Source organism: Pongo pygmaeus, chromosome 19 (genome assembly GCF_028885625.2).
Source record: "Pongo pygmaeus isolate AG05252 chromosome 19, NHGRI_mPonPyg2-v2.0_pri, whole genome shotgun sequence".
In the NCBI taxonomy this organism is placed as follows: domain Eukaryota; kingdom Metazoa; phylum Chordata; class Mammalia; order Primates; family Hominidae; genus Pongo; species Pongo pygmaeus.
In genome coordinates this window covers 32,408,854-32,697,211 of record NC_072392.2, presented here as the reverse complement: position 1 = coordinate 32,697,211, position 288,358 = coordinate 32,408,854, and positions in this window count along the sequence as shown.

Sequence of the window (288,358 nt, the reverse complement as noted above, 5' to 3'; positions counted from 1 at the left end):
GTCTCACTCTGTCGCCCAGGCTGGAGTCCAGTGGCATGGTTCACGGCAACCTCCACCTCCCAGTTTCAAGTGATTCTCCTGCCTCAGCCTCCTGAGTAGCTGGGACTACAGGCATGTGCCACCATGCACAGCTAGTCTTTTTTTGTATTTTTTTTTTGTATTTTTAGTAGAGACCGGGTTTCACCATGTTGGCCAGTATGGTCTCGATCTCTTGACCTTGTGATCCACCTGCCTCGGCCTCCCAAAGTGCTGGGATTACAGGCATGAGCCACCGTGTCGGCCAATCTTCCCATATTTCTAACTCCCAGTTTTTTCCTAGGATTGAAACTACTCCAAAATTTCCTGCATATATAAATTAAAACATTATTGCATTCTAATATTATCTAGAACCATGAGTGCTGTCTAGGATGAACCAATCCCATATTTACTTTCTCTTCCTCCCCCAAATCCCAATAAACAGAATTTTTTTTTCTTTTTTAAAGAAATGCTTTTAACTGGGATCAGTGGCCCGCACCTATAATCTCAGCACTTCAGGAGGCCAAGGTGTGAGGATCACTTGAGCCCAGCAATTTGAGGTCAGCCTGGGCAACATAATGAGACCCTGTTTCTACAAAATAAAAGAAATTGACCAGGTGTGGTGGCACACACCTGTAGTCCCAGCTACTCGGGAGGACCGCGTGAGCCCAGGACTCGGAGGCTGCATTGAACTATGATCATACCACTACACTCCAGCCTGGGACAGAGAGAGACCCTCTCTGTAAAAAAGAAAAAAAAAGAAATATTTTGATAATTTACTAATTACAGCTATGTTAGTCACTGACATTGGTGAAATTTCTACCTGTTTTTTAATTTCCAAAAACTATTCAGCATCAAACTGCCATATTTGTATCAGACATCTTCCACAGCATCCACACTAACTCTAGCTGCTAATCTCTTTTATGCATTCAACAAGTATCTACTACTCCTGGACACAGGGTGTTATTCTGGGAGTGGGAAAAGAGGAAAAAAAATTTAAAAACTCAGATTCACACATGCCTACAAAGGGCTTATGGTCTAGATGCAAAGGATCAAGAGTTTCCAGAAAAAAAAGTATACATTTTGGAGAAGAGGGAATAGGAGAGACATTTCCTGGCTGATGTAATATGTGATCAAACCCTTGAAAAATAGGATAAATTTAGACGCAGTAGAGTTTGGAAGAGTAAGGGAGGAAAGGAGTATTCCAGAAACAAGCATAGTAACAAGAAAAAACAAACAAAAAATTCTTCTTAATGCAATACGAAATAGCCCAAGTGGAATAAAGAAATATTCCATGCTTCAATATTTATGTAAAGATTATCAGCTTAATAAAAATATGCCTTTTCCTTTACAATAAATTTTCTAGGCTGGGCATGGTGGCTCATGCCTGTAATCCCAGCACTTTGGGAGGCCATGGTGAGAGGATTACTTGAGCCCAGAATTCAAGACCAGGCTGGGCAAAACAATCAGACCCCATCTGTATTTTTAAAAAATTAAAATAAAATAAAATAAATTTTATGGCATGAATACATACAGAAAATGAATACTACAAATGAGCTTTTTGATGTAAAAAAAATTCATAAACAATACAGTCGGCCAAGTGCGATGGCTCATGCCTGTAATCTCAACACTTTGGGAGGCCAAGGCAGGCAGATAACTTGAGGCCAGGAGTTCGAGATCAGCCTGGCCAACATGACGAATCTCCGTCTCTACTAAAAATACAAAAATTAGCCAGGCATGGTGGCATATGCCTGTAATCCCAGCTACTTGGGAGGCTAAGCACAAGAATCGCTTCAACTTGGCAAAGGGAGGTTGCAGTGAACTGAGATTGTGCCACTGCACTCCAGCCTGGGCAACAGAGCAAGACTCTGTCAAAAAAAAAATTCATGTTTGTGCTATTTATCTAAGCTTTTATATTAATATGACAATTGAAATCCTTCATACTTAAAAAAAAATCCAGAAGTCTGAGAGTAGACAAAACAAACAACAGCTAATTTACAAAATAATTTAACCTATTTGTAGGCCGGGGCGTGGTGGCTCAAGCCTGTAATCCCAGCACTTTGGGAGGCCAAGATGGGCGGATCACTTGAGGTCGGGAGTTAGAGACTAGCCTGACCAATACGGAGAAACCCTGTATCTATTAAAAAATGATTTTAACACTGTCTTTATTTCCCAAAGATTACTGAAGTCATGTGAAATAAAAGGCATTAGAGATTCTATTTTTCTGAAAAAATATTTAAGAGCCTTCCTTTTCTTCTAAGCCAAGTAAGTAGGGCTCCTTTATATATACATCACATACACAACACTTCTAGACAGGAAAAGATCTAGCAGTTGTAAGTTTTTCTTTTTCATTTTATGAACTCTAACACAATTTCCACACACCATCTATGACACGAACTTTCTGACTTTTCCTGTATTTCCCTCTTTCATAATTAGTCATTCTACTTTAGGACAAAAATTTGCCATACCAGATCCTCTCATGTAACATTTCTTTCCTTCATAACTTTTCTTACCATAAATGCATCTTCATATCCACAACTTTCTTTAGATCTCTCTCCCCGACTGATTTCTGATGCCCACCGACTCCTAAAAGGTCAGATAACACAAAGCAAAACAGAGGAGAGCCTTAGATTTTGAGAGAGACCTGTCTGCCTGAAGTTCTTGGGGGTTCCATGAGGACAACAGAGGTTTCTCCTAAAATGGGGTTACTAGCACCTTCTGTTTTTCTTTAACAAGTCTCAGCCTGTCAGAAATTACCTTAGGTCCTGTCATGTGGGCACGGAGTGGCAACAAGACAGACTAGGGAACAGTGGCAACAAGACAGACAACTGAGCAGAAAAAGAAAAACTTACTACAGTCCCCACTGTAAAGATGGATAAACTGTGGCACCATGCAGTTTAAAAATTCATGTTACATAGAGTTGGGCTCCACAGCTCACTCTCTTAACCATCCTGTAATTTTGCCTAATCTATGCCCAGTCACTGATGCACCTGTATGGTACCTCATGGCCCCCTTAGAGCTTAGAACCTGGGTTTCATTCCTGCTCTACGGCTATATAATTTAACAAATTTCCTCTGAATTTGTTGGATTCTAACCCTATATTTCTAAAATTTTATTAATATTACTGAATCTTAAATGGAGCTGTGATGTCTTTAGTCTTTAGAAATATTAAACCTATAAACAAATGACTATATGAAGTTAAACTGTATTCAAATTTCTACATGATTTAAAACATTGAGGCAAAGTATTAAGAAACACACCTAAGAAACTGCAACCAATCTACTCTGGACAAATATTTAGATGCTATCTCTTCAAAATAAGCTACCTAGTGGTATTTATACATATTCTTCCATATATCAAGAGTATCTTACATGCTCATAGCCTTAAAAATAACTAAAAAGTGTCAGAATTATAGGACTTACACATTTCTGTTGGCTTGAAAAATGATACGAAATGCATAAACTTCTAGAGTGATCAGTTTAAAAAAAGAGTTCATACCAAAGGTAGTAATACTAGGAATCAAAGAGGGCTAAACACTGCAGGTTCTTAAAGGTGAAAGTTAATAAAACCTTGTTTTTGGTTGTGAATATTTGCCTTAACAACATTATACACATGATTCTCCCCCCTTCTTTTTCCTCTTGCAAAGGTGTGGTGATGAACCAGGTTTGCTCGTGCAGATGACAATACTCTTGAAAATGGTGGCAGAGAAAAATATGAAGGGAATATGGTTCACTTAATCATCTCATAAATTACAATTTATTACCCCTGTGACTCTTGCATAGCTCCAGAAAAAATATGTGAGAGACATGAAATGGCTGTTTGCCACCAATATTTTATGTGATGCTTCATTTTTTTATTCCTTGAGTAACACTGAACGCATTAGCCTATTTATGGCAGAGGTTGCAATGTTTTGAATTTTTGCATAAGTGAAAAATCAGACCTGTTGATGACATTTAGCAGTAGGATATAAGTAATTCCCACATGCTTAGCGTGGAACACTAGGCATAAGTGGGTTAACACAATTATGAAAGCATATCTATTCAAGTAACTAATTATACAACTGACTTTTTTTTTTCCTCATCTCTAAAACATAGTAAGGGATCAGTTATTCAAAAAATACAACAGTGATAAGTATTTTATTTTTAACTGAGTTTTGGTGTTTTAAGGCCATTGCTTGGCATAAAAAAAAACAGGAGGAGAAACAAGAATACAAACATGAAATAGAAGCAGTAGCAAAAGAAAATGAAGAGAAACAAGAAAATGAGAAGAAAATACATAATGGAAGAAAGGAAAAAGAACAGGTGTGAGAATTAGAAGGCCTATTATGATACCTTTTATCCTCTCCTCGATTCATAAAATTTGAGTAACTCCAAGAGTATTACAACAGAAAACAAGCAAAAGGATACACAAATAGTCACCCCCTAAATTTTGTTAAGAATGAGATAATGCTGCCACTCACGCCTAGCTCAGGAACCAGCAGGAGGAGGGCACACTCCAAAGATTGCAGGAGAAGGGGGAGGACTCCTCTTTGCCCTAGGCGTACCACCACCACTGCCACGGAGACCTTCGTTACAGCATCCACAGGTTCCTCCCCACCCCAGAAAGGGATGGGCCCTGCAGTGCTCCTACTCCCCCGTCCCAGGCCCCAGACTTCCTACTGCTACCACCACTAGCGCCAATGCCAATACAACCAGTCACCCTCAATGTACCAGCCCACCCTACCAGGCTCCTACCACCTGGCCCCCGTGGGTGCCCTCCTACCGCTCCAGTCGAGCTGCGGTCTCCATCTCCACCACCAACTGCATCCAACTGCATGAGGCAAGCTGCAGAGCCACATCATCTGCTCGACCGTACCACAGGCGACTCCTCCTTCTCCTCCTTTAGCCTGGCTTGCAGCAGATGGGCAGGCAAAGCCAGAAGAACACAAAACAGGACTCAGGGAGTGGAACTGTTAGAGCCTCACCTTGTCATGCTGGTGACTGGATGTCAGGGATCAGTTTCATTGAAGGCACTCACAGCCACCTTCCAAAGTCCAACCTCTCCTTCTGGCAAAAGCTGGCCAGGAACTGGGGCTTGGGGTCGGAGTGAGTGCCTTCACTGAAACCGGCCCCTGGCCAAGTCCAGCTGACCAACAATTGCTGGGCCCACCAAGGCTGTCCTCCTGGGGGAGCCTGAGTAGGAGAAACTCAGACCCAGCCAGCCCTCCCCACCCAAGGGCTGGTTCCCATTCCTGACACATCCACCCACAGTGCCCTGTCTCCCACTTCCCCCATGGTGCCTACTCCTCCCTGCCTCGTAGTCCCAGGTGGTCTTCACAACACAGCATGAGGGCGGGCCGGGAAACCACAGTGCGTGTGGGGGCCCTGCCGTGCAATCTAGCTCGCACCGGAGAAAATCGACTTCTAGAGTCCGGAGTCCGAGAAAAGGAGAACTATCCCTTACTTGGAGGCTACCAGAAGAAGGAGGCCACTGCTGTCGCTGCCGCAGCCACCTCCTCAGCTCGCCAACACCACTGGCAGTGTAGCCCCCATGGCACCCCAATCTGCCCCCTGCTACTAGCAGTGTAGCCCCCAGATAGCACATCCAACACTCCCTACAGTTTCAGGCAATGTAACCTCAATACCCTCCACACCTCAGGGAGCATACCACCCAGTAGTGCCTACAATCTGATGCAGCCATGGGCAGTTCAGCTCCTGATGGTGCACCCCCCAGTCACAGGCAGTGCAGCACCCAACAACGCCCCTAAACCACCCCCCACTGCCAGCATCGTAGCCCCAGATAACTCCACCCAATCCACCCCTGGCAGCAGGCAGTGCAGCAGAAGACAGCGTCCCTAATCCTTCACCAGCCACCGCAATACACGCTAGTGTACACAATCTGCCTCCCCCACCACCCCTGCCACCACGGGCAGTATAGCCCCAGATAGCCAGCCAACCTGCCCCACAGCCAGCAATGCAAACCTGGAGAGTGCCCCCAGCCAGACCACTGCCACAGGCAGGGTAGCCTCTAGCAGTGAGCCCCAATAAGACACCCAACCCTTGCCCCCAGAGGTGTACAGGGCAGACCCGGAAACTCACCTACCCCATCACATTTCTACCACTGTGGCTGAGCTGCAGTCTCCGACATCACCGACAACCACAGCGAGACGAGCCATGGTGGCACAGGTTTCAGCCTCCAGCATGTGGCGGTGCCTCTTCCTTCTAGTCTTCCAGCCCAGCAGGAGAAGCTCCTGCTGCCCACCGCCCTCCTACTGCTCTATCGCCACCACCAACCGTAGTGAGGTAGTGACCCAGGCTCCAGGCTCCATCCATCCTTCAGCCTCTATCCATCCTCCAACCTCCAGCAGGCGGAAGGTTGCGGCCTCTTCCAGTCCTCTAAACTAGGCACAGAGTAGCTCCTCCCCTCGACACAGAAGAGCCTGAAATGACCTGATGTGACCTCAGCATACTTTATATAGGAGGTTATGCAAATGCAGTTCCTGGATTACATGTTCTGATTGGACAAGAAGAAAACCTCTAGGTCTACTCTGATTGGACTTTATTTTCATGCTGTGATTGGTTGTGTTAAGACTTGCTCTTATCCAATCAGAACATGATCATAAAGTCCAGTCAGAGTAAGCCTGGAGGTTTTTTTCTCATCCGTCAAAACATGCAGTCCGGGAACCTCCGTGGGCATAACCGCAGCATATAAATGATGCTGAAAAGTGATCATGTGTTTTCAGGTTCCCGTATATTCCTGTCGAGTTGCTTGCTGCCCAACATAGAGGACTAAGAATCAGGAGTCATTGGCCGTATGCTGGAGGCTGGAGCCGGGGGAGCGCGGCTCGCCTCGCTGCAGCTCTTGGCAGCAACGGAGAGATAGCAGCGCGTCTGTAGCGGTATGAGAAGCAAGACAGTTTTGGGATAGATGGAGGGGAGTAAGGATGGTAGGTAGTGCCAAAGCGAAAAAAGGATAACTTAGCCAGAGAAGGCGTTGCAAAAAGATGGCGGCGAAAAGATGGTGGGGGAAAAAAATTTTTGGGTAGATGGAGGTGTAAAAACAGGGTGAGGAGTGGGAGGGAAGGAAGGTTTTGCAGAAAGACGGTGGGTAAAAAGTTTAAGGGTAAATGGAGGGGGAAAAGAGGGTGGCAAGTGGGAGGAGGAAAAAGAGGGAGGTGATGGGGGAAAACGGGGCGACCAGTAGGGAGAGAAGGTTTTGTGAAAAGACGGTGGGGAAAAAATACAGTGGTGGTGGGGGGGTTTGGCTTGAGGAGCAAAAGAGGGTAGCAAGTGGGAGAAGGGAAAAGAGGGTAGCCAGCAGGAGGAAAACAAGGTTTTGTGAAAAGACAGTGGTAGAAAAGAAAGACGGTGGAGAAAGAAAAGACGGTGGGTAAAAATGTGTTTCGATAGATGGAGGGGGGAAAGAGGGTGGCGAGAGGGAGCCAGGGATAGGGGGTTGTGAAAATGACGGAAAAACTGTTTGGGGTAGATGGAGGGCAAAAAACAGGGTGACAAGCAGGATAGGGGAAAGAAGAGCACGAGTGGTAAAGGAGAGAGACTTTGAAAAGGGGGAAAGTTTTGGGGTGTAGATGGAGGGGGAAAGAGGGAAGTGAATAGGAGTGGGGAGAAGGCTTTGTGAAAAGACGGGGGAAATGTTTTTGGGTAGATGGAGAAGGGAAAGAATGGCAAGGAGGAACAGGGTGGATGAAGGGGGAAAAGAGGGTAGTGAGCATCAGGAGTGCAGAGAAGGTTTTGGGAAAAGATGGGGGAAAATGTTTTTGCTTAGATAAAGGAGCAAAAGAGGGTGATGAGAGCGGGATGGGAAAAAGAGGGCGGCCAGGGATAAGGGGGAAAGACGGTGGGAAGAAACTGCGGAAAGGGTTTGGGTGGATGGATGGGGAAAAGGGTGTTGAGCAGGAGAGTAGAGAAGGCTTTGTGAAATGAGGGTGGGCAAAAAATGATGAAGTTTGGGGGGCAGATGGTGGAAGAAAATGGGTGGTGAGAGGGAGGGGGCCAAAGGCGGTCGGGAAAATAAGGTAGGGAAATAATGGTGGGGGACAAAGGTTTTGGGTAGATTTTTTAAATAAGATCATTTGTATTTTTGCTTTTGAGCAGTTTGAGTTCTTTATATATTTCGTGTATGAACCCTTTGCCTGATGCATAGTTTGCAAATACTTGCTTCCATTCTCTGGGTTGTTTTTTCATTTTTTAAAAGTTTTAATTTAATTTAATTTTTTTTAGACGGAGTCTTGCTCTGTCGCCCAGGTTGGAGTGCAGTGGCGCGATCTCCGCTAACTGCAAGCTCTGCCTCCTGGATTCACGCCATTTTCCTGCCTTGGCCTCCAGAGTAGCTGCGACTACAGGCCCCTGCCACCACGCCCGGACATTTTTTCGTCTTTTTAGTAGAGACAGGGTTTCACCGTGTTAGCCAGGATGTTCTCCATCTCCTGGCCTCGTGATTGGCACCCCTCAAGCTTCCCAAAGTGCTGGGTGTACAGGCGTGAGCCGCCGCTCCCGGCCTGTTTCTTCATTTTACTGATTGCTTCCTCTGCTTTGCAGAAGCTGTTATTTTTTTTTTATTTTTATTTTTTCCTGTTTCCCAGGCTGGAATGCAATGGCATGGTCTCAGCTCACTGCAAGCTCCGACTCCTGGGTTCACGCCATTCTCCAGCCTCAGCCTCCCCAGTAGCTGGGACTGCAGGTGCAGGTTACCAAGCCCAGCTAATTTTTTGTATTTTTAGTAGAGTCAGGGTTTCACCCTGTTAGCCAGGATGGTCTCAGTCTCCTGATCTCGTGATCTGCCCACCTCGGCCTCCCAAAGTGCTGGGATTACAGATGTGAGCCACTGCTCCCGGCCTGGAAACAACTTTATTTTCTAGTGTTGTATTTGTATATATACATTAATAGCCCTGAGTTTTAATAAAGTTGCTTTTAAAATATGTATCTTATTTTTCAGAAATACACCCCTAAGGCATGTGATTAGTTGGGTGTTATGTTCTTTAGTTTTTACAATTGAAGGATTGTCATTCCTTTATACAAAAAAAAAAATCAAAGGTGAATTTTTATCACATACTAGAGAAAAGAAGGCAGATACTAAATAATAAGTACCGTATGCTTCCATGTAAATAAAATTTGAAATTCCCAAGACAGAATGCATTAAACCTTCTGGGGTTGAAGTGGGGAATTTCATTGGCAAAGGTCGTGCAATAAATGTGTAGGTGAAGGGAATATTCTATATTTGATTGTGTAGGTGATTATCTAGCTTTATAAATTTGTAAAACAACTGGACTAAAATGTGTGTCTTATACGCAAATTCTATGAAATTGATTAAAACTAGTTAGGAGACAATCAGTCAATGGGAAAAGAAAGAAAAGGCACGTGAAAAAACAATGCCAATGCACTAGAATTATCTTGGATGACATTAAATATAGCCTGGCCTTCTCTTAATTCTTTTTAAAATTTGTGCAGATTTCTCAATCCTTTGATACTTTTTCCTCAACGCATCTTATATTCTTATATATGTTAATGTATGGCAACGTAAGAGAGGGCTCTCTTACAGTTGGACTGGAACAGCTTGATATTTATATCTAGAGATGCATTGGAAGCATAACACTGACAGTGACCAAGATGAAAATGGCATGTGCTAGTTACTGATTCATAATATGTTGCTTTAAGTTTAGTGCCAACTGGTCTACATCGTTGAGAATGTTTAGTTTGATGGTTTACACAACGTGGCTTAAGAAGTATATGACCAACAGTGTATGAGGGAGCCTGCTATAAAGACTTTTCTGCACTTCCCTTAAATTATTATAGTAAGCTCAAATCTTGAAGGTTCATAATATGCAGATAAAATGTGTCCGTGAGACTGAGAAAGGATCCTGAAAGACAGACTTTCAATGATTTCCTGCATTTTGTTTCTGTTGTACTTTACCTTTACCTTTATTAAACACTAACAAGGTTCTTATAGGGCCTCACAGGCCTTTTTAGTTTTCCAACCTATTCATACTTGCTGCAAACCTAGTAATTTTTTGCATGATAGTATTGGGATTTTACTCTGAGGCTAGGCTTCACACTGTAAAAATAGCTTTTTGGGACGCTGTCATTTTCAGTCTTTCCATCGTGTTCCAATGTCCCAGCCACACACACACCAGATAAGATGAAAAGCAACCTCAAAAGGAAACACATCTGTACTAGATGTTTTTACCTCTTGTAAAATCTAAGGAAAATATACTAAAAATGAAGGCATCAGTAAAATAGTATCATTTTAGGTTGACCTCGAGTATTTCAACATCAGTCTGGCTTCAGAACAATACATTTTCAAGGGGAAATGGAGTACTTTGGTGTTTTTTTACACCTGTTATTTCAATTGAAATAGAAAAAAAGAACTAATTTGAACTAACTATAAATATAAAAAGATTTTATCAGTATTGAAATAAAATAACAGAAAATGCAATTGTGGGTCTGACCTCAGGAAGGATTTTAAATAGTCAATGCTACCTCTCTCATTCCCTCTTCTCTGAGCATCAGCTTTATTCTTATTCCATCTTTCTTATTTTGGCACTGACAGATACAGACTCATTCTTACAACATATACCATCAGAAGTGAAACCTTCACTCTCTCCAACTCTTGAAAAATCTGAGATACACTTTGACTATTCTCAGATCATGGATCTATTACTTGGATCAAAAAGTACTGCACAGGGAGGTAGATACTATAATCTCTGACATTACAGTTTCAAGGTTGGAGTGACAAAGGGATAGCTCCCATAAGGAGGGAGTATCATAGAAATGATATTTTCATGGTCATACTTTCGTGAACTAGGCAGACATCCCTTCATGTCAACTACATCTCTACTTTGAACAGATAAATATCCATGCATATACAAAATTATACAGTAATATAAGCATGACTTTTCATTAAAATTTTAACCAAAACAGTCTATTTAGGTGAATAAATACCGATACAGGAGATATTTCTGCTTGAATGATCTTTACCCTTGGAGAGACATAAATAAAATAATGTCATACTTTATTATGAAATGACTATCCAGCATATTTATGTGTAAACTTTCATAATAAATTTCTTTATTGTCTAAAATAAGCACAAAAGCCCTTTTAATTAATGTCTCTTTTTAATATACAGAATAAATATAAGAAAATAGCACAAATGGTATTATGCCAGCACACAGAAATACTTTCAGTTAAAAGCCAATCCTGTATTTTGAGAACTTGACAAAATCATAATTGAAAATAGTGTATTATCTTACATGCAGATGTTGTGTAATCAGGGACATCCAAATAACTTACATCCAACTATTTCACAATTAGTCTTTGACATATTCTGTGAAGTATTACAAAATCATGCCCTCAGGAATATAAAAGCACAAAGGGAGGCAGGACTCCATATAGCCATTTATTCATTTCCTAAGGTTAGGTACAATGAGGACTGCATTTTCAGCATTATCAGGGCCATACAGACATTGGAGCTTAAGGATAAGATCCAATTTCATAGCAATCTGTTAAAATATAAGCCAGTGTAATGACCCAAATGTTCACCATAATACCATCTTGAGTGATGATGCTATGAATACAAAGGAACACTGCATCTCTAAAATAAACAACGTTTATATGACATGAGACCAATTTGATGAAAAGAAGGCAAACTGTGAATGGTAATTTTGTTTTTTTAATTGTTTTCATTGTGTGTACTCATATCTGAAAATATAGTACCATGTAATTAGAAAAGTTATAACAAAATAAAATAAGACTGGAAGCCTTAACTTTTTATATCAAATGTTTTGCACACAAATATAGCCTTTTACTGATGATTTATGGCTCCAAAATATTGGTAGCTATAATTATGCTTTGTAAAACAGAAGCTGTGAATGCCTTACTACAGAAAGACACAAAATCATTTCCTTACTCATTCACTGCTGGTAGACCCTGCGGCACAGCATTTCCTGCCCAGATACCTGATTATTAATCCAGTTTTGGGTAGGGGGTATACTAACATTAACTAATGGAGATCGGTGTTTAAACCAGTTAATGTAAAGAAATGCGTAGGAACTGAAATATTCCTTTTAAATTAACAAAAGTGTTCTTTCTAGATAGACAAAGTTACATGAGGACCAAAATGTATACCAGAAAATCATTTGATGAATATGGAATTAATAAAAGAATGTTTTGTTATATGGTTTTAGTACTTCGTTGGTGCCAGGTTAAAGACATGTGGCCCTAGATAAGATAACTCTACAGAAGAGAATTTAATTTGTTTACCTGCTTCACCAGAAATCCAACAATTAAGTCAGTGGCTCTATTTTCCAATATTCATTTCCTCCATTTTCTCATCTCTTTTTGATTGATGGTATCATTTCATTATTTTATTTTCATTGACATGGAATTCATTTGGCTAAGATGACTTTTTGACTACTTGTATATATATACATGCTTTTAAAATCAATGAACGATATTGTTTCTCTATTTCCAAGATTATCCCTCTATATTCTCTAAAGTCGATACTGTGAAACAGTCCAGATATGCGTCTAGGAATGGCAGTACAAAATACTGTAAAACTGGAAGCAACTTATTAGGTAATCAATAGGGAAAATGAAACTCAGTATAATTGACTCTAGTTAATGATGCATTTATTTTATATTTTTCTTGCATTCCTGAGATAAGTCCTGCCTGGTTATAGTATATTAGGTTTTATGTATTGCTGGATTTTGATCATTAGCATTTTGCTGAGGATTTTTTTCATCTATTTTTGTTAAAGATATTGTTCTGTGTTTTTTTTTTTTTTGATGCTTTTGTCTGGTTTTGTTATTACGGTAATACTAGCTTCATAGAATAAACTGGGAAGTGTATTCTCTGTTTTTTTTGCAAGAGTTTGTAAATAATTGTATTAACTCAACTTTAAAAGTTTGGTAGAGGCATTCTTGGCTAGAAGATTTTGTTGCTGTTGTCATTGTTTCCTGAGGTGGTAGCTTTGATTACTAACTTAATCTCTTTACTTGATAAGATTTTATATTTCCCCTTGACTCATTTTTGCTAATTTGAATGTTTCTTAGAATTTGTCCAGTTCTTTAAAAATATCTAAATTTTAGATATAATTGTTCATAGGTACTTTTATAATAAATTTTTATTTAAGTTTAGTGTCCTTTTAAAAATTTCATTAATACTTGAATAGTTTCTCTTTCTCGTTGGTCGGTCTATTTAAATTGTGGCCACTGTTGATGTGTTCAAAGAAACAATTTTTGGCTTTGTTGAGGTTCTCAATTGTTTTTCTATTTCAGTAATTTTTATATCCCTAATACTTTCTTGTGGTTGCTGTAGTTTCAATTTGCTCTTTTTTCAGTGCCTTATGGTGGCAGGTTAGAGAATGTAATTTTTGAGTATGAGAACTACTTTTATTGCATCACACAGGAGATACGCATTCTTCAAGTATTTTCTAATTTATTTCTTCTTGGACCCATTGGTTATTTAATAGCATGTTGTTTAATTTCCACATAATTCTGAGTTTCCCAAATTTTCCTATTGCTGATTTATTATTTTACTCAATTATTGTCTGAAAATATACTTTGTATTATTCCAATGTTTAAATTCATTGAGGTCTATTTTATGGCCTGGGATATGGTATTCCTGGATAATGTTGCATGTGCACTTGAGAATCTACTGTTGTTACAGTGTTCCTTAAATATCTAATCAGTTTGGTTATGTTATAGTATTGTTCAAGTGTTGTATTTCTTTGTTGATTTTCTGCCTAGTCATTTTATCCATTTGTGAAAGTGAGTATCCAAGGCTGCAAGAAGTATGTTAAATTGTCTAATTAATCTTCATTTTTGGAGGTTTCTATGTCAATGGATTTTGAAGCCTTTCATCACACACATATATATGCTTATAATTATTTATTTTTGAGATATTGGTCCTTTTATTTTTATGAAATCTCTCTTTACCTCTGTAACCCCTTTTGTTTCAAAGTCTATTTTTTTTTCTGATATTAATATAACAATTCCAGCTTTCTTGCGGTTACTGCCTGCATCATATAACATTTCCATCCTTTTTTTTCTATGAATTTTCATCTTCGGATCTAAAGTGTGTCTCCTGCAGACAACATGTAGACGGATCTTGTTTAATTAATTTGTTTTTCCTCCAGTCTGACAATATTTCCTTCATTTGAATATTTAAATTCATTTTCACTTGATGTTACTAGGATAGTTAGATTTACATCCATCATTTTACTTCAGTTTTCTGTATACCTTATGTCTTTTCATCCCTCTTTTCCTGCTTTACTGCTTTCTTTTGAATTAGGTATTTTTTATAAAACATTTAATTTAAATTTAATAATTTATCTATATTTTTTCAGTGTTTCCCTTGATATTTTAGGGTTTACTGTATACATCTTAACAGAATCAATTTTAGATGCATAACAATTCTAGTGATCTATGTATATATAAATTTTTCTTTTGTTCACTTTTGTATACTTTGGCTCTTCTTCTGTTTGTGCTATTATTGCTGTACACATTACATCTATATATGCTATATACCCAATAATTTATTGTTATAACTGTTACTTGATTATATGGTTTGTTGTTTTGTCCTCTCCAAAGTTCATGTTGAAACTTAATTTCAATGTGACAGCATTAAGAGCTGGAACCTGTCCTCATGGATGGTATGAGTGTCTTATAGAAGGGCTGGAGGGAATTAGGACCCTTTGCCTTTTCATCCTTTTCACCATATGAAAATACAGCATTCATCCCCTCTGGAGGATGCAGTATTCAAGGCACCTGAGCAGACATCAAACCTGCCAGCAAATTGGTCTTAAACTTCCAGCCTGCAGAACTATGAGAAATAAATTTCTTCTTTACAAATTTCTCAGTCCCTGGTATATATATGTATCAGCATGAACAGACTAACACACTTGACATAATTTTATATCTTAAAAAAAGAGATAAAAAGAAACATACTATGTATTTACAGCTTTTGTTATATTAACAGTCTTATTTATTATTTCAGGTCTTTTCATTTGTTCAGAATTTGAAACTTGTTCCTGACACCAGAAGGGCTCTTCTTAGCTGTCTTTTCCCTGGGTTATTCCTGGTAAGCTAGCTGACCTTTGTTTCAAAGCATATGTCTGTAATAAAGTGCCAGTCTCTCTTACTTGCTTTTTACCATCACTTCATTGTTGTTCAATGAAGTTGAAATTTCCTCAGACTCTTCTTTTGGGAAAAGCTTTACACTCTCTGCTGTATGCTCTGCCCCTTCCTTTGGGTAAAACTTCTGAGCTTTGGCTCTGGTGATTGCAGCAAAGAGAGCAGCATTCTCCTCTCGGAATGACAGCCCTACTTTAAGACTGGGTCACTGGGATGAGAAGTAGCCGTTGGTAATCCCAGTCTGCCAATCCTGGAATGAGCACTTTGCCTTACAAACCAGAAAGAAGGCAATCAGGGCTCAGTGTTCTCAGTGTGTTGCACCCAAACAGTCCTCATTCCATGAATTAAAGCTGGTAGGAAGAAGTGACATCCTACTTCTTGGCCACATTCAACAAAAGCTTAACCTCAAGAACAGGTAGTGGCAGCAGGTGGGGGTAGAAATGAAAAATTCTAATGTACTGTTACTCCCAAAAAGATACTACAGCCCCTCAATAGGGTCTAGTAAAAGTCCTGTGTTCTTGGCTACATTGCACTGAGTAGAGTTTATATCAAGATAGGCTGTGAGAAAGAGAGGTAAGAATGGGTTGTGGATCAAATGCAAAAAAACTCTCACTGTTCTTAGTGAGTTTCAGTAGATTTTCTTGAATAAATACTTCATTTTCTACATACCATTATGACTTTTCAAGTGACATAGGTGATGGTTGTTTTATAATTTTCAACAATTTTATAAAAGATCCATGGAGCTCTTCACATTGCCATTCTAGAGGTGGAACTTCTGCATTTATTTCTTATGCAAAGAAATTAAGGTTTTCTTTTATTTTTCTTCTTTCTTCTAAAATATGCATTGGAATCTCACTCTCTACAGCAAATTGGGTCTCAGTGTATTTCTTTCTCCAAGAGAAGTCTGCAAGATATTCAAATAATTTTTGTTTTATATTGTTATCTTTGAAAGGTTGTTTTGTTGTTAAACAAAAGACAATAGGAAGATCAACATGAAACCCTGACATTCATTGTATGAATATTATCTTTTCATTCAGAAAGAGTTACAAAATATATTTGAGTGCTCATGAAGCTTTAAAAAGAAGTGGATTAAGTAATCAATCTCCCTAGACAGATAAAAAAGCACATGATATTTTGGTATTCCCCAACTTCTATTATTTGACTTTCCTGTTCTAGCAAATAACTTTCAACAATTTGTCAACTTATTTGCACAGTCATTTGTATTTTATATTATTTCCATTATATATGATATAATGGAATTATATTAATTCTATTATGCATGTGTTGAATAGACTTTAATATATAGAGTAGATGTTGACACACTCAAATTTGTAACAAAGTGAAAAATTACTTTGTCAGAAAAAAAGTATGTATCAAAATTCTGAAGTGCTTTGCCGTGTCTTCTAAAACAACATATAGAAAACGTTTTTTTCTCATTATTAAACATATGACTCGGAATACAGCAAAACTAATTGGGTATAAAGCAAACCTTTAAAAGAGAATAGTTTGATGAAAAATATAAGCATTCCTAGTTATATATAAGATCCCATAGAGCCAATTTAACTTTTTGTTTCAGATTTATGTCCCAATTTAAAACTTTTAGTTCTACTGTCTAAGCATTGTGGCTAAAAGTTTGAGATAATTAATTACTCCTGACATCCAACTTTTGTGATCATAGTAGGTGACATTCGTTTGAAAAAAATAACTTGAAAATTTTCTGGTAAATGTTAATGCTTGTGTGTGGGTGTAGAGTTTCATTTTCAAAACAAGCTCTCACATATCAAAGTTAAGTGTTTTAGTTATCTTGTAAGAGTATGTCCTTGGATGCTATGCTTATGCCAATATTTATACATGTTGAATATACTCAACTTTCATTTAACTTACATAGCCATAATGCTTAACTTTAATCAGAGATTCCTTACTAAGTCTGATGAATGTTGGTAGGAAATATGCTGAAAATAAAATATGTTCGAATAGTTTTTAATAAAAGGATAAAAGGAAAGAAGCTAGCAGAAGAGCCAGCACCACAGAAAGGAAAGTCACATTCTGGATCCAAGCAACCTTTCCATGAGCAAAGAAGCAGCAAACTGCATTCATGAGACAGGGAGCAGAAGCAAGAGAGTGAAGAGGAAGTAGACTTGTTTTTTTGTTTTTTGTTTGTTTTCTCATGAGAAGAGTGTACCAGTAGTAGAAATAAGTTCTGTGAATGAGACCAGAAAGACATAGGTAGAATATCTGGACCCTCTGTATAGGATAGGTAGTTATTATATTGTGTGTTCTGGAAGTAAGATTTATATAAATTCAAGCCTACAATAGTATCAAGGCCTATTAAGCAAACATCCATTAGACAGCAAGAAAGACTAAGAGGCTTTCAAACTACAAGTGTCAATAGTTAAATATGAAGCAAATATATAGACATTTGAAACTATGACAAAAAATAATGAGAGGTTTATCATAATATAATACTTTGTTCTTCAGTTTAGTAATTATATAAAGCTACATACTAGTTTTTCAAAACTTAACCAATCCTCTTAATTTCTATGAAATTTCCTGCTATACTTGGGATAGAGTTTGGAGTGTAAACTCAGTTTGTAGGATTTTTTTTTTTAAATCATGAAACAACATAGCGATAAATTTAAGTAGTTTTGCCAGTTGTATCGTGTGTGATAAAAAGGCTTTATATTTCTGTTTCCTAAATCAGGGCATGACAGTACAAATCATAAATCAAGTATTCTTATGTCTGTTATATAATTATAGAAGAATAATGCCCAAACTTTTTTGAATGAGGGTATGTCGTGAGCATCAAAAGGGAAAAAAAACTATGAAAATCCCTAAAAGTTTTAGTCTGGACAGTCATATAGATTGTGCATTCTTTAGCTAACATTTTAAAACTAATATCTGAAATCACTTGCTTAACCCCTTTGAATAATATACTATTGCCCTTAAGAGAAATTTGGTAATCTACTAAAGGTCCTTTTCATATAGCCCTGACTTCTCTCTCCAGTCACGTGTGCTTACTGGTGTCTATGACCCAAACACACTAGTTGTCTCTCAATTTTGCTAAGATGTTCTGCATTCTTTCTTCTCACAGCTTTTATGTCTATTGCTGCTGCTTCAAGGCATACTTCTCTAATATTCATTAGCTACTGTTTATTGTTTTGAATCAGTTTAATGGTTTATTTTCAAAGAGACAAGGGCAAATTTTGCTGCTCTATATTCCTATATTATTGTGGTCTTTTTATTAAAAATTCATCAGGCTAAAAATTGTTTGTGATTCCCATTTATTTACCTGCTAGATTCTAAATTCCATGAGGACTGGAAATGCAACCCTTTTATTTACCTGTGTATCTCAAACTTTGTATTCTTCCTGTGAGATAGTCATGTATTTATTAAAATGAATGATTTTGTTATGTCTATAGACTGCATTACCAATACCTCTTGCACTATGAAATTTTCCTTAATTTCAAAAAAGCCAAACATTATTTTTTTATTTATATAGTTTGAAATTCTTTTCTGGCACTAATGTTTCAGCTATAAAAGGACCTATTAAAATTTATTTAATAAGGGGAGGGATGAAATAATTATGCATTTTTTTGTTGAAAGCACAGTTGTGTCTGATACTTTAATTATGCTATCTAATTTAACCTTTCATAAATGCCCAGAATATGAGAATATCATCCATGATTTAAATACCAATTGCCAAAATTGACAGCTATGAAATGGAAGACTCAGGTTTATCCTATGCCACACTTTCATCTCTTTCCTTTTTGTCTTACTTAAGACCATCATCTTCCAAATTGTGGAGAAAGAAAACATTTCTATTTGTGATTGCTTCTGCTAGTTATTTCTGCAAAACAAACTGCTCAAATTCAGTGGCATGATGCAATAACCATTTTGTCATCCTCATATATTTTGGGGTCAGGGGGTTGAAAATGCAAAGTGGGGTGACATTTCTGTGGTCTACAGCATTTGGGGCCTCTGAGAAGTCCTAGATGTCTAGGAATGAATTAAACGTTGGACAGTGAAATCTTCTGAAAGCTTCTTCATTTACATATTTGCCTTCTACATTGGTATGACTTAAAAGCTGGGCTCAAAATAATCTCTTAACCAGAGTGTCTGAATATTGCTTCTTCATGTAACTTGAGCTCCCTCACAGCATGGAATCATACAGGTAGCTTTCCTGAGTGTTTCAGTTAATGGGTCAATGTATTGCCTTTAATAATCTTGCATCAGAAGTCACATAGAATTACTTTAATGCTCAGTTAGTTTAAGCAATCACAGCCTGTCTGACTTTAGGGGGAAGAAACATGATGTCTACCCTTTGATGTCAGGACATTCAAAGTATTCGTGGCTATATTTTTAAAATGCCACAGTTATCTTCTTTTTAAAGAGATGCCATATGCTTCTTATCAGCAATAGAATCAGGACATGAAAATAGTTTTTATGCTACATATGCATTTTTATGATCATTCTTGTTATTATTATCTTTTTCAGAAAGGGTGATGGGGAAAGGATTATGTTTCATTCTTAAATCTTGTGCTCTATTAGTATTTTTATTTTCTGTCCATAATTGATTATGGCACAAAGGTAACTCAAAACTACAGTGTAGAAACATAAAAAATACAAGTTCTCATATCCAAGCTGTGGATAAGATATTCAAATATAAAAAAGATTTTGAATTTGTTTTAAAAATTAAGTCTTCTTATTTTGTAAAAAGAACTAAGATAATTGTCCAGTAATCACCCATTAAGTCTTCTCCTTAGTTGTCCTTCCACGAAGGATATTACCATCTATGATTAATTTGGATTCCAGAGGAAGAAAATATAGTTTGAGGAAAATTGACTGTGGAGCAATCTCAATGCTAACTACTATAAAATAGCTTATTACTTGAAAAATGAGGATATTGTATGAATTATCACTAGTCAATCGGTAGCAAAAACAAAATTTAAGTGATTGTAAATATGTCATATTTAAAACTATCTTGTAAAGATGATATGTACAGAGATATTATATGTTACTAGCTTCTGGATTCAGAAAAATATCTACCTGGAATAGGTTTAAGTTGGGTAATTGTAGTGTGTTTAATAATTTCAATACAAAGTAAAAACATTTTCTGTTGAAAATCAGTTTTAATATTTAGGTTTTATTTCTATTTTGAAAATTTAAGGACTCTTGAATATTCTCAATTAAATTGCAATTTAATGCAATTGTAGTTATACTCAGTAGTATAGTTACACTTGACTAAAGCCATTATAAAGGAGATGTAATCCCATACTGATGATCTTCACATTTCTTTGGGTTAAAGATCAGTTTATTTCAGTGAGATTACAGTTCAGGAGAAAGGTTATTGACTACATGTATCAATAGTGTGGTCTAAGCAACAGTTAGGAGTTTAGTTTGCGTGTTTACTATTTTTGAGAGTACATCAATGTCATGAAATATATTTAAAATATCAATGTAATGAAATATATATTTAAAATATCAATGTAATGAAATATATTTAAAATTGTACATCATATATACATAATTATATATATATTTATTTTTTACAACAGTGTTTTTCCTTGGAGATGATTCAATCAAATTGCAGAAGAGACACTTCTAATTAGTTATTGGGAAGTACAAGCTAGGATTATTGTTTTCCTGAATGTTTGTGACGAGCAATGATCTCTTACAGACATGGGGGTCAGGACACTTGGACCTTAAATTGGAAATGGTTAAAAAATTGTTATCCAAAGAATGACAATGGTTGGTTTGCCAAGACTTTTTGCTTTGTTGTGGTTTTTTTTTTTTTTTTTTTTGAGATGGAATCTTGCTCTGTCACCCAGACTTGAGTGCAGTGGCATGTTTTCGGCTCACTGTAACCTCTGCCTCCTGGATTCAAGCAATTCTCCCGCCCTAGCTTCCTGAGTAGCTGGGATTACAGGCAACCGCCATCATGCCCAGCTAATTTTTTATTTGTAGTAGAGATGGTGTTTCACTATGTTGGTCAGGCTAGTCTTGAAGTCCTGACCTCAATGAATCCATCTGCTTCAGCCTCCCAAAGTGCTGGGATTACAGGTGTGTGCCACCACGCCCAGCTACCAAGTCTTTTTGTGTTAGTATTGGTGTTGAATATATCTGGTGTTTTCATTGAAGGAAATACTTAAAAGTCATTTTAGGGGCTGGGTGTGGTGTCTCACGCCTGTAATCCCAGCACTTTGGGAGGTCGAGGCGGGCGGATCGCGAGGTCAGGAGATCAAGAGCATCCTAGCTAACACGGTGAAACCCCGTCTCTACTAAAAATACAAAAAATTAGCCTGGCATAGTGTCAGGAACCTGTTATCCCAGCTACTCGGGGCTGAGGCAAGAGAATGGCGTGAACCTGGGAGGCAGAGCTTGCAGTCCAGTCTGGGTGATAGAGCCAGACTCTGTCTCCAAAACAAACAAACAAACAAACAAAAAGCCATTTTAGGGTAAAATAAGCTTTCTCAGAACTATCACTGTACACATCTTCCTGTTTCTCTGATCCCTGTTCTCTCCTTTATTTTTAACCTTTTGTAATAGCTCTTTATGCATCTTCTCCTTCTGGGGTCATTGGAGATGTGTTCTGTCTTATTGATGTCTGTTACCACTAAGTACTTCTTATCCCTAAACAGGTAGTTTGATTTTAAGACCACCCAGACACAGACAACTCTTAAGTAAAATGCAAGCATGTGCTACTTTTCTCTACTGTACACTCATAAACTTCAAACAATTCCCTCTTCTGTCCGCATCTTCCAATAAGGATATAGACTTAGAACTTTAAAAATCAGTGGATAACCACTCTTTACTGCAAGAGTGGAATACTATATTGGATGATGATTTGGGCAAGATCACCTAAACAGAATGGATAACTTTAACTCTACCCTGTCGGTAAGTACTCACTGTGCACTCTCCTAGTAGTGTCTATTTGATAGAGAAAAGTATTAGAAGAAAAATGAACAACTTCATTGTCATGATTTCTAATATGTCATCATAAATATGAGGTCCTTCATTTCTGTTAAGTAGAAAACCAATGATGATACTGCTTAAAGAAAGATCTGTCCATGTTCATCTATATCAACAAACTTCCAGGCATTGTGCATTGGCAAATGCTGTTATTTCTGTCTTTGCCAGTGTTTAACAATGTCAGGTGATTCTACTTCTTCCCAGGCAGCATATTCTTTAAAATTCTCAATGACATATTTGATACTCTGGAAAGATATTTTTATTCTTCACAGGGTAGAACATGCATTACAAATTCTGTAATCAGTAAAATACGTGCAATGAAACGGTTTCAATTTCATGTATGAATAATTTTTTGATGGTTATATAATCTAAAATGTTTGTATTTCAATTAGTGTTTTACTTAATACTTTGTATTACTCCCTTTTAATCAATCAAAAAGGAGACATTACCTGTCCAATGGAAGCTTAGCTATGTATTACCCATTGGAGACTACATTAAGGAATTCACTAGGCAATGAGTTCTAGGTGTTAAAAGGGGCATTAATTTAAAAAAGAATATTAAAGATGTGAAATTTTTAAACCCTCAGTCTTAGGTATTTCAGGATTGGTACTGGTAAACTAAAAGACATGAATAAAAAGTATAACGAAGAAAATACTGTGTTGATTGAACAGTATTTACTTTTTCCAAATGACTAAGCTTTCAAATCAGAGACTAATCATGAAGAACCACATGACTTATTTTTAAATTAAAAACCAGATTGAAATATATTTTTCTGGTTGTGAAGAGAGTTTTATTCTAAAAAGAAAAAATGTCTATGAAGCAAAAAAATAAAGAAAACATATGCTCTCTTATGTTTGCTCAAGCAGAATTTACCTCTGCAACTCATATAATTGGTGCTATAATTATGTACAGATATTTTGATACTTCAAAGAATCTATAAAATTCCCTAAATGAAAATTATTGTAGATTAAACATGATCTTAATGATCAAGACAGCTTTTTTTGTTTATAAGCAAGTTAGATTATATTGCTTATGAAAGTTAATTTCTTATATTTTTATTCCATGGGTCATGCAAAAAATCATGCTAGACAATGAAAAGATATCGTGTTTTCTTCTTTTTGCCTTATCATTTTTTTTCTGTGCTTAATTCTGCCTTTGCTATATAGTTTGGAAATATAAAGAATTACAAGAATTGCTCAGATGTCTTTTTCAAACCTCCAGGTTGCCAATATATTCACCTCATCACTCTTACCTGATTACCACACATTCCTCTGTGATCCTACTGAGCAGTATGTTTATTGTAAAATCTAACAGACCACCCAACTATTGTTTGCAACATCAAACTATATGCTTCTTGTACACAATATATTAGAAAATTGGGTTTTTGTATATCAGTGTAGAAATATATTTCATACATATTTGAGGCATACTGTTATATTTTTAAATAAATAATATTTCATTTAATTGAACCAACATGATTTTTACTATGATGTAATTACTGACTGACCATCAAGTCTACAGACAGCCTCTACCAGAATCAAGATACCCATAGGTAATCTATTTGGAATATTTTTTGAAATCAGGGGTGCTCAATTTGATCCACTCAGATTACCTTAACTAGTATACATCTATCGGTCATTGGCATACTTTTTAAAATGAGATATAAAATTACACAAAGATCTATAAGTTCTCTACAACATCTTTTCCTAGCAGCATTTTACAGCAGACAGAGGAGGTTGCCAGTAGGTAGACAAAACGAAAAACAGAAACACTTCTTTTTAAGCATAGTTTTTTTTACATGTCATAACATGAATCTACTATCATTTTTTTTACTTTCGTATTCTGAAAAATGTTAAAATTGGTTATTACCACTGTTTCTCTGTTCTTTCCTAATCATGTCCTTTTTCTCTATCATCAGCATTTTAAAAACTATTCTTGATCTCTAACACCTTTCTAGAAAATTCTGCTGACAAATTAAGTGGCAGCTAGAAGAAGAGGAGGTATAAAGAATTGTTGATAATGAAAACAATGAAGTATATAGTTGGCATGGGCAAGTTGCATGTTGACAATTTATCATTGCATAAATGTTTGAAATTTTTTTATGAAGTAATTGTCATCAAGATTGAAGCTATTGAATATATTTCCTGTATAACATTTTATATAAAATAGATTTATATTGCTTTGAGCTGAACAGATATTTGCAATGAAATTGTGCTTGGTTAGAGATGTTATGCCCATATCATTTTAATTTTTTCTACTAACTGTCATTGGCAAAAATGTATCTAATACCTTATCTCTCTCCTCTTCTCTTTCCCCAAATCACATACAACTGAAAGTTACTAGATGTTAACAGTTCTGGTAAAGTAGTCTTCTAAAATTCTTTTTCATTTATGTCTAGAGAAAAAAATGTACAAAAATTCAGGACAGATTTTTCTTCAAGGTATCAAGAGTAGACGATACATATATTTTTTTCCAATAAATTTCTAAAGCTATATTTCAGAATTCAGAAAAGAAATATTTGCATTAAAACCATTATTCCCTTAAATTTTTAGAGGATTCTGTTTGACTTTGGCATGAATAAAGTCCATTCTCTTATTTGCAGTGCTATTAGATATGAGGAGTTTTAGCAGAGATTCTGGAACAACTGCTGCCTATCACGGTGTGAAATCAATGACATGGAGTCCTGTAGAAACTATTTACTTTGCTATATCTACTCAATATATGTATATACAAACAAGATCTTTGGCACTGGCTGGAAATCCACAGCAAGAGGTACACCAGGAAGCATCAAAAACTATTAAGTATATACAAAAATAGTTGAATGCGTACCTCAGTTACCAATGTTAACAGAGTTTGTGTCCCACAACCATTAGATTTTGCTACCCAATATTATCAGACCAAATTAAAGTAATATGAACACTCCACTCAAGGACAGTATCATTGCAAATATCTGCTCATTTCAAAGCAATATAAATATGTTTTATACAAAATGGCACATAGTAAATGTATTTGATAGATTAAATCTTGATGCCAATTACTTCATAAAGGAGCAGATGTTGTCAAATATTTATGTAATGATGTATCATCAACATGCAGCTTATGTCCCTTTAACATAGTAAATGCTTTCTTCTGAGAGAAAAGGGCCCTTGATTCTTCTATTTACTCATTCTTGCTGGAAAATTTTGCAAATATAGGAAGAAAAATGAATCTAATTTTCTTTTCTTTTGATGGCATTTTGATTTTGTTGCCCAGCTTGGAGTGCAATGGTACAATATTGGCTCACTGCAACCTCTGCCTCCTGGGTTCAAGCAATTCTCCTTCCTCAGCCTCCCAAGTAGCTGGGATTATAGGTATGTGCTAGCACTCCTAATTTTGTGTTTTTAGTGCAGACGGGGTTTCTCCATGTTGGTCAGTCTAGTCTCAATCTCCTGAACTCAGGTGATCACTGCCTCGGCCTCCCAAAGTGCTGGGATTACAGGTGTGAGCCACTGTGCCTGGCCAAACCTAACAAATTTTTAGAACCTCTTTCATGCAAGCCAGACATTGTCCTAAGCATTTTAGAGACACTATCTCATGTATGTGTTTGAAAAAGTTATCTCTATGAAAGCTAATGTTTCTAAACTGTGAAAGATACCTTATTTGCTTCTTTAGATTCATGTGCCATTTTTTCCCATTACCTTTTTTAATGTACATTGTGTCTTCTGGGTCCTCTGACTCCTAATTGGCCTCAGCTCATGGTGAACCTGTAACAGGGGCTGCGAAGGATGAAGAGTTAGACCAATATACTAATCCATCTTACCTCTTCCCTGTAAGTAGCTACATCTTTAACCACTGATTCAAACAAAACACAGACTGTACAGGATGTTTTACTTCTGATTATGAGTAATGCACCTTCTCCTTCAGATGTGCTTGTGGTAAGGAAATGGCTGCTAGGAAGTGACAGGTTACTTCACTATCCTTTGTGGTATGTCTACCCCAACCCTAATCCATCCATTTGTAAATTAATCCTTCAGGAATTATACTAGTCTCCATGTTCTATGTGTACTGCTTATGAACTGACATCCGTGTAAACTATTGAGAATTCGAGCAGCTTAACTCAAACATTGTTTGGACATCTTATGGAAATAGAGGGTGTGTCTCCACATTTCTATGAATATTAAGAATGATGACTTTTACTCTGTTGATTTTTAGCTTCTGTAAATGTAATTTTTATTTTTGTATACTTATTTTTATCATATGACTAATAATTGCTCCCAGGTAATGTGGACTAAAAGGGCTTTCTTAGTTTACGCACACTCATGGAAACACATACACAGATATGTATGCACACACGTGAGACATTTGCAATTGTAAAACCTACTACGGAATGAAAAGTAAAGGGCATAGGCAAAATGCCATGGCTTACCTAGAACTACAATTTGGATATTAGATATTTATCTTTTGTTCTTTCTTCATAGAATTGCTTTGACTGCTCAGGGATTTGGAGGCTCCAAATGAATTTTAGAATCGTCTTTTTTTTTCTAATTCTGTGAAAAATGATATTCATAGTTTCATAGGGATAGCATTGAATCTGTAGATTGCTTTGGACAATATGGCCATTTTAACAATACTGACTGATTCTTCCAATTCATAAGCATGGAATAATTTTGCATTTGTGTCATATATGGGTTCTTTTACCAGTGTTTTACAGTTTTTAGAGATCTTTTGCCTCCTTGGTTAGATGTATTTCTAGGTATTTTAATTTTTGTAACTATTTTAAATGAGATTATGTTCTTGTTCTCAATCTTAGCTTGAACGTTATTGGGGTACACAAATGTGACAGATTTTTGTACATTGGTTTTGTATCCTGAAGCTTTCCTGAAATAATTTATCAGTTCAGGAGCCTTTTGTAGGAGTCTTTAGGTGTAGAATAATATCAGGTGAAGAGAGAGAGTTTGACTTCTTTTTCTATTTGGATGCCTTTTTTTTTTTTTTTTTTTTTTCTCTTGCTGATTCCTCTGGCTAGCACTTTCAGAACTATGTTGAATAGGAGTGGTGAGAGTGGCCATCCATAATTTGTTACAGCTCTTAAGGGAATGCTTCCAGTTTTTGCCTGTTCGGTATGATGTCAGCCATGGGTTTGACATAGATGGCTATTATTAAGGAGCATGTTCCTTTAATATCTAGTGTCTTGAGAGTTTTTATCATAAACAGATGTTGGATTTTATTAAAATATTTTTCTGCATCTCTTGAGATGGTCATGTTTTTTTGTTTTAAATTCTGTTTATGTGGTAAATCACATTTATTAAATCCCACATGTTGAACCAACCTTGAATCCCAGGAATGAAGCCTACTTAATCTTGGTGAATTAACTGATGTGCTATTGAATTTGGTTTCCTAGTAATTTGTTGAAGATTTTTGCATCTCTATTAATCAGAGATATTGGCCTGTAGTTTTCTTTGTTGTTGTGTCTTTGTCAGGCATTGATATTAGGGTGATGCTGGCTTTGTAAAATGACTTGTGGGGGAGATCCTTTCTTCTTAATTTTTTGAAATAGTTTCAGTAGAATTTGTAACAACTCTTCTACATACATCTGGTAGAATTTGGCTGTGAATCCAGTTGGTCTAGAGTTGTTTTGATTAGCAGGTTTTTTTTTTTTTTTAAATCACTGATTCAATTTCAGAACTCAATATTGATCTGTTCAGTGTTTCAATATCTTTCCCATTCAATTTTTAAAGATTGCATGTTCTCAGGAATTTATTTCTTCTAGATTTTCTAGTTTTTGTGCATAGAGGTGCTTATAATAGTCTGAGGATCTTTTGTATTTCTGTGTGATTGGTTGTAATGTCACCTCTCATTTCTCTTTGTGCATAATTAGACCTTCCCTCTGTTCTGTTAATCTAGCTAGTGGTCTAACAATCTTGTTTATATTTTCAAAAAATAAACTTTTGGTTTTGTTAATTCTTTGTATGGGTTTTGGGGTCTCAATTTCATTCAGCTCCACAATGATTTTACTTACTACTTCTCTTCTGCCCGCTTTGGAGTTAGCTTGTTATTGTTTTTCTATTTCCTCTAGATGTGATGTTAGATCATTAGTTTGCAATCTTCCTAAATTTTTGAGGTAGGTGTGTAGCTATAAACTTTCCTCTTCACACTGCTTTCACCATATCCCAGAAATTTTAATATGTTTTGTCTCTCTTCACTTATTTCAAAGAATATTTTTCACTTCTGCCTATATTTTGTTGTTTGCCTCAAAGTTATTCAGGAGCAAGTTGTTTAATTTCCTTGCAATTTTGTGATTTTAAGACATCTTCTTGGCATTGATTTATATTTTTTCCTCTGTGTACCGAGAATGTGGTTGGTATGACTTCTATATATTTTTTAAATTTATTGAGACCTGCTTTATGGCTGAGCATGTGGTCCATCTTGAAATATGTTCTATATACAGATGAGAAAAATGTGTATTTTGTCGTTGATGAATGGGAAATTCTGTAGGTGTCTATTACGTCCAGCTGACCAAATGTGAAGCTTAAGTCCAGAATTTCTTTGTTAGTTTTCTGCCTTGATGATTTGTCTAATACTGCTGGTGAGTTGTTGAAGTTCCCCACAATTATTGTGTGGGCTGTCTAGGGCTCCTTGTAGATCTAGAAGTATGTGTTTTATGAATATGGGTGCTCCAATGTTGGGTGCAAATATAATTAAGATAGCTTAGTCTTCTTGTTGAATTGAACCCTTTATCATTATGTAATGCCTTTCTTTGCTCTTTTTTACTGTTATTGGTTTGAAGTCTTTTTTCTGATGTAGGAATAGTGACTCCTGCACTTTCATATTTTCTGTGTGTGGTAGATCTTTCTCAAACCCTTTACTTGGAGCTTATGGATGCCATTACATGTGAGATGGGTCTCTTGAAGACATCAGATAGACGGGTCTTGGGTTTTCTTTTTTTTTTAACATTGATCATATTTTAGAAAGGTATTGAGAAAAGTTGTCTTCCTGAGAAATGTCATACTTTAGTAAGTAACAGCTTGAGATTCACATCACAGAATTTGCCTTTGAGGTTGAGCAATAATAGCCTTTTTTTGACTAGGCTTGTAGCTTCTCTAAAATTTCAGAATCTGGCCGGGCATGATGACTCATGCCTGTAATCCCAGCATTTTGGGAGGCCACGGCAGGTGGATCACGAAGTCAGGAGATCGAGACCATCCTGGCTAACACGGTGAAACCTCGTCTACTAAAAACACACAAAAAAATTAGCCGGGCATGGTGGCAGGTGCCTGCAGTCCCAGCTACTCAGGAGGCAGGGGCAGGAGAACGGCGTGAACCTGGGAGGCGGAGCTTGCAGTGAGCCGAGACGGCGCCACTGCACTCCAGCGTGGGCGACAGAGCAACTCTCCACCTCAGAAAAAAAAAAAAAGGAATTATCACTCAAAAATTTTATATGCAAATTTTTTTTATGTTTAACTTATATAAAGATGCATAGCATATAATGCACAAGTAATAAAATATTAGTTCCCTTTTCAGGGGGAGTTTTTGTTAATTTTTGCCTGACTCTTAAATCCATAGATAACTGACCGCAATTAGCAAATGAATAGAGTTTCAATATGAATATTGGTTATTATTTTTATATACGTTAATGGTAAGATAAAAGTAAAATTAAAACCTTTACTTGGTCACCAATGATACAATCACTCTTCTGAGAATCATAATTTTTTAATACAAGGATAATATGTCTGTGTATGTTGGGGCCGTTCACAATTTAATGGTTACAGACGTAATTTAAAAAATAATTTGCATTATTAACATACTTTTGTTCATTGTTTATTTTTACTTTTATTAATTACTTTTATTCTACACAATCAACAAAATATTAAATCGAACCCTGATATGTGGTGTTAATTTTCATGCTGTAAATTCTCTGTTCATGACTGAATTACAAGCTACAACCTGAGGACACTAATAGGAAGTTGGAGAGCTGCACATTAGCTTGCCATTATATAGTGTTGCCATGATACAAACATCTATGTAAATATTTTCGGTAGCATAAATCACAGCAAAATATAGCAAAATACTTGGGAAGTGATGAATTTAAGTAATTTATTTTCCTTATTTTTAATATAATTTAATTATAAATTAAAATGTTTATTTTAAATAATTTGTGTGTCTAAAAATGACCTCAAAATATTTCCAAAAATTTAATAATCAGATCTCATAAGTTGATATGAGATAGCTCTCAAACACAATTGTGTACAACTAAAATGTCGAGAATTAATAGCTAGTTTTAGAGTCAGGAAATAAAATGATGTGGTCAGAATTTTATTTCTCTCATCTAGGGAATAGCTAAGATTTAATCTTACGTCTAGATTGGGTCACATGTTCATATCTGGACAAATTAATTACAACCATCCAGTTAGAATGCACTAGTCAGAACTGGGTCATGGACAACTTCTAGAATTTGCAGATTTATCAGGTTCACCTAAACCTCATTGATTCAAACTTAGAAACATTATTCCACCAAAGAAAATTGACAAAAAGAACTGCTAAATATTTATTGCATACTCTTTCCAAAAATGTACACCTACAGTATAAAATACTAACTAGTAGTGAGAATATATTTATTGAAAATTTACTATATTTCAAACACTGTGCTAAAAATTTTACATATTATCTCATTTGATAAAATAAGACAACTTTATCAATATTATTATTTATCTTCATTTTAAATATGAGTAAGTCTCTAGTTATATATTTCTATTTAAGATCATATATGGAAAGTATTAGGATGGTGCAAAAGCAATTGTGGTTTTGCCATTAAAAGCAATGGCAGATTACTTTTACTTTGTAATGGTAGATTATAATATCTGTTAAAATCTGTATTCCAATCTTGACTCCAAAACTTACATTTTACATATAGAATGCAACACACTTAGTGAACCCCACATTCTCATCAAAAGTCCATTCACTTTTGTTCGTGGCACTTTTGATCATAGTTTCATAGAATATTTTAGCTGCAGAACAAAGCTACCCATTGCCTAGAACATGAAAATAAGTGAGAGGTACTATCAATCTATGATAAAAACTGTAGAACAGGTTTCTAATATATGAAGAATGTCTTCTTTAGGAGATCAATAAATAGTAAGTTGATTAGACAAAAACATGTGATTGACTAAGTTTCAATAATGAAAAAAAGAGAAGACAAGAGTGGCAAGTAATAAGCTGAAGCTGGGGACACACGAAAAATTAGTAGGAAAAAACTTACCAAAAGAAAAAGTTGCAAATGCCTTTATTTTTGTTTATTTTAGGTCTATCTGGCTTGATGAAGCTTTTCTTCCTAAATTCATATATTCCAGGTAGATAGTGAACTTCATTAGATTTGCTTCCAATAGTTTGTAGTCATTGTTTAATTGGGGATTTTTCTGCTACTCCAAATATATGGAATCCCAGTCATCTTAGTGTCTTTTTTGAAAATGAATTTGCCAATATTTTATAGGTAATACAAGTCCAAAATAGTAAAATTATCCAATAAAGGCAAGTCAACTAATCAATTAATCCGAAAATAAAATTGTCACCTGAAATTCTACTATGTAGGGGTCACTGCTGTTAAACATTCGGGCCCTCCACTGTTGTGGGGCCAATTTAGTTCTATCCACTTTCTGATACTCTCAACTGTGTCACTATAACATGTATCCCTTGTCCCGAACACCAAGTCTTTTTCTTATTCTTCTACTCTCTCAAATTCTGAAAATTAGACCCAACATTGTGTGAAGGAAGAAGTTGGGGCTGGGAATTAGGATCTTATCAATGAAAATGAAGTAATCTAAAGGTCACTGGATATCTTTAGGTATTTATTAACATAGATGAAATATGGCTAGCAACATAGAAGCAGAAGATATCGTGAACAGAAAATAAGAAGATAAAATTATCTAAAATATGAAGTATAAAAAAAAATCAAGGACATCGGAAGTCAGCCTGGGGGAGCAAAGTTTACTCTATCTTTTAAATAATAATTTTCTTTCTTTTAATAATACATTCTTTAGAAATTATAAGACTAGGTATTAAAATTTGTGATACCAGTGTGCTGAAATTATGTCTACTCATTGGATAGTCTCACTTTTATCTTTTCAATTTATCTTTTAGAAAAATTACTTCTCCCTTTTTAAATGTATATTCATCCCAATATAAAATACATAAATAAAATGATATAGTAGGCTGAATGCTTTAAGAAAAAACTTAAATTCTAACATTCTGTAGTTCTTCCACATCTCATTTGTAAAACAAGTAACTGATTTTTACATTAATGCCCCATAAATAGGTTAAATTTATTTTTACATTTGCCCTCCAGAGAAAAGGGTTGTAGCATTTTATTTTCAACATATAAAATCAATCTAGATATTGAAATAACCTTGTCATTGGCAGATATTCTAACGGATGATCTAACCACTAATTTTTGCCTATGATTTATAGCAATTTTTTATTTGAATCTGTAGGATGTAAATACTTTTTACGCTGAACATGTCACCAAATAGTACAATACTTTAAGCTAAAAGTAGCTAGGAAACACATAGGGACTCTTAAGGTGTTTGAAACAAAGATTTTATGAGGCTTATCGTCTGCGGAAAGAAAAAAAATCATTTCTTCATTTCCGGTAATGTCAGAATAGATAGGCCGTTGTTGCCCACATAACTGAGTCTGACTGTAAGAATGAATTATCCCAAGTGAAATCCTCTAAATGCTTACTTAACGCCATAGGATGAAAATTTGCAAGCAAGAAAAGTTGAAAAGCAAGCCTTGGGGGAAGGAAGAGAGTATCAACATCACAATGAAATCTGCATTTGCCATTTTAAGTAGGATCCTGTAGCAGGACTTAGAGAAGCCTGCTTTGTTTAAAAATGATCTTTTGCCCTTGTGTGTATATGTTTCAGCATTGAAATAATCAGTCCTTTTTCAAATATAATTTGATCGCATGAAGTGTACCCCACTAGCACAACTTTTGAAGCTAAGCTTTTCCTTTGCCTTGTGCACTTAGAATTTTTTTCACTTGTATTAGATAGCCCAGACCAATTGACCTAAATTTCCCTGCCTGATATTGTAAAGAATTTACTTCTATTTATGCCTTTTAACACATAAAATGTTCTAAACTGTCACCTCTAGTTATGGTAGCATGTAGACAATGAAGCCTAACAGGACATCTGACTAAACTAGATGTGACATGTTAGTATCACAATACATCAAATTTGATGTAATGCCCTTTTTTCACTTTATATTATAAAATATTTGATTTTGCTTTTTCATGTTTTTTGCTTTTCTTTTTAGATACAGTAATATATAAAAACATCAAGTTTTAAAATTTAGTGAACCCAAGACCTGATGCTTTGAAGTAATTAACAAATAAGACAACATGTCTTTGCCTTTGCATATGCATTTAAACATATTTATTAATACAATCCATGTTGGAGGGCTTGATTTACACAGCATCTTTTAGATATTCAGAGGTTACTTTGGAGTAGCCCATACTTTTGACCTTTAGCAATGTTCTTGCAAACCAGTCATTCAATTCTACTGGAATGAAATTAAAACAATCCAAGTATGGCTGTGTATTCATATGCTTCTCCTTGTGTCCCTCTCCCCTCCCACCTCTCCAAGGCTCTGGAAAGAAATGTTTGTTTTTGTTCTCCACACTCCTTATATAGGTCTAATCTATTACTCTTTATTCACCAATGTCTGTATATTATAGTGACTAATTTCTTAATTCCTCTACCGAGACTCTTCTGCAAAATTCTTGAGAAAATGAATTCATTAAGTCTTCTTACATTCTGGTTGCAGTTTATGGTTGGCCCTTAGATTTTGGGATTCAAGTCTACCATTCACAGCCTAGAGAGACAAACATGATAGCAGTTGTTTTCTTTTGGATAAAGGAGTTAAAGATTTCTTCCATATAAACAGTTGGGGAAAAAGCAGACATTTTTATTAGGCCATATTTAAGAGTTTATTGACTCTGTTTAAAAAAATCATTAAAAACTTCAAAAAGAAAAGCAAAGACAGTGTGGAAGTAACTTTCAATGCTCAACGTTGAACATTGAAATTTGAACATTAAAGTTTGAACATTGGCTTACAAACACAGCAACAGAACAATTATTATATGTATGTAACTTTGTATGAATTTACATGCCAACTTGCAGATTTCTCTTTGTAGAAAACATGAAAGATTAACATATTATTTTATAGGCCGTTAACAAGTGCTGTATTTTATCTAGCAGTCTTATTTTAACATTTCTCCCTACATTGTCTTTCTTTATATGCCAGTTCCACAAAATGTATTTTAAACCAGTTTTACCTTCTTTTTGTTCCCTCATTAATGAGTTGTATATAATTTTATAATATGTTTATCCTAGGTTTGTGTGAGAATCATCTTTTTAATATTGAACTTCTAACTTTTGGTTATGTCCCAGATAACAGAGGAAAAGAAATGATTGTACTTGAAGCATTTTTTTATTCCAATTAATCTCCGTAATAAATTTATTAAATTTAGCTCAAGTTAATATTTGTGGAATGACTACTTATACAGGTAATGTGATAGCACCTGAAAGGGGAAAGGTTTCCTTGTCCCCTTTGCAGGGCATGTGACAGGGGAGGTGGCTTGCTGCTTCCGTGCCCTGCTGCTCAAACCTCTCGGGGAGGATACAGATGGGCAGGCTGTGGGGCTCTGACCCCACGGCAGTGTCCAGGGGTGAATGTTTACAGCTCCTGAAGCCCCAGTGGGCGAGTGTTACAGGGTGCTCTTTTAGTTTTGCCGTCTATAGGCTTGTGTTAACCACCTCAATTACACCCCCTACCTTCTTACAAGGACAGAGGGCTTTTCTGTACCCCAGGTTCTTGCCTTGATATACTGGAAGAATTGGCTCACACCTGGGCTTGGAGAATGAGTGCAAGGTTTTATTTAGTGGCAGTCTGTCTCAGCAGATGAGGGAGCCAGAAGGGAGATGGTTTTTCCCTGATGTGGGGCCATAGAGCTTCTCCAACTGCTCTGGCCAAATTCTGCATCATTCTGCTGGCCGATGGCCTGCTGGCCTGCCGGTATCTTCTACCTGCGTGCTCCTCTTGACATCCTCTCGATGTCTAGCCGCTTGTGTGTCTGCCTGCTAGGGTCTCAGAGATTTTTATAGACACAGGATGGGGGCATAGCGGCCGAGAGTGGTCTTAGGAAATGCAACATTTGGGCAGAAGGCAGGTGAAGCCCTAGGCAGGGACTATGCCCTCCTTTACCCAGCACTTCCCTTCCCCACTTCCGTATCATTTAAAGGGACCATGCCCTTCCCTTCCCAGCACGCCCATATCACAGCTACTCATGAAAAGTGTCTACCATCTGGTCGCTTCACTCCAAGAGATCCATATAAGAAATGTAAAAGAAGATATACAAGATAATAAATGATAAACATTTATAGATATAATAAAATGGATGAGAAAGGTGAAAGGCTGTAGAAACTGATTAAATAAAATAACTTTTATCTACAAATTCAGAGAATACACCATTCCTACTAAAAATTAAGTACATATTCAACTTATGTTAAAAATGACACTGTAACCACTCTTCTACTCTCGATGAGATCAACTTTTCTGTCAAATTTTAAGGATGCTACTATACAGCATTTCTCACTAACCATATTTTTTCAACTTTTTTCTATTCTAACAACCCTTTAATTTTCTCAATATTCTTGGTCGATGCCTCTTACTTAATGCACCAAGCATTCAACAGTCAGCTACTTGGAATGTGACTGATATGGTGGATATGGATGTTTCCGCTGCCATTAAGGACATCAATTGTAACTGAACAGTAACCACAGACAAGCCTTATGAGAAAATAACTAGTTCTCCACAATTTAACACTCTCAGTAAAAACAAGCGATGATTTCATAATGTAACATTCTTTATTTTGGTATAAATATGAAAAAAATCAGATTCATAATACATTTGTCTTGAATTTTTTTTACTCATGAAGAAGAATTCTATCAGGAATGCGCAAAACTTCTACTGCCTCAGCTATTAGGCATCATTTTAGATGCAAAACTGTTTCTTAAATGAGGTTTTATATTGATCTCCCATTATACTCAAGTACTCCCTAACATAAAAAACTCACAAGTACATAGTAAGTTTGAAGGTAACAGATTTATAATTTTGATTTTCAGTAGAAAGTACTTTATCCTAATTTACTTAGAAGACAATAGCATATTTAGAAATGAAAAAGTTTTCACTTTTTAATGCAACTAGTTAAAAATAGTTAACTGACTCTCATAAGGGAAAGGTTATGATATACTTGAAAATGTTGCAGATACACTTTAAAGTTGACAAAGTATTCTCAGCCATTTTAAGTTATAATCTGTCAAAGACAAAATTATGACACTACGGAGGATCCAAGATGATAGGTCTGATCTGTCAGTCATCAAGGTTTATAACAAATAGTATAGATTGAAGCAGATCAAGCATGAAGTCCAAGAAAATCATCTAACGCTCTGTTGTGTTGGCAAATTCCAAAGGTTTGGAGATTATCAAATTAGAAAGTGGCTAGTGAATAGTTTGAGAGACAGTGGGCTCATCAATGGAGACATGACATAAATAACAGAATTACTTTACAAAAGGAAAATGGACATTTTTCAGAGACTATCCCACCTATAATTGCTTTAACCAGTGCACAAATGACTTCCTAAGATGACAGGTATCAATCTTTCATCAACCTTTCTCTGCAGTGATGCATAGAACAGATGGTGTTAAGGTATCCAATGGAAGCGTTAGGGTCAATAACATAGGACATAATAATATAAAATCACTGCAATACTTATTCCACTGTTAGAAAAAAAAGATAACAAAAAATAACATACCAGATTACTGGCATTGAGGTTGAGCATGACTTTGCAGAAGTGACCAGGGCCTAAAATATGCCTCTCATTTATTTCAGTGGGTATTTATGAAGCCACAACTCTGTTCATATATTAGACAAGGTGTTGGACAAAAAAGAATGAGAAAAAGAGAGGTGTGGTCCCTCCCTGCTGTCACAGAGTTTACTCAAGTACCGTGTACTCAAGCAAGTAAGCAACATAGCATATTGCAACAGTGTTTCAATAGGAAAATACAAGTTAACTGCAGCAGCACATTTAGGAGAAAACAATTTTCCAGGAAGGGTTTTTGGAGACATAGTTATTACAGGAGTAATTACTCATCATACTTAATACATACATATATTTATAATAGGTTGTACTTCTGTATACTACAATTCAAATTTGCCAACTTATTTTTTTAATCTATACGCATTTATTTTCTTTAGTCTATACGAGTTTATCTTACCCCATTACTCCCATTATTTAAAAAAAAAAATACATAGGTATGCATATACACATCTATATGTATATGGTAACTCAGTCTCTACTGATGTAAAAATAGTTAATACTAATCAATTCAAATGTTCTCTCAAAATCAACCAAAATTAATAGCCCCTGCTCACAAATCATAGATAAATCTAAAGTCTTCACGCTTGTGCTGTACCTTCATGAATTTTTGTTCATGGAAATCAATATTTTATGCCCAAAATAGAATGCTTCTTAGAAAATAATTGAAAGAAGGAAATTCATTGTATAACAGAAGAGTAGCAGTTGATTGAGACAGATTATTGTATGCATGAGTTAAAATGCTTAATTGTGTTTGGATCCTATATCAGAACTAATTTCCTCTCTTTTTAGGTTAGCACTGAGGTGAATCCCTTGATGATAAAGCCATATCATCACCTGTTTTACTCTAAACAAAGAGATTTATAAAAATGGTAAACCTGATTATATTTCATAGTATTAAGAAAGATTCTTGTGTAAGATTGTTATTAATTTTTACAATGCTCCTAATGTCTGCTGAGGTAAAATCAATTAGAACAACCATATCTTAGGAAAATAGAGTCAATGAGCAAAGATTATCACATATTTAAAGGAAGTAAGAGCAGATGAAAGCTGTTCCTGAGGAACGAAGTGAAGAGAGTTTGAGACAGTGGAAGATGGAACAGGAAGAAAAAAATAAGATAAGATGGTGACATCTCTCAAAATCGTTTTGGAAGAGTCATTTACACACTATGGATGAATAGCAATTTATTCCTGGAAAATGCTTGTTGCCCAGGTTGTGCAAATTCTCAGTTATGGATAGATTTAGTTCTTGATCAATCATACTGCTTTCGAGAATTTTAATCTGTTTTGATTTCTTAAAAAGTTCCCATGTATATAAACAAAGTCCATTTACTTGATGGCATTATATTAGCCTCAGGATATTTGGAGGACTTGCATACTTGGAGAAAAGGGCATTCCAGGTGTCAGATGTTTTCAGGACAACCCTCTCACATGGTGAGACAGATTGTATGTTTTTTCCACTGTGGCTTGCTCCTATTTATATTTCCTTCAGCCCAGGAAAGATTATTGTAATATATCAAGTTCATCAGCATTTTTTAAATTCTTACATTAATCTATTTAAATTGAGGTTCTATTTTACCTCAAAGATATCTATTACCTGTATTTATCTATCCAATCGAGAGTTCTTGCCACATAATTTTTTTTTAATTCTGCAATTCTTCTGAAGTTTTTAAAGATCTTTGCTGGCTGGTTAGAATAATCCTCAAGTTTTTCTAATCATAGCACTTTTATTTTCTCATTCTTCCGATTAAAATTCAATCCTCTTCATTTACAAAGGTGATTATATTTGGAACTGTCATCTCCAATGAATGAAAAGCAGTTAGAAACCCTAGAAAAGATATTTGAAATAATTAGTAAACCATTTTATAATTTGTTAATTTTTCCAGATTTCTATAAAAAGCAAATGCAAATAGGAAAGAAACAAGAACTGGGCTTTCATATATTTTCCAGTCTGAGTTGACTTCAAGACTTGAAGATTAGCATAGTGATAAACAAAATAAATTTAAAATAAGGAGGATGATAAATGTAGAAGTTATCAAAGATTACAATTTTTTTAAATCTCAAATTTTTTGTTTAAAGACATTCCATCAAAGGAATTTGTATCAAAAATAAAATGAGTAAAGCTGAAATGTAATTGGAATCAATAAGAAAATATCAGAGCTGGAAGGACATTAATAAATCCTTAGTAAAAACAGCATTGTACAGATAAAAAAAAAAGTCAGGGGTCGAGAAACTTAATTGATTTGTCTAAGGTCACGTTACTATGTCAATTCATTTCCAAGACCAATGTTTCTCCAGATAGAGATTAATGAAAAGAAGAAAGAAAAAGAAGAAAAAGCAGATCTCCACTTTTTTTTTTTTCCACCTCGAGGTCCTGATTCATTTGGTGTGGAATGGAGCATCCAAATTTCCTGTTGTCTTGTCTAACAGCAGAAAACTATTAAATGGAAGAAAATAAGATGTGAACTGAAGTGGTAGAAAAAAATAAATGAAAAAAAAAAGGAGACTTTGTTTTGGGCAGTTTTTTTTATTATGAATATATCTCCCTCAGCAGCCACATGAGGAGGGATGGCTGGGTCTTTCGCCATTCTTTGGGCAAGTATATTTCAAAATATGTTTAAGAGACTATCACATCCAAATCACCAGACAGGAGATCATAGCTATTCCCAGGATTTTTCAGTGTAACTTAATAAAAATCTCTGTGAATAGTTCCCCAAATTCTGCATTTTCAACAAGCTCCCCACTTATGGAGCTGTCACCTTGAGTGCAGGAAGGACAGGCTGTTTTACTTTATAACTGGGACAGCAAGTACAGATCCTGGTTCATAGGAGGTGTCTAGAAAATACATGATTGGGTAAATAGTTTAATTAATAACTATAATAAGCAGTAAAACTTAATAAATGCTATTTTTTTTTTAAATTGGACATATCTACTACTAGATATAAATTTCGGTTGGTGGTGGTCTTCATTTATGAAAGTGTTGGTTTTTACAGTTTTCCAGAAAATGTCAATTGCTATTCTGTACTCTATAATCAGAAGGAAGTCAGTTTGAGCACACAAAAATGACATAATATTCTGTGGTATCAAGAATACACAGCTTGATACTTCAGATTTATTTTTATCTTTGAAAGATATTAATCAAATAAGTAATTTTAAAAAATGGAGAGATTTTAATAATTGAAACAAAAATACTAATTATGAGTAAACATGTAATGTAGCTGTACGTTGAAATAAACTTGAAACTGTCTAGTGTCTGTATACGTATACCTTTTGCTTTCCCCAAGAACTATTTCTGCAAAATATCCGGTAGCCTGCAGAGATAACCCACATAGACTAAGTTATTAATATGCAATCTTCCTTCCTGAAACAGTTTACATATGCAGTATACAGCATCTGGACTTGTAATTGAATTTTCAAAGTTTGCTGTGGTTTGGGAGCTGCATATGGGTCAGTAATCATTATCCAAACACCATCATTTATAGTACAAATACAATTAATCATTAATTACGGAAAAAAAGTCTCAGAGAAGGCTAGTACACCTATTTCTTAAACAAATATGTTACCCTCGAGCTGTAACAGTAGCATTTCCATTAGCCATTGCCTTAGATTATTAGATATTTGTTCTGGCATCTTTTAAAACAAGGCCCGTAAGAAGAGTCAATATAAAAATCTTCAGACATAAGGCCTGTCATATATATTCACAGAATTTAATCACTTTCTGGTTAAATCACTGCTCAAGTCAGCTTTGGATCTTTATCTTCTGAAGCTAATATCAATAACACCTTATTTTTAATTTAACTAAATTCAGCCAAATGTAGGAGAAACAAATCATGCTTCTTTTTATTATTAGTTTTAGTAGATGGTTGCCAGGGCAAAATTGGTAATTAGGGACAGTAAAGTATTCTTCACATATTTTTTTCTTGTTATACATTTGTAAGCCCAGGAGGTTGTTAAATGGAGATACTTTATAGATGCAGAAAGGAAGAAAAAAGATCAGTAAATATATGTTCTCACATTCTTGGCTCATTAGCTAACCTGACCAATTTCCTTTCCTCTTTGTCAATCCCATTTTTTTTTCTGTTTTTTCCCTACTCCAAGCAATTTATCTTCATGTTGCACTGACTCACGTTATGACCTACAAAACTCCTTGTCAAAAGACACAGAACAGAAAAAGAGGCTAATTGTGTAAGATAAATGCCAACCTAAAATAAGGATAACATATAATTTCATTGCAGCTTAAGGAAGAGAGAGGAAGGGCTATTTAATAGAGTTTTTGTTAAATATACGGTGAGCTTAAGGAAGAGGAACAGCTATTTGCCATCTTCACTGAAGTCAGATGTAGCTTAGACTTAATATGAGAAACATGAAGAAGAGATTTTTGTCTGTAGATTTCTAATGGGAAGTGTAGTCAGAGGACCATGCAACCACATAGTTTTATTTCTTGTAATATGTGGAGACATATGAGATAATTTATGAGCCATTCAACTTAAAGGTAGGAGGAAAGATCAGTTGGTATTTTAAGCATTCCTCTTTTGTGATACCACCTTGTCCTGACTTCTTTGAGCCTCAGTTTTCCATCTCTGAGCTCCTTTGTTTTGAAATTATAAAATACCACAGAGATCAAGGCTTACACTTTTAGCTGTTTGGGACAATGTCTGGTAGAACATGAGCAATGACCAAGAGTAAGCCGAGATCCTGAAGTTTTAGAGTGGTCTCTTTTGTCTCAAAATTTAACCCTTTCAAGTGCTTTTAGAGGGGGATTGTGCATGAAAGAGACACCTGCTTCTTTCTTATTATCTAGACCTTGTCTATATCAATTAGATACGTTTCTCTCTCACCGAGGTACACTCCCAAATACTATGTTTGCCCCAGTTCTCCCTGTGCCCTTGTTTCATGGCCAGTTGTGAAATTTTGTTCTACATAATGCTAAGAAAATAAATGCACAATGTGATAAGTGGTGTTACGGAAAATGTGGGAGTTGTAGACCGAAGAAAGCATCTGGGCAAAGAAAACATAATAAAGTCAACAAAATGCTTCAAGATTGTTTTAAATTGTTATAAAGAGGAAACAACATAAAAATATGGTATGTGAAGGTAAAGAATTTCATGGAGGTTTCCAACTACACTTTAGCTATGGCTATCTTTTTTTTCCAAAAGAAAGCTTTTGCGCTACTTTAACATGGACCTTAGATAAGCACTGAAGTTCAATTGGAGAAACAGTAGGAAATTTGAAGCTTCTACTAAACCTCAGGGAATGTGGAAATAGTTTCAGGAACCATGCATTTCCACTCACATAACCAGTTTTAAAACCATAGCCCTCAAAGTTACAGTCAAGTTTTAATGTAGCAAAAAGGGCATAATTGTATTTACGTTGATACCTTTAATATACAACAATATATGATTTCTTTAAACCACGTAAATGCAGACCATTAGTATTCCCTTTATGGCTTTTGTCTTAAACCAGCTATCATCAAAACACAGTGTAATGCCAATAAGGCCATGAGAAAAGAAGGGAAGTGGTATTCTGGCCCCCTAATTCGGAGCAGAAGGGAGGGAACTACCACCTATCACTCCATGTATATGCAGGGCCAATTAAACCATGCAAGAATTTCTAAGATGAATAAGTAGCTAAAAACATCCTGTTTCTTCTACTTAAATTAATGAAAAAATCTTTTGAGATTTATTTTAGGGTTTATTATCCTTTTCTTAAAATATCCATTTCTAGGGTACATGTGCACAATGTGCAGGTTTGTTACATATGTATACATGTGCCATGCTGGTGTGCTGCACCCATTAACTCGTCATTTAGCATTAGGTATATCTCCTAATGCTATCCCTCCCCCCTCCCCCCACCCCACAACAGTCCCCAGAGTGTGATGTTCCCCTTCCTGTGTCCATGTGTTCTCATTGTTCAATTCTCACGTATGAGTGAGAACATGCGGTGTTTGGTTTTTTGTCCTTGCGATAGTTTACTGAGAATGATGATTTGCAATTTCATCCATGTCCCTACAAAAGACATGAATTCATTTTTTATGGCTGCATAGTATTCCATGGTGTATATGTGCCACATTTTCTTAATCCAGTCTATCATTGCTGGACATTTGGGTTGGTTCCAAGTCTTTGCTGTTGTGAATAGTGCTGCAATAAACATACGCGTGCATGTGTCTTTATAGCAGCATGATTTATAGTCCTTTTGGTATATACCCAGTAATGGGATGGCTGAGTCAAATGGTATTTCTAGTTCTAGATCCCTGAGGAATTGCCACACTGACTTCCACAATGGTTGAACTAGTTTACAGTCCCACCAACAGTGTAAAAGTGTTCCTATTTTCTCCACATTGTGCACACGTACCCTAAAACTTAAAGTATAAAAAAAAAAAAAGCTAACTAAAATAGCTGATCTTAAAAGAAATCATTAAAAAAAATATGCAGGGCCAGGCATGGTGGCTCACATCTGTAATCCCACCATTTTGGGAGGCCAAGGATGGAACTGCTTGAGCCCAGGAGTTCAAGACCAACCTGAGCAATACAGTGAGACTTCATCTCTACAAAAACCTTAAAAAATTAGCCAAGTGTGGCGGCACATGCCTGCAGTCCCAGCTACTCAGGAGGCTGGGGTGGGAGGATTGCTTGATCCTGGGAGGGGAAGTCCAGTTGGCGGAGATCACTTCTCTGCACTCCAGCCTGGACGATAGAGGGAGACCTTATCTGAAAAAATTTTTAAAAATAAATATAAATTAAAAAACCAAAAGCAAATATATATTTACACATGTTTAAATATATAATAATGTTTAAAAAGGATACTATATTGTGATGAAGTGGCATTAACCCCAGGAATGCGAGATTGCTTTAACATTTGAAAATCAATCAATGTAATTCATATTAACGAATCCAGAGAGAATTACCATATGGTCGTATGAATTGATGGAGAGAAAAAGTTGACAAAATCCAACAGCCATTTCTGATAAAAATTCTCAACAAACTAGGAATAAAATAGAACATCATCTTGATAAGAGGATATTTGAAAAACCTACAACTAACATCATTCTGAATGTTTTCCCCTGACATCTGGAACAAGGCAAGGGTATCCTCATCAACATTTTTTATTTCTATTTTGCTACAGGTTTTAGCCAGCACAAATTGGCAAGGAAGATAAATACAAACCATATAGATTGAAATGGAACAAATAAAACTTTATTTGTAGAAGACAAAAATCATCTACAGAGAACAAGTGATAGACTTTCAATTATAACCGAGGTTTGCAAGGTTGCTGAATGCAAGATCAATATGAGAATAAATCGTATTTCAATACATTAGCAATAAATCATTGAAAATTGAAAAAAAAATCCATTTCTACCATCTCTGGAGATCTATCTTACTTATCCCTTAAGTCTCTGTTTTGATTAGTCAATGTTCATAATTGGAAGTATGTTTCCACCTCCATCTCTCCTTCAAGATTAAACGTTATGAAGAACAGGGCTCATGATTGGTGAATATTCATATATCTATGTTAACTTATATGAGACAATGTACTAATTGTTAAAATATGAATGTATCATACAAGACTTTTTGATATTGGAGGCTTCACCCATGAGTCCAAAGACACACCTATTACACAACTTCCATTTTCACAACTAATGGCCCATGTCTAAAAACTCAAACTTGAAGTATATCTTTAATAATTTTGCTTTTGAATAATTATAGTTATATTTTCAGGTGTTTTTGGAGTCTGTTTTGTTTTCATCTTTTTTATTCCATCAAAAAGCTCACAGATTTTAGGAATTTGGATTTGTGTTATATCAGTCTAGATAATAAATGCCGATTACAATTAAAATACTAGGTCAAGGGAAAACTGGAACCAAATTAAAATTATTTTTATATCTTTTCACTCAGCCAGCAAAATACGCTTGCTAGATGAGATTATTGTTCAAAATTATTGCTGTCTTCATCAAAGCAGCTCATATATTTCTTGCTAATACCATGTAACTCCCACTGCTGCTCTGTGGGGGGAATATACTTCACACCGCTACTGTCAGGGTTGAGGATGTGACTTTGTTGGTGCATTTGTCAGCTTGTGCTGTAATAAGAAACTACTGTAGACTAGGAGGCTAAAACAAGATTGATTTCTCACAGTTCTGGAGGTTGGAAGCCTGGGATCAAAGTACCTGTAGGGTTGTTTTCTCCCAAGGCCTATCTCCTTGGCTTGCAGATGGTTACCTTCTTTTTGTGTCCTTTCATGGCCTTTTTTCTGGGTGCACACATCCCTGGTGTCTCTTGCTTTCTTCTTAAAAGGGCACTAGTATTGGTCGGGTGCGGTGGCTGATGCCTGTAATCCCAGCACTTTGGGAGGCTGAGGCAGGTGGATCACGAGGTCAGGAGATCGAGACCAGGGTGAAACCCCGTCTCTACTAAAAATACAAAAAATTTTCCAGTCATGGAGTTGTAGACTGAAGAAAGCATCTGGGCAAAGAAAACATAATGAAGTCAACATTTTGTACTTTTCATGTAACAGAAAATGTATATATACTACTGGCATAAATAAAGTTCCTATTTTTACAAAGTTCATATTCTAATGAGAAAATAGAGTAACTGATGAAGAGAATAGAGCTACTTGACAAATGATAAAGTCTTTCTAAGGAGATAACATTTAAATGGAAAACTTAATGTAATTAATCAAGTATAGGAAGAGCCAACAAAATAATTTTTCAGAATTTGGGAAGAAATAGAGTTGTTAGTGTGAGAAAATACGCTATGGCAAGTCACAAGAAACAATATCTGTGATATTCCAACTCTTCACATCAAGTGGTGGAGTCAGTTTCCCCTCTACTTGAACGTGGGTTGACTTTGTGACTTTCTTTAGCAAAAAGAATATGGTGGAAGTGACCTGTGTGCCAGTTATAAGACGAGGCCTTGACATTGCAACTCTTGCAGTTGGGACTCCTGCTATTTCCATGAGAACAAGTCCAAGCTGGCCTGTTGGAAGATAAAACATTATGCACAACTTAGTTTATTTATCTCATTTGTCCAAGCCACGGACCCAAAACTTATATGAGAAAGCCCAGCCAAGAAGAGCCAAAGTGAAATGCATCTGATCTGTTAGATGACCATGGTTGCATGATCAAGTCCAGCCAAGATCAGTCTAGCTTGATCAAGATCAAAAGAACTGCAGACCCAACATACAGAATCTTGGAGCAACAAGGAATTGTTATTTTAAGAGACTAAATTTTAAGGAGGGTTGTTAATCAGCAATAGAGAATTGATACAATCGTAAACAATAATAGATTTTTAATTTCACATTATAAGAAATTTCAAATTGACTCACCCTGTATACCAGTATTACCAAGGACCCAGATGTTCTGCCAGCTTCAGCATATTTTTGCTTGTTTTTTCATTGGTTTTTATTTTTTCTCTTTACACTGACAGTGTTTCTTACAAGATGACTGATACATTTCAAAGCACCATTTCTTGTTATAATGGCACTCAAGGTAGGAAGCAAAGATACTTTGATTTCTCATTTCTCTTGTTTCAGGAAAACAAAATCTTACCCAGAAGTCACTCAGCACACTTCTGGCTAAAATCGAATCATTGACCCACTGAAACCCATCATATATAAAATAAATTGATATGAAATTGACCAAGTTTTAATGTTACGATTTACTCCATAGGCATGCTGTCACTCAAACTAATTAATCACCTAAACATTAAAGAAGATGATTAAAAAAACTGATAAAAAAACAAAACACTAACACATTACAAATTTTTAAATGCTACTTACTCTGAAGTCTGCATACAAGTTAAGATGCACGTTGGAGAAGAGGGCAGGATCCATTCATACAAAGAACCATAATAAAGATATTGGATTTTTAAATAAGTGAGGAAAAATTATAGCAGCAATTAAGGAGAGTGGTGAATGGACTATAGGTGAGAAAAAGAAGAGGAGAATCAGAGGAAAAAAAGAAAACTAATTAGGAGACTATGTTTCTAAGTCCAAGTGAGAGAATATGACTAGTGTGACATAGACTAGACTAAGAAAGCTATAAATAGCTAAAAGTGTATGGATTTGTAAAGAGTTTTAGAAGCAGACTTGCTAATGAAGCACTTTCTGTCAGGGAAATACACCACTCAGGATTTATTCCACTGGTTGTGTCACTGGAGTTCATGGTTTTGCCATTTCCTAAAACTGACTGTTACTGGGGCAAGGTTTGGGAGAGGGAAGGAGTGTATTGAGAACATGAAATATAAAACTCCCATTAGACATTTAGGTGGAGCTGTTCAGAAACCAATTTGATACATGAACCTATATCAACTGAGGATTTAGTACTGGAAATACTGATTGAGGGTTCAGTATATTGATAGTATTTGAAGTACTGGCTAAGAATCAAGTTACATAGGAGAAAGTAGACAAAGACTGCATCTACTAGCATTACTTCTCCAAACTTCATCTCTCATTACAGTTGTACAGTATACAGCCTCAAACTTCATATGTTAAATAGAATTCTAGAGTAAAACGTGTTTAAAGGTTAACATGCTGCCCACTTTCAAATTTTATTGATTTACTGCTATTTTATAAAACGCCTTATAGGGTGTAAAAGAGTTACTAAAGCTTTTTTTTTCTTGAGGTGGAGTCTTGTTCTGTTGTCCAGGCTGGAGTGCAGTGGTGCAATCTCAGCTCACTGCATCCTCCACCTCCTGGGTTCAAGGGATTCTCTTGCCTCAGCCTCCTGAGCAGCTGGGACTACAGGTGCCTGCAACCATGCCTGGAAATTTTTTGTATTTTTAGTACAGACCATATTGGCCAGGCTGGTCTTGGACTTCTGACCTTATAATCCACCTCCGCCTCCCATAGTGTTGAGATTACAAGTGTGAGCCACTGTGCCTGGCTTCTAAAACTTTTAAATACTGCTGTGATTTGCTTCTTGGGAGTATTTAGCTCGGTAAGTACAAGATCAACCAACCAAATTGTGATATTGTTTAATACATGTGAATATCACCATTCCAGGGAAACCTTACAGTATCAAGCTTTGCAAGGGAATAACTAGATGTGTCTTAGGAGCTTTTATTTTACTTTATTTCGTATATATGGTGACTTAAAGCAGGGTAACAATATGCTGTGATAGTACACTGTTATCAAAATTTTAAAAAATAGTCTGTTTGCATAACTAAAACCAGTTCAATTTTGCAAGCACGTGGGGCAAGTCTACTCTATTTCTATGAAACCCAAATTTCATAGAAATTTTCATAGAAATTGGGTTTCTATGAAACCCAAATTGAAACTTTGTTCACTTACAACTCTATGAATATGTAATTCCTCCCCTCTTCATTGCTCTCAGGTTTATAACTGCTTCATGTAATTTTCCTTAGAAGATTAATTTATGCAGAATTATTTAAAAACTAAAAACAATTTATTACGAAAGTGCTTATTGAATTTGTATTCATTATTTTTGATACAAAGTCACTTAAAAATTAATAGCACACATATGATCCCGCAATTCCACTTCCAAATATGTATTTAAAAAAATTAAAAGCATGGACTCAAATGGAAATTTTTACACCAATGTTCATAGCAGCATTATTCAAAACAGCCAAAAGGTGGAAGCTATCCAAATGTCCATCAACAGATAAATTGATAAATAGTTTGCACAATTCTGATTTACTTTTCTTAGATTATAATAACTTAATTTTAAATATCTGCAGAGCAAAAAGGCATGGAGATTGAAAAATACATTTTGGAAATACTGCCTTTAAAGGAATTTCTACTATTCAAATTACACATAATGCCAAAATAATATTTGTTACAGCTTAACCAGGGACAAATTTACAACATAAGCTTAGCTTTGAAAAACAAACAAAAACAGACGTTCTAAAATGAAAACCGACTATTTGACTTAAAATTTGGAATTTTGAGCAAATAACTTTGTTTTAGAATTACATTTTGCTATTATTTACCATTGGTAAATTCATGAAGTAAATTAGTTTCCCTGCACCATTCACAGGGCCTGCAACACAGTAAGGATTCAATAATTGTTTCTTGTTTAAATGAAAAAAAAAAAATGAATTTATAATATCTAGTTACTTTTTATTTTTAAATTAACAAACTTAATTTTTTGAACAGCTGTAGGTTTATAGAAGAATTAAGTGCAAAGTTCAGAAAATTCTCGTATATCTACCCCCACTAACATGGTATATTTGTTCCAATTGATGAGAAAATATTGAAATATTAACTAAAATCCTTGGTATATATTTGGTTTCCTCTTTCTGGTTGTATATTTTGTGGGTTTTGAAAAATGTATAATGGCATGTATTTACTATAGTTCACTATATACATGCCATTATACATTTGCACAGAATAGTTTGACTGCCAATCAGTGCTTACCGAGGACATAGGAGGGGAGGAAGAGGGATCAATAGGTGGAATACTGGGATTCACGGTATCCACTATCTCCTAGTTTGGCCTTTTCCTGAATATCATAGAGTTGGAGTCACAGAGTATGTAACCTTTGTCAGATCGGCTTCTTAACTTAGCAAGATGCATTTTTTGGACAAATCAGGTTGTCATAACAAAAATGGCATAAACTGGTTGGCTTAAACCATAGAAATGTATTTCACACAGTTCTGGAGGCTGAGAAGTTTAAGATCAAAGGCTGACAAGATAAAATGGCCTGTTCTCTTAGCTTCTCAGTAGCCATTATCTTGCTGTTGTGCCCAAATGACCTCTTATTTGTGCATGAATGGGAAAAGAGAGCTTCTCTGATATCTCTTCTAATAAGGACACCAATTCTTTTGAATTAGGGCTCCATACTTACGACCTATTTAACTTTAATTGCCTCCCAAAAACTTTATTTGCAAATGCAGTCGCATTGAGTATTAAGGATTCAATCTATGAATTGTGGAGACAAACCAGTATATGATATTTCACTCTTGGTCTCCCAAAATTCATATTCTTTTCACATGCAAAACATATTCACCTTTTCCAACAGTCTTCCACATCCTAATTCATTTCAGCATCAGCTCTAAAGTGTAAAGTGTCATCTAATTATCATCTAACTCAGGTATGAGTGGGACCTTAGGTATGATTCATCACGAAAAAAATTTCTCTCAAGCTGCAAACCTGTGAAACTAAAAAAGTTGTGTGGTTCCAAAATACCACCTAACTTTTATAGTATGATGGAACAGGCGTAGGATAAACATTCTCATTCCAAAAAGGAGAAATAGAAATGGAGAAAGGAGTAGCAGCTCCCAAGCAAGTCCAAAAACAGGCAAAGCAAATTTCATTAGATCTTAAGGTTCGATAATAATTCCCTCTGGCTCAGTGACTCATCTTCTGGACTGATTGGGGTGGTGACTCTGCCCCCAAGGCCCTAAGTGGGGTTGTTGCCAGGCACAGGTCTTCCTCCCAAGGCCCTGCTGGCAAAGGCCATCTGGCCAGTTGAAACTAAGCCGGTGACCCTGATAATTCTGAATTGCCTACAGTGTTATTTTTCCCTTGTCTTGAAAAACAGTGTATGTTTGCAGCCAAATAACTCTGTTGTCCTGTCCTGTAGAATCTGAGAAGACCCTCCTCAGGCTTCCTTCACTTTATCTTATCTCCATCCCCGTCAGTTCAAACTGGCAGTGTGTCTGCCTGTATTATTCCATAATCTCTTTATCAAGTGATAGTCTGGCTATACCTTTGGTATTCTCTTAGAACATGCTCTTCTCATTTTTTTGCAACACACTCAGATTGAGAATTTTCTACATCTTTCTACATTTGATTGTTTTTCCCTTAACAATACCTTCCTCAATTAATCTTTCTTCTAACATTTAACTACAAACAGGAGGATTCAGGCCACACCATCACATTTTGCTTTGAAATCTCCTCAACTACCTATCTAATTTCATTGTTCACAATTTTGATTTTTTGCAAAACACTAGAACACATTTTAGTCAAGTTCTTTGCCACTTTATAACAAGGATTACCTTTTCTCCAATTTTCAATAATGTGTTCCTATTTTTGTCTGAGACATCCCAAGAATGACCTTTAATATCATGTTTATACCAAAATTATATTTGTGATTACATATGTTTTCATTAAGAAGTTGGAGGCTTTCTCTCTATCTCCTTTTCTTTCTGAGCCCTCATCAGAGTCATCATTCATAGCCAATGTCCATCAACAGTCCCTCCTTGGCAATGTGGGTTTTTTTCTAGCATGCACCTCAAAACTCTTACTGCCATCTCTTATTACCCAGTGCCAAAACTGCTTCCACATTTTAAGTACCTGTTACAGCAGCATTCCCTTCTCTGTACCAAGATCTATTTTGATGAACTCAGTCACGTTGGGAGTTAGGACTTCAACATATGAATTGGGGAAGGTGGGCACGATTCAGTCCGTAGTACATTTCAAATGCCAGATTAATAGAGAGCATGAGGAAGTTGTAATTTGTTATTCCAGAGTCTGCACAAACAGCTGTCACCATGCTTGGAGACCATTTGTTAGACTGGTAGCATATGGGCCACCATCATTCCCTGCAGCAGGCAGAGTGAGTTGATGGTGGTGTGCTCTCCTTTGGACCTCCAATTGGTTGTCATAGCCATTCTTCACAACCACTCCCAACTTAGTAAAGATGAACCTGGAGGAGTATTTGCTATCCCTGGTGTACAGAAGCAGAAAAGAACGAATGTACCAGCAGTTTTATCAGTAGTCAACATGGAGTGTCCCCCTAAAATGAGATACGAGAATGTTGAAAATGACACTCCTCTGACTTCTGGAACCATGATATAGTTATAGAGCTGCCATAGTGATCTATAGTTCAGAAAAGCCTGACTTCCAAACTCTATATTTAGTAATTCCTTAAGTAGACAGGCTCAGGTATTTTTTCAAGTGATGCAGAATCCCACATCTACTCCAAGGAATCCAACATCCTAACCAGAGCTGGAATGATGTCAAAATATAACTTTCTCCTTACATGAGCAAAACTCTTCATGTGTATTTTAATTAATATTATATTTTCTGCAAGTTCTTCATGGTACAAGAAAGTCAAATCAGATAAACTGTACATAATTTTACAGCTGTGGCAGAATTGTTTTGCCATTTCTGTGAGATATATTCCTTCTGAGCATATTATATAGATATATAATTCTGATTATATTATTATTTTGTATCTTTCCCTAGCAGAAATTAATTAATTTCTAATAGGTTGGGGTATGGCTTTCACCTAGTATAAGAAATTCAAATAATTATTAACCAAACAGGAAACAGTTTCCAAATGAGTATATGAAAATTTAATAATATGTGAATTTAAATATACTTTTATATATATAGATTAAGTATTTCAATAATTTATCAGTCATTTAAGTAGATGCTACTGTAAAGCAGTCCATTTCAAATCGTATAATATTTAAAATCCATAATAAGCATACCAAGCACATCTTATACTTATTTTATAGATAGTAAAACTAATAATCAGGCATATTATGTCTTTACAAAAGGTTTTACGAGCATCAAAAATAATCATGCCAGGATCTGAATCTAGAAATTTTTGGTTATTGGTGTGTCTATATTTCTTTTCTTATGCCTCTAAAAATGTATAGTCTCAGGTAAAAATTAATAATACAAAAAGAATTATTCTGGGTATTTGGTGAAATTTTTATAAATTACTTCCTTGAGAAAGGGAATAAATAGTAATTGTAACACAATTTTACAAAATCTCTAATTGCCACATAGCAGTTACTTATATTTTATGATGCTGAATAAGCAAAAATTTATTTTTTGAGATCCACAAAATTGTTTTCCTGTAATTTCTAATCATGTGGATTTAGGTGAAAATCTCTGTGGTATAAGGCTCCAGTGTGGCTTCTATAATCCCTACCTTCTGGCGTTAACACATTTGTGCTCTTAAGTGTGGGCAGGAACTGAGTTACCTCTAACAGTAGCAAATGGCAAATATCAGACCATGTGATTATGTGAACATGATTACATTACATGAGATTGTAAATGGTCTTGCTGGGAGACTCTCTGTCATTGGCTTTGAAGAAATAAATTGTCATGTGTTGTGCTGCTACATGGAGAGGATCATGGCTTTCAGAGTTGAGTGTGGCCATCAGCTAACAGCTAGCAGGAAGCTGAGGCCCTCAGGGTTAACAGCCTTCCAGGTACTTGATGAATACTGTAAGGAACCATATGAATGTGGAAGAGGATTCTTCCCCAGCTGAGATTCAGGTAAGACCATAGTGTTGGCTGCTACCTTGATTGCAGCCTCGTAAGACTCTGAAGCAGAAGAGTCAGCTAAATCCCATTCCAAATTCCTAACCAACACAAACCATAAAATAATTCACTTGCTTTGTTGAATCTGCAAATTTCACAGTAATAATGCTGTGCGTCAATGGAGACACAAGATTATTTCTTACATTTATACTCTATCATGCTTTATCACTGGCTATTTATACTATCATTTCCAGAAATTTTAATAAGAAATAATTGACATATACACATACACAATCTCATGTATGTCTTCCCATGCCCACAAAGACACACAGCATATATGCATCTACAGTTGTGTGACTCAGAGAGAGGCATATCTGACACTTAAAATATTTATTTCTAAAATATGCATTTCAAAATATATGGCTGGGCTAAATTTGTCTTTAAGTATCTGCCCTTGGAAAATGAACTGAATTTTTATAAGTAATGAGAAACCTGGGTAAAGCTCTCCTGGAAGAATGGCCAAAAAGTGTAAGGCCTGAGGCATTGCCAATTACTATTTTCCAGAAAATACGAGATGTAGAGGTCACCATTGCTGTTACAAACCATGAAAATAAAAAATGTTTTAAAATTCTTTTTGTGTGATGAAAGGCTAAAAGCTGAAGTATGTGTTGCCATGGAAATAGTGTTTTGTTTACAGAACTTGTCTTTTCTAGAACTCATCCATTAAATGGTAGGAGAGAACCACTTCAATGTTGACATTGTATTGCACTCAGAGCTTTCGTTACTAGAATAATATTTGTTCATTTTTCAATAAGAAGCAAAAAATGTTCCACTGCTCATTTTGTCCATTTTTTTAATGACACTGGTAGGCTTGTTACTTAAATTAAATCCATCTAAAGAAAATGAATATGTACTGGTTAATCCAAATGAACCCATGTAAATACACTACTGTGGCTCTAAACATTGGCAAATATAACAAACCGTCACTACCATTCAGGGTGGAATGTTACAGATAATGTTCTGCTTCAAAACCAATGACCATGGTGCCAGAATGCTCATGTTCTTGTTTCTCGTACTTTCTGGTAATTTGTACTAATCAAGATAGGACTGGCATTGCAGATGTAGCGATCAAACATTTTATTTCTTGCTTTCACAAAATCACTCTAGTCCCGGTGAGTTTTGGGGGATTTGGCTGCTACACAGGAATTCATTGAGGTTGCTTTTGTCTTCCGGTTCCACAGTCTCAACACAAAGTCTCCTCATTGTCCTGGCAGAGGAACAGAATACTGGAGGGGTTTCTACTGACCCAAAGGGACACACATGATTTCTACTCACAGTTGTTTGCCTACAGCTTGTTTCATGGTCCTGGTTAATTGCAGTAGGGCTAGCAGAAATAGGACAGTGCAGGTTGCATTTGTCAAGTGTTCTTAATCCTCTCACATCTATCATCCAGGTAAAATTTTTCACTGATCTGTGCCCACAAACCAGGGGGAGTATTTTTTTTAACCACCCACAAGCCTGTTCCTTTGGTCTGTTGTACTTTTGAATCTTCCGGTTCTCTTTTCTGTTTTTTTTTTTTTGTATTCCCTGACATGAAATAAAATTATACATTTTATCCTTGTGATAGTTTGCTGAGAATGATGGTTTCCAGCTTCATCCATGTCCCTACAAAGGACATGAACTCATCTTTTTTTATGGCTGCGTAGTATGGGGGGAGGGGGTAGGGATAGCATTAGGAGATATACCTAATGCTAAATGACGAGTTAATGCGTGCAGCACACCAACATGGCACATGTATACATTTGTAACAAACCTACACGTTGTGCACATGTACCCTAAAACTTAAAGTATAATAATAATAAAATTTAAAAAATTACACATTTTATAACTTTGTCAAATTCTACGTGCTATTTCCTTACTTGAGATTAGATTTCTCCTTTTTGACCTAACAAGCCTTGTACCATTTTAAGTGTTTCAGTGCTACTTAAATAGAAATGCTCCTTTTATCCACCAGTCCCTTGCTGTCATAATACTATGTTAGGTGAAGATTTATTATATAATTTATCAGATTGAATATTTCTCATGTACATTCCATATTTCTGTGTGTGTGTGTCTCTGTCTGCCTCATTCTTTATAAACTTCCCTTACTACAAAGAATACGGAATGTGAGTACCCATGTTATAACTACCCGTGCTTCAAAAAGAATGTAGATTACAGTATTTACACAGTTTATTGTTGAAATAGCTAAAGAGATTAGCATCATGCTTATGCATATTTAAGTGTTCAGTACATAGTACCTTTCATTACCATAAAAAATAATATTTGGAATATATAATTACTTACAATGTATAGGCTTGGTATATTCTGTAACTTTTTACTTATAGGGACTGCTAAATCATATATTTCATTTGATTAGATAGCATTCACAACGTTAGAAAATTAAACATAACCACTACAATATTCTACATTTTTGATTACTTGGTTTTGATTCTTTGTCTCATAGGCAAGAGAAATAGTATCAACAGAGGAATGGAATTATAGCTAGAAATTCTATTTTGGTGAATAAGCTGAGGACTTCCTAGAGAAGCTGTATGATGTGAAATAGTTGCAAATAATGACAAAGCAACTTGTAGATAAGTTATTTTAAGCCTTTATTTGTTAGGTTGCTGCGTAGAGCTGTAAAAGCATCAACAATGTATTTCCTCAAAATGTAGAGTTTACAAGTTTTCTGAGCTCCCTGATGTTTGCAATCTATTCCAGTCTCAATGTCCTCTAATTTTATATCAGTCTTCTAATGATCTAGATTGCCCATTGCTTGCAGCTATCTTTTCATGTTTGATTTGGTTAAAGGAAAATCAGCTTTACATTGTGAAAATGCTTACTGTTAGCAAATGGTGAAATTGTGAGGAATTGTGCTGTAATTACTGAATATTGGCTCTCCATGAACATGTTGCTTAAACGTGGGAAGATCTGCCAGAGAAACTTAACTTTCTTTCCTCAGCAGTCCATCGTTAAAGCAACAATTGTGGAAATCAAATGAGATGTGGAACCATTTTTGATTGCCTTAAATGGCGCATTTATATATGCCAGCAAGAATCTATGCTTCTATGTAAATTGAAAAAGGGAAATGAAACAGTCTGTGGATGTGGACTCTCGGGTTGAACGTGGGTGGATCAGCTCCTACTCAACATCTGTTCAGGCTGGAAATGCAGAGGAAGTTTAATATGTTTACTCAATCATACCGGTTTCCTGGGTGCCAAGGCAGAAAATCTAAAATATATGACAAATGTTCACACTATGTGGGAGCTATTTAGAACAAAGGTGATGATCCTGGAAGAAAATGTGGAGACGCTATCTCGGGTGCCAGCACAGTTGGACTTCTTTGCTGCCAGCAATCAGCAGCCCTTAAACATCAACATTTCAAAGTTTTGTCGACGAGTGTACCAAGTAACCTCTAAAAACATTTGAGAAGAAATAGAAAATAACACTAGATTATTTCTTAACATATCAAAAGAATATCAACATATGGCCTTGGATCCTTTTCATTCCCCATCCCTGTAAGTCCATACAAAATTATAATACATTTAATGTAGCATTCCAATCCAGACAGTAGTTTGTGGAGTTAAATTTCAAACTCCCTTTTTGAAAATTTTCTTGCATTCATAAACACGTTAGCTAGCCAGGACAGCATGTTGCTCTAGGAACAAAAGTGGGGAGTTACAAAGAAGGCAAATTATAAGAAATATATTTCTGTCAAAATTTTATGAAACAAGAAAAATCATAAAACAAAAATTAGTATTAGAAGAAAGTCATCAAATTTTACATAATGATTTTTCATCAATATACTTGGCCTCTAATTAGTTAAAAGGAAGATCATGCAATGCCCAGAGTTATTATCTTGTGGTTACTATTCAATTTAAATTCTCATGTTCCCCAAAATGTCCTTGTTTTAGTTGGTAAGACAGCAAGACAATAGCTACAATTCAGTGGAATTAAATACTTTGCCATATTCCATGAAATGTACAAGGAGGGGTCAGAAGAAACACAATTATTTTTGTCTGGTGGAATACAAAAAGATGTCACAGAGTTGGCATTTGAATTGGATATTGGAAGATGAATGGAAGTACACTAGCTGGAGATGAAAAGAATATAATGGACTGAGGAAAAGTTCCTTTCCTAAAATCAAGAAAGCTGTAAAAGGCATGGGGATTTTAATAATTATCTTCACTTGGAATTACATGTATGTTGAGTGCAGGGACAAAATTGAAAAAATAGTTATGGCTGAAAAGTTATATGGGAAATTATTATCAAAGGCTATTGATGTCAAGCTAAGAAGATTACATTTTACCTAAAATGCCTATGATCTTTAAAGTGGATGTAAGACTAGTTCCTCTTCCCCATTCTTATGTTTTCCATATTGTCCTCTTCCTTGTGAAAAATTCCACCACCGTTGTCAACGCTTCACTTTATATACCATACTAATATAATACTTTCGCCCATGAGCAGAATGGATGAGAACATTCTCAGAAATGTATTAAAATTACTACATATATTGTGTTTGAAACGGAAAACCATGAATAGATACCTTTATAGTAATAAATTAAATCTTAACAGGTGAGTTGCAGAGAATATGGTAGGTGGTACAAAAGTAGCAAAGTGCAGTGGGGAAGTTTGTAATTTCTAAGCAATTCTCTAAATATATTTATTTAGTAATCTTCTAGGTCTGGTGGAGTGACTTAACTGAGCGATGCATTTCAGAAACATGGCTTACAAAAATCAGATATTTATGATAGTTACTTATAAATAAAATACAACACAAAGATAGGGCATCATTATATATACACACAGGAGCTTCATAATTACAATTATATTTGTAAAAGTATAATTTTTAAGTAGTTGAGTAATACAACTACACTACAGAAAAATGACTTACTTTAAAGACATGACTTGTATAAGCAGACTTGTAGTTACCTACTTAATTATATAAATTTGTTTAACAAGTAAGTAGACAAAAGTTACAATATGAATTTTAATATATATTACATATGTATGTCTGCTTTAAAAGTATGTGAATATATTTAACTTAAAAAAATGAGGATAAAGATAAATCAGTCTATCAGAGAAACAAATTAATGATAGAAAAATAAGAAATCCATAAATGATATTAAAGCTTCCCTTCTCTGTTGTTGCATGTTATGAGTGGTTCTCATATTTACTGAAGAACTAAGGTAAAGTGCTGGTTTTGTAAGGGTGGGACATACTGACTATAAAGCTTAAGATTAAAATCAAGCAGAAAATCAAATACTGCATGTGCTCATTTATAAGTGGAAGGTAATCACTAAGTACACAGGAATACAAAGAGGGGAAGGATAAACACTGGGAATTCCAAAACGGGTGGAAGGAGGGGGAGGGAGGACTGAAAAACTACTTATTTGGTACTATGCTCACTATGTGGGCGACAAGATCAACTGTACCCCAAACCTCACCATCACATAATATGACCCTATAACAAGTCCACACATGTATCCCCTGAATGTAAAATAAAAGTATTATAAAAAAAATTAAGCAGGATTTTTCTAAAGGAGTTTCAGTTTGAAATGACCTTGAATTGACCTAGAATTGAATGAATAGCAGACATTTAATAACCCAAATTAACAAGCAATGACAATAAAGAAATATTAATTATACATTATTTTAACCAAGCTGAGAGTTCACCTATTTTGAGGTAGGTACAAATTAGCTAAATTCTGTTTTGTGGGGCTTTTTTCCCCCCACAAAAAGGCAAATTCTCAAAGCTATAAGTAGACCTCTGTTATTTTCAATGTATTTAAAATATTAAATAGTTGTTTTATTTTACAGCAATCTTGTAGCCTTTAAATTATTTTAATGATAGGAAAAAATGACATAGGATTTTTAAAAAATTTTATCAACTATTTGTTTTGGGTTTAATCTAAATACTCCATAACATACCTAGGGCCAAAATGTTCTAATACTGAACCAAAATATGTCTCAATAAACAATAATATTGCCCCAGATATGGAAGTGCTGGGTGACTAATATCAGGACTTGATTACTAGCATTAACTTTCATCAGTATTTAACTATTAACTTCAGTGCTAGTAAGACATCAATTTGCTGTAACAAGTATTTACAAAATATACTGTGGCCACAAAAATAGGATGTGCCATGTGACTTCCTCTCACATACAAAAAAATGTATGCAATGTAATTAAAAAATTGGAGTTGTTTAAAAATATCTTCATATTGAGTTTAAATGTTCTTTTCATTATGAGGGTAATTAGATAATCAGGCTAAATGCACACATTTTAATAAGCAAATGAATTCTTAGCAAAAATCCCTTATTTATTTATTTATTAAAATAAAGATTTATTTTAAATCAATGAGTGCTGTTTCTTTGAATTTGGACAATCTGTATATTTAAAATCTAATTTTGAAAAATTCCAATTTTAAATTAAGAAAAATGCTTTACATACTTGAATCTAAAATGACGTGTTATAATACTATATTTGGAGATGTGTTTCTTTATACAACAAATAAATTATATTTACAGATGTGTGCCTAGAGAGAATATTTATCTGTAGGTACTTCACGATTAACAGGAATACTGCATCTGAGAGAGAGAGATGGAGACAGATAGGCCGAGAAAATATGAGGCAAGGTGAGAGAGAGAATCCCATAATAATCTTCAGAGTAAAACACAGAATTTTAGGTTTTTCTCACCAACATAGACTATTGCCTCTGTCTTACAATTGCTAATGAAGAACTATAATCTTCTCCTAAGTCAAAGTCAGTAAAAGGTAAATTTTATTTTACCTTCATTTCTTTTCAAATACTCTTCCTTTTTGATGTAGATCTGAGTTCTCTGTTTTTTTTTTTGTTTTGTTTTGTTTTGTTTTGTTTTTGTAGAGATGGTGTGTCACTATGTGGCCCAGGCTAGTCTCCTGGCCTCACGTGATCCTCCTGCCTCAGCCTCCCAAACTGCTGGGATTACAAGCATGAGCTACTGCACTGGGCTGAAAGGTAAATTTTATATCACCAGTATTGATAGCTCTACATGAAACTTAAGCTGAACTCTGGCATAAAAATAACATATTAAACAGGATATAGGATGGTATAACCATTTACTTTTTAAAACTTAAATTTTAAATTGACTTTTTTTTCAGGAAATCAGTTTTCTTGACAACAAGGGCAAAAATATGACTTAGTTATTTACATTTACTTAATTATTGTTCATTTTCTTTTTCAAGCCTTTTCATTGTTATACCTAATGCTAAATGACCAGTTAATGGGTGCAGCACACCAACATGGCACATGTATACCTATGTAACAAACCTGCATGTTGTGCACATGTACCCTAAAACTTAAAGTATAATAATAATAAAATTTAAAAAAAGAAATATATAATACATATCTTCCAACTATAAAAAATACGTAAATTGATTTATTTATTCACATCAAAACAAGATATCTGAAAACATTTTCATTCTTCCATTTAAGTAATTAAGTTGAAAACATTGGACTTTTCTTAAGCAATTTTCCTCAACTTATCACTGGTTTTCATCAAATGATACTCCTTTTCAGCTCTTATCCACAGAGGTTTGCACTGTATTGACAAAAATCACAGATAATTTAAGTCTATGGCAGGAAGCGGGGGAAGGTCAGTGAAATAGCATTATCATAACAGTGTCTTGTTCAGTGAAGTAACACTTAAACAGAACTGTCTGCTGAAAGCCAGCCAAATCATTGTCAACTCTGGAACTGTCAGGTAGTTGAGTCTTCCAGGTTGTTATTCGAGTTCTCCTTTGAATTTAGGGAATGCTGGGATGAGTAAACGCCTTTCAGAGTAAGTGAAATTTAAGAGTATTGTCCAGTTCAATGTTTCCATTGCATGAAATAATCATGGTTTGGTGAATAATAGCAAAACTGGAAGTGAGGAATGCTCTATATAGTTAGGTCTGTCCAGGTTTTAGCCTTTAGTACTGTCAAGGAACTTTTCCAAGAAGCTTTAATTACCTTACCTATAAACTAGGAACAGTAAAATATACTCTTGTTCCCAGCAAGGCTGTTTTAGGAATCAGAGGGAACACATTTGTTAAAAGAGCATTTGAAATAAAAATTTATTACAACACTGTTTTAATTCTCACAAGATTTTTGAGAATGTTAAAACATCGGCAATTATAATCTTCAACTTTGATCCAACAAAGTTCATAAGAAGATATATTGGCCGTCTTTAATTCACGTAATCGTTCCGTGAGTCATTCAGCCATTCGCTGAGCAACTATGTGTAGGTGAATATCTTTACAATTAATGTACTAAAAATCAAAAAGAAGAATAGCTAATATGACTAACCATGTTGAAATATGGTTAATTACCTTAAAGGAAATATAGTTGACTCTTGAATAATGCAAAGCGTTAGGAGTTCCAACCCGCTGCACAGTTGAAAATGTGAGTATAACTTTTGACTCCTTAAAAACATAACTAATAATAGCCTAGTGTTGACAGGAAGCCATACTGAAAACCTAAAAAGTCAATTAACATATTTTGTATATTGTATGTGTTATAAACTTTATTTTTACAATAAATAAAGCTAAAGAAAATAAAATGTTATAAAGAAAATCATAAGAAAGATAAAATATATTTACTACTCATTAAATAGAAGTGGATCATCATAAAGGTCTTCATCATTTTTGTCTTCATGTTTTGTAAACTGAAGAGGAGGAAGAGAAGGGGTTGGTCTTGCTGTCTCAGGAGTGTCAGAGGCAGGAGAGGTGGAGGCGCTGAAAGAAGAGGCAGGAGAGCAGGCACACTTGTAACTTTTATTGGAAAAAAATCCATGTATTAGTGGACACACACAAATCAAACCCATTTTCTAAGGGTCACTTGTAAATAGAAAGTTGTTCTGTTTTTGGAAACCAATATAATTTAGTTAGACCAAGACACTTTTAGCAAGAATGAATTTGAAATGCAAATCATTTTTTTCTCTCAATCAATTCAGAAATCTATACCTTAAATATGTTGTCATTCAAGACCTGCCTCATCAAATCATAGTACTCCTTCCTCATCACATGTCAGAATCTTGTTATTATATTTAGAAATTTTAGTACTACCTTTTTTATAACTTCTAAGTTCAGGGGTACAAGTGCGGGTTTGTTAAATAGGTAAACTTGTATCATGGGGTTTGTTACACAGGTTATTTTACCACCCAGTTATTAAGTCTTGTACCCATTAGTGCCCATCAGTTACTTTTCCTGATCCTCACCCTCCTCCCACCCTCCAGCCTCGAAAAGGCTCCAGCACTTGTTGTTCTCCTCTATAAATTAGCCCTTTGCTAGGGAAAATACAACATAACAGTTACCTCTGACAAAGGCTTGAGAAGGCTCTTCTAAATATACACTACCCATTTTAGAAATCAGATTAAAAATACAGAGAAATTCATATTTTTTAATAATAGAGGATCCTAACTATTGTTCTTATGTAAACAACTAACCAGACTTCACATGAAAGTGGGAAATGTTTAATATAGTTTTGAGAAGTGAAGATTGAAAAATAATACAGCAATAATGATATGAAGCTGTACAACATTTGCTTTGAGCTATTTGACCCAAGCAGTGAGTCAAAGATTTCAAGTAATGTTTATTTTTATCATTTTTTTCTTCTTGGGGTAACTGTAACAATAAAAAAAGAATTCATAAAAAATTCTAATGTATTTGTCTATTATCATGCTGCTATATAGAACTGTCAAGGACTGGGTAATTTATAAAGAAAAGAGGTTTAATTGACCCACAGCTTTACATGGCTGGGGAGGCCTCAGGAAACTTACAATCATGATGAAGGCATCTCTTCACAGTGTGGCAGGAGAGACAATGAGTGCCGAGCAAAGAGGGAAGCCTCTTACAGGGCCATCAGATCTCTTAGAGAACTCACTCATCATCATGAGAACAGCATGGGGGAAACCACCCCCATGATTCAATTATCTCCACCTGGTCCCACCCTTGACCTGTGGGGATTATTACAATTCAAGAGAAGATTTTGGGTGAGGACACGGGTCAAACCATATCACCTATGAATTTTTTTTTTTTTTTTTTTTTTGCTATTTTAGGTTCTACTTTTATTTCCTTCTGCATAAAAGTTTCACACCTTTTAACTCGGCACATTCTCAACTTCTTCCATGTTAGTATCTAACATGGGTCAGTCATTGCTTAACATGTTTCTCTCTATTCCGGATTTATGTGCCTATTCCATTTCTCTGACTTCCAACATTTTGGTTTTTAGCCAATGTCACCTACTCTTAAACTAAGTTAATTACCATCTGAGACAGTTTGATTATTGTCCCATTGTTGGCCATTGTGCAGATCTGTCATTAATCTATATAACCATTTGGAAACATATTCTCTGAAATGTTTTTGAGATAATTATATTTTCAGCTTCACTCTATTTATGGAGAGATGATACAAGCACACACACGTGCACACAGGACTCCTAATTTTCTTATCTTTATTAATGTTATTTCCAACCAGCACGTCTAAATCTTGATGTAACTTCTAACACTTCTTTATTTGTTTTTCCCTTCAATTTGAGTCACCAAAATTCCTTTTATTCCCATTTCTATGTCTACTCAGGATTTTATGAACTGACTACTGGATTTGCTCAATGGGCTCCTGCCATTTCAACATTTGAAGACCTGCCTTTACCATCAATCAAAACCATCCACATCAGAATCACTTTTAGAAATACAACCTTGATCATGTCTCTCACTTTTTAAAACCCTTCAGTTTGTGACCCTGCTTATGATCCAAGGCCCAACCTTCTTTTTCAGACATTGATAGTTTTCTAAACTCTAGCCTGAAGGACCCTTTCTATTCTTATTTTTTCATATATTTGAAGAGACCTCTTACTCCCCTCAAAACAGATAACTCACGGTTTTCTGGGTACATCTTCACATTCTTATTATTGTGTATCTGTTTATATTTTCCCCTAGAATTCATTTTCCCTTCTCAATTCTTTTTTTTTCAGTGGTCATTTATATCAAATTTTCAACAAGAAGTTCTGCTTAATCACTCTATGGAGTGCTCATTCATGTGAAAGAGGAAGTTATAAAGCAATAAATAAAGTCACAGTTAAATGAATGCTATATTTGGGGATTTGATACAGGAAAACTAGAATGCCATGAACTAAGTTATCCCTGCTATGTGGGTCTTTCCTCAACTAGATTATAATTCCTAAAGGTCACAGATCATATATGTCCTTCTTCCACTTCTTCATTTCTATTATTCCTTATAAATCTTTCAAATAAAATTTGCTCAGTGTGTTGTATTACTACTTGATCACCTAAGTATGAAGGCATATTCTGTAAATGCAAGGCTCTGGGCAGAAATTTTTTGAATTTTTCCTGACTCAAGAAAGCCTTCAAAAGATACATAAAGTTTCCCATTTTCTAGTTTTGTGTTATAATTAATTAATTGTACAAATGATTATTGAGGGATTTAGAGTGTTAGGTACTCTTTGAAGTTCTGAAAAAATGGCAGTGGAGAGAAAAAAATGCCTGCTCTCAGTAGATATGTACTTTCTGTAACATTTGCTGATTTTACAATTACATGTGTTGATTAACGTGTTTACTCTCTACAGTTCTCCATCTTGTATTCTATACATTTACATAATTTATATATCCCCAGTACAAATATTATCTCCCTTTTTCCCTCCCCACTGGAGAGGCACCACTAATCACAGATTTTCATGTCGTAGACAGTATCAATAAATACCGTGTTCGTGAGCATCAGGCACGAAATGCATACATACAAATATCATCATAGATATAACTATAAGTTAAGCTGGTGTCCAGATAGTTGCTCTCCTCTATATAAATAAACCATTTTACTTGAAAGGAATATTTTTTTCTCTATTAGATTCATTTAAAGAAAGAAAGTCTTGTTCAAAGTTTTCAAGTTCTCAGAGTTCCTGTTTATCAAACACTTCCTGAGCTCAAGAAGCATCTTTAGAATGACTTACCATTTAAATTGTAGAGGTATACTTCCAGAAACTGTTTGTGTTTTCTAAAATCAGTTTAAGTCATGTTAAAATTTTTTACACACATGCTGAAATGGTAAAAAATAAAAATGTCATGTATTTCTATTGGTCTATCAATTGTCTCTTTGATATTAATTACCTTTGAAAAATACAACAAAATGTACTCAGCCCATGTGTCAGTAAATCTCAGCATGTCAGGGTAAGTAATTCTCAACATTAATATCAACTTGCTCTGAGGAGGAAAATAATGTTTAGGCCATTTTGACCTTGATGTCATTCCTGACTGCTTTCTTTCTCTCACACTGCTAACCAATTCATTAGCAAATCCTTTCAGCACTACCTTTCAAATGGATGCAGAATCCAAACATTCTCACAATCTCCATTGCTCCAAATCCAATTAGAGCCACAATAATTCCTAACCTTGTCTTAAAAAGACAGTCTAACATGTCTCCTGCTTCTACGCTTGCAGGTTTTCTTCTTTCCATAAACCACAATGATTCTTTAAGAATATGAATCAATTATGTTATCCCACTGTTTCAAGCCCTGCATGGCTTCCCACAGTATGCAGAATAAAATACTAAGTTTTATGAAGGCTTTTATGCTATTTTCGGTCTCTTACTACCTCTCCGATATTATCTGTGATTACTCCTCCTCTTTCTTCAACCATACTGGTCTCATTATAGATCCAAGGCTCCAAGCATGCCTCGGCCTGCCTTAAAGCATTTACACATGTTCTTTCCATGAACTAAAACACTCTACTCCCAGAAAGTCTTGTAGTTGGTTCCTTTGTTTCCTTCTGTTTGTATTTAGATGGGACATTTTCAGAACAGGTATTCCTGGATCAAGATATCTACACTGTCTATACTTTCCTCCACACTTTTTTCACCATTTATTCAAGTATCATCACTTGCCTTATATTTTCTTATTTAGATTGGTGATTAATTATTTACTGTTCTTTTTCCTGCTGTTGCCTACCTTAAAACTTCTGTGAAGAAAGAAATATTATTTGGCCCACAGTTATATAGTCAAAGTCTATAGAAAAATGCTTGGAAGATGCTTATGATTCATGAATATTCTTTGAATGATTAAAGATTCTTGTTATTGAACAGTCTGAGAATCTTTATATATAAAGGGGTTCTAATTTGAATGCTTTCTGTGTAATTTCAAGTAAAAGTGGAATGTTTACATGAAATATTTAAATTAGATATTTTTACAGTCCACATATCAACCACTGTGAATAAATGTTTTCAAGTTTGTGTGAATGAACAAAAATGAAATATGTGAAATATGTATCACTACAGCCTAATGTTCAATGAAATCAATCAATTTTTAGATTTTTTTGAGCTATGTCATGAAATAGAAGATAACATTATCTGAAAAAGATTCCAGAGTTTAAAGGGAAAATTTTTTTGGTCAAGCCTAGGTGTTTTTCATACTTTATAAAGGCAAAGTAATTTATTAAAATAGATTTCTATGTTTGTATTTTATATTCTTTGTATTTTCAGTTCTGTAGCTTAAGTACTTGAATATAAACAGCTTTATACTGTCACATAATGTAAAATGCTTTACATTGTTGTGATTATCTACAGTTAAAGACAATGAAGTCATCTAATACTCTCATTATGATCACCTGTATCTTGAAGATGGGTCACTATATTTCAAAACTTTAGAGTTGGCAAAATTTAGAAAGAAAATAGGTGAAATATATTTCTGTATTGCAAAGATGTGCTTGTGTGTGTGTTTGTGGAGAGAGAGCCAGTGAGAGTGAGCAAGAGAGATTTGTTTTACTACTTATACAAAAGCAAAGTTAAAACATACACAGTATCTTAGGAAGAGTTTTATTGTTACCTTATTATAAACCAGTTGAGCTCTATAAAAATTCTCAGAATGTATAACATAAAAACCAATATTATTTGTGATTTCTACTGCTTCAACATTTACTGTCAAGATCTTTATGACAGAAGATCTATTTTCTATACTTCACTGTTTGAACACTCTTTCTCCCTTTTTCAATGTTGTGTTCTTTTCTGAGAGGAACTTACTATTTCATCTTGTGATATGTTGAGGCTTGCTAGAAATTCAAGTCCAATTCACTAGGACTAAATATAGAAAACATCATATTTCCCAGCCAAGTATATAGTCACATCTTGTAAAGAGAATTATTACAATGTCTTTCTTTGATATAAAATATCATAAAGATTTTCTCTTTCAATTCTTACTTTCAATAGAATCGTGAAATTTAAATACAGTATGTGCACAGTAAATATGTCAAATGAGGAAGTGGAAATATACTATTTCTCATAGTATTTCAATTTCCTAAATTTTAAGAATGGTTACTATATTAATACTGAACTGTGAAAAATCATTGTATCTGCATAATTTTTGATACTAATTATTTATTAAGAACATATGCTTGTGAGTGATGTCACTTTTCCTAGAATTTGACTATTATAAACAAAATAAAATGGAGATTGAGGGATTTTTTCTGTATTTCTGGGAATTATGGGAAAATAAAGGTAATGTCTTTACATTTTTATGACATAAAGAATAAAACAACTACTACAGTCATACAATTTTCTTGACAATTGTATCCGTTAATCATTTAAGACAAATGTAACATTCCCTTTATATTATTATGTTTAGTAATTGTTTAAGAAACTTGCTTATTTGCTAAAATAAATGTTCTCGAATAATGCCAAAAATTATAACACTTTGAGATAATTACAGCAGGAAATAAAAATACCTTTATTATTTCAATTTTAAGGATTTCTAATGTGTGTGATAATATTGTGTATCTAAACACCAGCCCCAATACAATGGTAGGTATATTTTCAATTAGAAATTATAAAACCCAAATTTTTTTCTTGATATATCTATTTAGAGTAATCATGTTTTATTGGACCATAAAGGTGAATAGAATTTGTTAAAATGATTAGGCAAGTGATAGAATAAGCAAGAGAATAGCAGAAGTAATATCACACAAAAAAAGAGAAACTTCATCCTATCTAATCAAATTTAGTATACAGATATACAAATATGTAATGCTACCATTAATAGAAATGATGGTAAGAGAAATTAGGCAAATTTATTATGACACCAGACTTTGTGAAATTGAGAATACCTTTCCTAATGCATAGATTTATTGGTTAGTTTGAATATGGTTAATATTTCTCAAGTACTATCCATTTCTGAGTACATGTACATTTAACAGTGCTTAGGTAGGTGAAGCAGAATATGGAATCACATGTGCAAAAACCTAGTGTTTTTAGATAAAAACAGTATTATTAATGATATAGTTGTTATTTCTACTAGTGAAAACATTACTTGCATTGAATGAGTTCTATTTTTTCTAACCAAATTCTTAAAATATAGATTATCATTCCAGACAACTATAGTATGTTTTCTTACAAAATAGAACTGGCAAAATTACTAAAGTTTTGACACACCATATTGTTCATGGCCAACAAAGTTATGACTGACAGCCTGCCTAGGACCCCAGGGACAAATCTTTAGAAGAGGAGTAGTGTCCAAAGGCAGACTTCAAGGAAAAGGTCTGGAACAGAGCAAGACTAATACCTCAGAGGGTAACAAAAGCTGCCAAGGCCAAATTAAAATCAGTCCATCAGTTTATAGGCAACTCATGTGGCAAATACAAGGCCAGAGCCCTATGATTTTTTTCCACACAACCAATGAAAAACCATTTTTATAAATTCTACAGAGATGAGTATGATGTTTTGTGATGGTAACTGACAAGCTGTCAATCTATCTTAGGTGTTTGAGATGCTCTATCTCTTCCTATCCCAGGAAGACATTCCTTTTGTAGAATTGCATTTTGTGAGATCGCTTCAGTGCTCCTTGGAGATTTATCTTTTACAGTCATCTTTAAAAACGCTAATACTATATGCTGCCATCTATAGTGTGTCACACAGTTAGGATTGTCTGAAAGATATCATTGGCTTTAACAAAAGACTGCTTTGGATCACATTTCTGCCAGTTACTAATTGAATGACCTTGAGCTGTTTAGTGTATACCTTTGAACTTCAATTTTACTGTCTTTAAAGTGATGATGACAATAAATGGCTCACAATATTGTTATGAAGGTTAATTGAAGAAATGGTAAAACATTTAAAGCAAGCACAGCAAAGATATGGTGGCTATAGTTTATATATATATATATTTGACAGCTTAGTTCAGAGACTAATACACAACCACCACAATTCATGTTGGTGAAAATAAAAATTATAAAGCTGGGATGGCATATAGCTTTCATCTCAGATGTTAACCATATATTCTTAATGGTTGCATAGTGGACTGTGTCAATAAAAGTTTTGGAGTTCAGAAAAGAAGACTCATGAAGAATTTCTGATTATATACATGCATACACTACATAATTACATTTCATTCAACAATAGACCACGTACATGATGGTAGTACCATTGGACTATAATAGGGCTGAAAAAATTCTATCAGCTAGTATCTTCATAGCGGTTGTAATGTCAGAGTACACAAACATTTTTCACGTGTTTGAGTGATGCTAGTATAAACAGACCTATTCATTGCCAGTCTTGCAAAAATATTTAAAAAGTTAACTATAAAACAGTTTCAGGCATTAACTTCAGGAGACATTCCAGAAGAAACTATTGTTATTATAACAGCTGACATAGCTCCATTGGTGTTATTGCTCTTGAAGACCTTCCAGTGGGTTGAAACAGGGAATTGGAAAGAATAGTATTGATGCTCCTGACCCATTGAAGGCTTAAGCTAATGTGTGTGTTTGTGTCTTAGTTTTTAGCAAAAATTCAAAACCTTTAAGAAAATTAAAAATAGAACATGAACTTACACAATAAGAATCTTAAAATATTTTTGTAAATTTGTATAATGTGTTTTTGTTTGAAGTGTTACTAGAGAATAGTCAAAATAAAATGTCTGTAAAGTTACAGTTAATGAAGTTAAAAACATTAAAAATGTTTTTAAAGAAATGTAGTGCAGCCTAAGTGTAGAGTTTCCACACAGTCTACAGTAGTGTACAATAATGTCTCAGGCCTGCACATTCACTCACCACTAACTCACTGACTTATCCAGAGCAACTTCTCAGTCCTGCAAACTCCAGTCACAATAAGTGCCCCTTTCAAGCATACCATTTTTGTCTTTTATGCTTTTAGTGTAACTTTTGTATGTTTAGATATACAAATACTTTGTATTATAATTGCCCACAGTATTCAGTAGAGTAACATACTATATAAGTTTGTAGCTTAGGAGCAAAGGGCTGTACCATGTAGCCTAGAAAAGTAGTAGGCTACACCATCTAGGTGTGTGTAACTACACCCTATGATCCCACCCTCACGAAGTTGTCTAAGGACACATTTCTCAGAACACATTCACATTTTTAAAAACAACACGTCTGTAATTGTTCAAAAAGATGACATAACTGTATATGTTGACCCAGAGGTAGAGAATTTAATTAAATAGAAATTTATTTTTCTTCAATGTAAATGATCTTAATTTGTATTGTTTATAATAAGTAACTATGTAAGTGGAAAATTAGCTAAGTCTTGAGGAATCATATAGGCACACAAAGACAATGTAATCCAAATATCTCAGCCATCAACATTGTCGATATTATCACCAACAAATCAATCATATAGATCTTTTTTGAAACTCTAGAAAAGTTTTTCCACTAGATAGCTTCATACCTTCTCTGGGAAATAAGAAAAAGTATCCTTAGAAACATGGTTCTTGACTCAGTTCTGATCAACAGAAAAATGATGGGCTTTTAGAACATTAAAGTTCTAAATGCACACTTACACACAGAAATATAGCTTAGAAGCTACATAAGCTCTGGAAAACTTTGTAATTTTGAGTTGGTCAGGAGGTAATTTTCAGGCCTTCTCTCTGTAACTGGTTACATAAATAAAAACTTTCTCCCCAGTTCATCTGCATCTCGTTATTGGGCAGTGAGAAATAGCAGCCTGACCCTCAGTTTGGTCCAGGAACAGTTTGATGCCAATATTAACTGAAATTATGTTTATTTCAATGAGAGTGTGTCTTTATTCTACTATTCTTTAGAAGTGAGTTATGTTACATTATTATAGAATGCTGTATTATCATTTACTTTTTCCTTCTGAGACCGAAAGCACTAAAGTTGCATATTCATTCAGCCCTACATTGAAATTTTATTTTTTGAAATGTGTTACACAGTTTAATTTGATATTACACAACATTTTTGGTGCTACAACAATAAATATGGGCTTTTAGAAAATGAAAAATGATGGGCTTTTAGAACATTAAATATGCATGATAGCTACCTAGGATAACCTGATTCACAAAGCTGTAGTACAGCTCGGGATGTGTATTTTTTCGACTCCCAAGCAAATTCCGAAACACAGGCTGGTTAGGAAACATTGCCTTAAAGGCTTGGAGAACATAAAGTTTTAATTATCTAATTGATATATCAGAAAATATCTGATCATAATTGTTTTTTCTATTTCAAATTTGATCAACTTTTTACACTTCACTACTACCATTAAAATGTTACAACATTATTTTCTAGAAAATTTATGTATTCATTATATTTTATTTTTTAAATTAATTTTATAGCTGCCTTCAGCCTCGGCTATAGTGATATTGTAAAATACATATTTGGTCTTTGATTCTGTTTCCTGGCATACAATCCCTAAAATCCTTAGAATATCCAAAATGATGTCTTTTTGTATGCTAATGAGCTTACTGATGGCTGGCAGCCTCTAGGAAACTTCAGGAAGGGCTTGTCCCCTGAAAGACAAAGGCAGGAATACAGGGTTGGGACTTTGAGTCCCACTCTCCAACTTCTGGGGAGGGAAGTGAGGGCTGAAGGTTAAGTTGATTATTAATGGCCACTAGTTTCTTCAATCACACCTAGTAACGAGGCACGCATGAAATCCCCAAAGGACAGGTTTTGGAGAGCTTCAGGATAGGCGAACACATGAAGGTTTCTGGAGAGCAGAATATGCCTACGGAGGGCATGGAAGATGCACACCTTTTCCCACAGTCTTGCTCTACGCACCTCTTTCATCTGCATCCTTTGTAATCGTCTTGATCATAAGCCAGTAATGAAAGTAAATGTTTTCCTGAGTTGTGCAAGTCCCTCTCACAAATTAATGGAACCCAAGAAGAGGCTCGTGAGAACCTGAATTTATACGCAATCAGTAGAAGCCTAGGAAAAACAACCTGAGGATTGGGATTGGTTATAGAAGGGGAGGCAGTCTTGCGGGACTGAGCTCCCAACCTATGGATCTGTCACTGTCTTCCGATCAATACTATCACAAACCCCATTAGTGTCTACTGTATAACTGACTGCTTGCTTGGTGTGTGGGAAGAATCCCCCACACATTTGTTAACAAAAGATGTCTGTGTTGATTGTTGTGGTAGAAAAGCAGGGGAAAAACACTGTGTTTTAGCCACTCAGAGCTATTTCTCTCTTCTGTTTAATCAATGATATATACAAAATGTTGGCCCTGTTAATAACACATTTTAAACTGAATAATCTCAATGTTAATACATTTTAATGTATGTTGTGACAATAAATAATTTGAAATCTAAGTTGCTGAAATTTTAAATTACTTTGAGCCTTAAAGGAATGTGATTATGGAGCCTGAATCATGTGATAGGTAGCTGGCTGGAACCTAGACAGCTGTAACCTTTGTTTTCCTGATTATAGATTAGTCTTCTTCCTTACTTACATTGTTTTGTAAAATGTTGTAAATGGCTAAAGGGCACCATGGAAGATCCCTTCCTTCTTCATTGTTCACCTTCATGGTAGATTAACTGCCCTCCTACTTTTCTCAAAGACTTCATGGCTGTCACATTGTCTTATAATGGAATGTTAAGTGCATTCTTCTAACTTGGAAAAGACATAAAAACTAGACACAAAGAAAAGATTGGGAGCTGAGGCGGGCGGATCATGAGGTCAGGAGATAGAGACCATCCTGGCTAACACAGTGAAACCCCGTCTCTACTAAAAATGCAAAAAAAAAAAAATTAGCCGGGCGTGGTGGCAGGTGCCTGTAGTCCCAGATACTCGGGAGGCTGAGGCAGAAGAATGGCATGAACCCGGGAGGCAGAGCTTGCAGTGAACCTAGATCGCCCCACTGCATTCTAGCCTGGGTGACAGAGCGAGACTCCATCTCAAAAAAAAAAAAAAAAAAAAAAAGGAAAACAAGCCATAACTAATTAAATTGTGACTCATAAACCAGCCATGTACACACAATGTTGTAAGCCTATTAAATTTTATTGTTTTCTGCCTATATAAGCAAGAACTTAGGAGCACTGGCTCCATTTCTCTGGAATCTTTTCACCAAATGCCTAATTCCAGCTTTTTGTTTGACCAAACGTTAAGAAACTGAATTCTTATCCTTTTGAATATTTTAGGTTGACACTATGATTCAATTGTCTTATTTTTTCCCTTATTTTGTGGCAGGCCAGGTCTCACTAAGGCAGGCCTCTATAACAAATGTTTCAGAACTGACTGACTGGTTAAGTTAAATATTAAAAGCCAGTGCCCTTATACAAAGGCTAGAATGTAATAAGAGCCAACCAAGAGTTTTGCCTATGCGTTTCCTGAACCTTAAAGCATGATTAAACAAGCCTGTTGGGAGTTTGCAGGAACTTCCCAAACCTTTGTGAATTAGCAGGAGACAAGACAAGAGTAATCACCCCAGTGCCTGGACCCATTTAGATTAAGTATACTTACTGAAGCTCCAGAAGAAGGTCTTCAGGACTTGGACCTTAGTTATACCTTAAAAGAAGTTAATCACTTATGTCTTTAGATAAATGCACACCTATGCATAGAAATATAGCTTAGAAGCTACATAAGCTCTGGAAAACTGCAATTTTGAGTTGGTCAGAGATAATTTTCAAGCCACCTCTCTGTGACTGGTTGCAGAAATAAAAACACTCTTTCTCCTCACTTCATCTGCATCTCGTTATTGGGCAGTGAGAAATAGCCCCACCCTCAGTTTGGTCCAGGAACAGTGTGATGCCAATATTAACTGAAATTGTGATTATTTTAATGAGATTGTGTTTTTATTCCAATATTCATTAAAAGTGAGTTGTTACATTATTATAGAATACTGTATTATCATTTACTTTTTCCTTCTGAGACCAAAAACACTAAAGTTGCATATTCATTCAGCCCTACATTGAAATTTTATTTTTTGAAATGTTACACAGTTTAGTTTGAGATTACACAACATTTTTGATGCTACAACAATAAATATTTTGTGCCATTTTATTGCATTATTCTTGACATTTTTCTGAATACAGTGAAAATACAATTTTAACAAATATAAGATTAGTATTTTGCAATGTTCCTTCAGTGTTTATCTTCACTTAATTCTAGAGTAATATTTCCTTATTTTTAAAGATATACACACATACATAATTATAATGACATGTACACATAATTCTGACATGTACATAAGTATATTTATATATATTTATATGTATATAAGTATTCATACAGACATATAAGTAATTTGGATGGTAAGATTATTTGTCCATATTCAATAAGCCACACACACTGTCGAATAAAGCCATCCTTAAATACCTGATTGATTAACTGACTTGAGTAACTTAATCCTTATTATAAAAATTTAAAAATCACATGCAAAATGTGTTAAAACAAATATATAATCATAAGTTTATAAATTGTAACAAAAACTAATAAGAAAACATTTTAATAAGGCTGACTTCCTTGTTATTGGTTATACTCATACTTCCATCAACCACCTATCTTTCTGGCCTCTTGCACTCTGGCCATCTTCAGGTACTTGTATTATTCTGAATGCCTCACACTCTTACCCTCAAGTCTTTGTTGATGATCATGATGTTTTCTCTGGAACATTTACTCAAGCCTCCCATGTTTGCCTATAATTTTTCTTGATTCAGCTGTGATATAATGGGCTCTGAGATGCTATCTTTATATTTCTGAGCCGGCTTTAGTGATGCTTCTATATGTTTGCAAAATAATTTATGTATAATTCTGTCATGGAACATGTCTTCCTTGACCACAAAAGTCTATTTGTCTGTACTTTCCACTAGAAGGTAAGTTACCAATTTACTGTGTTAGTCTGTTCGCATGCTGCTAATAAAGTCATACTTGAGACTGGGTAATTTATAAAGGAAAGAAATGTGATTGACTCAGAGTTCCACATGGCTGGGGAGGCCTCACAATCATGGCTGAAGGCGAATGAGGAGTGAAGTCACATCTTACAGGGCAGCAGGCAAGAGAGCTTCTGGAGGGGAATTCCCCTTTATAAAACCATCAGATCTTGTGAGGCTTAATCATTATCATGAGAACAGCACGGGAAAGAACAACTCCCATGGTTTAATTACCTCTCACTGAGTCCCTCCCACCACATGTGGGAATTATTGGAGCTACAGTTGAAGATGAGATTTGGGTGGGGACACAGCCAAACCATATCACAACTCCATTAAAAAGTGGACAAAGGATATGAACACACGATTTTTCAAAAGAAGATATATATGTGGACAATAAGTATATGAATAAAGCTCAATATGACTATTAGAGAAATGCAAATCAAAACCACATATCACACCAATCAGAATGGCTATTATTAAAAAGTCAAAAAAAGCAGATGCTGATAAGGTTGCAGATAAAAGGGAACGTGTACACTGTTGGTGGGAATGTAAATTAGTTCAACCATTGTGGAAAGCAGTATGGCAATTTCTCAAAGAGCTAAAAGCAGAACTACCATTCAACACAGCAATCCCATTAGTGAGTATATACCCAGAGAAGTATATATATCACTCTACGATAAAGACAGAAATGTATATCAGTCTACCATAAAGACACATGCATGTGAATGTTCATTGTAGTGCTATTCTCAAGAGCAAAGACAGAATCAACCTAACTGCCCATCAATAGTACACTGGATTATGAAAATGTGGTACATATACACAATGGAATACTATGCAGCCATAAAAAAGAATGAAATCATGTCTTTTATGAGAACCTGGATGGAGTTGCAGGTTATTATCCTTAGCAAACTAACACAGGAACAGAAAACCAAATACTCTGTATTCTCACTTATAAGTGGGAGCTACATGATAAAAACTTACAAACCCAAAGAAGGAAACAACAGACAGTTTAATTGAATGTGCAGGGTTGGAGAAGGGAGAGGAGCGGAAGAGATAATTATTGTATGCCGGGCTTAATACCTGGGTGATGAAGTAATCTGTTCAACAAACCCCCATGCCACGAGTTTATGTAAGAAACTCTCTTATATACACTTGAACCCAAAATAAAAGTTGATATTAAAAATGATCAATAGCTAGAAGTCATATTGATAGTATGTACATTTGACATAACCTGATATGTTTAGAATAGCACTTTACCTCTATGATCTTTGCCCTAAAAATTCATTACTCAAATCTAATCATAAGAAAAACAACGGACAAAAAATTATACAAAATGCCAATATACCTGACCAATGATCTTCAAATTTATCAAGGTCATAAAAAACAGAAGTCCAAGTAACTGTCATAACCAAGCAGAGCCTTTGTAGAGATGATGACTAAAAGTAATATGGTAACTTGGATAAGCAACTGGAAAACTCGAGGAAAAAATAAAGTATTTAATTTCTAATAATTTATAAATTATACTTAACAAGCTGTAGATTAGATCTCCAGAGTTTGTTCATCTTATAACTGAAAGTTTGTACCCTTTGCCCAAAATGTCCCCATTTTCTTTACTCCCCCAGCCTCTGGCAACAGCCTTTCTACTCTTATTTATATGAATACAGCTTTTTATTGCACATATAGGTGACAGATATACTAATTAGTTTGATTATGGGCGTCACCTCACAATGTATCAAAACATCATGTGGAATATCTCAAATATATACAATTTTTATGTGTTATACTTCAATAAAGTTAAGGAAAGTAATAATGTACTAATATTGATTTATTAACTGAAAACTATGTCGTACTAAGATATTAATAATAGGAGAAATTGGCTGTGAAGATAGATTGGATCTTTGCACTATACTTGTAGCAATTCTTAATACACTACTTCTTTAAAACCAAGTGTATTTAAAAAATCAAAATAAAGATTTGCAAGGAATGATAACTTTAACATATGTAAAAGAGACTGAATTTTGAATCAAAGTAATAGTAACATTAAAAGAGTATAATTATGGAGAATAATTTTCCTAGGGCTTGTCAAGGGCAGAATACGTGTTTTTGTTTTCTCCTTCCCTATAAATTCACTCTCTAGGTTAAGACTTGGACTAGCATATAGCCAATATTTCTTATATTTTTAATATTCTAATTTTTTTCTTTTTCCATTTCTTTCTTTATCATATACACACTCACACATACCTCTCCACCCCAGCACTATCTCATCAATTTTGTTTCTTTATAACAAAAAGTCATGAATATGTTCGTAACTTTTAGGGCCTTACGTGATGGCTCACGCCTGTAATGCCAGCACTTTGGGAGGTGGGCAGATCACAAGGTCAGGAGTTTGAGACCAACCTGGCCAACATAGTGAAACCCTGTCTCTACTAACAATACAATAAATTAGCCTGGCGTGGTGGCGGGCGCCTGTAATTCTAGCTACTCTGAAGTCTGAGGCAGAAGAATCGCTTGATCTAGGGAGGTGGAGGTTGCAGCAAGCCAAGATTTTGCCACTGCACATCAGCCTGGGTGACAGTGTGAGACTCCATCTCAAAACAAACACAACAAAAAAGAATATGTTTATAACTTTTAAATTTTGACTTAATTTTCTTACATTTTTCCAATATTTTCAATCCTTTAAAAATGAAAATTCTTAAAGACAAAGCCAGATGTTACCTAATAAAGTACACATGCCCACATTTTTATAAAAACAAACCCATGGATACAGCCATATTTATTTTTAAAAAGTCAACCATACTTTGGATTATAATTCATTATTGTCTTTAATATAGAGGAGATAGTTTGTGGAAAAAATTATTAACTTTATTTTCTTCTATTTTGTGTATTTTTCCTTACAATGACTTTTTAACAAAAGGTTTAGACTGATTTTATTGCATACTGATTAATTTATGCAATGTTCCTTTTTTCTGCTTCTATTTTTATGTCTTTTTTCCTATTTTCTGTCAAAGTAGAAACCATCAAGCATTTTTTTTTTTCCATGATGGAGCCTCACTCTGTAACCCAGGCTGGAGTGCAGTGGTGTGATGACTCACTGCAACCACCGCCTCCCGGGTTCAAGTGATTCTTGTGTCTCAGCCTCCCAAGTAGCTGAAAGTACAGGCATGAACCACCATGCCTGTAGAGACCGTGTTTTGCCATCTTCGAGGCTGGGCTCAAACTCCTGAACTCAGGTGATTCACCTGCCTCGCCCTCCCAAAGTGCTGGGATTACAGGCGTGAGCCACCACGCCCAGCCTATCATGCCATTCTGGATAGGAAAGTAGTATAAGTACATTTGAAGCTTTCAAATTTCAAATTTTAAAACCATTTGATTTCAAGTTCAGTTCTTCCATCTCCGCTTGTGTAACCATGCACAATTCCTTTAATAACTTTAACTATAACATGAGCATGGAATAATATTAACATGGTAAGTTTATTGTGAGTGTAAAATTAAGCAATGCACAAGCTCTTGAAAATGTGCTTAATATTACCTACAGCTATTTTATTAAAATATTTATTATCATTGATGAGTTTTACCCAAACCGATATCTACAAACAACCATTTGATTGAATTTGGAAGGGAAATTTCTAGTCTAATTCAAAGCTATTTCAAGGTTCATCTCTGGTCAATGGCTTGGTTGCAACCCAGTGAGAGATCCTGAACCAGAAATATCCAGACAAACTTCTCCTAGATTTTTGACCCTCAGAAATTGTGTGAGATAATCAATTTGCATTGTTTAAAGCTGGTGAGTGTTGGAGCAATATATTATGTTGCAATAAATACTTAGTATGTATTTCAGTACCTGTAAGCAAGATGTTGTTGAAGGAACACCCTAAAATGTAGGAATAACTTTGAATTCCTTAGTGGACTTGGAGGAGAGAATGTGAGAAAACAAAACAAACAAAAAATGCCTGAGGTATGTTAAGTAAATCTTTAATAGAATTCCAATGTTCTTTCACAAGGTTATTTGTAATGCCTACAGGTGAATGAGGTAAATCTTATTTAAAACTGGAGGAAAGAGGATTTTTGTTATGTAATAACATAAGTTTATCAGTACTACTGCTGCAATTATGTGGTGTTTGAGGTTGAATTGTGTCCTACAAAAGATAGACATTGAACCTGTAACCCCTAATACCTCAGAACATGACCATATTTGGAGATGGGGCCTTTAAAGTGGTACTTATGGTTAAGATAGGTAATATGGGTGGCCCCTAATTCAACATGACTTGTGTCCTTATAAGAAGAAGAGATTAAGAGAGAGACAGAGACAGAGGCAGGATTATGTGGAGACAACAGAAGAAGACAGCCATCTGCAGGCCAAGGAAAGGGGCCTTGGAAGAAAACAATCTTACCAACACGTTGATCTCAGACTTCTAGGCTTCAGGATTATGAAAAAAATTAATTTCTATTGTTTTAAGCCAAAAGATCTGTTGCAATTTGCTATGGCAGCCTTAAAAACTAGTACATGTAGAAAATAAAAAATGTACCTAAAATGCTGGATAATTTGCTAAGTAGATTTTCAGCCAGAATATTGAAGGTGACACCTACTTCCTTCTTGTTGCTTATACCAACAGGCAAGGTTAAAGAGATAAAGTAGGCTGGGCATGGTGGCTCACGCCTGTAATCACAGCACTTTGGGAGGACAAGGCGGGCAGATCACCTGAGGTCGGGAGTTCGAGACCAGCCTGAGCAACATGGAGAAACCTCATCTCTGCTAAAAATACAAAATTAGCTGGGCAGGGTGGTGCATGCCTATAATCGCAGCTACTTGGGAGGCTGAGGCTGGAGAATTGCTTGAACCCAGGAGGCAGAAATTACAGTGAGCCAAGATCATGCCACTGCAGTCCAGCCTGGGCAACAAGAGCCAAACTCCATCTCAAAAAATAAAAAAAAAAAAAAAAAAAAGAAAGACTGATGAACAAATTGGAGCGAGAACTCGCTGATCTTGAAAATACTTAGCCTCTCCAGAGGGCAACTGATAATAAAACTAGTAAGAAATGGTTTCTGAGAAAAGATCAAATTTAGAACAATGCTAGAAATCCTTGATCTAAAGATAAAGCTGACGGTAACTGTAAAATTACTTGTAAATATCTCAGAAAGGTGAAAGATACGCTGTCTATGAAGGTACAGCAAGGAACTGAGAGAGGCCTCTGGCCAACAGCCAGCAAGGAGCTGTTTTCCTCAGTCCAGCAACCTTCCAGAAGCTGAGTTATGCTAATACTGTGAGTTAGTTCAGAAATGAATCTTCCCTCAATTGAACCTTCATATGAAACCGCAGACTCAATCAACAGATTTACTGCAAACTTGTTAACCTTGCACCTTGAGGTAGAACCACCCAGTTAAGATTCTCCCAGAGTTCTGAACTCAGAAATTGTGTAAGAGAGTAAATGGTTATTTTAACTGCAAAGTTTTGGGATAACAAATTATCCCAGTATAATTTCTTGTACTGCAATAGAGAATTAAAATGGCAAGGTTGCTGTGAATGTAAAACTAGATAATGCAAGAAGCCCCTGCCACAGAATAAGCACCCAATCTATATTATCAATGGCTATTTTATTACTATATCTATTATATTTGATAAGATTCTCCATTTATTAGCATATTATAAAAATATAGAAATAATAGCTTTAATTTTATCGATAGTTCAAGAACTTCTGAATAGATCACAACACAGAAAGTTAACTTCTAAGATAACATTAGGGAAGCAATTAATCTATACTTTTTAAAATAATATCTTATTTGATTTCCTGTATTTATTCCTACGTGTGTCTCTTTGGTAAGTTTACAGTATCTTATTTTTTCCAACCATAAAATGAGAAATAGTTTCCACCAACTCACTTTGCAGGATATTGTGAAGATTAATGAGGTAATATGTGTAAAGCTCTAGAAGCCTTTAAATAATGCTATAAACATGAGTATTTTATCCCAGTGGGTGGGTTCTATCTATTTTTATGAATGGCTTGCGATATAGGGATAGAAGAGATAAGGGATAGATAAATAGATAAGTAGGCAAAATAGATAAGTTGGCAGACAGGAGACAAGGTAGGGAAAGAGAGAAAAAATAGGATAAATAATAGTAGAAATTAATGGCTTTGTAGTTCTTATGGAATTATCTTTTTGGCTTAGTGACCACATGTATTTTCAAGGATATTCAAACACCCAGTATTTTGCAGCTATCTGATTTCTTCTTGGAATTTTTGGACTGATCTAAGGGAAAATTAGTTATATCTTCGTAATTGAGGCAACACATTTATTTTTTCTTCTAATCTATGCACTGTTATTCCTTATAATGAATACAATCAATTGCAATTAATATAATTTTCTACATTTTACCAGCCCTTTCTTCTCCCTATGCAATCTATATTTTTCAGAATAACAATGCTTTAATATTTAATATTTAATATTCTATGTAACTGCTTCTGTGTATTTAAATATAAGAACATATAGTAGGACATCACAATGAAAATAATTTCAGGCTGGTGTTCAGTGACACACAAACTACCAAGCAATAGCATAGGTGACAAGTTATAACAAATTTCCAAAAAGAGAAAGAGACCATCTAAGCAAGATTTTCAAATGTACTATGTGACAGTCTGTTGTGTGATCTGTAGCTAACTACATCCTCCCCCAAATTCGGTTGAAGAAAGACTCGAGCAATCATAAAAGAGCCTAGAAATTTACAGGGAGTTGTTGGTGAGCTTTGGGTCTTTCCAAAGTCCTTTTAGTGTAGGAATTGAGAAACTTCCTTCTTATATCAAGTCTCATGGGGAAAATAAAGAGTGTTTGTATATGTTCATTGGAATTGGGAGAAAACAGTATTTGGTATGTGATTCACTACCTATTGTTTCAAAGGATAAGAAACTAGCTTGACTGTCTTGACACAGGGAAATTCAAAATTAACATCGATTGAAAAGCAGCTCCACTCACAATGGTCATGGATTAAGGTAGAATGCTTCTCATTGATGTAATGAACCAGAATTATTTAACCAACATGTTAGAAACACCATCTGGAAAACAACAAAACAAAAAACATATCCTTCCAAATATAGAAGAAGAGGAATACAGTTGAATCCCTAGAAGTTGAACAAGAACACTTCTAAGTGACCTACAAGAATGTACCAAAGACTGTCACTGCATTTGAGGGACCCCTCAGTGACAAGACAGGCATTGTCCAAAGGCCATACAGAAGTGCTACAACTAGAATAAAGCCATCTTCCATGGCTGCTCTTTATAATATCCGTGCATTTATCACCCTTTCTGACCTCACCACTTGTCCTAGTGGAATCACAGTGAGAGAAGAGAAGAATAATACGGTGGGGAAAATAGGAAAGAAACTTATTTCAGATGCTTTCCTTACAGGCCCTTTAATATTAAAATAGTTCAGTATAGAATGAGAGAAGCTTTAACTTTTCAAAGTTTTGAACTTCCAAGGGAAGTGGACATTTTATTAAAATGAGTCTGTGTATTGACCTTAATTCCTGGGAATACTTTTCAGTACCAGAGAACCAAAAGGCAAGTCAAGGAATTTGCCTTGAATTTTATCAAAGGACAAAGAAGAACATGTCTCCAAAGAAGGTTGAACAGGAAGGGGGAGGAATAAATCAAGTTGTCCTTTGTTGTACCTGAGTCCTCAATGTATACGTATTATATGCTATATTTCACATATATCACATATGATATATGTGTTCTATTTTATGATGACCCATTTTATAAATTAGAAAATTAAATACCATCAAAATTAAATCACTTGCAAGGGTTCACATAGCAGGAAATGGGGAAAACCAGATTAAAAATCTTTTTGGCTTCAGAATCCATATTCTTAACTGCTATACCATATACTGTGTTGCTTTTGCTTAGGTATTTATATATACATATGTGTATATATACATATATGTAGATATCTGTATACATATTTTTCATTCTTTGTAATCCTTTAATAAAAAGTATAGTTATGATAGAGAAATACTGAGTGCTTTAGTTATTCTATTTTTTTATCTTCTGGGTAAGATTTTTCCATGAATTTTATAAATAGGGAACAGAATTATCTTCAAGTATTCATGGGATAATGGAGATAGGTGGAAAAGAACAGAGAAACTACAAGTACTAGAACTTAAGTTTACTTCACAACTCTTGGGTGACATTTCAGATTGATTTATAATTTCAAAATAAATAAAGGTGTTATGAAAATTCCTTCTTGTTTGTTTTTTCTCAATTTCTTCTCTGTCAATTGATTGGAATTAGATTTACTTTATTTGATCTAAATTGCTCAAGATAAATTTAATATACATAGCAATATACCTCTTTCTTCTGTATTATCAAAAAAGGATAGATATGCTTTTTATATGAATACACCATAATAGAAAGTCCTTAAGTGTTTTATGGTTAAAAAAAAGAAATTAGGATCTTCTCATCACTCTTGCAGGCAAGGTTACATAAGAAACTTATTTAAATTAGCTTTAAGATGGTTTTCTTATATATACTTCACTTTTGGGGTATGATCACTGTATTTTTAAATATTATTATGAATGTATTATTTATTAATTTTGAGTGTGGAAAATGGAAAAAAATGGATGAAAGCAGCATGGTATAGTATTTCAAAGAATGAGCTGGATGATCTATGATTTTTGGCTCAACCGGTTTCTACCTTTGTGCCCTTGAAGAAGTTACTTAGCCTCTTTGCTCTCTAGTTTCTTCTTGTATTCAATAGAAATAATAATAGCTACTAACTCATAGAGATATGGTAAGCATTAAATGAGTTTATATGGAGCTCTTAAAACAGCATCTGGCACATAATAAGCAAGAAACAAAAATGTTTGTGAAATAAAAGTGTTATTTATTGGTTGTTGATTTTTAAAGTTGGACTTATAGTTGCAATTTGTTCTTTTTTTGGTATAATCTTAATTTGTAATTCATATTTTACATTTATATTCCTCATAAATCATATTTGTATCTCAGATATTTCACTGAATCATTAACTTAATTTTTTTTAAATTCCAGAAGACATTAAAGAAGAATTCTGGAGAGCAAAATGAAACTATATTTTCTAAAAACTGCAAGTGTTTTATATAGTTACTTAAAAGGACAGTCACACAGAAGAAAGACTAGATCTTACTGTTTATGGATTTTTCTATTTCTATAGCATTCTAGCAGCATCTAAGAGGAACATTGGTGTAAAATCAAGAGGTAGTATATATGAGTGGTAGAAGTGAAGTACCAAGGGAGAGCGTCAACAAATATTTATTATGTGTGAAGCACTAAAACATAGCTGTGTTCTGAAACGAACATTTTTAGAGTTTAAGTACGAGATCTGAGAAGGATCAGATTCACAGATGGTGAATTGAGTAGAGTAGGGTCTACTCTTGGGGAGAACAGAGAGGCCACAACAGGAGGGTCTGACATGTGTCATGTAACCCATCTGTGAACGGAAGGGGTGGAAACTATATAGTAAGCAAATGGACACCCATCTCCTTACTTGGAATAAAAGGTAATGCATTTCTTCTTTTCCAATTGATTATTTTCCACTGCCTTAAAGGTAATCAACAGGAGTATAAGGCAGATCTGTGTCTAGAACAATTAACCAATTTTACTCACATGGAAACAGCCTGTTACTTAATAGCTTTCTGGGTTCCACTAGTATTTCTACTATTCAGCACAGAAACGTTGGCTATTTTAGATCCTATCAATCATGAGTGAAAATAAAATCTTTAAATTTCACAGTTTCTCATTGTTTGCAAAGTAGGAGACTTTGTGGCAATAGAGCTTTTTGGCATTCTCAGGCTAAGTAGGAATAAAAACTGAATTGTGTTGGTGAAAAGTAATAGTGTATTAGCTTTTTATTGATGTATAAGAAATGACCACACATTTAGCAGTTCAAATGACACACTGTTAGTATCTCAAGGATTTCTCAGGATTACAGACACAGATTAACTGGATTCTCTGCTCAGGGCGGCCTGAAATCAAGGTGACAGATAGGGTTGCAATCTCATCTGAGGCTGAGCTTTATCTGCAAAATGTATTCAGGTTTCTTTGCAGAATTCAGTTCCTTGAAATAGTAAGACTAAGGCACTTCTTTCCCTGCTGGCTATTGGCAGAAGTCACTTTCAGTTCATAGAGGCTACCGGAGTCCTTTCTCACATGATTCTCTGACAACATGGAAGTTTACTGGTTCAAAGTGAGCAGAAAATCTCTCTTTAGTCTGGAGCAGCACAGTCCTATGTCACGTAATGTAATCATAGGAGTCACTATCTCATTATGTATCATTATATTCACAGATCCCCGCCATCCTCCATGAAGCCATCTAAGAATTCTAGCACACCACACATAAGCGGTAGAGGAGACAGTGGCGATTATGAAATCAAATGCCTTTTTCCAAATTTACAGCTGTTACTAAGCCCAGCCAATTGTTGCCACATGATAATCAATACCAGGTTTTCCAAATTTTCAAGTGACGCTGTAAATCCAAAGTTGTATACTATGTTTTCCAATATTTAAAATATTGCCAAGCATTCAGCTGTTAGAGCCTATAGGACAGAATAATGTATAGGACTGCCAATTATAGAAATTTAGTCACACCTCTATGATCTAGAAAGTGTCATAGGTCTCAAAAATATAATAAAAATACAGGAATGTCAAGGAAAAAACATGAAAATACAAAAACCACATAGCATAAAACAGGAAAAAAATGTGATTACTCTTTGTTTTTGTCAGTTAAGGCTACTGTAGTGATATGGTTAGGCTCTGGTCCCCTCCCAAATCTCACTTTAAATTGTAATCCTCATAATCCCCACATGTCAAGGGCAGGACATGGTGGGAGGTGATTGGATCATGGGTGCAGATTCCCCCATGCTGTTCTTGTGATAGTGAGTGAGTTCTCACGAGATCTAATGGTTTTATAAGTGTTTAACAGTTCCTCCTGCAGACTCATTCTCTTTCTTGCCTGTTGCCCTGTAAGAAGAGCTACTTTCCATTCTGCCATGATTGTAAGTTTCCTGAGGCCTTTGCAGCCATGCAGAACTGTGAGTCAATTAAAACTTTTTCCTATATAAATTACCCACTCTTGCATAGTTCTTTATAGCCATGTGAGGATAAACTAGTAGACATAGCAAGATACAGTAGAGTGGGTGGTTAATAAATGAAATTTATTTTTCACAGTTCTGAAAGCAGGAAGTCTAAGATCAGGTTGCCAGCATCATTGGTGTCTGTTGAGGGTCCTTTCCCGGTTGGAAACTGCCCACTATTCTTGTATTCTTAGAAAGAATCAAAGTCTCATTAATTCCACTAATAAGGTTTCCATTCTCATGATCTAATCTAATCTAATCTTCTCCCAAAGGCCTCACCTTCTCGTATCATAATATTAGGGGTTAAGTTTTCCACATTTGAATTTTGGGAGGACACAAACGTTTAGTCCATTCAACTTTTACAGTGGAGGGTGAGTCATGGAATTGTGTTTGAAAGCTTCATCGAGAGAACAAGAACTTGAACTGGAACCTGACAGGAATAAAATAAGGGTCAGCAAACTATACCACGTGGGCTAACTCTGGACTAGGAGCTGAAACTTTATAACATTTGAAATACATATATAAATATTTATATATATATATCAAAGCAAGTTTCATGACACATTAAAATTATGTGAAATTTAAATTTCTGTGTTGATTAATAATATGTCATTAGAACAGGGTTACACTCATTTGTTTATGTGCTGTCTATGACTGTTTTCAGGTACATTACTAAAGAAGAGATGTTGTGACAGAGACCATACAGGCCACTGAAGATATCACCAGATAACAGGAATTTCCTATTATTGGTTGATCATCACTTTGCAGTAGTCTCACTGTCTTGCTGCCACTGTTAGGACTTCTCCAGACAACATCAATCTTATACTCTCCCAGTGTCTGAAACTGTACTCACTTTACAGTAAATGTACTTCTCCCTCTCCACTTACTGGCAATGGAAGGTCAAACATATTAGTTTCTCAAAAGCAGTAGCAACTTTGAATGGAAGCTCTAAGTTTGAGAGATTCTATAAAGGTGACTTGTAGAAAACAATGGTGGGTATCTTCTTTCTGTGGAGACAGTTAGATGCAAATAGTAGTGAACAAAATATTCATCTTCCTTCTGGCTATGATCCAGCATTGCAGAAATATTTACACTAGTGAGTTTTTGTGAAACAGTGGCAAATACAGAACATCTGGAAAGCCAAGAGAGCCAGCCTGGGATGCCTAACAGTCAGTATATCATGCTATAATTCTAGCAGAACATCATACACACACACGTTGTTGTTGTTGTCAAATTCTATAAATTTCTTCTATTTGAGTCAAAAAGACCATGATTTTTATAGTTAAATAAAAATATAAATGATGATAGAAATTACTAAACCCATAGCATTTTGATGTGAATAGAAAGAATATTGAAGAAAAACTTAAAATATCAAAAGAATGTCATAATAGGAAAGAGAAAGTTGTGTATGCTATTGTTGGAATCTGGGTCAGGGGTCAAAATTAATGGATGCCAAAATATTTGAACATAACTAAAATCGATTATCAAATTGTCTGAACAATTTATCATTTTCTATCAATTAAATCTCTAATATTTTGTTAATTGAAGAAAAGTTTCCTCAGTAAAAGTGCTTGTATTTTTGAAAAGTTTGTTAAGGCAAACAAAAAATATTTTTTTAATTCTTAAATTTCCATTTCTAATATCTAATTCATTCTTAAAAGGGAAAGACACACACTCACATGCACAAACACACACACTTACACACACATACGTACCTTTCTTGTTTTAAGAAATTGATGAATGAAGACCTATATTTGGAAACATGAAACTTAAGTTTAAAAATTATTTGAGGCTTATTTTTTATGTGTGTGGACATGGCTTCAATTAAGTATACAAGTTATTTTTCTATGTGAATTTCATTGAAGATTACATGAATTATCTCACAGGTCTATCAAAAGAAGAAAGACACATAAAAAGGTGGTTGTCTTAATCCATTTTGTGCTATTATAACAGGATGCCACAGCCTAGTTAATTTATGAATAGAAATGTATTGGCTCATGATTCTGGAGGCTGGGAAGTCCAAGCTCTGGAAAGGGCCTTCTTGTGTCATCCCATGGCAGAAGAGTAAACAGAGGGGAAGAAAGAGGCAAAAGGGGGATGAACTTATCCCTTTATAAGGAAGCCTCTCCTTTTATAATAGCATTAATACATTTATGAGGGCAGAGCCCTCACAGCCTATCATCTCTTAAAGATGCCACTTCTTAGTACTGTTTGAATGGTAATTAAATTTCAGCATGAGTTTGGAAGGAGACAAACATTCAAACCATAACAATAGTATACAATTTAATACTTCTCAGCAATAAAAAGTAATGAACTGCTGGTGCATGCAACAGCACAAATGAAATCCAAAAACATGTTGAGTGAAAGAAGAACCCAGATTCAAAATTAATCTATAATGACAGACATTAAAAAATTGCCTTCTGGAAGCGGCAGTAGATTTCACTAAAAAAGAATATGAGGAAACTTTTTAGTTGGATAAAAATATTCTATATTCTGTTACAGTTGCACAGTACTATTTAATTATTAAATAATTTATGGAAAACTTAAGATCATGGCAGGTTATTGTGACTACATACATATGAAAAGACCAGAAGAAAAAATAACACAGTGGTTTTCTAGTTAATCACTGCTTTCATTTTTTCCTCATTTTTCGGTATTTCCTTAATTTTGGTATGAAGAAGCTGAAATATTTATATATTTATAACTATAACTATGTATACATACAAATATATTTATAATTATAAATTGGAAAAATGTTTTATTTATGAAGCACATAATTAATAAATAAAAGTAAGAAAAGTAAGGTCTCTACAGTTTATTGCCAACATGATGTGAGAGCTCCCTAGAAGACATGAGTAGAGAGAAGTGGAAGTACCTGATTATTCCCTACACTTAGAATTTTATTTTTTTCTCTTTTCTTGCCTGTTTACTTTTTTTTACTTCCTACTACCCCTTTGACGTAATACCTGAAGCTTTGTTCTTCCCTCTTTTATAGATAGAATGAGAACCAGATAACAAGGGCTGTTGTATAGGTCACTAAAATTATAGATATTTTGTTCAACAGTATATTTGTAATAGTATAGGATTAAATAAAAAAGTTTTTTTACTATGGAAAATTATGTAAAATATTCAATTCTGGAGAATTCTTGGGAAAACTGGTTCTGGATTACTATTGATAAGGACCTAATGTTTAAAATAAAAATATTTAAGAATAGGATCTAGTCTGAACTAGAATATATCATAATTTTGTTTGTTTTGAATAGTATGATGCAAAATATACCTTTGTATGTTTTGGAGATGTGGATATACTCTTAGTTTTGAAAATTAATAATAGGCTTCCAATTCATTAACTACTTATGTTTGTAAAACCAAAATTGTATTTTCTGTAGAATACAATAGCATGGAAGAAAATAGAATTGTTATTCTTCCTTTAACAACTTGCTAAATATTTTTTATTGTAAAGATTACTTATTATATATAATTGTGGTTGTGTATACATAAGTAGATCAAGGAGCCAAGACTACTCATTGGGAAACCAAGCATTATACATAGTACTACAACAAATTCTTTACTCAAGCTAATCCATGTACCATATCCAAATTATGCTCCTTCCCTGATTCTCCTGGGCCCAACCGGTTCTCGTTGACCTACCTGTTGAAAATACAGTCACCACATTCACTCTACTCACATTTCCCTGTCTTTGATAGTCAGCATTCTTAGCCTCTGTGGAGCTAAGGTTTTAGCTTCTGCTCGACCTCTTTGTCCCCGTAACACCACAGCACTTTGCAATGCAACCAATCTGTGAAGGCAAGAGTGTATTCTACCATTTCTCAGACCACACTGTGCAATATATGATCTTAATTCCCCAGCAGTTACTCAGAAGTGTACATTCTAGAAGTGTGGAGCAGTTAATACTCTATGGGGTGAAAATTATTTAATGGGAAGCAGGAGATGATAAGGAACTGTCAAATTAGTTCCTCTTCCATCCTCATTGTGAGAGATTCTGACGTGGGGCGACAGTCTACAGGATAATTTTAGAAAACATCCTATCAGAAAGCAAAGGCTGTGATTTTTTGGAAACGAAAGTCATCTTCATAAAACACCTTTTCTTTCCTGTTGTCTTGGTATTGCCTCACACAATAAAGCTTAAGTGTTTAACTTTGCTGTAGGCTTTCTTTTCTAAAGAACCTTGGCTAAGACAATTAGCAACAATAAATCAAGACAATAAAGAGATTATATTAAGTCTGTCTTGGCAGCTACTATGACATAAATTGTTGTTTGAGGAGAAATCTATCTATGTGTCAGAGGAGACTGAGCATGGTAAGAATAAAACATGGGCTCAGGCTTGTTTTTCTCTTTGAATTGTAAAGATGCTTAAGCTTCTATCACCACAGTAATCTGAAACTTATTTGTTATTAAAATCACATGACTGACATTGTATCACATGTGTAGTAGTAATGTGCGTGTTAGATATTAAAATACTCACTTGTGAAAAAAGTGGAACAAAATAAAGTTGGTTCTGACAGAACTGGCAATTTTTACCAGATAGTTATGTAACCAAGTCTAATTAATGGTATTTAAAAAGCATTAATTAAAATATGCAAATGTATTAATTTGATATTTATTTGATATACCCATATCTAAAATAAAGATATAATAAATCAAAGGATTTGGAATGCATTCCCAATTCTCTTCCAAGTTTATCTACTAAATAATTACGAGACCTTGAAGAAGTCACTTAACTTCTTTAGATCTCAGTTTTCTTATTAATTAACAAAATAAATGAGTTGAATTATAGAAATCCAAAGTCCTCTTCCAATTCTAACAATGCAATAAGCAATATTAATTAAGTAGCAATATTTGGGACAATGTAATTGAACACACAGCAGCTCATCAAAGATAACATTCATGTCAATGTAGTTGTGTGCTGTAAATTTTTTATTGCATTCAGAAATACTTTTAAAAAGATTAAACCAAATAAATGAGATCAATGATTATTATGCTCACTGTAGGTTGCTATGACAATGCTGGGCCAATGAGAATTAAAACTGAAAATAGGACATAGTCATTAAGTCATTCAAGTATTTGTTGAAGACCTGTGGTGAGTTAACATCTATACTTCATGCTGGTGATTCAGTAGTTCACGAGAGGAGTGCCCTGAAGAGGGAACTACCATCAAGCCATTCACATATAAATTATTCCAAATGGTGTCAAATGCCTTGAAGAGTTTTCCTCACTTAAGAAACAAATGAGCTAGAATTATCACAGGTTAAGTGTGGAATTTGTGGTTTGTAAACTAATATGTTGAACAACCAAGCTGTACAAAAGGCAAGGGTTGAGGGAGTTCAAGAGCAACTGTTAGTAGATACTCTCATTCTGTTCATCATCTGTTCTTCATATTTTACTTTCAAGTCCAGAGACCTTGGGAAAAGCATAAAATTGTCACATCTTGACTCAGGAATCTATTGAAATAATCAAATCCAATCATAGATCAGTTAACTTTGTTCCAGGCATGGGTGCCTAACCAATTAGAATAGATGCAGTTAGCTAGATAACATTGGAGAAGTGCCTGGACAAGCCCTATCTTACCATAATTTAACCCTCCAGTTCCTGGACTATGTTGTGGTCTAGAGTATCCATGAGAAGAGCCAAGTAGCTAGGAGCTAAGCAGACAACAGTGGGAGCATTTAACTTGAACATTTCATTCTATAAAATTGGCTACATGATTTTTAAAAACTCGTATTAATAAAACTATTATATTTTTCCTGGGACAAAAAGTAATGGGTTGAGACAATGTGTTTTACTTTACACCTAATAGCAAGTTGCAAATATACACAGATTGGTGCTGAGTTTGCTCAGGGCTTTAACTTTCTTACATATGAGACTCATTTATTTTTAATAGTCACTAGGTGGCAATTCTGGGGCCAAAAGGCACAGTATCTGATTATTAGTGTAGTTGTGTAATCGTTTAAATTTTCTGTTCATAATGGAAAGACAACATTATCTGGGGAAAATAGCTATATGAACTTAAAAAAAAAAAGCCTGTTTTCATAAGGTTGACTGACTATGGAATCCAAGTGCAGAAAACTGAGTGCTCCTCAAATGCTACTTGATTAATACTTATAATTATGAAAAGCTTCCTACATTTTCCCTTAAATTATTTCCTTCATGGCATTTCAACACTTCCTTTTGATCACTAAGAATGCTGTAGCACAGCTGTAGAAAATGTTTGTCTCATTAAAATTTAGCCTACTGCAAGTTCGAGGTCACATATTGGGTAATTAGCAGGACTTTAATTTGAACCCAGGTGAAGAAATATATTTCATCCAGGTCCAAACCAGGGGATATGAAACATCAAAAATGCTGACCCTGTAAAATCCTTTGATCTAGCCTTGAAGGAATCTTTTCTAATGATGTTCCTGGATTTTTATATTTACCTATAAATAGGGGAATAAGCAGACGCTTACCCAGGTGATCTGGAAAACAAGGGCAGGAGGAAAAGTACACTAAAAGCAGAAGTGAGGATTTTGAGGTAAATGGACGGAGTCAGCAGCCTTGTTAACACGCAGCATATTGATATGTGAAGGGAAGGCAAAGCTGCCCCTCCAATGGGATGTTCCTCACACTTACTGTCAATTGCAGTCTCCAGGCACATATTCCTGACTTCCTGTGGTTCTGTCTGCTTGCATATTTTCTGCATTATTACTCAGTGTATTCATTTCCTATGACTGCTGTAACAAATTACCACAAACTTGGTGAAGAAATATATTCTCTTGTAGTTCCAGAGGCCAGAAGTCCTAATCAATATCACCAGAATGGTTAACATCAAGGTGTTGGCAAGGCCATGTTCTCTGCAGGGACTCTAGGGGAAAATCTATTCCTTATCTCTTCCAGCTTCTGGTGGCTGCCTCCGCAGTCCTGGGCTTGCAGTTCCATTACTCTAATTTCTCCCTCTGTCTTCACATCACCTTCTCATCTGTGTATTTGTTTTTCTTTGTTGCTCTCATAAGGACAAACGTTGTACGGCATTAAGGCTCACCAGAATATTCAAGGAAAAGCTCTTTTTCTCAAGATGCTTATTTTATTCATAAAGTACAGGGTAATTTTAGAAAACATCCTGCCAGAAAGCAACAGGCTGTGATTTTTTGGAAATTAAAGCCATCTTCATAAAACAACTTTTCTTTCTTGTTGTCTTGGTATTGTCTCACACAATAAAGCTTAAGTGTTTAACTTTGTTACAGGCTTTCTTTTGCAGAGAAATAAGAAATTTTTATAAAGAAGTTCATAAAATAAGAATCTTGAGAAGAAGAGTTTTTCCTTGAATATCGTGGTGATCCTTAATGCCATAAAATGTTTTGCCTTATGAGAGCAACAAAGAAAAAACAAATACACAGATGAGAAAGTTACCAAAAAAAGATGAGTTCATGTCCTTTGCAGGGACATGGATGAAGCTGGAAATCAACATTCTCAGCAAACTAACACAAGAAAAGAAAACCAAACATCGCATATTCTCGCTCATAAGTGGGAGTTGAACAATGAGAACACATGGACACAGGGAAGGGAACATCACACACTGGGGCCTGTTGGAGGGTGGCAGGCAATGGGAGGGACAGCATTAGGAGAACTACCTCATGTAGATGATGGGTTGATGGGTGCAGCAAACCACCATGGCACATGTATACCCATGTAACAGACCTGCATGTTCAGCACATGTAATGCAGAACTTAAAGTATAATAAATTTGTTTAAAGATTCTTATCACATTGTTTCCCATATAAGGTAATTTTCACAAATTCCTAGGATTAAAACATAAATACGTATTTTGGGAGGACATCATTCATTCCACTATAGTTACCATATGACAAATGAGTACTTGATCAGTATAATTTGAATAATATTGAATAATATGAATAATATATAATTTAACTATGCCTTTTAGGCACTTGTGACATTCTTTTTATTTAAAAATACGATAGTGGTCCAGGACTGGGCACAGATATTTGGAATAAAATGTTATAATTTAGGTATAAGTTCATCAGGAAATAGGAGTCAGAGGTGGAAGGAGCATAAGCCTTTTTCAAATTACAGTTCTCTTCCTCTGAGACCCAATCCTTTCTATGAAAAAAGGAAATAGTGCTTTCAGTATGTGTACATTATCCAATAATAAAGGGGAAGATATTTACAAGTAATATCCTGTTAAGTATGTCTCAAGAGTAAACACTTTGAGTGGTTTGGGTGGAAAAAGAAAACCTTACAAAAGAATAGGTACAGGTAAATAAATAACTTAATTATTACGTGCATCATGGAATGAAAATATTCTCAGCAACCATTAAGAAATATCAAATTTAAAAGTTTCCCAATTTACTCCCCTCCCCAGATCTAAAATTCATAAACAGTTCATAAAAATATTCTTTTCTACATTTGTCAAGAATTTAAAAGAATCATTTTTCTAACACTTATGTTTTTCTAAAATAGTTTTCAACTTTCAAAGTAATTGTTATCCCTTTGTTTTTTGCCTGAATTCAGCAGGTAGTTCCACATAGACATATCAATGATGAGGAAAGATGAGCAAAAGCACTGTGGAATTCTTACAGCTTTGCTGCTGGGAGAGTATAGTTTTGTGTAAGGGAAAAACACAAGAAATTAACATCTGCAATTCGAAGCTAGAATAATGATTACAAAAGTTTTCAGGGGGAAATTATGTTGACTACATCGACAATGCCAACTTGGGAGAATATTTCATAAAAATTAATTCAGACCCAACACAGAACAAAGGTAGAAGGAACTGATTGGAGGAGAAGTAGCACAAGTCTGACATTTTCTCAACTTGTATATAAAGGGGTTCACAGAAATTTAGCTGATCCTATTATTTTGGTTAATAAGGGTGCAATTTTTTGAAGTGTTACAAGACACTTTAAAGTTGTTTTATTTTAGAATCTTAGCAGAAATGCTGTAAAAACTTGTGCCTTTTCCAATTATTCATGGTAAAGGGAGTAAAAATGTGATCTGTTTAAACTGTAATAATGACAAACCACAAGGACGAATGTAGTCTCTCTTCTTTTAATATATCTTTACTCTCTCTCATAATATTAATTACTGCACATATTTTTGTCACATGTACATACCTGTGAAGTAGGATCTTGAGTTCAGTATATTTGGAGACATAAGAGGTCAAGTTGTTCAGTCACTATTTTTTTCTCTGTTGACAGTCTGATGTGAATATCTGTGAAGGTACATTTTGTGTGTTGTGTTCCGGCATGGAAATAACAATCATCTAGCACATATAGTGCCTATTGTGCACTAACGTATGTTCTAAGACCTTTATATGTATTAACTAATTTAATATTCAAATATTCCTATGAATTATGTTTATGCTATCTTATGGATGAGAAAACAGGCATGTAGGTTTATTAGAGGAAAAAATATCGCTTTATAAAAATTGATAACCAGTGTTCACTATAAGATCCAGTTGACATTTGCTCATGCTGTAACTCCCATCAAGATTCAAGTTGGTTTCAGATATATTTAAAACTAATTAATGTGATATCAGAACTGACTCATCTGCACTATATAATTTGAATACATCTTTGCTAGTGCCAGCTCGACTTTTGAACTTAATTTTGCATTAAAAGAAACCTTGCAGTTTATACCTTAACTATAGTAAGAATGAATAGTCATTTATGTGGTTACTCATAAGCAAATTAATCAAGATTCAATAGCATGGATGGAGTGAGTACCTTTTCATATGCATGGGATACATTTTGTATATAGATATAAATATTATATCTACATCTGTATCTAGATATCTAGACAGGAGGAGAAAAAAATAGAGACAGAGGCATAATGAGACCAAGAAAGCTATGATTCTATAGCATTTATAGCAAAATTTATTTTCACCCAAAGCAAGCACTGAAATTATTTGGTTGTTGATTAAAAAGTCAGGTAAGGCTGGGCACAGTGGCTCATGCCTGTAATCCCAGTACTTTGGGAGGCTGAGGTGGGCAGATCATGAGGTCAAGAGATCAAGACAATCCTAGCCAAGATAATGAAACCCCATCCCTACTAAAAATATAATAATTAGCTGGACGTGGTGGTGAGCACCTGTAGTCACAGCTACTTGGGATGCTGAGGCAGGAAAATCACTTGAACCCGGGGGACTCTCCTTCAGATCTTATTTTGGACCCCTCTGGGTGAGAAAGGATGGGCTTACCACATCTGGTGAGGCAGGCAGGGCCTCGCTGCAGCATAGAACGATCCCATGGGCCGCAAGGCGTGGTGTCAGCTGAAGAAAAGTCACTGACCCATGAGCCATCTGCCTCCCTCCTCCTTTGAAAGAGCAGTGGCCTGCCCCGCATCTAAAAGCCCTGGGGCTCCCGCAAGCCGACACCGCTTTACAGGACACGTGGAAACAGGGACAGGGGCGAATCCAAGTGGTCCACACAGGAGCAGAGGAGAGGATGTCCCTCAAGAATGAGACAGGAAGTGCTGAGGAAATGCGACACCACCTGTCCTAGAAGGTGTTAGGGACTTTTGTCTAACGCTGGTTGCTTGACATAAACAGGTTAGCACCAAATGAATATCACACTTGGCTCAAATTGGTGTGGAATAGAAGCTAATCCCATTTTAAAATATTCTGTTGTCAGAGGGTAGAAATTGATGCAAAGTATAGGAAAACTCACTTTGCTTTCCTGTAGTATTCAATATTTTTTATGTATGAAAATATTTGAATATTAAGCTATGGATTCTAGCCTCATATATCAAGATTATGACCCTTTAAATGGGAGATTAGGCCATAAATCTACATTATAATCAGCTGTCCAGGAGATTCTGAGGCTGAATATTCATGGAACAAAATTTAAAACATGTTGGCATAAAATTGGGTAAATAGTCTTCAGATAACATACTTTTATATTAGTCATTGTTGAATTTATCATATTAGTAAAATATATGGCTTTTCTCCCCCAGAAAAATAGCCATCTGTATATATAAACACTTTGTCTGTTAGTGGGCTTTTTTGAAGACCTGCAATGGACACCAAATTAAGCACATCTGGGTTTAGAATAACTATTAATATAATGGTTATAGATTTGTGACTCATTTCTACTCTAGCATGTACGATAGGCATTTTAGAATCCTTTTATTAAAAGACACAGAACTACAGAGCCTTGATAAAGTAATGGCGGTATTGTCTAAGTGTGCTTATAGCAGTAAGGGGAAAAAGAACTTCATTTGAACTGCAGGAATTTTCTTACAGACAATTCTTATTAACATTTAAATTGGAAGGTCATTCTAACATCTAGGCCAATTCTGTGCTCAATGAACCATGGTGAAATTCTTAAATCTGATCTCTAGTTCTTCTATTAATGTATATACACTACTCTGTCTTTCTGCTCTCTCTGTCTCTCTTGCTGTCTCTCTACTTCAGTCAGATGCTTTTCATATTTCTTAGCATATGCTCTTGAATAAAAAGTGGTCTTTTAATTTTTTTAACTAATTTAACAGCATTTTTCACCAAACTAATTCATAAATCAAAGATTAGTCCAGAGTTGCCACCTTGCAAATTTTCTGGAATTGTGCCACTAACAGTGATAGTTAGATAACCAATCCTATTCCCATCATCTATGTGCTGGTTATAGACAATACACAGTCCCATTCATTTTCATTAAAGACACTTGTACCCCAGTGGAGCTGGGGGTGAAACAACTTCTCTTATAAGAGGAAACTCAAGGTATTTTCAATGCGATAACACTTTTCAAGGTATGTGAGAAAATAACTCAAATTCGCTAAAATTGTTTACCTTATCTGTAAATTATGAAGGCAGAATAGATTTTTCTTCTCCTCATGTTGTGTTATTCATTATATCACATAGAAATAATCTTGTTAGAAGACATATAAGAGAACATTAATTTTACATATCCTGTAATAAAGTTACTGTGTAAGAAACACCAACTCTTAGCTAACCAGATTATAAAGGCTGTGAAAGGTAAAATGGTGTTCTTAAATATATTGTAATTCATGCATAACCATTTGCAAAAATAAAATTCAACATAAGCCAGAGAAATCATGATTATTTTATATATAATTAAGAATTATATATAAATAGTATACATGTATACTATATATAATACATGCACACATATATATTACATATGCACAAACATATGCCTGTATAATTATTGTATTAACAATAACTTTCTTATTTTCATTATATATGCAAACTCCAAAAGTAGTTCTCTATTGAATTTCTTAATGTTCTTGTATCTTTTATTCCATTCTGTAAAATGTAGTGGAAATAATAAACAGCTTTTAATTTTTTCAAGGTAGAGAATAGATTTCACCCTATGTGAAAGTTATGCTGAGAATGAAATCCAAACTAATGTTCACAAATTGCACTAAAAAAAAAAAATTGAAATTTGCTTTCAAAAAGTGAATTTCAGTATAAGTTTTACTTTAAAAATTATGGTCTAAAATGGTGGTTCTCAGTCTTTCGTTAAAGAATTCCCTGACTAACCCCCCAGATATGCAGTCTCAGTATGTCAAGGTTGGGGGGGTCCATGAACCTGCAGTAGAAATATGCTTACAGTTTGTGCTGAGGCAAAAGTCTGAGGAACAAACTTTTAAAACCATTGTTCTAAAACTCCATGCACTCTTTGAAGATACTGAGGAAGTGTTAGGGAAGAAATGGTGATTGAGTAGACAAAATAATAAATATTACTTGGCTTTTTTTCTTTCAAATTAGAAGCAAAAAAAAGTGTGATTGTAAACAATAGTGATGAAAATTGAAGATTCTTATTTAAAATTAGAAAAGAAGGAATGAATCATGCCTAGATTTTAATATCAGCCCTACCCATGATATACTTTGTGGGTTTGATTAAGTTACTGAAAAAATTCTCTAACTTGGTCTCTCCCTAATGTAAAATGTGGCCCAGTCGTGCCTCTTAGAAAAAAAAAAAATATATATATATATATATATACACACACACATATATATGTAGTGAAGAAAAGCAAATAACTCTTTGCAGTTTCTTTAAATAAAACTAATCCCAGATATGTGATTTGGCATAGATATAACTTTACAAAAGAATATTTTAACAAACTGGTGTCTGCTTCCAAAAACCATCATTGATCTTTATTTATTCATGAATTATATAGTATTAGGATAAGGAATTAGAGTTAATGCTTCATTCTGTAATTTTCATTAATGTTTAAATTGAAGACTGTTGTCAATCTGCTTAACTCTGTACTTAGCAATTCGATATACTACCAATGTAGAAATAAGTGATATCAAAATCTTTTATCCTAATGGAACTGATATTAAGCAGAATATTTTGGAAAGTTTTAGGTGTCTAATTAACTATTTACATTTACCTGCCACTAGGATTAAAGTCTACGTGAGAGGAAGGTGAGAAAAATGATTAACTCTCTGCATGCATAATTTATCAAGTATAAAATGCTTCTTGCAATTTTATTCTATTCTCTTTACTTTCAATTTAATATTTAAAACAACACATTAACATTAGAGAAGAAGGAAGGAAAGAGAAGGAAATATTATTAGTGTGTACCCATCCTATTAGGCCATTTATCTTTGGACATATTGCAGTCTCAAATGACAGAGTATGTGACCAAGTTGGATTAGTCCTAGTATATAATTCTATGGAAGAATTCCGAACATATCTTTTTCAAGATAAAAACACATAAAAAAGGAGACTAGTCCTGTGTAAAATGAAAAAAAAAGAAACTTTTTTTCTGCACTCTGCTTTGGGACAGAAGTGTGTGATATGATGCTTGGAACTGCCACAAACCTGTTTTGAATGTAAGACAAACTTCCTTTCTCTAGCTATTTTGCCACGTGAGATAATGGAATATCTTGAACAAATGAGCCACTCTTAAGTCCAATGGTCAGCTATTTACTGTCAAAACCTTATCACTAATGAAGAACATTAATTTATTTAAGCAGCTTCATTTAATCTTTTTTAAAAGGAAAAAGAGGTGTTTGGCTGAGCTAAAATGGTCTCAAAAATATGATGTGCATACAGAATAGGCAAAATATGTGGTATGACATTTCACTGAACTGGTCTGTGTGTGCATTTCTGTATTGTGTCCATTTATAGACAGGGTGAGGAAGTTGTCACTGACTCTAGTCCATTTTTCTTCTCATCTCATTACATGCCTGTTTAACAGAAAAACACATATACACTCATGCATGGACACATATTATGAAGATTCTAATACAGGGCATCCAAATAATTAATTTTTACTGATTTGAACATGTGACAATTTACATATAAAAGTGATTATCCAGACCAGAAAGTGAGAGATTTACAAGTAAAATATATGTAGAAATATTGTTCTCCACGTTAAAGCTGTCAACTATCACTATTGAAAAACATGTGCAGTACATAAGTTGTTTGTATGCATATGTGAGTACATTCATATGAATAAACACATATGTACATATATGCACATAAAAGATATATACTGCAGGAGAAAAAAAGGAATATCTTTTCTTTATCCATCATTCATTAATGGCTGAGATGCCTACAACAAAGGACCAGTTAGGAAGAGAAAAACATTAACAGATGTATATAATACAAATTTTACATGACATGGGAGCCTTCATAAGGAAATTCAGACCCAAAGAAAAGGGAAACTTGTGTATTTTTATGCTTAGGTTTAAGAGTGGACAGTCATGGGAAAATATAATTGGACAGCGTGAGAATGACCCACTGGGTAAACTAGGGAAGAATTTAGCAAGGCCCATTTGTTCAGATTCTCCTTGGTATCTGTGTGTCTTAGGCTCCTTTCCTCTGGGTATACAGAGGCGACCTCTCAATTAAGGATCCTATGACTTGCTTTAGGAGAAGTAAAACAATTCTTCCTAGGTTTTATGACCTGCTTCAGAGAAGAGTGAGGAGAAGGTCAGAGAGACCTTCCTATTTCTCCTGTTTTCTCAAATGCCAGAGTACCATATTTTGGGGTAGCATGTCCTGAACTCCATCAATACCATTATTTTTCACCTAAGATAAATAATGTAATGAACATTATTTTATTTTTATTATAATTACAAATGTTTTTCTTTTAAAAAGAGACATTATATATGTGCTGTTAATAAAGACATATCATCATCAATTAATGCATATGCCAAAAAGTGGAGAGAGAAAATGCTAAGAAATTAAAACAATTACATTAGCTCTGTATTGACATATACAACATTTAATAACATACAACCAGTAAATAGTTTGCCTGAAGAGGTAATAAATGGTTCTCTTTTTTTATCTCTGGCTTCTAAATTGCAGAAATAAAATTTCATATATTTTGGGACACATGGTGTTCATAGGTAAGCATTTCCAGAAAGAGAGGTGAGGTGGAGATTCTTGTACAAATGAGTTATTGAGGGAATGATCTCAAGAGAAACATTCCAGTGAACATGGGAATGAACCTATTTCTTTAAAATCAGAAAATCCTTTAAAATCCTGATTTCAGTTTCCTCAAACAAATATCCAGAAGTAAGATTGTTGGATCACATGGTAGTTCTCTTTAAATTTTTTAAGAAACTTTCATACTGTTTTTCATAGTGACTGTATCATCCTACATTCCCAACAGTGTATCAGGATTCTCATTTCTCTACATCCTCACCAATACTAATTATCTCTGTTTGTTTTTATTATAGCCATCCTAGCAGATGTGAGGTTATATCTCATTGTGGGTTTGATTTACATTTCCTTGATGGTTAGTGATATTAAATATTTTTTCATATTCCTGTTGGCTATTTGTACGTCTTCTCCAGAAAGAAATTTATTCAAGTCCTTTACCCCTTTTCTAATTAAGTTACTTGGTGTTTCAATATGAGTTGAAGAAGTTTGTCATATATTTTGTATATTAACCTTTTATCAGATGTGTGATTTGCAAATATTTTCTATTACATAGATTGCTTTACATTCTGTTATTTGCTTTGTTATGCAAAAGTCTTGTTTTTTATTTTTTATGGTCCCACCCATCTATTTTTGCTTTTGTTACCCATGATTTTGGTGTCCAATTCATAAAATCATTGCCAATAACAATGTCATGAAGATATTTATCTACGTTTCATTCTGAGTTTTACAGGTAAAGGTGTTTTATTTAAATCTTTAATCCATCTTGAGTTGGTTTTTGTGCATGATATAAGGGTCAACTTCATTCTTCTGTATGTGAATATTCAGTTTTCCAAATACCTTCTGTATAATATTCAGTTTTCCAAATACCATTTGTTGAAGAGAATATCTTTTCCATTTTGTATTTCTTGGCACCCTTGTAGAACATCACTTGATATTCTATTAATAGGTTATATTCTGGGCTCTATTCTGCTCTATTTATCTGTCTTTATGCTAGTACCCTACTCTGCTAACTACTGTCTCCTTTGTCCCTGCATTGAGTTGTTGCAATAGAGACCATATGGCTTTGCAGACCCTAAAATATTTATTATCTGTCCCTATACAGAAAAATTTACCCACCCTTGAACTAAACAAAAGTGTGATTTTAGGAGATGTCTGTCCTCACTTATTTCCCAGGGAAATTCTGCTATGTAGATCATGACACAAAGCCATTATACTTATAAAGTCGTGGTTTGTGCTGCTATGACCCCATGGGTTGGCCATTGGCTTCAGTACAGGGCCAATGGAGCTTTGCTAAGGAGTCTAATCTCCAAATCATCTCAATGTAAGATGGCTCTCATCAGTCAAGTGCAATCCTCCAGAGAAGAGGGCAGATACGAGTCAGCCAATAGTTACTACTGCCAGGAAACCAGTGTCCCAGCCTGATAAATGTCAGCTGAACAGTGCAACAAGAGCATTTTTGTCTTACCGGTAGAGTCTTACCGGTAGAGACTTGTTTTTACTGCAAATCACACGACTAAATATTCAGAATATGTAAACATGAGGACATTATTTAAGTGAAATAAGCCAGGCACAGAAAAGTATTGGAGGGATGCAAAACTGCCTTTACAGAGGGATGACTTTTTGTATATCCAGTTTTTACGGGGCCAACTGGGGCACTTGTGTTCATGGATTTTGGTATATAGAGGTCCTGGAACCAATCCTCTGTATATACAGAGAGAGAACAGTGCATATTAAAGTTCATACAACTGTACTATGTGCCCCCTCCAGCAAAAATAAAGTTTACTGTATGTTATTTTCAAGTTACACATGTAAACACACAAATGCACATACAAAGTTAACCTGTGCTCAAGTTTTGCAAAAATTCTGAGCTCCTCACACCCATCCTTGTGCTGGACTCTTTCATGGAGCTCTGTAGTTTGTACTTAAGGTCAGCACCTACATTTCTATTTACATCAAACAGCCACTATCCTGGACAAAGACTTGAGTCATCCCAAAATTTGGAAACCCTATGTCATTGGGTGTCCAATTGACAATTAGTAATAATTGAAGTGACTTTCTCTGTCTCTGATAAAAGCCACAATTTCTTCATGCTTGCCCCCTGAAATTCCACTTTTTCTCTGCGTATCAATGTTATTGCCCATGCACACGAAATTGGGGATTTGCCAGAAACCAGATAAATTGCGCTTTCTTATACAGTTCAGAGTTAGGAAGGAACTCTGTTTACATGGAAGTAGGTACATAGAGAATCAAAAATAATCTGTATTAAAGATAAAAGCTGGTATCTTTTAATGTGTCTTATATTATTGGCAATTTTATTTACCACCTCACAGGTAATCTAACAATTACAGGCTTCTGTCATGGAAGTAAGCTTTCTTAGTGTATGATGGCAAAATAGAAATACATTTTTCCTTCAGATAGGCCAAATTAAAACTGAAAGGGAAGAGAAAGAGACTCAAATCTAAATGTCCAGTCTTTCTATCCCATCTCATCAATAAGATTATATTATTCCTTTTTTCCTTGGGCGGTTGAGCAAGAGATCAGAGAGAATCCTAAAACATTTGTAGTACTGAACTTCCTTTGAACTAAAAAGCTACATGAGGACTGGGTAAAATATTTTCCTCCTTAAAGACCAATAATGGGTATATGTAATGTTATAACATTCCTAGAAATATATCTAGCAGCATCGCTTACAATTATGAATACATATACAATTTCAGCCAACAATTCTACTCCAGAAAATTTCTCTGTTCATATTCCAGAACATTTATAAAGGGGTTTAATGGAACATATTAATGATATTGACAAGGAGCATATCACAAAAATTGTTATGATTTGTTCACAACAAAATAAAACAAATAAGCAGAGAAAAAATCCTGTAAAGATAAATGCTATTGACAAGAGCTCTCTATAAGTCATAGGTCAATAGTACTTACTTTATTTTTATTTCTGAGCATATTACTTTTACGAACAAATAAAATATTTTAAGAAAGGACAAAGTTACAGAGCATATGAGTTCAACAAATAATAGAATTTTAGAAGTTATTATGAAAATATTTAAACAAAGAGAAAGAGAAAAATCAAATAAATACCATATACACATCACCTTGATTTAACAGTTGTTCACATTTTGCCACACTTCTCTATTTTATTGTTGTTGGAGTACATACCTTAAATTACAGACATCAAGATATTTCACCACTAAACACAGATAGTCCATAGCTTATGATGGATTAACTATAATTTTCGGCTTTACGATGGTGTGAAACTGATATGCATTTGGTAGAAAGCAGTAGCATACTGTCTTGCCTTGCTAGGCAATCTTAGTAAGCAACTGTTCCCAGTCAGCTATGCAATCATCAAGGTGTAAACAACTGATACTCTACAGCGCACTATGTTGCCAGATGATTTTGCTCAACTGTAGGCTAATGTAAGTGTTCTGGGCGCATTTAAGGTAAGTTAGGCTAAGCTACGATTTTCAGCAGCGGTTCCCAACCTTTTTGGCACCACTGACCAGTTTCATGGAGGACAATTTTTCCACAGACAGGGATGGGCAGGGAGATAGTTTCAGGATGAAACTGTTCCACCTTAGATCATCAGGCATTGGTGAGATTCTGGTAAGAAATACGCAACCTAGATTCCTTGCACACACAGTTCACAGAAGGGTTTGCTCTTCTATGAGAATCTAATGCCACTGCTGATCTGACAGGAGGCGGAGCTCAGGCAGTAATGCTCACTCGCCTGCTACTCAATTCCTGCTGTGAGGCCCACTTCTTTTTTTTTTTTTTCCCGTGCTGTTTTCTTTTTTAATTTTATTTTATTTTATTTTATTTTATTATTATTATACTTTAAGTTTTAGGGTACATGTGCACAATGTGCAGGTTTGTTACATATGTATACATGTGCCATGTTGGTGTACTGCACCCGTTAACTTCTCATTTAGCATTAGGTATATCTCCTAATGCTATCCTTCCCCCCTCCCCCCACCCCACAACATTCCACAGTGTGTGATGTTCCCGTTCCTGTGTCCATGTGTTCTCGTTGTTCAATTCCCACCTATGAGTGAGAACATGAGGTGTTTGGTTTTTTGTCCTTGCGATAGTTTGCTGAGAATGATGATTTCCAGTTTCATCCATGTCCCTACAGAGGCCCACTTCTTAATAGGCCACTCATCAGTACCAATATGTGGCCGGCGGATTGGGAACTTCTGATTTTCAGGAAGTTTAGTAGGTTAGGTGTATTAAGTGCATTTTCAAATTAGGACATTTTAAATCAAAAATGGAATTGTGGTATGTATTGCCATCGTAAGTCCAGGAGCATCTATACTTCAGTATCCATGTCTAAAAATAAAAATATTTTTCACCATAACCATAATATCATAAACACTTCTAACAAAAGTAATAATTTTTTTTACTGATGATGATGCCATCTATTAGCAAGTTATATTCAAATTTCCCTACTTATCTTTTTAATCTTTCAATTTTTAAAAATTTTGGTAAAATAAATATCACCTAAAATTTACCATCTTAGCCATCTTTAAGTGTATGGTTCAGTGGTATTAAGTACATTCATATGGTTGTTGCTAAATCTCACCACCGTTCATCTCTAGGAAGTTTTTCATTGTGCAAAATTGAAAGTGTATACTCATTAAACAAATATTCTCCATTTTCCCTTGCTCCCAACACCAGGCAACCACCATTGTACTTTCATACGGTATCATACAGTATTTGTTTTTTTGTAATTAGTTTATTTCACTTAACATAGTACCCTTAAGGTCCGTCCATGTTGTAGCATATATCAGGATTTCCTTTCTTTTTAAGGCTGAGTCATATACTATTGTATGTATATATCACATTTTGCTTATCTATTCATCTGTTCATGGGTTGTTTCAACATTTTAGCTACAAGAATAATGCTTCTGTGAGCATGGGTGTACAAAATCTCTTCAAGACCCTGCTTTCAATTTATTTGGATATTTGTGGAAAAATCAAATCCCTGGATCATATGTTAATTCAACTTTTAAATTTTGATGAACCATTGTACTGTTTTCTCTAACAGTTGTACCATTTTATAGTCCCACCAACAGTGCAACACAGGTTCTCATTTCCTCATGTCCACACCAATGCTTTTTATTTTCTTCTTATTTGACAGTAGCTCTCCTAATGGATTTGAGGTGGTATCTCATTGTGGTTTTGATTTTCATTTACCTAATGATTAGTGATGTTGATCATGTTTTCATGTGCTTATTGGCCATTTGTGTATCTGCTTTGGAAAAATGACCGTTCGGAATTATTGCCCGTTTTTGAATTTGGTCATTTACATTGTTAGAGTTGTTTATTTTTAGGAGTATTCTACATATCCAGGATAGTAATCCTTATCAGATAAATTATCTGCAAATACTTCTATTCTGCAAGTTGCCCTCTTGCTTTGTTGATAATATCTTTTGATGCACAAAATTCTAAGATTTTTATGGAGTACAATTTGCCTACTGTTTGTTTTGTGACATGTGCCTTTGGTGCCATATTCAAAAAATTATTGTCTAATTTAATGTTGTGAAGATTTTACTCTATCTTACCTTTTAAGAGTTTTGTAGCTTTAGGTCTTATGTTTATGTCTTAAATCCGCGTTAATTTGTGTATATGATGTTATATAACGGCCCAACTTCATTCTTTCGCATGTGAGTATACAGTTTTCTCTGGTACCACTTATTGAAATAATTTTTTTCCCTATTTAGTGACCTTGGCATCCTATAAAAAAATCATTTGACCATATATGAGAAGGTTTATTTGGGGGCTTTCAATTCCATTGGTCCATGTGTCTCCCTTCATGTTAGTATCACAGTGTTTTGATTACTGCATATTTCAATACGTTTTGAAATAAAGAAGTGTGGGTGCTCCAGGTTTTTGTTTCAGTAGTTTATGTATTTCTAGAAATTTGTTCATTTCATCAAGGTTATATAATTTATTGGCATTCAATTGTTCATTGTACTATCTTATAACCACTTTTATTTCTGTGAATCTGTATTTGTAATATCCCCACTTTGATTTCTAATTTTGGTAATTTGAATTTTCTCTCTTTCTCTCTTATTTTCCTTAGTCAATCTAGATTAAGTTTGTCAATTTTGTTGGTACTTGGAAGAACTAACTTTTGTTTCCATTGATTTTTTCTATTATTTTTCTATTTTCCATTTTATCTCTGCTTTAATTTCTGTAATTTCCTTAGTTCTCCTAGGTTGCTTTTTGTTTAGATTGTTCTCTTTTTTCACATTTTAAAGCTGCAAAGATACGTTTTTGATTGGAGATTTTTCTTCTTTTTTAATATAAACAGTTACGGCTATAAATTTCTCCATGGACAGTCCTCTTGCTGCATTCCATAAGTCTTAATATGTTATGTTTTCATTTTCATTTATCTTTATTTTCTAATTTTTCTTGTGATTTCTTTGATTCATTAAATAAGAATATTTGTTTTCTACAAATCTGTGAATTTTCCTGTTTTCCTTTGTTATTGATTTCTAACTTCATCCCACTGTGATCAGGAAAAGGTAATTTGTATAGTAACCTAATTTTAAAATCAATTGAGACAATTTGTGAACTAACATATGGTTTATTCTATAAAACCTGTCATGTGGCCAGGCATAGTAGCTCATGTCTATAATCCTAGCACTTTGGGAGGCTGAGACAGGTGGGTGGATCATTTGAGGTCAGGAGTTCAATACCAGGCTGGCCAACATGGTGAAACTCCGTCTCTACTAAAAATACAAAAAAAAAAAAAAAAAAAAAAAGCCGTTGCAGTGGTGATGCTTGCCTGTAATCCCAGCTACTCAGGAGGCTGAGGTGGGAGAATCACTGGAGCCTGAGAGGTGGAGGTTGTGGTGAGCCAATATCACACCACTGCACTCCAGCCTGGGTGACAGAGTGAGACTCCATCTCAGAAAAAAGAAAAACGAAACAAAACAAGACAAAAACCCTCCATGTATATTTTAGAAGAGTGTTTATTCTGCTGTTGTTGGGTAGAGTATGTTGTATATATCTTTTAGATCTAATTGGTTTATTATGTTTTTCAAGTCCTCTATTTCCTTGTTAGTCTTCTGTCTGTTTTTTTCTGTTTGTTATTGAGAATGGGATATTGACATGTTCAACTTTTGTTATAGAAATGTCTATTTTTGCATTTATTTCTGTGAATTCTGTTTCATATATTTTCACTAATTAATATTAGATGCATAAATGTTTATCATTGTTATATCTTCTTGCTGTATTTCACCTCTTATTAATGTATAATATCCTTTTGTCTCATATTATTTTTTTCTGTTTAAAGTCTATTTTGTCTTATATTATTATAGGCAATCAATCTTATCTCTTTTAGTTTCTACTTGTAGGAAATGTCTTTTTCCATTGTGTTGCTTTCAACTTATTTTTGACCTTTGATCTAATGTGAGTCACTGGTAGACAGCATGTAGGTGGATTATTGTTTCTTATCTATTCTGTCAATCTCCGCATTTTGATTGGAGAGTTTAAACCATTTATATCTAAAGTGATTTTGACAAGAGGGACATACTTCTATCATTTTGCTATTTGTTTGCGATATGCTTTGTAGCTTTTTTTTCCTAATTTTCTTCATTGTTGTCTTCTTTTGTGTATAGTTCTTCTTTTGTACTGAAATATTTTATTTCTCATTTCCTTTTTTTATATTCTATACTCTTTCTTTTTCTTTGGTGACCATGGGGATTATAATCAACATCCTACAGTTATAATACTCAAACTTTGATGACATACAAAACTCTGCTCCTTTACAGCACTGTCCCCAATCATTTTAGTTATTGATGTCACAAAATTGCATCTTCATTCATCATGTCCAAAACCATAAGCTAATAATTGTTTAATATTATTAGCTAAAGATTTTTAAAAATCATTAGTTTCTTAAATTATGTAGAAAACAAAATATGATTGCAAACCTGTTACAATAATACCAGCTTTTATAATTGCTCATGCAGTTACTTTTACTGCAATATTTATTTCTTCACACAGATTTGAGCTACTGTCTAGTGTCCTTCCATTTTAACCTGCAATATTCCTTGTAGCATTTCTTGCATGGCAGGGCTGGTGGTAGTGATGTTTGTCAGCTTGTATTTATCTGAAACTGACTCAGTTTCTCCCTTTTAAATGGTCATTTTGACACAGGATTGTTGGCTAACAGTTGTGTTTTTGTTTTTGTTTTTAGCATGTTAGATATATCCACTTATTTCCTTCTGGCCTCCAGAGTTTCTGATAAAAAATCTGCCGATAATCTTATGAAGAATTCCTTGTATGGGATATGTTGCTTCCCTCTTGCTGCTTTCAAAATTTTCTTTTTGTCTTTTAACAGTTTGAGTATAATAATATTTCTTGGTGCAAGTCTCTATTATATTTAGACTTCATTAAACTGCTTGGATGTTTATATTTAAGTCTTTTATCAAATTGGACATTTTGGGCCATTATCCCTTTAAGTATCCTCTATGCCCCCTTCCCTCTTTCTTCTCCTTATACGAGTCTTATAATCATCTGTTGACCTGCATGGTGGTGTTATATAGGTTCCTTAGTATATGTTCAGATATCTGTAATAATTTTTCTTTCTATTCCTCAGACACAGTAATTTCAATTGTCCTCTCTAAAATTTCACTGATTCTTTCTTCTGCCTGCTCAAATCTGCCTTTGAATTTCTGTGGCTTTTTTTAAGTTATATTGTTCCATAGTAGAATTTCTTATTAAATCAATTTTTTATATTTTATAATTTCTTTTTGATATAATCCTATTGTTTATAATATATCATATTCTTGACTTTTTCCACATAGTCCCCTAGCAATATGAACATCTTTAAGACAGTTGTCATACAGTCTTTTTCTGGTAGATCTGCCAATGGGTTTTTCTAATATACGGTTTCTGTTCATTTATTTATTTTCCTGTGAATGAGACTTTTCTATAATTTTTTGTTGACAACTGGACATTTGAATTTAACAATGTGGTAACTCCAGAACTCACATTTCCTCCCTTTCTTAGGTTGTGATTTTATTTTGTTCTGCTTTGTTTTTATTGCTGTAGATGGTATCTTGAGTATCAGTCTGTGGCGTAAACTTAATATTTTCATTTTAGGTCTTTTGGGGCTTACATTTTTCTCTGGGCAAGCACCATGATTTTCTAACCTTCTCCACAACCTCTACTCCCTCTGCCATATAAACAGTTAATTTTGAATATTATAGTCTTTAATGTCTAACTCTCAAAAGGAGAAAAGGAGAAAATTCCTGACTCTTTAATTCCACAGAAAATCACTTCTGCCAGAGGGGGAGAAACTTGTGAAAATGTGAGCAGTTGCAACCATAATGGTCACATGCATCTGTGTCTGCACCTCTGTGATCAGAAGCAGCAATTGGTGACCAGAACATAGATTCCCAATATTTAAAGAACAGTGTTTTAAACACCCACCTTGGTTCCCACAACCTACTTGCCAGCTTGTATCAGGAACGTGTGTGGTTTTCTGCAATGGGAATGAAAGCTGGGGAGCCATTGCTGAACTAAGAGCTGAATTGGACCAAAATTGTCTGCAATGTAGTGTGCTAGCTTTCCCCTGGAAGTTGCAAATAATCCATCGACTTCAGAATTCCAAAATCATCAGACAGATTCTGTGTAATTATTTTCAAGATGTGGAGTCAGATTTGTGCTTCTTTCTACTCTACCATATTCCCAGTATCCAATTACAGAATATTTTTAATATAAAAGTGGAAACAATGTGAATTCCCACCAGTAGAAAAATAGTTTCCAAAAGTTAAATATCTGTTCAATTTAATATAACTCAATAATACAAATAAATCCCTTAGATGTATGACAATTATCTGAAAAACAGTTCAACCATAGACACATTGCTTATTTTATAGTGTATATATATATATTTAAAAGATTTTTTAAAAACACCTAAATATTACTCAGACTAAATTAGAAAACTATCACTTACTTGAAAAGTTAAAATGTATGTAAGGCAATATGAACCAAGTTATGTTTTAATTTTGTAATCTGCATATTCTTTTTCAAAAGGCCAACAGACATGTAGAATAGTATATTTTTAAAAAATAAATATTAAGTAAAAAAAAAGAATTAAAAGTTCATATATAAATTCTTAAACCATATGAATAGAAAATATCTCCAATATAAAAATACTGTTTACTAAAAACATTTTAAGTTCCCAGTTATTTGCAATTACAGAAATAGTTTTCATAATTATGACTCAATGTATTTTTAAATATTACAATAGATTGAATGATATGTCATAGGCCAAATGGTATACTTTTACATTTCTCTAAATTCTCCTTCCTTTCTGCTAACAATCTGTAGCAAGCATGGCTCAAGAAGTGCAGTTGTAGAGGGATTTTTGTATTAGAATTGTTGTGTTTTCAATTGATATGCTGAGTTAAGGCAAGCTCTCTAGGGAAAAGATGACTTTTGGCAATTTGCTAAATGTCTATGGAAACTTTGCAGTTTTAATAAATCATAATAAGGTAGACAGCCGAATTAGACAATGATAATATACATAAATAACCACATTTAAATAGAATCAACTAAATAAGCGTCTGGAGTATTTTAAATGATATTATAATAAAATTGCTCTTTTACTTCAATCCTGAAATTTTAACAGAAAAAAATTATTTCTCTTTTTAAAAAATATAAGTTTTTATATTAACTCTGAAAATTTTAGTTTCTCTCTGCCATTTCCAAAATTTTTATATCTCTTTTATTCTTGAAAATATGATACAAAAGAATCTTAAAGTTGCACATAGTTCATCTCTGTGTCCCTTAAGTATTCAATAAAATAAATATCAACACAGCCAAGAGAAAATATATTGCTCTGGGTTAGTAAATGGAAGGAAATAATAATAGAAAAGCAAATTTTAAGAGTATACATATTTTGGAGAATAACTGAAAAAAATTCTTTGTCTTATCTGCTTCAACAGTCTAACAAAACGTAACACTTGATTGCTGATATAGCTATAAAAGGAATATTTAGTTGTTTTCTATTTTGTACTTCAGTTTTATGCTTTCCTTGCTCAAATTAAATACCATTTACTCCAGTTTAAAAAAAACATTTAAGCGATCATGTATTATTAGAAAGTGTGGGGAAATTACAAAAGAAAAAGGTTTATTTGCAGCTAAAATTGCTTTCATTCTTTTGAAAACATTTACCTAAAAAGCACTGATCTATTTGAATATATACTGACATGAAGAAAACAATTATGGTGAAAATTACATCTTTTCTTCCAGAAAGATATACCAAAATATTGATATAGTAGTGAGGTACAGGAATATATGCAAACTGTAAGTTTACTAACTTATTATAGTAGCTCTAATAAGTTTTCATAGTGTTTACTTGAAGCCAATAACAGCAAACAGCCAAGTCTAACTGTGAGTAAGAACAGTTTTCCTTTTTTATGATAATGCATTTATTCCATGCATGTGTGATTTTGGAACATTAGTAACTCAGGATAAACACAGACATAAATAAGCCATATGTGCATAGAATTCTGTAGGGGGTATTACATTATATTACAAAATTGACTATTTTGGATTCTGACAAGATAGACAATGAAGTATCTGTCATTTTGCATAGATACTATTTTTAAATTATTTACACTAAATTTAATGCCAGGGTAAAATTCAAAGAAAAATATAAAGCTATATGTTTTTTAGTCAAAATGGTAACACTATTTTAATGTACTTCCCCTTTGAGTTGTTTTATCCTTTCTTCCATAAAGTAGTTAGAATTATTATCTTGCATGCTCCCTTGGATCTCCTCCATCTGGATAATTTTGCCTCCTCCCCACCCCCACTCAACTTGATAGTTCTCTAATCCTTCATCCATCACATTGTCTCAATTATTTAAAATCCCTCTTTGTACTTGTGATGACTTCTACCTTAGCTGGACATTTTACAAAACACAAGGATAAAGGTGCTAAATTCAGCATAAAAGTAATTCACCCAATGCTGTAGTCAAAAGAAGGCAGGGATAGGTATGCTTTTATCAGACAAAAGAGATCTTAAAAAGAAAAAATCATGACAGACTATGAAGGACGTTACTAATGATAGAACAGTCCATTCATTTTGAAGATATAACAATTGTAAGTATATATTCACTAAACTTCATGCATCTAAATACATGAAGCAAACATTAGCAGACTGAAGAAAGAGACAGCAATACACATAGTAAGAGGCTTCAACATTCCACTTTCAATAATAGATACAATGCACTGACAGAAAATCAATAAGTAAACAGAGGCCTTGAATAACACAATTAATCAAATGGATCAAACAGACATATCAAAAACATCCCACCCAATAGCAGTAGAAGATACATTCCACTTAAGCATACACAGAAGACTTTGCAGTATAGGTGGTATATTAGGTCATGAAACAAGTCTTAACAAATTTAGAAAGATTGAAGTCATACTGAGCAACTTTTTCAACCAATGTGGAATGAAACTAAAAATCAATAACAGAAGGAAAACTTAAAAATTCACAAATATATGAAAAAGGGCACATTCTTGAACAATCAATGCATCAAATAATCAAAAAGGGAATTAAAAAATATCTTGAGACAAACAAAAATGGCAAAAACTCCAAAAGTTCAGAGATTCAGAAAAAGCGGTATGAAGAGGGATGGTTATATTAAATGCTTATATTAAAACAGGAGAAATATCTTAAATAAACAACCTACCTTTGCCCATTAAGGATCTAGAAAAAGAATAACAAACTAAGCTCATGGTTAGCAGAAGAAAGAAAATCATAGATTATAACAGAAGTAAGTAAAATAGAGAATAGAAAAACAGCAAAATTTACTTAAAAAGCATATTAGTTTTGAAATAAAAAAATGAAAGACTCTTTAGACCATGAAAAAAGAGACTCAGTTAAATAAAATTTTTAAATAGGAGACATTACAACTGATGCCACAAAAATCATAAGAAATAAGAGACTACTGTGAAAAATTATTTGGCAACAAATGAAATAGTCTAGAAGAAATGAATAATTTAATAAAATAAAAAATTACTGTTTAAAAAGAAAACTTTAGTCAAATTAAATTTAAAAGAGTTTGTGCAAAGAGCGATTCATGAATGGGGCAGCCTCCAGAGCCAGAGTAGGCTCAGCAACTCCAGCTCAGCCACGTGGGAAGATTTATGGATCAAAAAAGGAAAATGAAGTACAGAAAATGGAATTGAGGTACAGAGACAGCTGGATTGGTTACAGCTTTCTGTTTGCCTTACTTGAACACAATTTGAACAGTTGGTCACTTTTGGCCAAAACTCAGTGACTGTCACAAGAGTAGGCTACAGTCTGTTTGCAACTCCATTTAGGTTATAGTTCACAATGTAAAGAGACACTGTTAGGCTGAACTTAAAACATGTAAGGAAGAAGCTTTAAGCTGAACTTGATTTAATACTAACAAAACTTAATGAATACATAGAAAATCTAAATAGATAATAACCAATAAGGAGAATGAATAAGTATCAGAAGCCTCCCAACAAAGAAAAGCCTCACTGATAAATTCTCCCAAACATTTAAAGAAGAATTAACATCAATACTTTTCATTCTCTTCCAAAAAAAAAAAAAAGATAAGGGAAGAATTTCAAACTTTTTATGAGGCCAACGTTACTAAAATAATGAAGCCAGACAAAGAAAAAGACACTACAAAAAAAAAAAAAATAGAAAATCACAGGTCTGTATCCCAGATAAACAATGTAAAAATCCTCAATAAAGCACTGGCAAACCAAATTCAATAACTTAAGGACCATTCACCATAACCAACTATAATTTACCCCTGGGATGCAAGAATGTTTCAACACACACAAATAAATAAATGTGATATATAACACTAAGAAAATGAAGGACAAAGAAAGACATGATCATTGCAATAGTTGCACAAAAAGTGTTTGACCAAATTCAGCAACCTTTCATTATAAAAACTCTCCACAAACCAGCAACAGAAAAAATTAACATGACATAATTAAAGTCATATGTGAAAAGACCACAGTTAACATCATACTCAATAGTAAAAAACTGAAAGCTTTCTCTCAAAGATTAGACACAAGGCGTTCATGTCCACTTTTGCCTCTTCTGTTCATTATATCACTAAAAGATTTTAGCAAGGGTGATTAGGCAAGAAAATATTAAAAATAAATAAATGAATAATTAAATAGGAAAGGAAGAAATAAAATTATTCTTTTCAGATGACATAATCCTATATGTAGAAACACCTAAAATTTCTACCAAAAACTGTTAGAATTAATAAATGAATTCAGTAAAATGGCAGGATATAAAATTAAAATACAAAAACAATTGTGTTTCTAGACACTAAAAACAAACTCTTTGAAAAGGTAATTAAGAAAGTGATTTTTTCTACAATAGTATAAAAAAGAATAAAATTGTTAGAAATAAACTTAACAAAGGAATAAAAGACTTAAGACCCGGTAAAGGCAAAACATTAATAAAAGAAATTAAAGAAAGCACAAATAAATGTAAAATATCCTGTGTCCATGGATTGGAAGACTTAATATTGTTAAAATTGTCATAATTCCCAGAGCAATCTTTAAGTTCAGTTAACTCTCTATTCAAATCCCTATGCCACTTTTTACATAAGTGGAAAAAATTATAGAATTTATATGAAAGCATAAATAATTCTGTATAGTCCAAACAATGTTGAACCAAAAGAACAAAGCTGAAGGCAACATGCTTTCTGACTTTAAAATACAGTGGCTTCCTCTTATTTGTGAGGGATATGTTTCAAGATCTCTAGTGGATGCCTAAAATCTTAGATGATGCCAAACTCTATATATTATAATTTTTTCATCTAGTGACTGAGAAGGCTACTAAGTAAGTGACTAATGGGTGGGTAGTATACACAGTGTAGATATGCTGGACCCACGGATGATTCACATCCTAGGTAGGATGGTTGGAACAGTTTGAGATGCCATTACATTATTCAGAAAGACTTAAAATTTAAAACATATAAATTGTTTATTTCTGAAATTTCTATTTAATATTTTGGAACTGTGGCTTACTGCAGGTAACTGACATGTTGGAAAACAAACCCACAGATAAGGGAGATACTACTGTATATTATGGCATATTGTATATTACTGTAAGTTACAGTAATTAAAATAATGTTACTGCCATAAAGATAGACATATAAAACTATGAAACAGAATAGACCCCAGACAAAAACCCTTGAATATACTGTCAATTGATCTTTCGCAAGGGTGCCAAGAGTACACGATAGGGATGGGATAGTTTCTTCAACAACTGGTGTTGGGAAAACTGGATATTCCCATAATAAAAAAAAAAATTGAAAACTTATTTTACATCATATACAAAGATCAACTCAAAATAGATTAAAGGCTTAAATAGAGACCTAAACTGTAAAACTCTAAGAAGAAAACATAAGGAAAAATATTCATGACATTGGCATTGGCAATGAATTTTAGGATAAGACACCAAAATTGAAGGCAATAAAAGCAATCATAGTCAAGTAGGACTACATATAACTAAAAAGCTTCTGAACAGCAACTGCAACAATCAACAGAGTGAAAAAAGGCAGCTAAAATATTTGCAATTGTTAAAGGTTAATATGCAAAGTACATGATTAAGTCCTTCAACTCATACTAAAAAAAAATACTGATTTAAAAGAACTTGACAAATAACTTGAATGGACATTTTTCTCTAGAAAAACATAAAAATGGCCAACAGGTATATGAAAATATTCTGAACATCACAAATCAACAGAGAAATGCAAATCAAAACTATAATGAGATAGCACTTCATACCTGTTATAATGATTATTACAAAAAATGAATAAAACAAAATGTAAAAAGTGTTAGCAAGTATGTGAGAAATTGCAATATTAATATAAGTTGATGAGAATGTATTATGGTGCAGGTGCTATGAATAACAAGTATGAAGTTTCCTAAAAAAATGCAAACAGACTACCACAGAATATAGAAATTCTACTTCTGGGTAATTAATCCAAAAGAAAAAATTATGATCTTGAAGAGATATGTGCACCCTTATGTTAACTGGAACATTGTTTACAGTAGATAAGATACAGAAACAACCTAAATGCCCATCAGTTGATTAGTGGATAAAGAACATGTTATATACAAATACAATAAAATATTATTCAGCTTTTAAAAATAAGGAAATCTTGTAATATGCAACAACATGGATGAACCATGAAGACATTATGCTAAGAGAAATAAGTCAGTCACAGAACTACCACTACCACATAATTCCACTTACATCATATATCTAAAATAGTCAGCACCATTGGAATCTCAGTAGAAAGTAGATGGCGAGGGGTAGGGGAGAGGGAAAAAGGGGGAGATGTTATTCAATGAGCATAAATTTTAATAATGCAAGAGGAATGAGATTAAAAGATCTGCTGTACAACATTGTGCCTATAATGAACAATAGTCTATTGTGTTCTTAAAATTTTGGTAAGCAACTAGATCTCACGTTAAATGTTCTTACTCCAGTATATTTTTTTAAATCAACAAATTAAAATAATAATAATAATAATACTTAAGATAAGAAGAGATTTCTTCTTAGATACCTTGCTGGAGTACAAAACCACCACATTTTACCTTAAGATATGCTCCATCTTCTTTCTTGAACAGTAGGTCTAAATAGGGTTAATTTACAGCATACTCCATTTGAGGATATATTAGCTGTCAATATCACTACATGCCAGATAAAGTAAAAACATCTAGCTGTCCTTTACAGGTAGAAGCTCTCCAGTTAGTCATAAGACTAAATTCTGAGGGTGCTGATAAAGTGAGTTGGGATATAAAATTGAATTTGTGGCATTATCCCAAATTACAAGATCTAACATTCTGAAAAAGGACCTTGGAAGGTGATAAACCCACTTATATAATGCTCACTAGAACCATGGAAAAGTGACTGTCCATGCTGAATAAATATGAGATGCCAGAGTTGCCTCTCAGATGGTGAAAGAGAAACCCTGCTGAACTGGACATGCTGTCAGAAGGCTCACAGATGATAGTGTCCCGTAGGAAGGTGACAACACTAAGCGGTGCACAAGTAAAAGAATTACTCCTTCTGATACCAAGGCTAAAAGTAGATGCATTAGTCTATTCTCATACTGCTAATAAAGACATATCTGAGACTGGGTAATTTATAAAAGAAAGAGGTTTAATGGACTCACGGTTCCACATGGCTGGGGAGGCCTCACAATCATGATGGGAAGACAAAGGAAAAGCAAAGGTATGTCTTACATGGCAACAGGCAAGAGAGAGCTTGTGCAGGGGAACTCCCCTTTATAAAACCATCAGATCTGGTGAGACTTATGCACTATCATGCAAACAGCATGGGAAAGACTCACCCCCATAATTCAGTTACCTCCCACTGGGTCCCTCCCATGACATGTGGGAATTATGGGAGCTGTGATGCAAGATGAGATTTGGGTGGGGACAAAGCTAAATCATATCAGTAGGAGAAGCTACTACAAAACTTGATTAATTATTGCAAGACAATAGAGGCAGGGCAGTGGTGTTTAACCACTGGAAGAGAAGGGATCATAACCATAATAATCACTGGCAAGTTTGAGCGGCAGCCAAAGGGTAACAAAGAGCACAGGGTTATAAATACGGACAATAGAACACAAAACATCTAGGGAAACACAAGTGGGCAGTCAACTAAGTTACTATTCAATTTGTACCAACAGAAAACTTGAAGGGTGAAATAACTGTGTACTGAAGACAATTGACCCATTTAAAAGTACTGATTGCCCAGTTTCTGGAGCTAAGCCAGTTTTACAATTAGAATGCATTGCCTGAAGAAGCAGAGAAATCCCCAGGGGAAAGGAGTATGGAAAACCATAGTGAGTAACCTATACAAAATGTATATCCTAGTGCTTCACTAAAGAGACTCATGTTAATTTCCTCTGGTAACTGTGGACTGGAAAGCAGAAGATTCTCTGACATGTTGAGGGATGTCAGAAACAAGGCCTTGTTGACATCAATAACATCATCATGCTGTCATGCCCCTTCGCTGTCAGAAAAGGAATATATTATGACACATGTGGTAAAGGGAAATAATATAAATAGAGCTCTGGCCAGGGACTGGCCTACAGACTTTACAATGGTAACCTGGTTGTCATTTCATCACGCTATACCTTTCTTTAGTCCACAGAGGAAAAGCTATCATGGTATAAAACTTTAGGGAAGTCTTCAAAAACTATTACTCCCTGTAAAACAAGAAATTCAAAAACAATATTACATCCCAGGTGGCTTAAAAAATCTAATATCACCCTTGATAGTCTAAAAAAGGCCAGATTAGTGGATTAGCAGTTCTTATTATATCTTTTTTGATTCACCTATGTGACTCCTATAGAAATAGGTTGGATGCTGGAGAATGACTGTAGAATACTATAGGATCAATCTTCTTGTTGATGAAATCCCAAATCCCATGAGGATGTGACACTTTTGCTAAAGATAATTAGTATAGCCTCAGAGACCATTGATTTGGAAAATATAGTTTTCTATTATGATAAGAAAAGGATTAAAACAGTTCACATTCACATGGAATAAACAACACCTTACAGTCACAATTTTGTCCCAAAGCTACATTAACGTTTCCACCTCTGTCATAGCTTAGTCATGAGAGATATGAACTATCTGAATATTGTACAAACCATCTCTGATATAAAACCCTGACAGGTGAATGAAGCAGGACACCTGGAATGCATTACATCAGTGACAGGGTGCACAGCCAGAAGCACATGAGGGAAGCCTAGATGCCCATGATATCCAATATTGTTATACCAGTATCCCTTCCTTGGCCTATGTGTATGAGAATATCTTATGACCGGATGAAAGATAAGAACACATCTCAATTTGGTTTATCAATAATTTGTCTTGGCATTAGCATGCGAGTCAATATCAATGAAAACTGCACTATAACATCCTATGCTATTAGCCTTGAAAAAAGTGACAGAGGAAAATCTTCCCAGTAGGTATAAATTCAGACAATGACCCTAATCATCCACTTTGTGTAGACAGAGAATTGTCTCAAAGAGGCAGTAAACAGAGGCTCGTGATTAGTATTGAGTAGCCTGGATGAAAAATATTGTATTTTTTGCTTAAAGTCTGGCTTATAAGCATATGATGTGTAAATATGTCACATATCAGAAAATGCATTCACCTCTGAAAATGGACCAATTCACAAAGAAGTCAAAAGGACTCAGCAAGGGAACCTTAGCACGCCTTTGTAATTGGCAGTCACAGGTCTAGCACGATGGGCACATGAATAAAGTGGCCATCGTGGCAGCAATGAAGGAGATGCCTGAGATAAACAGCCTGCACTCACATGACCAGTGTTAGTGTGGCAGCTTCTAGAGACCAATGATCCACCTTCCAGGAACAGGAACCAGTGGCAGGATCCACTGAGGGAGCCAACAGCAGCTTGGTGGTAAGGACCAGTGGATTACTCTCAAGCAATAGATATCTATCTGGATAAATTTATATATTTACTGCCTGCACAGCTTTGGTATATCTGAAAATGTGTTTAATATGTTGGCATCACATTATACGTAAACTTGCATAAGCACAGGGGATCCACTATCTATTAAAACATGTAGAGGAATAAGCCAATGTCCATAGATCCACATGTAGCATATCACACCAAGATACTTCTAGGCATGATAGCTGTTCAAAGGTGGGTAATCACTCCAATGAGCACACACCCTTACCATCTGAAAGGAGAAATGTGTCTAAGAATTGGTGTGAAACAGTGATAGGAACAAGTTTTGAATGATCCCAAATATAATCCACCTGACTTAATACTTGTTACATGAGTACTTGGTGAGTGAAAAAACTATTAGGAAAATGTGGAACTTTTAAATAATATGACTCTCATACCTCATTGAACATTTTGGATTTTTTTAGAAGAGAGACGAGCATTAATTTTATAGTCAGCCGCAACACATTGCATGCCTCCTACAAATTGAGCATCATAATATTATCTGGAGAAAATAAATGTCATGAGCCCTAATCTGTAACTTCTAGGAAACTACTTGGCCCATGTTTTCATTTGTCAATACCTGTAGTCTCCAACCTTAATTATGTACTGTTCAATAACCTGCTTACTTGCCTACTTTAGTATAGTGTCTTATCTAAAGTTTTCATCCTCTGGGTGTTAATCTATCACTGGAAACAGTTTCAACCATAATTTTTTCACTCTTGGTCACAACTCACTCATATGACCCAGTGAAACAAATTACAGTGTTCTCTTTGCATTGATTTGACTTCTGGGCCTTTGTAAATCTTACTTCTCTAATTAGGCTGTAAAAAGAAACTGCAATATATAGATTCATAAATAGAATCAGGACAGGAGAAACATTTTTAACAGTTTTGAAGCCCAAGGGGATTTTAGAACTGTCACTGTGATGAGTTGGGTTTAAAAATTCGATAGTCTATATTAAAATAAGTAGTCTCATGAAAACACAGTTCCTGCTCTAGGCATCTCAGAGTCACTGTAGTTTTGTATATTTGGAAATGCTTAAATATACCGGACATAAAAAATTATATTATGTTTTCTGATGACAATATTAAACATTCTATTACTTTTCATTCCTACAACTACTGTTCCATTTCATGTCCTAATCATTGCTTGTCTGTATAATTTCAACAGTTTCTCAAATGGTTTCTATTACTAGGAATCTGTCCTTCGTCAGATGACTCTCCTAGAAAACAATATCTATTTTATGTGACTTTAATATTTCAGAATCACATGGTTTCCTCATATCTACTCAGTTTTAAAACTAGTGAATATATTCATTCTACAAAGGCAATATCACATAAAACTTTGTTATATTTTAAAAAGCATGGAGACTTCTACTTATGGCCATGATAGAATAATTGGTACTGGAATAACCCTCCATAGATGAACAAATATTAAACCGAATGATTGAACAACCAGTGTACTATTTGTAAAGATCTAAAATATTGTGCCACTTTCTGATAAAATGTGCATTTACATTTATATTATTCTTCAGAAATGTATCTATTAATATAGCATTTTTCTTTGGGTATGTGTAAATAAAGTGTTAGCTATTTTCTAGTTTTAAAAATGATTTTTATAACTAGTGATTATTAATTTATTTATTTTATATTTAATTGTAATGAAATTTCCATTTATTCCTAAATGTTGATTTTAATCCCTCCAAACATAAGTTTCCTAAAAGAAGCCATCTTGATTGTCTTGTATTCTTATATATTCTTCTAACATCATCCAATACTTGGCATTGTTTACATACTGAAAACATATATGCTGAGTTTTTGAAAGGATGCATACTTATTAATTTTTTTGTCAAATATTCATCCATGTTACAGGTTAAACAGCTTTCCTTTGAAGATTTTTTAATACATACATTAATCAAAATCACCATATTTGCATACATATTTTACAGTAGACGTGATAGAAATTGTAAATGGCTTGGTCATATATATTAATACTACTTACAGTAAAGAAAGCTATGTTAGCCTTCAGTTACTTTGCATCGTCTTCTGGTAAGATAAGTGGCAAAATATTTAAATCAAGTAAATGGAGAAAAGACACTAACATTATTTTATAGAAGAATACACTGGACAGATGCAAGTTAAGCAAAATCAGATTTGAGATTGGGTGAAGGGGTCTTTAAAGTGATAATGGAAAAAAATGCATACTTTGAAAAAATACCCATGAATTTCAAAACTTTTGCACAGTAATAAACCTGTACTAACTTTTTATAACATGTTTGAACAATATCTAGTTTGAGGCATTAAGAAGAAAAAGGCATCAATTTGAAAACAGACCCTAGAAAAGTAACATGTATTCTATTCAAATTGAAGGAAGAACCAATATCAAATTTATGGTGAAGCTTGGGTAGAAAAATAATGAATCATTGATGCTTTATGATGCGTTTAGGAGGACAATAACCTAGAGAAATGAGCAGTGTACAAATGGTTAACTTGTTTTAAGAAGGGACAAGACAATGTTGAAGCCCACAGCATCAGACCACCTACATCAATTTGCTAGAAATAAAATATCTTGTTCCTGCCCTAATTGAAGAAGAAGAACAATTAACAGCAGAAGCAATACACAACACCACAGACATCTCAACTGGTTAACCTTACACAATTCTGACTACTGAAAAATTAAAGTTGTACCAACTTTCCATTTAATAGATCCCAAAACTTGTGCCTGGGTCAGCTGCGGACAAGAGCAAAACATTCAATGAAAATTTTAAAGAAGTGAGATCAAGATCCTGAAGGCTTTCTTAAGAGAATGGTAACAGGAGATAAAACATAGCTATACCAATATTATCCTGAAGACAAAGCACAAATAAACCAATGGCTATCAAGAGTTGGAAGTGGTCCAGTCAAAGTAAAAGCAGACTGATCAAGAGCAAAGGCATGGAATCATGTTTTGGGATGCTCGTGGCCCTTTGCTTATTCTCTGGAAGTTCAAAAACTATAAATCCTGCTTATTATGAGTGTTTGAGAAAGTTAGTCAATGCTTTAACACACAAACACCCAGCCAAACTTCATCAGAGAGTCCGTCTCTGCCATAACAATGCTTCTGCTCATTACTCTCATTAACAAGGGCAATTTTATGAGAGTTTTAATGGAAAATCATTAGGCATCCCCCTTAGGGTTCTGATTTGGCTTCTTCTGACTTCGTTTCTTTCTTAATTTGAAAAACATCTGTAAAGGGCATGTATTTTCTTTAATTAATAATGTAAAAAAGACTACCTTGACATGGTTAAATTTTTAGGACCATCATTTATTTAGAGATGAACTAAATGGCTGCTGTCATTACTTACAAAAGCGTCTTAGCTCATAGTAAGAAATAAAGTTCATACTTATATTTTTATTTTTAAGTTTAATTTCTTGGTGAACTTTTTGAAGTCCCCTCATATATGAAACCTTTTCCTATAATACATACAAATAAATGTATTACATTGTACAGCAGCATTCATTCAACAAATATTGTGAGTACCCATTCCATGTCTTTAACCATAGAAGGAATTCGGATGGTATCTGTGAACAAAGCATAAAAACATCACTGTTGTCATGAAATTTAACTCCTGCTAATGGAAAATATGCAACAAATGATAATCAAATAGATATAATAAATTACATATTATGCTGAGGATGCTAAGTATTTTGGGGGAAATGAAACAAGGAAAGTGAGTTTAGAAATAATAGAGAGGAAAGTTACAATTATAAAGAGGATTGGGAAGTAGAGTGATATTTTAACCATAAGAAGATATTTTAGGAAGACATTGAAGAAGATTTTGGTCACATGGTTCTCTTGGTAAGGGGCATTTAAGCAAAGGAAAAAAATCTGTGCAAAGCCCCATGACACAGCTAATTTCACATGTTCAAGGATCAGTAAGAAGGCCCGGGAGGGTATAAGGCAGTGAGGGAGGAACAGAGGAGTAGATTAGATGGGCAAAAATATTGATATTTAACGAAGATATTTCATATTTGATAATGTTTGTCATATGTTTCACAAAGAATCATGTAGAGACTATAGTCTCTAGATTTTGTAATTCAAATCTAAAAGAATACATTATTAAAATTAAGAAAAATTAATTTCACAATAATAATAATGGAAGGTGCAGTGTGTCTTGTTCAGTTGACAAATTCAGAACCAAAAGAAAACGGAAAAATTCAGGTAATCTCATTCACATTTTATGTAAGAGAACTTCATCTCATAGCTTTTGATGACAAAATGAGATGTTACCATAATATAGCACTTTTAGGTGTTTTTAAAAGAAGTATATTCTATCCATGACACTAATAGCCCACAACTCACAATTGGTAGCAGAAGGTAGGATGTTGCTTTTTTTTAAAATCCAAATCTTTAAGCTCTCAGGGTATTTCTAAAAGAAGAGCAATTTGATTCTTTAGTTTTGTGAAAGTGAAAGCCCCATAACCTTTTATGGACCAAGTGGTTCATCACATTTGATCTGTTGAACTATAAAAGCATGAAACTTCAATATGAATATCACACAGAACTCTTACCATTTATTCTTTTGTTCCATGTGGCCACAGATTTCAGCTCTTAAAAGCACTTCTTTTACATCATTTTTTGAAGTTGGTACCTTTAATGAAAAGGTTTTCTCAATGTCCATGAATTTTGCAACTACTATAGATCAGGTGACAGCTTAACAGTAAAGAGCTTTAAAAATATTGCTTCACTTCATTTTCCATAAAATTTAAGTATACAGAATAAAATAAAAGCACTATTATAGTGAAGGCACCAGAAAAAGACTATATCAGTACTCGAATATTTATGATATAATCAGTAATATGTAAAATACATACCATATATGTACATATATATACTTATATTCAGCAGCTAGTTTACACTACCTCTCTATCAATCCCTCCACCCACCTCTCTCTCTTTCAAGTTGTTTCATATTTGCAGCTCTATTGCTTGGTGCATAAACATTTAGGATAGCTATGTTTTTTGAAGGACTGTCCCATTTATATTAATATAATATCCCTCAATACATCTGGTAATTTTATTTGCTATGAAGACTACTTTTTCGGATATGAATATATCCATTCCTGCTTTTCAAACTTATTATTTGCGTGATATATGTGTCATCATTTTACTTTCAACCTGCTGATTCAAATATTCTCTTTGTAGAATCGACAAGGGGAAATTTTGGAGCAAAATGAGGCCTACAGTATGAAATCTAATATCCTGTGATAAAAACTAGAAAAGATCTTTCTATAAAAATGCTTTGCAATGTGTGGGTTCATCTCCCAAAGTGAAATCTTTGTTTTCATGCAACATGTTGGAAACACTTTTTTTGTAGAACCTATAAGGGGACATTTCATAGCCCACGGCGGCCGATAGTGAAAAACTGAATATTCTATGATAGCAACTGTAGAAGCTATATGTGAAAATGCTTTGCAATTTGCAGTTTCACTTCACAGAGTTTAAACTTTCTTTTGATTCAGCTAGGTTGGAAATACTCTTTTAGCAAAATTTATGAAGGGACATTTTGGAGCCCATTGAGGTCTATAGTGAAAAGCCAAAAAATTCTTGATAAAAACTAGACACAAGGTATCTGTGAAATAGCTTTGCAATGTGGGGATTCATTTCACAGAGTTAAATTGTTGTTTCTATACAGTAGGTTGGAAACATTCTTTTAGTAGAATCTAATAGGGGACAATTTTGAGGCAAACAGTGAAAAATTCAAAATTTCATAATAAAAACTAATACGAACTATCTGTAAAAATGGTTTGTGATGTGAAAATTCATCTCACAGTGTTAAACATCTGTTTTGATTCAGTATGTTGGAAAAAAAATTTGTAGAATCTACAAAGGGACATTTTGGAGCCCATTGAGACCAATATTGAAAAAAAAAATCCCGCTATAAAACTAGAAACAAGCTCTCGGTGAAAATGCTTTGTGATGTGTGGATTCACCTCACAGATGTAAACATTTGTTTTTATTCAGCTGGTTGGAAACACTCTTTGTATAGAGTTTACAATGGGACATTTCAGAGTCCATTGAAGTCTCTAGTTAAATACTGAATATCCTATGATAAGAAAAAGAAACAAGCTATCTGTGAAAATGCTTTGCAATGTCTGGATTCATCTCACAGTGTAAAACCTTTGTTTTAAGTCAGCAGGTTGGAAACACACTTTTTGTAGAATCTACAAAGGAACATTTCATAGCCCATTGAGGCCTACAGTGAAAAACCAAATATCCTGCGATAAAAACTAGAAACAAGCTATTTGTGAAAAAGCATTGTGATCTGTGGATTTCTTTCACAGAGTTTAACATTTGTTATTATAGAGTACATTGGAAACAAATATTTAATAGAATAAGAGGAGTCTTTTTTGAGCCCATTAAGGCCTGTAGTGAAAAACTGAATATCCCATGATTAAAACTAGAAACTGGCTATCTGTAAATATTCTTTGCAATATATGGATGTATCTCACATAGTTAAATTTTGTTTTTTATTCAGAAGGTTGGAGACACTTATTTTTTACTATCTGCTTTGCCACAATTCAGTCTTCTTTGAGGCCTATAGTCAAAAACTGAATATCTCATGATAAAGCTAAAAACAATCTATCTGTGAAAATGCTTAGTGATGTGAGGATTCATCTCAACAAGTTAAATGTTTGTTTTGATTCAGCAAGTTGGAAACACTCTCTTCGTAGAATCTACGAAGGGACGTTTCGGAGCCCATTGAGGCTTATAGTGAAAAGTCAAATATCCTGTGAAAAAAACTAGAAACAAGATATGAAAATGCTTTGCAATATGTGGATTCATATCACATAATTCAACCTTTGTTTTTACACAGCAGATTGAAAACAATTTTTTAATACAATCTAAGAGGGGACATTATTGAGCCCATTCATTCCTATAGTGAGAAATGGAATATCCCATGATAAAAACTAAAATGAACTATGTGTAAAAATGTTTTGCAATGTGTGTATTTATCTCAAAAAGTTAAACCTTTCTTTTGATTCAGCATGTTGGAAAGACTCTTTTTGTAGAATCTATGAAGCAACATTTTGGAGCCCATTGAGGCCTATAGTGAAAAACCAAATATCCCGTGATAAAAACTAGAGGCAATCTATCTGTGAAAATGCATGGTGATATGTAGATTTGCCTTCCAGAGTTAAATGTTTGTTTTGATTCAGCAGATTGGATATGCTCTTTTTGTACAGTCTACCAGGGGAAATATCAGAGCTCACTGAGGCCTATAGTAAAAAATCAAATGTCCTATAATAACTACAAAGAAGCTATGTCTAAAAATTCTTTGCAATGTGTGATTTTATCTCACAGAGTTTAACCTTTCTTGTAATTCAGCAGGTTGGAAACACTCTTTTTCTACAATCTACTAGGGTACAATTCAGAGCAAATTGAGGCCTATACTGAAAAACTGATTATCCCGTGAAAAAAACTAGAAAAAAAAGCTGTCAGTAAAAATGCTGTGCAATATGTGGATTCCTGTCACAAATTTAAACCAGTGCATTTATTCAGCAAGTTTGCAATAGCTTTTTGTAGAATATACGAAGGGAAGTTTCACACTTATAAAAGCCTACAGTAAAAAAGTGAGTATTTTGCAATAAAAACAATAAAAAAATTATCTCTGAAAATGCTTTGTGATGTGTGGATTCATCTCACAGAGTTAAACCTTTGCTTTTATTCTGCAGGTTGGATATACTCTTGTTGTAGAATCTACGAAGAGACATTTCGAAGCTCATTGAGGTCTATAGTGAAAAACCGAATACCCAGTGATAAAAACTATAAAGAAGCTATCTCTGAAAATACTATATGATGTGTGATTTCATTTCACAAGTTGAACTTTTCTTTTGATTCAACAGGTTTGAAATTTTTTTTGTAGATCTACGAGGGGACATTTCATAGCCCATTGAGGCCTACAGTGAAAAATCAAATATGCCTTGATAAAAACTAAAAACAACCTATCTGTGAAAATGCTTTGTGATGTGTAGGTCCATCTTACAAAGTTAAACTTTGTTTTGCTTCAGCAGGTTAGACTCTTTGTTTGTAGAATCTACAAGGGGACAATTAGGAGCCCATTGAGGCCTCTAGTGAAAAAACAATATCCCTCAGTAAAAACTACAAACAAGCTATGGGTGAAAATGCTTTGTGATGTGAGGATTCATCTCACAAACTCAAACCTTCGTTTTGATCCAGCAAGTTGAAAATAAATTATTGTAGCATTTAAGAATGTACAATTAAGAGTCCGTTGAAGCCTATAGTCAAAAACCCAATATCCTATGATAAAAACTAAAAAAAGCTACCTGTGAAAATCCTTTGTGATGTGTGATTTCATATCACAGAGTTAAACTTTTATTTTGATTTGGAGAAATGAAAAATCTGTTTTTGTAGAATCTAGGAAGAGACACTATGGAGCCCATTGAGGCCAATAGTGAAAAATTGAATGTCTCATTATAAAGGCTAGAAACAAGCCATCTGTGAAAATGCTTTGAGAAGTATGGATTCACCTCACAGATTTAAACCTTTGTTTTTATTCAGCAGATTGGAAACACTCCTTTTGTAGAATCTGCGAAGGGATATTTTGGAGCCCACGGAAGCCTATACTGAAAAACTGAATATCCTGCGACAAAAACTAGAAGAAAGTATCTGTGAAAATGCTTTGCAATGTGTGGATTCATCTCACAGAATTAAACCTTTCTTCTGATTCAGCAAGTTTGAAACACTCCCTTTGTAGAATCTACGAAGAAACATGTCAGAGCCCATTGAGGCCAATAGTGAAAACCTGAATATCCCGTGATAAAAACTAGAAGCAAGCTATCTGTGAAAATCCTTTGCAATGCATGGATTTATGAAAGGATATGTCACACCTGTTGGGGTGATCAGACCCAACACCAGGTTGTGGGGTTGATGAAGTCCGGTGGAGTCAAATGATTGAGAAAAAGACAGTTTGAGAAGTAAAGTGGGACCAGGAGGCCATCGCGATCATGGAGGCTGTGAAGGCCTCAAGCTCTGGGAGCCCATAGTATTTATTGGTAATCCAACAAAGAAACAGGTGGTGAGAATGGAGGTCAAAAGAGTGTGTTGCATTAAGCACATGATTTACAGCTGTGATGGTTTAGCATTTGCTCTGCCACTTGAGATAATGGAGAGCAGGTTCTTTTGACTCAAGATATAATCGATCCTGGGAGAGCAAGGAGCAAGGAGCCAGCAATTCTGGACACATTCCAGAGCCACAAACCCTGGATTCTATCCAAGCCATGAGGGATTTTATGCCCTGGGGTTAGATTATTGTGCATCAGGATAGCCTTCCACCCTTTAGCACAGACCTTGGTGTTCCAAATGCCACAAGGGGTTTTAGACCCTGGATCCTGGACATGTTCCAAGACTCTTTTACATTATGTCAGACATGCAAGCCCTGTCTCAGCTACTCCCAACACTCACCTTTTCCCAACAACACCCATTAATGCCTACGGTAAAAATCTGAATATTTTGCAACAATAACAATAAAAAATCTATTTCTAAAAATGCTTTGCAATGTGTAGATTCATCTCACAGAGTTAAACCTTTGTTTTGATTAAGCAGGTTGGAAACACTCTCTTTGTAAAATCTAAGAAGGGACATTTTATACCATCTATGTGTGGACATTTCAGAGGCCATTGAAACCTACAGTGAAAAACTGAGTATCACTTCAAAAACACTGGAAACAACTTATCACTAAAAATTCTTTGCCATATGTATATTCATATCACAGAGTTAATCTCTTGTCTTGATTTAGCAGAGCTGGAAATACTATTTTTGTAGAATCTATGAGGGGACATTTCAGAGCCAATTGAAGTCTATAGTGAAAAACTAAATATCCCATGATAAAAACTAGAAACAGGCTATCTGTGAAAATGATTTGTGATGTGTGGATTCATGTCAGAGAGTTAATTCTTTGTTTTGATTCAGCAGGTTGGAAACTCTCTTTTTTTATAATCTACGAAGGGACATTTTGAAATCCATTGAGACTAAGAGTAAAAAATCAAATATCCCATGATAAAAACTAAAAAAAATCTATCTGTGAAAATGCTTTGCAGTGTGTGGATTCATCCCACAGAGTTAAACATTTGTTTTGATTCCACAGACTGGAATCACTCTTTTTGTAGAATCCATGAAGGGACATTTTGGAGCCCACTGAGGTGTACAATGAAAAACTAAATATCCTGCAATTAAAAACTAGAAACAGGCTATCTGTGAAAATGCTTTGTGATGGGTGGATTTCTCTCTCAGATTATTAAACATATGTTTTGAATGAGCAGATTTAAACTATTCTTCTTAGAATCTATGAAGGGGCATTTTGGAGCCCATGGCTAAATATATGGAAAAAGCGAATATTCTTCTATGAAAAGTAGAAACAAACTAGTTATGAAAAGGCTTTGGGATGTGTGGATCCATCTCACAGAGTTAAATATTTGTTTTGATTCAGCAGGGCGGAAACACTGTTTTTGTAGATTCCAGGAAAAGACATTACAAAGCTCCTTGAGGACTATGGTGAAAAGTTGAATATCCCACAATGAAAACTAGAAACAAGCTATCTGTCAAAAGGTCTTGTGATGTTTGGAATCATCTCTCAGAATTAAACCTTTGTTTTTATTCAGCAGGTTGGAAACCCTCTTTTTATAGAATGTACGAAGGGACATTTTGGAGCCCATGGAAGAGTATATTGAGACACCGAATATCCTGCAATAAAAACTCAAGCAAAATATCTGTTAAAATGCTTTGCATTGTGTGAATTTGTCTCACAGACTTAAAAAATTATTTTAATTCAGCAGGTTGGAAATGCTCTTTTTGTAGAATCTACTAAGGGCCATTTCAAAGCCCTTTGAGGCCTACAATGAAAGACAAATTATACCATAATAAAACCTAGAAACAAGCTATCTATGAAAATACTTTGTGATGTGTAGATTAATCTCACAGAATTAAATCTTTGTTATAATTCAGTAGGTTGGAAAAACTCTTTTAGTACAATCTATGAAGAAACATTTCAAAGCCCATTGAAGCCTATAGTGAAAAACAAAATATGTGGAGATATAAACTAGAAACAAGCTATCTGTGAAAATGCTTTGGGATGTGCGGATTCATTTCACAGAATTAAATCTTTGTTTTTATTAAGCAGGTTGGAAACGGTCTCTTTTTGGATCTACAAGAAGACTTTTTGGTGTGCATTGAGGCCTATAGAGAAAAACTGAATATCCTGTGGTAAAAATGAGAAACTAGCTATCTGTGAAAATGCTTTGTGATGTGCAGATTGATCTCACTGAGTTAACTGTGCTTTGATTCAGCACATGGAATACAATCTTTTTGTATAATCTAGGAGGAGACATTTTGGAGCCTATTGAGGTCTAAAGTGAAAAATCAAATATCCTGTGATAAATACCAGAAACAAGCTATTTGTGAAAATGCTTTGCAATGTGTGGATGCATCTCACAGATTTAAGACTTTGTTTTGATTCAGCAGGTTGGAACTACTCTTTTTGCAGAATCTACCAAGGGCCATTTTGGAGTCCACAAAGGCCAACAGTGAAAAACTGAATTTTCATGACAAAAACTAGAAAAAAGCTATCTGTGAAAATGCTTTGCAATGTGTGAATGCATCTCACAGATTGAAGACTTTGTTTTGATTCAGCAAGTTGGAACTACTCTTTTTGTAGAATCTTCAAAGGGCCATTTTGGAGTCCACAATGGCCAACAGTGAAAAACTGAATTTCTGTGACAAAAACTAGAAAAAAGCTATCTGTGAAAATGCTTTGTGATGTGTCAGTTCATCTCAGAGTTAAACCTTGGTTTTGATTCAACAGGTTGGAAATACTCTTTTTGTAGAATCTAAGAAGGCACATTTCAGAGAACATTGAGGCTTACAGTTAAAAACTTTATGTCTTGAGATAAAGACTAGAAACAAGCTACATATGAGAATGTTTCATGATGTGTGGATTCAACTCACAGATTTAAACCTTTGTTATGATTCAGCAGGTTGGAAACACTTTTTGTAGAATCTACAAAGGGGCATTTCAGAGCCCATGAAGAAATATATGAAAAAACCCTAATATCCTAGGATGAAAACTAGAAACAAGCTATCTGTGAAAATTCTTTGTGATGTGTGGATTCATCTCACAGAGTTGAACCTTTGTTTTGATTCAGCAGGCCAAAATCACTTTTTATAGAATCCACGAAAGGACATTTTGGAACCCACTGTGGCTTGTAATGAAAAACTGAATGTGCCTTGCCAAAAACTAGAACAAAACTCTCTGTCAAAATGCTTTATGATGTGTCATTTCATGTCACAGAGTTAAACTTTTGTTTTTATTCAGCAGGATGAAAGCACTCTTTTTTTAGAATCTATAAGGGAACATTTCAGAGCCTATTGAGGTCTATAGTGAAAAAAAAATATCCCACAATAACAACTAGAAACAAGCTATCTGTGAAAATGCTTGCAATGTGTGGATTTATCTCACAGAGGTAAATGTTTGTTTTGATTTAGCAGGTTGGAACAACTTTATTTTTAGAATCTATGAGGAAACATTTTGGAGCCCATTGAGGCATGTACTGAAAAACTGAATATCCCATGATAAAAATTAGAAAGAAGCTACTTGTGAAAATGCTTTGTGATGTGTGGACTCATCTCATGGAGTTAAACATTTGTTTTGATTCAGCAGGTTGAAAACACTTTTATTGTAGAATATAAAAGATTACATTTCAGAGCCAATTGAGGCCTATAGTAAAAAACCAAATCCCCCATGATAAAAACTAGAAACAAGCTATATGTGAAAATGCTTTGCGATGTGTGATTTCAAATCACAGAATTTAACCTTTGCTTTGATTAATCAAGATTTAAAGCACTCTTTTTGTAGAATCTATGAGGGGACATTTTGAAGCCCATTGAGGCCTATAGTCAAAAACAGATTATCCCAAGATAAAAAGTAGAAACAATCTATTAGTGAAAATGCACTGTGATGTGTGGATTCATCTCCCAGAGCTAAAGCTTTGTTTTAACTCAGCAGGTTGGAGACATACTTATTCAAGAATATATTAAGGGACATTTCAGAGTACATTGAGAACTATAGTAAAAAAAAAATATTCCGTGATAAAAACTAGAAAAATGTATCTCTCAAAATCCTTGGCAATGTGTGGATGTATCTCGCAGAGTTAACTTTTGTTTTGATTCAGCAGACCAAAATTACTCTTTTTGTAGAATCTACGAAAGGACATTTCAAAGCCCATTGAGGCCTGTAGTAAAAAACTGAATATTCTGCAATAAAAACTAGGAACAAGCTACCTGAAAAAATGCTTTACAGTGGGTCATTTCATGTCACAGAGTTAAATCTTTGTTTTGATTCAGTAGGTTTGAAACACTCTGTTGTAGGAACTAAAAGGGGACATCTCAGAGCATATTGAAGTCTATAGTGAATAACCAAATATCCCATGATAAAAACTAGAAACATGCTATCTGTGAAAATGGTTTGTGATGTGTGGATTCATCTCACAGACTTAAACCTTTATGTTTATTCATCAGGTTGGAAATACTCTTTTGACACAGTTTACGAAGTGACATTTCGGAGCACATTGAGGTCTATAGTCATAAAACTGAATATCCCGCTATAAAAACTTGAAAAAGCTACATATGAGAATGTTTCATTATGTGTGAATTTATCTCACAGAGATAAACCTTTGTTTTTATTCAGCAGGATGGAAACACTCTTTTTGTAAAATCTACAAAGTGGGGGTTAGAAACACCCTTTTTACGGAATCTACAAAGGGACATTTTGGAGGCCATTGAGGCCTATAGTGAAAAACCGAATATCCTACAATTAAAACTAGAAACAAACTATTGGTGAAAATGCTTGGCAATGTATGGATTCATTTTTATGGAGTTAAATCTTAGTTTTTATTCAGCAGGTTGGAAACACTCTTTTTGTAGTATCTGCGAAGGGACACTTTGGAACCCATTGAGGCCTATAGTGGAAAACCGAATATTCCCTGATAAAAACTAGAAACAAGTAATTTGTGAAAATGCTTTGCAAAGTGTGGATTCACCTCACAGAGTTTAACCTTTGTTTTGTTTCAGCAGGTTGGAAACACTCTTTTGTAAAATCTACAAAGAAACATTTTGGAGTCCATTGGGGCCTATAGTGAAAAACTGAATATTTTGCCATGAAAACCAGAAACAAGCTATCTGTGAAAATGCTTTGTGATGGAAGATTTATCTCACAGAGTTGAACATTTGTATTGATTCAGCTGGCTGGCAACACTCTTTTTATAAAATCTACAATGGGACATTTCAGAGACCATTGAGGTCTATAGAGAAAGACTGAATATCCCATGATTAAAACTAGAAACAAGCTATCCATCACAGTGCTTTGTGATGTTTGGATCCACTTTACTGAGTGAAACATTTATTTGGATTAAGCAGATTGGAAACACTCTTTTTGTCGAATCTACGAATGGATATTTCAGAGCCCACTGAAGCCTATAGTGAGAAACCAAGCATTCCATGATAAAAACTAGAAACAAGCTATCTGTGAACATGCTTTGAGATCTGTGGATTCATCTCACAGGGCTAAACCATTATTCTGATTCAGCAGGTAGGATAAACTGTTCTTCTAGAACCTAAGTGGGGACACTTCAGAGCTGATTTGGGCTTATAGTAAAAAACCGCATATCCCACAATAAAAACTAGAAACATGCTATCTGTGAAAATACTTTGTGATGTGTAGATTCATGTCACAGAATTAAACCTTTCTTTTTATTAAAAAGGTTGAAAACACTTTTAGTAAAATCTACTAAGTGCAGGTTGGAAACACTTTATTTTTAGAAACTACAAAGGAACTTTTCAGAGCCAAATGAGGCGTATAGTGAATAAATGAATATCCCGTGACAAAAACTAGAAACAAGTTATCTGTAAAAATTCTCTGAAATATGTGCATTCATCTCCCCAAGTTTGACTTTTGTTTTGATTCAGGAGGTTTTAAACACTTTTTTGTAGAATCTAGAAAGGGACACTTCAAAGCACATTGAGGCCTATAGTGAAAAAAAAGCATCCCACAATAAAAATTAGAAAAAAGCTATCTGTGAAAATGCTTTGTGATATGTTCATTTATTTCACAGAGTTAAACCCTTGTTTTGATTCAGCAGGGTGGTAACACTTTTTTGTAGTATCTACAAAGGGACATTTCTTAGCCCATTGTGGCCTGTATTGAGAAACAGAATATCCCATGATAAAAACTAAAAACTAGTTATATTTGAAAATACTTTATGATGCATGCATTTATCTCACAGAGTTAAATGTTTGTTTTGATTCAGCATGTTGGAAACAAGCTTCTTGTGGTATCTACGAAAGGACACTTCAGAGCCTATTGAGGCCTATTGTGAAAAAATGAACATTTTGTGATAAAAATTAGAAAGATGCTACCTGTGGTAATTCTTTGCAATGTGTGGATTCATCTCACAGTGTTAAACCTTTCTTTTAATTCAGTAGGTAGAAAACACTCACTGAGTAAAATCTAAGAAGGGACATATCAAAGCACACTGAGACCTATAGTGAAAATCTGAATATACCACGATAAAAACTAGAAACAGGCAAACTGTGGAAATGCTTTTAGATGTGCAGATTCATTTCACAGAGTTAAACCTTTGTTTTGATTCAGCAGTTAGAAAACATTCCTTTTGTAAAATCTATGAAGGGACATTTCGAAGCCCATTGAGGCATATTGTGAAAAACTGAATATCCTGCCATTAAAACTAGAAACAAGCAATGTGTGAAAATGCTTTGCGATGTGCGGATTCATTTCACAGAGTTAAACTTTGTTTTGATTCAGAAGGTTGGAAACACTCTCTTTGTAGAATCTAGGATGGGATCATTTAGAGCCCATTGAGGCCTGTTGGGAAAAATCAAATTTCCCTTGATAAAAACCACGTACAAGGTATCTGTGAAAATCCTTTGTGACGTCTGGATTCATCTCACAGATTTAAACCTTTGTTTTGATTCAGCAGGTTGAAAACATTCATTTTGTAGAATCTATAAAGGAACGTTATGAAGCCCAGTGAGGCCTACAGTGGAAAATGGAATATCCCATGATAAAAAGCAGCAACAAGATATCTGTGAAAATGCTCTGTGATGTGTGCATTCATCTCACATAGGTAAACCATTGTTTTGATTCAGAAGATTGGAAACACTCTTTTTAAAGAATCTACAAAGGGACATTTAGAAGCTAATTGAGGCCTATAGTGAAAAATCGATTACCCCTCAATACAAACTAGAAACAAGCTATCTGTGAAAATGCTTTCAGATAAGTAGCTTCAGCCCAAAGACTTAAACCATTGTTTTCATTCAGCACATTGAAAACACTGTTTATGGAAAATCTATGAAGGGCAGGGTGGAAACACTCTTTTTGTAGAATCTATGAAGGGACACTGTGGAGCCCATTGAGGCCCGTATTAAAAATCTGAATGTCCCATGATAAAAAGTAGAAATAAGCTATCTGTAAAAAAGTTTTGTGATGAGAAGATCCATCACACAGAGTTAAACCTTTTTTTTTTTTTGATTCAGCATGTTGGAAACACTCTTTTTAAAGAATCTACAACAAGACAATTCGGGGCCCATGGACAAGTATATTGAAAAACCAGGCCGGGCGTGGTGGCTCATGCCTGTAATCCCAGCACTTTGGGAGGCTGAGGCAAGTGGATCACGAGTTGAGGAGATCAAGACCATCCTGGCTAACATGGTTAAACCCCGTTTCTACTAAAAATACAAAAAAAATTAGCCAGGTGTGGTGGCGGGCACCTATAGTCCCAGCTACTCAGGAGGCTGAGGCAGGAGAATGGCGTGAACCTGGGAGGCAGAGATTGCAGTGAGCCAAGATGGCACCACTGCACTCCAGCCTGGGTGACAGAGCAAGACTCTATTTAAAAAAAGAAAAAAGAAAAACCGAATATTCTGCGATGCAAACTAGCAATAATCTATTAGTGAAAATGCATTGTGATGTGTGGATTCATCTCACAGAGTTAAACCTTTATTTTCATTCAGTAGGTTGGGAACACTCTTTTGGTAGAATATACAAAAAAGACATTTTGGTGAACAGTGAGACCTAATGTAAAAAACTGAGCCCTTTGGGATAACAACTAAAAACTATATAGCTGTAAAAATCGTATGTGATGTGCAGATTCATCTCACAGAGTTAAACTGTTGTTTTGATTCAGCAGGTTGGAAACACTCTTTTGTAGGATCTATGAAGGGACATTTTGGAGCCGACTGTGGACTATAGTGAAAAACCTAATATCCCAGGATAAAAAGTAGAAACAATCTATCTGTTAAAATAATTTGCAACGTATGGATTCATCTCACAGAGTTAAACCTTTTTTTAAATTAAGTTAAACCTTTTTTGTTGTTGTTGCTCCCCCGCAATTTGGAGTCCTTCAAATTGCTGATTCAAAACAAATGTTCAATTCTGTGAGATGAGATGCAAAGATTTTCACAGATAGCCTGTTTCTAGTTTTCATCACAGGACATTTGGTTTTTCACTATAAGCATTAAAGGGCTCTGAAATATCCCTTTGTAGATTCTACAAAAAGAGTGTTCCCAACCTGATGAATCAAAAGAAAGTTTTAACTTTGTAAGATGAATCCACACATCACAAAGCATTTTCACCCGTAGCTTGTTTCTAGTTTTTATCGTGGGTTATTGGTTTTTCACTAAATGCCTCAATGAGCTATGAACTGTCCTCTTGTAGATTCTACAAAGAAAGAATTTCCAACCAGCTGAAGTAAAACAAAGTTTTAACTTTGTAAGATGAATCTACACATCACAAGGCATTTTTACAATAGGTTGTTTTTAGCTTTTATCAAGAGATATTCTATTTTTCACAGTACACCTCAATGTGCTACAAAATGTCCCCTAGTAGATTCTACAAAAAAACTTTCTAAACTGCTGAATCAAAAGAAAAGTTCAGCTGATGAGATGAATTCGCACATCACAAAGTATGTTCAGAGATAGCTTCTTTATAGTTTTTATCATGGGATATTAGATTTTTCAATATAAGCCTCAATGAGCTCTGAAATGTCCCTTTGTAGATTCTACAAAAAAAGTGTTTCCAACCTGCAAAATAAAAAGGAAGGTTTAATTCTGTGAGATAAATCCACACATTGCAAAGCATCTTCACAGTTGGCTTGCTTCTAGTTTTTATTGTGGGATATTTGGCTTTTCACTGAAGTTCTCAAGTGCTCTGAAATGTCCCTTTGTAGATTCTATAACAAGAGTGTTTTCAAACTGCTGAATTGAAACAAAGGTATAACTCTTTAAGAGGAATCCACACATCACAAAGCATATATTCAGATATCTTGTTTCTAGTTTTTAAACCATGATATTTGGTTTTTCACTATAACCCTCAGTGGGCTCAGAAATGTCTCATAGTAGATTTTACAAAAACAGTGTTTCCTACCTGCTGAATCAAAGCAACAGCTTAAATCTGTGAGATTAATCCAAACCTCACAAAGCATTTTCACAGATAGCTTATTCCTAGTTTTTATTGCAGGATATTTGGATTTTCAGTGTAGGCTCAATGGGCTCTGAAATGTCCATTCATAGGTTATATAAAAAGTATGTTCCCAAACCCCTGAAAAAAAAACAAAGGTTTAACTCTGTGAGATGAATCCACACATTGCAAAGCATTTTCACAGATAGCTTGTTTCTAGCTTTTATGATGAGACATTCGCAAGCTTTTATGATGAGACATTCGAATTTTTACTATTGGCCTCAATGGGGTCAGAAATGTCTTTTTGTAGATTCTACAAAAAAATGTTTTTTTATTTTTCTGAATCAAAATAAAGGTTTAACTCTTTTATATGAAATCACACATCTCAAAGCATTTTCACAGATAACTTGTTTCTAGTGTTTATCACTGGATATTGAGTTTTTCACTATAGGCTTCAGTGGACTCTTAATTGTAACTTCTTAGTTCTTCAAAAAGTGTGTTTCTAATCTGCTGTATGGAAGTAAGGGTTTACCTCTGTGAGACAAATCTTCACATCGCAAAGCATTTTCCCCAAAAGCTTGTTTGTAGTTTTACTTGTGTAATATTCGGTTTTGTAGTACAGTCCTCAATGGGCACCAAAATGTCCCTTCATAGATTATATGAAAACAGTGTTTCTAACCTGTTGAATCAAGACAAAGGTTTAACTGTCAGATGAATCTACACATTGCAAAGCATTTTCATAGGTAGCTTGTTTCAAGTTTTCATTGCAAGATATACGTTTTTTCATTATAGGCCCCAAGGGCTCCAAAATGTCTTAGAGTATTTCAAATCTGCAGTATAAAAACAAGGTTTAACTCTGTGAAACAAATGCATACATCACAAAGAATTTTCACAGAAAGCTTGTTTCTAGTTTTTATCAGGAGATACTCGGTTTTTCACTATAGACCTCAATGGGCTTTGAAACTTCCCTCCGTAGATTATACAAAAAGAGTGTTTCCACCTTGCTGAAACAAAAAAAAAAAAAAAGGTTTAACTCTTTGAGATGAATCAACACATTGCAAATCTAATTCACAGAGAGCTTATTTCTAGTTTTTTTTTTTTTTTTTTTTGAAGGGTATTCTGTTTTTCACTATAGGCACCAATAGGCTCCTAAATGTCCCTTCATAGATAGATTCTACAAAAAGAGTGTTTCCAACCTGCTGAACCAAAAGAAAGGTTTAATTCTATGAGATGAAATCATGCACAAGAAAGCATTTTCTGAGATAGCTTTTTTATAGTTTTTATCACTGGATATTCTGTTTTTCACTGTAAGCCTCAATGGGTTTTGAGGATTGTACCTTTGTCGATTTGTACCAGAGGAGAGTTTACAACTTCCTGAATCAAAACAAAGGTTTAATGTTGTGAGATAAATCCACAAATTGCAAAATATTTTTACAGAAAACCTGTTTCTAGTTTTTATCATGGGATATTTGGTTTTCACTATAGGCCTTGGTGGGCTAAGAAATGTCCCCTCGTCAAATCTACAAAATAGGTTTCTCCAACCTGCTGAATCAAAATTAACATTCAACTCTGTGAAATGAATCCACACATCACAAAGCCTTTTTTTTTTTTAGACGGAATCTCACTCTGTGACTCATGCTGGAGTACAGTGGTGTGACCTCAGCTCACAGCAACCTCCACCTCCTGGGTTCAAGCGATTCTTATGCCTCAGCCTCCTGAGTAGATAGGACTACAGGCACATGCCACCATGCCCAACTTTTTTTTTTTTTTTGTATTTTTAGTAGAGACGGGGTTTCAAAATGTTGGCCAGGCTGCTCCTGAACTCCTGACTGCAGGTAATCCACCAGTCTCAGCCTTCTAAAGTGCTGGGATTACAGGTGTGAGCCACTGCGCCCAGCCATGAAGCATTTTCACAGATAGCTAGTTTCTAGTTTTTATCACCAGATATTCAGTTTTTCACTATAGTCCTCAGTGGGCTTTGAAATGTCCCCTTGTAGATTCTACAAAAATAGTGTTTTTGACCTCCCAAGTCAAAACAAAGGACAAACTCTGTGAGATGAAACTACACATTTCAAAACATTTTTACAGATAGCGTATTCTAGTTTTTAATCATGATATATTCACTTTTTCACTCTAGGCTCCAATGGGCTCAGAAATGTTTTTTCATTGATTCTACAAAAAAAATTGTTTCCAACTTTTTAAATCAAAACAAAGATTTAACTTTGTGAGATGAATTCACAAATCACAAAATATTTTCACAGATAGTATGTTTCTACTTTTTATCAAGGGTTGTTCTTTTTTTTTATTGTAGGCCTCAGTGGGCTCTGAAATGTCCCCTTATAGATTTTACAAGAAAAGTTTCTCCAAACTGCTGAATCAGAAGAAAAGTTTAACTCTATGAGATAAAATCACACATCACAAAGCATTTTCAGAGATAGTTTTTTAAATAGTTTTAATCATGAAATATTTGTTTTTTCAGTATTCGCCTCCATGGGCTCTGAAATGTACTATCATAGAGTAAACAAAATTAGTGTTTCCAGCATACTTAGTCAAAACAAAGGATTAACTCTGTGAGATGAATCCGCGCATTGCAAAGCATTTTAACAGATAGCTTGTTTCTAATATTTATCATGGGATATTCGGTTTTTCAATAAAAGCCTCAAAGGGTTCCGAAATGGAACTTCTTAGATTCTAAAAAGAGACTGTTTTCAACCTCCTGAATAAAAACAAAGATTTAACTCCATGAGATGAATCCACACATTGCAAAGCATTTTCACAAATAGATTTTATCTACTTTTTATCATGGAATATTGGGTTTTTCACAATAGGCTTCAATGGACTCTATATCACCCCCTATTGAATTCTACAAAATGAGTGTTTCCAACATGGTGTATATAAACAGAGGTTAACTCTGTGAGATGAATCTATATAAGCAAAGCATTTGCACAGAGAGCATGTTTCTAGTTTTCATAGTGAAATATTCAGTTTTCAGTCTGTGAGACCTCAATGGGCTCTGAAATGTCCCTTCGTAGATTGTACAAAACTGGATTTCCAATCTGCAGAATCAAAACAAAGGTTTAACTCTGTGAGATGAATCCACACAACACAAAGCATTTTCACTAATAATTTGTGGCTAGTTTCTATCATGGGATATTTTGTTTATCAATATGCTCATCCATGGAAACCAAAATGTTCCTTTGTAGATTCTCAAAAAAAAAGTGTTTCTAATCTGCTGAATCAAAACAAATGTTTAACTCTGAGAGATGATACACACATCACAAAGCATTTTCACAGAAATCTTGATTCTAGTTTTTATCAGGGAATATTTGGTTTTTCAACATAGGCCTCAATGGGCTTTGAAATGTCCCTTCTTAGACAAAAAAAAAAAAAAAAAAGTTTTCAAACTTTGAATTACAACTAAGGTTTAACTCTATGAGATGAATCCACACATTACAAAGCATTTTCACAGATAGCTTGTTTCTAGTTTTTATAGAGGGATATCCCATTTTTCACTATATGCCTCAATGGGCTTAAAAATGACCCTTCATAGATTCCACAAAAAGAGTGTTTCCAAACTGTTGAATCAAAGCAAAATTTTAACTCTGTAAAATGAATGAACACATCACAAAGCATTTTTGTAGATAGCTTGTTTCCAGTTTTTATCACAGGATATTCTGGTTTTCACTACAGGCCTCAATGAGCTCTGAAATGTCCCTTCATAGATTCTACAAAAAAAGTGTTTCCAACCTCCTCAATCTAAAGAAAAATTTAACTCATTGAGATGCCCACATTGAAAAGCATTTTCACACACAGCTACTTTCTAGTTTTTTTGCTGGATATGTGGGTTTTTCACTATAGGCCTAAATGGGCTCCAAAGTGTCCCTTTTAGATTCTACAAGAACAGTTTTTTCCTAAAGCTATCCCTCCCCCCTCCCCCCACCCCACAACAGTCCCCGAAGTGTGATGTTCCCCTTCCTGTGTCCATGTGTTCTCATTGTTCAATTTCCACCTATTAGTGAGACATGCGGTGTTTGGTTTTTGTTCTTGCAATAGTTTACTGAGAATGATGATTTCCAATTTCATCCATGTCCCTATGAAGAACATGAACTCATCATTTTTTATGGCTGCATAGTATTCCATGGTGTATATGTGCCACATTTTCTTAATCCAGTGTACCATTGTTGGACATTTGGGTTGGTTCCAAGTCTTTGCTATTGTGAATAGTGCCGCAATAAACATATGTGTGCATGTGTCTTTATAGCAGAATGATTTATAGTCGTTTGGGTATATACCCAGTAATGAGATGGCTGGGTCAAATGGTATTTCTGGTTCTAGATCCCTGAGGACTCACCACACTGACTTCCACAAGGATTGAACTAGTTTACAGTCCCACCTACAGTGTAAAAGTGTTCCTATTTCTCCACATCCTCTCCAGCACCTGTTGTTTCCTGGCATTTTAGTGATTGCCATTCTAACTGGTGTGAGATGGTATCTCACTGTGGTTTTGATTTGCATTTCTCTGATGGCCAGTGATGGTGAGCATTTTGTCATATGTTTTTTGGCTGCATAAATGTCTTCTTTTGAGAAGTGTCTGTTCATGTCCTTTGCCCACTTTTTGATGGGGTTGTTTGTTTTTTTCTTGTAAATTTGTTGGAGTTCATTGTAGATTCTGGATATTATCCCTTTGTCAGATGAGGGGGTTGCAAAAATTTTCTCCCATTTTGTAGGTTGCCTGTTCATTCTGATGGTAGTTTCTTTTGCTGTGCAGAAGCTCTTTAGTTTAATGAGATCCCATTTGTCAATTTTGGCATTTGTTGCCATTGATTTTGATGTTGTAGACATGAAGTCCTTGCCCATGCCTATGTCCTGAATGGTAATGCCTAGGTTTTCTTCTAGGTTTTTTATGGTTTTAGGTCTCATGTTTAAGTCTTTAATCCATCTTGAAATAGTTTTTGTATAAGGTGTAAGGAAGGGATCCAGTTTCAGCTTTCTACATATGGCTAGCCAGTTTTCCCAGCACCATTTATTAAATAGGGAGTCCTTTCCCCATTGCTTGTTTTTCTCAGGTTTGTCAAATATCAGATAGTTGTAGATATGCGGCATTATTTCTGAGGGCTCTGTTCTGTTCCATTGATCTATATCTCTGTTTTGGTACCAGTACCATGCTTTTTTGGTTACTGTAGCCTTGTAGTATAGTTTAAAGTCAGGTAGCGTGATGCTTCCAGCTTTGTTCTTTTGGCTTAGTATTGACTTGGCGATGCGGGCTCTTTTTTGGTTCCATATGAACTTTAAAGTAGTTTTTTCCAATTCTGTGAAGAAAGTCATTGGCAGCTTGATGGGGATGGCATTGAATCTATAAATTACCTTGGGCAGTATGACCATTTGCATGATATTGATTCTTCCTACCCATGAGCATGGAATGTTCTTCCATTTGTTTGTATCCTCTTTTATTTCATTGAGCAGTGGTTTGTAGTTCTCCTTGAAGAGGCCCTTCACATCCCTTGTAAATTGGATTCCTAGGTATTTTATTCTCTTTGAAGCAATTGTGAATGGGAGTTCACTCATGATTTGGCTCTCTGTTTGTCTGTTATTGGTGTATAAGAAAGCCTGTGATTTTTGTACATTGATGTTGTATCCTGAGACTTTGCTGAAGTTGCTTATCAGCTTAAGGAGATTTTGGGCTGAGACGATGGGGTTTTCTAGATATACAATCATGTCATCTGCAAACAGGGCCAATTTGACTTCCTCTTTTCCTAAATGAACACCCTTTATTTCCTTCTCCTGCCTAATTGCCCTGGCCAGAATTTCCAACACTATGTTGAATAGAAGTGGTGATAGAGGGCATCCTTGTCTTGTGCCGGTTTTCAAAGGGAATGCTTCCAGTTTTTGCCCATTCAGTATGATATTGGCTGTGGGTTTGTCCTAGATAGCTCTTATTATTTCAAGATACATCCCATCAATACCTAATTTATTGAGAGTTTTTAACATGAAGCGTTGTTGAATTTTGTCAAAGGCCTTTTCTGCGTCTGTTGAGATAATCATGTGGTTTTTGTCTTTGGTTCTGTGTATATGCTGGATTACATTTATTGATTTGTGTATATTGAACCAGCCTTGCATCCCAGGGATGAAGCCCATTTGATCATGGTGGATAAGCTTTTTGGTGTGCTGCTGGATTCTGTTTGCTGGTATTTTATTGGGGATTTTTGCATCAATGTTCATCAAGGATATTGGTCTAAAATTCTCTTTTTTTTTTGTTGTGTCTCTGCCCGGCTTTGGTATCAGGATGATGCTGGCCTCATAAAACGAGTTAGGGAGGATTCCCTCTTTTTCTATTGATTAGAATAGTTTCAGAAGGAATGGTACCAGTTCCTCCTTGTACCTCTGGTAGAATTTGGCTGTGAATCCATCTGGTCCTTGACTCTTTTTGGTTGGTAAGCTATTGATTATTGCCACAATTTCAGAACCTGTTATTGGTCTATTCAGAGAGTCAACTTCTTCCTGGTTTAGTCTTGGGAGGGTGTATGTGTTGAGGAATTTATCCATTTCTTCTAGATTTTCTAGTTTATTTGCGTAGAGGTGTTTGTAGTATTCTCTGATGGTAGTTTGTATTTCTGTGGGATTGGTGGTTATATCCCCTTTATCATTTTTATTGTGTCTATCTATACATATGTAACTAACCTGCACATTGTGCACATGTACCCTAAAACTTAAAGTATAATAAAAAAAGAACAGTTTTTTCTACCTACTAAATCAAAACAAAGGTTTAACTCTGTGAGATGAACTCACACATTGCAAAGCATGTTCACAGATAGGTTGTTTCTAGTTTTTATCATGGGATATTGGATTTTTCACTGTAGACCTCAATGGGCTCTGAAATGTCCCTTTGTAGATCCTACAAAAAGAGTGTTTCCTACCTACGGAATCAAAACAGAGGTTTACCTCTGTAAAATGAATGCAAACAGCACAAATTATTTTCACAGATAGCTTGTTTCTAGTTTTAATCACGAGATATTCGCCCTTACACTGTAGGCCTCAATGGACTTAGAAATGTTGGTTTGTAGATTCTACGAAAGAGTTTTTTCAACCTGCTGAATGAAAGAAAAGGTTTAACTTTGTAAAATGAATGAACACATTACAAAGCATTTTCACATAGAGCTTGTTTCTATTTTTTATTGTGGGGTATTTTGTTTTCTACTGTAGGCCTCTGTAGGCCTCAATGGGCTCTGAAATGTCCCTTCACAGATTCTACAAAAAGAGCATTTCTAACCTGCTGAATAAAAATAAAGATTTAACTTTGTAAAATTAATCCACACATCAACAAGTATTTTCATGGATAGCTTGTTTCTAGCTTAAATCACGAAATACTCGGTTTTTTATTATAGGCCTCAATGGGCTCCAAAATGACCCTTCATAGATTCCACAAAAAAAAAAAAAAGCATTTCCAACCTGCTGAATCAAAACAAAGGTTTAACTCCATGAGATGAATCCACACATTGCCAATCAGGTTCACACAGAGATTGTTTTTAGTTTTTATTGTGAAATATTCAATTTTTTTACTGTAGGCCTCAATAGGCTCCAAAATGTATTTTTTGTGTATTCTACAAAATGACTGCCCCAACCTTCTTAGTGAAAATAAAGGTTTAACTCTCTGAGATAAATCCACACATTGCAAAGCATTTTCACAAATAAATAGTTGTTAGTTTGTGTCATAGGATATTTGGTTTATCAATATACATGCACATGGGCTCTGAAATATCCCTTTGTCGATGCTTCAAAAAGGGTGTTTTTAAACTGCTGAATCAAAACAAAGTTTTAATTCTGAGATCCACATATTAGAAAGCATTTTCACAGATAGCTTCATTCTATTTTTTATAAGGAATATTCAGTTTTTCACCATAGGCCTCGATGGGCTCCAAAATGTCCCTTTGTAGATTCTACAAAAAAACAGTGTCCCTAGCCTGTTGAATCAAAGCCAAAGTTTAACTTTATGAGATGAATCCACATATCACAAAGCATTTTCACAGATAGCTTATTTCTAGTTTTCATTGCAGGATATTCGGTTTCTCAATATAGTCCTCCATGGGCTCTGAAATGTTGCTTCATGGATTCTGAAAATATAGTGTTTCCAACCTGCTGATTCAAAGCAAGGGTATAACTCTGTGAGAGAAACCCACACAACAGAAAGCATTTTCAAAGATAGCTTGTTTCTAGTTTTTATCATGGGATTTCAGTTTTTCAGTGTAGGCCTCAATTTGCTCCAAAATGTCTTTTCGTACATTCAAGAAAAAGAGTGTTTCCAACCTGCTAAATCAAAAGAAAGGTTTGACTCTGTGAGATAAAATCACACATTACAGAGAATTTTCAGACATAGCTTTTTTATAGTTTTTATTATGAGACATTTGGTTTTTTACTATATGCCTCAATGGGCTCCAAAATATCCCCTCATAGACTGTATAAAAGAGCATTTCCAACTTACTGAATCAAAACAAAGGTTTAACTCTGTGAGACGAATTTACTCATGGCAAAACATTTCCACAGATAGCTTGCTTTGAGTTTTTATCACGGGATATTCCATTTTTCTCCATAAGCCTCAAAGGGCTCCAAAATGTTCCTTCATAGATTTTACAAAAAAAAGTGTTTCAAAACTACTGAATCAAAACCAAAGTTTAACTCTGTGAGATGAATCCACATGTCACAAATCATTTTCATAGATAGCTTTTTTCTAGTCTTTATTGTGAGACATTGGATTTTATGCTGTAGACCTCAATGGACTCTGAAATATTGTTTCATAGATTCTATAAAATCAATATTTCCAACCTGCTGAATGAGAAGAAAGGTTTAACTCTGTGAGATGAATCCACACATCACAAAGCATTTTCACAGATACATTGCTTCTAGTTTTTATTGCGAGATATTCCGTTTTCACTATAGGCCTCAAATGGCTCCAAAATGTACCTGCTTAGATTCTACCAAAAAAAGTGTTTCCAACCTGCTGAATCAAAACAAAGTTTTAACTCTTTGAGATAAATCCACACATCACAAACATTTTCACAGATAGATGTTTATAGTTTTTATTGTGAGATATTGATTTTTCACTACATGCCAAAATGGGCTCCAAATTGTCCCCTTGTAGAATGTACAGGCAGGGTGTTTTCAAAGGGCTGATGCAAAACAAAGTTTTAACTGTGTAGGATGAATCTACACATCACAAAACATTTTTACAGATACCTTGTTTCTAGTTTTTATCACAGTATATTTGGTTTATCACTATATGCCTCAGTTTGCTCTGAAATTTCCTATCATATATTCTACAAGCTCCGCCTCCCAGGTTCATGCCATTCTCCTGCCTCAGCCTCCTGAGTAGCTGGGACTACAGGTGCCTGCCACCATGCCTGGCTAATTTTTTGTATACTTAGTAGAGACAGGATTTCCCCATGTTGGCCAGGATGGTCTTGATCACTTGACCTCGTGATCCACCTGCCTCAGCCTCCCAAAGTGCTGGGATTACAGGCATGAGCCACCGTGCCCGGCCAAAGAGTGTTTTTAGCCTGCTAAATCAAAAGAAAGGTTTAACTCTGTGAGGTAAAATTACGCATTGCAAAGCATTTTCAGAGATAACTTCTTTATTGTTTTTATAGCGGGATATTAGGTTTTTCACTATAAGCCTCAATGGGCTTTGAAATATCTCCCAGTCGATTGTAAAAAAGGAGAGTTTCCAAACTGCTGAATCAAAACAAAAGTTTAACACCTTGAGATAAATCCACAGATTGCAAAGAATTTTCACAGATAACTTCTTTCTGGTTTTTATCACAGGATATTCAGCCTTTCACTATAGTCCTCAGCTGACTGAGAAATGTACCCTCATAGATTCTACAAAAAGAGTGTTTCCAACCTGCTGAGTCAAAACAAAAATTAAAATCTGTGAGATGAAATCACATATTGCAGAACATTTTTACAGAGAGCTTGTTCTAGATTTTATCATGGCATGTTCAGTTTTTCACTATAGTCCTCAATAAGCTCTGAAATGCCCCTTCATAGATTCTACAAAAACAGTGTTTCGAACCTGCTAAATGAAAAGAATAATTTAACTCTGTGACATGAATCCACACTTTACAAAACATTTTCACACACAGCTTTTTTCTAGTTTTTATCATGGGATATCTGTTTTTTTTAGTATAGGCCACTATGAGCTCTGAAATTTACTACTGTAGATGCTACAAAAACAGTGTTTCCAACCTTCTGAATCAAAACAGAGGTTTAACTTTGTGAGATGAATCCACAAATCTTAAAGCATTTTCACAGATAATGTTTTTTCAGTTTTTATTGGGGATATTTGGTTTTACATGATAGGCCTCAAAGGACTCAGAAATTTCTTCTTTTAGATTCTACTAACAGAGTGTTGCCAACCTGCTGTATATAAACATAGGTTTAGCTCTGAGATAAAGCCACATATCACAAACATTTTCACAGTTAGCTTGTTTCTAGCTTTTATCAAAAGATATTTGGTTTTTCACTATAGGTCCTAATGGGCTCCAAAATGTCTCCTCATAGATTATACAGCAGTTTACAACCTGCTGAATCAAAAACAAAAAAGGGTTTACCTCTGTGGAATAAATCCAAACATTTCAAAGATAATTCACAGGCAGCTTGTTTCTAGACTTTATCATGGCATATTGGTTTTTAACTATAGGCCTCAACAGGCTCAGAAATGTTTTTTGGTTGATTTTACAAAAAAAGTGTTTCCAACCTTTTGAATCAAAACAAAGTTTAAACTCTGTGAGATGAATTCACACATCTCAGTGTGTTTTCACAGATAGCTTGTTTGTAGTTTTTGTCAAGGGATATTCATTTATTTATTGTCGCACTCACTGGGCTCTGAAATATCCCCTCATAGATTCTACAAGAAAAGCGTTTACAAACTGCTGAATCAGAAGAAAAGTTTAACTCTGTGAGATGAAATCACACATCATAAAGCATTTTCAGAGATAGCTTCTTTATAATTTTTATCAAGATATATTCAGTTTTTCAGAATTGGCCTCAAGGGGCTCCAAAATGTCCTCTCATAGAGTCTACAAAATTAGTGTTTCCAGACTATGGAATCAGAACAAGGGTTTAACTCAGTAAGAAAAATCCACACATTGCAAAGCATTTTCACAGATAGCTTGATTCTAGTTTTTATCAGGGAATATTTTGTTATTTACCATAGGACTCAATGGGCTTTGAAATGTCTCTTCTTAGATTCTACAAAAAAAGTATTTCCAACCTTCTGAATTAAAAGTAAGGTTTAACTCTATGAGATGAATTTGCACATCACAAAGCATTTTCACAGATAGCTTGTTTCTAGTTTTTATCATGGGATATCCAGTTTTTACTATAGGCCTCAATGGGCTTCAAAATGATCCTTCATAGATTCTACTAAAAGAGTGTTTCCAACCTGTTTAATAGAAACAAAGGTTTAATTATGTGAGATGATTCCACACATCATGAAGCATTTTACCACACAGCTTGTTTCTAGTTTTTATTGCTATTTTATTATAGGCACCCATGGGCTCCGAAATGTACCTTGGTGGATTCTACAAAAAAAGCATTTACCACCTGCTGAATCAAAACAAGGCTTTAACTCTGCGAGATGAATCCACACATGGCAAAGTGTTTTTACAGATAGTTTTTTTTTTCAGTTTTTATTGGGAAATATTTGATTTTTCTTTACAGGCCTCAAAGGGCTCAGAAATGTCTTTTTTCTGAATCTACTAAAAGAGTGTTTCCAACCTCTGTATATAAACATAGGTTTAACTCTGTGAGATAAATCCACACATTGCAAAGCTAATTCACAGATAGCTTATTTCTAATTTTTATCACCAGATATTGGTTTTTCAATATAAGCCTTGAGATCAACTCACGTCTTGCAAAGCATTTTCACAGATAGCTTTTTTTAGTTTTTATCAAGGGATATTCACTTTTTTATTGTAGGACTCAATAGGCTCTGAAATGCCCTTTCATAGATTATACAAAAAAAAAAAGTGTTTCCAACCTGCTGAATCAAGAAAAGTTAAACTCTGTGAGATGAAATCACACATCACAAAGCATTTTCAGAAATAGCTTTATTATAGTTTATACCACAAAATATTTGGTTTCTCAGGGTTAGCCTCAACAAAATTTTAACTGTGAGATGAATCCACACATCACAGAGCATTTTTCACAAATAGCTTATTTCTGGTTTTTATCGTGGGATAACTGGTTTTTCAATATAAGCATCAATGGGCTTCGAAATGTTCCTTCTTAGATTTTACTAACAGACTATTATCAACTTCCTGAATACAAACAATTGTTAAATCGGTAAGATGAATCCACACATTACAAAGAATTTTCACAGATACACTTTTTTTAGTTTTTCTCATGGAATATTGCATTTTTCACTATAGGCCTCAATGGATTCTAAATTGCCCTCTCTTACAATTTACAAAAACAGTGTTTCCAACCTACTGTATATAAGGAAAGGTTTACCTGTCTGAGTAGAATCTACACATGTGAAGCATTTTCATAGATAACATGTTTTCAGTTTTCATTGCAAAATATTCTGTGTTTCACTATAGGTCTCAATGGGTTCCAAAATGTCCCTTCGTAGATTCTACAAATAAAGTGTTTCCAACTTGCTGAAACAAAACTAAGCTTTAACACTAAGAGATGAATCCACACATTGCAAAGCATCTTCACAGATAGCTTATTTCTAGTTTTTATCATGGAATATTTGATTTTACACTACAAGACTCAAAGTCCTCAGAAATTTATTCTTTTAGATTCAAGTAAAAGAGTTTTTCATACCTGCAGTATGAAAACAAAGGTTTACTTCTGTGGGATAAACTCACACATCACCAAGCATATTCACAGATAGCTTGTTTCTAGTTTTTACCACAGGATGTTTAGTTTTTTGCTAAGGCTCAATGGGCTTTGAAACATCCCTCTGTAGATTGTACAAATTTGACCTGCTGAATCAAAACAAAGTTTAACTTTTTGAGATGAATCCACACATCGCAAAGCATTTTCACAGAGGCTTGTTTCTAGTTTTTATTGCAGGATATTGGTTTTTCTCTACAGGACAATATTGTCTTTGAATTGTCCCCTCATAGATTCTACAAACACTGAGATTCCAAGCTAATGAAGCAAAAGAAAATTTAACTTTGTAAGATGAATCTACATTTGCAAAGCATTTTTAAAAGATAGCTTGTTTTTAGCTTTTATTGCTGGATATTCAGTTTATCACTGTAGGCCTCAATTTGCTCTGAAATGTTTTATTGAAAATTCTACACAAAGAATGTTTCCAACCCCTGAATGAAAAGAAAGATTTAACTCTGTGAGATTAAATCACACATTGCAAAGCATTTTCAGAGACAGCTTCACATAGATTTATCATGGGATATTTGGTTTTTCACTGTAAGCCTCAATCAGCTTTAAAATGTCTCTTCATAGATTGCACAAAAAAAGAGTTTCCAACCTTCTGAATAAAAAAAAAGTTTTAATGTTGTGAGGTGAATCCACCTACTGCAAAGCATTTTCACAAATATCACTTTTTCTCGTTTTTATCATGGAATATTCAGTTTTTAAGTGTAAGCCTCAGTGGGCTCAGAAATGCCCCTCAAAGATTCTACAAAAAGAATTTTTCTAATCTGCTGAATCAAAGCAACAGTTCAACTCTTTGAGTTGAATCCACACATCACAAAGCAATTTCACAGATAGCTTGTTTCAAGTTTTTATCACGAGATATTCGTTTTTTTTACCATAGGCCTCACTAGCTCAGAATTGTTCCCTCTTAGATTCTACTAAAACAGTGTTTCCAAAATGCCATATAAAAATAAAGTTTTAACTCTGTATGATGAATCTACACATTGCAAACCATTTTCAGACATAGATTATTTCTAGTTTTTATCATGAGATATTCTGTTTTTGACTATAGGCCTCAAAGGTCTCCGAAATGTCCCTTTGTAGATTCTACAAAATGAGGGTTTTCAACGTGCTGAATACAAACAGAGGTTTAACTCTGTGAGGTAAATCCACACATCACAAAACATTTTCACTGATAGTTTTTTTCTAGTTTTTATTGTGTGATATTTGATTATTCACTATAGGCCCAATGGGTTCCAAAATTTCCCTTTGTAGATTCTACAAAAAAGTATTTCCAACCTGCTGAATCAAAACAAGGTTTTAACTGTATGAGATAGATCTACACATCATAAAGCATTTTCACAGATTGTTTGTTCTAGTTTTTATAGGGGGATATTTTGTTTTTTACTATAGGCCACAGAGAGCTCGGAAATGTCGTCTTTTAGATTCTGCAAAAAGAATGTTTTCCACCTGCTGTATATAAATATAGGCTTAACTCTGGGAGAAACATCTGCACATCACAAACATTTTCACAGATGGCTTGTTTCTAGTTTTTATCACGGGATATTTGGTTTCCCACTAGAGGCCTCAATAGGCCCCTAAGTGTTCCTTTGTAGATTCTAAAAAAAAGTTTCCAATTTTCTGTATAAAAACAAAGGTTTAACTCTGTGAGATGTGTGCACACATCATAAAGCATTTTCACAGAAGGATTCTTTTTAGTTTTTCCATGGGATACTCTGTTTTTCATTTGAGGCCACATTGAGATCTGAAAAATCCCTATATAGATTCTACAAAAAGAGTGTTTCCAGCCTGCAGAATCAAACCAAAGGTTTAATTCTGAGAGATCATTCCAAACTTCGCAAGACACTTTTACAGATAGGTTGTTTCTAGGTTTAATTGTGGGATATTTGGTTTTTTAATATAGGCCTCAAAGGGCTCTGAAATGTCCCTTCATAGATTCTATGAAAACAGTGTTTCCAGCTGGCTGAATCAAAACAAATATATAACTCTGAGATAGAAATCCACACATCACAAAGCATTTTCACTGACAGCTTGTTTCAAGTTTTTATTGCAGAATAATCAGTTTTTGACTATAGGCCTCAATGGGCTTTAAAATGTACCTTCATGATTTCTACAAGAGTGCTTCAAACCTGCTTACTCAAAGCAAAGGTTTAATTCTGTGAGATGAGTCCACACATCACAAAGCATTTTCACGTATAGTATGTTTCTAGTATTTATCACTGGATATTTGGCTTGGTTTTTCACTGCAGACCTCAATAGGCTCTCAAATATCCCCTCATAGATTCTACAAAAACAAGTGCTTTCAACATGATTAATCAAAACAAAGTTTTAACTTTGTGACATGAAAAGACACATCATAAAGGATTTTCATAGATAGCTTGGTTCTGGTTTTTATCGTGGGTATTTAGTTTTCCACTACAGGCCACACTGGGCTCCAAAATGTCCATTCAGGCCTACAAAAAGAGAGATTTTTGCCTGCTGAATCAAAACAAGGGTTTAGCTCTGTGAGGTGAATCCACAGATCTCAAAGAATTTTCACAAATACCTTGTTTCTACTTTTTATCACAGGATGTTGGTTTTTTTCATATGCTTCTTCATGGGATCTGAAATGTCCCTTCATAGATTCTACAAAAAATATTTCCAACTGGCTGAATCAAAACAAAGGCTTAACTCTGTGAGTTGAATCCACACATCACAAAGCATTCTCATATATAGCTTGTTTCTAGTTTTTATCTTGAGATATAAAGTTTTTAACTGTAGGGCTCAATGTTCTCTGAATGTGCCTTCTTAGGTTCTACAAAAAAACTGTTTCCAACCTGCTGAATCAAGATAAAGGTTTAACTCTGTGATGTGAATTGACACATTGCAAAGCATTTTCACAGATAGCTTTTTTCTAGTTTTTGTCACCAGATATTCAGTTTTTCACTATTGGCCTTTGTGGATTCCCAAATTTCCTTTCGTAGATTCTACAAAAAGAGTGTTTCCAATCTGCTGACAAAACAGAGCTTTAAATCTGTGAGATGCATCCACACATTGCAAAGCATTTTTACAAATAGCTTGTTTCTAGCTTTTACCATGGGATATTTGGTTTTCCAGTATGGACCTCAATAGGTTCCCAAATGTCCCCTTGTAGATTGTACAAAAGGAGTGCTTTCCATGTGCTGAATCAAAACAAAGGTTTTACTCCATGAGATGAATCCACACATTGGAAAGCATTTCCACAGATCGCTTGTTTCTCATTTTTATTGTGAAATATTTGGTTTTTCACTGTAGGCCTTAATGTGCAGCAAAATATCTTCTCGTAGGTTCTACAAACAGACTGTTCCCAACCTGCTTAATCAAAACAAAGGTTTAACTCTGTGATATGAATTAACACATTCTAAAGCATTTTCACAGATAGCTTGTTTCTAGTTTTTATTTCCACATTTTTTTCACTATTGGCTTCAATGTGCATTAAAATGTTTCTTCATAGATTCTACAAAAAGAGTTTTCCAAACTGCTGGATTAAAATGAAGGTTTAACTTTGTGAGATGAATCCACACATCACAAAACATTTTCACAGATAGCTTGTTTCTAGTCTTTATCATGGGATATTTGGTCTTTCACTGTAGGCCTAAATGGGCTTCAAAATGGCCTTTAGTAGATTCTACAAAGAGAGTATTTCCAATCTGCTGAATGAAAAAGAATATTTAACTCTGTGAGATTAATCCACACAATGAAAACATTTTCAGAAGTAGCTTGTCTTTAATTTTTATTGCAGGATATTTGTGTTTCAATGTACTTGTTTATGGGCTCCAAAATGTCCCATTGTATATTCTACAAAAAGAGTGTTTCCAATCTGCTGAATAAAAACAAAGATTTAACTCTGAGAGATGATTCCACACATCACAGGACCTTTTTACAGATAGCCTGTTTCTAGTTTTCATTGCGGGATATTTAGCTTTTCACTATAGGCCTCACTGAACTTTGTAATGTCCTTTTGTATAATCTACAGAAATAGCATTTCCAGCCTTCTGAATCAAAACAAACATTTAACTCGTGAGATGGATCCACACATCTCAAAGCATTTTCATAGATAGCTTGTTTCTACTATTTATCAAAGGATATTCGATTTTTCTATTTACTTCTCCATGGGCTCCGAAATGTCCCTTCATAGATTCTACAAAAAAGAGCATTTCCTAAATGCTAAATCAAAACAAGGGTTTACCTCTGTGAGTTGAATCCACACATTTCAAAGCATTATCACAGATAGCTTGTTTCTCATTTTTAATGCAGATATTCAATTTTTACTATAGGCCTCAATGTGCACCAAAATGTCTTGTCGTAGATTCTGCAAACAGACTGTTTACAACCTGCTTAATCAAAACAAAGTTTTAATTCTGTAATATGAATCCACACATCACAAAGTATTTTGACGGATAGCTTGTTTCCAGTTTTTATCTCCACATATTTTGTTTTTCACTGCAAGCTTCAATGGGCTTTGAAATGTTTCTTTGTAGATTCTACAAAAAGAGATTTTTTTTAACCTACTGAATTAAAACAAAGGTTTAACTCTGTGAGATGAATCCACACGTCACAAAGCATTTTCACAGATAGCTTGTTTCTAGTTTTTATTGCAGGATATTTGTTCTTTCACTGTAGGCCCAAATGGGCTCCAAAATGGCCTTTAGTTGATTCTACAAATAGAGTGTTTCCAACCTGCTGAATCAAAATAAATATTTAACTCTGTGAGATAAATCCACACAATGCAAAGCATTTTCAGAGGTAGCTTGTTTTTAGTTTTTATTGCAGGATATTATATTCAGTGTTTCAATATGCTCATTTATGGGTTCTGAAATGTCTCTTCGTATATTCCACAAAAAGTGTTTCCAACCTGCTGAATAAAAGCAACTGTTTAACTCTGAGAGATGATTCCACACATCACAATATCTTTTGATCGATAGCCTGTTTCTAGTTTCAGCACGGGATATTCAGCTTTTCACCATAGGCTTAAATAAGCTTTGTAATGTCTTTTCATATAATCTACAAATAGAGTGTTTCCAGTCTGCTGAATCAAAATAAAAATTTAACTCTTTTGAGATGGATTCACAAATCCCAAAGTATTTTCACAGATAGCTTTTCCCTACTTTTTATCAAAGAATATTCACTTTTTCCATTTATTTCTCTATGGGCTCTGAAATGTCCCTTTATAGATTCTACAGAAAGAGTGTTTCCTATCGGCTAAATCAAAACAAAGTTTTACCTCTATGAGTTGAATCCACACATCACAAAGGATTTTCACAGATAACTTGTTTCTCGTTTTTGATATGGGATATTCAGCTTTTACTATAGGCCTCAATGTGTACCAAAATGTCCTGTAGATTCTACAAACAGACTGTTTACAACTTGCTTAATCAAAACAAAGTTTTAATTCTGTGATATGAATCCATACATTGCAAAGCATTTTAACAGCTTGTTTCTAGTTTTTATCTCCACATATTTTGTTTTTCAATGCAGGCTTCAATAGGCTTTTAAATATTTATTCATAGATTATACAAAAACAGTTTTTTTTAACCTGCTGACTGAAAAAAAGGTTTAACTCTGTGAGATGAATCCACACAATGCAAAGCATTTTCACAGATAGCTTGTTTCTAGTTTTCATGGCAGGGTATTCGGTCTTTCACTGTAGGCCTCAATGGGCTCTGATATGGCCCTTAGCACATTCTACAAAAAGGGTGTTTCCAACCTGCTGAATCAAAATAAGTGTTTAACTCTGTAAGATGAATCCACACAACAAAAAGCATTTTTACACATAGCTTTTTTGTAGTTTTTATTGCAAGATATTCAATGTTTCAATATATTCATCCATGGGCTCCAAGATGTTTCTTGGTATATTCTACAAAAAGAATGTTTCCAACCTGCTGAATAAAAACAAAGATTTAACTATAAGAGATTATTCCACACATCCAAGATCTTTTGACAGATAGCTTGTTTCTAGTCTTCATCGTGGGATAGTCAAGATTTCACTGTAGGTCTCAATTAGCTTTGGAATGTCCTTTCATAGAATCTACAAAAAGAGTGTTTCCAGCCTGCTGAATCAAAACAAGGGTTTAACTCTGTGAGATGGATCCACACATCCCAAACCATTTTCACAAATAGCTTCTTTCTCCTTTTCATCAAAGGATATTTACTTTTTCCATATACTTCTCCATGGGCTCCGAAATATCACTTCATAGATTCTACAAAAAGAGTTTCCAACCTGCTGAATCAAAACAAAGGTTTAACTCTGTAAAATGAATGCACACATTTCAAAGCGTTTTCACAGATAGCTGTTCTCTATTTTACATTGCGGGATATTTGATTTTTTGCTATACTCGTCCACCGGCTCCGAAATGTCCTTTTGTAGATACTACAAAAACAGTCTTTTTATTCTGCTCAATCAAAACAAATGTTTAAGTCTGAGAGATGAATCCCTGCATGGCAAAGCATTTTTACAGATAGCTTGTTTCTAGTTTTTATTGTGGGATATTTAGTTTTTCACTGTAGGCTTCAATGGGTTCTGAAATGTCCCTCTGTAGACAAAGGGACAAAAAGAGTGATTCCGTCCTGCTGAATCAAAACAAAGGTTTATCTTTTTGAGATGAATTCACACATCTCAAAGCGTTTTCATAGTTTCTAGTTTTTATCGTGGGATATTCAGTGTTTTACTCTTGGCCTTAATGGACTCTAACATGTCCCTTCATAGATTCTATAAAAAGAGTGTTTCCAACCTGGTAAATCAAAACAAATGTTTAACTCTGTGAGAAGTATTGACACATCACAAAGCAATTTCAAAGATAGCTTGTTTCTAGTTTTTATTGCAGGATATTTGGTTTTCACTATAGACCAAAATTGGCTCCAAAATGTACCCTTGCAGATTCTACAAGAAGAGTGTTTCCAACCTGCTGAATCAAGACAAAGGATTAACTCTGTGAGATAAATATACACATGGCAAAGAATTTTTACTGATAGGTTGTTTCTAGTTTCTTTAGTGGGATATTCGATTTTTCACTGTAGGCCTCAATGGCCTCTGAAATGTCCCACAGAGATGGTACAAAAAGACTGTTTCCAATGTGCTGGATAAATACAAAGGTTTAACTCTATCAGATGAATCCAAACATCACAAAGCATTTTCACAGGTAGGTTTTTTCTAGTTTTTATTGTGGGATATTTGGTTTTTCACTATTGGCCCTAATGGGCTCCAAAATGTCCTTTCTTAGATTCTACAAAGAGACTGTTTCCAACCTGCTTAATTAAAACAAAGATTTAACTCTGTGAGATGAATCCACACATTGTAAAGCATTTTCAGAGATAGAATTTTTATTATTTTTATTGCAAAATATTCAGTTTTTTACTATAGGCATCAATGGGTATGAAATGTCCTTTGTATATTCTATTTAAAAAAGTATTTTTTAACCTGTCGAATAAATACAAAGGTTTAACTCTGTGAGATGAATCCACATATTGCAAAGCATTTTCAAAGATAGATTGTTTCTACTTTTTATTGCAGGATAATCAGTGTTTCACTATGGGCCTCAATAGGCTTCAAAATATCCCTTCATAGATTTTACAAAAAGATATTTTCCAATCTGCTGAATCAAGACAAAGGATTCAATCTATGAGATGAATCCACACATTGCAAAAAATTTTTACTTAGAGCCTGTTTCTAGTTTTTATCATGGGATAATGGGTTGTTCATCAATGTGCTGAATCACAAAAAGGTGTAACTCTGTGAGATGGAATCACACATCGCAAATAATTTTCAGACATAGTTATTTGTTATTGTTACAGTGGGACATTCAGCTTTTCTCTGTAGGCTTCAACAGGCTTCTAAATCTCTTTTTGTAGATTGTAGAAAAAGAGTGTATCCAAAGAGCTGAATCAAAACAAAGGTGTAATTCTGTGAGATAAATCCGCACATTGCAAGGTATTTTCACAGATAGCTTGTTTTTAGTTTTTATTGTGTGATGTTCGGTTTGTCAATGGGCTCTGAAATGTTTCTTTGTTGAATCTACAAAAGGAAAGTTTTCAATCTGCTGAATCAGAAAAAAGGTTTAACTCTGCGAGATGAATCCACACAATGTAAAACATTTTCACAGATGGCTTGTTTCTAGTTTTTACCACGGGATATTCGGTTTTTCACTACAGGTCTCAATGACCTCCAAAATGTCCCTTCTTAGATTCTCCAAAAAAATTGTTTCCAACCTGCTGAATAATAACAAAGGTTTAACTCTGTGAGATGAATCCACACATGGCAAAGCATATTCAGAGATAGATTTTTTATTGTTTCTATCACAAAATATTTGGTTTATTACTATAGGCATCAATGGGTGTGAAATGTCCCTTTGTATATTCTATAAAACAAGTGTTCACAATCTGCTGAATAAAAGAGAGGTTTAGCTCTGTGAGATGAAATCACACATTGCAAAGCATTTTCAGACATAGTTTCTTTTTAGTTTTTGTTGATGAACGTTTGTTTTTTCACTATACTTCTCAGTGGGTCTATGTACCTTCGTAGACTGTACAAAAAGAGTGTATCCAACTTGCAGAATCACAGCAAAGGTTTAACTCTGTCAGATAAATCCAAATATCACAAAGTTTTCTCACAGATCACTTGCTTCTAGTTTTTATCACGAGATATTCTGTTTTTCACTATAGGCCTCAATGGGCTCCGAAACGTGTTTTCCTAGATTCTAAAAAAAAAGTGTTAACAATCTGCTGAATCAGAAGAAAGGTTTAACACTGTGAGATGAATCCACAGATCACAAAGCATTTTCACAAAAAGCTTCCTTTTAGTTTTTTATTGCAAATATTCAGTTTTTCACTATAGGCCTCAATGGGCTTCCAAATAACTTTTCTGAAATTCTACGAAAAACGAGTTTCCAACCTGCTGAGTGAAAACAAAAGTTTCACTCTGTGAGATGAATCTACACATTGCAAAGCATTTTTACAAATAGGGTTTCTAGTTTTTATCGTGGGATAATCAATTTTTCACTATAGGCCTTAATGAGCTACGAAAAGGCTCTTCATAGTTTCCACAATTAAAGTGTTTGCAACCTGTTGAAACAAAACAAAGGTTTAACTCTGTGAGATAGATCCACACGTTGCAAAACATTTTCACTGATAGCTTGTTTCTAATTTCTATCACAGGATATACAGTTTTTCACTATACGCCTCAATGGGCTTTAAAATGTCCCTTCGCAGATTCTACAGAAAGAGTTTTTCCAACCTACTAAAAAAAAAAAAAAGTTTAACTCTGTGAGATGAATTCACACACAGCAAAGTGTTTTCACTGATTGCTTGTTTCTACTTTATATCGTGAAATATTTGGTTTTTTAGTATAGGCTTCAATGGGCTCTGAAACTTTCCTTTGCAGATTCTACAAAATGAGTGTTTTTAACTTATTCAATCAAAAGAAAGTTTTACCTTTGTAAGATGAATCCAAACGTCACAAAGCATATTCACAGATAGCAAGCTTTTAGTTTTTATCGCAGAATATTTTGTTTTTCACTATATGCCTCAATGGGTTCCACAAAGTTTATTCGTAGATTCTACAAAAGGAGTGTTTCCAACCTGCTGAATCAAAACAAAGGTTTAACTCTTTGAGATGAGCCCACAAATCCTAAAGCATTTTCACAGATAGCTTGTTTCTAGTTTTTACCATGGGATATTCGTTATTTCACTATAGGACTGCATGGGCTCTGAAATGTCCCCTCGTAGATCCTACAAAAAGAGTGTTTCCAAACTACTGAATTAAAACAAATCTTTAAGTGTGTGACATAATTTCACACGTCAGAAAGCATTTTCATAGATAGCTTGTTTGTAGTTTTTATCACGGGATTTTCGGTTTTTCACTATAGGCCTCAATGTGCTTTGAAATGTCTCTTCTTAGGTTCTGCAAAAAACGTGCTTCCAACCTGCTGAATCAAGACAAAGATTAACTCTGTGAGATAAATGCACACATTCTAAAGCCTTTTGACAGATAGCTTGCATGAAGTTTTTATCAGGGGATATTCTGTTTTTCTCAATGGGTATCAAAGGGCCGCCAAATATCCCTTCACAGATTCTACAAAAAAAGTCTTTAAAACTGCTGAATCAAAACAAAGATTTAGCTTCATAAGATGAATCAAGAAGTCACAAATCATTTCACTGAAGTCTTGTTTCTAGTTTTTATCACAAGATAATCAGTTTTTTACTATAGGCCTCAATTTTCTCAAAAATGTCCCTTCATAGATTCTAGAAAGAAAGTGTTTCTGACCTGCTGAATCTCAGGAAAGGTTTAACTCTGAGATGAGATCAGACATCAGAAAGCATTTTCATACATAGCTTCTTTGTAGTTTTTATCCCAGGATATTCAGTTTTTCACTATATGCCTCAAAAAATTTTGAAATGTTCCCTCATAGATAGTACAAAATTATGAGGGGACATTTCAAATGAGGGGACATTTCAAAAGATTGTACAAATCTATGAGGGGACATTCCAAATGAGGGGACATTTCAAAAGAGCGTATCCAACCTTCCGAATCAAAACAAAGGTTTAACTCTATATAATAAATCCACACATCACAAAGCATTGTCACCATATCCTCCAAAAAGGAAACTCTTGTTCTCCTACTCCTATTGGAGGGCTGCATGATTCCTATAGGATGGAAAGCAGGCAGCCGTGGCTGGCTTTTGCCTGGTAATCTAGGCTCTGTTTCATTTCACCTGCACTTCCTTTCTCATAGCGGAGAGGCTGTTTCATTGGGCTGTTGCTGGGTGGGACTGCCTCTCGCCACAGTTCTATTGGCTGCTGGGGATTTCAGGGATCAAAGGGACTTCGAGTAGGCAGGCTGTGCTCCAGGTTGTGTATTATGATCTCGTTGTGGTGCCTGAGGTTGTTTGCACTTTGCCAGGAGACTTTTGGGTCCTCTGACAGGAATCCTTGAATGTTGCTTGGACTCCAGCACAAGTCAGCTGGTTCTCTCATGCGAACCTTGATTTTCCTTTGTTTTAATGGGGGATCAACAGTGCCCCTCAACAGCACTGCTGGACACCCTTTTCCTGCTTGCAATCGCCACAGACGGCCTCTGAGACAATGTCTCAACCTCCTCTGCACCTGTGAGAGGCCAGTTCAAGGTGTGAGAACACTGCTACACCTTGGACTTGCCTTTGCCATAGTTCCTGCCTTTCCCAGAGAGCCCCTGCGAGGCCCAGGATGAAGGGAGGCAATGAGATCAAAGGCCCGGCCATCTTTCGCTGACACCCGCCTCTGGGGTCTCAGGTATGAGTTCATCACCCAAAGACCCCTCAACAGCTCACCAGACTATATTCCAATCCCCATGGGACCCGATTCCTGAACGCAGCCTCTTTCGGGAAGGGAGTCAGAAAAGCAGTTTCCAGAGACCAACTCACACTCTCGAAATGCCTCCTTCTCCCGTGGGACCCGACCACGGAGACTGCCCGAGGGGGCCCTAAGGTCGAGACTTGTAGGGTCCTGCACTGGGTTATCATAGGCAGCCTTTTTCCTGATACCAGGCCAGCTCTGCCTGTACCATTTTCCTCCGCTTAAGCAGGCTGACAGCTCTGACATCTGGGCGCCCGAGACTGCCTCGCTAATGAGCATGCGCTAGTTTCAGGGCACCAGACCTGAGCTGTAAATTCTGGCTAGCGTCACAATGAATGCCACCGTCACCTAGCGACAAATCCCTGCAGCTTGGCGGAGACAGAGACCTTTGTGGAGGGTGCCTAGGGGGTGGACTCTCACCTATCTTCTCTATGGGATCCACGGGATAGTCCCATGATCCTAGGAGAGGGTAGACGTGAGCCAGCCTGAAGAAACGTCAAGCAGAGCCCCAGGAATAAACCGCGAAATTCCTAAGGATCCAAAAGGATCTGCAGGATGTCTCAGGCCTGTCTAGTCGTTGTAGGGGTGAGTCTTTTTGAAACTTGCCCCACTGTGATTTTTAGATACAGCCCACCTGTGTTCTTCAGGGTTGCTCTGTCTTAGGTGGGGCTTCCTTCAGAAACATGCAGCCTCAGAAGCTACCGGTCTGTGTGTTCTGTGGGGGTGTTATGAGTGTTGGAAGTCTGCGTGTGTGTGTGGCTGTGTGTGTGTGTGTGTGGTGTGTGTGCCTGTAAGTGTAGTAGACTTAAAGGAATGTGGCTAATGCACTGCAGCGCTCCTTTTTTTTAAGTCTCCCAACCTTTTGTTGTCCTGTCTGTGTGGCTCTGCTTGGTCTGCGCGGCTCGGTGTTCTTTATCTTTCTGTGGATCATGAATCCGCAGTGAATTGGGAGTCTGGCTGAGACCGGCCTGGGTCAAAATCACCTCCACTGCAAAAAAAAAAAAAAAAAGCTGTGTTTCTAGAAAGAACAGGAACACACCACACCCAAGAAAGGACATCTCCCAGTGTTTTCCTGTCTTGCTTCCAAGTCAGGGAAAGACACTAGCAGTTCTGTCCGCAGGGCCCCTTGAATTTACATCGAATTCGGTTCCCAGCCTAGCAGGTACTTCCCGTCGTGAGGGGGCACTCCTCCATCATCTTCAGATTTCATTCAGGGACAGAGAGTGTGAGCAGCAATATGGTCAGATAGGGGAGAGAACACAATCTGTTGTGGGGTGGATGAGGTCCCACACCTTTACCTGCAAAGAAAGGTGAAGACAGATGAAGGTGCTTCCAACTGCATCCCCTCAATACCTTAATTGCACAAACAGTACACCCATGGCCTGGTGTTCAGGTAGGAGTACTCCAAGGTGCAGGGAACATTTGGAGTGCAAACTGAGGCCATCCTGGCAAACTCCCGATTTGGGGGCTTTCATACCTAGAGCCAAATGGAAGTGTGATGGGTTGATGCTGGGTGGGATGTGGGCACCGCACTTGCCTCTTCTTTTGCTGACTTCCGTGTTCCTTGTCGGCCTAGGGTTTCCTGGGGCTGGCTCAACGTCTTACACACTAAATGTTTCCCACTTCACAGAGGACGATCCTCATGGGAATCCATTACATGAGTGTTTTCTTCTAAACGCTGTCACGTTTTAATGACTGGCAGCTGTTATACTTTTACAACCATAAATTCCCATTACATTTGCCAACAAGGAAATTCTCGTTCTCCCACTTCTATTGAAGGGCTGCATGATTACTATAGGATGAGTAGCAGGCAGCCATGGCTGGCTTTTGCCTGATAATCTAGGCTCTGTTTCATTTCATCGGCACATCCTTTCTCATTGTGGAGAGGTTCTTTCATTGGGCTGTTGCTAGATGGGACTGCCTCTCGCCATAAATCTTTTGGCTGCCAGGGATTTCAGGCAGCTAAAGGGACTTCAGGTAGGCAGGCTGCCCTCCAGGTTGTGGGTCGTGGTCTCCTTTTGGGGCTGAGGTTGCTTGCACTTTGCAGGAGCGTTTTGGGTTTTCTGACAGGAATCTTTGAACATTGCTTGGACTCCAGCACAAGTCAGCTCGCTCTCTCAGGCGAGCCTTGATTTTTGTTGGCTTTCATGGAGGGTCAACAGTGCCCGTCAACAGCACTGCTGGCCACCCTTTTCAGGCTTTCAATCACCACAGACAACTTCTGAGACAATGTCTCAACCTCATCTGCAGCCATGAGAGGCCAGTTCGAGGTGTGAGAACACTGCTCCACCTTGGACTTGCATTTGTCATGGTTTCTGCCTTTCCTAGAGATCCTCTGCGAGGCCCGGGATGAAGTAACGCAGTGAGGCCAAGGGCCCGGCCATCTTTTGCTGACACCTGCCTCTGGGGTCTCAGTTTAGATTCCATCACCCAAAGACCCCTCAACAACTCACCAGACTATATTCCAATCCCCATGGGACCTGATTCCTGCAAACAGCCTCTTTCAGGAAGGGTGTCAGAAGAGCAGTTTCCAGCGACCAACTCACACTCGAAACGCCTCCTCGTCCAGCGGGACCCGACAACGGAGACGACCCGATGGGTCCCTAAGGTCAAGACTTTTAGGGTCCCGCAGTGGGTTATGTCAAGCAGCCTTTTTCCCGATACCAGGCCGGCTCTGCCTGTACCATTTTCTTCTGCTTGGGCAGGCTGACAGCTCTGACAGTCCGGTGCGCCGGCCTGCCTCGCTAATGCGCATGCGCTAGTTTCAGGGCACCAGGCCTGAGCTGTGAGCTCTGGCTAGCATCACGATGAATGCCACCGTTGCCTAATGACAAATCCCTGCGGCTTACCTGGGAAGGAGACCACCGTGGAGGTGCGAAGGCGGTGGACTCTCGCCTGTCTTCTCCGTGGGATCCACAGGATAGTCCGACGATCCTAGGAGAGGGCAGATGTGAACGAGCCTGAAGAAACGTAAGGCAGAGCCCCAGGACTAAACCACGAAATCTCTAAGGATCCTAAAGGATCTGCAGGATGCCTCCGGCCTGCCTAGTCGTTGTAAGGGTGAGTCTTTTTGAAACTTGCCCCACTTTGATTTCTAGGTATAGCCCCCTGTTTTCCACGGGGTTGCTGTCTCCCACGTGGGGCTTCCTTCAGAACCACCCAGCCTCAGAAGCTGCCGGGCTGTGTGTTTCTGAGGGAGTGTTGCAAGTGTTGGATGTCTGCGTGTGTGTGTGACTTTGTGTATGTGTGTGCGTGTGTGTGTGCCTGTGTGTGTGCGCGCCTGTAAGTGGAGTCGGCTTAAATGAATGTGGCTAACGCACTACAGATTTTTTTCCCCCACCTTTTGGTAGCCTATCTGTGTGGCTTTGTGTGGGCTGTGGGACCCCATGTCCTTTGTGTTTCCGTGGTTCCTGAATCCGCGATGAATTGGGAGGCTGGCTGAGACCCGCCGGGGTTTAAGTCACCTCCCCCTGCAAAGGAGCCAACCTTCTAGAAAGAAAAGGACCACACTACACCCAAGAACAGACAACTCCCAGTGCTTCATTATCCTGTGGCCAACCCAGAGCCAGACCCTAGCAGTCCTGTTCACAGAGCTCCTTGAATTTACCTCGGATTGGGTTTCCAGCCAAGCAGGTGCTTCCCATCGTGAGGGGGACACTCCTCCCTTGTATCGGGATTACATTTAGGGATGGAGAGTGTGAGCAGCAATAAGGTCAGGTAGGGGAGAGGATACAATCTGGTGAGGTGTGGATGGGGTCCTGCACCTTCACCTGCAAAAAAGATGCAGACAGATGACACAGAAGGTGCTTCCATGTCCATCCTCGCATTCCCTTCATTACAAAGGCAGTCCACACATAGCCCGGTGCCCAGTTGGGAGCACTCCAACGTGCAGGGAACAGCTGGAGTGCAAACTTGGGTCATTCTGGTCAGCTCCCGATTTGGGCTTTCATTCCACTTGAGATTGGGATGGATGGATGCCGGGTGGAATGTGGCCTCTGCACTGGCCTCCTATTTTCCTGGCTTTCACTTCCTTTCTCAGGGTCTTGGCTTGTTCTTTCGCCCAAAGGGTGGGGTGGACAGATTACCTCTGAACCTTGGGTGCCTTTGATTTCTTTCTTTGTAGTTGATGTCATTACAATGAACATTGATTCCTGCCATGTGCCAGGCCTGAGTCCTGGATGCCCAGAGGAAGGAGGCACCGTTCCCCTGAGCCTGCTAATAGGTCTTCCATCCACCCTTCTCATTATAATGCAGAGTTCAGGTTTTGAGACTAGGAAAACGTGAATTTGACTCCACTGGGTCACCTGCCAGCTGCTGACAGCCACTTAATTCCTCCAGGCCCAACATCCCTATATGTAAGCACAATACACAATTAGGGTTGCTGTGAGCCTTATGCAAGGGGAGACTTGGACGTGCTTGGCAGCAGCAGGTGGTCTACCCAGACTCTCTGGGTAGGCCTTGGTCTGCTTCCCTCCAGGTCTGTGCCACCTTCACTCAGGCTCCTGCAGAGGCAGCCCGTCACCTTGTGACCAGGCTGGAAAACAGCAACTGGCAGGAGGGCATGGGGAATAAGCGGGTCCCTGTCTCGAGCCCCTGCCAGTCGGCCAGGCAGCATCTCTGGGATGGGTGGCTGGATGCCAGTGCTCTTGTCCTGGCACCCCTCTGTTTCCTGCACTGGCTCGTGGTGGCAGACTTCCAGGCCTCTCCACATTCTCTGTCCTGGTGATGGTGGGAGTGTCTGCCCCTCTGAAAGGTGTCCCTGGAGGTTGGGAAATGGCCATGCCCTTTGAACCTCATTTCTGGCCCAGGGTCTGGCTCAGACAGAGTGCACAGGGTGTGTGTTGAGGAGGGTGGAGGAGTGGCAGCCCTTTACCTATGAGCCAGTGCTCTGCAGGTCTGCCCAAGGGCCAACATCCCAGGGCCCAGGCCCTAAGATGAACGCGGCATCCCAGGTCCCAGCATCTTCTGAGAAGACATCATCCCAGTACCAGGGTGCCTGTTGGATAGTGCCTCTGCCCATCTTTCCTCTGTCTCCCAGCAGGTTCATGGTTGCAGTGGCCTGTGCGGGAGGGGTGCAGGTGATGGGGCCAGGGACTTTTGCAGGAAGGAACTAGGACATTGGCCAAAGAGGCTGCTCCCTGAGCCCAATTGTGTCCCTAATTTACTATGTGACCTCCACAAGTCATTCAGCATCTCTGGTCCTGTTTCCCACACCCTCACCCCGACTATGTGATGAGTACAATAATACCACAGTCCCTGTGACTGTGTTTTATTCAGGAGTCAGCTGTGGGCCTCTCTGACACTCCATCCCCAAGAAAGTCCAGTGTCGGGAGTTAGTTGGACCTCCACCCCTGATCTTATATTTTCCAGCAGCATTTTGGGAAGGAATAGCCTGAAAGGTGAGCCTGCCTGTTATCTCCTCAGAGGGTTCAGGAAAAGCTGGCCCTCTCTATCCCCTTTCCCCAGCATGATCCTCCAGGTCCATTCACCTAATCATTAGGCATGAACTAATTGAACACCTGCCAAGACCCGGGTGAGCTTTTACATCTAGAGAGAACTAAGACACAGCCATGGTCCTGGGGGTCTCACCCTCTTAGATGGGAGGCCAGCAGGAGAGGACATGTGGGTCGGGTTCAAGAGTGGAGTAGGGAGTTGCAAGTGGCTAGTGCCCATCTGGGCATGGTCTCATGGGCCCTTGCCAGGAATGTGCATGCCATCCTCTGGCCATTGTAAGGCTTTTAGCAGAGAAGGGAGTGGGATTGAGAAAAAAAATTCCCCATGGCCAGGGCTGCAAGAACGGCTAAGGTCCTTGGTGGTACCATGGGCACGTGGCAATGACTGGAGGTTTTGAGAAGTAGAGTAGGCAAGGTCTGGTGGTGAAGGGGCATCTATGGGAAATCAGACCAAGTTCTAGCTTCCCAGTTTGCACTCATGGGCAGACAGTGGTGCTATTTACTGAGGGGAGATGACTTGAGGAAGAGTAGGATGGAGGAAACACCGGGCCTGCCTGAAGGTAGATGCCAGACAAAGGGAGGAAAAGAGAAGCCTGAGAGGAAGCAGCAGGCACAGATCAAGGAGGAGAAGCACAAGAGTGCTGGCCCAAAGGGCAAGAAGTGTCCAGAAGAAGGGGGCTACAGAAAGGTCAAGTTAGATAAAGGCCATAGTACACCTATCCAATGTGGCCACCAGAAGGCCAGCTGGTCAAGGGTGTTGCTGAAGGCAGAGGACAGTGGGTCAGGAGTGAAGGTGAGGATGCGGATCGAGAGTGTAGACAACAGGCAGAAGGGGAGAGAGATGGTGTGGATAGACGGGGTGTAGGGTCATAGATGGAAATATCCCCAAGTTTAGGTGGATGGGCAGGAGATCATTGCTGAGAAGGGATCTCGTAAGAAAGGAGAGGTGGAGCAGAACAGAGGGGGCAATGATGTGAGGGTGGCAGTGACACAGGGTAATTGGGGAGTGTGTGGGGACACCTGTCTGTTGGGCATCAGCTCATGGCTTAGGGCAGGCTACTGGGCAAGCCCACAGACCCCTAGAAGAGAGGAGCTCCTGCCATGTATGGCGCAGTCTTGTCATTCACCATGCACTCTAATTTCACATATTGAGTACTTGGTATGTACTGGTCACTGTGTTGGACACAGGGGACATAAAATATGATAAGACACAGTCCCAAAGGGGCTAAGAGTACTGTGGCCTCTTACTCAAAGGCTTGAACCCAGGGTTAAGCTTCTAACAAGTTGGAAGGCAGACATAGGCACCTCCATTTGCCTTGAGTACAAACAGATGTTCAGAGAGGTTTAGTGACTGGCCGAAGGTCACGCTGCCAGGAAATGGCTGTGTCCAGGACAGTTCCAGGTCTCCTGCCCATAAAACCCACCCAGGCCACCGGGTTCAGTTTCAGCCAGGTGGCCTTCAGGGTTGACCACGCTGTTCGACTCGGCAAGAAGAATGCAAGCCAAAGGCAAGCACGTGCTCATTCTTCTGAGCATCCTCTGTGTGCCCAGCCCTGTTGTGGGCATGGGAAGGAAGGAAGGAGACAGGAATTCCAAATTGTGACCTTGCCATCTGCAGCTGAGGGTGTAGTTGGAGAATTTGATGTCCCAGGAGAGGGATGTCTCCTGTTCCCTGGCTGCCTAGGAGAGGGCAGAAAGCAAGCTCTCTTGAAGGAGAGAGAGGGTGGCAAGGGGAAGGTAAGCAGGGACAACTCTTCCCCTCCCTCAAAGGAGGCCACTCAGGAATCCCAGGGAAGCCAGGCAAAAGCCTGTGGAATAAAGGGGCCTCTGAGCCTCCTCCCCACTGCTGTGGTCCTGACTCGGGGATTTCAGGGTGCAGTCATCATTCCCACCTCAATAGGGGAAAGCCCAGGATGGTGGAGCCTGGCTGCTGCAACTTCTTGTACAAGCAGCTCTGGAGGCCCCACATCTGAGCTGGCAGCCCGGACTGGAAGGAGCTGGGAGCCCTTGTTCCTCCTCCTCTTGTGGGAACTGTGAGTGAGCCCTCACCCATGAAGGACCAGGAGAGGGCCGCAGCAGTTTCCTCACTCTCTCCCCTCCCTCCTGAACTTCTACCTGGACCTCCCCTTCCCCCATCCTGTAACCCATCCGGTGACCCCTCCTCTCTGGATCCAGGCCCTGCACCCACTTCCTAGGTCAAACTCCAAGGGCAGCCCAAAGTCGCTGTGATTGAGAGAAAGAAACTGGCTTCAGGACAGACCCATCTGTTCTACTCCAGGGCCAGCTGGGGGCCTTTTGAAAGGGAAGCTGGTATCAGCAGGAAGCTGAAGCCAGGTTGAGGGAACTCCAGCGAGTCCCCTTGCCTGTACTTCCTCCTACAGCAACTCCCCCACCCCCAAGCTGGAGAAGCCTCCCTGGGGTGGTTCAGCTGGATTACGCCTGGCCCAACCTTTCCCTCCCCAGACTCACCTGCTGACCCAGGCTGACCCAGAAGCCCCGCTGCCTGTCTAGTGTCTGACCTCTGAGAGAGCAGGTTCTTGGGTCTCCCTCCATCTTCACTTCACATTCCTGTCCACCAAGAGCTCTCTCCATCCACCCCTCCCTTCCTTTCAGGTGCCATGGTCCTCTGGGGATCTCCCTGAAGGCTACACCTCTTATTCACCTCTTAGTCCCTGGCTCCCTGCAGCCTGCAGGGGCCTGAGATGGACCAGGACAAGCTCATCTGCCCTGTCGCATCTTTCCCCAGCCACAGCAGTTGCCCTCATTCTAGATGGATTTTCTCTGCCCTTCCTAGAGCTGACTGTGTCCAGTAGAGGGAGGGTGGGCATTAGTCTGGAATGCCAGCCTAGATGGATGGTCAGTGCCAGGCTCTGGGGCATAGGAAAGACCTTGGTCATGACCAGGGGTAGCTGATCACCAGGAATGCAGTTGGGGCTCCATGCCCAAATGCCAGGGAGACTCAGAGCTGGATCTGGGCCACGGAGTGAGGGGACAGTGGCTGTTGGTTTATATTGAGGGGAAGATGGGGCTGACAGGACTAAGGCCCTGGGGCTGAAGGGCATAGGAGCTCTTGCTAAAATTTAGGAGGCTCTGTTTGAAGGAATCTAGTGTTGATAGAATTTCCAGAGCTGCTGCCTGGGCCAGGTAAGACCCACGGGACCCTTCTCTCCAGCTTAGGCTCCCAATGGGTGCCCACCCTGTTTCATCACCTTCTCCTAGCTAGAGGTCCCCTATGAGGCATGAAGGTGGTGGGGCAGAGGCCCCTGTCAAGGCCTTCATGTCTGCCTGGGGGCTGGACCACCTGGCTGGAGAAAGGAAGCCGAGGTAGCAGAAGGGCCTGCCTGAAGATCCTCTGAGCCTTCCTCCTCCTTTTCTACTCCTTGGCCCAGGTGGTTGTATAAATTACTATTCACCCCTATAAAAATTGTTTAACTCCATCACAAATATTTGGATAATGGGGGAAATCTCAATCTAATTACTGTTATCATTTTGGTTTCTTTTCATTTATTCTCCTTCCTATGTGTGTGTCTTGGGGAGTTCCCATAGGGGCATCACAGAGTACTGATGATTGTGCATTCTGCTTTTTCACTTACCGTATTCACCTAGTCAGCCAGTGTCAGCTGCTGTACCAGGCACTAGGAACCAATAAAAAAGTGTGATTCCTACACTCAGCTTATTGTCCAGGACAGAATGGCCATCAAATCCAGTTAGGATGTGGTATGCAGATATGATATCATATGGTTATGATATGATACAGTACATCTTCAAGGAGCTGTGTCAGGGACATGATGGAGAAGCCACTCTCCCAGGATCTTGTCAATAAGAGGGAAATCCAGGAGTGCTTCCCAGAGGAGGAAGATGTTGACAGAGGTGAATTCTAAAGGTTTCTACAGTTCCTTCTCATGAAACCGTCTGGACCTGGTGCTTTTTTCAGTGGCAGATTTTTTTCTCATCAATGGTAATTAAGTTTCTACTCATTGTTTAGTTCATTAGGGGCACTTTATATTTTACCAGGAAAGCATTCATTTTCTCCAAATGTGTAAAGTCTCCACTTTTAAAATTTATTATGAATTTCTTTGTGGCCAAACAAATGATTTTTCTCAGATTTTCATAGATATAGAAAAAATGTATATTTTCTATTTAAGGGATATAAGGTCCCATATATACCAAATCAAGTTTTTGGTTATTCAAACTTTCACTTCTTTTGTATCCTTTGAGGGAGGAGGCTTTTACTCTAGTTCTAACAGAGATTTAGCCTTCCACTCAAATTTTCTCTATAAATCTCTTCTTTTACTAGTTTTTGCTTTTTATATTTACTGTGATGCTGTGGGGAGCATGCAGATTTTGAGTGTTCTCTGTAATTTTCTCTATAAATCTCATCTTTTACTAGATTTTGCTTTTTGTATTTACCATGATGCTGTTGGGAGCATGCAGATTTTGAGTGTTCTCTCATTACAAATTGTGCCTATCATTACACGGTGTCCCTCTTTATCCCATTTCAGTGCTTAACCTTAAATTCCACCCCTCTATTATTATTATGGCCGCTCTTGATTTTACTTTAGCTTTTGCGCTTTCCTGGTATCTCTTGGCATTCTTTTATTTTCCACCATTATCATTGTTTAAGTGTTTTTCTTGTATATATACATCACTGGGTTTTTTTGTTGGTGATGGTGTTGATTGAGACAAGGTCTTGTTCTGTTGCCCTGGCTGGAGTGCAGTGGCACCATCACAGCTTACTTCAGCATTGGCCTTCTAGTTTGAGGTGATCCCCCCACCTCAGCCTCTACAGTAGCTGGGACTACAGGCATGCACCATTACACCCAGCTAATTTTTTGTATTTTTTTTTTCTTTCGGAGAGATGGGGATCTCACCATATTGCCCAGTTATCACTGTATTTTTAAACCCAAGCTGACCTTTGTCTTTCAATGGGAATTCATGTGTTCACATTTCATTAAATAATTGATCTACTGTAGTTGATTTTATTTCTTTTGGCTTATTTTACATTTATTGGTTTACCTTGTGGGTTTTTTTCCTCTGGTTATTGATCACTCCAGTTATTAATTTCCTTTTTCTTCCCTTGTTACTCTTTCCATTTCATTATTGGCTTCTACCCCTTCTCTGGAGTTCCTAATCAAACACATATTCTTTAGCATGTGATTCCATGGGGATTTTTTTTCTCAGCACTGTCATCTGGAGCTCCAACCTGTTGGTCTATAGACTCAGGTCTTTCTTTATGCTTCAGTAAATCTATGTGTTGTTTGATTTGATTGTCATTTTTGTTGTTGTTATTGTTGTTTATTTTCTCTCTTCCCCTTTCTCCTTTCTTCTCTCTCCCTTTTTCCTTTTTCTTTCCCTTCTCTTCTCTCTCTTCTCTTCGTTCTCTTCTCTTCTTCTCTCTTCTCTCCCTCCCCTCTCCTCCCCTTTTCTCCCTTCTCTCATCTTCTTTTCTTTTCTTTCACAGGATCTCAGTCTGTTACACACGCTGGAGTGCAGTAGTGCAATCATAGTTCATTGCAGCCTCAACCTCCCAGACTCAAGCATTTCTCCCAACTCAGCCTCCTCAGTAGCTGGGACTACAAGTGCATGCAACAACACTTGGCTAATTTTTGTATTTTTTGTAGAGACAGGGTCTCACTGTGTTACTCAGGTTGGTCTCAAACTCCTGGGGTCAAGCGATCCACCCACCTCAGCCTCCCAAAATGTTGGGATTACAGGCATGGGTCACCATGCCCAGGTCATTTAATCTTAGTTTTTGTGTTAATCATTTAACCTTCATCATTCCTCAAATTTCTCTTTAAAAATACCTTATAAAGATGTAAATCACTATAACTCCTATGTCTCCTCAACTTTTTTATATAAAGTGACAACTCCAAATACATCTTTCCATTTAATGTTATTTAATAAAAACCATTCTATTTTTAAGATAATATCTCCATTTGGCCATAAAACAATATATCTAGAAACAAAGTGTGAGCTTCAAAGAAACAATGATCTACTGTTTCTATCAACTTTTTACTATCCATAATCCCTTTGCTTCCCATCTACCTCAAACAAATTGAAGTTAATTATCAACTTGAAATTTCTAGAGCTTATGCAACTTCAATTCATTTCTTTCCCTTGATATATTCAACTCTACTGCCAAAATTACAACCTTTGTTAAATGCAACTGTCTGTGTGTCTAATCCTTGCCAGCACCCATGCAGCTGAACATGCCCAAAAGAACAATATAGCAATGATTTTCAACATTTTATATCCAGGCCAGAACTCTCCCCTGAGTTTCAGATTTATATATTTAAATGCTTACTTAACATCTCCAATTAACTACTTAATGGAAATCCCAAAATTAATATATCCATAACTGTCAAATTCTTCACCTACATCATCTCTCATTTTACAAAAATTCCATTTTTTCCTAATGAATATTTACCGTGTTCATCATTTTCCTCAAATGTTTCCTCAAAGTGGTGCCTACCTTAATCGTATTACTAAAAGTTTTTCTAAGCACTTCCTTTTTCTGCCCTGCTTTGTTTTCCTCCTTAGAACCACCTGATGCACTGTATATTTTACTAATACACAGTTTGTTTCTCTTACCTGCTAGAATATAAATTATATAAGACCAGCGATTTTTTACATCATGTTTACTTTCCAATGCCGTACCAAGATCAGTACCCGACACTGAAACAAAGGTAGATTATTCAATTTTTTTAAATGTGTTCTGTGGATTACTAGAACTGCAAAACTCACTTCAATAAGTCTACGACAGTTAAAAAATACATTCATGACACCTTATCTTCTTGGGGAATTACAGTGATTACTAGTCTTTAAAAGTAAGAAGACATAAACTTCAGTTTGAAACCAGGACTCATCATCCCACAGTTAGAGTTGGACTTCTTTGTGTGTTCAGGGACTACAGAGAGGTCAGGGGTGTTGGCCTCAGCCTCTTGGACAAGGGAAGCGGGCACCTTATGAGCTCAGGACCCCTGTCCCTAGCCTAGATGATGGCAGAGTCTGGCTCAGCCAGGTCCCTGGCCTGCAGAAAGCCAGTGGCACCAGGTGAACAAGCCCAGCTCAGTGACTGCCTGGAGCAGGTGTGGGGCAGCCAGACCCAGTGGGTGTGGGCTTGGGAGCCTAGCCGCAGAGGATAAGCAGGACAGGGGCAGTCAGACAGCCCTTAGAAGGCCTCCGCCCCTGAGCTGCAGGAAGAGATCCCCTCATCCAGCTCCTCCCCAGGGGCCCACTCTGGATCAACAGAAAATTGTAGCCCCTGATGTGGTTGTGCATAACTGGACAGATGGGAGACACACAGCTGAAGGCCATGTTGATAACCGCCTGCTGGTATCCCAGTTTGACATCCCAGTACCACATATCGCTGAAATGCCAGGTCACCACATCACCAACGGTCAAGTCGATATGAACTGTTGATTGTTGATGAGTCCCAGGATCTTTTCTGCTCTTGAGCCTGACCATGAGGTAGTAGATGCCAAAGTCAGGCAAGGATTGCCAGGCCTGATGGAGGCACAACTGGGCCTGGTCGGCAAGAGCCAGGCCACATTCTGGGGGCTTCCAGGATCCGTGGGATGAGCTGCTTGGCCTTGAACTTTTGTGGAAGTGCAGGGTTGGGGTGTGGAGGGAGTACCAAGACCACAGAGGCTGAGGCCCCTGACAACGGCGCCACTGCCCTGGGGGTGGTTGCCGAACCCAGTGCCTGTCTGCTGGAAGGCCTGCATCTCGCTGGCGGCTGTTCGCTGCAAGGTGCAGCCCCTCCTGGGAAGCCAGTGGCAGCCCCTGCAGCATGCACTCGGCTGCTCCTGCCTCGCAGGTGGGGGTCGCTTGCCTCGGGTGAGTTGGATGCAGAACTTGCAGCCAGAGATGCTAACACCAGAAATGCCCTCACAGCCCTTGAGGTTGAGCTGCCGAGGGTGTGGGGTGGGTGTCCACTGGGGCGTGGCCTGGCTCTCATGGCAGGATTGCATGTCTTGCTTGAACAACTCCCAGTGCTGGCCTCAGCCCTTCAGGGTGAGCTTCTGGGGCTGGGAGATTTGGGGACACTCCTTGACTTCTGTGACAGTGGCCAGGCTTCCAGCCCGTCTGTGGGTACCTAGCCCTCCAGCTTCTCCTCCAGGCTGCTGAGGGCTGCGTCCAGGCCATTCAGCCGGGTATCCACAGCTGGCTTGCCCATCTCCCCTCTCTGAGACAGCCTGTTTCCATAGGACTGCAGGGATGAGACACCATCAACCCCTCCTAGATGCAGTCCACCCCTCCAGCAGCAGATCTCACTGAGCGGCTCGCACAGCGGGATCCAAGCCGTAGAAATCTTGGGGCTGAAAGCACGGCCAGAGGCGCCTGGCCCTGGCGTACCGTTAAATGAGGCACGGCAGGTACCAGAGCCCGCTGTGCGGCAGGGATTCGTCCAACGGGCGTTGGGCCCTGGCGGGCGAGGGAGGGTCGGGCAGCGTCGGTCACCGGCTCGGCAGGTGGTCGCAGGCCTTGGTTGGCCACTGTCCCAGAAGTGAGCCAGCCTCCCCGGAAGAGCGCTGGAGCGAAGCTCCCCGCTAGGACCACCTTGGTCAGGTTGCACACCTCCTCGTCTGACTCCTTCTAGTCTCAGGAGCTGGAGTGGGGCTGGAGGCAAGTGAGCCCCACCTGCGGGGCAGGAGCAGCTGAGTGCATGCTGCAGGGGCTGCCACTGGCTTCCCAGGAGGGGCTGAACAGTGCAGGGAACAGCCATCAGCGAGATGCAGGCCACCCTTGGCCTTTCAGGAGACAGGCGCGGGACTCGGGCAACCACCCCCAGGGCCTTGGCGCCTCCATCAGGGGCCTCAGCTTCTGTGGCCTTGGTGCTCAGGAACTGGAGTGAGGCCAGCTCAGGGACGCCTGGCACTGTGGAGGCTGTAGGTGGCGGCTGCGGTCCAGAAGCACTGACGAAAGCCCCTTGATAGATCAAGTCAAAATGTTACTGAGGGCCGGGCGCGGTGGCTCATGCCTGTAATCCCAGCACTTTGGGAGGCCGAGGCGGGCGGATCACGAGGTCAGGAGATCGAGACCATCCTGGCTAACACGGTGAAACCCCGTCTTCACTAAAAATACCAAAAAAATTAGCTGGGCGCCATGGCGGGCGCCTGTAGTCCCAGCTACTCGGGAGGCTGAGGCAGGAGAATGGCGTGAACCCGGGAGGCAGAGCTTGCAGTGAGCCGAGATTATGCCACTGCAGTCCGGCCTGGGCGAAAGAGCAAGACTCCGTCTCAAAAAAAAAAAGGTGTTATTGAGAAGGCCAGTTCATTCTCTAGGATGCCAGTGGCAAACAAACATGAGGACGACCAGGGAGACGAGGATTTTGAGTGCTTACTTTATAAAGTGTCTATAATATCTGCAGCAGAAGAACTTAATGGCAAGTTGGTCAGAAGATAAGCCTGGAAATCTTAAATGTCCTATACTCATTTTTAATTATATTGTATGTTACATACTCTTTGGGGCAAGAATGATGGAGATTATGTGAAGTGGAATAAGGGCTTTCCCTCTCTGTTTGCTTCAGACCACTTCTTTGTTACCATTATCACAATTGGTACAGTTAGCTGGGTGTTGTGCTAAACACATTAAAGACATGTTATTGAATACCCATTTTAACCATATGGGATAGGTTTTATTAACAGGGTGTGAATATGGTTCAAACAATTTACCCAGAGTATGTAATGGATTAGCCAATACTAGTCTGTTTTCCTCTCAAGCCCTCTTTATTATTATATATTCTTCCCATGAGAGACCAGGAGATGCCTAAAGAAAGGAATCGAGGGAGCAGAAGACATTTTGTGAGGAGGAGATATTTGAATGGTACTTGAGTATAAGTTGCTACACGGTTGTGTGCTATGACATCTATCCACAAATAACCCAGTTTTCCCCATAAAACCTTCAACCAACTTTCATATCTCAATTTTCCTTTGAAGTATTCCTCTTAGTGTTGAAGTATGAAAATTTGCTCCACAGTAAACTGCAGAGATAAACAGAGATGGCTATGGAAATACTACAACTACTATTAAGGAAGATGGCTATTTGCCTTTAGTATAAATTGAGTCAATGAGATGCATAAATATTATTTCCAATATCAGTGAATATTTGCCTAAGACATAATTTATTATTATTTCCATTTTTAATTTGTAGATACCATTGTACATATCGTGTACAATATGATATTTTAAAGTATATATATTGTGGAATGATTAAATCTAGCTAATGAACATATGCATTGCCTTACATACCTTTTTTGTGGTGAGAATACAACAATTTTAAATATTTGTCCAATTCACATTTGGAAAATACAATTAAAATAAGTTTAAAATGCCTATAATTCACAGTGCAGTCATAAAAATTGAACCGATGAAACACACTAAAGTCATTTAAATGTATCCTAACTTATTGTTCTTGATCATATAGTAAAACATCATCAAAATATAGTCTCTATTGTTTTAGAATTTGATTTCTTAGATCTGGTCATAATTATGCTGTATAGATAAAACTCTGTGGTCTAAACGGATTTGAAGTCAGAAACTTGCACTGCCAAAACAACACTGTGTGTTATCAGCTCTGCCTCAATTTGCAAATCACATAAGCTTTCTGAACTCCATTTTATTCATTTGGGAAATGAGATCAATACACTAAATATTTCAGTTAATGCAAAGTAGAATACAAAAAGAACCACACTCTAGTTCCATTCCACGTGAGCACTTCATCTATTTCCCTCCAGAAATCACCTGTACACCATAGGAAAGTAAATTCATACCCTTCTAGTTAACAGTGTGAGAATGTAAGTTTAAAGCATGTTTGACTAAGGAAACTTAATCATAATAAAATGGTTTAATTTCCCTGAGCATGAAATATTCTCCACAAGAAATAGCATGCTATGTTTAATTGGTTCTGGGAATGATTATCCTATATTAGTCACTTTCATATTGGTGTCCCCTAGAGTGGAAAATAAATAAGTCAGTGATTGCACTTCTGCATGTCCATCTTCTGCCAAGACATTTTGCTGATGTGCAGTGTCTGCAGCTTCCCATTTCTTGGCTAAGTTCAAGCTTTGTTAGTTTAGTGCTTAGGAAAGCCTCATGTTCTTACAGAAATCCTTTTGCTCTCATTACTTTTTGTGATGTTATGGACAATAATTTGCCTTGGGAGCATGACAATTGATTCCAACAGTTGCCAATGTGGGGGAGGGGGGTGTCAAAAGGTGGGCTTTTTCAATGTCAATTTTAACCCAGCAGCAATTTCTGCAGTTGCAAATAATTCTATTTTCTTTCTGGTCACTTAAGTTCTGTCAAATTAAATTGGTGTTCAAAACTCATAGCACAGTTTTGCTTTTCTATTACTACATCTGCAATTTGATTAGTGTGATAAATTTTCATATATGAATGAATATCACTTAAAGGCGATGAACATTTATAGGTAACTTTTTCAGCCATAGAGGTTAGTAATTTTAATGTGTAAACCATCTGAATTCATACTGCAACCATATTTTTGTAACATAAGCAAATGTAGATTAAATAAGTTTTATTAGTATTTTAAATGTAATAAAATTATTTTCGGCTGGCTGCAGTGGCTCACGCCTGTAATCCCAACACTTTGAGATGCCAAGGTGGGTGGATCACCTGAAGTCACTAATTCAAAACCAGCCTGGCCAACATGGCAAAATGCCGTCTCTACTAAAAATACAAAATTAGCCATGCATGGTGGCGCATGCCTGTAATCCCAGCTACCCGGGAGGCTGAGGCAGGAGAATAGCTTGAACCCGGGAGGCAGAGGTTGCAGTGAGCTGAGATCGTGCCATTGCACTCCAGCCTGTTCAACAAGAATGAAACTCCTTTATGAAAGTATTTTCTTGAAATATTAAAATATAATTTAATGTATCATTAACACCATATGCCCATTAAAAGGTTGTGTTAAATAACTATAATATTACTGAGAATAACTTATGTTTCAGACATTTCACTTACATCATTTAAATCAGACTTCCTAATAACCCACGTATAAACCTTGGTATGAAGTAACTGATCCTGAGAGATGTAAATTATCTTCCCAAATTCATGCATTTATTAAGTTTATCATCTGAGTTTTCTGACACTATATGTAACATTTTTTTCTCCATACCACGTTGGTTCCTTGCATTCCAAAGCTCTTGAAGAACACTGAAAGAAGTCAATGGCCTTCATCTGCATTTCAACCAACAATGCTACAATCACCCTTGTTCACAGTCCTGTCTTCATACAAAAAGAAATGTTTCCATTAGTTTCCAGCATCATCTCACATAGTTATCATTTTGGTTTAGAACACTAATCCACTCTCAGAATTTCTCAAAAATACATTAAGTTGCTAACAATAGTCAGCACATTGCACAATAGATCTCTTGAATTTTACTCCTTCTCTCTGACTATAGTTGTGTATCCTTTGACCAACATCTACCAAACTCCATTCCCAACCACACTAGCTGCTGGCAAAAAAACATTTTACTCTCTACTTCTTAACTTTTTGAGATTCCACATACAAATGAGACTATGTGATAATTGTCTTTCTGGCCTAGATCATAATATTCTCCAGGTTCATCCACGTTTTCACAAATGACAGAATTTCCTTCTTTTCTGTGGCTGAATGTATTTCATTGTATGTATATGCCACATTTTCTCTATCCATTCCCCCGTCGATGGACACAAGTTGATTCCATATCATGACTACTGTGAATAATACTGCAATAAACATGGGAGTGCAGATATCTGTTCCATATACTGATTTTATATCCTTTGGATAGGTAGATACCCAGCAGTGGGATCACTGGATCATATAGTAGTTCAATTTTAAAATTTCTGGAGAACCATAATACTTAGCGGCCTAAAACTTAATATTTAATACATAGCGGCTGTACTAATTTATTAGGTTAGTGCAAAAGTAATTGAAGTTTTTGCCATTGAATGTAATGGCAAAACTGCAATTACTTTTACACGAAGTGAATATATTCCCCCCAATAGTGTACAAGGGTTCCCTTATCTCCATACCCTGATAGACACGTTTAATTCTTGTATTTTTGATAATAACCATTATAATAGGTGTGAGATGACAGCAGAGTGGAGCTGTAGTTTGCATTTCCATAATAATTGTGATGTTGAACATTTTTTGCATATGCCTACTTGGCCATTTGTATGTCTTCTTTTGAGAAATGTCTGCTCAGATCTTTTGCTTATATTTTAATCAGTTCATTTGCCTTCTTGCTATTGAGTTGTTTGAATTTCTTATATATTTTGGATGTTAATTACCACAAAATTCATAACAATATAAGGTAATACATATGCTAATTAGCTAGATTTAGTCACCTCACAACGTAAATATACCTCAAAATATCATGTTGTACAAAATAAATACATAAAATTTTATCCTTCAATTAAGAAATTAAAATAAAATGAAATTTTCAGCATGATAGACATTCAAATATATGAATCATGTCACCCCAACCTCTCTTTATCATTTTCAGTAGTTACGGGTGAAATCTGAGTCAGGGCTGATGTTCCTAGTTCCCTACTATTATATTCTTAATACACTGCAGTTTCTCAATCATCCTTATTAAAGCAGTTACCAAAATTTAACAATTAATTTTGAATGTACTATGATCATCTCTGAAAATTATAATTTGAAGAAGTGCTTCTATGAATGGGATAAAATATTTCATTATTTTTTTCAGCATTCCACATTTTTGACTCATTGACTCAGCTAAACCACATAAATCTTCACTTTTTTCTATTTTATATATCATAATGCCTATCTTTCAACTGTGAAAAATTATCAACTATATTTGTTTATTAACTTTGGGAATATGAAATTTAGATTGTGATCTTCTAGAAATAAAATTTAGAAGCTTTTTTTCTAACCAAAGCATTCAGACTTGAGCAAATGACAAATGCAGAATATTTTATGTGTTGACAAATATATACATATAATATCAATGTTTTTGTGTTTCAAGTTTTTAAGCAATATTTGCTAGCTGATAAACTTATTTTTTATTTACTAATAAGAAATAATTTGGAGTGCAGAAATCAAGATACTGTCCTTGCATGACATTAAGATTAATAGATAAATGTTATCACACATACAGGCACATACACCACCACCAGAACTTTACCTAAATGATTGTTTTCCAACTTATGCAATTGTGGCTGTTCATAAACATCTTGTTTATTGATGATCTTGATTATAAACATCTTGTTTATTATTGATCTTGTCTATAAACTATCTTTACTAATTAGGAAACATTTTTTTCTCTTTTCTTTTTTTTTTTTTTCAGAGAAAAGGTCTGGCTCTGCCACCCAAGCTGGAGGACAGTGGCACCAGCTCCACTCACTGTAACCTTTGCCTCCCAAGTTCAAGTGATTCTTGTCCCTCAGCCTCCCAAGTAGCTGGGACTACAGGCATGCACCAGCACACGTGGCTAATTTTTGTATTTTTAGTAGAGATAGGGTTTTGTTATATTACTCAGGCTGGTCTTGAACTCCTGGGCTCAAGTGATCAACTATTCCTGGTCTCCCAAAGTGCTGGGATTACAGGCATGAGCCACTGTGCCTGGCCTCTGTTTTCTTTATTGCTTTATTTATCTGGTTTTGAGTTGGGAGATGATATTAAACAAGAGTTATAATTTTCCAAAAATTGAAATAAAAATAATTTTAGGCTAGAGGAAAATGCAAACAATGGCAACATTAGGATCTATTAGCTTATTTGAATTTTGTAATAAATAAAGATTTGATATAATGGGAAATTTCGTATGCTCAATGTGTAAGTACATTCTCAATTCTTGAAGGAAATAATAAAACAGTATCAACTTAGAAAGATATAAAAAAAATGCTAAGTTGTCACACAAAAAAAAGAAATTCAGAAAAAAGGAAATTCCAAAGCAGAAGTCCTGGTATGTTACTATTCCAGACAAATCTCATATGAGAAAGCACTCAAGATAATTGAAACGTTAATTTAATAATTAATTAATTAAAATAATACAGTCCTGGATGTCTTTCCTTTTTTGTGCTTTCTTTAATTTCTTTCCAGCTATATATAAATGTGTCTTGGTAGAAATTTAAGTGCCTGGGAATGAATAGTACTGTCCCCCAGGATAATAAGTTATTAGCAAATTAATACCTTGCTTCTGTTAGTTGTCAACATGTTGCAAGTAAACATTGTTGATAGGCACTGTGGATCTACAAAGGGTAAGATATCATCCTTTCACAAAAGGATAGCTATTAAACCTGACTGTAGGTAAAGTTAAATTGCAACTAAACATATGTAGACATATACCAAGATTTTTAAAATTACACAATATTTCTGACCAATAAAATATAAACTAGAGTCTAAACTGTCTGGCTAAGAATTTCATTGCTAGAGTACACTTACAAGTACTAAATGAATTTCCAAAAATCTAACATTTTGTTCTCAATAAAATAAAATGTGTTTAATAAATATGAAGCAAAAAATAAAATCCTAAACAAAAGCAAACACTGTTGATCAGTCAATTTAACATGGACTATTATTGCTATTATTTTTATTGACCAATAATTTATTTCCTGACTTTTCTTCCCAGATATGGACACTATTGATGGCAGCGGCTGGCCATCTGGAGTGGCAGTTGCCATCATGTCAGTAGCACTTGGGCCGCACGGGCAGTGTTGTCAGGAGCAGCAGCAGGAGCAGCAGTGGCGGTGGTAGGTCCCCGTTCCCTGTGTCCTCAAGGCATCTGACTGCACCGCCCCCTAATGGATGGGCAGGACCCACTCCCAGGTGCAGACCCTCCATGGTGGCCTCAACTTCGCTTCCCACCACATCTGGGAGCCCATCAGCGCTGGCAGCCGGGTCTTGCAGGATTGGCCCCAGGAGCATCAGGTTCATTTGTGCGGCATTAGCCAGGGCCCCCATGCCACCTGCACCTCGCCCGTGCACTACTGAAGGGAAAACGCAGAGAGGAGTCACGGCCAGGGCTGCACACTCTATGGAGCCAGTGGGAGCTGGGGACAAGTGGGAGCCCAGCCCCTTCCAAATTGCCAGGGCAGTAACTCCCCAGGCGCAACTGCAGCTGCCCAAGGAGGGTCTGCGACCCAGGCAGTCCTGTGCTCTTGGGAGCCAGGAGAAGGCAGGAGCCCCACCCTCCCAGGTACAGCTGGAGCCTTTCAAGCCACGGCTGCAGACCCAGGCACTCTGCACTCTTGGTGCCTGGGAGGGCCCCCGTGACCCCACAGGCTCAGAAGTGCCTGCGCCCACTGTCTGGGTTCTCCTCGCTGTCAGCACCTGCTCCAATCTTTGAGCAAAGTTGAGGTCGAGCACACTATATTGTGCCCAATATAAAATAGATATAAAAATACCTCTTACACTTAAATCCAGGCATTGTCATTTGAATGACTTAAGAATATGCAGCTAAGGTGCTTTTGAAAATACAAGCTAGTGATTATACTGAATTTGTAAATCACGTAGGATAGTGAGTCATTTTAGAATATTAATTATTTCAGTCCATAAACCTGGATGTCTTTCCTTTTCTGTGTTTTCTTTAATTTCTTTCATTGATGTTTGTAATTTTTGTTGTAGAAATCTTTTACTTCCTCGGTTAAGTTTATTTCTACAATAGCTACAATTTTGTAGCTATTGTAAAAGAAATAGCTTCCTTAATTTTTTTTCAGCTAGTTTACTAGCAACATATAGAAATGCTACTGTTTTTTGTATGTTGATTTTATATCCTGCAACTTTATTAAATTTATTAAATTCATTTATCACTCTAAGAAGTTTTTGGTAGAGTCTTTAGTTTTTTCTGTGTATGAAATCACATTGTCTGCAAACAGGGACAATTTGACTGTCTCCTTTCCAATTCAGACACCCTTTATTTCTTTCTCTAACTGAATTGCCCTGGCTAAGACTTTCAGTGTGTGAAATATGAGTGGTGAAAGTGGGCCTCCTTTTCTTGCTCCAGTTTTCATTTTTCACCTTTTCCATATTCAGTATGATCTTAGCTGTGGGTTTGTCTTTATGCCCTTTTGTGTTGAAGCATATGTTTTCTATACTAAATTGTTGAGAGGCTTTTGTCATGTAAGAATGTTTAATTTTGCCAAATGCTTTCATTGTGTTCATTGATTTAATCGTATGGTTTTCAATATATATCCAAAGGAAAGAAAATCAATATATCAAAGGGTTACCTGCACCCCCATGTTTATTACAGCACTATTCACAATAGCCAAGATATAGAATCAACATAAGTGTCCATCAACAGATGAATGAATAAAGAAAATGTAACATACCTATATAATGGAATACTATTGAGTTATAATAAAGAACAAAATCCTGTCATTTGTGGCAACCTGAATGCAACTGGAGGGCATTAGCTTAGGTGAAATAAGCCTGGCATAGAAAAATAAACACCACAGGCCAGGAGCGGGGACTCATGCCTGTAATCCCAGCACTTTGGGAGGCCAAGACAGGCGGATCACGAGGTCAGGAGATCGAGACCATCCTGGCTAACACAGTGAAACCCCGTCTCTACTGCAAATACAAAAAAAAATTAGCCGGGCGAGGTGGCAGGCACCTGTAGTCCCAGCTACTCGGGAGGCTCAGGCAGGAGAATGGTGTGAACCCGGGAGGCGGAGCTTGCAGTGAGCCAAGATAGCGCCACTGCAGTCTGACCTGGGAGAAAGAGCAAGACTCTGTCTCAAAAAAAAAAAAAAAAAAAGAGAGAAATAAACAGCACATAACTACATGTTCTCACGTATGGAAGCTTAGATAGCAGAGTATTGGTTACCATATACAGGAAAGAGAAAGGGGAGTATAAGAAAAATTTGGTTAACACATACAAAATTACAGCTGGAGAGAAGGAATAGGTTATAGTTCTCTACCGCACTGCAGGGTGACTGTAGTTAAAGGGAATTTATTGTGTGTTTTCAAATAACTAGAAGAAAAGATTTTTAATATTCTCCTGCAAAGAAATAATAAATGATTTAGGTAATGGATATTCTAATGACTCTGACTTGATCATTACACATTGCATAAATATATCAAAATATCACTCTGTAACCCATAAACCTGTACAATTATTACATGCCAATTAAAAATAATTTTAAAAGAGAAAAAATGAAATAAAATTAAAGGTACAGAATTTAACTACTTTTTCTTCTATGAAACCCAACTGTCAGTACCAAGAAGAGTGAATTTATTAGTTTTCTAAAATAAAAAAAATCAAAGACCAAAAAAGAGCAATATCCAAGAAAAACAACTGTTAGTAAGAATACTTAGAAAACTTGGGCACTGTATCACCCTGTTCCTAGATACCAATTTATAGATGACCACTTAAATAGAAGTTTATTCCAGTTAATTCATTTATAATCCCAGAGTTCAAAATTACATTTTACCTACAATAAATGAGATAACACATTTAAATTGTATGGTACTCTGCCTAACACACGTTAATAACTCAACACATGTTAGCAATAAGCTTTTAGTATAGTAGTCATAGTACTAATTTCTCACATTGCAATTTCCTTCATTCAGAGACATGAATACAACTTTCATCATGACTCCTTTTTCATCAAGATAGCTCTTCAAATTATTCTATTTCTTTCATTCAGTATATTAGCTGTGTATACCGATACTACATTCTTTTTTTTTTCTGAGATGGAATCTCATTCTGTCACCCAGGCTGGAGTGCAGTGGCATGATCTTGGTTCACTGCAACCTCCAACTCCCAGGTTCAAGCAATTCTCCTGCCTCAGCTCCCCAGGCAGCTAGGACTACAGGTGCACACCACCACGCCTCACTAATTTTTGTATTTTTAGTAGGGTCGGGGTTTCACCATGTTGTCCAGGCTGGTCTCAAACTCCTGATCTCAGGTGATCGACCCACCTTGGCCTCCCAAAGTACTGGGATTACAGGCATAAGCCACTGCGCCCAGCCTGATATTGCATTCTTGGATTTTGAACACTGAATATCTTTTTGAAAGATTACACCTCTTTACCAATTTGTGCTTTGGAAATTATTTTCCCTCAAGTGTTCTAAGAGTGTAATGAAGAATGAGGGTCACATTTTATCACTTTTTTCCTTAAAGATTTCAGACATGCTGAGGCCGAGCTTGGTGACTCACGCCTGTAATTCCAGCACTTTGGGAGGCCAAGGTGGGTAGATCACGAGATCAGGGGATCGAGACCATCCTAGCTAACACAGTGAAACCCCATCTCTACCAAAAATACAAAAAAAGTAGCCAGGTGTGGTGGCGGGCACCTGTAATCCAGCTATGTGGGAGGCTGAGGCAGGAGAATGTCTGAACCCAGGAGGCAGAACATGCAGTGAGCTGAGATCGCGCCACTGCACTCCAGCCTGGGTGACAGAGCATGACTCCGTCTCAAAAAAAAAAAAAAAAAAAAGATTTCAGACATGCTGAAACTGAATGAAGTATTATTTGCTACCAGATAGATTAGTTCTTTCTAGTTGTAGGAGTGAATACATCTTTAATGGTATATTTTGGGTTATTGCCTTATTTTTGATGCAGTATTCTGTAAATAATTTTTTAAACCTGGCAAAATTCAGTGAGCATAGATTCATCAACTTTGGTGTTATATTGTGTTTGCTTTTAAAAACTGCTTTTGAGGCTGGGCATGGTGGCTCTTGCCTGTAATCCCAGCACTTTGGGAGGCCAAGGTGGGTGGATTACCTGAGGTCAGGAGTTCGAGACTAGCCTGGCCAACATGGCAAAACCCCATTTCTATTAAAAACAAAATTAGCCAGGCATGTTGGTGCATGCTTGTAGTCCTAGCTACTCAGGAGGCTGAGGCAAGAGAATCGCCTGAATCAGGGAGGCAAAGGTTGCTGTGAGCCAAGATCACACCATTGCACTCCATCCTAGGTGATAAGAGCGAAACTCTGTCTAAAAAAAAAAAAAAACAAAAAAAAAACTACTTTTGAATAGAGTTGTAAATACATTTTTTTAAGAAAAAAGAAATTATCAAGTGCATAAGTTCATAACACAAAATCAAATAAAATTCAAGGCACAAGTTAGTACTAAAAAAATTATGTTGAATATTCCCTAATACAACATGCTTTTTCCCTTCATGAACAGTTTGTGTTTTACTGAGAAGACACCTTATTTATGGCAGAAGTTAGACTACAGATGAATATGTAGTTTAAACACTCTCAGTAGCTTTCTTAATTTTACATATGCTTCTTTATGCTTCTGTTTATTTTCATTTTTCCAATGTCCATATTCTAGTAAATTTGAATATTTTAATTCAAGTTTATTGAATTTAATATTTAATATTGCTTGTATAATTTAGTATTTGTAAGACTCAAAAAGGTTTATGAAAAAAGAAAAAGATCAACATGTTGCTAATCATTTAAAGATTATTTTAAAATCTTTGACCTTTATGTGTTAATGAATAAAATGTTAGTAGTTATTAGTATAAAATAATTTATGTCTTTTGGACTTAGCATCCAGCATTTCTTTTTAAATAAATAAATAATTATTCTCCTGCAATATATTATGTTTATCTGGGTTTTGAAAAATGATGTTTCCTAATATGAGAAAGCCATTTACATATTTAAATCTACAAAGGCAAATGAAATGGTACTAAATTATTTACATAATAACATTTAGATTGTGGCCCTTATAACATTCTTTGTATACTTCATACAGAGTTGGGGATATGCAATCCTAGAATATTGCTGAGAGCAAACCCTTCAGCTTGATGAACAAAACAAGACTTTTAAATCAAATTAAACTTTTAAATTACCCAGGTTATGGGGCCTTTTAATTCAATGGATATGGAGCATAATGAATTATTCCCTTTTCATTGGGTAATAAGATCTCATTCTTAACTTATAATACTCAAAATATCCTTTAATTTTTAATTTGTGGTTAACCATATCATTATCGCTAGATATTTTAGCTTCTATCTTGAAGTCTATAATAATTTTGAAACAGGAGAAAGTATTTTTTATTACCATATGTGTTAAACATCATGGTTTTCAAATTTAACTGCAAATGTATCTTTTTCATTGCTTCCTGATGAGGCCCTTCACCCTATCCATATTGTCACTACCAAGTGGTAATTACTTTTCAGGTTCTCATATTTGTTTTTTTGGAAAATCTTCTCTGTGCCTTATAAAGAATATGATTGTAGGCATTCAAATACCAGTGAAATACACATAATTAGCCTGTGGTCTAACTCATTTCTTTAAGAAACTACACTAATTTTACACACATACTGATATTTTTATTGCCGCATTATTTCTGGAGAAAATAAATACTGCTAACATCATGTTGGTAAGAGAGTAAAAAAGTCTTTTCTCGAAAAGTGCTCATTGCAGTATTAACCTATAGTGTCAATTTTTTTTATAAATTCCTCATACACATTTTATTCTTAGAGAAATAAAAATGCTAAAAGTGAAATGTAGGGTCTTTATAGTTAGGGTAAGTTGTGTCATACCGAGGTAACAAAACAAAAAGTATTTTGTCTCTTTTGGGCCTTTTCTTATTCAGTTATACTGTCATTTTGGCTTTTTTTGTAGATCAACTTATTGATCTCAGTATTCTGAAATAATATGTTTACTATCTTTTGATCAGCATTTAAAATATTAGATTTATTGTTACTCTTCTGCCTTTATTGGGCTGGAAGAATAATTGTTTCTCTCACTCCACAAAAGCCAAGTTGCAGAGAAAAACACATAGACATTCAATTGCAAAGCAAAGAAACTTGACTATTTTCTGCAATTTTAAAGTGTACATTGAATGAATTAAACCATCTTTTTATTTTCTTTTTTGCTCACTTGCAAATATTAACATCAAGCGTATTATTGTAATGTTATCTAGGTAAAAATCTCAACAAGTTTTCATAATTACCATTTTTAAATATATAAATAGGGGACCTAACTTTAATTTTTAATGTTCGAGGCCATGTCTGTTATTTCACTCTTTAAACACAGTTCGTAATGCAGACACTTAGTAAATACTCAAAAATTATGTGCTGAATAAAAAAGGTTAAATATGTAATATGTACAAAATCTACTGGAAAAAATGCACCAACAATTTTATTTGGTATACCAGTTTATTGTAGAATCTTTATTGCCTTTAAATAGTAATATACTTTTCCAGTGTCTACAATGACTTGTAATATTTGTACACATATAAAATAATATTTCCAAAAATGTAATCCAGTAAGGAAATATACTTTCTAAATTCTAGATTTATAATTTAGGGGTTAAATTATAAAATCATTAAATAAAATACAAATGACATATAGTCAAAGATCCCCTTGGAAAAAAATTAAGTGGCCTCTAAAGTGATGTATTCATATATATAATTTTACAATCACCCTCAGTTTGCTGTTCCTCTGGCATTAGAACAGATTGTTGTTGTTTATTTGCTTTAACATCAAAGGTAAATGTTTTTGTTCCTTTAAGGACATATGTAAAAATAAATGCATATAGTTTACAATAGAATCATATTTAGTGATAAGCACATAGGACATGAGACCATCCGAAATAAATGCAGAACCAAATCTCTCATGCATATGCTCTCAACCACATATGTTTATTGATAAAATGCTAAGTGGAAAAACCTGAATTATGTAAATTTATCTCTCTCCTTTGCCTTTTTAAATATACACACAATCAATCAAACTCTTTGTGATTTAGTAATGAATAAGTAATACTCCATTGCATATGTAATGAAATGTGTGGCATAAAATCAATATTAGGTATAAAAAATCTATGGCAATAAGGTTAGAAGGAATGTGCCATAGCAGCGATTATCTCATAGCCAAGAATATAGGTATTTTTAGTCTCTGATTCTTTTCATTGTCTACATTTTCTATGAATAACACAGATAACTTTTGTAACATTTTATTCTAAATCTTTTAACATGAAAGATACATTTAAAAATACTCATTCCATATACACGCTGATTTTTAAAATATTTATTATGATTTCTCATGGAGTTTAGGAATATTCAAAATCTACTAAAAGTTATCATGTTTTATGATAGCTCTCACTTGCTTTAAAAAAAAAAAACAGTCTTGACAATTTACAAGTATGCAATGGGCATCCACCTGGGGCCTAGATATCCTCTTGGGGACTGATGTCAACCTGGAGCCTGATGTCCACCTGGGACTGGCTATCCACCTGCGGCCAGATATCCACCTATGGCTGAATTTCCATTTGGGACCTGAAGTGTACCTCTGGCCAGGGTGTCCATCTGGGGCGTGATGTCCACCGGACACCTAGGTATCAACTTGGGGCTTGATGTCTACCTGTCCTCAGACTGTGGCCCCTGGGGGTAGGGACCACGTGGACATTTTCAGTACCGTATGCTGGGCCCACCAGGGCACCTGGCACACAGGACTAATGCTAAGGGCAGAGTTGCTGAGTGAATAAATGGGAGGATGTCAAATGCCTCTTCTTGCTTCTGGCCACCTCATAATGTGGAGATCATTCATAAGAACAGGAACTGCATGACCTCAGCATGACTCTCCCCTGGCTCCAGATGCATGAGAACAGCTCAGTGGGCACCAGGAACACAGAACACTGTCCTCCCACCCACCCTGTAGCGAGCGTCAGCACTGCAGCCTCAGGCAGGAGCATCACAGAACAAAACAGGGACCTGCATTTAGGATTCCTCAAGTCAGTGGCTCTCTAGGGTCCCAGGAGGCAAAGGAGCAGGATCTGCAGGCTCCAAGGGCAGCAAGAAGGACCTCAGCAGTCTCTTTTGTCCCTTCTTTGCCTCCAGTTCCTGGGATGTGCAGTTCACTCTCGAGGCGTCCTCACCACAGCCAGGGCAGCAATTTCCCCCAACTTCCAAATGAGGTTTGATCGTGTTCTGGGACTTTTGACACAGGGTCCAGTGCCTGGGCACATTCTGTCCTATCCCAAATCCTCATCCACCCGAACCACCAAGCCTCTCTCTGCTCTGAAGGACCCCCAGAGTGAATAGCTTTTTTCAAGTGTCTCAGCAAACACGGGGTCATTCATAAAAAACCAAGGTCAACAAGCACTATCAGAGCATGTGAAACCCTACGGTTTCATGCTCTAAGCACCTCACATTATATACAGGAGAAAACGGAGGCTTCATCTCCTGTAGCCCCTGTCTACACTAGGGCAGGTGGGATGGTCGTAATTCCAGGTGCCCACAGAGGTGGACTGCAGGACCCCAGTTCTGTCCTTTCAAGGCTGTGCTGGGCATGGCCCTGGCCCAGGCAGAACCCTGGGAAGCTTGCAGATTCTCCTGCCCATGCTCTAGGCCCTTGTCTGAGCCTTTCTCTAAACTCAGCACATTGAATAGGGCTTGCTGGCTACACGTAGGTCAAGAGTGTAACCCCCATATCTCTAATTCCTCACAGAGTTCTCACTATATTCTCCTACCTACCCTGTTCTCAGACCTCCAGACTCAGAGAATAGATAGGCTACTGCCTGGTAACTCTATCTGGATGTCTAAGAGCAAACCCTACATAGCAAATTGTGCCAACACTATATATCCACCACCCACAAACCCATGCCGATCATAATGCCCATATGGAAACTAAATACTTGGATTAGTCCCATATGCAGAAAAAGGCAAATTATAAACAAAAGATTGTTATTAGGTTGGCGTGAAAATTATTGCTGTTTTTGACATTACTTTTAATGGCAAAAACTGCAATAACTTTTACACCAACCTAATAGGAGTGTGTGAAATGAACAGGTCTAGTTTGTCGTGCTTTTCTATTTTCCATTTGTTCATATTTGTTGCTTTCTGTGTATCTTTGAGAGTTTGGAGGAATTTGTGAAAGGAACCAGGATAAACATTTTTTCTTGCTATTTGAAGGCCACATTTTTTATCTATGTTACATCTCTAGTAATAGCTTTTTCAAAATTCTGTTTCATCTGCATACCTTATGTTCTTAATTAGTATTGCTACTAATATCAAAAATTATTTTCTTATTTTAATATTTTGTCTTCTGTTATTTCTTAGTTTATGTTACTTAAATTTGTTATGATTTTTGTTTACTTGTATGCTTTTTCTAGGTTTTCAGATGGATGATTTAGTTTTATTAGATTTTCAGTTTTTTCTAAAAAATGTACTTAAAGTTAGAAATATACCTCCAATTTCTGTTTAAATGCATTCTCAAAAACTTACATATCTAAAGGTATTTATCATTATACTACATTGTTTTCATAATTCACCTATTGTTTTCTCTCTAACTTCAAGATTGCTTAATAATGGTCTTAGTGATTTCCAAATATCTGAAAATGTTAATTATTGCTGGCTTTGAGGAATACAATATGATATTGATGATTTAGAATACATTGATTACTCATTTGTTGTCTAATTCATGACCTACATTTGAAAACATGATGAAATACAAATGTACATTTGTATACTTTTAGATAAAGATATTGACCGTGTTATTTACATCCTTTTCAGCTTTTTTACTTTTGATTTTCAATATTATTGTGCTGGCTTACCAAAGAGCTAGTTAAAATTAATTTTCTACCTATTTCCCTATCCCACTTGTTTAAATTAAAATTTCAAAATTATACTTTTAATTATACTTATGTTACAGATTTTCATATTTTTTAATCAATGTTTCTTTACCACCGTTCCTTATAAAGTCGTTTTTGGTATCCTGTGATTGGCCCTTTAAGTGGTGATGAATAGAAATAATAAAGCAACTGAAGCAAGGTGATAAGAAAAAATGAGAAGACAGAAACAAATCAATGTGTCCATTTATGTAAATTTAACTGTGTAAGAGCAATAACAAAAAAAAAACCCAGAAAGTTATTTTTCAAAACTATTCATAGAAAGTGAGATTACACACAGAGAGAGAGAGACAGGCCCGAGGTAAAGACCAGGCTCCTCATAGAACTCTGGCCCCAGGTGGACACTGAACTCCAGGTGTACATTAGGCCCCCAGTTGATGCTCAGGCCCCAGGAAGGTAACCAGGCTTATGAAGGGTATATGGCTCCAGGTGGATACCCAGGATCCAGGTAGAAATCAGGGACAAGTGGGCACCAGGCCTCAGAGGGATACCTACGACCTTAGTGACCTCAGGCCCCAGTTGGACAGTAGGGCCACAGGTGAACTCCAGTCTTCAGGTGGACATCAGGTCCCAGGGGAAATACAGGTCTTAGGTCTACTCCTAAGACACAGGTGGACACAGGTCTTAAGTTTACCCCTAGGACCCAGGTGGACAACAGGCCCTGGGGGGCCACTGGCCCCAAGTATCCAGTTTCCTAAGAGCTAGGGTGGGCAGCCCCACTGGGCACTGTGGCCAGGCCTGCCATGTCTTCTTGTTCAGCTGCCACATTCTGGTGGGGTGGGCGGGAGGTGTCAAGAGACCACAATCTAAGTTCTTATTACCTGATTTTATTTCACCTCCACTGAGTGCTCACTCTCCTCTCACCTAACAGATTTACTCTCATCTGCAGGTGGTTTAAACACAAAGGTTTACTGAAGATTTAAAGAGTGTTATCCAGTTGGGATGATTTAAACTAACAGTACACGTTGCATTTTAAGAAGATAATCAATCCCCAGAGGAGGTGTGGGTTATGGAGCCATGACAAATTTTCAACATTGCTTCCCTTACTTGTTGTTTCCAAATAAAAGATTTTTGATTCCCCACTGATGTTGGATGAGAACGCTGAGTGTGCAAGCAAAATATCATTTTTTAACTAAGGGCCCAATAGTGTCTTAAATATGCAGAGATGAGTCTGCAGGTGGAGAGTGACAGGTTTGTTCAAAACGTGGTATAGAGTGGCCTTGGGTCTCACCTGCCGGCCTTTCCATCCTGTGCCCTCCCAGCGAGGCACCCAAGCCCCGCCTTAGGGCACACCCCTTCACAGGGCCACATAGGCCCCAGTCCTCACCTATGCGGTCGTCTCCAAATGGCACAGGAAGACCTTCTGTCCAGGCCCAGGCCAGGGTCCCAGTATCTCCAGGGGGGCCTGGCATCCAGGCATCTGTTGAGAACTGGCCCAACGTTGGGGTCTGAGCTAGCCTATGGGACCTGGACGTGTGGGGCAGCTGCACAAGGACTCATGCCTGGCTTTATGTGTAGCACCAGGAAAGGCACTTTAATCGTATTCATTTGTTGCTCACAAAACCTCTGAGGTGGGTGCCTTCCCCATGTCACAGATGGGAATGACAAGAAATAATAAGGTTAAAGAGCATGCTGATGGTTGAAACCTGGTCAGGAACTGAGAACTGGAGTCTGTAGACCCCTACCTGTGACCTCTGTGGCCAGAGGACCCTCTCTCACCGGGTTTGTGTTTGCAGCATGTCCTGTCCTTCCCTAAGGGTCTCAGGTTCTGAGGCATGGTGAGGGCTGCTGGAGCCCATCACTGAGCTGTAGAAGGAAATACTAACGCTGGCCATGCCACCCTCCAGGCAGACACAGCTGGGGTTGAAAATCGAGATGGGGCAGTGTTGCCAGGAACAGAGGGAGGCAGGTGGACAATAACTCACCAGTGAGGGGTTTCCCTGCTACAGCTTTCCAGGGCCATTTCCACTTTCTGGGTGGCATTTTGGGGCAGCTCACACAGTACACTCACATAGCCAGTCCCCAGGGTCACAATCCCCAGATGTTGGTCATCTTGGTGACAGGCCCTGTGCTTCTCCAGGAGCCTTTGTGTATGGGCCCTTCCCAGGTAAGCGTGATATGTCCTGGTTGTCCTCAGTCCAGGACACTGCCAGCATTTTCCTTTCTGGTCAGGGTCAAAGCTTTGTTGACCATCTCCAGGATACGATGGCCAGCTGGCCCTTGGAGAGCCAGTCACTCCAGGTGACACGGTTTGGTACTGGACGTCCGCGGTCCCCTCTCCCACGCCGCCCCATACTGGGCCCCGTATCCAGCCGCCACCGCTGCTACAGAAAGAACAGCCCCACTGCCTCCGCGCAGCTGCCATTGTTTAAAGGGACCTCAGCCTGACTTCCAGGAGCTACGCGACTCGGCCCAGTAAATGCGCATGCGTGAGGAGCGAGCTGCTTCTCCCCGTCACAGCGATTCCCAGGGTTGTGGTTGAAACCATTCCCTGAGGCTTGGCAAAGCAGGAGCCCTCCGTGGCAGGGCTTCGGTGTCGGGGCTCCGAGGCTCCGGCCTGACTTCTCCACGGGGTCCACAGGAACGTCTCCGGATGCCAGGACTTGAAATGGGCCAACCAGGCTGGCGAAACCACAGGCAGAGTCCGGGGAAGCAGAGCGGCATCCCATCCTCAGGCCTGACCGGATGGTGTTCGGGTGAGTCTCCCCAAAAGTCATTCCCCCGTAATCTGGATGACAGGTCTGCCTGTGTGTCCGTGGGCTGCTCTCTCACCCGAGGGTCATTTGCGTGGAGAGCAGAACCCCGCAGCCTCAGGGGTTGCCTGAGGGCTGAGGTGGGGGTGTTTCCGTGACACCGCTGTATGACTCTGTGTGTGTGTGTGTGTGTGTGTGTGTCCCATTCTCTCCTCTCTCGCTGTCACTCTCTGTCTATTTCTTTCCGTCTCTCTGTCAGTTTGTGTGTGTGTGTATGTGTGTGTGTGTGCCATTGTGCGTGTGTGTGTTTGGACGAATGTGCCCTGTGCGCCAGAAAGCGATTTCTTGCATGTCGGCCGGTCTTTGGTGAGCCTCTTTCTGCATCTCTGCCTGGGTCATGTGGCCGGTTGTCAATCATTTTCCTGGCGGTTCCACTTTGGGTTTGTGAAGGCCTCTACAACGTGAGGAGATGCGTGGGTCCTGGAGCAATTGAAATCTCATCCCCATCCTGAGTGGCCTCTTTTCTAGGATCAAGATGACCACACTCCAGCCAAGGATAAAAGCCCCACAGGAGCTCACTCTCCTGCAGGAGAGGAGCAGACCCACGTCCAAGAAGATGGCTGTATCTTTTCACCGCTCTTCTCTGAGAAATGAAGCCACACCATGATACAGTCTTGAAGAGGAAGCCGGGAATGGGAGATGGCAACAATCTCTGTCATGGTGGCCTCTCTGGACAAGTTACCCGTTTGGCACCCCTCCCCTTATGCCCGTGGCAGTGGCACAGTGCTGTATCCTGCCTGGGCTCTGGACCCTGCTCTGTCCTCCCTCTTACTCTGTCTCCCTTGTTTCTGAGAGGCCTAGAAGCTTCTAGGTCTGGCTGAATGTCTTCAACAAAGATCACTTCCCAGTCCATCATGGAGTCAGTTGGTGGACATCCATTTCATGATTGTGTCTCTCTCCAAACCTGTTTCTGCTTGATTGGGCAGGTTTGATGACCCTGGAGCTCTTAGCTTCCATATGTGTCTCAGACAGGGAAGCTACCTTGGTCTCCATGTTTCACCTCATGGGTGTGTGGATTGCCTAGAAGCAACGGTAAACGACCATGGCTGGCCTTGTCTTCTGTGACAGCTGCGGTGTCGCATTTCCTCTGCATCTCCTGTCTCATTCTTGAGGGACGTCCTCTCCTCTGTTCCTGGGTAGACTGACTCCCTGAATCTTTTGGCCCCCTGCTGGATCCCAGGTGTTCTTTGATTTTGCTTGGCATTGATGGAAAGGTCACTTGTACCCCCCTTCACCTGGGTACATGCCTGGACACCATTGGTTGTTTCGCCATCGCCCCATATGCCCTCAGTGACACACATCCACACCATCTGCTCTGGGATACGCCACTGCCATGCGTGGTCGCCTTGGTTCCACCTTGGAATAGCCCCGTCCCCGTTTGCCTGTGTCCTGGAAAGTGGTATCAGCTTGCAGGAGCCCCTGGGCTTTTAGAAGCGGGGCAGGCCACTGCTCTTTCAAAGGAGGAGGGAGGCAGAGGGCTCATGGGTCAGTGAATTTTCAGCTGACACTACAGTCTTGAGGCCCATGGGAACATTCTGTGCTGCAGCGAGGCCCTGCCTGGTCAGCGGATGTGGTGAGCCCATCCTTTCTCACCCAGAGGGGTCCAAGATCCGATCCAAAGAGGAGTCCTGAGACTCCAGCAGGAGCCCTAGAGCTCTCTCTTCACTAGTGGAAGTTGGCTCAAGGAAGTCCTGAAGACAGGACTCCTGAGGGTTTGGCCCTAGGTCACCCGCGGACCCCTCTCCCACGATGCCCCCTAATGGATCCCGGATCCAGCCGCGGCGGAGGTTACACCAGGAGCGCGCCTGCCGCCGCGCAGCCTCCATTGTTTCAAGGGGGCGCAGCCTGACTGCCAGGAGTCCAGCGCGAGTTGGCCCCGCCAATGTGCATGCGCGAGGCGCCTGCAGCTTCTGCCTTCAGTGATTCCCACGGTTGTCTTAGAAACCAGTCCCCCAGGCTTGGCAAAGCCGGAGCCCTCCGTGGCAGTGCTTGGGTGTCGGGGCTCCGAGGCTGCAGCCTGACCTCTCCACGTGGTCGACAGGAACATCTCCGGATGCCAGGAGTCGCAAAGGGCCGACCATGATGACGAAACCACAGGCAGAGACCTGGGGAACCAGCGCGGCATCCCAGCCTCAGGCCTGCCAGGACGGTGTTCGGGTGAGTCTCCCCAAAAGTCCTGTCCCCGTGATCTCGAGGACAGGTCGGCCTGCGTGTCGCTAGGCTGCTTTCTCATCCAAGGGTCGTTCTCGCAGAGAGCAGAACCCCGCAGCCTCAGGAGTTGCGTGGGGGTGTATGCTTCTGTGCCACTGCTGTATGACTGTGTGTGTGTGTGTACTTGTGTGTGTGTGTGTGTGTGCGTGTCTCCCATCCTCTCTTCTCTCTGTCTCTCACTCTCTGTGGGCTTCTTTCTCTCTCTCTGTCATTGTGTGTGTGTGTGTTCCCGTCTGCGAGTGACTTCGGAAGAATGTGCCCTGTGCGCCAAAAAGCGACTTCTTGATTTTTGGCCTGTCTTTCATGAGCCTCTTTTTAGGTCTCTGCCTGGGTCATGTGGCTGGTTGTCAATCGTTTTCGCCGCGGTTCCACTTTGGGTCTGTGAAGGCCTTGACCACGTGAGGAGATGCGTTGGTCCCGGAGCAATTGAAATCTCATCCCCATCCTGAGCGGCCTCTTTTCTAGGATCAAGATGACCACACTACAGCCAAGGACAAAATCCCCACAGGAGCTCATCGTCCTGTGGGAGAGGAGCCGACCCACGTCAGAGAAGATGGTTGTATCTTTTCACAGCTCTTCTCTGAGAAATGAAGCCACATCACGATACAGTCTGGAAGAGGAAGCCGTTAAAGGGAGATGGCAACAATCCCTGTCACTGGAACGCTGGCCTCTCTGGACAAGCCACCCTAGTGGCACCCCTCCCCTTATGCCCATGGCGGTGGCACGGTGCTGTATCCTCCTGGGCTCTGGCCTCTGCTCTGACCTCCCTCTTGCTCTGTCTCCCCTGTTTCTCAGGGGCCTGGATGCCTCTCACTGTGGCTGAATGTCTTCAACAAAGATGACTTCCCAGTCCGTCAGGGAGACACTTCCTGGAGACCTGTGTTGTGATTGTTTCTCTCTGCAAGCCTGTTTCTGCTTGACTGGGCAGGTCTGATGACCCTGGGGCTCTTGGCTTCCATATGTGTCTCAGACAAGGAAGCTTCCTTGCTCTGCATGTTTCCCCTCATGGGTGGGTGGATTGCCTAGAATGAGCGCTAGGCGACCATGACTGGCCTTGCCTTCTAGGACAGGTGGTGTCGCATTTCCTCTGCACTTCCTGTCTCATACTTGAGGGACATTCTCTCCTCTGCTCCTGGGTGGAAGGACTCCCTGGATCTTTTGGCCGTATCGAACGTCACGGAGCCAAAACGACTGGGCTGGGGCTGGGGCTGGGGCTGGGGCTGGGGGCAGGGGAGGTCGCATCAGGGCTACCTGGACGGTGGAGGGTTGGGGGTGGGGTGAATGTTGCAGAAACCTCTTTGCTCCTCTGGCAGATGTTTCAAAATGTGGCTTGGACTCAGGCACAGGCCACCTCCTGGTTCCCAGGTGTTCTTTGATTTTCCTTGGCATTGGTGGAAGGGTCACTTTTTCACCCCTTCCATTGGGCACATGCCTGGACACCACTGTTTGTTTCACCATCGCCCCAGATGACTCCGGTGACACACATTCACACCACCTGCACTGAGATACGCCAGTGCCACGCGTGGTCGCATTGTCTCAACCTCGGATTCCCCCCTGTCCGTGCTTGCACGGCTTCTGTAAAACGGTGTCGGCTTGCAGAAGCTCCAGGACTTTTAGATGCGGGGCAGGCCACTGCTCTTTCAAAGGAGAAGGGAGCCAGAGGGCTCACGGATCAGTGAATTTTCAGCTGACACCACGCCTTGAGGCCCATGGGGTCATTCTGTGCTGCAGCGAGGCCCTGCCTGCCTCACCAGATGTGGTGAGCCCATCCTTTCTCACCCGGAGGGGTCCATAATCGGATCTGAAGGATCCCCAGCAGGCGCCCTGAAGCTCCCCCTCCTTTCTCACCGGGTAGGTCCGAGATCAGACCTGAAGAGGAGTCCTGAGACCCCAGTAGGAGCCCTTGAGCTCCCTCTCCACTGGTGGAAGTCGGCTGAAGGAAGTCCTGAAGACAGGACTCCTGAGGGTTTGGCGCTATTCACTTGCGGCCTCCTCTCTCACGCCGCCCCCTACTGGATCCCGGATCCAGAGGTGGCTGAGGCTGCAGCAGGAGCGCCCCTGCAGTCGCACAGCCGCCATTGTTTCAAGGGGACGCAGCCTGATCCCCAGGAGCGGAGCCTCAGTCGGCCCCGCCAATGCGCATGTGTGAAGCACCAGCTGCTTCTGCTATCACAGTGATTCCCACGGTTGTCAGAAACCAGTCCCGAGGCTTGGCAAAGCAGGAGACCTCCATGGCAGTGTTTGGGTGTTGGGGCTCCGAGGCTCCAGCCTGACCTCTCCACGGGGTCGACAGGAATGTCTCCGGATGCCAGGACTCGCAAAGGGCCGACCAGGATGAAGAAACCCTCGGCGGAGTCCAGGGGAAACACCGCGACAGACTAGCCTCAGGCCTGCCCGGACGGTGTCGGGGTGAGTCTCCCCAAAAGTTGTGCCCCCATGATCTCTAGGACAAGCCGGACTGCGTGCTCTTGTGCTACTCTCTCACCCAACAGTCGTTCTCGTTGAGAGCAGAACCCCGCAGCCTCAGGGGCTGCCTGTGGGCTGAGGAGGAGGTGTTTCCGTGCCACTGCTCTGACTGTGTATGTGTCTGTGTGTGCGTGTGGGGGGGGGGGGGTGACTCCCATTCTCTCCTCTCTCGCTGTCTGTCACTCTGTCAGTTTCTTTCCCTCTCTCTGTCGGTTTGTATGTGTGTGTGTGTGTGTGCCCTTGTGCGTGTGTGTCTTTGGACAAATGTGCCCTGTGTGCCAGAAAGCGATTTCTTCCATGTTGGCCGGTCTTTGGTGAACCTCTTTCTGCGTCTCTGCCTGGTTCATGTGACCGGTTGTCAATCATTTTCCTGGCCCTTCCACTTTAGGTTTGTGAAGGCCTGGACACATGAGGAGATGCGTTTGTCCCGGAGCAATTGGACTATCATCCCCATCCTTAGCAGCTTCTTTTCCAGGATCAAGATGATGACACTCCAGCCTAGGACAAAGGCCCCACAGGAGCTCATTGTCCTGCAGGAGAGGAGCAGACCCACGTCAGAGAAGATGGCTGTATCTTTTCACGGCTCTTCTCTGAGAAATGAAGCCATACCACGATACAGTCTTGAAGAGGAAGCCGGGAATGGGAGATGGCAGCAATCCCTGTCCCTGTGACGCTGGCCTCTCTGGACAAGTCACCCATTTGGCACCTCTCCCCTTATGTCCATGGCAGTGGCACGGTGCTGTATCCTCCCTGGGCTCTGACCTCTGCTCTGGCCACCCTGTTACTCTGTCTCCCCTGTTTCTGAGAGGCCTAGATGCCTCTTGATCTGGCTGAATGTCTTCAACAAAGCTCACTTCCCTGTCCATCAGGGAGACAGTTGGTGGACATCCATGTCATGATTGTTTCTCTCTCCCAACCTGTTTCTGCTGGATTGGGCTGGTTGGATGACCCTGGAGAGCTTGACTTCCATAGGTGTCTCAGACAGGCAAGCTACCTTGGTCTCCGTGTTTCACCTCATCAGTGGGTGGATTGCCTAGAATGAGCAGTAGGCCACTGTGACAGGCCTAGTCTTCTGGGACAGGTGGTGTTGCATTTCCTCTGCACTTCCAGTCTCATTCTCGAGAAACATTCTCTCCTCTGCTCCTGGGTGGACTGACTCCCTGAATGTTTTGGCCCCCTCCTGGATCCAGGTGTTCTTTGATTTTCCTTGGCATTGATGGAAAGGTCACTTGTGCCCCCCTTCCCCCTGGCACATGCCTGAACACCATCTTGTGTTTCGCCATTGCCCCATATGACTTCAGTGACACATATTCACACTGTCTATTCTGGGATACAGCAGTCCCACATGTGTTGGCATTGGCTCCACTTTGGAGTTGCCCTTGTCTCTGTTTGCATGTGTTCTGGAAAGAGGTATCAGCTTGCAAGGGCCCCAGAGCTTTTACAAGTGGGGCAGGCGACTGCCCTTTCAAAGGAGGAGGGAGGAAGAGGGTTCATGGATCAGTGATTTTTCCACTGACACCACGCCTTGAGGCCCATGCGATCATTCTGTCCTGCAACGAGGCCCTTCCTTTGTCAGCAGATGTGGTGAGCCTAACCTTCTTCACCCGGAGGGGTCCAAAATGGGATCTGAAGAGGGGTCTTGAGACGCCAGCAGGTGCCCTGAAGCTCTCTCTCCACCGGTGGAAGTCAGCTCAAGGAAGTCTTTAAGACAGGACTCCTCAGGGTTTGGCCCTGGGACCCCCGCGGCCCTCTCTCCCCTGCAGCCCCCTACTGGAACCTGCATCCCACCATCGCCGCAGCTGCAGCAGGATTCCCCCTGCCACCGCCAGTCGCCATTGTTTAAAGGGGCCACAGCCTGACTTCCAGGAGTGGAGCGCGAATCGGCCCAGCAAATGCGTATCCACGAGGCTCTAGCTGATTTTCCCGTCACATTGATTTCCATGGTTGACTTAGAATCCAGTCCCTGAGGCTTGGCAAAGCAGGAGTTCTCCGTGGCCCTGCTTCATTGTCGGGGCTCTGAGCCTCCAGCCTGACTCGCAAGGGTTTCAATACCCTTCTCATCCTCAGCTGCCTCTTTGCTAGGATCAAGACGACCACACCCCAGCCAAGGACAAAGGCCTCACAGTTGCTCATTGTCCACCCGCAGGAGGGTGCCCACAGACCTTCAAGAAGATGGTTTCCACTCCTCTCGCACTTTGCCCTCGTTGAGAAATCTAGCCACAGCTAGACACAGGGACAGAGAAGGAAGCCGGCAATGGGATGCGGCAAGCATTTCTGTCACCCAAACGCTAGCCTTCCTGGCCAAGTCACCCGTTTGGCACTTGTTCCCGGATGCCCGTGATGGTGGCATTGTGCCGTATCCTGCCTGGGCGCTGGCCTCTGCTCTCTGCTCCTTATTTCTCTGTCTGCCCAGTTTCTTGGAATCCTAGAGGCTTCTTAGTCTGGCTCAACGTCTTCAACAAAGAACACGTCCCAGTCTATCAGGGAGAAATTTCTTTGGGGTCCGTTTCATGATTGCTTCCCTCTCCAAACCTATTTCTGGATGATTGGGCAGGTGTGATGATCCTGGAGCTCTGGGCTGCCATACCTGTCTTGGACAGGAAGCTCCCTTGGTCTCCATGTCGGAATTGAGGGCTGCGTGGTCAGTCCAGGAAGAGCGGGAGGCGACCCCAACGTGGCGGACCTTTGCCTTCTAGGAAAGGCAGTGTTGCCTCCCACCTGTGCTTCCTCTCTCATTCCTAAGGGCCATCCGGTTGCTCTGCTCCTGGGGAAAGTGCCTTCAAGCAGTGAATCTTTTGGCTGCCACTGATGTGAGGGAGCCAAAGGGACTGGGTTTTGCTGGGTTTAGGGGAGGTGGCGTCAGGGGTTCCTACCCGGTGGCGGGGTGTCAGTGTGGTGTCGTTTGTCGAAACCTCTGGGGCCCTCTGGCAGGCATCCCTGAATGTGGCTTGGACTGGGGCACAGGCCCTGCCTCGCATGTTTTCAGGTGTGCTTGGCTTTTCCTCAGCTTTGTGTGGAAGGTCCCAGTGGCCCACGGAGGCACGCCTGGACGTCACTATCTGTCTCGGCATCGCCCCATACGGCCTCAGAGACACACGCTCACTCCATCTGCTCTTGGGGGATGTCAGTACCACGTGTGGTCACATTGGCTCCATCTCGGACTCACCTCTGTCTCTCTTTGCACATGTGGCAGAAAGCAGTTTCGGGATGCCAGAGCCCCGGGCCTTGGAGATAAAGGCAGGCCACTGCTCCACCCAGGAAGAAGGGAGGCAGTGGGCTCATGGGTCCGTGCATTTTCAGCCTACAGTATGCCTTGCGGCCCTTGGGATCTTTCTGTGTCCCACCGAGACCCTTCCCGCCTCACTACATTGTAACCCCATTCCTGATCACCCGTTCGGATCCATAATCAGATCCGAAGAGGAGTCTGGAATGCCCAGCCGGCACCCTGAAGCTCCTCCACCACTAGGAACTGAAACAGAAGACCGATCAAGAAGGTCCTGATGACAGGACTCCTATGGGTCCAACCATGGGTCTCCTGCAGGCCCTCTCCTAGTACTCTTCCCACCTGCCATCTCTGACTTCGCCGCCGCCCCAGTCCCCGCAGCCCGTCGTGTCGCCGCCATTTTTTAAAGGGTCCGCAGCCTGACTGTAGGGAGCAAGGAGGGAGTCGGCCTTGCCAGTGCGCATGCGGGAGGCCCGAGCCACGGCTTTGGTAGCAGTGACCGCCACTGTTGCCCAGAAGTGGGTCCCTGAGACTTGGCGATGTAGGAGCCCTGCGTGATAGTGCGTCAGAGTGGGGGCTGAGATCAGTCCTGGCCAGGGTGTTAACAGGATGGTCTCCGGAGACCGGTATTCTCGGAGGGTCAAAAACCAGGAAGAAACCTCAGGAGCAAGAAACCTCAGGCAGATCACAGGGGAGGCAGCGCGAGATCCCAGCCTCAGGCCAGGATTTGCCGAGGGTCGATGAGGCCCCTCTCCCAATCTTCACCTCACCAGCCACCGCCCCAGTCCCCGCAGCCGCCTCTCCACCATCATGTATTTTATTATTATTTTTTTAACAGTCCGAGTCTCGCTCTGTCACCCAGTCTGGAGTGCAGTGGCGGGATCTCAGCTCACTGCAAACTCTGCCACTTGGGTACAAATGATTCTCTTGCCTCCACCTCCCGAGTACCTGGGATTAGAGGATTAATCAGAATCGGGGCTAAGACCAGTCCCGGCCAGGGCATCAGCAGGATGGTCTCTGGAGGCCGGGATTCACGGAGGGTCGTCCAAGAGGAAGAAACCGCGGGCAGAGGGCCGAAGAAGCAGCGCGGGATCCCAGCCTCACGCCTGCACAGACGGTGTGCCAGTGAGTCTCTTCAAAAAAGGAGAGGCTTGCTTGTGTGCCCGTGGGCTGCTCTCTCACCGGTGGGTCATAGTTGCGGAGAGCAGAACCCGGAAAATTCAGGGACTGCCTGGGGGTGGGTGTTACCGTGCCACTGCCCTACGTCTTTGTGCGTTTGTGTGTGTGCGTAAGTCTCTCTCTTATTTCTCTCTCTCTCCTTTCTCGCTCTTTCGCTCTGTGTCTGTCTGTGTGCGCATGTGTGTGTGTTGGGACACATGTGCCCTGTGTGCCAGAGGGCAGTATCTTGTACTTCGGCCTTTCTTCTGGTCAGCCTGTCTCTGCGTCTCTGCCTGGGTCCTGTGGCCGGTTGTCAGTCATTTTTCTGGTGGTTCCAGTTTGGGTTTGTGAAGGTCTGGTGAGGTGGGGAGCTGCGTCTATCTCATAAGCATTTAAATTACCTCCCCACCCTGAGAGCCCTCTTTTCTAGGATTAAGGCCTCCACCCACCAGCCAAGGATAAAAGCCTCACCGGAGAGGTCATTGTCTACCTGCAGGAGCTGTGTAGAGCGACCTGAAAAAAGATGGTTCTCATTCCTCTCTCTCTTTCTTCTCGTTGAGAAATCTAGCCACAGGGTAACACAGGTTTTGAGAGGATGGGAACGGGACGTGGCAAGGATCTGTGAGTGTGCAGGCTGTGTTTCACATATCATTAAACATAGTCTAGTGAGGGTTCTGCAGATAGCTGGCGTTTAAGTTTGTTTTATTGAATCAAGTAAAAGAAAAAATGCTGAGAAAAAATGACACATCATGACTGCCAGCCCATCTGATTGTTACAAATTTAATAGTACTTTTAATTTATCTTCTCATGTAAAGTTCCTTGGCAGTGATACCTAATTTCCTAAGATAGCCTTGCTTTATTTCCTATGATTAAGATGTCATGCTTATCAGAGTATCTGGAAATTCTTCCCAATGCCCTTGACATATGTGATTAATCCCATTCCCAAAATAACATACCAAAACAAACAACAGAAAATTATTTGTTACTTGGTTCCTTCAAATTTGTTTATCTAATTTGTGGTTCCTTCATACACAAAACATTTCTTGTGTGTCTGGCACTCTTCTGGTCACAAATTTCATCTTAAATAACCTAAGTATTGAAATGCTTGTGCCCTTTGATTAATTTTTACTAAATAAATACTTTGATAAAAAGCTACATTGAGGCTGAGTGCAGTGGCTCACACCTCTAATCCCAGCTCTTTGGGTGGCTGAGGCCAGCAGATCACGAGATCAGGAGATCAAGACCATTCTGGCCAAGATGGTGAAACCCCGTCTCTTCAGAAATACAAAGAATTAGCCAGGAGAGACCAGGCACTGGCTCGTGCCTGTAACCCCACACTTTGGGAGGCTGAGGTGGGCGGATCACCTAAGGTCAGGGGTTCAAGACTAGTCTGCCCAGCATGGCGAATCTCTGTTTCTACTAAAAATACAAAAAATTAGCCAGGTGTGGTGGCAGGTGCCTGTAATTCCCAGCTACCCAGCAAGCTGAGGCAGGAGAATCACTTGAACCCAGGATGCGAAGGTTGCACTGACCTGAGATCACGCCACTGCACTCCAGCCTGGGTGACAAGAGTGAAACTCTGTCTCAACAAAACAGAAAGAAAGAAAAGAAAAGAAAGAAAGAAAGAAAGAAGGAAAGAAGGAAGGAAGGAAGGAACGAAAGAAAGAAAGAAAAGAAAGAAAGAAAAAGAAAGAAAGAAAGAAAGAAAGAAAGAAAGAAAGAAGAAAGAAAGAAAGAAAGAAAGAAAGAAAGAAAGAAAGAAAGAAAGGAAACCTTGTCTAAAAATACAAAAATTAGACCCTGAAGGTCACATCTGAATGAGAAAGACATTGTTTGGCTCAAATTGTCTGACACTAAGGAATAGTGCAGACTGGACAAGTGAGGTGACTCACACCTATAATCCCAGCACTTTGGGAGGCCAAGACAGGTGGATTACCTGAGGTCAGGAGGTCGAGACCAGCCTAGCCAAGATGGCAAAACTCTGTCTCTACTAAGAAGACAAAAATTAGCCAGGCGTGGTGGTGCACATCTGTAATCCCAGCTACTTGGGAGGCTGAGGTGGCAGAATCACTTGAACCTGGAAGGCAGAGGTTGTAGTGAGCTGAGATCATGCCACTGTACTCCAGCCTGGGCGACAGAGCGAGACTCCATCTCAGAAAAAAAAAAAAAAAGAAAAGGTCACTAATGTATCAAATAAAACAGTCATTCATGTATTGCAAATAAATACTCAACCAAGACAAAAAGGCATGTCACATCTTATGGGAAAAGATTGAAATGATGGTGAGAAGAAAACTGTGACCCTTGAATGTAAGACAGAAAAAAATCAGGGCACGATGTTAAGGAATTGGAAATAATTCTCCATATTAAAGGAATACAAGAGACAGAGAGGGGAGAGGGACACGGTAGTCACAGACTGCAGGGGTGTGGGGTAGACGGGAATCAAGGAGGCAGAGAGAGCAGTGGGAATGTACATAAAATCACCCTCCAGAGCTGTGTTGTCTGATAAGGTTGCTGAACAGTTGAAAGATGGCTATTTCAATCTGAGAAATGCTGTAAGTGGAAAACACATTTAAAAAAAATTCTGAATACCCAGTATAAAAGAAAGAATGGGGTGGTGTGGGGGCTCACATTTGTAATCCCAGCATTTTGGAAGGCCCAGGTGGGAGGATTGCTTGAGCCGGGAGTTTGAGACCAGTCTGGGCAACACAGCAAGACCTCATCTCTTCAGAAAAAAAAAAAATTAGGCCAAGTGCAATGGCTCACACCTGTAATCCCAGCACTTTGGGAGGCCAAGGTAGGTGGATCACTTGAGCTCTGGAGTTCGAGACCAGCCTGGAAAACATGCCAAAACCCTGTCTTAACAGGGTTTTTTGTATTTTAAAAATACAAAAGTTAGTCAGGCGTGGTGGCACATGTTTGTGGTCACAGCTACTTGGGCGGCTGAGGTGGGAGGATCATTTGAGCCCTGGAGGTTGAAGCTGCAGTGAGCTGACATTGTGCCACTGCACTCCAGCCTGAGTGACAGAGTGAGACCGTGTCTTTAAAAAAACATTAGCTGGGCATGGTGGTGGTCAGGACCAGCCTGACCAACATGGAAGAGCCCCGTTTCTACTAAAAATAGAAGTAGCCAGGTGTGGTGGGCCATGCCTATAATCCCAGCTACTCAGGAGGCTGAGGCAGGATAATCCTTTGAACCCGGGAGGTGGAGGTTGGAGAGAGCTGAGATTGCACCACTGCACTCCAGCCTGGCAACACAGTGAGACTCTGTCTCAAAAAAAAAAAATATATATATATATATACACACACACACACACACAATTTTGAAGCAAAGTTTCAAAATCAATCAGTAAGCACCCCCCGAGGTTTATCCTTACATAAAGTGCCCCCTCTGCACATGCAGGATTAAATGAACCTTGAAAATATGCTAAGTGGAAGAAGCTAGTCACGAAATATCACATGTAATTCCATTTAAATAAAATGTCCAAAATACATGAATGCATAGGACAGAAAGTAGTTTAGTGGTGGCCCAGGGTTAGGGGAGTCTGGGGAAATGGAGGGATATGGGGTTTACTTTGGGGTAATGAAAATGATCTAAAATTTATTGTGGTGATGTTTGCACAATTGTGCAAATATACTGAAATCATTGAATTTTACACTTTAAATGGGTGGCTTCTGTGATATGTTAATATTTCTCAATAAAACTTCAAGGAAAAGAGTACTTGTGTGCCTCCAGAGTCCACATTTTTACACTTGATGAAGAAATCAAGATATTGTTTCTTCTTCTTCTTTATTTTTATTTTATTTATTTTATTTTTTGAGACAGAGTCTCCCTCTCTTTCCCAGGCTGGAGTGCAGTAGCACGATTTCAGCTCACTGCAACCTCCCAGCTAATTTTTGTATTTCTAGTAGAGACAGTGTTTCACTGTGTTGGCTAGGCTGGTCTCGAACTTCTCACCTCAAATGAGTCCACCACTTTGGCCTCCCAAAGTGCTGGGATTGCAGGCATGAGCCACTGCACCTGGCTCAAGATTTAGTTTCCATTGTTTTGGATGCCTTAGGACCATTTTATTCAACTTTAATTTCTGATGCATCACCTCAGTGGAAATTTTACATTAGTTCCCAAAGTATTTTACTCTGTTTAAGATTTTATCAGCTGGGTACACTGGCTCACACCTCTAACTGCAACACTTTGGGAGGCCAAGGTGGGAGGATCAGTTGAGCCCAGGAATTCAAGACCAGTCTCTGCAACATAGTGAGACGCCTATCTCTACAAAAAAAAAAAAAAGTTGTTTAATTAGGTGGGTGTATTGTTGCGTGCCTGTGGTCTCAGCCAGTAGGTAGGCTGAGGTGGGAGGATCACTTGAGCCCAGGAGGTCGAGGCTGCAGTGGCCGTGATTATACCACTGCATTCCAGAAAAAATATTTTTAATTATATTTTTTTAAGAAAACAAAATATACGCTTAGTGACTTGATACAAATGAATGACTTTTGTAATCTACAGAAACCAAAAAATAACAATAATATAAACCCACAGCCATTCTTCTTATGTGAGTCTCTGGTGTCTCTGAGTTGTAAGAATTGTGAATTATGATTAATAACAAATATGCATGACGAGGACTCAATAAGGGATAGGCGTTGATAAATTGCAAACCACACTTACTGAACTAAGCTCTTTAACGTTGTACAAGAAAAAGAAAAGGCATTGAAAAACTGCATTGGCTACCAAAATGCTAAAGTTCACCTAAGTCCATTAATCAGCACACACACACACACACACACACAATGGATGTGTAAAATGGTCAACACAGTCTCCCGTGAATGTATCCTCTTATTAATAGGTCTGTGAGGATAAGAGATGAGGTTCTATAGATCCTGGAATCAGGGATGGGGAAATTGTGGGGTCCCTGGGGTGAGAGATGAGGGTCTGTAGATTAGTGATGGGTGGTCTTTTGGATAGTGATGAGGTCCATGGAATCAATTCTTGTGGATATATAGGGTCAGTGATGAGGGAATCTGGTGTCAGTGATGGGATGTGTGTGGAATCAATCTGTGAAGGCCAGATTTGTAGTGTCATCTCTCAGGCTGATGCATCCTGATCTGTGTGTCAGTGGTGGAAATTCTATGGGGTCAGAGTGTGACAGTCAGGTCCCTGCCACTGGGTGTTCTGGGTCCAGTCAAGTGGACAGATTCCCTTACCTGATCCTGGCTGGAGAGGTCCTTCTCACGCACTCCTCATGTGAAAGGTGGGTTGTCGGCGGTTTTTGTTTTTGTTTTGTTTTGTTTTGTGATAGGGCTGGGTGGGTTGGCTTTTTCTTTAGGGTTTGGTTTTGCCTCTTAGAGACCACAGACACATGCAGCTTTTAGGAAGACATTTTTGTCTGGGCGATCTCTAGGTCCTTTGGGCCAAGCCATCTAATGGGAACGAAGCTGACCATTTCCTCAGAGCAGTTCAGATCTAGACGGTCGCTTAAAGGTGTCCACAAGGGGGCCTGCAAGTGGATTGTGGCTTTGAGTGGCAAGTGAGGGGAAAGAAACAACTAAGAAAGACACACGAGCTGTCCTCAGGCTGCATCTGGCGTAGCTGGAAAAACAGCCCCCCTAACCCATCAGGCGCCAATAGGATGTGCCTCTGGGCTGTGTGAGGCTGCGGAGGCGGGACTTCCAGACCCAGAAAGTCTGGGCACAGAAGCATATTACTGCCAGACACTGAGGCGTTGCCGTGGGAACCAAGGGCCTTTTGAGTCAGATCAGAGCCTTTCTCAGACAATTCTTTGGGTAACTGGAGAGCTACTGTCCAGCGCACGCCCCTGTGAATGCTTAGTGTGCCCTCTCGGGCAGAGTCTTCTTTGGTCTGAGAGCCACTTGTTTCTTAAATCCCTGCGCTGATCTTGCCGTCTGCTCCTACGAAGCCCAGGCATTTGCTGCATGCTGATCCTTTCTTTCCTGACAGGCGGGCCGCCTCTCCAGCTTCTGGGAGGACAGTTCAAATTATGGAGGAGGGAGAGGTGCAGGGCAGCAGTGCGGAGGGGAGTACGGAGGAGTTGGGGGAGCAGGGGCTCATTATTCTTTGTAGCTCAGATTCCCAAGCCTGTGACTTTGAGAATCTCTGTCTTCCTTGCAACGTTTCAATCTGAGGCTCTTGGGGAGAGGGCAGAGTTGGAGCCGCGTGGAAGAATGGTGGGGAGAGGAGTGGGTGGAGGGAATGTGGAGAATGTGTCAGGCGGTGTCTTTATTCCTGGCACCTTACTTTGCCTACTAGAGTTTCCCAGTCTGTTCCAGACGCACTCTCTAGACCCTGAGGGGGCCTGAGGAGGCCTGAGGAGGCTTGTTAGTTGCCAGTGTGTGCTCCCCTGGACTCGATTGGAATTGGTCCCACAAACTTTTTTTTGAGGGAGTCTCACACTGTCACCCAGGCTGGAGTGCAATGGGGTGATCTCGGCTCACTGCAACATCTGCCTCCTGGGTTCAAGCGATTCTCCTGCCTCAGCCTCCCTAGTAGCTGGGACTTCAGGTGTCCGCCACAACACCTGACTAATTTTTTTCTACTTTTAGCAGGGACAGGGTTTCACAATGTTGGTCAGGCTGGTCTCAAACTCCTGACTTCAGGTGATCCACTGGCCTTGGCCTCGCAAAGTGCTGGGATTACAGGTGGGAACCATCACGCCCCACCAATCCCACAAATTTAGACATTATGAGACATTGGAGCCATCACGCCCCACCAATTACACATATTTAGGCATTATGATATATTGCTACTTTTAGATCACTTGGTTTTTATATTGTGTTTTTTCCCCTCCATTTGTTTGTTTGTTTGTTTACTTATTTATTGAGACAGAGTCTCACTGTGCCAGCCAGCCTGGAGTGCAGTGCGCGATCTAGGCTCACTGCAACCTCCACCTCACAGGTTCAAGCAATTCTCCTGCCTCAGACTTCCGAGTAGCTGGGATTACAGGTGCATGCCATCACCCCCGGCTAATTTTTGTATTTACAGTAGAGACAGGGTTTCACCATGTTGGCCAAGGTGGTCTCAAACTTCTGACCGCAAGTGATCCGCCTGCCTCGGCCTTCCAAAGTGCTGGGATTATACGCATAAGCCACCGTGCACCGGCATCCCCTCTTTTTCATTCAGGGATTTTAATTGTTTTATTTGCTCCGTCGGTTATGTATGATTGCCTTGACAATTTCAGCTTGAATTAAAATTACATATTTTTGCCTGTGTTTATTAATATTTAAACATATTAAAATAATACATGTTCATAATGAAAATGAAACATTACAAATAAATGCACAGGAAAGGCAGTATTCCCCCTCCAGTTCCACTCTTGAAATAACCAGATAACAAGATGATGAACATCTTTCCATGATGTTCTCCTAGATTCATATAATGATTTGCGATCATCCAATGGCATATATGGGCCAGGTGCGGTGGCTCACACATGTAATCCCAGCACTTTGGGAGACTGAGCCGGGTGGATCATTTGAGGTCAGGAGTTCAAGACTAGGCTGTCCAACATGGTGAAAACCCATCGCTAAAAAAAACACAAAAATTATTTGGGCGTGGTGGCGGGCGCCTGTATTCCCAGCTACTTGGGAGGCAGAGGCACGAGAATCACTTGAACCTGGGAGATGAAGGTTACAGGGAGCCAATATCGCATTACTTAACTGCCACCTTGGTGAGAGAGTGAGATTCCATCTCAATAAATAAATAAATAAAGATAAAGAAAGAAAGATGAAAGAAACAAAGAAAAAAGAAAGAAAGAGAGAGAGAAAGAGTCAGAGAAGGAAGCAAGGAAGCAAGCAAGCAAGCAAGCAAGCAAGCAAGAAAGAAAGAAAGAAAAAGAAAAATAGAAAGAAAGAGAAGTTGTGTGCTCAGGTTGCTAAGATCGATGGTAAGAACAAATCCTTTAATGGTGAAAGTGTAAGAAGGAAAAAGAAATTTCTGTTAGTCTTGTTTGTTGCACCCCAAGCTCTAAAAAGTACAGCCATGTGTGTGATAAGTGCTTAGTTAAGATGAAAAAGGCATTAAATTTGTGCGTGGAAATCGTAAACAGAAATGCGCTCTGATTGACGGCAATTGGGTCCATGTGATCCAAGGTTCAGGCATCCACTGCGGGTCTTAGAACGTGTCTCCTGCAGATAAGGGAGGGCTACTATGTAACATTTCTTTCTTTTTTTCTTTAATTATAAAGCATTCTCCTTTTTTATATAACAATTTGCCATTGATATCACTTTAGGTATAAAGGTATTAGGATGTCTTTATAGTAGATAAAAAGCTAACTCATTATTTGTAAGAGTTAAAGTATCTTCAGCTTGACTCAGTTTTATGAATCCTTCTAATCAATCACTGAAGTTTTGGGACCCCAAAACACAACGTTGTTTCTTCTTTAATTGAATTTTCCATGTTATGTAAGAAACCTATGTGCATAACTGAAAATCCCACACTAAGAAAGAGCTTTCCATGCAGTCTACTCCCCCACCGTTTCTCCAATGCTCCCAAGTCTACTTTCTGAATAATCAAATGTTTAAATTTTCTAAACTATTTATAATCTATATATCTGAGTGCTTATCTCTGTTATATAATAGGTAGATCCTCTTCCTTCTGTTTTTTATTTTTATTTTTTCTGAGACAGAGTCTTGCTATGTCACCCAGGCTGGAGTGCAGTGGCGTGATCTCAGCTCACTGCAAGATTCGCCTCCCAGGTTGACTCCCTTCTGCTGCCTCAGCCTCCCCAGCAGCTGGGACTACAGGTGCCTGCCGCCACACCTGGCTAATTTTTTTGTATTTTTAGTAGAGACGGGGTTTCACTGTTTTAGCCAGGATGGTCTCGATCTCCTGACCTCGTGATCTGCCTACCTCAGCCTCCCAAAGTGCTGGGATTACAGGTGTGAGCCACCATGCCTGGCCCCTCCTTCTTAATATATCAACTTGATATATTACCTGATGGCTTCCTGTTCTGATAGCTGATGACTTGGCTGACACTCACCCCTTACCACAGTGCCTAAACCACTTTTCTTATGTGGTGCTCTCACTATTTTCTTTTTTCTTTTTTTCTTTTTTTTTTTTTGAGACAGAGTCTTGCTCTGTCACCCAGGCTAGAGTGCAGTGGTGCAATCTTGGCTCACTGCAACCTCTGCCTCCCAGGTTCAAGTGATTCTCCTGCCTCAGCCTCATGAGTAGCTGGGATTACAGGCATGAGCCACCCAGCCTGGCTAATTTTTGTATTTTTAGTAGAAGCGGAGTTTCACCATCTTGGCCAGTCTGGTCTCGAACTCCTGATCTCGTGATCCACCCACTTCAGCCTCCCAAAGTGTTGGGATTACAGGCGTGAGCCACCGACCCGGCCACTCTCACTATTTTCAATGGCTCTGTTGGTTACCATTCACAACATTCAACAAATAGACATACCTCATTTATTTATTTATTTTTAATTTTTCTATTTTTATGTTTAAGGGGTACATGTGCAGGCTTGTTACATGGGTAAATTGCATGTCACTGGTGTTTGGTGTACAAATGAGATCATCACCCAGGTAGTGACCACAGTACCCAATAATTTTTTGACCCATAGCCTCATGCCACCCTCCCCACTCAAGCAGGCCCCAGTGTCTGTTGATCCCATCTATGTGTCCATGTGTACTCAATGTTTAGCTCCCACTTATAAGTGAGACCATGGGGTATTTGGTTACCTGATGCTGCATTAATTCGTTTAGGATAATGGCCTCCAGCTGCATCCACGTTGCTTCAAAGGACATGTTTTCTTTTTCTATGGCTATGTTGTGTTCCATGGTATATAATTACCACATTTTCATTATCCAGTCCACTGCTAATGGGAATCATATATGCAACTTCAAACTATACTACTAGGCTACAGTAACCAAAATAGCATACTAGTGGTACAAAAACAGACACATAGACCAATGGAATAGGTTAGAGAACCCAGAAATAAAGTCACACACCTACAACCATCTGATCTTTGACAAAGTCAACAAAAGTGAGCAATGGGGAAATGACTCCCTATTCAATAAATGATTCCGGGATAACTGGCTACCCACATGCAGAAGACTGAGTCTGGGCCCCCTAACCAGACACCATATACAAAAATTAACTCCAAATGGATTAAAGATTTAAATATAAGACCTCAAACTATAAAAATCCTGGAAGACAATAGTCTAGGAAATAGTCTTCTCAACATCGGCCTTGGCAAGGAATTTTTGGCTAAGAGTCCAAAAAAGCAATCACAGCAAAAACAAAAATAGACAAGTGGTACTTAATTAAACCAAAAGCTGGAGGCCAGGTGGGGCAGATCACAAAGTCAGGAGTCTGAGACCAGCCTGACCAACATGGTGAAATGCTGTCTCTAATAAAAATACAAAAATTAGGTGGTGGTGGTGCACACCTGTAATCCCAGCTATTCAGGAGGCTGAGGCAAGAGAATCCATTGAACCCATAAGGCAGAGGTTGCAGTGAGCTGAGATCACACCGCTGCACTCCAGCCTGGGTGACAGAGCGAGACTCTGCCTCAAAAAAAAAAAAAAATTAAAGTAAAATAAAAGCGTAAACACAACAAGACAAACTATCAACAGAGCAAAACTACAGAATGGGAGAAGATACTCTCAAACGATGTATCCAACAAAGGCCTAATAATATTCAGAATCTATAAACAACTTAAACAAATGGAACTTAAACAGAACCCTTACTCTGTAGCAAGTTCTGTATGCATAAGCCTCTCTTTGTTCTTATTTTGGTGGCCTCTGTTTATTTACACAAAGAGAAAGGACTGCTATTCCCATAAATCATGGCTTTGAAAATGGTCACAGTTCACTGGGCATCCTTGCTCATGCCTGTAATCCCAGCATTTTGGGAGGCTGAGGCGGGTGGATCATGAGGTCAGGAGATCGAGGCCATCCTGGCCAACACGGTGAAACCCCATCTCTACCAAAAATACAAAAAAATTAGCCGGGATTGGTGGCATGCACCTATAATCGCAGCTACTCGGGAGGCTGAGGCAGAAGAATCACCTGAATCTGGGAGGCAGAGGATGCAGTGAGCCGAGATCATGAGACTGCACTCCAGCCTGGAAGACAGAGTAAGACTCTGTCTCCAAAAACCCAAACTGGTCAGGCTCGGTGGCTCACACCTGTAATCCCAGCACTTTGGCAGGCTGAGGCAGGTGGATCATGAGGTCAAGAATTCAACACCAGCCTGGCCAAGATGGCGAATCCCCAACTCTACTAAAAAATACAAAAATTAGCCAGGCACGGTGGCAGGCACCTGTGATCCTAGCTACTTGGGAGGCTGAGGCAGGAGAATCGCTTGAACCTAGGAGGCAGAGTTTGCAGTGAGCTGAAATCTCACCACCGCACTCCAGCCTGGGCAATAGAGTGAGAATCTGTCTCAAAAAAAAAAAAAAAATAAACATGGAGAAACTCCATCTCTACTAAAAATACAAAATTAGCCAGACATGGTGGCACATGCCTGTAATCCCAGCTACTTGGAAGGTTGAGGCAAGAGAATCACTTGAACCTGGGAGGCAGAGGTTTCAGGGAGGTGGAGGTTGAGGTGAGCCAAGATCGTGGCATTGCACTACAGCCTGGGCAACAAGAGTAAAACTCTCTCTAAAAAAACAAACAAACAAAACAAAACAAAGAAAAATACACACAACTTATTTCCTGGTTTGTGATAATCTGTGAAATATATTTTGAAATGAATTGGAATTCAATACAGTACTATTCACACCCCAAATACTCCTAGTATTTCCTTTCCCAGATGATGACCTGGCACTCTTCCTAGGGCTTGGCTTCTCCCTACAGGTCCCCAGTACAAGTATTTGTGATTCTGAGTCAATTCATTGTCTACATGTGTGACAATGCAATGCTCTTGTTGTAGAGTACCAAGACGAGTCAGGTCCAAACTGCACATTTGTAGAGAACATAGTATATGTGCAATTGAACTTGTATGTGGTTGTGATACTGAAAACAATACGAACATAGGCCAGGAGCAATGGCTGATGCCTGTAATCATAGCACTTTGGGAGGCCGAGGCATGGAGATCACCTGAGGTCAGGAGTTTGAGAATAGCCTGGCCAACCTGCTGAAACCCCATCTCTACTAAAAGTACAAAAAATTAGCTAGGCGTGGTGGCAGGCACCTGTAATTCTACCTACTTGGGAGGCTGAGGCAGGAGAATCGCTTGAACCCGGGAGGTGGAGGTTGCAGTGAGCCAAGATCACACCACTGCATTCCAGCCTGGGTGACAAGAGTGAAACTGCGTCAAGAAAAAAAAAAAAACATTGGCCTTGCGTATTTCTTTAGGTTGGCTCCTGTGTTCTATTTATAGCATGCCTTTATCAGGGGCTTGGGGTGTGGGACTAAATCTCAACTTTCTGGCACCATAAAGTGTTTTGATTCATCTGGTATTTTCCCTGACCCAGATGTGGAATAAACCATTTATTAAAAATCCTTGGTTTCTTTTATTGAAAAGTATTATTTACAAAGCACCAAAATCTTGGGCTGGGTGAGGTGGCTCAGGTCTGTAATCTCAACACTTTTGGAGGCTGAGGCAGGAGGATCCCTTGAGGCCAAGGGTTTGAGACAAGATTGGGCAACACAGTGAGACCCCCATCTCTATTTTTAAAAACTAAACAAAAACAAAATCACCAAGATCGGGGTGACACGTGTGCTCATTGCTATGGGTGTGTCATTGCTTCTAGGCCCTCTTAGTGGGCAGAACTAGGAAATATATTGTACGTATACTAACACACATGCTATATGCCTAATTTGTATATTTATTTAGCCTTACTGGAAGCATTCATGTTTTTTTTTTTTTTTGAGACAGGTTCTCACTTTGTCACCTAGGCTGGAGAGCAGTGGCATAATCTCAGCTCAATGCAACCTCCACCTCCCAGGTTCTAGTGATTCTCCTGCCTCAACCTCCTGAGTAGTTGGGACTACAGGTGCATGCCACCATGCCTGGCTAATTTTTGAATTTTTAGTTGAGACAGGATTTCACCATGTTGGCCAGGCTGGTCTGGATCTCCTGACCTCAGCGGATCTGCCCCCCATGGACTCTCAAAGTGCTGGAATTACAGGCATGGGCCTCTGTGCCTGACCAAGCATTCTTAATGGGAGTGATATTGCCCCTAAGAGGGTGAACATTGGTTATTGAAGGTAAAATGAATTATAGTTGTTGCAATGGTTTGTGGCCTTCCACAGTTTTTTTTTTCGGAGATGGAGGCTCACTCTGTCACCCAGGCTGGAGTGCGGTGTTGCAATCTCTGCTCACTGCAACCTCTGCCTCCTGGGTTCAAGCGATTCTCCTGCCTCAGTCTCCCAAGTAGCTGGAATTACTGGCATACACCACCACGCTCAGCTAATTTTTGTGTTTTTTGTAGAGATGGAGTTTCACCATGTTGGCCAGGCTGGTCTAGAACTACTGATCTCAAGTGATCTGCCTGCCTCGGCCTCCCAAAGTGCTGGGATTACAGGTATGAGCCACCGTGCCTGGCCTATTGCACAAAATTTTACTCCTTGGTATTTAATTTCTCTCAAATATTAATAATTAATATTTTATGGAAGCATTAATCATTTTATGGAAGATAAAAAATCCATGCAAGATCAGGCCATGCACAGTGGTTCACACCTGTAATCCCAGCACTTTGGGAGGCCAAGGAAGGTGGATCACTGAAACTCAGGAGTTCAAGACCAGCCTGGCCAACATAGTAAAACCCTGTGTCAACTAAAAATACAAAACAAATTACCTGGAAGTGGTGGCACCTGCCTGTAATCCCAGCTACATGGGAGGCTGAAGCAGGAAAATCGCTGGAACCCAGGAGGCAGAGGTTGCAGTGAGTGGATCGTGCCACTGCCCTTCATCCTGGGTGACAGAGTGAGCCTCCACCTCAAAAAATAATCATTGCAAGATCAGTGCTACAAAATGATGGCAAATTGATGGCTATACCTGGAAGACTTTTTCTTAATTGAATGCTCTATCCCAAAGTTATATGAGAGGTGGTCTGTGTGTGTCTGTTGGCTGCCTTGTGGATAGTATTTATGATTGATCTTCAGTGCTTTGGGAATTATGTAAAATAGTTTATATTTTATATTGAAAGCATATATTATGAAATATATACTTTATTTCATATTATGAAATAATTTGAAATATTATTTTATTATGAAAGTAATTCAACCTAGCATTAATTGTGTTAAGTGTTGAAAATGAAAAGAGTTGACTACATCTGAATGAGTGACTATCTGGCCAGCTGGTTTTGTTTTTTGTTTGTTTGTTTTTGTTTTTAGAGATGGAGTCTCACTCTGTTGCCCAGGCTGGAATGCAGTGGCATGATCTTGGCTCACTGTAACCTCCACCTCCTGGGTTCTAGCAAGTCTCCTGTCTCAGCTTCCTGTGTAGCAGGGACTATAGGTACATGCCACCACAACCAGCTAATTTTTTGTATTTTAATAAAGACGGGGTTTCACTCTGTTGCCCAGGCTGGTCTTGAAATCCTGAGTTCAGGCAATCCACCCACCTCAGCCTCCCAAAGGGCTAGGATTACAGGCATGAGCCATGGTGCCTAGCCTAGCTTATGGTTGTATTGAAAACCCCATTTAACTCAAAACAGCTTGTTTCTTATGAATAATAGCTGTTATTTGTTTGTTTTTTGTTTGTTTTTACAAACAGGGCTATGAAATCATCAAGATTTGTGGATCATCAAAAAAAGAAACATCCTGATAAAGTCGAGAAACAGAATATTTAAAAAGTTTAAAATAGAATTTTGAACTGTAACACTGTTACTTCTTATTTAAGAAGGACAAGCCGTGGGATGTGGTGGCTCACACCTGTAATCCCAACACTTTCGGAGGCCAAAGTGGGTGTATCACGTGAGTCCAGGTGTTGGAGACCAGCCTGGGTAATATGGTGAAACCCTGTCTCTACTAGAAACACAAAAACTAGCCGGGCATGGTGTGTGCACCTGTAATTCCAGGTAATCGGGAGGCTGAGGCAGGAGACTCGCTTCAACCTGAGAGGCGGAGGATGCAGTGAGCCGAGATTGCAGCACCATGCTCCAGCCTGGACTATACAGCAACACTCGATCTCAAAAAAAAAAAAAAAAAAAGGATAAGCAAACAAATTATGATGAAATAATTGCCTTATAAAATTGCAGAAATAGGCCAGGCACGGTGACTCACATCTGTAATCCCAGCAATTTGGGAGGCCGAGGCAGGCGCATCACCTGAGGTTGGGAGTTGGAGATCAGTCTGGCCAACATGGTGAAACCCTGTCCCTACTAAAAATACAAAGTTAGCCGGGTGTGGTGGCACACGCCTGTAATCCCAGCTACTCGGGAGGCTGAGGCAGGAGAATCACTTGAGCCCCGGAGATGGAGCTTGCAGTGAGCTGAGATCATGCCACTGCACTCCAGCCTGGCTAACAGAGCGAGACTCTGTCTCAAAAAAAAGAGAAAAGATTACAGAAATCATTGTAAAACTCCATAGTGCTTTATACTTGCTGAAACTGTCATAAGACTCACATTAGAGACGGTAACTTCAATAGTGATGTAACACATTGCCACTATTTCACAATCACTCCTATTGAGCAATAATTCAATTCAAAGATGCATTAATGAGATGTCAGGTAATACCAAAGAGTAGCTGATTAATTAAGTAAGTTTCCTATTCAGATCAATGAAATCAGTTACTGAGAGTAAGGCCTGACAATAGGATTATGTTTGTTATTTCAATAATGACTGCAAACTAGAAGAAGAGATATTGTTTGTAAAATCTTTAGACGCTGACCCTACCAGAACATCTATTCTTGCTGCAATAAAAACTTGGTTTGGGGCTGAGTGCAGTGGCTCACGCCTGTAATCTCAGCACTATATTTTCTCATATGAATTGGAAAATGCCGACCTCTGCATCCTAAATCTAAACTAATTTCCCACTCACTTGCTAATCTTCAGTCACACCAGGCTGCTTTCTGTTTCCGGAACGTTCCAAGTGCTCTCTGATTTTTCAGGGTCTTCAGTGTAACTGTGCCTCTGCTTGGAATACCCTTCCACACTGCTGGCTCCTCACCACCAATGCTCGAGGGTTCTCTCTCAGACACCCGTCCTATCAATGCTACGGGAAGTATCCCTCAAGTTACTGCTTATACCACCTATTGATTTATTTCATAGTATTTCTCACAATATAAAATTACTTCATTTTCCCCTTTTAATTTAAAATCTTTTTTTTTTTCTCCAGACTAGAATGTAAACCTCATGTGGGCAGCAGACATGTCTGCTTACTTTTTTTTTTGAGTCTCGCTCTGTCACCCAGGCTGGAGTGCAACGGCGCGATCTTGGCTCACTGCAACCTCCACCTCCCAGGTTCAAGCGATTCTCCTGCCCCAGCCTTCCAAGAAGCTGAGATTACAGGCGCCCAGCACCAGGCCCGGCTAATTTTTGTATTTTTTGTAGGGGAGCAGTCGGGCTCTGGACATTTCCCGGATGATCCCGCAGGCCAACACCAAGTCTCGCGAGATTTCGGCTTCCTCTTAGCCAGGTGGCAGAATCTTTCGCTGGGAGCAATTAGCTGCTGCCGCGCCTTGGAGTCCGGAGTAACTTGGCCAGGCTGGCCCCGAGCGGAACTAGAGAAAGCTGAGGATGAGGAATCCCGCTCCGGTCCTTTTGTGTGTGGAGGGCTGAGAAGAGGAGTTTGCGTGTGTGATTGCGATGGTTGTCGTGGGTCTTCGTGGTCTGTGACTGTGGCTGTGTGGTGCTGACTCTGGGTGATAAGGTGGGCGCTTGTGACTGTGCGCGCTCGGAGTGGATGTGTGTGTCCTGGACGAGCCGCGTTGTGTATGCGGATTGGGACAACCGGTGACTGTATGGTTGGGGCTGCGTGTCCCAGGGTGGGTGTGTAACTTTGCGTGTGTGCAGTACTGTGTGTGCGTGAGTTGCAGGTCTGTGGCTGTGCAGGTGCAACTTGTGTGGCCCCGTGGTCTGTGTGAGAGAGGAGAGTGTGATTGGCTGTGAGGCAGAGGGTAAGTGGATGTGGGGAGGCATGTGTGCGATTGGAACTTTGTGTGTCCCCTTGAGAGAAAAAACCCTTTAGGGAGTTAGGGTGGGTCCTTGGTAAAACTCCTTTAAACAGAGAAACAGCCTGAAAAATCAGGCTGCAGGCACAGAGAAGGAAAACTAGCAAAGGGGGTTGTCCTAAAGACATTCTTCAGCTGCATTGATAAGGGACCGAGGCCCACCATAGAAATGCCTTTGTCCTTTGTGTGACCAGCGGGCTTCCAGGAAATAGTCGCTTTTTTGTGGGCATGTATACGGTGAGCTCTGTTAGATTTTGAAGGGAAGGTGAAGGTTAAAGAAAGAGAGAGTTGGCGGCTCTATGGAGGGGACCAACTAAATGCCAGAGCCCACTGCCGCTTACAGGCTGGAGTAATTATAGGCCTGGGCAGGAGGGGTCTGGGCAGTATGGCTTGTTGCCTGGGAGAATGTTGATAAGGATGTTTCTTGGGCCTTTTCCCAGCAGGATGTGATAAGGAAGTCAGGCGGTTGGGGAGGATGTTTCTCGCAACCCAAACCCCAGTGGAATGTTTCCCTCTGACCAGGGTCTGTGAAATGGTGGGGGCTTACAAAATGGTGCAGCTTGGATTAACAGGTTCCGGCGACCACTTTCCTTTTCTGGACATGCTTTGGACTGTGAGCCGAACCTCAGTGAATCATCACTTCAGCCCCTGATTGGTCCTGGGCCCAACTTTCACTTAAGCCCCTGATTGGTCCTGGGCCAAGCTTTCACTTCAGCCGCTGATTGGTCCCAGGCTAAGGTACCGGGCCCAACGAAGCAGTGCTTTCTCCAAGACAGCCCACAGACCAATGAACACATTCTTCCCCTTCCCAGTTCACAAAACCCCCAGATTCAGCCTCTTAGTTGGCAACCCTCTTTCGGGTCCCCTCTCCGCTGGGGAGAGCTTTCTTCTTTTGCTTCTTAAACTTCCGTTCCAACCTCATCCTTTGTGTCCTCCTTCCTTAATATTCTTGGCTGTGAGAGAAAGAAGGCAAAGACAAGAGTCTTTATCCTAACAACTCAATTGCTGGAGAGAAGATTCGTGCATATTCTATGTGGCATCACACGCCATAGCCCTGGGATTGAAATCCATGCAGTTTATGGGATGGTGCTAATCTCAGTCCAAATAGGTAATAAGATCTTTCACTTTGCTGTATTTTAGGCGTAGGAATGAGATTGGGGGTTTGATCAATAGTTTGTACCCACAGGACCAGGGATTTGCCCAGTCATCTGTGAGTAAATGCTTGGGCCAGTTTCCATGTCTGTATTGAATTAAATACTCATACGGTTCTGTGATTTTGTCAAATACAGATTTGGTCTTTGTCCCAATTTCCTGGCATACAACTCCTAAAATCCTTGGAATGTCCTAAGGTCTTGCTTTTTTGTTGTTTTTTGTTTTTTGTTTTTTTTTAAAACGGAGTCTTGCTCTGTCACCCAGGCTGGAGTGCAGTGGTGCAATCTCCACTCACTGCAACCTCTGCCTCCTGGGTTCAAGTAATTCTTCTGCCTCAGCCTCCCGAGTAGACTACAGGCATGTGCCACCACACCCGGCTAATTTTTGTCTTTGTTTTATTTTTTAGTAGAGACGGGGTTTCAACATATTGGCCAGTCTGATGTCAAACTCCTGACCTCAAGTGATCTGCCTGCCTCAGGCTCCCAGTGTTGGGATTACAGGCATGAGCCACTGCACCCAGGCTTTGGCTTTTTATATGTTAGTGATTGAGCGATAGCTTCAGGATGTGGGCTGGTCATCAGAAAGACCAAGGCAGGATTAGAGGGTTGGGACTTTCAGCCCCTACCCTCCCACCCCTGGGGAGTGGAGGGGACTGAGGATTGAGTTGATGGCAAGTGGTCAATGGTTTAATCAATCATGCCTATGTAATGAAGCCTCCTTACAAACCCAAAAGGAGTGGATTCGGAGAGCTTCCAGAGAGCTGAACACATGCAGGTTCCTGGAGGGTCATGCCCAGGGAGGGGATGGAAGCTCTGTGCCCCTTCTCCTATACCTCGTGCTAGGCATCTCTTCATCTATATCCTTTGGAATGTCCTTATAATCAAACAGTAAATGTGTTTCCTTGAGGTTTGTGAGGCATTTTATTCTAGCAAATTAATCAAACCCAAAAAGGGGGTCATAGGAACTCCAAATTAAACCCATCAGTCATAATTTCCAGAGGCTGGGACTTGTGACTGGTGTCTGAAAGGGGGGCAGTTTTGGGGGCTGAGCCCTCAATCTGTGGGGTGACACTATCTCATGGTAGATAGTGTCAGAATCGAATTGGTAGACACCCAGCTGGTGTCTGCTGCAGAACTGATTCCTTGCTTGCTGATAGGGAGAAATCTCCTCATATTTTGAGGCCACAGAAGTCTTCTGGGTTGATTGTTGTGGTTTTGGTGTGAAGCAGAGGAAGAACACAGGTTGAGTTTTTTCCAAACGGGTACACGTTGGGGGTCTTCAACCTCAAGTCCATCAACTCCATCGCTGAATTTTTATTCATGTATTTATTTTTATTTTTGAGGTAGGGTCTCACTCTGTCTCCCAGGCTGGAGTGCAGTGGCACGATCTCAGCTCATTGCAGCCTTGATCTCCTATGCTCAAATGATCCTTCTACCTCAGCCTGCCAAATAAGCTGAAACCAGAGGCACACACTAGCACTGTGGCGTAATTAAAAATAATTTTCAGTAGGGAAGAAGACTTACTATGTTGTCTGGGCTGGTCTTGAACTCCTGAGTTCAAGTGATCCTCCCCCTCTGCCTCCAAAGTGCTATGATTACATGCATGAGGTGACTCACCTATCACTGATTTTCTTTTTCTTTCTTTCTTTTTCTTCTTTCTTTCTTTCTTTCTTTATTTATTTTTTATTTATTTTATTTTATTTTTTTGACAAAGTCTCACTCTGCCTTGCCCAGGCTGAACGGCAGTGGTGCAATCTCGGCTCACTGCAGCCTCCGCCTCCCAGGTTCAAGTAATTCTCCTGTCTCAGCCTCCTGAATAGTTGGGATTACAGGTACCTGCCACCACACCCAACCAATTTTTGTATTTTTAGTAGAGACAGGGTTTCACCATATTGGCCAGGCTGGTCACGAACTCCTGATCTCAGGTGATCCACCTGCCTCAGCCTCCAAAAGTGCAGTGGCAGGATCATGGAATACTGCAGCTTTGACTTCCAGGGCTGAAGGGATCCTCCATCCTCAGCCTCCCAAGTAGCTGGATTATAGGCGTATGGCACCATGCCGGGCTAATATTTGTAATGTTTGCACAGACGGGGTTTTGCCATGTTGCGCAGTCTGGTCTTGAACCCCTGAGCTCCAGCAATCTTCCCACCTGAGCCTCCCAAAGTGCTGGGATTACAGGGAAGAGCCACTGCACCCAGCCTATCACTGCATTTTTAAAGGGAAGGAGGACTATAGTGAGATTCACTAAGGCTTACAGAAAATGTAGAACCCTAGATAGATTTAAAGACAGAGATTTTAATATCCTTGAAATGATAATATCCAAATTTAGCTTTCATAGATAGGGAAATTTGAAGTACATCAGACTATAAGGTGGCATTTTGTGCAACTAATTAAAACTATGTTTGAAAGGGAGCAATTGCATTTTCATTACTAATATTAAGCAACAATGAAAAAAGTAGAAATAACCAAGAAATTGTTATATTTAAATCCTCCCTCCTTTTTTGGAAAGACAAGTATTGATATTTTTAGATTCTAATCAAAACTTCTTTTTTAAAAAAAATTGATGATTCTATGGAGATGGGGAGGGAATAACCTATGTTTATTGAACACCTAATATTCCACTTACCCGAATGTCATTTATTCTATATTCTAGTTTTTTTGTTGAGACAGGGTCTTGCTCTGTTACACAGCCTAGAGTGCAGTCGGGTGGTCACAGCTCACCGATGTATACCACCATGCCTGGCTTATTATTTTATTTTATTTTTGCAGAGACAGTGTTTCCCTATATTTCCCAGGCTTGACATGAACTTTTGGGCTCAAGCGATCCTCCTGCCTTGGCATCCCAAAGTGCTGGGATTATAGGCATAAGCCACTGTGCTCAGCCAATATTATAGTCTTGATAGTAGAAGTGTCTCAGTGTACTGGAAAACTTTGTCTAAATTTTGAAAAAATATTTAAAAACACGTTGGTTTTATTTAGCCAATACTGATTTCTTTGTTCCATCATTATTTATTGGCTTTATGAGCCTGTTGACTTTCAATTTCCTTACATCTCTTTCACTCCGTTTCTTTTACTTTGTCCCCCAAATAGAAATTCTTTTTTTTTTTAGATGGGTTCTCGCTCTTGGCTCTTGTGACCCAGGCTGGAGTGCAGTGGTGCAGTCTCAGCTCACTGTAATCTTCACCTTCCAGGTTCAGGTGATTCTCCTGCCTCAGCCTCCTAAGTAGCCTAGATTACAGGCATGTGCCACTACACCCCACTAATTTTTTGTATCTTTTTTTTTGTTGTTGTTGAGATGGAGTTTCACTCTTGTTGCCCAGGCTGTAGTGCAATGGCACGAACTCTGCTCACTACAACTTCCGCCTCCCAGGTTCAAGCGATTCTCCTGCCTCAGCCTCCCAAGTAGCTGGGGTTAGAGGGTGAGCCACCACATCCGACTAATTTTTGTATTTTTAGTAGAGACAGGGTTTTGCCATGTTGGCCAGGCTGGTCTGGAACTCCTGATCTCAAGTCATCCACCTGCCTCGGCCTCCCAAAGTGCTGGGATTACAGGCATGAGCCACTGTGCCTGGCTTTTTTGTATTTTTATATTTATTTATATTTTGGTAGAGAGTCTCGCTCTGTTGCCCAGGCTGGAGTGCAGTGGCACAGTCTTGGCTCACTGCCACCTCCGCCTCCCAGGGTGAAACAATTCTCCTGCCTCTGACTCTCGAGTAGCTGGTATTACAGGCACCTGCCACAATGCCTGGCTACCTTTTGTATTTTAATTAGAGACAGAGTTTCACCATGTTGGCCAGGCTGGTCTTGAACTCCTGACCTCAGATGATCTGCCCACCTTAGCCTCCCAAAGTGGCCTTGCTTGAGGCCAGGAGTTTGAGACCAGCCTGGCTAACATGGTGAAACCTGCTCTCTACCAAAAATACCAAAAAAAATTAGCCGGGTATGGTGGTGTGTGCCTGTATTCCAAGCTACTTTGATGGCTGAGTCACAAAAATCACTTGAACCCAGGAGGCAGAGGTTGCAGTGAGCTGTGATCACCTCACTGCACTGTAGCCTGGGTAACAGATTGAGACTTGTCTCAAAAAAAAAAAAAAATCTTGGCAGGACGTGATGGCTCACACCTGTAATCCCAGCAATTTGGGAGGCCAAGGTGGGTGGATCACCTGAGGTCAGGAGTTTGAGACCAGCCTGACTAATATGGAGAAACCCCGTCTCTCCTACAAATACAAAATTAGCTGAGCGTGGTGGTGCGTGCCTGTAATCCCAGCTACTCGGGAGGGTGAGGCAGGAGAATCGCTTGAACCCAGGAGGCAGAGGTTGCAGTGAGCAAAGATCACACCACTGCACTCCAGCCTGGGCAACAAGGGAGAAACTCCGTCTCAAAAAAAGAAAAAACTTCTTTACTTTGGATAAATACTTAGAAATGGAATTTCCAGGTCAGCCTTTAGATATTATTAATGGATTTAATATGAAAAACCTTTACTTGAGGATGTATAAAGCTTTAAAAGACAGGGTCCCTATTCTTAAGTTATAAATAAAGGAGCATTTGTAAGGTAATATTCAGAAAACATCAGATAATATCCTATAAAGTCCTCCTGTTCATGCTGATGACATTGGATGGCCAGTTAAGGATGACACTCCATTCTGTCCCCTGCAACCATGGTCCTGACATGTCTAAATGATACTGGCCCTATGAGAACACTGCGGATGTGAAAGCATTTCCTCAAGTTATCTTTTTGGCCTGTTGGTTTTAATCTAATGATGGGATATTGAAAGTGAATCTAATGGAGTGACATGATTGTGCATCTGTTAGGGGGAATGAGAGACAGCTAGAGCAAGGGCAGAGCTCTTGTCTTAAGAGCTGAAGCAAGCAGCAGTGTTACTAGCAGAGCTACTGCACATCTGTACACATGGCTCCAATGGCTCTGACCTGTTTTTTTCCCAGTATGAACCTGATACGTGAGGCAAGTTAGAAAATCAGAGTTGGCCAGGCATGGTGGCTCATGCCTGTAATCCTAGTACTTTGGGAGCCAACGTGGGTGGATCACTTGAGGCCACGAGTTCGAGACCAGACTTGGCAACACAGTGAAACCCCGTCTCTACTAAAAATACAAAAATTAGCTGGGTGTGGCGGCAGGCACCTGTAATCCCAGCTATGGGAGACTGAGGTTGCAGTGAGCCAAGATCAGGCCACTGCACTTCAGCCTGGGTGACACAGCAAGACTGTCTCAAGAAAAAAAAAAGGGAAAGGAAAGAAAATCACAGCTTGTTAGCCACTGGCAGCTAAACACATATGCACAAAAATTATTCAGTAAAAGCAAAACAGTTTTGGTGAATTTTGAGATTTTGTTTTATATCCAAAGGAAGACAATATCTTTTCTCTATGAACTACTGTTTGGAAAATGCCTTCTATATAACAAATGTTATGGTTTTCTTCTAGTTGGATCTTGAGGTCTCTCAGGAGAATGGCTATAAACTCTACCTCACTCTAATGGAGCTCTAGGGGAGGGGCCTGTGGGTCTTTAGAGTAGCCTTTCACCAGAAATTTCTTTTTCCTGGCCCACAGCCTAATGCTCAAGTGTCTGACCCATGACCAGGTGTCTCACAGGAAGCTTGTTTATACTGGCAGGTGCCCTTGTAACTTTTGTCTGACCTGTGTGCAGTTTATTCCTACCATGATACCCACACTTTTTTTTTTTTTTTTTTTGAGACGCAGTCTCGATCTGTTACCAGGCTGGAGTGCAGTGGCACGACCTTGGCTCACTGCAACCTCCACCATCTGGGTTCAAGCAATTCTTCCTGCCTCAGCCTCCTGAGTAGCTGGGACTACAGGCACGCGCCACCATACCAAACTAATTTTTGTATTTTTAGTACAGTCAGAGTTTCACCATGTTGGCCAGGATGGTTTTGAACCCTTGACCTCATGATCTGCCCTACTCAGCCTCTCAAAGTTCTGGGATTACAGGCGTGAGCCACCGCGCCTGATTTTTTTTTTTTTTTTTTTTTTGAGACAGGATCTTGCTCTGGTGCCTAGGCTGGAGTGCAGTGGCAGGATCACAGCTCACTGCAGCCTTGACCTCCTAGGCTCAAGCAATCCTCCCATCTCAGCCTCCCAAGTAGCTGGGACTAGAGGCATGTCCCACTACATCGGGCTAATTTGTATATGATATATATTTTTGTAGAGATAGGGATTTGCCATGTTGCCCAGGTTGATCTTGAACTCCTGAGCTAAAGCAGTTCACCTGCCTTGGCCTCCCAAAGTGCTGTGATTACACGTGTGGGTTACCACACCCAGCCAATGTACATTTAATTATCAAAGTACTATCTATACTATTTTATGGAAGTACTAATTATCAAAGTGCAATAGACGTTTTGTTGTTGTTGTAATTGTTGTTTTTCTTTTGAGACAGAGTTTCACTCTTATTTCCAGGCTGGAGTGCAGTGGTGCGATCTCGGCTCACTGCAACCTCCACCTTCCAGGTTCAAGCGATTCTCCTGCCTCAGCCTCCCAAGTAGCTGGGATTACAGGCATGTGCCACCACACCCAGCTAATTTTGTATTTTTAGTAGAGACTAAAATGGTCTCTCCATGTTGGTCAGGCTGGTCTCGAACTCCTGACCTCAGGTGATCCATCCACCTTGCCCTCCCAAAGTGCTGGGTTTACAGGTGCAAGCCACTATGCCTGGCCAACAGAGGTTTTTAAACTTTTTGTAGATATTTTTGAAAGATCCTGTCTTCCTTTAAGAAAAGAGACAAGGCTGGGTGTGGTGGCTCATGCCTGTAATCCCAGCACTTTGGGAGGCCAAAGATGGATTGCTTGAGCTCAGGAGTTTGAGAGCAGCCTGGCCAAATGGCAAAACCTCGTTTCTACGAAAAATACAAAAAAAAATTAGCTGGGCATGGTGGCGCATGCCTATAGTCAAAGCTAATACAGAGGTTGAGGTGGGAGGATCACCTGAGCCTGGGAGGTTGAGGCTGCAGTGAGCTGTGATTGTGCCACTGTACTCCAACCTGGGCAACAGAACGAGACCCTGTCTTAAAGTGAAAACAAAAACAAAAAAATGAAACGAGAAAAAAAACAAGAAAGAAAATGGTAAGGGGGAAGTGCCTATTTATTAAGCTTTTGTTGTAAATAGTAACTTGCATATCAGATGTTTACTGTAATATTCTTGAAGCTTTGCCAGGCCTACAGCTTGCTGTGTGCTTTTCAACTCTATTTCATTTATTTGGGAAATAATATTATATATCAATGTACTTTATTCATTCCAAGCTCTAACCATGGAATACTGGGAATGTCCCATTCTATGAAGGAGGTTTGCTGGCCACAACAGGAATATTCATGAACACGGAGGTACTTTGTTGAAGTTACACTAATTTTTTTACTCTTCCCCACTCTCAGCCTAGCTGGTCCACTCACTATATTCTCTCCATCCTTCAGCACCTTCCATCTCTTCCTTCATCTTAAAAACCTTTCCTTTAATTTCAACAGTGCTGCCTGGGTTTGTCATTTCAGGGGTTGGGCATGTTCCAGGATCTGTCTATAGACTTCTCTCAGGAGGAATGGGAGTGCCTGGACGCTGCTCAGAAGGACTTATACAGAGATGTAATGATGGAGAAGTATAGCAGCCTGGTCTCACTAGGTAAGGATGTCTATCCCCAAAGAACTCATGAATTTTGGGTGTAGCTTTCACTTCTCTGGGTGACTTTTCACCTGCTGCCTAGGGAATTGTTTTATGTTTTGTAGATTAATAGATGGGCAGCTCTTTGGGGTCACTCCATCTTCTCCATGCTTCAGACATTTACACCTTTCTCTAGTCCTTCGTGAGTACTAAGGGACTAACTGAATTCAGGTACAGCACGAGTATGTCTTACTTCTTTTCTTTCTTTCTTTCTTTCTTTCTTTTTTTTTGAGATGAAGTCTCACTCTGTCAGCCAGGCTGGAGTGCAATGGCGCGATCTCAGTTCACTCCAACATTCATCTCGGGTTCAAGAGATTCTCATGTCTCAGCCTCCTGAGTGGCTGGGATTACAGGCAACCGCAACCAGGCCTGGCTAATTTTTGTGTTTTTAGTAGAGACGGGGTTTCACCATGTTGGTCAGGCTGGTCTTGAACTCCTAACCTCAAGCAATCCACCTGTTTTGGCCTCCCAAAGTGCTGGGATTACAGGAGTGAGCCACTGTGCCTGGCCATCTTACTTCTTTTCTTATAAACAGGTCTCTCTGTCCAAAGCCTGATGTGATTTCCTTACTGGAGCAAGGGAAAGAGCCCTGGAGGGTTTCAAGGGATGTACTGGGAGGATGGTGCCCAGGTGAGTAAGGACTGAGAAGATGGGGAAGGCACTGCTGTTTAGAACCCAGCCCATCAGGGAGGCAGCACTGTAAAGGTATTGGTTGAGGAATCTCTTCCGCAAGTTACCATGTAAGAGTTGTGGCCTAAGACACATGGAGAAAAGTCAAGATACCCCCACCACACACACTTTTTAAAAATTTTTTTTAATTTGAGAGAGAGTCTTCCTCAGTCACCCAGCCTGGAGAACAGTGACGCTATCTCGGCTCACTGCAACCTCCGCCCCTGGGTTGAAGCAATTCTCCTGCCTCAGCCTCTAAAGGAACTGGCATTATAGGCACCCACCATGCCCAACTAATTTTTGTATTTTTAGTAGAGACGGGGTTTCACCATGTTGGCTAGGCTGGTCTCCAACTCCTGACCTCAGGTGATCCACCTGCCTTGGCCTCCGAAAGTGCTGGTATTACAGGTGTGAGCCACTGTGTCTGGCCAAGAACCCCCTTTTACCTCCACCTCTTCAGTCTGTGCTACCCTCTTGTCATAATTTCTTTCCATTTCAAAGAATAATGTTCCCTTTTCAGAAGCCATCCTGTTTCCTCTCTTTCGGAGCTACTTCTTTCCCTTTAAAATTTAAACCCGTGTTGTTGCTTTAAAAACAAATCTTTTAAAATATATTTATTTTTCATACTGATCCTTGACTTTTTTTTGCCTTGTCTTTTCTTGGCTAGTTTTCCTTTAATGCAGCCATTTCATGCGTCAATGGATATTCATTCACTATTTTTTTTTTTTTTAATACGGAGTCTCACTCTGTAGCCCGGGCTGGAGTGCAGTGGCGCGATCTTGTCTCACTGCAAGCCAATAAGAAGCTCTTGGGGATGACCTGCCTACAAGCACAGCAAAACCTTTCCTGCGCATTTCTGCTCTGGAACGCCTACCCGCCCCGCCAAACCAAAACTTTACTATCACCCTTAGTGCCGTTTCCTGCACTTTCTTGCAGATTTGTACCAGGCACTGGAGACCCTCCCACCTGGTTCACGCCCACCGCCCGGTGAGCACCCAGACCAACCTTGAGCACCGCCAGTCTTGTTATCAACAAACAGGCTAGTAAATTATAAAAAATAAAATAAAGGAAATGTAGCTGGGCATGGTGGCATGCGCCTGTAATCCCAGCTACTCCGGAGGCTGATGCAGGAGAAGAGCTTGAACCCAGGAGGTGAAGGTTGCAGTGAGCCGAGATCGCGCCACTGCACTCCAGCCTGGATGGCAAGAGCGAAACTCCTTCTCGAAATAATAAATAAAATAAAGGAAATGGGGCTGGGTGTTGTGGCTCACGCCTGTAATTCCAGCAATTTTGGTGGCCGAGGTGGGCGGATCACTTGAGGTCAGAAGTTCGAGGCCAGTCTGGCCAACATGGTGAAACCCCGTCTGTACTAAAAATAAAGAATTAGCCAGGCATGGTGGCGGGCGCCTGTTATCCCAGCTATTTGTGAGGCGGAGGCACAAGAATCGCTTGAATCCCGGAGGCAGAGGTTGCAGTGAGCCGAGCTCGTGCCACTGCGCTCCAGCCTGGGCTACAGAGCAAGACTTCATCTTAAAATAAAATAGGCCGGCCGAGGGTGCTCATGCCTGTAATCACAGCTCTTTGGACGCTGAGGCAGGTGGATTGCCTGAGCTCAGGAGTTCAAGACCATCCTGGCCTACATGGTGAAACCCCATCTCTACTAAAAATGCAAAAATTATCCGGGCATGGTGGCGCATGCCTGTAATCCCAGCTACTTGAGAGGCTGAGGCAGGAGAACGGTTTCAATCCAGGAGGCAGAAGTTTCAGTGAGCCGAGACCACCACATTGCACTCCAGCTTGGACAAGAGGATTGAAACTCCGTCTCAAAAAGACACAAGTAAACAAATATAAAAGAAATACACAAAGCAGACCTTAATGCATGAACTCAAACAAATGCTTTCACTGCCAGACTCCATCTTTGCAAAACTGAACCTAGGACAATGTGCACGTTTCTAACTAGCAATTCTGGAGGACAGATCAGGGAGGCAGCGTGAGCTTGCTTTTCTGCAATTTAATTGAATGGTCAGTAAAGTCAGTGTTCGCAGGCATTTTCGATGTTCTATAGTGGGCTTCAGTTCCTATGGCAGTGTGGCACGCCAGGTTTCCAATAGCAACCAGAACAGTTTCTACTAACCCTTTACTATAATTTTGATGAATGCATATGTTAACGTTAAAGAAATGAAGAAACTGGTGCCTGAGTATCAGGGATGGAATGTGAAAACCAACCCATTGAGACCCCACCTGGGTTTTCTCAGACCCTAAATTCTGAATAGAATAATGATAGCATTCTTACACATTCATCTTGGCCTGTCTTAAGATTCAGAAACTTAACAAGACTCTAGAGAAATCTTTCCAGACGCTAGACCCGAGTTAAAAATTAGCTGCTGATTGAATGAAACACTCCTGCTTGTAGGTGCAATCCCACATGGAGCTTAAGAAGTATATAAGCACTAGAAAAAAAAAAAAAAACTTGTAACTTTGAGTTGATCTGGTGAGTTACCCGGTGCTTCTCCCTGTAAGTGGCTGCAGAAATAAACTTCCTTCTTTCCCAGTCGGTCTGTGTCTTGTTATTGAACCATTGCGATGGACCTGCCCAGCAAAGTCCTCTTTTGTGTGGTTATCTGGGACTCCTTTTGGAGGGAACATTTAAAATTTTCCATTTCAAAGCATTCTGTTGGCACTCTTCCACTGTTTTTCTCTGCCTACCCTGGGACCTGTGTTCTCCTGGACTTGAATCTCCAGCCACAGAGCCTAGAAGCCCATTCCTACACATTCTGTGACTGTTCCCCAAACACAGGGAGAATTTGCAGAAAATAAGCCTAAAAGTCTTGCCATTCTTTGCAATAAAACCCCACATTACAAACTGCTGAAAACAGGATTTTAGCCTGAATAGGTTTTTCCTCTATTTGAAACCAATCATTTCCCTTTACAATTTTGGAGGGAAGTTTCCAAATCAATCAGTAAGCATCCCCCATCCCAGGTTTATCCTTATGTAATGTGCCCCCTCTGCACATGCAAGATTGAATAAACCTTGAAAATATTATGCTAAGTGAAAGAAGCCAGTCACAAAGGACCACATGTTATGTAATTCCATTTAAATAAAATGTCCAAAATAGACCAATACATAGAAACAGAAAGTAGATTAGTGGTGGCCCAGGGTTAGGGGAGTTGGGGGGAAATGGAGGGATATGGTGTTTACTTCAGGATAAGGAAAATGATCTAAAATTTGTTGTGGTGATGTTTGCATAACAGTGCAAATATGCTGAAATCCATTGAATTTTACACTTTAAATCAGTGGCTTCTGTGGTATGTTATCAATATTTCTCAATAAAACTTCAAAAAAAAAGTGCCTATGTGTGTTTTTGTGTATTATTCCTCCAGAGTCCAGTCCATATTTTTTACATTTGATGAAGAAATTAAGATTTTGTTTCTTCTTCTTTTTTTTTTTTTTTTTTGAGACAGAATCTCCCTCTATTGCCCAGACTGGAGTGCATTGGCACAATCTTGGCTCAGTGCAACCTCCAGGCTAATTTTTGTATTTTCAGTAGAGACAGTGTTTCACCATGGTGGCTAGATGGTCTCAAACTTCTGAGCTAAAGTGAGTCCCCCACCTTGGTCTCCAAAATTGCTGGAATTAGAGGCATGAACCACCGCACCCAGCCCAAATTTAGTTTTTGTTGTTTTGATGCCCTAGGGCCATCTTATTCTACCTTAATTTCTGATGCATCATCTCAGTGGAAATTTTACATTAGGCCCCAAAGTATTTTCCTCTTTTTAAGAATTTGTCAGCTGAGTACAGTGGCTCACACCTATAATCTCAACACTTTGAGAGGCCAAGGTGGGAGGATCAGTTGAGCCCAGGAGTTCAAGACCAGTCTCTGCAACATAGTGTGACACATATACCTACAAAAAAAATTTTAGTTAGGTGGGCATATTGGTTCATGCCTGTAGTCTCAGCTACTATGTAAGCTGAGGAGGGAGGATCACTTGAGCCCAGGAGGTTGAGGCTACAGTGGCCATGATTATACCACTGCACTCCAGCCTGGGTGACAGAGTGATACCCTGTCTTAAAAAACATTATTTGGATTTTTTTTTTAGAAAACAAATTATACGCTTAGTGACTTGATACAAATGAATGAATTTGATAATCTACAGAAACCAAAACAAATAAATGAATAAAAACCCAAAGCCATTCTTCTTACGTGAATCTCTGGTGTCTCTGAATTACAAGAATTGTGAATTATGATTAATAACAAATATGCATGACAAGGACTCAATAAGGGATAGGCATTAATAAACTGCAATGCACACTTACTAGAGTAAGGCCTTTAAAGATGTACAAGAAAAAGAAAGAAAAGGCATTGAAAAATTGCATTGCCTACCAAAACGCTAAAGTTTACCTAAGTCCATTAATCAGCACACACACACACACACACATGCAATGGGTGTGAAAATGGTCAACACAGTCTCCTATAAATGTATCCTTTTATTAATAGGTCTGTGGGGGCAAGAGATGAGGTTCTATAGATCCTGGAATCAGGGATGGGGAATCTGTGGGGTCCCTGGGGTGAGAGATGATGATCTCTAGTGATGGGTGGTCTTTGGGATAGTGATGAGGTCCATGGAATCAATTCTTGTGGGTATGTAGGGTCAGTGATGAGGGAATCTGGTGTCAGTGATGGGATGTGTGTGGAATCAATCTGTGAAAACCAGATTTGTGGTGTCATCTCTCAGGCTGACACATCCTGATCTGCGTGTCAGTGGTGGAAATTCTATGGGGTCAGAGTGTGACTGTCAGGTCCCTGACACTGTGTGTTCTGGGTCTGGCCAAGTGCACAGATTCCCTTGCCTGGTCCTGGCTGGAGAGGCCCTTCTCAAGGACTCCTCACATGAAAGGTGGGTTGGTGGTGGGTTTTGTTTTTGTTTTGTTTTGTGGTGGAGGTGGGGGTGGGTTGGCTTTTTCTTTAGGATGTAGTTTTGCCTCTTAGAGACCACAGACGCATGCAGCTTTTAGGAAGAATTTTTGTCTGGGTGGTCACTAGGTCCTTTGGGCCAAGCCATCTAATGGGAGTAAAGCTGACCATTGCCTCAGTGCAGTTCAGATCTAGACGGTCGTTTTAAGGTGTCCTCAAGGTGGCGTGCAAGTGGGTTGTGGCTTTGAGTGGCAGGTGTGTGGGAAGAAACAACTAAGAAGACCCGGGAGCGCTCCTTGACTGGATCTGTCACAGCTGGAAGAACAGCCTCCCTAACCCATCAGGTGCCAATGGGAGGTACCTCTGGACTGTGAGAGGCTGGTGGAGGCGGGACCTCCAGACATAGAGATTCTGGGCACAGAAGCCTGTTACTGCCAGACGCTGAGGCATTACCACGGGATTCAAGGGCGTTTCGGGTCAGATCAGAGCCTTTCTCAGATAATTATTTCGGTAACTGGGGAGCTCCTGTCCTGCGCACGCCCCCATGAAGGCCTTATGTGCCCTCTCCCGCAAAGTCTTCTTTGGTCTGAGAACCACTTGTTTCTTACATCCCTGTGCTAATCTCACCATCTGCTCCTACATACACCAGGCATTTGCCACATGCTGGTCCTCTCTTTCCTGACAGGCGGGCCATCTGTCCAGCTTCTGTGAGGACAGTTCAAATTATGGTGGAGGGGGCAGGTGCAGGACAGCAGTGCTGAGGGGAGTACCGGGCAGTTGGGGGAGCAGGGGCTCATTTTTCTTTGTAGCTCAGATTCCTAAGCCTGTGACTTTGAGTATCGGTGTCTTCCTTGCAATGTTTCAATCTGAGGCTCTTGGGGAGAGTGCAGAATTGGAGCCCGATGGAAGCCTGGTGGGGAGAGGGGTGGGTGGAGGGAACATGGAGAATGTGTCAGGTGGTGTCTATTCCTGGCACCTTACTTTGCCTGCTGGAGTTTCCCAGTCTGTTCCAGATGCACTCTCTCAACCCTGAAGGGATCTGAGGGGGGATGCTGGTCGTCAGTTTGTGCTCCCCTGGACTCGATTGGATTTGGTCCCAAAAAGTGTTATTTATTTATTTATTTATTTATTTATTTGGAGGGAGTCTTGCTGTCACCCAGGCTGGAGTGCAGTGGGGCAATCTTAGCTCACTGCAACCTCTGATTCCCAGGTTCAAGTGATTCTCCTGCTTCAGCCTCCCTAGTAGCTAGGACTACAGGTGTCCACCACCACATCTTGCTAAATTTTTTATTTTTAGTAGAGACAGGGTTTCACAATGTTGGTCAGGCTGGTCTTGAACTCCTGACCAGGTGATCGACCCACCTTGGCCTCTCAGAGTGCTGAGATTACAGGCAGGAGCCATCACACCCTGCCAATCCCACAAATTTAGACATTATGGTACATTGCTACTTTTGAATCACTTATTTTTTACTTGTGTTTTTCCCCTTCCTTTTATTGATTGATTGACACAGAGTCTCGCTGTGTCAACCAGGCTGAACTGCAGTGGCACAATCTCAGTTCATTGCAACCTCTGCCTCCCGGGTTCAAGCGATTCTCCCGCCTCAACCTTCCAAGTAGCTGGGATTACAGGTGCATGCCATCATGCCTGGCTAATTTTTGTATTTTCAGTAGAGACAGGGTTTCACCATGTTGGCTAAGCTGGTCTCGAACTTCTGACCCCAAGTGATCCACCTGCCTTGGCTTCTCAAAGTGCTGACATAGGCATAAGCCTCCTTGCCCGGACTTCCCTCCTTTTCCTTCAGGTATTTTAAATGTTTTCTTTCCTCCATCTATTTAATTATATGTGATTGCCTTGAGGATTTCAGCTTGAATTAAAATTACATATATTTACCTCTCTTTATTAATATTTAAACATATTAAAATAATGCATGTTCATAATGAAAATGAAACATTACAAATAAATACACAGGAAAGGCAGTATTCCCCCTCCAGTTCCACTCTTGAAATAACCAGTTAACAAGATGATGAGTGTCTTTCCATGATGTTCTCCAAGATTCATATAAGTATTGGCCAGCAAACAACAGAATATATAGGCCAGGTGTGGTGACTCATGCCTGTAATCCCAACACTTTGGGAGACTGAAACGGGTGGATCATTTGTGGTTAGGAGTTTGAGACTAACGTGGCCAATATGGTGAAACCCCATCGCTATAAAAAGTACAAAAATTATTTGGGCACGGTGGCGAGCACCATAATCCCAGCTACTTGGGAGGCAGAGGCACGAGAATCTCTTGAACCCAGGAGGAGAAGGTTGCAGTGAGCCAATATCACATTACTGCCCTCTAACCTGGGTGACAGACTGAGATTCCATCTCAATAAATAAGTAAATACATAAAATAAAGAGAAAAAAAGAAAGATGAAAGAAAGAAAAAGAAAGAAAGAAGAAAGAAAGAAAGAAAGAGGAAGGGAGGAAGAAAGAAAGAAAAAGAGAGAAGTCATGTGCTCAGGTTGCTAAGATCAATGGTAAGAACAAATCCTCTGACGGTGAAAATGTAAGAAAGAAAAATAAATTTCTGTTAGTATTGTTTGTTGCAACCCAAGCTCTAAAAAGTACAGCCATGTGTGTGATAAGTGCTTAGTTAAGATGAAAAAGGCATTAAATTTGTGCTTGGAAATCATAAACAGAAATGTGTTCTGATTGACAGCAATTGGGTCAATGCTACCCAAGTTTCAGGCATCCACTGTGGGTCTTAGAACACATCTCCTGCAGATAAGGGAGGGCTACTATATAACATTTCTTTCTTTTTTCTTTAATTATAAAGCATTCTCCTTTTTTAATATAACAATTGCCCACATATATCACTTTAGGTATAAAGATATTAGGATACCTTTATAGTAGATAAAAAGCTAACTCATTCTTTGTAAGAGTTAAAGTATCTTTCATTATATGAGCATTTTAAGATATTAAAGTACTTTTGCCACCAAAAATAGCACTTCTGTAAATATTCTTCTACTTATATCTTTATTAATTTTTACTTCTGCTGAAACAAATTGCATGAGGAAACAAGTGTATGTGTATAAAGTGTAATATAAGTATATATATTTAATATGTGTATATACAACTTAATATATACACATACATACAATAACATACAATTTTTTGTTTTGTTTTTTGAGATGGAGTTTTGCTCTCTCATCCAGGCTGGAGTGCAGTGGTGTGATCGGCTCACTGCAACTTCCACTGTTTGGTTCAAGTGATTCTCCTGCCTCAGCCTCCTGAGTAGCTGGGAATACAGACATCTGCCACCATATCCAGCTAACTTTGTTTTTTTAGTGGAGATGGGTTTTCACCATGTTGGCCAGGCTGCTCTCAAACTCCTGACCTCAAGTGATCAGCCCACCTTGGCCTCCCAAAATGCTGGAATTACAGGCATGAGCCACCGTGCCCGGCCTAACATATACAATTTAATGTATATACAAATATAGGTTGGGTGCAGTGGCTCACTCCTGTAATCCTAGCTCTTTGGGGAGCTGAGGTTGGGGATTGTTTGAACCCAAGAGTTTGAAATCAGCCTGGGCATCATGGTGAAACCCTATCTGTACAAAAAACACAAAAATTAGCTGGGTGTACTTGCAGGTGCTTGTGGTCCCAGCTACTCAGGAGACTGAGGTGGGAGGATAGCTGGAGCCTGGGAGGTCGAGGCTGCAGTGAGTTGTGATCATGTCACAGCACCCCAGTGTGGGTGACAGAGTGAGACCCTGTCTCAGACAAAAACAAAAACAAACCAAATATAATGTTTATGTGCTACACACTTGATTTCTTTCCAAAGGGTTATATAACTCTGTACTTTCACCAGCAATATATGCGAGTAATCATTTCTTACATACTATCACTTGTGTGCATTCAAGGAAACTTAGTAGGCCTGAATTGCCCAAACCTGGCACACTCCAAAGAAAGGTTTGGCTCTAATCTAGCTCCCGGAAAATAACCTCTAAGTCCTTGGAATCTTCTGCCTATCTGGGAGTTAACAACGTGATTTATTATGGGGACCTTGGACCATGCAGTGTCAGCTTGACCTTGGGAAGGGTGGAGACAGAGAAACTAAGGTCATCCAAGTGGGTGCTCTTGTCCATGTGACCAACCTCCAGTAAAATGCTCAACACCAAGGCTCAGGTAAGCTTCTTGTTGGGGAGTATATTCTGTACTTTTTGCCACATATCGCTGGGTGAATTAAGCACTGTCCACACGATGTCACTGGGAGAGGACAACTGGAAGCTTGTGCTTTGTCTCTCCTGGACTCTGCCCTGTGCACCTTTTTTTGCTGCTGATTTTAATCTGTATCTTTTTGTTGTAATAAACTATGAGTATAACAGCTTCACTCGGTTTTGTGAGTCTTTCTAATTAATCACTAAACATTTGGGGCCTCAGAACACAAAGTTGTTTCTTCTTTAATTGAATTTTCCATGTTATGTAAGAAACCTATGTGCATAATTGAAAAATCACAAACTAAGAAAGAGGTTTCCATGCAGTCTACTCCCCCACCCTGTTTCTCCAATGCTCCCGGGTCTACTTCCTGAATAATCAAATGTTTAAATTTTCTAAACTATTTCTAATCTATATATCTGAGTGCTTATCTCTGTATTATATAATAGGTAGATCCTCCTTCTCAATATATCAACTTGATATATTACCTGATGGCTTCCTGTTGTGACAGCTGATGACTTGGCTGACACTCACCCCTTACCCCAGTGCCTGGACCGCTTTTTAAACATGGTGCTGTCACCATTTTCTTTTTCTTTTTTTTTTTTTTTTTTTGAGGCAGAATATTGCTCTGTCACCCAGGCTAGAGTGCAGTGGCATGATCTGGGCTGACTGCAACCTCCACCTCCCATATTCAAGTGATTCTCCTGCCTCAGCCTCTGGAGTAGCTGGGATTACAGGGGCACACCACCACGCCTGGCTAATTTTTGCATTTTTTGTAGAGACGGGGTTTCAAACTCTCAGCCAGGCTGGTCTTGAACGCCTGACCTCATGATCCACCCATCTCAGCCTCCCAAAGTGCTGGGACCGCACCCAGCCACTCTCACTATTTTCAATGGCTCTCTTGGTCACCTTTCACTCGGGAGAGTAGCTGAGGCTGGAGAATCACTTGAACCCGGGAGGTGGAGGTTGCAGTGAGCTGAGATGGTGCCATTGCACTGCAACCTGGGCAACAAGAATGAAACTCTGTCTAAAAAATGAATGAATAAATAAATAAATAAATAAATAAATAAATAAAACAGAAAAGGAAAGAAAAGAAGCTCTTCCTCCATATACCTGTAAGGATCTTTGTCTTAATTTTCTTCATGTCTTTATATCATTCTTGTCTTGTCAGAGATCATCCTATCTGAAATTGAAACTATTTACCGCTTCCCTTTTTTTCCATAGCACTTAAAACTTTTTTTTTTTTTTTTGAGATGGAGTCTCGCTCTGTCACCCAGGCTGGAGTGCATTGGTGTGATCTTGGCTCACTGCAACCTCCGCCTCCCAGGTTCAAGTGATATCCTGCCTCAGCCTCCCAAGCAGCTGGGATTACAGGCATCGGCCACCAAGCCTGGTTAACATTTTTTTTTTTTTTGTATTTTTGTAGAGACAGAGTTTCATCATGTTGGCCAGACTGGTCTTGAACCCCTTACCTCAGGTGATCCAAACCACCTCGGACTCCCAAAGTGTTGGGATTACAGGGGTGAGCCACCACACCCAGCCCTGGCTAATTTTTGTATTTTTAGTGGAGACAGGGTTTCACCATATTGGCCAGGCTGATCTCGAACTCCTGACCTCAAGTGATCTCCCTGCCTTGGCCTCCCAAAGTGTTGGGATTACATGCATGAGCCACTGTGCCCGGACTGATTTTTGACAAATCATCTCTGTTCTTCTATTATGTCCACTAGAATGTAAACTTGATGACAGCAGGAGATATTGTCAGTTTTGTTCAACGCTATTTGTCCCTAGAGCCTAGAACTGTACCATGCACATGGTAAGGAGACAAATATTTGTTGAATGAATATATTGAGCAGCTGTTCTCAGACTTTTTGGTCTCAGAAATTCTTTACTCTCTGTTTCTTTACTCCCGACGTCAGGTGATCTGCCCACCTTGGCCTCCCAAAGTGCTAGGATTATAGCAGTGAGCCACCACGCCCAGCCGCCCAACTAATTTTTGTATGGTAGTAGGCACCGGGTTTTGCCATGTTGGGCAGGCTGATCTTGAACTCCTGACCTCAAGTGATCCCCCACCTCAGCCTCCAAAAGTGCTGAGATTACAGGCATGAGCCACCGCACACCACTAAATAAACCAAAAACTTTAGATAAGTGAATTTGGAGGAAATATTTATAACAGATAAAATGGACTAACAGATAATTCTAATTTACTGTCTCTCTGACTTAATAAAATATTAGTCAATACCCTAAGAAGAAAGGAACAAAATCTAAAAATTCACCCTTCACAAACACAAATAGTCGGAAAACAAAGTCAAAACCTAAGAACTTGTTGACCACTTATCTCTCCGTTGAAATCAGCTCTTGAATGTGTTGAACTAGGATGGACTTCAGATTAGGAAATTTTTTTAAATACTTTTTAAAGTTTCACTTTTTGGAATTTAAAATTAATCCAAATTATGTAATATACAACATTTGGAATTTACCAATCAGTACTCTATCATTTTATTTTTCACTCTTCAAATAATTTCTTGTTCAAGAGTTTAAAATGCTTTTAAAATTAATAGCTTCTGCAGGCTATAGTCTGTAGAGACTGTCTCTACAAAAAATAAAAATATATATACTTTTAAATATATATAAATTATATATTTATTTAAATGTATATGTTTTAAGTATATAAAATATATTTTTAAAATTTCATTTTTTTGCCGGATCGTATGGTAAGCATATGTTTAGACTGGCAGGAACTTGCAAAACTGCCTTCCACAATGGCTGCCCCACTTTGCATTCTCAGCAGAAATAGAGATGAGTTCCTGTCACTCCATATCTTCACCAGCATTTGGTGCTGGTATTTGCATTCAAGCCAGTCTAAGAGATGTGTAATGGTATCACATGGTTGTTTTAATTTGAATCCCCTTGTGATATATGGTGTTGAGCATCTTTTCAGAGGTCTAAGAAATGTGCTGGGCATGGTGGCACATGCCTGTGGTCCCAGCTACTCAAGAGGCTGAGGCGGGAGGGTTACTTGAGCCCTGGAGGTTGGGGCTGCATTGAGCCATGATTGCACCACTGCACTCCAGCCTGAGTGACAGAGATAAAACCTGTCTCAAAAAGATAAATAAGGCCAGGTGTGGTGACTTATGTCTGTAATCCAAGCACTTTGGAAGGCCAAGGTGGGTGGATCACGAGGTCAGCAGATCAAGACCATCCTGGCTGACACAGTGAATCCCCGTCTCAACTAAAAATACAAAAAATTAGCCAGGTATGGTGGCTGGTGCCTGTAATCCCAACTACTCAGGAGGCTGAGACAGAAGAATCGCTTGAACCCGGGAAGCAGAGGTTGCCATGAGCCGAGATCAGGCCATTGCACTCCAGCCTGGGTGACAGAGTGAGACTCCATCTCAATAAATAAAAATAAATAAATAAATAAATGACTTAATTTTTAGAACAGTTGTAGGTGTACAGAAAAATAGAGCAGAAGGCATATTGAGCTCTAATATCTACCTCACACCATAGTACACACACTTCCTCTATTATCGTCTTGTTAGTGTGGTAATTTGTTATGCTTGATGAGCCAATATTGATATTATTAAGTTCGTGGCTAATATTAAGATTCACTCTCTGTGTTCTACTATTTATGGGCTTTGACAAATGCTTAAGAACATATATCCACCATTATAGCATCACACAGAAAAGTTTCACTGCCCTAAAAATCTTCTGTGCTCCACCTATTCATCCTTCCCTCTGCTCAAGCCTCTGGCGACCACTGAACTTTTTATAACACCATCTGCCTGGTTTTGCCTTTTCTAGTATTCCATATAATTGGAACTCTATACTATGTGGCCTTTCTGTATTGGCTTATTTCACTTAGAAATACGTGTTTAAGCTTCCTCCATGTCTTTTCATGCCTTGGTAGTTCATTTCTTTTTATTCATGAAGAATATTCCATTGTATGAACGTTTCAGAGTTAGTTTATCCATTTGTCTATTGTAGGATATCTTGGTTACTTCCAGTCTTTTTCAGTTGTGTATAAGCTGCTGTAAACATTCATGTGCAGGATTTGAGTGGATATAAGTTTTCAAATATTTGGGTATATACCAAAGAATGCCATTGCCAGATTGTATTTAAACATACAAGGATGCAGATGCCATACAAACAAATATGTATGTGTATGTCATACTCATATACAATTTTAAATACATATATATGTTCTATGGATATGTAAGTATTTCTCTATTTTCACAGAAATGTCACTCTAAATCAGTACCTAGGGAGGATCATCATTTTCTTAATCTACAAATCAAGACACAGTATGAGTGGCTGCACCCTAGTTTAATAAGTCCTCTATTATTGAGGATGTTTTCCTGTTTCCTTTGTCATTGTTGTTGTTGTTTGGTTTTGAGACAGAATTTCACTCTTTTGAGTCAAGTGGTGTGATCTCAGCTCACTGTAGCCTCCTGAGTAGCTGGGATTATAGGTGCCCACCACCACGACCAGCTAATTTTTGTATTTTTAGTAGAGACAGGGTTTTAGCATGTTGGCCAGGCTGGTCTTAGCTCCTGACCACAGGTGATCCATCCACCTCAGCCTCCCAGAATGCTGAGATTACAGGCATGAGCCACCACGCTTGGCTGCTTTCACCATTTCAGACTGAGCTTGGAGAAGAACCTGAGGAAAAACATGACTTTAAAATTTTGATGAATGGAGAAATCTCTTTCCATTCACCTTCCTTTCCTCTATTTCATTCTTATTTTAAAATATACAAACAAAGATATGGATACATCGTTATTAAATAAACATCTGTGTGATACCTATCCTGGTGAAGAAATAGAGCACTATCACCACGAGAAGTCCTCTGTATGCTCCTAACTGATCCTAAAGTCTTCCTTCCCCTTATTAGTAACAGATATAACAGACATCCACATTACCTGTGGATATCTGCCATCCTCTCCTTTGTTCTCTTTATAATTTTATTATGTATTTTATATCTTTTTTTTTTTTTGGAGATGGAGCCTCACTTTGTCACCCAGGCTGGAGTGTAGTGGCATGATCTTGACTCACTGCAACCTCCACCTCCCAGATTCAAGCGATTCTCATGCCTCAACCTCCCAAGTAGCTGGGATTACAGGCATGGGCCATGTGCCACCACGCCTGGATAATTTTTGTATTTGTAGTAGAGATGGGGTTTTGCATGTTGGTCAGGCTGGTATAGAACTCCTGACCTCAGTGCCTGGCCTTATTATGCATTTTTTATATGCCTAAAGTAAAGTCTGATTTTGCCTGGTTTTTTTCTTACATAATTGGAGTTAAAGTCTGTATCCTGGTGCATCTGGCCCCTTTTACTCAATATTAAGTATTTAAGATTCACACTTAGCATTGTTTCTGCATTCTATTAAAACAGTACACCAGCCAGGCATATGGCTCATGCCTATAATCCTAGAACTTTGGGAGGCCGAGACAGGCAGATCACTTGAGGTCAGGAGTTCCAGACCACCCTAGCCATCATGGTGAAACTCCATCTCTACTAAAACTACAAAAATTAGGCCATGTGGTGGCTAATGACTGTAATCTCAGCACTTTGGAAGGCCAAGGCAGGTGGATCACAAGGTCACGAGATGGAGGCAATCCTGGCGAACACGGTGAAACCACATCTCTACTAAAAATACCAAAAATTAACCAGGCGTGGTGGCACATGCCTGTAGTCTCAGCTACTCAGGAGGCTGAGGCTGGAGAATCACTTGAATCTGGGATGCAGAGGTTGCAGTGAGCCAAGTTTGCACCACTGCACTCCAGCCTGGGTGACAGAACAAGACTCTGTTAAAAAAAAAAAAAGATTAGCCAGGTGTGGTGGTGTGCACCTGTAATCCCAGTTATTTGAGAGGCTAAGGCAGGAGAATTAGTTGAACCTGGGAGGTGGTGGAGGTTGCAGTGAGCCAAGATGGTGCCCTGTACTCCATCCTGGGCAATAGAGTGACAGTCTCAAAAAAAAAAAAAAATACCCAGGCGCAGTGCCTGCCACCTGTAATCCCAGCACTTTGGGAGTCTGAGATAGGTGGATCACCTCAGGACAGGAGTTTGAGATCGGCCTTACCAACAAGGTGAAACCCCATCTCTAGTAAAAATATAAAAATTTACCAGGAGTGGCTGCATGCACCTGTAATCCCAGCTACTGGGGAGGCTGAGACAGGAGAATTGCTTGAACCCGGGAGGCAGAGGTTGCAGTGAGCCAAGATCACACCACTGCACTCCAACCTGGGCAACTAAGTAAGACTCTGTCTCAAAAAATATATACAAATTTATATTTGTATACATAAAATAAATATAAAAAAAATAAAAGAGTACACCAGAGTGTATCCCTTCATTGTTGGTGGACATGTGGGTTGTGTTCATTTTTGTCAGTTACAAATGATGTTGTTGTGAACATGTTTGTATTTCTATTTGGTTACCATTAGTGAGTATTTATGTACAGTATAAAGCAAGAGGTGAAATCATAGGTTACAGGGTAAACATATCTTCAGTTTTACTATGTATTATTGGTTTCATCCCAATGTTAACACACCAACGGACAGTCTTACAATGTCTGATAATTCCCAAGTCTTTGCATTCTTCTTGACACTTAATTTTGTCAAAATTTTAATTTGAGTCTTTTGGTGGGTATGTGGCAATGATTGTGATATTAATTTACTTGGCCTTTTCTTCTCTGTAACAGGCCCTGTCAAGATACATGTGTGGCGTGGCAGGGGTAGGAGCCCCTAGAGGTAGCATGGGCTCTGGAATCCTTAATCATCCTAAGTGAAAAAGTTGGTGGGGCTGTGATTTTTTTTTTTTTTTTCGAGACAGAGTTTCGCTCTTGTTGCCCAGGCTGGAGTGCAATGGCACTATCTCAGTTCACTGCAACCTCTGCCTCCAAAGTTCAAGTGATTCTCCTGCCTCAGCCTCCCAAGTAGCTGGGATTAGAAGCATGTGCCACCACACCCAGCTAATTTTTTGTATTTAGTAGAGATGGGGTTTCACCATGTTTGTCAGGCTGGTCTTGAACTCCTGACCTCAGGTGATCCACCCACCTCAGCCTTCTAAAGTGCTGTGATTACAGGCATGCATCACTGCACCCTAATATTTCCTGTGTGCAATGGTGTAGCCAGGGTACAAAGCCAGTTCTTAATGATTCTGTCATCCAAATATTATATCTTCTCGATTCCCCTTGAGATATGCTCATTCCTCCATACAATTAAACAATCTCAATTACTCTTGAAGGAGCATAAAATCCTCCCTGTCTAATCATGGGTCCTTCCAAATGATTTGTTGGCTTGTGTTTAAAATATAAAAAACAGAATGTAGATTTTGTTTTCTTCTTTCTGCTTAACCTGAACAAAATGTCATAGATACCTCTTAGCCTGTTGCTAAACCAAGAGGAGTCACTTGAATAATGAACAAGACTGGAGGGAAACCACATGGATAATTTATCATTACACTATCATCACATACATGGAATGCATCAATGAAGCTTATGAAAAAAATTGAGTCATTTGTGGAAAAGTGTAAAGAGAATATAGGAGATGTCTCAAGTGAAGAGAAAAAAGCTGCAGAAAATAATTACAAAAAAAGAGTGTTAAGATGTAAATACAAATTCAGAGATTCAGGAGCATGAAGGGCTAAGTTAAGGGAAAAAATAGTTATCAATATTTTCTTATTCATTATGGAGAGCAGGATGAATTCTTAAAAGGTCAAATAATTGTGAGTCTGATATATCTGATGATAATTTGTATTTTGTATTTCTAATGTTGTAAATGGTTATTAATTCACAGTCATTATTCCTATTTCCTTTAGACTAGTGACTATGGGTTTGATTGACAAAAACCCATTGGGTTAGTATCATTATCTATGTGTGTTCCTCATGCTATGTGTTAAAATAAGTCCATCAATTTTTGTCTTGTGTTTGCTTTCATTTCATTTTAGTTTAGTTTCTTTGGACAGGGTCTCACTCTATCACCCAGGCTGGAAGTGCGGTGGCATGATCAAACCTCACTGCAGCCTGTATATCTCCAGGCTCAGGTGATCCTCCTACCTCAGCCTCCCAAGTAGCAGGGACTACAGGCATAAGCCACCACACTTGACTAATTTTTGTATTTTTTGTAGAGATGGGGTTTTGATATGTTGCTCACGCTGGTCTCAAACCCTTGGACTCAAGTGATCCCCAGCCTGTTTTTATTTTATTAATTGGCTGATTCATTCAGACACATAATTATCAAGTCAAATCTCACTCTTTCCTTAGCATTTCCCTTCAGTTTAGCTGAGAAAATCTATTCCTATTTTAAAACCTATAGGATTATTCGAGGGTGGTGGCACATGCCTGTAATCCCAGGTACTCAGGAGGCTGAGGCAGGAGTATCACTTGAACCCAGGAGTGATATAGTGATTATATATAGTGTATAACTATATAGTGATTATAGTTTATAATTTTAACTATATCATGTCTCCTGCCTCATAAGTACCACTGGACAAGGTCCCTTTTATGTACTCAGCTTCTGTCAGAGGTAAATGTATTTTGAAGTGGAGAACAAAGATAAGTGCAAAATTGGCATGGGGAACTAAGGTAATTATGAAAGTTCCAGATACAAAGAGAGAGGGCTCAATATGCCAGCAGTTCTCTACCAATCCATCCTAGCATTCTTCTTTTAGGATTGCCTAAATAATGCAGGAGATGGGTGCAAGACACACAAGTGTTCCAGAAACATGTAAACAAGGTACAGAGAAGAGGATATGATAAAATAAGATGAGATAAGAATATTAGGAATGTCTTGTTCAGAAGATTGCCTACAGAGGCAAAAGGGACAGTTTCATTTTGCTGAGGGAAACAGGGTGGTAAGAACCCTCCTGGGGAAGACCCCCGCTTACCCTGATACAGAAAGAAGGTGTAAAATATCATAATGGGAGAGCATCAGGCTGAGATAGCTCCCATGGCCTGGGTTTCTACATAGACAAAATGAAACAAGCTTAGCCCATCAACAAGTGGCCCACTGAGTATTAACTGTGTAATGAGAGACCTACTATCAGGATAGTTCAAATAATGCAACTGCCCAAATTTTTGCCAATCAAATAATTTCTCTACTCTACTTCTATATTCACTCTATAAAAGCCTTCCTTACAAACACCTCCAGTAGATCTTCCAACCACTTTCAGTTTGGTGCTGCCTGATCCATGAATCTCTGTTTGCTCAAATAAACTCTTTAAAATTTTATAGGCTTAAGTTTATCTATTTTTTTTCTCATTTTTAAAAATTGAGATGGAATCTTCCTATGTTGTCCAGGCTGGTCTTAAACTCCTGATCTCAAGGGATCCTTCTGCCTCAGCCTCCTGAGTAGCTGGAATTATAGATGTGTGCCTCCACACCCAGCTTACATTTATCTTTAAACAAGGGTTTGACCCCTTTCTGAAATATATTTCTGTGAAGACCTGTACCCTCAGTGACATGGCAGGCTCATTTTAGACCATCGAGCACTTTTGTCTCTGGACCACAATTTGCCCTTTGTGACCTGCTCTACTAAGAAATTCAAGTGTAATTCAAGTTAGTTTACCCTCTGCTGATCAGGGAAGATTGCTCTGGGTGCAAGTTCAAGACAGGCACTCACATCTTCATTGGTACCCAAAATCTCAGCATCACACAATACACCCATGTAATAAACCTGCACAGATTAACTCTGGAATCTAAAATGAAAGTGGAAATTCATTAAAATTTTAATTTCACCTTATTACAAAACAAAGATAAATTTACTTCTTTCCAATTTTGATATATATATTATACTGATGTACACTCTGTATTCTATGATGAATTATACTGATTGAATTTCACATTTTAAACTAACACTGAATTACTTTGAAAAACTCTATTGGGTCATAATGTATTATGTTTTTAATATATTTTAATACAATTTGCAAAAATTCTGTTTTGAAATTACATCTATGTTCCATAAATAAATAAATATGTAAAAAATAATAAATGTATTATTCAAGTGAATATTATAGAAATATTTTTGAATATCTACTTAAACTCAACTAGTTTTAATTCAGAAGTAGCAACTCCATAGAAATTCAACTTATTACTACCTTATTACTCATACTTGTCTCCTTGAAGAAGCTTCATTGATATCATCCGATTTAGACTGGGATGCCATAAATCTCTAGACTAAGTAGTATAATATTCACTGTTCAAATAAAGTCAAATTATTATTGTAATGTTATGACACCTCCAAATACAAAAAGCAAGCCCATGGATGTCAGGTTAAGGTATAGAGACAAGTATTCCTACTTACTATCTTTTAGGGCAGACATATCCCAGCCAAGCTGATTGCAAAATGAAATGGACACCATATGGTGGAAGGGGACTTGGGACTCACAAAGATTGGATTTTCATTCCAGCACTTACATACACAAGCTGCATGACTCTGGGTAGATTGCATATACTCTCAGAGTTTTAATTTCCTCATTTGTGCAATGGCAGTTAATGCCTATGGGCTATGGCTGATGTGGGGATAAAAGAACCAACATGGATGCATGAGCAGGGCCTGGTCCATAGAGCAACTGGCATCAACAAATGGAAGACCCCTTCCCATCTTGTCTTTGCATGCCCTACAAAATCCAGAATATGTGGGTATAAAAATTACCTTTAAAGAGACAGAATTGGGAACTCTTGCAAAAAGAGATTGGAAAGGTGTCACATCTTGTGGCATGAGGAGTTGTGGGCATACACTTGAACTTTGTGCTGTAAGGTATCCACAGAACTTCAGTAGCTTCAGAGAACAGTTTAGATGTCATTTTATTCATCTACCATAGAACTTCCTCTTCTTTTTTTATTATTATTATACTTTCAGTTTTAGGGTACATGTGCACAATGTGCAGGTTAGTTACATATGTATACATGTGCCATGCTGGTGTGCTGCACCCATTAACTTGGCATTTAGCATTAGGTATATATCCTAATGCTATCCCTCCCCCCTCCCCACACCCCACAACAGTCCCCAGAGTGTGATGTTTCCCTTCCTGTGTCCATGTGTTCTCATTGTTCAATTCCCATCTATGAGTGAGAACATGCGCTGTTTGGTTTTTTGTCCTTGTGATAGTTTACTGAGAATGATGATTGCCAATTCCACCCATGTCCCTACAAAGGACATGAACTCATCAATTTTTATGGCTGCATAGTATTCCGTGGTGTATATGTACCATATTTTCTTAATCCAGTCTATCATTGTTGGACATTTGGGTTTCTTCCAAGTCTTTGCTCTTGTGAATAGTGCCACAATAAACATGCGTGTGCATGTGTCTTTCTAGCAGCATGATTTATAGTCCTTTGGGTATATACCCAGTAATGGGATGGCTGGGTCAAATGGTGTTTCGAGTTCTAGATCTCTGAGGAATCGCCATACTGACTTCCACAATGGTTGAACTAGTTTACAGTCCCACCAACAGTGTAAAAGTGTTCCTATTTCTCCACATCCTCTCCAGCACCTGTTGTTTCCTGACTTTTTAATGATCGCCATTCTAACTGGTGTGAGATGGTATCTCATTGTGGTTTTGATTTGCATTTCTCTGATGACTAGTGATGATGAGCATTTTTTCATGTGTCTTTTGGCTGCATAACTGTCTTCTTTTGAGAAGTGTCCCTTCATATCCTTTGCCCACATTTTGATGGGGTTGTTTGTTTTCTTCTTGTAAATTTGTTTGAGTTCATTGTAGATTCTGGATATTAGCCCTTTGTCAGATGTGTAGGTTGGGAAAATTTTCTCCCAATTTGTGTTTAATTAGATCCCATTTGTCAATTTCGGCTTTTGTTGCCATTGCTTTTGGTGTTTTAGACATGAAGTCCTTGCCCATGCCTATGTCCTGAATGGTAATGCCTAGGTTTTCTTCTAGGGTTTTTATGGTTTTAGGTCTAACATTTAAGTCTTTAATCCATCCTGAATTAACTTTTGTATAAGGTGTAAGGAAGGGATCCAGTTTCAGCTTTCTAAATCTGGATAGCCAGTTTTGCCAGCAGCATTTATTAAATAGGGATTCCTTTCCCTATTGCTTGTTTTTCTCAGGTTTGTCAAAGATCAGATAGTTGTAGACATGTGGCATTATTTCTGAGGGCTCTGTTCTGTTCCATTGATCTATATCTCTGTTTTGGTACCAGTACCATACTGTTTTGGTTACTGTAGCTTTGTAGTATAGTTTGAAGTCAGGTAGTGTGATGCCTCCAGCTTTGTTCTTTTGGCTTAGGATTGACTTGGTGATGTGGGCTGTTTTTTGGTTCCATATGAACTTTAAGGTAGTTTTTTCCAATTCTGTGAAGAAAGTCATTGGTAGCTTGATGGGGATGGCATTGAATCTATAAATTACCTTGGGCAGTATGGCCATTTTCACGATATTGATTCTTCCTACCCATGAGCATGGAATGTTCCTCCATTTGTTTGTATCCTCTTTTATTTCATTGAGCAGTGGTTTGTAGTTCTCCTTGAAGAGGTCCTTCACATCCCTTGTAAGTTGTATTCCTAGGTATTTTATTCTCTTTGAAACAATTGGAATAGGAGTTCACTCATGATTTGGCTCTCTGTTTGTCTGTTATTGGTGTATAAGAATGCTTGTGATTTTTGTACATCGATTTTGTATCCTGAGACTTTGCTGAAGTTGCTTATCAGCTGAAGGAGATTTTGGGCTGAGACACTGGGGTTTTCTAGATATACAATCATGTCATCTGCAAACAGGGACAATTTGACTCCCTGTTTTCCTAATTGAATACCCTTTATTTAGACTCCCACACAATAATAATGGGAGATTTTAACACCCCACTGTCAACATTAGGCAGATCAACGAGACAGAAAGTTAACAAGGATACCCAGGAATGGAACTCAGCTCTGCACCAAGCGCACCTAATAGACATCTACAGAACTCTCCACCTCAAATCAACAGAATATATATTTTTTCAGCACCACACCACACCTATTCCAAAATTGACCACATAGTTGGAAGTAAAGCTCTCCTCAGCAAATGTAAAAGAACAGAAATTATAACAAACTGTCTCTCAGACCACAGTGCAATCAAACTAGAACTCTGGATTAAGAAACTCACTCAAAACCTCTCAACTACATGGAAACTGAACAACCTGCTCCTGAATGACTACTGGGTACATAATGAAATGAAGGCAGAAATAAAGATGTTCTTTGAAACCAATGAGAACAAAGACACAACGTACCAGAATCTCTGGGACACATTCAAAGCAGTGTGTAGAGGGAAATTTATAGCACTAAATGCCCACAAGAGAAAGCAGGAAAGATCCAAAATTGACACCCTAACATCACAATTAAAAGAACTAGAAAAGCAAGAGCAAACACATTCAAAAGCTAGCAGAAGGCAAGAAATAACTAAAATCAGAGCAGAACTGAAGTAAAGAGAGACACAGAAAACCCTTCAAATAATTAATCCAGGAGCTGGTTTTTTGAAAGGATCAACAAAATTTATAGACCGCTAACAAGACTAATAAAGAAAAAAAGAAGAATCAAATAGATGCAATAAAAAATGATAAAGGGGATATCACCACTGATCCCACAGATATACAAACTACCATCAGAGAATACTACAAACACCTCTACGCAAATAAACCAGAAAATCTAGAGGAAATGGATAAATTCCTGGACACATACACTCTCCCAAGACTAAACCAGGAAGAAGATGAATCTCTGAATAGACCAATAACAGGAGCTGAAATTGTGGCAATGATCAATAGCTTACCAACCAAAAAGAGTCCAGGACCAGATGGATTCACAGCCGAATTCTACCAGAGGTACAAGGAGGAACTGCTACCATTCCTTCTGAAACTATTCCAATCAATAGAAAAAGAGGGAATCCTCCCTAACTCATTTTATAAGGCCAGTATCATCCTGATACCAAAGCCAGGCAGAGACACAAGCAAAAAAGAGAATTTTAGACCAATATCCTTGATGAACATTGATGCAAAAATCCTCAATAAAATACTGGCAAACCGAATCCAGCAGCACATCAAAAAGCTTATCCACCATGATCAAGTGGGCTTCATCCCTGGGATGCAAGGCTGGTTCAATATATGCAAATCAATAAATGTAATCCAGCATATAAAGAGAACCAAAGACAAAAACCACATGATTATCTCAATAGATGCAGAAAAGGCCTTTGACAAAATTCAACAACCCTTCATGCTAAAAGCTCTCAATAAATTAGGTACTGTTGGGACGTATCTCAAAATAATAAGAGCTATCTATGAGAAACCTGCAGCCAATATCATACTGAATGGGCAAAAACTGGAAGCCTTCCCTTTGAAAACTGGCACAAGACAGGGATGCCCTCTCTCACCACTCCTATTCAACATAGTGTTGGAAGTTCTGGCCAGGGCAATCAGGCAGGAGAAGGAAATAAATAACCTCCTCTTCTTTTCTGAGATTTCCAGACAGTAACTTTTAAAACCCTAATAATGCAGTTCTTCCCAATTGTTTGGACTATTCTAGTATGTACAAAGCAGTATTTCACCAGCAGATGCTACTGCAGTTCATATGATGGTTTCAAACTGAGAATCCCTTTAAAGTTATGCAATACATTTTTTGGAAATAGGGTGAAAATAGTTTAAGTTTAAAATCCTATAAAATAGATTTACAGTAAATAATTACTTGTTGCAATATCTATCATACTATCTTATATTCACACATGTATTGGTGTCCTAATACATATGTATGAGAGTGAAAGTTACCTGAGGTCAGAGACTGTGCCATACGTTCCCTGCACCACTGGTGCCTACCTCAGCACATGATATACAGTAGATGCTCAAAAAATACTTTCACTTAAAAAACGCAGTAAGAATAAATCTTATTAGACATCAAAATATGTATGAGTACAATCTGGGGACATGGTCAGAAGCTCAAAATTCAATCTTATTTATTTTTTATTTGGAGACAGAGTCTCACTCTGTCACCCAGGCTGGAGTTCAGTGGCATGATCTCAGCTTACTGCAACCTTCCTCTCCCAGGTTCAAGTGATTCTCCTGTCTCAGCCTCCAGAGTAGCTGGGATTACAGGTGCACACCAACAGCCCAGCTAATTTTTTTGGATTTTTAGTAGACACAGGGTTTCACCATGTTGGCCAGGCTGGTCTCAAACTCCTGAACTCAGGCAATCTGCCCACCTTGGTCTCCCAAAATGCTGGAATTACAGGTGTCAGCCACCACGCACAGCCACAAAATGTTTTAAAGTAGCTTCAAAACCCATTTTCAAATAGGTGTATTCATAACAAGATGAAAATAAGAAAACATTGAGCTTCATATAATAGAAGGGTTCTGCCTGGATTTGCATGTGGCCCCATCATTTGCTGTTGGGCCGTGGTCAGGTTACTTAGCTGCTCTCTGCCTCCACACAGGCTTTATGCCTGTGCATCCCTCATCTATAAAATGGGAATAATAAGAATATCTGACAATTAGAAGTGGAGAAAATATATGTAAAGGCCTTTGAAAAGAGCTTGTCAAAGCTCAATAATTCTCCTCAATAATTGCTCTCAATAAATGTCAGCTATTATTCAATAATAATCATAATCATAAAAATGTATGACTCAAAGAAAGATTCCTACCTCATATCCAGCTTCCCAAAAGAATATCAGACATTGGACTTGTGAAAGGAATGACACTGAGACGTATTTTCACATTGCTAAGTTGGTTTTTTCTCTTTGCCTTTCAATTTCTGCAGTCCCTACTCTAAGCCCATGGTCCACCTTTTTATTTTTCCTCCTAAAATGTCTTCCCTTCTTGTGAGGTTTACTTTTCCTTAAAAAGGGCCCTTTTCATCTACCCACTCTTTTGCCCTTCCCAGAAGTTGGTTAATGGGCACAAAAATACAGTTAGATGGAAGGAACAGAAGAATTTCTAGTGTTCAATAGCATAGTAGGGTGACGATCATTAACAATAACTTATATATTTCAAAATGACTAGAGGAAAGATGGGGGATGTTCTCAACACAAATAAATGATAAATGTTTGAGGTGATGGATATGCAAATTATCCTGATTTGATCACTACACATTGTATGCATGTATCAAAATATCACATGTACCCTAGAAATATGTATAATTGTCATGTATCAATAAAAATAAAAAGGCCTATTTCTCTTTCCTTCCTCCCCGCATTCCCTCCTGTCCCAGATATGTGTTGTTCCTGGTGCTCTCCTGCCCCATGTTCAGCCAGCACTGAGCCAGCAGGAAGGATCTCACAGGTCATATCCTGAGATCAACCCTCCACTCCTTCAAGTAACAATCCTCCTGCTTTTAGTCATTTATATCCTTTGGTTCATAGATATTTTGAGTCAAGTGCCTTCTAACTACTGACCTACATAGCATCCCTTGGTTTTTAAAGATAATACAAAGGGGATTTTAGTAACAATATTGAGTCATCACAGAATCTAATGAAGATGACAATGAAGTTTACGCATTGACTGACTCTTCTTTTCACAAAAGATTTCACTGTAGCATGCTATGCAGTTTGGTAGCACTTTACCCACAGTAGAATTTATATCAAAATTGGAATCAAGCCTCTCAAACCCTGCCACTCCTCCATCAACTAAGTTTATGGAATATTCTAAGTCCTTTGTTGCTTTTTCCACAATGCTCACAACATTTTCACCAGTACTGGATTCCATCCCAAGAAACTACTTTCTTTCCTCATTCATAATAAGCAAGAATAATATATTAATTTATATACATTATATATGTATTATTATATAATATAAATTATATTATATATTAATTATATTAAATTATATATTGTAATATATATTATATTATTATATATTATAATATATATTATATTATATTATATATATTATAAGATATAATAATACAATTATAATATTTATTATACTATATAATATTATAATATATATTATAATATTACATAATATTATAATATATATTATGTATTATATATTGTAATATTATATATTATTATATATTATAATATATAATATTACATAAATATTATCATATATATTATATAATATATAAGATTATATATAATATTATAATATATAAAATAATATATAATATTATAATATATAATATAATATATAATATAATTATATATTATCATATAATATTATACTATATAATATAATATAGACTATAATTATATATTATCATATAATATAGACTATAATTATATATTATCATATAATATAGACTATAATTATATATTATCATATAATATAGACTATAATTATATATTATCATATAATATAGACTATAATTATATATTATCATATAATATAGACTATAATTATATATTATCATATAATATAGACTATAATTATATATTATCATATAATATAGACTATAATTATATATTATCATATAATATAGACTATAATTATATATTATCATATAATATATATTATCATATAATATATATTATCATATAATATATTATTATATGTTATCATATAATATATATTATTATATGTTATATAATATATATTATTATATGTCATCATATAACATATATTATGATATTATACATCATAATATACCATGTATTATGATACTATGCATCATAATGTACCATGTATTATGATACTATGCATCATAATGTACCGTGTATTATGATACTATGCATCATAATGTACCGTGTATTATGATACTATGCATCATAATGTACCGTGTATTATGATACTATGCATCGTAATGTACCGTGTATTGTGAGACTATGCATCGTAATGTACCGTGTATTGTGAGACTATGCATCGTAATGTACCGTGTATTGTGAGACTATGCATCGTAATGTACCGTGTATTGTGAGACTATGCATCGTAATGTACCGTGTATTGTGAGACTATGCATCGTAGTGTACCGTGTATTGTGATGTTATGCATCGTAATGTACCGTGTATTGTGATGTTATGCATCGTAATGTACCGTGTATTGTGATGTTATGCATCGTAATGTACCGTGTATTGTGATGTTATGCATCGTAATGTACCGTGTATTGTGATGTTATGCATCGTAATGTACCGTGTATTGTGATGTTATGCATCGTAATGTACCGTGTATTGTGATGTTATGCATCGTAATGTACCGTGTATTGTGATGTTATGCATCGTAATGTACCGTGTATTGTGATGTTATGCATCGTAATGTACCGTGTATTGTGATGATATGCATCGTAATGTACCGTGTATTGTGATGTTATGCATCATAATATACCATGTATTATGGTATTATATATTATAATATAATATGTAGTATGATATATTATATATTATAATATAATATGTAGTATGATATTATACTTATTATAATGTAATATATATTATGATATTATACATTATATAATAATATAAATATTATGATATTATATATTATATAACTATATATTATGATATTATATGATATTATATATATTATCATATATATTATGATATTATATATACTATTATATATTATAATATTATATATTATATATTATAATATTATACATTATGCAATATTATATAATGTATAATATTATAACATTATACATTATGATAAAATATATATTATAATATAATATAATATTCTATATGATATTATATAGAATATTCTATACATTATAATATAATATATGATAATATTCTATATATTATAATATAATATATAACATTCTATATATTATAATATAATATATAACATTCTATATATTATAATATAATATATGATAACATTCCATATATTATAATATAATATATAATAATATTCTGTATATTATAATATGTTATATATTTATATTCTATATTATGATATGATATACATTTATATTCTATATTATGATATGATATATAAGAATATTCTATATTATAATGTAATATATAATAATAGTCTATATTACAGTATAATATATAATTGTCCATATTACAGTATAATATATAATAATAGTCTATATTATAATATAATATATAATGATAGTCTATATTATAATATAATATATAATAAGATTCTATATTATATTAAAATATGTAATAATATTATATATTATAAAATAATATATAATAATATTCTATATTATAATATAATATATAATAATATTCTATATTATATTATAATACATAATAATATTCTATATTATATTATAATATATAATAATATTCTATAGTATAACATAATATATATTATAAGAATCTATATTATAATATTATATATTATATTATAATATTCCATACATTATTCTACATTATAATATAATGTATAATAATATTCCATATTATATTACAACTTTCTATATCATAATATAATATATACTACAGTATTCTGTATCACAATAGAATATATATTACAAAATTATGTATCATAGTAGAATTTATATTACAATATTCTGTATCATAATAGAATATATATTACAATATTCTGTATCTTAATAGAATATATATTACAATATTCTGTATCATAATAGAATATATATTACAATATTCTGTATCATAATAGAATATATGTTACAACATTCTGTATCATAATAGAATATATATTACAATATTCTGTATCATAATAGAATATATATTACAACATTCTGTATCATAATAGAATATATATTACAATATTCTGTATCATAATAGAATATATATTACAATATTCTGTATCATAATAGAATATATATTACAATATACTGTATCATAAGATAATATGTATTATAATATTCTGTATCATAATATAATATGTATGATAATATTCTATATTATAATATAATATGTATTATAATATTCTATATAATAATATAATATGTATTATAATATTCTATATTATAATATAATATGTATTATAATATTGTATATTGTACAAGCAAAAATGATATCTCTTGGTTTTTAAAGATAATACAAAGTGGATTTTAGTAGCAATCTTAAGTTGTCACAGAAGCTAAAGAAGTTGCAGATTCCATGAAGCCATCCAAGCATATAAAGCCCATTTCCCTGAGTCTCTTTTCCTTAGCTCAAGCCACAAAAAATCAGAACATGAATTCCAGACCTCGTTTGCAGTATGTCTAAATAATTATGAGTTATAAATAAAGCTAACAAATAGTTAAATATGTTCCATTCTCCTACTTTGATAAATATACTGCCATAATAACCCACAAGGTCAAAGTCAAGTGTAGAAATCTCTGATTCCTTGGTGCCCTGCAAGCTAATGTGGTAGTAAAGGGAGAGCTGATCCTGAGCCCCAGGCTAAACTTTTTTCCATCTAATTCCATTTATTTCCATTAAGATTGCAGCAATTTGGCCAGGTGCGGTGGTTCATGTCTGTAATCCCAGCACTTTGGGAGGCTGAGTCAGACGGATCATCTGCGGTTGGGAGTTCGAGACCATCCTAACCAACATGGTGAAACACGGTGTCTACTAAAGATACAAAATTAGCCGAATGAGGTGGCATATGCTTATAATGCCAGCTACTCAGGAGGCTGAGGCAGGAGAATCACTTGAACCCAGGGGGCGGAGGTTGTGGTGAGCCGAGATCGTGCCATTGCACTCCAGCCTGGGCAACAAAGAAAAACTCCATCTCCAAAAAACAAACAAACAAAAAGATTGCAGCAATTCACTCACATCTTCAGGCTCCACTTATAATTCTAGTTCTCTTGCTATCTTCACCACAACTGTGGTTCCTTCCTCTGATAAGGTCTTGAACCCCTCAATGTCATTTATGAGGGTCGGAATCAACTTCTTCCAAACTCCTATTAATGCTGCTATTTTTACCTCCTCTGGTGAATCATGAATGTTCTTAGTGGCATCTATCATAGTGAATCCTTTCCAGAAGGTTTCCAACTGACTTTGCCCAGATCCATCAAAGGAATCATGACCTATGGCAGTAACAGCCTTATAAAATACATTTCTCAAATAATAAGACTTGAAAGTCAAAATGATGCCTCAATCCATGGACGACAGAATAGATGGTGTGTTGGCAGGCATGAAACCAGCATGCGTTTCCTTGTATATCTCCATTAGAGCTCTTTAGTCACCAGGCACATTGTCAAAGAGCTGAAGTATTGGAAATGAATCTTTTTTTCTGAGCTGTAGGTCTCAACAGTGGGGTTAAAATATTCAGTAACCCATGCACTAAGCAGCTCTGATATCATCCAAGGGTTGTTGTTAAATTTTTAGAGCACGGATAGAGTAGATTAAGCATAGTTCTTGAGAGGTGCCCTAGGATTTATGGAATAGCAAATGAGCATTGGCTTGTAACAAGAAAGTCAGCTTGTCCTTTAAATCTTTTTTTTTTTCTTGATATAAGGTCTCACTCCATTACCCAGGCTGGATTGCAGTGGCATGACCTTGGCCCACTCCATACTTCACCTCCTTGGCCCCACAATCCTCCCACCTCAGCCTCCTGAGTAGCTGGCACTAGTAGCATGCACCACCATACATGGCTTATTTTTATTTATTTATTTATTTATTTATTTTTGTTAGAGACAGGGTTTCACCATATTGCCCAGGCTGGTCTCAAGCTCCTAAGCGCAAGCCATTCTCCCACTTCAGCCTCACAGAGTGCTGAGATTACAGGCGTGATCCACCCAGTCTGTCCTCTAAATTCATGTTATGGAGACTCATTTTCATGGTTAAAAATTCCTGAATTGACTGTGGCCTGTTGGGAGGTGGGATGGAGGAAACTATTTATGGAAAATGAATAAGAAAGGGAAGCACACCAGAAGCAAGAAAGTGTCATCAATTTTTACATCAAGGACTCCATGATAAAGAGAAAGTACAGGTGGCCTGTTATCATGGGTGACCATTGGACTGTGGACTGCAACTGCATCTACCAGGTTCTTCTGGATAGTCCCAGTTTTAAATTTTTGACCTGATATTCATGAACACAGTGCTACTGGTCAGACCTTTGTCCAGGTTTTAGCTTCAGAACATAATGTCTTCATGCAGTGGGAGGTCTGGTTAGGGTTATGATTCTGCCCTAGGGCGTCTGCCCCTTCTGACCTGGAGGTAAACTTGGCATCTACTACTTACCTCCACACTTGAACAGGCAAGGATGGGCTGAGCACAGAGGCTCACATCTGTAACTCCAGCACTTTGGGGGGCCAAGGCAGGAGGATCACTTATGGCCAGGAGTTCAAGACCAGCCTGGGCAATATAGTGAGACCTCTTCTCTGTAAAAACAAACAAACAAAACTGAGGATGGGTGGGTGACAGGGAACAGTTCAACATGGGAAACCATTAATCTGAGAGCTGGAAGGACCCTTAGACCAGCCCCCCCATTAACAGAGGAGACTCTGCCCTGAGATTATAGCCTAAGGGCATTGACTTTTTCTAGAGATTTGAAAATAATCAATCCTAAAAGCCCCAAGCATACTGCTACTGTTTGCTATTGAATAATGTTTTCTAGTCTGGGTGTGGTGGCTCCTGCCTGTAATCCCAACACTTTAGAAGGTTGAGGCAAGTGGATCACCTGAGGTCAGGAGTTCGAGACCAGCCTGGCCAACATGGTGAATCCCCGTCTCTACAAAAATACAAGAAATTAGCAGGCCAACCTGTTGCGCGCCGGTAATCCAAGCTGCTTGGGAGGGTGAGACAGGAGAATCCTTTGATCCTGGGAGGCAGAGGTTACGGTGAGCCGAGATCACACCATCACACTCCAGCCTGTGCTGCAAGAGTCAAATTCCATCTCAAAAATAATGATAATAATAATGTTTTCTACAAGCAAGGAGTTACTTTGTACTGTGAACTAGTGTGAAATGATCCGCCATGTGTAAGCTTTTGGATTGATGACAGTTATTTCTAGATCACAGAGGTGGGAATGCTTGTTGATCATCTTCTATGTTGTTTGTTATATTGATTGATATTTTAAAATTAGCATTTTTATAACAATAAGGTCATAAAAATAAGTAATTAAAATAAAGTAAAGTAACCTAAAAAGGTCAAGCGTGGTGGCTCACACCTGTAATCCCAGCACTTTGGCAGGCTGAGGTGGGTGGATCCCTTGAGGTCAGGAGTTCAGGACCAGCCTGGCCAATGTGGTGAAACCCCATCTCTACTGAAAATGCAAAAATTAGCCGGGTGTGGTGGCAGGCACCTGTAATCCCAGCTACTCGGGAGGTTGAGGCAGGAGAATCGCTTGAACCCAGGAGAAGGTGCTTGCAGTGAGCTGAGATTGTGCCATTGCACTCCAGCCTGGGTGACAAGAGCTAAACTCTGTCTCAAAACAAAACAAAATGAAAATCTAAATGTAATTGAGTTGAATATTTAAACATTTAATCGACATTTCAAATTAGATTCTAATTCCATTTAAAAGAGCATGTCATAGAAGCAAATGTACTCAATTATATTAACTCTGTGGTTTCATTTAAGCAATTTGTTTTATGAAGGGACACAAATCCAACCAGATTTTAACAGTGTATAAATATATATTTATTAATTTAATTACAACGACAATACTCTCAACTCCCCATTTGAATAAAGGAGAGCATCTGATCTGTGTTCTGGGACAGCGTGCAGTATTGGTGTGTGGAAATACCAATGCCCTCAGCTGTGTGGCAGGCTCGGGGACCTGGAGTGCAGGAGCCCCTGGGCCATTCACCTCTGGCCACAAAAGTCATTGTTCATTTACCCCCAGCTGCTATAGAAATACTATTTTCAGTGGTTGTTATGATGCAAAAGAAAAGAAGCAGGGAGATTTATTAAACGTTTACATAAAAGATATGTTAGTAAATAAAGTCTACTTTCTTCTGGCTTGACTAAAAATCTATACTAGTATTTATGCCTTTTGGAAATTAGAGATGCCAATTTAAATATTATGAAGCAAAGCAACTGAGTATTAGGTAAGACAGCCAAGTACAACTGCAGAATTGTAGAGGTTATGGGTTACATGTATAAGAATATTTCATAGCAATAATCTTTTAGGACTCTGTGAAGACACTCCACAGTGAAGCAGAAATTAGAACAGAATTAATAATACTGTGTATGCTCTCAGTTCACCAATTTATCAAAACTAGCTTCATGATTCAGGAGGGTGTCTGCTCTTTTGCAATTGGAAGAAAAGAAAGAATATTTTATTTTTTGACTCTTTAGATTTTCTTCACTAACAATATTTCCAAGGCTAAGTAAGGGGGTTGCAAGTAACACCAAGAGAAAAAACCAGTCTTGAGCAGCTTTCTAAAAATGGTCTTTAAATATGGAAAATGAAGCCAGGTGTGGTGGCTCACTCTTGTGATCCCAGCACTTTGGGAGCCTGAGGTGGGAGGATTGTTTGAGGCCAAATGTTTGAGACCAGCCTGGGCAGCATAGCAAGATCCCCACCTTTGCAAAAAATAATAATTTTTTAAAAAATTAGCTGGATGTGGTGGTGCATGCCTTAGAGTCCCAGTTACTTGGGAGGCTGAGGTAGGAGGAGCTCTTGATCCCAGGAGTTCAAGTCTGAAGTAAGCTATGATTGCACCACTGGCCACAAGCCTGGGCAACAAATTGAGACCTCTCTCTTTCTCTCTCTCTCTCTCTAAATATATATATATATATATATGTATATATACATATACATATATATATATATACATACACATATGTAAAAGGGAAGGGCCAAGAATATCAAAGACATTGAAGAAGAGGAAAGATTTGTCCTGCCAAATATCAGAACTTTTATAAAGCTACAGCAGTTAAGACAGTGTGGTCCTCACTGATAAACTGACGAATGAAACAGAATAGAGAGCTCCCAGGCAAATCTACACAAATTTAATCTTTGATATGTGATGTAGGTGACATGGCAGATCAGCAAGGAAAGAAAGGACTTTTCAATAAATAGAATAGAAAAATAATGGTTATTGATATAAGAAACAAAGTGAAATTATATTCTTACTTCACTCTATATACAAACATTAAATTCCAGATGGACAAAGACTTACATGTCAGAAACAAAACTTTAAAACTTTTTGTAGAAAATGTAAGTGAATGAGACACAAAAAGCCCCTTAACCATTAAAAAAGATTAGACATTTTGACTATCACAAAATTAAGAATTTTTTACATCAAAAAGTGGAAAGATAGGCTGGGCACCGTGTCTCAAGCCTGTAATCCCAACAGTACATCACCTGAGGTCAGGAGTTTGAGACCAGGCTGGCCAACATGGTGAAACCCCATCTCTACTAAAAATACAAGAAATTAGCCGGGCATTAGTGGCAGACACCTGTAATACCAGCTACTTGGGAAGCTGAGGCATGAGAATGGTCTGAACCCGGGAGGTGGAGGTTGCAGTGAGCCACTGAACTCCAGCCTGAATGACAGAGCAAGACTCTGTCTCAAAAACAAAAAATAGAAATTAAAAAATAAAAGTAAAAAAGTCAAAACATAAACTATAAATTAGAGAAGATATTTGCAGTACCTGTAACCTACAAAAATTAATATCATATCAACTAAGTATAAGGAGCTCCTGTGAATTAATTTTAAAAATAGTAACCCAACACAAAATTGGGAAAAGACATTAATAGGGATTTCACAAAAGAGAAAGCCGGCAAAACATAAAAATTTTCTCAACCTCATTAGTAATCAGGGAAATGCACAAGAAACGACCATCTATTCTCTCCAAAAATATTAAAAAGGTAGACAATACCAAATGTATTAGTCCACATTTCACACTGCTGATAAAGACATACCCGAGACAGGGAAGAAAAAGAGGCTTAATTGGATTAAGGGTTCCACATGGTGGATGAACAGCAATTCTTACATGGCAGTGGCAAGAGAATATGAGAAGGAGGAAAACGAAGCAAAAGACGAAGCCACTAACCCATCAGATCTTGTGAGATTTATCCACTATCACAAGAATAGCATGGGAAAGACCAGCCCCAAAGATTCAACTACCTCTCCTGGTTCCCTCCCTGAACATATGGGAATCCTGATCAATACAACTCAAGTTGAGATGTCGGTAGGGGCATAGACAAACCATATTATTCTGCTCCTGGCCCCTCCAAATCTGATGTCCTCACATTTCAAAACCAATCATGCCTTCCAAACAGTCCCCCAAAGTCTTAACTCATTTCAGCATTAACCCAAATGCCCGCTGTCCAAAGTCTCATCTGAGACAAGGCAAGTCTCTTCTGCCTATGACCCTGTAAAATCCAAATCAAGCTAGATACTTCCTAGATACAATGGGGGTACAGGTAATTGAGTAAATACAGCTGTTCCAAATGGGAGTAATTGGCCAAAACAAAGGGGTTACAGGCCCCATGCAAGTCCAAAATCCAGCAAGGTAGTCCAATTTTAAAGCTCCAAAATGATCTCCTTTGACTCCATGTTTCACATCAAGGTCATGCTGATGCAAGACGTCAGCTCCCACAGCCTTGGGTAGTTCTGCCCCTGTGGTTTTAGAGGGTATAGCCCACCTCGTGGCTGTTTACATGGGCTGATGTTGAGTGTCCACAGCTTTTCCAGGCTCTTGGTGCAAGCTGTAAGTCAATCTACCATTCTGGGGTCTGGAGGAGAGTGGCCCTCTCCTCACAGCTCCACTAGGAAGTGCCCCAGTAGGGACTCTGGGTAGGGGCTCTGACCCCACATTTCCCTTCTGCACAGCCTTAGCAGAGATTCTCCATCAGAGCACCACCCCTGCAGCAAACTTCTGCTTGGATATCCAGGTGTTTTCAAACATCCTCTGAAATCTAGGTGGAGGTTTCCAAACCTCAATTCTTGACTTCTATGCATGTGCAGGCTGAACACAACTTGGAAGCTGCCAAGGCTTGGTGCTTGCACTCTCAAGGTCATGGCCTGAGTTCTATGTTGTCCCCTTTCTGCCACGGCTGGAGGGGCTGAAATGCAGAGAAACCAGGCCCTAGGCTACACACAGCACAGTGAACCTGGCCCAGCCCAGAAATCCATTTTATCCTCCTAGGCCCTGGGCTTGTGATGGGAGGGGCTGCTGTGATGACCTATGACATGTCCTGTAGACATTTTCCCCATTGTTTTTGGGATTCACATTCAGCTTCTTGTTACTTATGCAAATTTCTGCAGACAGCTTGGATTTATCCTCAGAAAATGGGATTTTCTTCTCTACCACATTGTCAGGCTGCAAATTTTCCAAAACTGTATGCTCTGCTTCCTTTATAAAACTGAAGACCTTTAACATCACCCAAGTCACCTCTTGAATGCTTTACTGCTTAGAAATTTCTTCCAGCAGATACCCTAAATTATCACTCTCAAGTTCAAAGTTCCACAAATCTCTAGGACAGGGGCAAAATGCTGCCATTCTCTTTGCTAAGACAACAAGAGTTACATTTGCTCCAGTTCACTGCAAGTTCCTCATCTCCATCTGAGACCACCTCAGCCTGGACCTTATTGTTCAAAACACTATCAGCATTTTTGTCAAAGTCATTCAGCAAGTCTCTAGGAGGTTCCAAATTTTCCCACCTTTTCCAGTGTCCTTCTGAGCCCTCCAAACTATTCCAACCTCTGAATGTTGCCAAGTTTCAAACTCGCTTGCACATTTTTGGGTATCTTTTAAGGAGCAACCCACACCACTGGCATCAATTTACTGTGTTAGTCTGTTTTCACACTGCTGATAAAGACACTCAATTCTGAGAAGAAAAAGAGGTGTAAAGAAAAAGAACTGTAATTGGATTTACAGTCCCACATGGTGGGGGAGGCCTCTGAGTCATGGCAGGAGGTAAAAGGGACTTCTTACATGGCAGCAGCAAGAGAAAATGAGGAGGAAGCCAAAGCAGAATCCCCTGATAAACCCATCAGATCTCATAAGGCTTATTCACTATCATGAGAATAGCACAGGAAAGACTGGCCTCTGTGATTCAGTTACCTCACCCTGGTTCCCTCCCATAACATGTGGGAATTCTGGGAGATAGAATTCAAGCTGAGATTTGGGTGTGGACACAGCCAGACCATATCACCAAATATGGAGAGACTGAATCAACAAGATCATCTCAAACTAATACAGGAGGTGAGAGTTTAAATTAGAACAACCACTTTGGAAAGCAATTTGGATTATCTTATAAATTTGAGCATTCTCATATGTTATGACAAAGTAATTCCTCTACCATAGGCCCTGGAGAAACTCTTGACAATATGTACCAGAAGTAGTTAAAAAAAAATGCTCATGTAATGCCATTCATAACAGCAAATATCTGCAAATAAGCCAAATGTTCATTAATAGGAGAATGGGTAAATTAATAGGAGAAAGGGTAAATAAATTATACCCTTAAAAACTAAATAATATGTCATTTAGGGTAATCATATGTATGCAATAAACCAATGTTTTCTTTAAAGGAAGAGAATCCTAAACATAAATTCAGGGTAGTAGTTACCCTCGGGCTGAAGGGTGAAAATCAGGAAAAAGGACAGAGGAGGAGCAGATGTTAGGGTCAGAACCCTAGTTTTTTGGTTGTGTTGTGGGTTCACAAATGATTACCGTATTGTTCAAATACATTTACACAGAGGCCCAGGCACAGACAAGGATGAAATAGGAGCCAAGGTGTGCTATGAGCCAAGGATTATGATTAATCCAATTTTGTGCACTTTAAGCCATTTGAAAAACAGAAAAGCAAAACAACAAAATAATTTTTAAGAAATTGAATAGGCTCTCCCTCTCCCTCTCCCTCTCCCTCTCCCTCTCCCTCTCCCTCCCCTTTCTTCGGTCTCCCTCTCCTTCTTTTTTCGGTCTCCCGCTGTTATCGAAGCTGGACTGTACTGCCATGATCTCGGCTCGCTGCAACCTCCCTGCCTCGGGCTCCTGTGATTCTCCTGCCTCGGCCTGCCGAGTGCCTGGGATTGCAGGCGCGCACCGCCACGCCTGAATGGTTTTTGTATTTTTGGTGGAGACGGGGTTTCACCGTGTGGACCGGGCTGGTCTCCAGCTCCTGGCCTCGAGTGATCTGCCTGCCTCGGCCTCCCGAGGTGCTGGGATTGCAGACGGAGTCTCGCTAACTCAATGCTCAATGGTGCTCAGGCTGGAGTGCAGTGGTGTGATCTCGGCTCGCTGCAACCTCCACCTACCAGCCTCCTGCCTTGGCCTCTTAAAGTGCTAAGATTACAGCCTCTGCCCCGCCGCCACCCCGTCTAGGAAGTGAGGAGCATCCCTGCCTGGCCGCCCATCATCTGGGATGTGAGGAGCCCCTCTGCCCGGCCGCCCTATCTGGAAAGTGAGGAGCGCCTCTGCCCGGCCGCCCATCATCTGGGATGTGAGGAGCGCCTCTGCCCGGCTGCCACCCCGTCTGGGAGGAAGTGAGGAGTGCCTCTGCCCGGCCGCCCCGTCTGGGAGATGAGGAGCGCCTCTGCCTGGCCGCCACCCCGTCTGGGAGGAAGTGAGGAGCATCTCTGCCCAGCTGCCCCATCTGGGAAGTGAGGAGCGCCTCTACCCGGCTGCCACCCACTATGGGAAGTGAGGAGCGCCTCTGCCCAGCCGCCCACTCTGGGAAGTGATGAGCGCCTCTGCCTGGCCGCCCACTCTGGGAGGTGAGGAGCGCCTCTGCCTGGCCACTCCGTCTGGGAAGGGAGGAGCGCCTCTGCCTGGCCACCCCGTCTGGGAGGTGAGGAGCGCCTCTGCCCGGCCACCACCCCGTCTGGGAGGAAGTGAGGAGCACCTCTGCCCGGCCGCCCCGTCTGGGAAGTGAGGAGCGCCTCTGCCCTGCCGCCACCCCGTCTGGGAGGAAGTGAGGAGGGCCTCTTCCCGGCTTCCCCATCTGGGAAGTGAGGAAGGCCTCTGCCCGGCTGCCACCCCGTATGGGAAGTGAGGAGCGCCTCTGCCCGGCTGCCCCATCTGGGAGGTGAGGAGTGCCTCTGCCTGTCCACCCCGTCTGGGAAGTGAGGAGTGCCTCTGCCCTGCCACCCCGTCTGGGAAGTGAGGAGCGCCCCTGCCTGGCCGCCACCCCGTCTGGGAGGAAGTGAGGAGCGCCTCTGCCCGGCCGCCACCCCGTATAGGAAGTGAGGAGGGCCTCTGCCCGGCCGCCCCGTCTGGGAGGTGAGGAGTGCCTCTGCCCGGCTGCCACCCCGTCTGGGAGGAAGTGAGGAGCACCTATGCCCGGCTGCCCCATCTGGGAGATGAGGAGCACCTCTGCCCGGCCGCCCCGTCTGGGAGGTGAGGAGTGCCTTTGCCTGGCCGCCACCCCGTCTGGGAGGAAGTGAGGAGCGCCTCTGCCCGGCTGCCACATCTGGGAAGTGAGGAGCGCCTCTGCCTGGCCGCCACCCCATATGGGAAGTGAGGAGCGCCTCTGCCTGACCACTCCGTCTGGGAGGTGAGGAGCGCCTCTGCCCGGCCGTCACCCCGTCTGGGAGGAAGTGAGGAGCACCTCTGCCCGGCTGCCCCGTCTGGGAGATGAGGAGCACCTCTGCCCAGCCGCCCCGTCTGGGAGATGAGGAGCACCTCTGCCCGGCCGCCCCGTCTGGGTGGTGAGGAGCGCCTCTGCCTGGCCGCCACCCCGTCTGGGAGGAAGTGAGGAGCGCCTCTGCCCGGCTGCCCCATCTGGGAAGTGAGGAGCGCCTCTGCCCGGCCGCCACCCCATATGGGAAGTGAGGAGCGCCTCTGCCTGGCCACTCCGTCTGGGAGGTGAGGAGCGCCTCTGCCCAGCCGTCCCGTCTGGGAGGTGAGGAGTGCCTCTGCCCGGCCGTCACCCCGTCTGGGAGGAAGTGAGGAGCACCTCTGCCCGGCTGCCCCGTCTGGGAGATGAGGAGCACCTCTGCCCGGCCGCCCCGTCTGGGAGGTGAGGAGTGCCTCTGCCCGGCCGCCACCCCGTCTGGGAGGAAGTGAGGAGCGCCTCTGCCTGGCTGCCCCATCTGGGAAGGGAGGAGCGCCTCTGCCCAGCCGCCACACCGTCTGGGAAGTGAGGAGCGCCTCTGCCTGGCCACCCCGTCTAGGAGGTGAGGAGCGCCTCTGCCCGGCCGCCCAGTCTGGGAAGTGAGGAGCGTCTCTGCCCGGCCGCCCAGTCTGGGAAGTGAGGAGAGCCTCTGCCCGACCGCCCTGTCTGGGAGGTGAGGAGCGCCTCTGCCTGGCCGCCACCCCGTCTGGGAGGAAGTGAGGAGCGTCTCTGCCCGGCCGCCCCGTCTGGGAAGTGAGGAGCGCCTCTGCCCGGCCGCCCGGTCTGGGAAGTGAGGAGCGCCTCTGCCCGGCCGCCCCCTCTGGGAAGTAAGGAGCGCCTCTGCTCGGCCGCCCCGTCTGGGAAGTGAGGAACGCCTCTGCCCGGCCGCCCCGTCTGGGAAGTGAGGAGCGCCTCTGCCCGGCCGCCCGGTCTGGGAAGTGAGGAGCGCCTCTGCCCGGCCGCCCCCTCTGGGAAGTAAGGAGCGCCTCTGCTCGGCCGCCCCGTCTGGGAAGTGAGGAGCGCCTCTGCCCGGCCGCCCCGTCTGGGAGGTGAGGAGCGCCTCTGCCCGGCCGCCCGGTCTGGGAAGTGAGGAGCGCCTCTGCCCGGCCGCCCCCTCTGGGAAGTGAGGAGCGCCTCTGCTCGGCCGCCCCGTCTGGGAAGTGAGGAGCGCCTCTGCCCGGCCGCCCCGTCTGGGAGGTGAGGAGCGCCTCTGTCCGGCTGCCACCCGGTCTGGGAGGAAGTGAGGAACGCCTCTGCCTGGGCGGCCCCGTCTGGGAAGCGAGGAGCGCCTCTGCCCGGGCGGCCCCCTCTGGGAAGCGAGGAGAGCCTCTGCCCGGCCGCCCTGTCTGGGAGGTGAGGAGCGCCTCTGCCCGGCTGCCCTGTCTGGGAGGTGTACCCAACAGCTCTGAAGAGACAGCGACCATCGGGAGCAGGCCATGAGGACGATGGCGGTTTTGTTGAAAGGAAGGGGGGGGAAGTGTGGGGAAAGAAAGGACAGATCAGATTGTTGCTGTGTTTGTGTAGAAAAGGGTGGGCATAGGAGACTCCATTTTGTTCTGACTAGGAGAAATTCTTCTGCCTTGGGATGCTGTTGATCTATGGCCTTGCCCCCAGCCCCGTGCTCTCTGAAACATGTGCTGTGTCAAGTCAGGGTTAAATGGATTAAGGGCGGTGCAAGATGTGCTTTGTTAAACAGATGCTTGAAGGCAGCATGCTCTTTAAGAGTCATCACCACTCCCTAATCTCAAGTACCCAGGGGCACAAACACTGCAGAAGGCCGCAGGGACCTCTGCCTAGGAAAACCAGAGACCTTTGTTCGTGTGTTTATCTCCTGACCTTCTCTCCACTATTATCCTATGACCCTCCCATATCCCCCTCTCCGAGAAACACCCAAGAATGATCAATAAATAATTCATAAATTAAAAAAAAAAAGAAATTGAATATAGGGTGCTATGCTCTGAATGTGTCCCCCTAAAATTAATCACCAATGCCATAGGATTAGGAAGTAGGGCTTTTAGGTAGTGATTCAGTCATGAAGGGAGAGTCTTCACGAATGAGTTTAGGATCCTTACACAAGGACTGGAGGGAGTGGGCTTCCCCTGTTTTGCCCTTCCGCCTTCTGCCATGTGAGGACACAGTGCATCTCCTCCTGAAGACACAGTGCACAAGATACCATCTTGGATGCAGAGACCAGGCCCTCACCAGACACCAGTCCTGCTGGCACCCTGATCTTGGACTTCTAGCCTATGGAACTGTGAGAAATATATTTCTGTTCTTCAGAAATTACCCAGCCTAGTGTATTTTCTTATATAGTAGCACAAACTCATGAAGGCATAATGCCTCTTATCATTTTCTTCTACCATTTTCTTTGTTGCCTCTTTAGCACTGGGTCATTTTATATTTGATCCTTCATAATATCTCTTACTTTTGGTTTTTCACATTTCTGTTCCAAGTGTATTCTTAGATATATATTTTCCACGATTAGTATCCAGGTCAGAAAGTCCAGAATATGTTCTTTTAAGGGTTCCATTTCTGCAACAATAAAGTATTAATGCCTCCTGTAAACTAGGTATTTCCTTTCCAATTGTAACTGCCATCTGGAAGCAAAGTAGAATTACAGTCCATGAGTGTGGAGGTGATTTTTCAAGTATCTAGAGTATGGTTAAATGCTGGTTTTTAATGACACAGATACATTGATTGCTTGGCACACTAAGGTATCAGTTGCTAGTTATCTCTGTATTTATCCATATGGTTACAGAGGGAAAGTACAGACCGTGAAGTTGGACCAGCTGTCATACCCACAACATTTGGGGAGCTTTGATTTTTTTTTAACCTTTAGCTGCTTAACTGTAACACGTAGCAGCTCAGGTGAAAAGCATCTTTATTGTGGGGACTTTCCCTTAGTGCTCTGTGGCACAAAAGTGCAGACCTATGTAGAAGCATTTAAGTATTTTGTGCATCAACAGGAAAATTAAAGGAACAAATTCTTATTGTATCCTTTAGTCCCTGAAGACAAAACCACAGTGACAGTAACTGGGTCATGGCATTGTATTCAGAGAGGGTCAGCCTTGGTCTTTCAGAGAGAAACCCCTTTACCCCACCATCAAGACTCACAGAGCAGATGGGAAAGTTCAGGTGGAACATGCAGTGAATAGCAAACATGGTGACAGGGGCTCACTGCCATGCACTGCCATGCCTGCCATGGTCAGCAGACCTGTCTTCTACTTGACAACAGGCAAGTGAGAAACATTTTCTTGGAGATTTTCTTGATTCTTCCCAGTTGTGGCAGGATGGACTGACTTAGAGGAGCTCAGGAAGGTTGTTAAACAACACAGAAACACAAGACGAATTGTACTCCTCATCACGCCTATGTTAGAGCAGCAGGTCCTTGAAGCCTCAGCCACTCCTGGACACAGCATAATGCCCCTAATGATTTGAAATTTGGCTGCTAATCCCTGTATCCAGGGACAAAAAGAGACATAAACAAAAAAAAGTTATAAAATAAGTGTGCCTAACATCTGCTTATTGTGGGAGGTAGGGATTTAAGATATAAGAATTTAGCTGCATGTGGAAGCTCACACCTGTAATCTCAGCACATTGGCAGGCCAACGGAGGAGGACGGCTTGAGCCCAGGTGTTTGACATGAGCCAGGCAACACAGTAAGTCCCCATTCGTACAAAAATATTTTTGAAGAAAAGTAGTTGAGTGTGCGGGCACATATCTGTAGTCCCAGGTACGTGGGACGCTGAGGCAAGAAAATTGCTCAAGCCTGGGAGATTGAGGCTGTAGTGAGCTATGATCACAACAATGCACGCCAGCCTGTGAGTCCGGAGACCCGAAACGGCACCCTCAAGCAGGGTCCACCTCCACCAGTAGAAATCGGCTCAAGGAGGTCCTGAGGACAGGACTCCCGGGGTCTTGCCCTGGGGTGCCGGAAGCCCCCACTCCCACAATGCCCCCTACTACATCCCCGCTCCAGCCACCACCGCGACTGCCACAGAAACCCCCGTCCACGCATCACAGAACCTGTTTAAAACGGCCGCAGCCAGACCTTGAAGAGCAAACCAGGCGTTGCCCTGGGAAATGCGCATGCGCGAGGCGCGAGCCCATTATCCTGTCACAGTTACTCCAACGGTTGGCTGAGGACGACTCCCTGAACCTTATCAAAGCAGGAGCCCTTCGTGGCAGTGAGTTGGTGTTGAGGCTCCAGCCTGACCAATCCTATGGGTCGACAAAACAGTTTCAGGACACCAGAATACACGGAGAGTCGACCACGATGCAGAAAGAGCAGAGGGAGTCCAGGGAAAACAGCGCAGCCTCACAGCCTCAGGCCTGCACGGACAGTGCTCAGGTGAGTGCCCCCAAAACAGCTGCCCCCCGCGATGTCGAGGACAGGTCAGCCTGTGTGCCCGTGGGCTGCACTCCACCCTAGGGTCGTACTCCTGAAGAGCAGAACCCCAGGGATTGCCTGGGGGTGTGCGTTTCTAGGCCACTGCTCTATGTCTGTGGACCTGTGTCTCCCATTCTCTCTTCTATGTCTCTCACTCTCTGTCTGTGTCTCTTGCTTTCTCTGTCTCTGTGTGTGTGCCCGTGTGTGTGTGTGTGTGTGTGTGTGTGTGTTGGGAACAATGTGCCCAGTGAGCTACGAAGAGGTTTCTTGCATGTCTGCCTACGTTCATGCAGCCTCTTTCTGCATTTCTGCTTGGCTCATGTTGTCAGTTGTCCATCGTTTCCGGGACGGTTCCACATTGGTTTCTGAAGGCCTCGACGATGTGAGGAGATTCGTCTTCCACAAAGACATTGAAATTTCATACCGATCCTGAGCTACCTCTTTTCTACGATCAACATGACCACACTATAGGAAAACAACAACAACAACAAAAGCCTCACTGGAGCTTCTTGTCTTGCAGGAGGGGAGCAGACCGACTTGAAAGGAAACAGTGCTATCTCCTTGTGGCTCTTCTCTGAGAAAAGAAGCCCCACACCGAAATCTTACAGAAGTTGAGAACGGGACATGGCAGGATTCCGGTCAACGGATTCCTGGCCTCTAAGGACAAGTAACCCCTTTGGCACTCCTCCCCTTATGCGCGTGGCGGTGGTTTCCAGGTGCTGTTTGTCTTTCCCGGGGATTGATGGAAAGGTCACCTTTACCCCCCTTCCAAGGGGCACATGCGTGGACACCATTGTTGGTTTCGCCATCGCACCATATGCCCCGGTGACACACATTCACACCATCTGCTCTGGGATACACTGGTGCCACGCGTGATCGCATTGTCCTCACCTCGGATTCGCCCCGTCCCTGTTTGAACCTGTCCTGAAAGCGGTGTCGGCTTGCAGGAGCACCAGGGCTTTTAGAAGTGGGGCACGCCACTGCTCTTTCAAAGGAAGACGGAGGCAGAGGGATCACGGTTCAGTGAACTTTCAGCTGACGCCATGCCTTGAGGGCCATGGGATCATTCTGTGATGCAGGGAGGCCCTGTCTGCCTCACCAGATATGCTGAGCCCATTCTTTCTCACACGGAGGGGTCCAAACTCGGATCTGAAGAGGAGTTCTAAGAACCCAGCAGCCGCCCTGAAGCTCCCCTTCCATCGGTGGAAGTCGGCTCAAGGAGTACCTGAAGAAGGGACTCCTTGCGGCTTGGCCCTGGGACATCCGCGGCCCCCTCTCCCACGCCGCCCCAAACTGGACCCCGGATCCAGCCGCCGCCGCGGCTGCAGCAGGAGCCTCGCTGCTGCCGCCGCCGCGCAGCGGTGGCCTAATTTAAAGGGGACGCAGCCTGACTGCCAGGAGCGGAGCGCGAGTCGGCCCAGCCAGTGCTCATGCGCGAGGCGCGAGCGGCTTCTCCCGTCACAGTGCTTCCCACGGTTGTCTTAGAAACCAGTCCCTGAGGCTTGGCAAAGCAGGAGCCTTCCGTGGCAGTGCTTGGGTGTCGGGGCTCTGAGGCTCCGGCCTGACCTCTCCACGGGGTCCACGGGAACGTCTCCGGACGGCAGGAGTCGCAAAGGGTCGACCAGGATGAGGAAACCCCGGGCGGAGTCCGCGGGAAGCAGCACGGCATCCCAGCCTCAAGCCTGCCCTGACGGTGTTGGGGTGAGTCTCCTCAAAAGTCCTGCCGCCATGATCTCGAGGACAGGTCGGCCTGCGTGCCCCTGGGCTGTTCTCTCACCCTAGGGTCGTTCTGGTCGAGAGCAGAATCCCGCAGCCTCAGGGGTTGCCTGCGGGTGTGTGTTTCAATGGCTCTGCTCTAGGACTCTGTGTGAGTGTCTGTGTGTGTGTGTGTCGTTTGTGTGTGTGTGTGTGTGTGTGTGTCTGTGTGTGTGTGTGTCTCCCATTCTCTCTTCTCTCTGTGTCTCTCAGTCTCTGTGTGTTTCTTTCCCTCTCTCTGTCGGTTTGTGTGTGTGTGCGCCCGTGTGCGTGTGTGTCTTTGGCCGAACGTACCCTGTGCGCCACAAACCGATTTCCACCATGTCGGCCTGTGTTTGGTGAGCCTCTTTGTGCGTCTCTGCCTGGGTCATGGAGCCGGTTGTCAATCGTCTTCGCCGCCGCGGATCCGCTTTGGGTGTGTGAAGACCTGGTCCACGTGAGGGGATACGTCGGTCCCGGAGCAATGGAAATCTCATCCCCGTCCTGAGCGGCCTCTTTTCTGGGATCCAGATGAACACACTGCAGCCAAGGACAAGATCCCCACAGGAGCTCTGAGAAATGAAGCCACACCACCATACAGTCTGGAAGAGGAAGCCGGGAATGGGAGATGGCAACTATCCCTGTCACTGGAACGCTGGCTTCTCTGGACAAGCCACCCTTTTGGGACCCCTCCCCTTATGCCCGTGGCGGTGGCACGGTGCTGTATCCTGCCTGGGCTCTGGGCTCTGGCCTCTGCTCTGTCCTCCCTCTTGCTCTGCCTCCCCTGTTTCTCAGGGGCCCGGATGCCTCTCGCTCTGGCCACATGTCTTCAACAAAGATGACTTCCCAGTCCGTCAGGGAGACACTTCCTGGGGATCCCTGTCATGATTCTTTCTCTCTCCAGACGTGTTTCTGCTTCATTGGTCAGGTCTCATGACCCTGAAGCTCTTGGCTTCCATCCGTGTCTCAGACAGGGAAGCTTCCTTCTTCTCCACGTTTCCCCTCATGGGTGGGTGGATTGCCTAGAATGAGCGCTAGGCGACCGTGACTGGCCTTGTCTTCTAGGACAGGTGGTGTCGCGTTTCCTCTGCACTTCCTGTCTCATTCTGGAGGGACATCCTCTCCTCTGCTCCTGGGTGGACTGACTTCCTTGATGTTCGGGCCGAAACGAATGTCAGGGAACCAAAGGGACTGGGCTGGGGCTGGGGCTGGGGCTGGGTGCAGGGGAGGTTTCGTCGGGGCTACCAGGGCGGTGGAGGGTTGGGGATGGGGCGAATTTTGCAGAAACCTCTTTGCTCCTCTGGTAGGCGTTTGAAAACGCGGCTTGGGTCAGGCACAGGCCCCCCCAGCCCCGCGGTTCCCAGGCGTTCTTTGATTTTCCTCGGCATTGATGGGCACTTTCGTCCCTTGTTCCCCCCTTCCACCGGACCATGCCTGGAATCTACCGTTTCTTTCGCCGTCGCCCCGCCCCATATGCCTCCGGTGACACACGTTTACACCGTCTGCTGTGGGATCCGCCAGTGCCACGCGTGGTCACATGGTCTCCACCTCGGAATCGCCCCTGTTCCTGTTTGCACGTGTCCCGTAAGGCGCGGTCGGCTCTCCGGAGCCCCAGGGCTTTTAGAAGCGGGGCAGGCCACTGCTCTTTCAGAGGAGGAGGGAGGCAGAGGGCTGATGGATCAGTGAATTTTCAGCTGACACTACGCCTTGAGACCTATGGGATCATTCTGTGCTGCGGCGAGGCCCGGCGTGCCTCACCACGTATGGTGAGCCCATCCTATTTCACTCGGAGGGGGCCGAAATCGGATCTGAAGCGGAGTCCCGGGGACACAGCAGGCGTCCTCAAGCTCCCCCTCCCTCGGTGGAAGTCGGCTCAGGGAGGTCCTGAGGACAGGACTCCTGGGGTTTGGCCCTGGGACAGGACACCCGCGGCCCCCTCTCCCACGCCGCCCCAAACTGGACCCCGGATCCAGCCGCCGCCACGGCTGCAGCAGGAGCCTCGCTGCTGCCGCCGCCGCGCAGCGGTGGCCTAATTTAAAGGGGACGCAGCCTGACTGCCAGGAGCGGAGCGCGAGTCGGCCCAGCCAGTGCGCATGCGCGAGGCGCGAGCGGCTTCTCCCGTCACAGTGCTTCCCACGGTTGTCTTAGAAACCAGTCCCTGAGGCTTGGCAAAGCAGGAGCCCTCCGTGGCAGTGCTTGGGTGTCGGGGCTCTGAGGCTCCGGCCTGACCTCTCCACGGGGTCGACGGGAACGTCTCCGGATGGCAGGAGTCGCAAAGGGCCGACCAGGATGAGGAAACCCCGGGCGGAGTCTGCGGGAAGCAGCACGGCATCCCAGCCTCAGGCCTGCCCTGACGGTGTCGGGGTGAGTCTCCCCTAAAGTCCTGCCGCCGTGATCTCGAGGACAGGTCGGCCTGCGTGCCCCTGGGCTGCTCTCTCACCCGAGGGTCGTTCTGGTCGAGAGCAGAACCCCGCAGCCTCAGGGGTTGCCTGCGGGTGTGTGTTTCAATGGCTCTGCTCTAGGACTCTGTGTGAGTGTCTGTGTGTGTGTGTGTCGTTTGTGTGTGTGTGTATCTGTGTGTGTGTCTGTGTGTGTGTGTGTCTCCCATTCTCTCTTCTCTCTGTGTCTCTCAGTCTCTGTGTGTTTCTTTCCCTCTCTCTGTCGGTTTGTGTGTGTGTGCGCCCGTGTGCGTGTGTGTCTTTGGCCGAACGTAAACTGTGCGCCACAAACCGATTTCCACCATGTCGGCCTGTCTTTGGTGAGCCTCTTTGTGCGTCTCTGCCTGGGTCATGGAGCCGGTTGTCAACCGTCTTCGCCGCCGCGGATCCGCTTTGGGTGTGTGAAGACCTGGTCCACGTGAGGAGATACGTCGGTCCCGGAGCAATGGAAATCTCATCCCCGTCCTGAGCGGCCTCTTTTCTGGGATCCAGATGAACACACTGCAGCCAAGGACAAGATCCCCACAGGAGCTCTGAGAAATGAAGCCACACCACCATACAGTCTGGAAGAGGAAGCCGGGAATGGGAGATGGCAACTATCCCTGTCACTGGAACGCTGGCTTCTCTGGACAAGCCACCCTTTTGGGACCCCTCCCCTTATGCCCGTGGCGGTGGCACGGTGCTGTATCCTGCCTGGGCTCTGGGCTCTGGCCTCTGCTCTGTCCTCCCTCTTGCTCTGCCTCCCCTGTTTCTCAGGGGCCCGGATGCCTCTCGCTCTGGCCACATGTCTTCAACAAAGATGACTTCCCAGTCCGTCAGGGAGACACTTCCTGGGGATCCCTGTCATGATTCTTTCTCTCTCCAGACGTGTTTCTGCTTCATTGGTCAGGTCTCATGACCCTGAAGCTCTTGGCTTCCATCCGTGTCTCAGACAGGGAAGCTTCCTTCTTCTCCACGTTTCCCCTCATGGGTGGGTGGATTGCCTAGAATGAGCGCTAGGCGACCGTGACTGGCCTTGTCTTCTAGGACAGGTGGTGTCGCGTTTCCTCTGCACTTCCTGTCTCATTCTGGAGGGACATCCTCTCCTCTGCTCCTGGGTGGACTGACTTCCTTGATGTTCGGGCCGAAACGAATGTCAGGGAACCAAAGGGACTGGGCTGGGGCTGGGGCTGGGGCTGGGTGCAGGGGAGGTTTCGTCGGGGCTACCAGGGCGGTGGAGGGTTGGGGATGGGGCGAATTTTGCAGAAACCTCTTTGCTCCTCTGGTAGGCGTTTGAAAACGCGGCTTGGGTCAGGCACAGGCCCCCCCAGCCCCGCGGTTCCCAGGCGTTCTTTGATTTTCCTCGGCATTGATGGGCACTTTCGTCCCTTGTTCCCCCCTTACACCGGACCATGCCTGGAATCTACCGTTTCTTTCGCCGTCGCCCCGCCCCATATGCCTCCGGTGACACACGTTTACACCGTCTGCTGTGGGATCCGCCAGTGCCACGCGTGGTCACATGGTCTCCACCTCGGAATCGCCCCTGTTCCTGTTTGCACGTGTCCCGTAAGGCGCGGTCGGCTCTCCGGAGCCCCAGGGCTTTTAGAAGCGGGGCAGGCCACTGCTCTTTCAGAGGAGGAGGGAGGCAGAGGGCTGATGGATCAGTGAATTTTCAGCTGACACTACGCCTTGAGACCTATGGGATCATTCTGTGCTGCGGCGAGGCCCGGCGTGCCTCACCACGTATGGTGAGCCCATCCTATTTCACTCGGAGGGGGCCGAAATCGGATCTGAAGCGGAGTCCCGGGGACACAGCAGGCGTCCTCAAGCTCCCCCTCCCTCGGTGGAAGTCGGCTCAGGGAGGTCCTGAGGACAGGACTCCTGGGGTTTGGCCCTGGGACAGGACACCCGCGGCCCCCTCTCCCACGCCGCCCCAAACTGGACCCCGGATCCAGCCGCCGCCACGGCTGCAGCAGGAGCCTCGCTGCTGCCGCCGCCGCGCAGCGGTGGCCTAATTTAAAGGGGACGCAGCCTGACTGCCAGGAGCGGAGCGCGAGTCGGCCCAGCCAGTGCGCATGCGCGAGGCGCGAGCGGCTTCTCCCGTCACAGTGCTTCCCACGGTTGTCTTAGAAACCAGTCCCTGAGGCTTGGCAAAGCAGGAGCCCTCCGTGGCAGTGCTTGGGTGTCGGGGCTCTGAGGCTCCGGCCTGACCTCTCCACGGGGTCGACGGGAACGTCTCCGGATGGCAGGAGTCGCAAAGGGCCGACCAGGATGAGGAAACCCCGGGCGGAGTCTGCGGGAAGCAGCACGGCATCCCAGCCTCAGGCCTGCCCTGACGGTGTCGGGGTGAGTCTCCCCTAAAGTCCTGCCGCCGTGATCTCGAGGACAGGTCGGCCTGCGTGCCCCTGGGCTGCTCTCTCACCCGAGGGTCGTTCTGGTCGAGAGCAGAACCCCGCAGCCTCAGGGGTTGCCTGCGGGTGTGTGTTTCAATGGCTCTGCTCTAGGACTCTGTGTGAGTGTCTGTGTGTGTGTGTGTCGTTTGTGTGTGTGTGTATCTGTGTGTGTGTCTGTGTGTGTGTGTGTCTCCCATTCTCTCTTCTCTCTGTGTCTCTCAGTCTCTGTGTGTTTCTTTCCCTCTCTCTGTCGGTTTGTGTGTGTGTGCGCCCGTGTGCGTGTGTGTCTTTGGCCGAACGTACCCTGTGCGCCACAAACCGATTTCCACCATGTCGGCCTGTGTTTGGTGAGCCTCTTTGTGCGTCTCTGCCTGGGTCATGGAGCCGGTTGTCAACCGTCTTCGCCGCCGCGGATCCGCTTTGGGTGTGTGAAGACCTGGTCCACGTGAGGAGATACGTCGGTCCCGGAGCAATGGAAATCTCATCCCCGTCCTGAGCGGCCTCTTTTCTGGGATCCAGATGAACACACTGCAGCCAAGGACAAGATCCCCACAGGAGCTCTGAGAAATGAAGCCACACCACCATACAGTCTGGAAGAGGAAGCCGGGAATGGGAGATGGCAACTATCCCTGTCACTGGAACGCTGGCTTCTCTGGACAAGCCACCCTTTTGGGACCCCTCCCCTTATGCCCGTGGCGGTGGCACGGTGCTGTATCCTGCCTGGGCTCTGGGCTCTGGCCTCTGCTCTGTCCTCCCTCTTGCTCTGCCTCCCCTGTTTCTCAGGGGCCTGGATGCCTCTCGCTCTGGCCACATGTCTTCAACAAAGAGGACTTCCCAGTCCGTCAGGGAGACACTTCCTGGGGATCCCTGTCATGATTCTTTCTCTCTCCAGACGTGTTTCTGCTTCATTGGTCAGGTCTCATGACCCTGAAGCTCTTGGCTTCCATCCGTGTCTCAGACAGGGAAGCTTCCTTCTTCTCCACGTTTCCCCTCATGGGTGGGTGGATTGCCTAGAATGAGCGCTAGGCGACCGTGACTGGCCTTGTCTTCTAGGACAGGTGGTGTCGCGTTTCCTCTGCACTTCCTGTCTCATTCTGGAGGGACATCCTCTCCTCTGCTCCTGGGTGGACTGACTTCCTTGATGTTCGGGCCGAAACGAATGTCAGGGAACCAAAGGGACTGGGCTGGGGCTGGGGCTGGGGCTGGGTGCAGGGGAGGTTTCGTCGGGGCTACCAGGGCGGTGGAGGGTTGGGGATGGGGCGAATTTTGCAGAAACCTCTTTGCTCCTCTGGTAGGCGTTTGAAAACGCGGCTTGGGTCAGGCACAGGCCCCCCCAGCCCCGCGGTTCCCAGGCGTTCTTTGATTTTCCTCGGCATTGATGGGCACTTTCGTCCCTTGTTCCCCCCTTCCACCGGACCATGCCTGGAATCTACCGTTTGTTTCGCCGTCGCCCCGCCCCATATGCCTCCGGTGACACACGTTCACACCGTCTGCTGTGGGATCCGCCAGTGCCACGCGTGGTCACATGGTCTCCACCTCGGAATCGCCCCTGTTCCTGTTTGCACGTGTCCCGTAAGGCGCGGTCGGCTCTCCGGAGCCCCAGGGCTTTTAGAAGCGGGGCAGGCCACTGCTCTTTCAGAGGAGGAGGGAGGCAGAGGGCTGATGGATCAGTGAATTTTCAGCTGACACTACGCCTTGAGACCTATGGGATCATTCTGTGCTGCGGCGAGGCCCGGCCTGCCTCACCACGTATGGTGAGCCCATCCTATTTCACTCGGAGGGGGCCGAAATCGGATCTGAAGCGGAGTCCCGGGGACACAGCAGGCGTCCTCAAGCTCCCCCTCCCTCGGTGGAAGTCGGCTCAGGGAGGTCCTGAGGACAGGACTCCTGGGGTTTGGCCCTGGGACAGGACACCCGCGGCCCCCTCTCCCACGCCGCCCCAAACTGGACCCCGGATCCAGCCGTCGCCACGGCTGCAGCAGGAGCCTCGCTGCTGCCGCCGACGCGCAGCGGTGGCCTAATTTAAAGGGGACGCAGCCTGACTGCCAGGAGCGGAGCGCGAGTCGGCCCAGCCAGTGCGCATGCGCGAGGCGCGAGCGGCTTCTCCCGTCACAGTGCTTCCCACAGTTGTCTTAGAAACCAGTCCCTGAGGCTTGGCAAAGCAGGAGCCCTCCGTGGCAGTGCTTGGGTGTCGGGGCTCTGAGGCTCTGGCCTGACCTCTCCACGGGGTCGAAGGGAACGTCTCCGGATGGCAGGAGTCGCAAAGGGCCGACCAGGATGAGGAAACCCCGGGCGGAGTCTGCGGGAAGCAGCACGGCATCCCAGCCTCAGGCCTGCCCTGACGGTGTCGGGGTGAGTCTCCCCTAAAGTCCTGCCGCCGTGATCTCGAGGACAGGTCGGCCTGCGTGCCCCCGGGCTGCTCTCTCACCCGAGGGTCGTTCTGGTCGAGAGCAGAACCCCGCAGCCTCAGGGGTTGCCTGCGGGTGTGTGTTTCAATGGCTCTTCTCTAGGACTCTGTGTGAGTGTCTGTGTGTGTGTGTGTCGTTTGTGTGTGTGTGTGTGTGTGTGTCTGTGTGTGTGTGTGTCTCCCATTCTCTCTTCTCTCTGTGTCTCTCAGTCTCTGTGTGTTTCTTTCCCTCTCTCTGTCGGTTTGTGTGTGTGTGCGCCCGTGTGCGTGTGTGTCTTTGGCCGAACGTACCCTGTGCGCCACAAACCGATTTCCACCATGTCGGCCTGTCTTTGGTGAGCCTCTTTGTGCGTCTCTGCCTGGGTCATGGAGCCGGTTGTCAATCGTCTTCGCCTCCGCGGATCCGCTTTGGGTGTGTGAAGACCTGGTCCACGTGAGGGGATACGTCGGTCCCGGAGCAATGGAAATCTCATCCCCGTCCTGAGCGGCCTCTTTTCTGGGATCCAGATGAACACACTGCAGCCAAGGACAAGATCCCCACAGGAGCTCTGAGAAATGAAGCCACACCACCATACAGTCTGGAAGAGGAAGCCGGGAATGGGAGATGGCAACTATCCCTGTCACTGGAACGCTGGCTTCTCTGGACAAGCCACCCTTTTGGGACCCCTCCCCTTATGCCCGTGGCGGTGGCACGGTGCTGTATCCTGCCTGGGCTCTGGGCTCTGGCCTCTGCTCTGTCCTCCCTCTTGCTCTGCCTCCCCTGTTTCTCAGGGGCCCGGATGCCTCTCGCTCTGGCCACATGTCTTCAACAAAGATGACTTCCCAGTCCGTCAGGGAGACACTTCCTGGGGATCCCTGTCATGATTCTTTCTCTCTCCAGACGTGTTTCTGCTTCATTGGTCAGGTCTCATGACCCTGAAGCTCTTGGCTTCCATCCGTGTCTCAGACAGGGAAGCTTCCTTCTTCTCCACGTTTCCCCTCATGGGTGGGTGGATTGCCTAGAATGAGCGCTAGGCGACCGTGACTGGCCTTGTCTTCTAGGACAGGTGGTGTCGCGTTTCCTCTGCACTTCCTGTCTCATTCTGGAGGGACATCCTCTCCTCTGCTCCTGGGTGGACTGACTTCCTTGATGTTCGGGCCGAAACGAATGTCAGGGAACCAAAGGGACTGGGCTGGGGCTGGGGCTGGGGCTGGGTGCAGGGGAGGTTTCGTCGGGGCTACCAGGGCGGTGGAGGGTTGGGGATGGGGCGAATTTTGCAGAAACCTCTTTGCTCCTCTGGTAGGCGTTTGAAAACGCGGCTTCGGTAAGGCACAGACCCCCCCAGCCCCGCGGTTCCCAGGCGTTCTTTGATTTTCCTCGGCATTGATGGGCACTTTCGTCCCTTGTTCCCCCCTTCCACCGGACCATGCCTGGAATCTACCGTTTGTTTCGCCGTCGCCCCGCCCCATATGCCTCCGGTGACACACGTTCACACCGTCTGCTGTGGGATCCGCCAGTGCCACGCGTGGTCACATGGTCTCCACCTCGGAATCGCCCCCGTTCCTGTTTGCACGTGTCCCGTAAGGCACGGTCGGCTCTCCGGAGTCCCAGGGCTTTTAGAAGCGGGGCAGGCCACTGCTCTTTCAGAGGAGGAGGGAGGCAGAGGGCTGATGGATCAGTGAATTTTCAGCTGACACTACGCCTTGAGACCTATGGGATCATTCTGTGCTGCGGCGAGGCCCGGCCTGCCTCACCACGTATGGTGAGCCCATCCTACTTCACTCGGACGGGGCCGAAATCGGATCTGAAGCGGAGTCCCGGGGACACAGCAGGCGTCCTCAAGCTCCCCCTCCCTCGGTGGAAGTCGGCTCAGGGAGGTCCTGAGGACAGGACTCCTGGGGTTTGGCCCTGGGACAGGACACCCGCGGCCCCCTCTCCCACGCCGCCCCAAACTGGACCCCGGATCCAGCCGCCGCCGCGGCTGCAGCAGGAGCCTCGCTGCTGCCGCCGCCGCGCAGCGGTGGCCTAATTTAAAGGGGACGCAGCCTGACTGCCAGGAGCGGAGCGCGAGTCGGCCCAGCCAGTGCGCATGCGCGAGGCGCGAGCGGC